This window comes from Sapajus apella, unplaced genomic scaffold (assembly GCF_009761245.1).
Source record: "Sapajus apella isolate SASKATOON/1434 unplaced genomic scaffold, GSC_monkey_1.0 scaffold29, whole genome shotgun sequence".
NCBI classification, from domain to species: domain Eukaryota; kingdom Metazoa; phylum Chordata; class Mammalia; order Primates; family Cebidae; genus Sapajus; species Sapajus apella.
The window spans coordinates 17,475,545-17,763,902 of record NW_022436969.1 but is presented as its reverse complement, the minus strand read 5'-3'; the positions used below and the strand labels follow the sequence as shown (position 1 = coordinate 17,763,902).

General features: G+C 40.8%; 2 protein-coding genes, 3 long non-coding RNA genes and 1 other non-coding gene across 11 annotated transcripts in view; 4 read left to right on the top strand and 2 right to left on the bottom strand.

The window, feature by feature from the left end:
- Positions 1 to 34,039, top strand: part of LAMA1 (laminin subunit alpha 1) — a 173,416-nt gene extending 139,377 nt beyond the window's left edge. Inside the window, exons 45-63 of the mRNA XM_032293344.1 lie at positions 358 to 501; positions 1,403 to 1,536; positions 3,258 to 3,408; positions 4,473 to 4,597; positions 8,954 to 9,104; positions 9,827 to 9,971; positions 10,451 to 10,592; positions 13,190 to 13,304; positions 13,490 to 13,663; positions 15,956 to 16,107; positions 17,125 to 17,310; positions 18,723 to 18,852; positions 20,319 to 20,431; positions 24,783 to 24,972; positions 26,446 to 26,604; positions 27,154 to 27,307; positions 28,419 to 28,552; positions 32,467 to 32,689; positions 33,627 to 34,039. Coding sequence (XP_032149235.1) covers positions 358 to 501; positions 1,403 to 1,536; positions 3,258 to 3,408; positions 4,473 to 4,597; positions 8,954 to 9,104; positions 9,827 to 9,971; positions 10,451 to 10,592; positions 13,190 to 13,304; positions 13,490 to 13,663; positions 15,956 to 16,107; positions 17,125 to 17,310; positions 18,723 to 18,852; positions 20,319 to 20,431; positions 24,783 to 24,972; positions 26,446 to 26,604; positions 27,154 to 27,307; positions 28,419 to 28,552; positions 32,467 to 32,689; positions 33,627 to 33,787 — 2,883 coding nt within the window. The 3' untranslated portion in view covers positions 33,788 to 34,039. The remainder of the gene's footprint in view (positions 1 to 357; positions 502 to 1,402; positions 1,537 to 3,257; positions 3,409 to 4,472; positions 4,598 to 8,953; positions 9,105 to 9,826; positions 9,972 to 10,450; positions 10,593 to 13,189; positions 13,305 to 13,489; positions 13,664 to 15,955; positions 16,108 to 17,124; positions 17,311 to 18,722; positions 18,853 to 20,318; positions 20,432 to 24,782; positions 24,973 to 26,445; positions 26,605 to 27,153; positions 27,308 to 28,418; positions 28,553 to 32,466; positions 32,690 to 33,626) is intronic.
- Positions 34,040 to 52,386: 18,347 nt separating this feature from the next.
- On the top strand, positions 52,387 to 52,490 carry LOC116561643. Its single transcript, XR_004273536.1, has one exon. It is a non-coding gene; the product is annotated as a U6 spliceosomal RNA (small nuclear RNA).
- A 16,646-nt stretch (positions 52,491 to 69,136) lies between these two features.
- LOC116561312 lies at positions 69,137 to 72,315 on the top strand. The gene is made up of 3 exons (XR_004273390.1): positions 69,137 to 69,272; positions 69,478 to 69,578; positions 70,245 to 72,315. It is a non-coding gene; the product is annotated as an uncharacterized LOC116561312 (long non-coding RNA).
- An 8,505-nt stretch (positions 72,316 to 80,820) lies between these two features.
- On the bottom strand, positions 80,821 to 264,101 carry ARHGAP28 (Rho GTPase activating protein 28). Of its 5 annotated transcripts, none has more exons than XM_032293338.1 (18): positions 263,841 to 264,100; positions 165,875 to 166,077; positions 156,275 to 156,492; positions 142,542 to 142,634; positions 133,690 to 133,779; positions 125,755 to 125,839; positions 123,283 to 123,425; positions 120,771 to 120,936; positions 120,571 to 120,662; positions 118,163 to 118,240; positions 112,592 to 112,754; positions 107,963 to 108,045; positions 104,765 to 104,962; positions 104,305 to 104,418; positions 100,155 to 100,211; positions 98,491 to 98,615; positions 87,102 to 87,166; positions 80,821 to 84,526 (listed from the first exon to the last, which is right to left on the bottom strand). In XM_032293338.1, the coding sequence occupies exons 1-18, from the start codon at positions 264,014 to 264,016 to the stop codon at positions 84,432 to 84,434; spliced, it is 2,244 nt and encodes a 747-aa protein (XP_032149229.1). In that variant the 5' UTR covers positions 264,017 to 264,100; the 3' UTR covers positions 80,821 to 84,431. The 5 variants fall into 5 exon arrangements, with proteins under 5 accessions (XP_032149229.1, XP_032149234.1, XP_032149233.1 ...); XM_032293343.1 differs by lacking the exon at positions 263,841 to 264,100 and adding an exon at positions 218,489 to 219,691 and having other exon boundaries at positions 83,663 to 84,526; XM_032293342.1 differs by lacking the exon at positions 263,841 to 264,100 and adding an exon at positions 206,923 to 208,246 and having other exon boundaries at positions 83,663 to 84,526.
- On the bottom strand, positions 216,551 to 233,989 carry LOC116561515. The gene is made up of 3 exons (XR_004273463.1): positions 229,798 to 233,989; positions 221,857 to 221,859; positions 216,551 to 216,562 (listed from the first exon to the last, which is right to left on the bottom strand). It is a non-coding gene; the product is annotated as an uncharacterized LOC116561515 (long non-coding RNA).
- A 28-nt stretch (positions 264,102 to 264,129) lies between the features above and the next one.
- On the top strand, positions 264,130 to 279,527 carry LOC116561513. 2 transcript variants are annotated; one of them, XR_004273462.1, is made up of 5 exons: positions 264,130 to 264,210; positions 264,678 to 264,923; positions 268,488 to 268,552; positions 273,359 to 273,556; positions 279,000 to 279,527. It is a non-coding gene; the product is annotated as an uncharacterized LOC116561513 (long non-coding RNA). The 2 variants fall into 2 exon arrangements; XR_004273461.1 differs by having other exon boundaries at positions 277,285 to 279,527.
- Positions 279,528 to 288,358: the final 8,831 nt, after the last annotated feature.

Below are 288,358 nucleotides of genomic sequence, written 5' to 3'. Positions count from 1 at the left end.
CCTCCATTTATTCACCAAATGATGAGCAAATATCCTCTTTGTGTCGGGCAAAAAGATTCCCAGGTGATAAGATCCTTGTCTTTAAGGAATTAAATCTTATGTGAGCAAGATGGTTTCCTATGTAAAATAACTTATCAAAAACTAACACTGATTTTCTCATGTTTAAACACTTGACTAAATGAAATCATTTCTATTACCATCTGATATGTTACTTTATTAAACATGAATCATTGTGTATTATCAAGAGAAGAAACCTGCCTCAGTGAAAATTCATTACAGAATAGCATTACTGAGCTGCTGGTGAGCTGCCAGTGTGTGTCACTAAATGATGGAGACACTGTCATTTTCCTTCTACAGATTAAAGTTGCTGTGTCTGCAGACAGAGATTGTGTCCGGGCCTATCAGCCTCAGATTTCCTCCACTAACTACAACACCTTAATACTAAATGTTAAGACACACGAACCCGATAATCTTCTCTTCTACCTCGGTAGCAGCACCACTGTAAGTTATGGACATTTGGAAGGCAACACTTAATCTTTTATGCATTTCTAGATTTTTCTGAATTTTTCCTTATTTGGTAAAAAAATAGTCCTTAGTGAAATCTCTAAATCTCCCATAGGGAGATTTAGATGGTAGCATTAGATTAAAAATGAGCAAACGACTAAATTAAATGCCTGTGAGAAGGAAAGTGACATTTCCAAAGGATGCCATCTTAATCGCAAACCCTGGGGGGATGGAACTTTTTTGTGATTCCCCCGTGACCCCTGGAGTGACTGAGTATCAGAATCATCAAGCTGCCCTCAGGTTTTTCTTGCCAAGGACTCCAGTGGTACCCAGACGGCAAGTGCCTGTGAAAGCTCTTTGACACGTTGGGTATGCCAGTGAGAACAGAAGCCTTGGGTGTGTAGGGCAGAAGATGTTCACAAGCACATGTAGCATCTGAAATGTCTTCTTAGGAGATCAGATGCAAAACACACGCAAGTCTGTGACAGGGGTGGGGTCTCATGGCTCCTGTCTTACTACATAGTTCACTTCCATATCTTAGAAGTGAACAAGCTCAGTGCCTGGGAAAATGAACAAGCTCAGCGCCTTCCCTAGTGCTCCCTGTGGACTGCCTGTGACCCTTGATGAATTTTCCTGGGGACTCTATAGGAGGCATTGAGGAGGGCCATGCCAGGCACGCAGGGAGGCGCTAATGTTCCTAGGTCCGTGAGTCATGCTCCAGCTTCAGGGAGGGGACCATTTCAAACAAAAGAAAATAGATGGTGCGGCTTTGCTTTTTATTAATTTATTTATTTTTAAGAACAGAGAAAACAACGTAAGAATTGAGTCTTTAAAGTGTTCTGGTGATCAACGAACAGCCCAGTGTGTAAACTGATCCCCGCCCATGCCCTGCCCCCAGTCTGATTTCCTTGCAGTGGAGATGCGACGAGGTAAAGTGGCCCTCCTGTGGGACCTGGGCTCCGGGTCAACACGCTTGGAGTTTCCAGACTTTCCCATTGATGACGACAGATGGCACAGTATCCATGCAGCCAGGTGGTAGAGAATGTTCTCTCAGAGCAGCTCTCTTTTTTAAAGTGTGTCTTGTAATAATTATATGCTTGTAACATCATATAATAGGCTTTGAAACTTCTGGAAAGTCAGATTATAACCAAACAATACTTAGCTTAGGTTAGCTGTAGAAATAAGCATTTGTTATAAGTGACAGAACCACTTCTTCTTTAAGCCTGAGTAGTATTCCATTGTGTATTTGTGTATAAAATACATTTTCTTTATCCATTCACACATTGATGGTTAATCATTCCACATCATACCCAAAAATCATAACATCCTTTTGCACCTCGGAAGTATGTACAACTATAATTTGTCAATATATAATAAAAAATTAATTCAAGGCTGGGCATGGTGGCTCACACCTGTAATCCCAACACTTTGGGAGGCTGAGGCGGGTGGATCATCTGAGGTCAGGAGTTCAAGACCAGCCTGGCCAAGATAGTGAACCCTTGTCTCTACTAAAAATACAAGAAAATTAGCTGGGCACGGTGGCAGGCATCTGTAATCCCAGCTACTTCAGGAGGCTGAGAATCGCTTGAACCCGGGAGGTGAAAGTTGCAGTGGGCCGCGATCATGCCATTGCACTCCAGCCTGGGCAACAAGAGTGAAACTCTGTCTCAAAAAAAAAAAAAAAAAAGTTCAAAAAATGTTTTAAAAAGAAATTAGGGTATGGATTTTTTTTTCTTACTACAAGAGAAACTAACTTGTTACTAAAATCAACAATCAAAAGAAGAAAAAACTGAGAAGCTTAGGTTACCTCTAGAATGTCTAAAATGTCTAAAAGTTTAGGTTACCTTTAGAATGTTACCTTTAGTGACCAGGCATGGTGGCTGACTCCTATAATCCCAGTATTTTGGGAGGCTGAGGTGGGAGGAGTTTGAGCAACAAGGAGTTTGAGATTAGCCTGGACAACATAGTGAGACCCTGTCTCTAAAAGAATTTAAAAATTTATCCAGGCACAGTGGTGTGTGCCTGTAGTCTTAGCTACTTGGGAGCCTCAGGTAGGGAATCACTGGAGCACTGGAGGCCGAGGCTGCAGTGAGCTATGATCACACTACCACACTCCAGTCTGGGAGACAGACAGAGCAAGACCCTGTCTCTAAAAAAATTAAAAAATAAAGAATATTACTTTTGGAAAGTCTATGTGTAAGGTAGCCAACCTGGTAAAATGTTTATTCCCCAGAAAAGAGGAGTAAAGCGTGTCATGGTAGAAATTGCATGTGGCTGGCAGCGCATTGCATGTAGACAAGGACAGAAAACAAGAATGCAGTTGGGGTGTGCATTTTCTTAAAATTCAGGCACAAAACAAAATTATTCCTTTTAAAATCCTTCTCCAGAGGTAATCTCTTTTTGAGCAGCTTTAAGTATATGTTTTCTTTTCACTTTTCCATAATGTTATGGTGTGTTGGGAATTTTTAAATTTATAAATGGGATAATATTCACAGTGTAGACATATCTTCAGATACAGTTTAGCTCAACTCGAATGTTTTAAGCAGGGAGGCAACATGATGAAATTTCTGTTTCAGAACTACTCTTTAAGATTTTGGGGCAGCAGGCAAGACTGGAAGCCAGGAGACCAGCAGGGGGTGCTGCTGCGGGGCCCTCTGGGAACAGCGGATGGTGGGTGTGAAGGAAACATGGGGATGTATGTATGCCAACTTGAAATTCTGAAATTTCCTTTTGCGATTCTTTGTGACCCTTAGATTTGGAAACATGGGTTCCTTGAGTGTAAAGGAAATAAACTCAAATCAAAATCCACCAACAAAAACAAGTAAATCCCCTGGGACAGCCAAGGTTCTGGATGTAAACAATTCAACACTCATGTTCGTCGGAGGTCTTGGAGGACAAATCAAGGTAACATTCTGAGAGTTCTTCTGAACAGGACTGATTGGCTGATTTTTATCTATATATAAAAGTCATGGGCTGGGCAGGTTGGCTCTGGCCTGTAATCCTAGCACTTTGGGAGGCTGAGGCAGACGGATCACCTGAGGTTGGGAGTTTGAGACCAGCCTGACCAACATGAAGAAACCCCGTCACTACTAAAAATACAAAATTAGCCAGGCGTGGTGCTGCATGCCTGTAGTCGCAGCTACTCAGGAGGCTGAGGCAGGAGAATCGCTTGAATCCCTGGAGGTGGAGGTTGTGGTGAGCCAAGATGGCACCGTTGCACTCCAGCCTGGGCAGCAAGAGTGAAACTCGGTCTCAAAAAAAAAGTAAATAAAAGAGTCATATGTTTAAATGGTGGAATATATCCTAGGCAGATGAAGATGTTTCTGCTCCTGTTGTTTTGCTTCCTGACAGTTCCTCTGCAGAGCTGGGCTGGTTTTGTACAGTAAAGGGTGATGCTTAATCTGTAGCATAAATGGAGAAAAAGCCAATGGCTCATCTTGCTATTTGGGTTTCCTTCCGAATGATTAACAGGAAATTCAATGCTCCATGTTAATTCCTGTGAAGTTTCTTCATCTCTAGTCTAGCTCTAGTTGGTAGTTGATTAATACTCATTAGTGTTTAGCAAAAACGCCCACCATATTTATTTTATTGTGTCAGTTATTCTCTCACCAAACATAATTGCATTTTTTTGGACGTGGCTCAATGCTCTGAAGTGGGAGTCCAGGTCTCAGGTCCTGCTGGGCCCTCTCTACCAATCACACTCTTGACTGTCCGTTTTTTCACCCGTACAACACGCTTTTCTCTATCAACCCTAGTCACTGAGATGATCTTTAAGATCCTGCCCAGTCATCATTCACTCCACTTCATAACGGGGAGGAAATTACAAACTGGCCTTTTTTCTAATGTTCTCTCTAACAAATTTGAATCTGTTAGATTGAAGCTCCCAGGGAGAAATTTTGTGCACTTGGAGAATTTATTTTGCTTCATCAGCTACGTATTGGTTATATTTGTTTACTTGTTTGCATTAGAAATCTCCTGCTGTGAAGGTTACTCATTTTAAAGGCTGCTTGGGAGAGGCCTTCCTCAATGGAAAATCGATCGGCCTGTGGAACTATATTGAAAGGGAAGGCAAGTGTCATGGGTGCTTCGGAAGGTAAGAAGTCTCCATGATTTAGAACATAATATGTCTTTCTGTTGACATCTGAAAAATGCTGAAATAATTTATTAATACATGCACATCAAGAAAGGACAGAGTTTGTGACATTGCTGGTCTTATTGCAAAGGATATAATGTAGATTAGTTACTGAGAGCAGCACAGGTATCATTTTTAACCCTTTAAAAAGAAGTAGTCTTTTTCCTATATCTTGTATGCTTTGATCATGGATCATAAATCCTAAAAGTTTCAGACAATTTCTCAAACAACCTTCTGTCTCAGAGAGCCACAGCCAAATCTTCAGTAAATCACTGTACATTTTTATTTTGAAAATATCTCCAAGGGTAAGAATTTTTTCATGCATGGTCAATTTTTACAGATAACTACTTTCTAATTCCAAACCATGTTCTTCAATTCCAGAAATAAAATGCATTAGGAAATAGAGAAAAATCAATATCTTTTTGCATACATTGATATAAAGACATTTAATGACTTAATCTTACCGAGTACAACATCTTCCCTCACCAGCTCTGTTATTTTATAACAAAACAACTGCAACTTCTTAAGTATATAAGACCTGTTTTCCATCGCTTTAGTAATTAAGACAATAAATCGCCTATTTCCATTAGAGAAATGTAACATCTGATATAATTTATCTTGTCTAATGGGCTGCTCTGTCCAGATGGATATCTGTAATTAACAGTGAGCAGTGACAAGATCAGATAAAGCAACTCACAGCACATTTAGAAATTCACAGGTGAATTTTCATTTTGTCATTGTCAGGTCTGTAGTTTACACCTTCTCTTCTCAATTTTCCCTCCTTTGCTTGTTTAAAAACTTAGGACCAGAGGCTTGGTGATTGTAGCCTTAGGATTAAAAAAGAATATTGGGTTTAGAGTCTAAGTTTCTTAAGCTTCTGGCCCAAGTCCCCCACCAAAATTTTTTTCGGTGCTTTGGATAGTGAGTCTCTTCACCTCACTAAGGTTTGGTTTCTTTTTCCAGAAAAGAGAAATGATGATCATACTTGTCTTACCTACCTCTAAAAATTATCATTATGAACGCACAACATGATGTGTATGAAAATACTTTATAAACTTGAAACGCTTTATCAGTGTTTATCACTGGTCTCCTACAGTGATATGGCTTTACTTTGTAGGTAAATATCACAGGATTTTTTTTTTTTTTTGACAATAAATGTGTGAAAAAGCATGGCTTTGTAATTGGCAGATAAAAAGAAATGTTATTGCCTCATGAGGTAATGACAGGCACTGCTCCAGAGATGCCGTATTTCACAAACTCACCTGACCTTGAACCCTTTTGGAAAAGGTGCCTTTGGGTGAGGCTCATGCCTATAATCCCAGCACTTTGGGAGGGCCAGGCAGGTGGATTGCTTGAGCGCAGGAGTTCGAGACCAGCTTGGGCAACATGGAGAAACCTCATCTCTACAAAAAATACAAAAATTAGCTGGTCATGGTAGTGTGTGCCTCTTGTCCCACCTACTCTGGAGGCTGAGGTGAAAGGATCACTTGAGCCCCTGTGCTTCTGCCTGGGTGACAGAGTAAGATCCTGTCTCAAAACAAAACAAAAAAATGTGTCTGGAGTTGCTTTTGTTTCATAAAACATACTTTGTCAAGTGCTGACATAGGCACAGACTGGTACTTTATGTCTGTTTGTAAACTGATTGAACTGTCATCTTCACTTTAGGTAAAGTCCCCCCTGCACCCTTTCTCCTGTTAGACAAAAACTTTAGTTCAAAGAGTTAATAACCTAATTCTAGTGACAATCCATTTTAGCAGACTTAGATGGTAATTCCTTGACCCTTTCACGTTTGTGTACAATTTGCCATAATTAAATCATTAGTGCAGTCAATTGATGTCTTCTAGATTTTTTTAAAAATTTTGAGTGTTTACTCTTAAATGTTATTTATATTACCAAGTAAATGAACTGAAACTTTTTATTCCTCTTCGAATGTATTATTACACTTGTACATGGTATCACTGTTTGTAATTACGAGCAATCTCTTACATTCTCAAAGGGTATTACAAAATTAACCACTGATTCTAATAATCTCATCAAAAAATATGGAAAGACCCTTTATTTAATTAACAGGCATAATCCTTGCATTATTTACAAGTGGACATTGTGAGAGAGTGCTGGCTACGTGGCTGGACTTTGACACAAGTCAGTCACCTGTATTCCAGGCCCTCTGCTAGGTACTGGCCATGCCCACATGCCTCACATGTGTCCTCAGATATCTCATGGCTCAGATATCTCATGACTTAGGGGGAAACACCTGTATAGAAAGCAGAAAATGCATGGGCTGTGGCAAGGGGCCATAGTTGGAGAAGTAGCATCCCAAGCCTGGGCCAAGGTTAGCTCACGCCCTTGCATGGCAGCAGCAGGGCATGCTAGTAGGTCAGATCAGGATTATCCAGATCTCATGATGGAGCCCTAGACTCACGGGGCTGAGCGCTGTGGAGGGTGGGCCTCACCCCAGGCCTGCCTGATTGCAGGCTCCCACTTGAACCTATGGGTAATGAATGGGGCATTTCTAAGGCTGGAACAGAGCTGTCCATGAAGTGCTGTGATTAATTGAGTTTTCATTTGTCCTCGGCCCTTACGGAGGCAGGGCTCACTTGGGGAACAGGCACCTGGGCCAACTGTTGAGGCACATATGCCTCTGGTCATAGTCGGGAAGCCAGCAGGGGCTCTGGGAGAAGTTCAGGGAAGTGACTGACATGGGGACAAGTCTTCGATCATGTTCAGTCATCATTTCATTTGAGGTTCCCCTCTTCATGGCCACCGCACTTCAGCAGGTCATGTTGAGGGAGAGAACCCAGTGGCAGAGCCCCCACGTTCTTGAGAGAGGAGGGCTCACATGCTCTGGGGAGGGAAGGGCCATGCACTGAGGACCAAGACAGATGTCTGGAGTTTTGCTTGAAACCTGGCTTTATGATTTCTTGGGGTGTGTCTATGAACAAGGTAGTTTAATCTGTGAGGCTCAGCTTTTCATAGGCAAAAATGGGGACCGGCCCATGGAGGACCTCTGAACATAGCAGAATAATGAGAGAGAACATCTGCTGTGTGCGGGGCACTGTTCTAAGAACTTTGCCTGGGATAGCCCTCCCAGAGAGGTTTTATGGTTATCCCGGTTTTAGAGATGAAGGGAAGGGCACACAGAGAGGTTAGGTGACTTTTCCAAGTTCACACAGCTAGTATGTTGGGGGCCTGGGATTTGAACCCCAGTAGGCCAGAGCCTCTATCCTTAGGCACATGCAACTGTGGTTGGCCAAGAGGTAGAGCAATAGAACATATGGCTAGGAAGCCACAGGCTTAAGAATTAAAGACTGAAGAATTAAAGCACAATAGAAAAATTTATGCAGTGCATTTCTTTTAAGTTATAATTCCTAAAAGAGCCTACATGATAGAAATTTTTGAAAAAGCAAGAGCTCAGGTAATTTATACATTTGAAACCTCAGGTTTCATAAAGCACTATTTTTTTTTTTTATTTTGTTTTATCATCCATGGAAACAATTTTACTGCCTTGCTTGGAGATGTGGCACTGAGTTTGGTTGTTACACCTGTAACTGAGAAAAGTTCAAACTCCTACCCAAAAACCATCCTCATCCAAGTTTTACTCTCAAGCCTTATGATATTCCAGAAAATTATCTTTGGAACATAATTATGATCTGTTCCAGATGAATGGCTTTTTAATTAACTAGTGAGTCAAGTCAGCCCTTTGCTGTGTTGGAGGAAAAGACCAGGAAACACACTCACCTGAAAATGCCCTGGCTATGTTAGAAACCTGTTGTAACCCATGTGCTCCTCTCTTAAGTATGAAACGGGTCTTTAAGCTCATCCCGCAGATTTTTGAGGATGTCAGTGATTGTTTTGTGAAATGATGCTTCTGGTATATGGGCACATACTTGTTTTTCATCATAGCTCTAGTTTACCTGAGGTATTAGTTAAAACCTCATCAGCAGAATGAAAATGTCAATATAAAAATTATCCCGAAGGCACAGAATTAGGAAACAACAGTTACATTCAAGGAGATTAGAATAAACAAATCCAGTTGATAAATGAAATATTTATAGCAATTATCTTCCTATAAAGAAATGTCTTTTTACCACAATGAATACTGCCTACATTAGCCTTATTTTCCTTATAAAGCAGCTGGGCATTTGTCTTGCATCTTCTCATGGCAAGCATATTTTTAAATATTATCATCTACACTTGATATGAAATTATGGAACTAATAGCTCTACCGTAATCTTTGTGAGGGAGAGCTCAGTAACTGCTCTGTTGGCTCTCTCTACCCTCCCGAGAATGGATTCTATTTCATCTCTTCTGTTGCAGCTCCCAGAATGAAGACCCTTCCTTCCATTTTGACGGAAGTGGGTACTCTGTCGTGGAGAAGTTACTTCCGGCTACCGTGACCCAGATAATCATGCTTTTTAGTACCTTTTCACCTAATGGACTTCTTCTCTACCTGGGATCACATGGCACAGTAAGAGTCTTTATGGGGCCCTAGGTCCTACTGTATACACACATTCAGATTGTTATGAGGTTGTTTATGTCTAATGAGGATTTACTAGTTAAATATGTACCTATGTATACCATACAATTTTTGTGAACATATACTAGTATTAATATGTGTATGTGCTAAACAATTGCTTCATTTTAAATTATTTATTATATTAATACAAATTCGTTGCAGGCCCTTTAGAAAATATAGAAGAACATCAAGTAGAAACTAGCCTTCTAGTCTTTATAGATATCGGTTAGACATTAGTTATTAAAATTTGAGCTCGAATAATATGTCTTGTTCTGGGTTCACTGTGACCACAGTGACATAATTTGAATTCCATCCATGGGACTTTCATGTTCTCGTTCACATCGCATGTGCTGGTGGTTTCTTTCAGTCTTCTGGTTTTATTTTTTAGGACTGGCCCCTTGTCAGTCTGAATGAAAAAGATACAAGGAGATTCCACTTCTCTTACTGAATTGTCGATTTTGGTAACGATGAGTAGTGTTTCATTTCTATTAGTATAGTGTCCTAGAAAGCTTTTGTGGGCATTTTTGGTTTCATAGCCAATACACCTCCGGCTGTGGGGCCAGCTCCAGTTTTCTCAGTTTGACTTTAGAAGGTTTTGGCCATCCCTGACTTGAAGAGAAAGGGAAACTTGGGATAAAGCTATAACCTGGGGAACTGTGTTCTCTTCTTTACAGAAAGACTTTGTATCCATTGAGCTGGTTCATGGCAGAGTGAAGGTCATGACTGACTTGGGTTCAGGACCCCTCACCCTTTTGACAGACAGACGTTATAATAATGGAACCTGGTACAAAATTGCTTTCCAGCGAAACCGGAAGCAAGGTATGGGCACGGATGGAGTCACCAGATGTCGGTCACCCTCATAAGAATAGAAATCTTCTCAAAATCAGCAGTCTTTATTCCACAGTAGTTTCCTGGGTATTGAATGATAGTCTACTTCAAAGCCATCGTTGTCTTTGGAATACTAACCAACAGGATTCACATTTTGTTGGAGGAGTGTTACACTTGCATTTGCCTGTGAGTTCCAAGTGTGTTAACATTAAATGCTGAATTGGAATCAGGAGTCAAATCCACTCTATTTTCTTCCACACGCATACTGCTCTCATTTAGCAATGCGTGTTAACTTTGGTAGAAAGGATTTTCACTTGTCTTTCAGTAGCAAAGAACATTAGCTGATCAAATTTGTAGAATCTAAAAGAATATGTCTTTGTAAATGAACTCTGTTGCCGGAAGTTTGCATTTTACTTTAAACATGGAAAAGGATTTTCCTTTTTTTATCTCTTGACTGCACTCTCCTTTAGGAGTCCTAGCAGTTACCGATGCCCGTAACACCAGTGATAAAGAAACCAAGCAGGGCGAGACTCCGGGAGCATCTTCCGACCTCAACCGCCTAGACAAGGATCCAATATATGTGGGTGGATTACCAAGGTCAAGAGTTGTAAGGTATGATATTAAATTGCAGAATTTTCATGTCCCTGATTTCCAACCATATTAGCTAGCTAGAGCTGAGAGTGGATTGTATCACAAACCAGGTGGCTTCAACCACGGAAATCTATTCCTTTCCAGCTCTAGAGACTGCAAGTCCAAAAGCAAGGTGTTGGCATGGCTTTCCTCCTTTTGAGGGCTGTGAGAGAGAATCTGTTCCATGCTCTTAGCTTCTGGTACCTTCAGACATTCCTTGGCCTGTGTCTTATGTCCAAATTTGCCCTTTTTATAAGGACAAGTCATGTTGGATAAAGACTTACCCTAATGACCACACTTTAACTTGATTACATCTGCAAAGACCTTTTTCCATATGAAGGTCACGTTTGCACATCAGAAGAATCAAGACTGCCACATCTTTTGGGAGAACACAGTTCGGCCTGTAACATCTGCTTTTATTTGTTCAAAGTAGTCTGTGTCACATGACTTGAGAAGCAAAGCAGGCCTTCTGCAGAAAAATTAGTGATTTTATATGCATTGCCTTTAGAACATCTAAATCTTGTTACTGTGCCATATTTGGAGACCACACTTGCTGTCACACTTCATCCTCCTCTCTAGACATTTTTATAGTAGTAGAATGTCTTTAAAGGCAAAAAAAAAAAAAAAAAAAAAAAGGAATCATGCTTTCCGCAGACTTTTCTGGATTAGCCTTAGTGCGGTTAGACTGAATAATGTATGTGCAAGTTACAAGACCAGCATCAGGAGTGGGATGAAATGGCACAGGACGTACAATGGAATCCTTGTGGAGACTGATTCATGTTGATCTTTGTGACTTTACTGATTTACAGAAACTTTGTGTGGCTGGTTCATTGTCCTCAGTTTTGTAATTTTTGTTTGTAATTAAGCTCTAAGTTTTTTCACACCATTAAAAAAAGACACGTATGAAAGTCCAGTAGTCAGGGCAAGACAGCTTGCAGGGAGTGGGGTCATCAAATGTCTAAAATGGGCCACTCAGTTTAGGGTCAGCAAATGTCCATTTGTAGCCATGCTCTGTCTTTAGGTCAGGTTCTTTTAGAGAATCTTCTTACATGGCACAGAGATGTAGCCATTCAGTTGCTATGATGAGCAGCCTTTTGTAGAGAGAGCCACTTCTCCACTGCCCCCCTTCTCTTTGCCAGGAATCTTGGAAAGTCCCAAGGAACATAGTGTGAACCACAGCCACCTCCTGATCTTAGAAATGAATCCATTTAAACCTCAGAGGAGCTGGTCGCTTGCTAAGTCTTACCTACCTGCCAAGACGGAGGCAGGGCTGGAAGCTGTCTCCAAATTCCATCCCAGATTCATGCCCTGTCGTGCTGGGACCAGGACTGAGGCCTCCCTGTGGTCACGGCAATGTCCTAGTACATCTGGACTTTGTCTAGATGGCCCAGTGTAGACAACACAGGAAAGGACAGATACCCAAATCACAGATGTTCTCAGCAGAAGGGACTTGGGTGTCATCAAAGCCAGCCTCCTCGTTTACATGGACAGAACTTGAGATCCAGAAAGGTTTAAATTTGCCCCAAATCATATAGTTGCTTAATGGTTTATAGCTCATTGTTTAACATGAGAAAAAAATGAGGTGTCACTGTAACAGGAAACCATGTTATTGCAAAGCTCTCCTGTCAAGAGCTGGTACAGAGAGTGCAGCCAGGAGACGTATGCCCCCCCCCAATATTTTGGAAATAAGAGCTGGACGATATTATAGCCTGACCTCAGCCAGGAGGTCACTGGTAAGAAAAATATGATATTGACTTGAACATTGAGAAATAGGGTTTGGGATAATCCCAGACTTCACCAAATGCAGTTACTTCCTTTAGGACAAAGTTCATGGATATGCATCATAAACAACAGCCAATGACTTCCTTTCCTAGCAGTCCGATCCAGGGAAATGGCATTACCTGCACTTGTCCCCATGGGAAGCAAACAGTCTACTCTACATGGAGACTGGATTATAATCTGTGTGCTGCACTTTCCTTGTGACTGTGCACTGTCTTTCTTATTATTGGCCTGTTTTTTCTGTAGGTGGCCATCCAAATAGCCAGACTCACTAAGTTTGCTCCCTTTCTCTAGTCCTAAGGAGAGTAGGAGAGTATTTGTTTGACCCGAAGTTCTCACGATCAAGATTGTTCTTAGAGGGAGGCCGAGACATTTCTGCAGAGTAACACATGGAAACAGGTTTTCCAGAAATACAGGGTTGTTTTTTTTCCTTTTCCTTTTTCTTTTTCTTGGGGACAGGATCTTTTTCTGTCACCCAGGCTGGTGTGCAGTGGAACAATCATGGCTCATTGTAGCCTCAAACTCCTGGGCTCAAGCAATCCTCCTGTCTCAGTGTCCGGGACTACAAGTGCATGCTACCATGCCTGGCTAATTTTTTATTTTTTGTAGAGACAGGGTCTCACTATGTTGCCCAGGCTGATCTCAAACTCTTGGGCTCAGGTGATCCTCCCACCTCAGCCTCCCACAGTGCTGGAATTAACAGACATAAGCCACTGTACCTGGCCCAATTGCATTTCTTCTTAAAACAATGGAATTAAAAAATCCAAATTTTGTGGGGGTTCTCATGCCCTTCTCTACAGGAAAGGTGTCACCACCAAAAGCTTCGTGGGCTGTATCAAGAACCTGGAAATATCCAGATCGACTTTTGATTTACTCAGAAATTCCTATGGAGTGAGAAAAGGCTGTTTACTGGAGGTAGGAACCATTGTTATTAATATTCAAATGAGTTTCCATAGTCCATCGATTCATCAACATCATAACTTAACAAACCAGTGGGGTGGATAGAAAGGAGGTGATCAGGAAACAAGCAGTGTCCTCCCCACGGAAGGTTTGGCCGCCGCTGGGAACTCACCATACTGTTTCATTTCCTCTGTGACCAGCCCATCCGGAGTGTTAGCTTCTTGAAAGGCGGCTACATTGAATTGCCACCCAAGTCTTTGTCACCAGAATCGGAATGGCTGGTAACATTTGCCACCACGAACAGCAGTGGCATCATCCTGGCTGCCCTCGGTGGGGATGTGGAGAAGCAGGGTAGTCGTGAGCAGGCACACGTGGTGAGTAGGGCCAGTGCTCCTGAGCCCCAAGCTCAGGAAATAACTTTGGGAAACGAAACGATGAATGGAAAATGACTGACTCATAAACAATTATTGTCACTGTGTTTCTGGTTGTTTATGGATGTGCATTTTCAATAAGTAAAAGCTATTATTGCTGAATGTCATCCCCTTATGAATCAGTGATTTTTTTTATATTGCATAATCCATCTTCCTTGTCTAGTGACTGAGGAAAAAGTTATTTGTTGTCTACCTCTAATTTTTAAAAAACTCATTCACATAACATGTACTGAGTTTTCTTCCCCATGTTGTGGTCATTTCTCTTCATCCCAAGGCTAAAACAGCAGCCCTTAAATTCTGTTCAGGTCTCCAGTCTACTGCTGGACCAAGCAAGGTTTTCTTTGTCTATTATAGGATTGAAAGGAGCAGCAAGAGGAATGTGGCCTGTGATACGCACAGTAAACTCACAGGGGGGGAGGAGAGAAAAGATGACAGTTTTCCTTACTCATATTCCATTTCAAGAACCTAGGTGATATTTCCCCATCCTCTGCTCAAATTTGTGCCTATCACATAATTTGAAGAGACTTTACAGAATGTTAGCACACCATCTTAATGAAGGAGAGTCCATGCAGCTGAAAATCTGTAGAATGTCATCTTTTACTCTGCAAGATACTTTACAGACATTGCTGTGTCATGATCACAGCCATGCTGCAAGGGGAATGCTGCTTCCTACATTTTGCTGAGGAAGAAATAGGTTCAGAGAGGCCAGACACGGTGGCTCACGCCTGTAATCTCAGCACTTTGGGAGGCCAAGGCAGGAGAGTTGGTTGAACCTGGGAGGCAGAGGTCGCAGTGAGCCAAGACCGTGCCACTGCACTCCAGCTTGGGTGACAGAATGAGACTCTGTCTCAAAAAAAAAAAAACAGAAAAGAAATGGGTTCAGAGAGCCTGGTAAACCTGACCAAGATCACACGGCTGGTACGCTCAGAGTCAGAACTGGAGCATCAGTTTGCAGAACCCAAACATGTCACAACATACTTGGGGAAGTGCTGACAGTGACTAAGACTGGTTAATGGGCTCCATTGATCTTTTTTGTTTATTTGTTTTTGGTTGAGCCAAAATTTAAATAACCTGAAATCAACCATTTCAAAGTGAACAATTCAGCAGCATTTAGTGCGTTCACAATGTTGCAAGGCCACCTCTTCTATCTAGTTGCAAACACTGTCGTCACTCAAAAGCCTATCCCATTAATTAGTCACTCCCCAGTCCCTTCTCTCCCTACCCCTGGCAACCACCAGTTTGCTTTCTGTCTCTATGGATGGATTTACCTATTCTGGATATTTCGTACAAATGGAATTATACAAGATATGATATCTCACGCCTTTCACTTAGCATGCTTTTGAAGTTCCTCCCCATTGTAGCATGGATCAGCATTTCATTCCTTTTTATGGCTAAGTAATATTCCACTATATGCACATACTACAGTTTGTTCATCAGTTACTTCATGGATGAGCTTTGGGACATTTCTGCCTTTTAGCTGTTACGAATAATGCTCTGAACATATGTGGATAAGTATTTAAGTCCCTGTCTTCAGTTCTTCTGGGCATATACTTAGGAGTGGAATCACTGGTCATTATGGTAGTTCTATGTTTAACTTTTTGAGGAACTGCCAAACTTTTTCTCCATTAGTCTTAATAAGGTTACTTTCAAATCAAAGTGTGCTTACTAAGTCGGCAAAAAAGGATAATGTGAGTCATTGCTAGCAAGGGTGTTGTGAGATGCTCACCTTCCAGTATTCCTGGTGGCACTATAAACTGCCTCTTTTCAATGTGGCCAAAAAAAAAAAAAGTAAGGGCTTTAAACATTTTCACGTCCTTTAAATGTTTGATTTCATTTTTCATAATGTGAGAAACAACATTACTGGAAAAACAATTAAATATTCATATGTATGGTAAAAAGTTGGAAACTACTTTCAATTTCATTGATTAAAAAGACAAATTACAATGTGTCTACTTATTGGTATGTATTGTAGCAATAAACAATAAATATGAGGCCATGCAGAAATGGAAATCTTTAAATCTTCAGCAATAATAGCATAATGCAGGATATAAATTATATGAACAGAGATTAGAAAGTAATATACAAAATTTAAAATTGTGGCAGATGAAGATATTCTTAAGGAATTGTTCTACTCACTTGATGTTAATCTTTGCACATTATCTTCATAAGACAAAAGTTTTCTAAATCATATAGTAATGTGTTTTGTCTGGGAAATTCTCTGTGCAACCTCCCCAGCCCTTCTTTTCCATCATGCTGATTGGAGGCAACATTGAGGTACATGTCAATCCTGGGGATGGGACAAGCCTGAGAAAAGCTCTCCTGCACTCTCCCATGGGCACATGCAGCGATGGACAAGCGCATTCCATCTCCTTGGTCAGGAATCGGAGGTACTTATACACGGCAAGGCAGTGTGTAATGAGGGTGTGGTGAGCTCAGAGGGAACACGGGAGGAACTTTGCGATGGTACCCTGGGCAGCTAGATGACTGGGATCATCAGCATCCAAATAATTCTAGAACCTTCCTAGAATTCCTCCCTGGGAATCAATTTCATCTGCTTTGTAATAAGATACTTTTAGAATTTTTATAATTAAACAACTTTAACTCTGCCCTTTTCTGGGACCCAGCATAAATTGTACTTACGTTGGATTAATTCTGTGGCAAATAGCACTAGAGTATTAGTACACAGTATTATATCAGTAGTAAATAGCATTTTATGAACATTCCCGTATATTTACCTCCAAAACTGTAGACTGAATGCTTTAAAAGTACACTGGACATTTTCATCATAGGTAAAGAGGAAAGAAAGAAAGAAAGAAAGAAAGAAAACAAACCTCTCCAAAAAGCAGTCTAATTTAATGGATATTTAATAACATTCCATTCATTTCTGAAAAATGTTCAATTGTGAGTTTTTTCTTTCTTTCTTTTCTTTTTTTTTTTTTTTTTTTTTTTTTGAGAAGGAGTCTTGCTCTGTCACCCAGGCTGGAGTTCAGTGGCACGATCTGGGCTCACGGCAACTTCCACCTCCCAGTTTCAAGCAATTCTCCTGCCTCAGCCTCCCAAGTAGCTGGGATTATGGGTGCACACCGCCACACCCTACTATTTTTTGTATTTTAGTAGACACGAGGTTACATCATGTTGCCTAGGCTGGTCTCAAACTCCTGAGCTCAGGTAAACCGCTCACCTTGGCCTCCCAAGGTGCTGGAATTATAGGTATGAGCCACTGTGCCCAGCATGAGCTTTAATTTTCAAGATTCACCTTTTTGGTTATAGATAGTATCTTGTTAAAATGCACCTTTAGGGAACTTTTTTATTCAGTAAGAACTTGTGGGAACTACAGACTAAAATGGAATTATTATTTCATTATATTTAAAGCTTTTCATTTATTTTCTCCTTTGGTCTTTTAGAATTATCACTGTCCAATTGGATGAGAACAATCCTGTGGAAATGAAGTTGAGCCCCTCAGTAGAAAGCAGGACGATAAATGTTTCCCATCTGTACATCGGGGGAATTCCAGAGCGAGAGGGGATGTCGCTGCTCAAAATGAGAGGATCGTTCCATGGCTGTATCAAAAACCTGATCTTTAATTTGGAGTAAGTGTATCTGCTCTCTGCATGTTCTTGCATTTCTGGCTTTCCATGGTGAGTGCTAACACTAATCTGAAATCTAACTTTACTGAAAATTTTGCAAGTTCTCAAATAATGAGTTCTATCATGAAAGTCTCCCCAAATGGATTTTATTGGATTGGAATGATAGACAGATATGGTCATCATACTTTAAAGACCATTGCTGAACGTTAGCTCCCTGTGACTGTCCGTAAGAGCCAGGATTTAAATATATTTCTGACGTGCATTTAAAGGAACTTAGGGATTTTGTGATGTAAGTCTCTTGCTGTCTTGAGGACACTGATTTGAAGGAGCTGTTTACTACTAGGCTACTAGCAGCTTCAGGTTATTAATGGCTTCCCCAAAAAGCAATGACTGTATAATTAAGAACTAGAAGCCTCCATTCCCTGTGTGGGGCTCATGATGAAGAAAAGAACTGACATGTGCCCATAGGCAGTTCATTCCTCCTTGCTCACCCCCTGCCTCTGGACAGGGTGCTGATGGGATACAAGCTGTGCTCTGCTCTGTGTGACCAGCATCTGCCCAGGAGAACCTGGACGTGCCCTGGGCACCAGGAAACTGAGGCTCCCTCCTGGCTGGGTCACTGACTTGCCTAGTGACCTTGAATGAAGTATTGGATCTTTCATGGTCACAGTGTCCTCCTCTGTGAAATTACCTCTTAGGAGTCCCTGAAATTTGCAAGAATAAAACGTAGCATTGGGTTTCAATACAAACATGATGTCAGAGCTCTGGTTTAGATTTTTGTACGTGTTTATGTTTATTCTCTCTGTTGTCTGTTCATTCATTCATTCATTTATTAATGAGGCATCTTCATGCTCCTGAAAGTCATGGGGTTGGGGACTCGATAGAGCAGAAATGTGTCTGTGGAGTTTCCAGCTGTGCCCTGGGAAAGTGCCAGGGGGACCTGTGTGGGCAGAGGACACAGCCCAGGAGCTGCAGAGTGAAGGTGCATGTGGCAGGTGTAGCCCACGACCTCCTGGGGAGGAGAAGCCTGTAAACAAGAAATCAGTGTTTAGTGGTGGTCACTGTGCAGTGCTTGGGAACTAGAGACAAAGACATGTCCCTGAGACAGCCTAGTCAAGGCTGTGGGAGGAGGTGATAACATCTGAGCTGACCTGGGGGTGCTCAGGAATGGCCAGGGTCTAACACGGGGATATGCCTGGCTGGGTGCCATTGCAAGCAGAAGCATCAGACGAGAAATACCGAAGGTAGCATGTCTGGACTCCGAGTCATAGTGAAGGACTGGCACTTTGGTTACTCCAAGAAAAATACATACATGGTTTTTAATTGATTTTCATTGTACGGAAATCAAATGACTTGGGTTCATGTACTGGTTTGTGATATCCTAATTTTGAAAACACTGTCTTGTTTCTACCTAGACTTTTGGATTTCAACAGTGCAGTTGGCCATGAGGAAGTCGACTTGGACACCTGCTGGCTGTCAGAAAGGCCTAAGCCAGCTCCCAATGGAGAGGACAGCGAGCTCCCGCGAGAGCCCCGGGCTTTTCCAGTAGGAACAGCTTCCTTTACTATCAGTCAGGTCCAGTGAGCAAAAAAAGGCCCAGAACAGAGGGAGTTAAAACGGGGCCTTGCTGTAAAGGTGCTGCAAAAGCTGGAGCTGGAGCTGGGCTTAAAATCAGAGCAGGAACAGGATGGGGAAGGATGCCCCAAGCAGCTGGATGACACGGCCCAGCATTTACGGATTGCAGGCCCCAACGCCTAGGCTGTCCATCAGGCTGACATATAATGTGCTTTTGGCAGAGTTTCTATAAGGACTCATTGTCAATTTACATTTAGCCGGGAGAGCATGAAAATAATACTTCATGTAAAGCCATTGTGCACATCTTTTTTGCTTTAAAAAAAAAAAAAAAAAAAGCCGGGCATGGTGGCTCACACCTGTAATCCCAGCACTTTGGGAGGCCAAAGCAGGCAGATCACCTAAGGTAAGGAGTTCAAGACCACCCTGCCCAATATGGTGAAACTAAAAATACAAAAAGTAGCTGGGCATGGTGGTGTGCGCCTGTAGTCCCAGCTACTCTGGAGGCTGAAGCAGAAGAATTGCTTGAGCCCGGGAGGCGGAAGTTGAGTGAGCCGAGATCATGCCACTGCATTCCAGCCTGGGCAACAGAGCGAGACTCCATCTCAAAAAAGAGAGAGAAAAAAAGATTTGATTCATTTAGGAAAAGCCAGTTCTGGCCAAATATTTTGAATAGCAGCCATTGTTATTTTTCATTTTCTCCCCCTCTGCTTTCTGTTTCCCTGGTTTAAAGCATGCACTCTAATCATTTAGAAGATGGCAGAAGCATCCAAGAGCAGGACCTTCTGAGCAGGGCCAGTCTTTGCGTCCGGGGCAGTTTTCGCGTCCGGGGCAGTTTTCATGGTAGCATCTGCCCACATTGAGCCAGAAAACAGCATCTGGGACCCCCGTGACTTGGGCACTGTCAGGGCAGCCTGCAGATGGTTGTACAGGGTGCAGGGGCCCTTCCCACCTGGCTCCTCTTGCCTGCACCTTGCCCTGTCTGTATGGACCTAGGTTCACACTCTGAGGCCCTGTGAGACATGTCACCTGTGGGCACCTCCAGTTTTCCAGTGCCTGGGCCACAGCTGATCTCTGCAGCTGCATCCTCAGGGTCATTCCCAGAGCCTCAGGTCATGGCAGGGGCCTAGGGAGACAGCAAGGCCTTTGCACCTTAAATCTGATGAAAATGCATAGGAGAGACTCCAGTGTCTGTGAATTTCAGTGAAGTTGAGTGGGATTAAAGTGAAAGGCAGAAGCTCTAAGTGCCTTCTCAGGGAGATAAAGGGCTGGTGAGAGCAGCATTTAAACCAAAGACGGAGTGAGTGCCAACAGGCATTGGTGGCTGTTGCTGCCTGAATAGAATTGCTTTGGAGATGGCTCTTCACAGTGGAACACGTGTGTGTCAGTGGGTGTCGGGCTGCGGGTGGTGGCTGAGTGTCCCTGCGTGTCTCTTACAGGAACAGTGTGCGGCGGATGCAGCTCCGGAGTACGTTCCCAGCGCTCACCAGTTTGGCCTCACACAAAACAGCCATTTAATTTTGCCTTTTAATCAGTCGGATGTCAGAAAGAAGTAGGTATTGTTCTAAAGTCCTTATGCGGCGTCTGGTTGCTAGATGGGTGGGGATGTTCTCCAGCCACAGAGTCTTTTCCAAAAGAAGCTGCTTTTATTTTATGATGAAGTGCTTGACTTGCAACCAAATGGCAGAGAGGAGGCAAACGGATAGGAATTCAGCCTTGGTGCAAATCACACGCTTTCATGGTGGTTCACTGGACTGTCTGGTTTCTGCCTTTCCTCTTCTGGAGGTGGCTGGCTGCCCATCTCTGTGTGCATGTAAGGAAGTGTGTGGGCGTCTAAATCAAGTCTCCTGATCTATCGTTGTTTGGACTTTCAACCCCATTCCACTTTAAGCATTTAATAGTCTGATGTGTTTGTCTACCCAAACTCTTTCACTGTGGTGGCCAAATCCCGGGTGCCACACGCACCCCTCTCTGCACCTTCTGCCCCTCACACCTACCTGTCCCTGGGACCCTTCTGCCAAGGGAAGATCTCAAGGCCTGAAGCTTGGGGCTCCCAGATGCCACGTTGCTCTTTTCTCCTCCTTCGGTCCTCCAGCTCGCCTGCCAGGCTTGCCTTCAGACTCTGCCACGCCCTGCCCATCTTGTCATTGACTGTGAGCAGCACCCTGTCACACCCCTCCACGCCTGGGCTCCTGTCTGTCTCCTGCATCTCCTGCCATCACTCTGTGAATTCAGCAGCCACCTAACACCTGATCTTTCCATGTTCAAACTGTGATCTGTGGAAGATCTTTCCCTGCCTCCTCCGCCAGCCTCTCCCATGGTCATACCCTTGCCTTCCCCACAGATATCCATCCCTCTCACAGTCTCGACTTTAAAAGCCTCCTATTAGCCAACCCATTTCTCCTCGTCTCCTCTCTGTGCCTCCCCACTCCTGCAGGTTTGCAGCTGCATGGAGACCTCTCGGCCGCCAGCCCTAATGCCCTCCCACCACCGTCTCCCCTCTTCTCTAGCCCTACATCACAATTCATCCTCCCAGATAGGTTCCAGGCCAGGGTTACAGGTGTTCCTCTGCAAATTCCCTTAACCCTTTGTCTCTCCCACTCCTGCCAGCTCAGGTCAAAGCCAACACTCTGCCGTCTCTGTGCCAGAATCCACACAGGAGACCAAGGCTGGGGAGATGCACATCTCCTTCCTAGCTGGTTTGACTTGAATAGCATAGCCATCAGTCTCAGATGGAGCCTCCAAATGACATGGGGAGCCAGTGCCTCACTCTGCTATGTTCACGGTTTTTACTCTCCATGATGACTTGCTCATAGCTGCTTGTGGCTCAGAGCCCTGTGCACCGCAGCCTCTCTTCACACTCCAGCTGATGACTTGCCTCATTGAGAAGAAAGAGCTCATTCGTCCAGCCATGCGCGGTGGCTCACGCCTGTAATTTCAGCACTTTGGGAGGCCGAGGCAGGCGGATCATGAGATCAGGAGACTGAGACCATCCTAATAACATGGTGAAAACCTGTCTCTACTAAAACATACAAAAAAAAAAAAATAGCAGGGTGTGGTGGCTCACGCCCGTAGTCCTAAGTACTCAGGAGACTGACTGAGATAGAAGAATCACTTGAACCCAGGAGATGGAGGTTGCAGTGAGCCGAGGTCACACCACTGCACTCCAGCCTGGGTGACAGAGTGAAACTCCATATAAAAAAAAAAAAAAAACAGAGCTCCTTCATCTGTCCACCACCAAAAAGACCAGCCCCTGCCTTTGTTCCCGACCCTCTGTCTCTTCTGCTACCACAGATGAAGGGTCCTTGCTCCTAGCAGAGCCCACGCAGTCCCAGCTTGTCCTCTGGACCCCATCAGCCCTCTCCTCCCTAGGGCATGCGCAGCAGCCACTCCTCACTCCTCAGTGCACACTCCCTCCAGCACGCAGACACCACCGTCACCCCATCATCAGCAGTGACAGCAAGAGCAGCGAACTACTGTGCTGAAGGTTGACACAGAGATTTTACACAGATGACCTAGTTTATTCCTCGTAATTCTCCTATGAGGAAGACATTGGTATTGTCTCCATTTTACAGATAAGGAGATTGAGGTATAGGGAGCCTGGGGCATCTGCTCAAGGTCATTTACCACTGGTAAATGGCAGAGCTGGGATTTGAACCCAGGTCTTGTGGCTCCAGAGTCTGTGCCTATACGGTAGTTTCCCCTTGTCCTTAAGGGATACATTCCAGGACCTCCAGTCGTTGCCTGAAACCTCGGCTAATACCCAAACCTCATATACACTGTGTTTTCCTATACATGCATAGCTATGATAAAGTTGAATGTGTAAATTAGGCACAGGAAGACATTAACAATAACTAATAATAAGATAGAGGAATTATAACAATATGCCAGCACCACTCCTCTTGTCCCTTGGGAGCATTTTTGAGTAAAGTCAGGGTGACCTGAACACAAGCCCTGCTACACTGCCACAGTTGATCTGCGAACCTGGATGGCTATGAAGGGACAAGCAGGCACATGGTTCACACGGCGTGAATCCGCTGGACACAGGCAGGATTCACTTCCTGGGCAGGACCCACCTCCTGGGCAGGACCGAGTGGGATGGCATGAGATCTCATCATGCTACTCAGAATGATGCCCGATTTAAAACTTTCGCATTATTTCTGGAACTTTCCATTTAATATTTCCAGACCTCAGTTGACTGCAGGTGACTGAAACCTCAAAAAGTGAAATCTTGGAAGGCAAAACCGCAAATAAGAAGGGACCGCTGTAACCTCTGTGCTCCACTCCCGGTCTCACTTTGCCTTCTGCAGCAGAACCCCGCCCCCCCCAGGAGATGCCACATCCCCGTCACACGCATGCTCAGTACCTGGCTCTGTTTCCCAGCAAGGCGGCTTAAAAGCGCTGCCCTTTCCTCAGGGACTTTTTCCTCCTCTAACCGTCTGGTCAGCCTCCTGCACAACCCTGGCTGCTCTTGAGAGAGTTACTTGAGACCCACGTGTAGCTACATCATGATCGTGCGGGGCACCCTGCACTGGGCTCCCAGCAACCCCTGGACTTCCTTGGCTGCCACAGCCTCTCGAACTGCTGGTTCCCTGCTCCTCTCTCGGCCCCGCCCTTCCTCAGTTTCCCAGCTGAGAGTACAGGGCCGGTTCCACATGCTTTCCCAGGCTGGTCTTCTATGTTCTGACTGCTTTAACATGCCACCTAGATACGGCAGCACCCACCCGTGTTGCTCTGGCCTCCACTTAGAACTTGGGATTCGTGGACCCACCAGCCACTCAAGATCTCCGTGTGGACTGGGATAGGTTCCTGGGTCACTCGGCATCTCTGTGTAGACTGGGACAGGATCCTTGGCCACTTGACATCTCTGTGTGGGCTGGGACAGGTTCCTCAGCCACTCAGCATCTCTACTGGACTGGTGCTCATCACCTGAAAGGAATTCACAGGTTTCCTCAGTCCTGCCTTCCTGCTCTTTGTCATTGCTACAAGGCACAATCACCATTCCCCTGGCTGTCCAAGGCCCAAACCTAGAGGCTGTTTTTTATTTTCTTTTTTCTCACTCTGCAAATCCTGTCCATCGGCAAGTCCTTGTGCTTCTTCCTCCAGAATGTTTCCTGAATCTGTTCTGAGTCCCCACCGCCACCCTGGTCTAAGCCACCCACTCCTCCCTGTGGGCTGTAGTAACAGCTGCCTGACGGGGCCTGCTTCACCCCTGGCCCTGACCTGTTCCTCTGTTTAGACAGAGGATCTCCTAAAGGGATTCTTGGCCACTCCCACTTTCAAAGCCCTCCTGTGTCTTCCCACTGTGCTGAAAATCCAAACACCCTCAAAGCCCTTCCTCCCTATGATGGAGCCACACCCGCCCTGTCTTGTCCCTGGGTGCGCCTGTGACACCGTGGTCCCTCTGACAGGGCCCGCGCAGGCACAGCCTTCCTCCACAACTGCAGTGGCTCTGGTTCCCTGTGGCCTCAGGTGGGCTTCCTGCTGTCCACCGTCATCAAGCCCCTCACTTTGCAGGGGCTTGCCCCTTTCTGTCATTGAGAACTCAGCTGAAATAGCAGCTTTGCCGAGTTATCTGTGTTGACTACTTAAGGTAGCCACACCGGTTGGCCTCTGTAGGACCCACTTTAACTCTCTGATGTATTTCTGAATTAGTTTCATGAGCAAAGGGATCCTCCTCTTTGTTGAGGGCTTTATCCTCATTCTAAAACAGTTCCCGCAGACAGAGGTAGGCAGTAACAACTGGTTAAATGAATGGATGCGTAAATGAATGAAGGAATGAGTGCCCCTCCCTCCTGAGGTTCAATATAAATGTTGACACAATTGTTGGGTCCTCTTTTTGAGGTTTTAAAAATGAAAAGTAGCAGCTTCCTTTCTCAACGCTGAGCCCTTGTTTTCCCCAGGCTCTCGGTTCAGCTACGTATCCGCACGTTCGCCGCCAGCGGCCTGATTTACTACATGGCTCATCAGAACCAAGCAGACTACGCCGTGCTTCAGCTGCACGGGGGCCGCCTCCACTTCATGTTTGACCTTGGCAAAGGCAAAACACAGGTCTCTCACCCTGCACTGCTCAGCGATGGCAAGTGGCACACGGTACGGTCTCAGGAGGCTTGTGGTGGCTGCTTCTGAGTTCTATTCAATCGATCACAGGGGTTCACTCCTTTTCCCAAAGGCACATTATCCCCATTAATCTCTATCTCACCTTGTGTGTCTGCTATCTCCCCCAGAGACTGCAGGTCTCGAAGGCAGGGATCTTTTCTGCTGCTGAAATATCCCCAGGGCCTTGCTTAGTACCTGACGTGAAATAGACACTAAGCAGATATTGGTGGGATGAACAAAAGATACTAGACATGTTCTTGACTTGGCAAGGAGTATGTAAAGCCCACCCATGGCGTGAAAGGACCGAGCCTGCCCTCATGGTGTTTGCTTTCTGATAACCAGGACTCTGGAGCATTTTCTGGTCTGCAGTGTGCTTTCTCTGTGCCTGTAATTAGCCAGCTGGGTTCTCCTTGCCCATTACGCAGAAAAGCAAATGCACTGAGAACAGCAAGTTTTGCAGCAAATAAAGAGTAATTATTGCAGGGGCAACTTGCCAGGAGATAATTCGCAAAGCCACCTCCCCAAGAATTCAAGGACTAGGGTTAAAACCTTGTGTAAACATGGATAGTTTGGCAGCCAGCTGGGGGATAAGGACTGGCACTTACTGATTGATTGGACTGGGGAAAAAGTCATAAGGGGGTTGAAGTTGTCTTCTTGTGCTGAGTTAGTTCCTGGGTAGGAGTTGCTGCTCTAGGTGGTTCCAGTTGGTTCATATTGAATGCAAAGTCTGAAAAATATCTCAAATGCCAGTCTTAGATTGTCCAATAGCAATGTTTTCTATAGGGGCAATTGGGGAAGATATAAAGCTTGTGACTATTGGCTATGTGATTCCTAAGTAATAAGTAGTTTAAAAAGGCAAGTTATAAAACAATGACTGGTTAGAGTTTATGCCTACATCTTAGCAGAAGAAACAATGGTTGGTTAGAGTTTATGCTTGTATCTTAGCAGAATTCAGGCCCCCATCACAATTCCAACCTTGTGGCACTTCCTTAATTTTACAAAGGCGATTCTGGTCCCTGAGCAAGGAGGGAGATAGTTTTGGTAAGAGACTGTTATCATTTTTGTTTTAAAGTATCAACTAAATTACTCCCATTTCAGAAATGGATTGTTATCTTTGTTTTAAACTATCAATACATTCCTCCCATAGCTAGACTGAATTAGCAAGGACAGCTTATGAGGTTAGAAGCAAGATGGAGTCAGTTATGTCAGATTCCTCTTTCTGTCATCCTTTTACTATGTCAGATTTCTTTCACTGTCATAGTTTTTGCAAAGGCAGTTTCCTGCCTGCCTCCTTCCTTCTGCCAGATTCTTCAGCCACTCCTCATCACCAACTGCCTAAAAATTTGAGCCATCCTTTAGGATTGCATTCAGGTTGTTATAGCTCTCAGGAGCAGATGCTGCAAGCATACATCTGTTAAAGTTTCCTCAGATTCCTTAAAAATGATGCATGTTTTCGCTTTGCTGTAGGTTAAGACAGACTACGTCAGAAGAAAAGGCTTCATAACTGTTGATGGCCAAGAGTCCCCCATAGTGACCGTGGTGGGGGATGCAACCACGCTGGACGTGGAGGGGCTGTTCTACCTAGGAGGCCTGCCCTCCGGGTACCGGGCCAGGAACATTGGAAATGTAAGCAGTACTTTTCGTACTCACGTTTTGCCTTCGTCGTGGTTGTGCTTGTTTTGTAGAAGAGCATACCTAGCTCATCGCATCTCTGTGTTTAAATTACCTTGTTTGAACCTGGGGCTTGGCTGCATGAGGTTGACTTTGCAGGCATGTCCACAGATCATGTGCTAGGGCCACCCCTCAGCACTCGATCAGTCTTTCCAGCCTGTTAGTTCCTGAACATTCCCCTTCCACAGCCACATGGGCACAGCACTATTCAGGGAAGCCCAGCAAATGCATATTCGCGTATTAGTAAACTCAGCATTTTTTGATTTCCACAATATTTCACTAAAATAATAGAAAACACTTCCACTGCATTATTAGCAAAGATACTCAAATGGTAGCTCTAACTTAGACATTCATGTGAAGTCTTGTGGCAGTGAAAGTTTTAAAACAAAAGATGACATTGTAATGTGTTTTGTTGAGACCATTCTGATGAAGAGGAAGGAAAATGTGTCCGAGCCCTTCTTCTTAGAATCACCACTGTCTACTCTTGCATGTCATTTGGCTTAGATCACCCACAGCATCCCTGCCTGCATTGGGGACATGACGGTTAACAGCAAACAGCTGGACAAGGACAACCTGGTATCTGCCTTTGCAGTGAATAGGTGCTTCTCAGTGGCCCAGGAAGGAACGTTCTTTGATGGAAGCGGATATGTAGCTCTTGGTATGTGTTAGCAACACTCTGGAAAGCAGTCCCCGAATAAGCCTGTACTCTGATGAGCCTATACTCTAAAATGACACGGATCCAAGAATATAAGACAAGACCTGGACAAGGCTGCAGGAAAACCACACTGAGTTCGGTATTCCATTGAGTCCTAATTTCTTGGCATACAAAGCTTTCTCAGGTCTTGTGTGATCTGGATGGCCTGATAAAGTCTTCTCCCGCCAGGATTGGTATGACCCCTGACAGAGGCCAGACATGGGGTGATAGTTTCATCTGTATTTCCCCCAAGTTCTGTAAGGCACACTCACTGTCCAAGTTAAGAAAGGGCTTTGAGTTAAAACTCAGCAGCATAAAATGTCTAGACCAGCCGGTGCCAGGGAGGCTGTGCAGAAGTTTGGGTGGGGAAGGGGGGAAGCCAGCGGAACATCTCTCGTTCTCTCTGTGCTTCCTGTCTCCTGTTCCTGAGGCTCAGGCTCCAGCCCTGAAGGGCAGCCCCCTCTGCGGTCTCAGCTCCCCTTACACCCCCCAGATCGGAGCATACCATCTTCTCCCCTTTTCCCTTCAGCACTGGGCATGGTAACAACAGCCTGCTGTTGCCAATAGCCCCAATGTGGCTCTTCAGCTTTCTTATCACCTGCACTAAAAAATCATTCCATTCCATCCCCACCTTTAACAAACTTAGTATGTACTCTGATACATTCAGTAAATTATGATTTGCCCAGTACACAGATACTAGGAAAATAACATGGACTATGCTCGGATGATGATAAAGGGATTCCAAGAATCAAATCCCAACAACCCACGGGAAGGGCAGGGTGGATGTGTCCATGGGGTGAGGCAGGGCCACGTGCTCTGTGGCCACAGATGAAGTAGGCTCCTGCCTCTGCTCTGGCCTGGCTGACGGCGTACGTCTTCTTTAAAAGCTCCGTGTCATCTCCCAGATGTGGAAGCCGAGGCTCCGAGGGCCGGAGTGACCTGCTGGTGGGGATGGAGCTGGATTCAAAGGAGGAGCTAGAGCCAGGTCCCCCCGGCCCCCAAGCCAGGATCCCAGATGCACAGCCTGGGCCTGGCAGCGTTCACCCCTGACTCGGGCTGTCCTTGTGTGTTACAGTCAAAGAGGGCTACAAAGTCCGGTCAGAGCTGAACATCACCCTGGAGTTTCGAACTTCCTCACAGAATGGCGTCCTTCTGGGCATCAGCACTGCCAAAGTGGATGCCATTGGACTAGAGCTCATGGATGGCAAGGTGGGTGCTTCCTCTGCATGGGGCCTCCCTCCCCCAGTGTCGGAGACACAGCAATTGAGAAACAGCAGATTCACGTTCACAACTATCCATTTTCATGGAGTCAAACAATGGTCCCATTAATATTTAAAAAACAGATATTGCTAAAAAAAACTTTATTTATTTTAAAAGTCTGTTAAAAAATAACCTTTTGTATGTTTCAAATTAAGCTTTCAGCAAAATTTGCAACTGTAATACAGAGAACTTGTTTTCCTGAAACATCTGAGAATAAGCTGCTGACCTGATGCCCTATCCCTTCTAATTTTTTCAACTTTTTATTTGGAAATTATTACAGATTCATAGGAAGTTGAAATGAAATGTACAGGGAGGGCCCATGCACCCTTCAGCCAGGTTTCCCAGTGGCAGCATTATGCTTTTTTTTTTTTTTTGGAGACAGAGTTTTACTCTTGTTAACCAGGCTGAAGTGCAGTGGTATGATCTCGGCTCACTGCAACCTTCGCCTCCACCTCCCAGGCTCAAGTGATTCTCCTGCCTCAGCCTCCTGAGTAGCTGGGATTACAGGTGCATGCCACTACGCCAGGCTAATTTTTTTAATTTTTTAGTAGAGACAGGGTTTCACCATGTTGATCAGGTAGGTCTCAAACTCCTGACCTTGTGATCTCCCAAAGTGCTGGGATTACAAGCGTTATGCATTTTTCTAGGACAACGTCAAATCTGTGCCATGGACATCAGTACAATCCATAGAGCTTATTCAGTTTCACTGTTTATGCAGGCACACGTGTGCATGTGTGTGTGTGCGGTCATGAGTATGTATGTGTAGCGTCGCACAATTTTATCACGTGTAGCTTGTGATACATATGTGCAACCATCACCACAGTCAAGATACTTACTTGTATCAATATCACAAGGCTCCCGCTTAATGCCCCTTCATGACCACACCCAACCCCTGCACGCCTAAGCCCAGGCAACCAATAATCTGTCATTTATCTAACTGCTGTTTCTCCAGTGTTAGGCATCATTTTGAGATCAGCTTTTCACACTCAGCCTGATTTTGGGAGGTTCATCTGGGTGGTTGTGCATATTAGCAGTCGTTCCTATTTTTTTTTTTTTTTTTTTTTTTTTTTAGAAAAGGAGTCTCACTCTGTTACCCAGGCTGGAAAGCAATGGTGTGATCTGGGCTCACTGCAACATCCACCTTCCTGGGTTCAAACAATTCTCCTGCCTCAGCCTCTTGAGTAGCTGGGATTACAGGCACCTGCCACCATGCCCAGCTAATTTTGTATTCTTTTTTTAGTAGAGACAGGGTTTTGCCATGTTGGCTAGGCTGGTCTCGAACTCCTGAGCTCAGGTGATCCACCTGCCCTGGCCTCCCAAAGTTCTGGGATTATAGGCATGAGCCACCATGCCCAGCCAGTCCATTCCTTTTTGTGGTAGGGTATTACTCCATGGGATGGACATACCACACTATAATTTTTTTTATGTAAAACATGTTATTTTTCTATGACAGTTCTGCTCTTGCTTTTCAACCTCTCATGTCGTCTCCTGCTGGCAACAAAATGAACTCAACAATTTGCAGTACTAGTACTTTAGTCTCGTGCTGGAAAACTGCCTCCTTCATACAGTTTCTCCCAGTTCTCACTCTCCTTCCTCTCCCCTTTGGGGCTGTCTGGGTGCAGGCAGGATGCGAGGAAGGGAGTCTTGGTCGCCCTTCTCCTTTCTGTGGGCTCTCTCATGGACAGCAGTTGAGCCATAGCTCAGTCTCCTGGCCTTCAGTCTTCAGGGCAGCCTCTTATAGTGAGTGGTCCCTGGGGCCTCAGGATTGCCCCTGCGATGGGACTGTTCCTGGAGAGTTTGGCCAGTGTCCCTTGCGGATCAGGCTTCCCATCCTGGTTGTCATGGGTAGTGCCACCTCTTCATCTTCAGCCACCTTCCCCCTTCCCCGTGGGGTCATGTGCAAACTTGTGAATTTCTGCCAAGCCGCACATAGACCACGGGGAATCAGGGATAGGGTCTCTCTGGTCCTCTCTCTACCTAACTACATTTTACCAGCATTTCTGCAGCACTGAAGTCAACGCTTGTTGTTGGTGGGAGTAAGATGCTTGCATTTTCCAACACTAGTGCCTTTGGAAGGCAAGGAACAAGTCTCCATGTTCTAGATTCCCCAGGACTTATCGGTTGTTTCTAGCATTTCCCTACTTAATCCCCGCTGGGTTTTGAACCCCTAGGATATCCTGGAGTGGGGGTGGGGAGGATCATGTCTGACCTCCTGCCCTTCACCTCTTTTCCGATTCATGCCAAAACAGACACCTTGATGTCGTATTGCTGCCTCTCTACACTGACTTATAGCCAACTTTATCCCTCATCTATACTTTAAAAACTTTTGTATCTATTTGCATGTTTTTGTGTGACATCTAAAAAATGTTGTCAGGGGCCAGGTACAGTGGCTTATGCCTGTAATCCCAAAGCTTTAAGAAGCTGAGGCAGGAGGATTGCTTGAGCCCAGGAGTTTGAGACCAGCCTGGACAACATAGCGACAACATCTCTATTTTTGGAAAATATTTTATTTAGATAAATAAAAAACAAAAAATGCAATCAGAAATGTAACTGCTGCAAACAAGGTAATTTTCTGTTGTATGATGCATTTTACCTCTTATTGGATTGCTATTTATAGTTCTTTTTGTTAACATTTTTAGTTGTTGCCTAAGGATTTATGACTTGTATCTTTACTTTGTCACAGTCCACCTTGAAATAATTAATACTGAACAGTTTCGTATATAGCATAAGAATCTTCAAAAAGCGCACTCGAAATTCTTTCCTCCTGCCTTAGTCAGCTTGGGGTGCCAGAACAAAGTACCACAGACTGTGTGGCATAAACAAAGGAAACTTACTTTCTTGTAATCCTAGAGACTGGAAGTCGGAGATCAATGTGTCAGCAGGGTTCTTTCTTCTGAGGCCTCTCTCTTTGACTTACAGATGCCTCGCGTGTTCTCGCAGGTCTTCCTTCTTTGCATGTCTGTGTCCTAATCTCTTATAAAGACACAGTCAAACTGGATTAGTGCCCCCCTAGTGACTTTATCTTTACTTACTTACCTCTTTAAAAGTTCCATCTTCAAATATAATCACATTCCTGAGGTACTGGGGGTTAGAACTTCAGTGTATGAATTTGGGAGGGGCGGTCTTCAGCCCATAACACCTCCTGTCTTTTGCAAAACTGAGATCTTTTTACTTGCTGTAAGAGAGCATCTACTGTTCATCAGAAGACACTAAATATTTGCTCCTAGGTGCTGTCAATAGGTATGACTGGGCAGGGCACGGTGGCTCACACCTGTAATCCCAACACTGTGAAAAGTCGACGTGGGCAAATCACCAGAGGTCAGGAGTTTGAGACCAGCCTGGCCAATATGGTGAAACCTGTCTCTACTAAAAATACAAAAATAAGCCGGGCATGGTGGTGGGCACCTGTAATCCCAGCTACATGGGAGGCTAGGCAGGAGAATCACTTGAACCCGGAAGATGGAGGTTCCAGTGAGCCAAGACCTCACCACTGCACTGCAGCCTGGGCAAAAAGAGTGAAACTCCATCTCAAATATCAATAAATAAATTAACTAAAAAGTATGACAGGCACCTCCAGTAAGGCCATTAAGTCCTAAAATGTCCTAAAAATGAGGGCCTCATTTAAGTATGCAATGTGCTTGGGCTTATGGTCATGAAGGTGGCTATTTGCCCTTTCTGGAATTTGGAGAATAGTATAACATCTGAATCCTTTAAGAAGCTATTTTTCAAAACCATTTTCTGTTTTTCAAAGTTAGCGCTTCTTTTAAACAGAATGCTGCGATTTTATCCACTCCAAGAGCTTATACCAATGGACTGCGTTCCTTAAGTACAGAAAAACTCATCAGGATATTTGCTTTGTTTAGATCTTGTTCCATGTCAACAATGGTGCTGGCAGGATAACAGCCTCATATGAGCCCAAAACCGCCGCTGCACTCTGTGATGGCAAATGGCACACACTTCAGGCCAACAAAAGCAAACACCGTATCACTCTGATTGTCGATGGGAACGCAGTTGGCGCGGAAAATCCACACACCCAGTCTACCTCAGTGGACACCAACAATCCCATTTATGTTGGTGGCTATCCTGGTACGTACAGATAACCTGCTCTTCCACTCAAAAGGGGCACTATCCCTGGAGGTAGTCTTGGTTCAGGTAGATATAGACTAGGGATTGAGAAAGGCACGTGGTTTGGGTGACAAATCCTTTACCATTTTAGAAAGGTGATTTCAAATACCTAAGAATTCTTGGAAAACTTCAAATAATCTACACACAAAAGTTAATCATTGGTTAAGATCGTGAGAACATTGGATCTGATATAAAGGCAGCTGGATGACTTTGCCGAGGGAAATTACATGACTCTCAGAGCTGGGAATCATTTTAGGGTTGGGGAATCATTTTAGGGAACAAACTTGTGACTCATCTCTCTGGTAAATTTCGGATTAGAATCATGCATTTTAGATGTTCCAAGGAATTGTTGCAAATAATAAAATAAACATCTGTTGTATGCCTTTTTAACTATGCCTTAAAATTTTATATATTAAAAGTTTCAGCCAGGTGTGGTGGCTCACACCTATAGTCTCAGCACTTTGGGAGGCCAAGGTGGGCAGATCACTTGAGGTCAGATATTTGAGATCAGCCTGGTCAACATAGTGAAATCCCATCTCTACTAAAATTACAAAAATAAGCCAGACGTGGTGGGTGGGTGCCTGTAATCCCAGCTACTCAGGAAGCTGAGACAGGAGAATCACATGAACCGGGGAGATGGAGGTTGCAGTGAGCCCAGATTGTGCCACTGCATTCCAGCCTGGGTGACAGAGCGAGATTCCATCTCAAAAGAAAAAAAAATGTTTTCTATGAATTCTGCTATTCACTGACCCCACACATGTGGAAAATATTCTTCTAATTTTGATAGTGGAAAATTAAAAACAAAAAACCCACTTGAGATTATTTCTGTTCCTTTTGTGCTGTGGGTCGAATTTCAACAAAATTAAGCAAGATTTGCCTTCTCTTCTTTCCTGAACAGCTGGTGTGAAGCAAAACTGCCTGAGCAGCCAGACCTCGTTCCGCGGGTGTTTGAGAAAGCTAGCTCTGGTTAAGAGCCCGCAGGTGCAATCCTTGGACTTCAGCAGAGCATTCGAAATGCCAGGAGTTTTCCCTCATTCCTGTCCTGGGACCGAGTCCTGAACTTCCAGCAGAATCCTCAGTTGGAATCACTGCTAATATTTTGAGGAGAAATGTATGTGTGAATTAAGAATCTCTTCAGTTCATATTTCATTTCCAACTCAGGTTAAGTGTTTCCGGGGAGAGATTTTGTGTTTATGTTAAACTAAAACCACATGTGCAACAAATACCTCCATTAAATGGTCTAAAATGTAAATTGAATTCTCTGGTTCTCTTTTTTAACATTTAAAAAAATAAATCTCTGTACACATTGAATGTTCTGTTGATTACTTGACAATATTTTATGTTTTTATTTTGGGCTTTTAAAAAAAGTGTCACTACAGATGATAATAGATTAGAGCAGAGTATGAAGCCTTTTATTTCTTCAGTAAAACACTAAGCTCCAATTTCTACAACAGACAAGTAGTGTCATTGATTAATTCCAGATGAGCACACCAGGTTTTGCCACATAACCTTTTAAGGAGGCTCCAGCAAGTCATAGGGGCACAGGGAGTGAAGGAAGGAGCTGTACCCTCCTTGGACATGGCTTTGTGCTATCAGGACCTCACCCAACAGTGCATTTTGCAGGATGGGAAGAAAAGAAAAGAAAAGATGGCATCATTTTAAGTTAGTGCTTCCTTTATGTCAATTTTATTTTCACCACTTGGAATGAAACAGTTTGCCTTAATCAGCTACTTTTCTGGGATAATGTGTGTAATTTGAAAAGAGGGAACATTTTTAAAACCATCTAAGTATATTCTTTTAATGGACCAAGCAGCTGTAAACCCAGATTTCTGAAGTCATATTCAGTCCTTTCCATGTGCATTTTAGTCCTGCTCTGTGGCTGCGGCTCTGGTCACAGCAGCCGCTATCCATGTCCTTCAGAAAAATGATCCCATTTTCCACATGCTTAATGGTCTCTTCCTGTCTCAGCCATGACCTGCTTTTCCAATATGGAGGAGGCCAGAGTCAGTGTCTGTGTCTGCGAGAGATTTTGATTTGATAAACAAGGTAGCTATGCTCCTGGTCCCTGTCCTTGTTCTGTGCCTTTCTTATGTGGGGATCCACACCTCTTGATGGGTATATTTGAAATCTGTGATTCTTTCACATTTAAATACCTGCATGAAGATGTTTATTAGAGAAAGGCAGCCGCCAGTTGTGGACGTGCTGATGGTTCTGTGGCACCAGGCCATGGGAGGAATGCGGATTCCTGCCGTCAAAGGCAGTTCCTGGGCAGCTGGGCTCAGAAGGGGCACCCACCCGTCCGAGCGGCAGTGCACGCCCCGGGGACCTCTTCACTATGCCGTGGGTAGTCTTTGGTTTCATGTTTCTGTGGAAACCAGCGACAGTGGGAGATGAAGGCTCAGACCTTCCAGATCTTGGTCTGCCATGTTGGGTGAGGAAGTGACCAAAACCAGACACAGCGCACAGACTGTCAAGCTGCCTTGAGCTTTGCACCCCAGCCCTGCCTCCACCGCCCTGTTTAACAGAGTTAAAACAGAGCAGGGGCTTTTCATGGGTACAGCTGTTCATAAGGTCTTTCTGAAAGGATGCCTCAGGGAAAAACTCCCCCTTGGCCTTTCACAAGCACAGAGTAGGGTGAGCTGGGTGTTGATCTGTCCCCGGGACCTTGAGCCTGTGCTACTAGGTTGGGCTCCAGGTCGGTCAGACACCAGCTCTGGCTCTCGCTTTGGGTTCTCACACTGATTCTTTAACTCCTCTCGACAAGTCTGGACTCAGGCTCTTAGAGAGGGTTGCCAGATAAAACACAGAACCCAGGGAAATTTGAATTTCAGATAAACACCAGAGACGTGTTTTTAGTGTAAGCACATGCTAAATATTGCACAGCATCCTGTGTTTTTCATTTGCTAAATCTGGCAACCTTGCTTTGGAGGACCAAGGGCATAAAAAGATTATGATACCCTTTCCCTCACTGCCAAGTGATTCCAAATAAAAGCAAATCTACGTCTTAAAGCACGTACAACAAAATCCATTGAAGATCATATGTTTCTCATGATGCCTTTACTGGGATACCCAATTTCTTTCCAAAGTCTATTTTCAGTGCCCTAGGTCCTTGTTTAGTCTGTCAATTAATCCAGTACTTTTTTTTTACTGTGGCAAAATATAGAAATTATAAAATTTACCATTTTAAGCCATGTTTAAGTGTACTTTTTCATGAAATTCAACATATTTATGATGTGCAACCACTACCATTCATCTCCAGAATTATTTTCCTCTTGTAAACCTAAACCCTGTACCAATTAAACAGTATGTCTCCGTTCCTTCTTTCCCTTAGCCCCTGGCAACCACCATTCCTTCTGTCTCTACAAATTTGACCATCCTGGGTACTTCATGTAAGTGACTTATCACAATAGCTTCCAGGTTTGCCTGTGTTTAGCGTGTGTCAGAATTTCCTCCCTTTTAATTCTGAGTAATAGCCCATTGTATGTAGACATTTGCTTGTTCATTCATCCCTTGATGGGCACCTGGGTTGCTGCCATCTTTCGGCTATTGTGAATAGTGTCGCCATGAACATGGATGCACAAATATCTGCTCAGAGTCCCTGCTTTCAAATCTTTGGGGTGTATACCCAGAAGCGGGAATGCTGGATCAGATGACAAATCTACTTGTAATTTTTATTTTTATTTTTTTGATTCAGAGTCTCACTCTGTCACCCAGGCTGGAGTGCAGTGGTGAGATCTTGGTTCACGGCCACTTCTGCCTCCCAGGCTCAAGCAATTCTCCTGCCTCGGCCTCCCGAGTAGCTGGGACTACAGTTGGGTGCCACCATGCCCAGCTAATTTTTGTATTTTAGTAAGGACAGGTTTCACCATTTTGGGCAAGATGGTCTCGAACTCCTGACCTCAAGTGATCCACCTGCCTAGGCCTCCCAAAATGTTGGGATTACAGGCGTGAGCCACTGTGCCAGGCCCCTATTTGTAATTTTTTGAGAAAGCACTCTACTGTTTTCCATACCATCCAGGACAGTTTCTTCATTTGTAAAAAAGATTATGATACCAACCTCAGAGAGCTATCACAATATTTAGAAAATAGTGTCAAAAATTTATTTGGAAAGAAAGAGAGCACCTGAATAAGCCAATAATATTGACCATAGTGAAATTTAATCCTCAGTCAATCACACCTGCCTTCCAAAAATGTCCAACAACCAGATGGATTTATAGGCAAGCGTTAGTAAACATCAGAAGAAAAGAAAACTGACCAACTCATTTAACACTGGTGGAATACCTTCATATGAAATAAGTATAAAACAATTATACACCAACTTTACTTAAAAGATATTTAGCTGTAAATATCTTTTATAAAATACTAATCAATTCAGTCCTTAGGGGAAACGATAACTGACTAAATTTGCAAACTTATAAATTCTTCTTTCTAGTCTTGCATGTGGTAACTTTTTTATTATGGTCAAACATTAGACGTAAGATCTACCCTCTTAACAATTTTTTTTAAATGCACAATGCATTATTGTTTACTACAGGCACCATGTTGTACAGACAGCAGACCTCTAGCACTTACTCGCTTGCATACCTGAAACTTTGTTTTTTCATTTTCATTCATTCATTTATTTATTTCCCAGGCTGGAGTGCAATGGCGTGATTTTGGCTCACTGCAACCTCCGCCTCTTGGGTTCAAGTGATTCGTCTGCCTCAGCCTCCCCAACAGCTGGGATTACCGGCACACACCATCACGCCCGGCTAATTTTTGTATTTTTAGTAGAGACTCCTGACCTCAGGTGATCCGCCCACTTCAGCCTCCCAAAGTGCTGGGATTACAGGCATGAGCCACCATGCCCAGCGCTCTGTGTATCTATGAGTCACTATTTTACATGTAAGTGGAATCATGCAGTGTATTACTTTGTTCTTGCACTGCTGTAAAGAAATAGCAGAGACTGGGTAATTTATAAAGAAAAGAGGTTTAATTGGCTCGCAGTTCTATAGGCTTTACAGGAAGCTTAACAGCTTTTGCTTCTGGAGAAGCCTCAGGAAACTTCCAATCATGGCAGAAGGCAAAGGGGGAATAAGACATTCCACACGGCAGGAACAGGAGGAAGAGAGAAAAAGTGGGGAGGTGCTACACATTTTCAAACAACTGGATCTTTTGATAACTCACTCACTATCACAAGAACCTCACCCAGGAGCCGGTGCTAAAGCATTCATGAAGGACCAGCCACCCCCATGATCCAATCGCCTCCTGCCAGCCCCCACCTCCGACACTGGGGATTACAATTCAACATGAGATTTGGATGGGGATACAAATCCAATCCATATCCTGCAGCATTTGTCCTTTTGTGACTGGCTTATTTCACTTAGAATAACATCCTCCAGGTTTATCCATGTGGTTGCATACATGGATTTCCTTCTTTTTTCAGACAGGATAATATTCCCTTGTATGCACACACCAGGTTTTCTTTACCCATTCAGCCCTCAGTGGATAGCTGGGTTGACCCTGTGTCTTGGCTGTTGTGAATAATGCTGCAATGAACGTGGGAAGGCAGATCTCTCTTTAAGATTTTGATTTCAATTCTTTGGGCTATAGATCTAGAAGTGGGATTTCGGGATCAGATGGCAGCTCTGCTTTTAATTTTTTGAGGAACCTCATGCTGTTTTCCATAATGGCTGTGTGATATGGCTGGCTTAGAGTTAGAACTTGAGCAATGCCATTTTGTACAAGACAAAGCTATTTTCCAAAAATAGGTTGTAACAACTGCCCCATTCTCTCGCAATAACTGCTGACCTTGGCTTCTGTAAAGTTGCTTGCCTTTACTTATCAGTAACTGCCAGAAGTGCTTGCCTTTGCTCATCAGAAAGTGCTGAAAAGTTGCTTGCCCTGCATCCCCTCACCCTCTTGATCCTAAATCCAGGATGTGGTTTTTCAGCTTAAAACCCCCGGTGCCCCTGAGCTCAGGGCCACAGGTTGGAGAGACGTGAGTCCTCTGTGGTCACCAGCATAATAAATGACCTTGCAATTTGGCATACTTTTGTCTTGGTGTAAATATTTTAATCTCGCATTTCAATACCTCATCTGGAGGCCCCAGCGAGATATTCCTATTCTTTTTTATCACCAGACAAAAGCCACCTCAGAGTCTCGCCCGGGCGGCCTCTTGGGGGGTGTCCCCCATTCTTTCCCAGGGCCCCAGAGTGCCACCGTGGAGGATAAGCGACCTCTCAGCCGACATTCACCCAAAATTCCTCAGGGTCCTAAAAACCTCCAGAGGTAAGTCTGGTCTGGGAACTAGTTCAAAGGAAGGGCCTGAGTCGGGGGACTGACGAGTCATTGCAGCTCTGACCTGGCAAGCCTCACCGAGACATTGCTTGAGGCTTCTGGTAGCTGGTGCAGTGGGTACCAGCGTTCGCCTCTGGTAGCTGGCATAGTGGGTGGCAGCATTCGGTTGTTTTCCGTAACCTCTGTGTGAGTGAGAGAGTGAGTGTGCATATATGTAGTCCCACGGCTGAAAGGCTACGGGGCTTGTGTGGGCCTTCACCCGCGATTCCACTGGAGTGTCGTAGGGCATAACGGTGATTCACCTCAGAGCTGTCCTACTTGGACTTCCATCCTGAGGTGACCAGGCCAGGGGATTATACGGGTACACCTTAGCCAAGATGCTCCTGAAAATTCCTCCGGGAAAGTGGCTGGGCAGGCATCAGACTGGTCTCCCATCTGGGGGGCACCCACCCTTTGTCTGTCACTCTTGTATGCGGTTCTGTCGCGTCTGTAAATTTGTCAGTTTTATTAGACTCCTGCTAGCAGACATACACTGGTTCAGGCCATCTTCCCTTGAGGTAGGAGATATCTTACCTTGGTTGATGGACCACTGGATGCAGGGAACTTTTATTGATTACACCCCAGCAGAAATTACTCTTTTCACTTTCTTCTTCACCTTCTTCTTCTATCACTGAGGCCTCACTTTTTCTTCCTTCGCCATGTGGCAGATAATCTTAACTCTAGTTGTCTTCATTATCTTCCTTGTTATGGTCATTGTAGCCTGTAAATTCTCCCAGCCACCTCCACCGGGAAAGGAATACTTTTGCCCGTGCTGGATTTAACCCCATGTCAGGAAGGAAACTGTGCCCTCGATGCCTTGGAGGTAGTTTCTTTGGAGTTGTGGGGAACAAAACCCTAGATCAGAGTCTACAGGTGCTCTTTCCCAGGCTGGGATGGAACAAAGGTAACTGCTTATTCTGCCAGGGAAGTGTCCAATGTTGTTATGGGCGGTGCCCGACAGTGCATCACAGGGAGGCATACTGGCACCATCCCAATTGTTGGGAATTCTGGTGCCATAAACCACTAAAGACAGATTGGCAGCTCTTTTGCTCACTCTACAAATTGTGGTGGGTACAAAATACACACCCAGTTGATCTATTAGCTCATCTCTTTTGCCACATCCCCATTTTTCCATGGGCCTTGGATAGGAGAGCCTATAATCGAGAGGGTTATGCCCGAGCAGCACTAAACCTCCATAGAGTTTATTCTCTCCCATTGTGGGTCGCAGGAAGAGAAACCACCACTTTACCCTGGCCCTTACCCCCTGTTCCTTTGACTAGGACTAGAGACAGACCCACCAATTCAATTGTCTGGTCCTTGCAGGACCTGGCTGCAGAAGCTCTGCTAAAACCAACTCTAAAAAGGGCAAAATTTGAATTTGAGGCTTTCCAAAATTGGCTACACCACAGAAAGAGGAAGACACGGGTAGCAAGCAAACGGCCCAAAAGAAGACAGAGAGGAGAGTGAAAAAGAGAGAAAGAGGGGGAGAGAGAGAGTAGAGAAGAAAGGAGACAGAGACAAAGAGAGAAAAGAGAGAGAGGAGGCAGAGAAGAATTTAATGCTTTTCAGGATCCCTGTGTCAAGGGGACCAAAAGCCACAGGGGCGGGGAACCCACAAGCGGCTGCGATCTCAGTTTTAAACTGACACTAAAAGTGTTTTTTCCCCTTTCTCTGCCAGCCCAGCCCCGCCTGGGACAATATTTGCATTCAAAATACTACTTAAGAAAGCTTTCTGCCTGCCCCTATAGTGAATGACCTGTTAGAATAGTAGTTAAGCTGTAGGGCTTGTAGCTACAAGGTTGCTGGTTCAAATCCTCAGTGCAGCCAGTCTTAAATTAAAAAAACAAAAAACAAAAAACAAAAAACCTCCTAGGAAAATTTCAAAGCTGAAGGCTACATGACTTTATAATTTATCTTGCTTAGAATTGGCTCTCTCTCTCTAGCAGAACTTTTCCATCTAAATTGGCTTAAAAACAAACAAAAACTAACATAGTTAAAACTGGCTCCAAGCCCCCCAAGGAAAACCCACAAATGGGATCATCTAGCGCCCGGCCTTGTACCCCCCTCCAATGCATGACAGTCAACTTCAAGGTTGGGTTCTCAGGCCAATATGGGGTGAAATTAAACCCTGGAAAACTCCGCTCTTTGTGTGAGCTCAAATGGCCGTCTTTTGGAGTTGGGTGGCCAGATACTGGGACCTATGACCCAAAAATCACCCAGGCTGTATGGAAAATGGTTGCAGAAACTCCTGGACACCCTGACCAGTTTCCATACATCAACCAATGGTTGGGTTTAGTTCAACAGCACCCCCCATGGCTAAAGCGCTGCATGAAACAGGCTGGACTTCAGGTCATGTTAGCAGGTCTGAGGAAAAGCCGACTATTCTTCCAGCCCCTACAGAAGACCAAGAGTTGCCTCCACCATATTTTCAGCCTTTAGGGATGGGGTCCTGACACCCCTCTCTGGACAGTACTAATGATCAGCCCTTGTCCTCTCTCCACACTCGAAGCGGGGTCCCACACCCACCAGAGCTGCTGCCCCTCTGGGAGGCACCACCTGCAGATGGCAGCAGCCGGGGCCGCCCTTTCTTTGTTCATAGCCCTTTCTCCTCTAGTGACCTGTATAACTGGAGGGCTCAACACCCTCCATTTTCTGAAAAGCCCCAGGCACTCACAGGACTCCTGGAGTCAGTCTTACAAACTCACCAACCAACCTGGGACGATTGCCAGCAACTACTCCCAGTGCTGTTCACTACAGAGGAGAGAAGTAGAATTAAACAAGAAGTCCATAAAGCAGTAATTGGGATGGGGGGAGGATCAGTAGAGGACCACCAGGAACAAATTAATGAAATTTTCCCTTCCACCAGGCCCCAATGGGACCCAAACACCCCAGTGGGCATGCAGGCCTTGAACAATTTTCACCGGTACTTGTTAGAGGGGGTTAGGGGGGCAGCCTGAAAACCTACAAATCTTTCCAAGGTGGGGACTGTGACCCAAGTCCTGCAGGAGTCCCCAGCTGCTTTCCTTGAGCGCCTACAGGACGCCTACCGCACCTACGCTCTTATTGATCCTGAGGCCCCGGAAAATCAGCAAGCCATAAATCTGGCTTTTGTTTCCCAGTCTGCCCCAGACATCAAAAGAAAATTGCAAAAATTAGAGGGGTTCCAGGGAATGAAATTAACTCAGCTGTTGGAGATTGCCCAAAAAGTTTTTAACAATAGGGACACCTTAGAGGCCAAGCAAGATAAGAGAGTTACTACGGCAGTGGTAGCAGCACTCCAGGAAACCCGAGTTTTCTCATGGGACCAGAAATCCAGCAGAGAGGCCCAGGGAGACAAAAGCCCAAGTTAGGACACAACCAATGTGCATTCTGCCGGCGAGAGGGACACTGGAAAAGTGAATGTCCAGAGAGGAGGAGTCAAGGGGTGACACAGGAGAGACAGCCAAGGGCCACTCTCAGCTTAGAAACCCAGGACTGACAGGGCCTGGGCTCTTATCAATTAAGCCCCCAGGAGCCCAGGGTCACTTTAAAGGTTGGGGGCACACCTGTCAGTTTTTTGGTTGACACAGGAGTGGCCCACTCAGTCCTTACCCAGCCTCTGGGACCACTCTCCAGCAGAAGAACAGTTATTCAGGGGGCCACAGGAAAAACCACAACCAGCCCCTGGACCACCAATCGATTCGTTGATCTGGGGAATGGCACAGTCACCCACTCATTCCTAGTTATTCCTGAGTGTCCGTACCCACTCCTAGGACGGGACTTACTCCACAAACTGCAAGCGAACATTTCTTTCAGCGAGGGTCAGGCTTGCCTCTCAATTCCTCCTCCCTTAGCCACTGGGCCACCTCAGCAGATCCTCATCACCTGTGCTCTGTCAGACGAGTATTTCTTGCAGGAAGCCCTATCCACAGAGGCAGACCAACCACCAACACCAGACTCCCTCCACCAGTTTCAAGAGAATGTACCGGGAGTATGGGCTGAAACAAGTCCCCCAGGTTTGGCAAGTCACCGCACCCCAGTCGTGGTCCAACTATTGGCAACAGCAACTCCAGTCCAGGTGAGACAATACCCAATGAGCCAGGAACCCAGACGAGGAATGGCTCCACACATCACGAGGCTCTTAAAAGGAGGAATCCTCACCACTTGTAAGTCTCCCTGGAATACCCCCCTGCTCCCTGAGCTAAAACCAGGCATACAGGACTATCGGCCTGTGCAGGACTTAAGGGAGGTGAATAAACGGGTAGAAACTGTTCATCCTACAGTCCTGAACCTGTACACCCTCCTGAGTCTATTGCCCCTGGACCACCTCCACTACACTGTCCTAGACCTGAAGGATGCATTCTTTTGCATCCCACTAGCCCCTGTTAGCCAGCCTAGATTTGCCTTTGAATCGACCAACCCTGATACTGGAGTCTCAGGGCAACTCACTTGGACAAGACTGCCTCAGGGGTTTAAAAACTCCCCCACTCTGTTTGATGAGGCGCTTAGCCAAAACCTTGCTGCCTTCCAAGCTGAGTTCCCAGAATGTACCCTACTCCAATACGTGGATGACTTACTCTTGGCTACAAAAACCCAGGAGACTTGTAAAGAGACCACCCAGTCATTATGAAAAACCCTGCAGACTTTGGGGTACCGGGTCTCAGCTAAAAAGGCCCAACTCTGCCAGCCAAAAGTTATTTACCTAGGCTATATTATAGAGAAGGGCAACTGGGCACTGGCACCCAGCTGAGTCCAAGCAGTGCTGCAAATACCCACCCCCACCACAAAATGCCAAGTTCGAGAATTCCTTGAAGCAGTAGGGTACTGCAGGCTATGGATTTTGGGATTTGCTGAGATAGCCAAGCCCCTGTATGCCTGCACTGGGGCAATCAGCCCTTGACATGGACAGAGGTGGAGCAACGGGCTTTCGACGAGCTCAAGACTGCCCTGACTGCAGCCCAGCCTTGGCCTTGCCAGACATCTCTAAACCCTTCCAGTTGTTTGTGCATGAGAAACAGGGAGTCGCTAAGGGGGTGCTCACCCAGACGTTGGGACTATGGTCCCAGCCAGTTGCCTACCTTTCAAAAAGACTTGATCCTGTAGCCTCCGCATGGCCGGCTTGCCTAAGAGCGGTGGCAGCCACAGCCCTATTGGTCAAAGAGGCAGACAAGCTGACTTTGGGACAGGAGTTAAACATAGTGGCACCCCATGCAGTGGAGTCACTACTCCGTGGAGCTCCAGGAAAATGGATGTCTAATGCCCACATAGCCCAATACCAGGCCTTACTTTTGGATCAGCCCCACATAAAGTTTTCAAAAACCACAGTTTTAAACCCTGCCACATTGCTACCTGACAGTGAGCCAGAGGAACCCATACATGACTGCCAACAGACAATAGATGTCCTCCACACTGCGCAACCGGACCTCACTGACGTCCCCCTGCGGAACCCAGAGGAGGTACTGTATACAGATGGCAGCAGTTTTGTGGTCGACGGAGTCAGGTACGCCGGGGCAGCTGTGGTCACCCTAGAGCGAGTTATTTGGCCCGGGCTTTTCCACATGGAACCTCAGTCCAAAAGGCAGAACTCTTAGCTCTGATAAAGGCCTTGAACTGGGCAGAGGGAAAAACTGTCAACATCTATACAGATAGCCGATATGCCTTTGCTACGGCCCATGTACATGGAGCCATTTATAAAGAGAGAGGACTGCTTACCTCAGAGGGAAAAATCATCAAGAACAAAGAGGAAATCCTAGCCCTACTAGAGGCTATATGGAAACCCAAGGCAGTGGCATTAATACACTGCAAAGGACACCAGAAGGGAGATTCACCAGAGGCAAGGGGAAATAGGGCAGCTGACCTACAGGCCAGACAGGCAGCCGTGGGGCCAGTAAAACCTCCGACCCTTCTTGTGGCTCTGCCGGCCCCAACCCTGCCTCCTACCCCTACATACTGACCTGAGGAAGAAAACTTTGATAAAGATCAGGTGGGACGACAAGATTCCACAGGATGGTGGACTCTACCGGACACAAGAATTGTGCTCCCCAAGACTCTAGGATGGACTGTAGTTAAGGACACACACCAGGCCACTCACTTAGGGCAAACAAAACTCACTGAACTGCTGAGGGCCAGATATTACATTCCACACTTACATGAGATTGTTAGGGAAACTACTACTCATTGTGATGTATGTGCCCGGGTAAGTCCAGGAGGCAGTAGGTCTAGTCAGGCAGGGATAAGACTTAGGGGTACTAGCCCAGGGGAACACTGGGAGGTGGATTTTACTGAAATAAAGCCCCCAGCGTGCAGCTATAAATACGTCCTTTTGTTTGTAAACACTTTTTCTGGGTGGGTCGAGGCTTTTCCTGCTAGGTCAGAAACTGCACTGGTAGTAACAAAAAGATTGTTGCAGGACCTGGTTCCTCGGTTTGGTTTGCCGCTGACACTGGGATCAGATAATGGCTCTGCATTTACAGCACAAATTTCTCAGGGCCTGGCCAAGGCTCTGGGCATATCCTGGAAACTACACTGTGCCTATCGCCCTCGGAGTTCAGGGCAGGTTGAAAAGATGAACCGAACCACAAAGGAGACTTTAACAAAATTTATTCTAGAGACTGGTGAAAACTGGGTCAACCTGCTTCCTTTTGTTCTCCTCCGTACCCGATGTACTCCTTATAAGAAAGGCTTCATCCTTTTGAGATTATGTTTGGAAGGCCCCCTCCCCTGCTCCCCAAATTTGCGGACACCATACATGCTGAAGTCCATAACCATACACTCCTTAAATCCTTACAGGCACTCCAGTCTGTTCAGTCCCAGGTGCACACGCTCATCAGGGAGACTCAACCTGCCCCAGTGAACCTCACTGACCAGCTGGTACTCCCCTTCCAGCCAGGGGACAAGGTCCTGGTAAAGAGATTAACCGCCTCTGGCCTAACTCCTCACTGGAAAGGACCCTACACCGTAATCCTGGTCACTCCCACGGCAATCAAGGTGGACGGACTAACTGCCTGGATTCATCATTCGCATGTCAAGACTGCCCCCCCCGGATAAAAGATGAGAGGTGGTTCCATCCTCAACAGACCCCTTAAAGCTAAGACTATTGCGCCGTTCTCGGTCGTCGTCCTAATCTCCCTGATTCCTGCAACCACCCTCCGAAGGGGACCCCCTTTAACGCCCACCCATTACCAATGGGTCCTCACAAAGGGCTCAACGGGGCAATTTGTTAGTTCTGTAATTGGGGGCGGAACTACCATTGCCAACTTAACCCTAGAGTACGTCCCCAGACAGCCCATAACTTTTTCCTTAGACCTCTGCGTCCTCCTAGGAGAAAGCCTAAGTGTAAACAATATAGATAAAACCAAAAAGGGGGGGGTGGGTGGGGGTAGGGGGAATAGGATGTGGCACAATCGAAGCTGAAAAACGACTTCAGACTATGGGGGTATATTTATGCCCAGGATCCACACCAGATAAGAGGTGGAATTGTAATGACTTACATGAGTTCTTCTGCCCCCATTGGGGTTGTGAGTCGATCTCCACTATAACAGGATATATTGTAAACAGGGACTCTTTCATTTCATTCACCCGAGACCCTCCCCCAAACCCTTGCTCCACCGGTTCTTGTAACCCACTTAAGATAACAGCCCTGTATCCAGATGAGAGGTGGGCTACAGGACGCACCTGGGGCCTCAGAATATATATGAATGGATGGGACAAGGGAAACATCTTTACCCTCCAGTGTGTAGCTCTGCCCAGACCCGATCGTCCAGTAGGACCAGGGACTGAGGTCTTAATATCCCCAAAAACCTTCCCCAAAGTCCAAATGGCCCCCACTCCTAGCTCTGCTCCCAACCTACCCTCCACTCCTAGCTCTGCTACTTCTATTCCTAACCTATTCACAGAAGCCAACCCAGACACAGAAGGTTTAGACCTTCTAAAGTTATTGTCATCCACGCACCACCTGCTTACCCAGACAAACCCAGACCTAGGTAAAGATTGCTGGCTATGCTTAAATCCACAGCCGCCGTTTTATGTAGGCCTAGCAGCGCAACCTGATATAGCCCCTTCAAAAACCTCATGTACTGAAAGACAATTCCACATAAACCTAGGGGATCTGGAGGGAGAAGGCAGATGTTTCCATTCCCCTAACTATAATCTTCCCAGCTCCCCTTACCGGAGTTATTGTAAGAGCATCTCCATCCTAAGTTATAACCGGACAGGATTTATTACACTGCCCCAGACTCCACTTGGTTCGCCTGCACTTTTGGCCTCACCAACTGCATTTCCACCTACCAGTTCAGCAACTCCTCAAAACTCATTCTTTGTACCCCCGTGTTTATATACTGCCCCGGGTAAATGTTTACAGTGGACCCCAAGGTGAAACTCTCATAGCACCCGATACCAACATACGTTGGAAATGGGCCCCCATAATGATACCCCTATTAGTGGGACTTGGACTAGCAGGGTCCACAGCTATGGGAATCTCCTCCCTAGTCACCGGAGACCAAAATTTTAAAACCATATCACACCAAATATATGCAGACATTACTCATCCAAGAAACTCCATTTCCCAATTGACGGACCAGGTGGACTCCTTGGCTGAAATGGTATTACAAAATAGGAGAGGATTAGACCTGTTGTTATTAAAGGAAGGAGGACTATGAGCCGCACTCGGTGAACAATGTTGTTTCTACGCAAACAATACAGGAATCATTCAAGATAGCCTTGCAATGGTCAAAAAAAGTTTAGAAATGAGGCAATGCCTTAGAGAAACTTCTCAAAATTGGTACCAGAAATTATTCTCTTGGTCCCTGGCTAACATCCCTACTCACTGGATTAGCAGGACCTTTGGTTCTAATGGCCCCAGGGTTAATATTTGGACTATGTCTTCTAAACATTCTCCTCAGATTTATCCGGGAAAGAATAAACTCGATAAAGTTAATGGTTCTGAGATTCAACTATGGGCCCCTATGTCAAGAAGGAAAAACCTATTAAAGATTTAATACATGTTAAAAGAGCAGGGGGAATGTGATATGGCTGGCTCAGAGTTAGAACTTGAGCAATGTGATTTTGTACAAGACAAAGCTATTTTCCAAAAATAAGTTGTAACGACTGCCCCATTCTCTCGCAATAACTGCTGACCTTGGCTTCTGTAAAGTTTCTTGCCTTTATTTATCAGTAACTGCCAGAAGTGCTTGCCTTTGCTCATCAGAAAATGCTAAAAAGTTGCTTGCCCTGCATCCCCTCACCCTCTTGGTCCTAAATCGAGGATGTGGTTTTTCAGCTTAAAACCCCCGGTGCCCCTGAGCTCGGGACCACAGGTTGGAGAGACGTGAGTCCTCTGTGGTCACCGGCATAATAAATGACCCTGCAATTTGGCATACTTTTGTCTTGGTGTAAATATTTTAATCTCGCATTTCAATACCTCGGCTGTACCAATTTCCATTCCCACCAGCAGCGTACAAGGGTTCCAGCTTCTCCATGTCCTCTCCAACACTTTGACAATAGTCATCCTAACAAGTGTGAAGTGATATCTCATCATGGTTTTAATTTTCACTTCCCAGCTGACTAGTAACGTTGAGCACCCTTTCATATACCTGCTTGTCATTCGTATGTCTTTTTGTAAAAAATGTCTAAGTCCTTCACCTATCTTCTAATTGGGTTGTTTTTATTGCAATTGGGTTGTAAAAATTCCTCGTATGTTTTGGATATTCGCTTCTTATCAGATATCTAGTTTACAAATGTCTTCTCCCATTCTGTAGGTTGCCTTTCGCTCTGATGAATTCCTTTGCTGTGCGGAGTTTCCTTTGCTGTGCAGTTAGATTTTTAACTGGCTCTTTGTCCCTCTCCCCAGTGTTCCTGCCATTTTCTTTAGAGTTGTAAATTGGGTTGATGGTCTTATTTTATTCTGACATTGCAAGCATGCTGGTTGTTCTCAGATTCGTTCATGGAGATAAACTGTATGAGGTGAAGAAAAGCTGATGGTGTGTTGGCAGTCACACAAATGTCAAAGTGAAAATGAAACAATGAAAGAAAGCCAGATTGTTGTGATTTCCCTCCCACTATCACTTTTAACTCCTTAGATCAATATCCACACCCAGAAAAAAATACCTGAGACAGTGCAGTACAATTGTATTATGTGGCAAAGGCCCTAAAAGCAGAGGATGTTGTGGTGGTTGCAGGAGCTGGGGGTGGGAGAAATGGGGAGATATTGATCCAAGGCCACAAAGTGTCAGTTGCACAGGATGAGTAAGTTCTGAGGATGTAATGTGCAGCATGGTGGCTGCAGTTAATAATATTGTATTTGTATACTTGCAAGTTGTTGAGACAGTAGATCTAAAATATCATCGACACACACGCACGCACACACTTACACAGACACACACACACACACGGTTACTATGAGTTAGCCAAAACAAATTCTGGGAATAAATGAGACCAGCTTAAGACTACATAGCTGCTAAATCACAGAGCTCTTTATCTGTAGTTCTGATCAGTATTTAAAATTTGAGAGGGAACTCTTTTAAGGCTCTGAGAAAGTTTTGAACTTTCCTCCAAAAATGCAAAAAGTGTCTAATTTTGCATATAATTTCAGACAATCCCCAAATTCCCTGAAGCTTATGCAAGTGAACTCTTGGTTAAGAATCTCTAATGAATCTGCATGGTGTTTTTATGGGCATTCACTCTATGATTATTTACTTAAAGGTGCATATGTGTTACATTGACTTTTTTATACATGTTATATCTCATAATAAAAAGTATAGAAAAGAGGCAATAAATTAAAAGAAACAAAGGCTGTTATTTTCGACCTGGAGATTAAGACCTGATTTATATAATACATTATAGATTTTTTTTCTATTGTCTACCTGTATAACCATCTTTAGAGTGGTGCATTAAAATTATAATGAAGAACACATGACTGAATATGGAACATCCATGTATCAACACAGTGCCTGAATCAGATAATAACAGTAGATAAAATGCTCTATTAAAATTACTGGTGCCAGGAGGCATTACCTTACCATGCCATAAATTAAGGGCTAAATTGTGGTGCCATGAGCCAGGTTTTAGAAGGCTTACAAGAGCCCGCTGTAACTAGGCTTTGCAAAGTGTGGGCAACAGCGTAAATGGGAGACAGCCCGATGTACAAAGCGCGTTCATAGCTACCGCTGTGTTTAGCCTGGCAAAGGGGAGGTGCGAGCAAGACACATGGGTCTAACGGACCAGCTCAAAGCAAGGGAACTGCTGGGAGGAAAGGGGTGAGGAGAGGGAGAATAGAGACCATCGGGCATGGTCCTAGAGCACCCAGCAAAGTCCAGCAGGTACACAGGAGACTACACAGCATGGCTCGGGATGTGGCAGGATTTTCCATCAGGAGAGTGTTATGATGAAATCGTGCATGGGTTGTTGTTATAAGCCGGCTGGAGCAAGCAGCCTGAGTCGGCTGGTTTGGCAAGAGTAACAAAGTATAGTTGCTGATCAGGGTGGTGATGGGGACAGGAGGATTGTATAGAAATGTGAGAGGCAGCCAGATGCAGTGGCTCGCATCTGTAACCCCAGCACTTTGGGAGGCCAAAGCAGGCAGATCACGAGGTCAAGAGATTGAGACCATCCTGGCCAACATGGTGAAACCCTGTCTCTACTAAAAACACAAAAATTAGCTGGGCATGGTGGCACGTGCCTGTAATCCCAGCTATTCAGGAGGCTGAGGCAGGAGAATTGCTTGAACCCTGGAAGCAGAGGTTGCAATGAGCCAAAATTGCACCACTATGCTCCAGCCTGGTGACAAATCAAGACTGTCTCAAAAAAAGAAAAGAAAAGAAAAGACACGTGATAGGCTCCACATCACATGTGTTAGTTTTAGGCTGTAAAGGGCTGCAAGGCTCAGCAAGAATCATGGGGCAATGAGAATCATGGTTCCATGAACAGGAGAGATCTCATGAGAAAAATGATGAGGTAAGTTTTGAATGCATTGAATTTAAGAAGATGGTAAGAGCATCTGAAGGGAGATGTCCTGACTGGTTGGATGGAGAGGAATGGTGGTCAGGTAGGTCAGAGAGCTGGCTGATGGAGGGGGGAGGCCTGGGTATTGCTGCCTGCATGGTGTGGCAAGACCACCATCAAGTCCTGGTTGAGGAAACATGAAGACGGACCTGAGAGGTGCCCGCTAAGTCTCACCCGCTGAGGGGCTGTCCCTGGGCAGCGCTGCGTGTCGACATTTTCTAAGCACTGCTAGGTTCCCATCAGGGCTCTTCCAAAAAGAGCTGCTCAGTATCTCAGTGGCTGAAATTTATGTTCATTAACATTTCATTTCTTTTGCGTTCTGTAAATAGTTTCTGCTACCATGTTTTATTTTCTAAAAGTAATATTTAAAAAAAAAGACCAGAAAATCAGTGATTCATAGACAAGTTTCACTCAATTTCTTATAACAACAATACTGGTTGGTCCTATGGTGCTCCCTTCTTATCCAGTGGCAGAAACTTGGTAATGGCTAAGTATGTATTTTTAAATGTCATACAATGCCCCGAGTGTGTTCCCCTCAGCCATAATAAACTCTCCCTCCAAACTACTTCCTGCTTTTCCCGCTGACTTGGAACTCTGGCTGAAGACAATTCTCCGGTCCCTGCCTCTGTGATATTCTTCCCTGCGTCTGCCCAGGACCCTTCTCACAGCTGCAAACTGTGTTCCTTACTTATTCCTAATGGAACAGTCAGTCTCTAGCACAGCCCTGAATGTTTGAAGGAAGTCAACGGGAAGCATCGGGTCAATTTCCTGGCTTGGGCTGCAAAACGGATCTGGGCACCTCTCCTGGCACTTTGTGATGCCCGTTTTCTTTTTCTTCTTGAAGTTGTACTGTATTGAAGGTGTATTTCTCTATCAGGTTCATATTTCATATAGTTTTCAAAATTTCAAAAGTATCACATATATTTCAAGCGTGCGTGGCTCCTGTCTGTATTTTATGGCCTGCAGGCACATGTTTGCCTTCCAATGCCCTTGGTAAGTCCTCCTAGACAGCCCCCTGCAGTGCTGACTGTCCTGGAACTGTTGTGGGTCTTAATGGCTCTAAATTATGCTGAGTTTTCCCCTTAGATTGGATGGGCTCCTCAAAGAGCCTCTCGTTGTTTCACAGTTCCTTGAAGGTCTATATTCTGTTGGATATTTCTTAGGCATTTCTCCAAACATAATAGTTAAAATCCTAAGGACATGGCAGAGATAATTAGTAAATAATGATTAAACTGAACAGTTGTTCCTCATTTTTCTCTAAACATACTTCAGCAGTGTCGTCGTTCCTGCAAATTTCAAAAGATCTTTGCAAATGTAATTCTTCTTCCCCGTCTAACAAGCATTTAAAAAGACAGAATCATGGTTGCTTCGGCAGCACATATATTATATTAAAAGCAGAGCGATACAGAGGTTAGCATGGCCCCTGTGCAAGGATGACATGCAAATTCGTGAAGCATTCCATATTTTTTTTAAAAAAGTCTATTTAATAAAAAATTTTAAAAAGAATTTAAAAACGATGAAATCAGCCATTTTGCAAGATATTTCCAAAAGAAATTTCATGGGCTTTCAAAGGTTTGTTTCATAATATACAGTTGAAGTTTTCAACTTAATATGCCCTGAAATGTAAAAACTATCAGGATTTTTTTTTCACAAGGTGGCAAAGGCAGAGCTCATGTTCCTTTCAAATCCCTTCAGTGTCTGACAGTGGGACCCATACTAGCTGTCTGAAGCAAGGGCTTGGAGTGGAACATAATGAAAATCATGGATTTCTCTCTGAGTAACACAATTTAAAAATGATGTTGTCTTCTCACAGTATGTGCTGAGCACAATACTTACTTGTAAAGTATTGAAACGTGAACTCCAGTGTGAATGCCAAAGAACTGTGGTCTCTGTTCACATCGTTATAAAAGAGTCAAGTTTATAGCAATTTATCTTAACGAGAACCGTTCTATGCATCAGGCATTTCATCCATGATGTAATTTTTAGCATGTGTTTGACATGCAAATGTGATTTTCTGATATGAATACAAAAGAGTAAAATCTTTGCTAAAAAATGCAACAATGTGGTGATCAGAAGAGAACAATTAGAGGAAGAACATCAGTGAAGGGAGCAGGTAGGAGACTGTGGAGAGTAGACATGCACGTACCAGAGGCTGCACGTGCGCGGCTTTGCCACCCAGACTAGGAAAGTCGGCAGGATGTAGGTGTGGATAGGAAGTTACTGTGATTAATACTGTGTGGCTTAGATGTAATTCTGCACCCTTGAGGTCTGACTAAAGTGAACATGGAATTAAGAAGTATGAGTGAAAAGGACAAAAGAGTAAGAAGGAAATGATCCAGACAATTCACTAAGTCTTGCTAGGAAAAATGTTCAAGCTTGGAAGGAGACTCAGTGGAAAGCCTTTGATCTAGGTAGGATTGGAAGTAAACTAAAGAAAACCTTTTTTAGGCCGGGCGCAGTGGCTCAAGCCTGTAATCCCAGCACTTTGGGAGGCCGAGGCGGGTGGATCACAAGGTCAAGAGATCGAGACCATCGTGGTCAACATGGTGAAACCCCGTCTCAACTAAAAATACAAAAAATTAGCTGGGCATGGTGGCGCATGCCTGTAATCCCAGCTACTCAGGAGGCTGAGGCAGGAGAATTGCCTGAACCTAGGAGGCGGAGGTTGCGGTGAGCCGAGATCGCGCCATTGCACTCCAGCCTGGGTAACAAGAGTGAAACTCTGTCTCAAAAAAAAAAAAAAAAAAAAAAAAAAACCTTTTTTAGTATGCTAACCTAAAATGAGACACATTTTTTTTTCGTTTTATTAGGCATTACATTGGAATTGAGTGAACTGGAGGGAAGGAATCCTAAAATGTTAAAACCACCAGGCAATCATTGATTTACTGCTGATTCTTACAGCACTTCCCAAAGTTAAGTGGAAAGGGGTGTGTGTGTGTGTGTGTGTGTGTGTGTGTGTATGTGTGTGTATTTAAATTAATATAACCACAGAAGGTGGGATAGAACTTGTAGTTTGAACATAACCTAGTTAATTTTTTACTAAAACAGACATCAACATTTTCCAGAGGCCTACAATAGATCCAGAGTCTGCAATATATGACATTCACAGTGTCCATGATACAACTCAAAATCTCTTGATATACAAACAACCAGGAAAATGGTACAAATTCTCAAGGCAGAAAGACAATCAAACAAATACCAACCTCAAGAAAAAATCATCAGACTTTAAAGCAGTTATTTTTTCTATGTTCGTAAGGTCAGGGAAAGCACACTTCAATTGAATGATATAATAGAAATTCTCAACAAAAAATGGAAAATATGAAAAGGAAGCAAATAAAAAATATTGAAATGAAAAATAGAATCTCTGCAGTAAAGATGATAAAAGGAAATTAAGTTGAAGGCAGAACAATGAAAATTATCCAATCTATGAAGAGAGATAAAGGGTTTAAAGAAAACAAACTCAGAGTGTCAGGTACCTATGTATTACCATCTAAAAATCTAACATAGTATAAATGGAGTCTCAGAAGGAGAGGAGAAAGAGGTTAAAATAGAAAAAAAAATTAACAAGAACACCCAGAAACTCCTCAATTTAGTGAAAGGCATAAATGTACAGATTCAAGACACTTAGCAAACTCGAAGGAAACAATGCCTATTAACACATAATAATCAAACTTCTGAATCCTAAGGTTACTAAAAAATTCTTGGAAGCAGCCATAAAAAGAAAAGCACACATTATGTAGAGGAGAATCATGACTTAATGTCCGTGATTTCTCATAGAAACCATGAAGTCCAGAAGACAGCAGAACTACATCTTAAATGTACTGAAAGAAAAGAGCTTCTGAACCTATAATTTTATATCTATTACAAATATCTTTCAGTAATAAATGTGAAATAAAGACATTCTCACCAGAAAGACAACAAAAAGAAGTCATTACCAGTTCGTACTCTTGTGCCCATGGAAAGAACACTCATAACTCAGCATGAGATGAACAACCCAATTAAAAATGATCAAAAAATTTGAACAGATATTTTACAAATATGAATGGCCAACACACATAAGAAAACAGGCTCCGCACCGTCAGTCATTAGGGAAATGCAAATTAAAAGCACAGGGAGCTCTAACTACATACCTTCTAGGGTAGCTAAAAGTCTTGGGAGGATGTGGAGCAACTAGAATTCTTGTGCATTGTTGAGGGGTGGGAATGTAAAATGTGCTACAACCACTTAGGAAAAAGTTTGATAATTTCTTTAGAACTTAAATAGGCTTACCATATGTCTCATGTAAGCTATTCTTGGCTATTTATTAAAGAGAAATCAAAATATATGTCTATGCAAAGATTTATGGCTAAATGTCAGAGCTTTATTTATACTAGCCAAACTCTGGAACTCTCCCAGGTGTCCGTCAGTAGGATAGATGAACTGTAGCATACTCACATAAGGGAGTATGATGATACATGCAACAATGCGAATGCATCTCAAATATGATGAATTTTTAAAAGGCTTACATAAAAATACATACTTATCATATTTGTTTCTAAAATTTTTAGAAAATGCCAGGGGATAGGATGGAGGAAGGAATAGGTTAGAAACTGGCATAAGAAAACTTGTTGGGTAATGGAACTGTTTGCTATGTCGATTATGATGATGGCTTCATGGGTGTAAACATGTATCAAAACCAATCATTTTAAACGGTGCTGTTCAATAGTACTTAATTATATCTCCATAAAATTATAAAAACTAATCAATTAAAAATGTGGCTTCCCCAAATATCCTCTTTCTTCTTCTTCTTCTTTTTTTTTTTTTTTTTCCTGGAGATGGAGTCTCACTCTGTTTCCCAGGCTGGAGTACAGTGGCACGATTTTGGCTCACTGCAATCTCTGCCTCCCAGGTTCAAGCAATTCTCCTGCCTTAGCCTTCTGACTAGCTGAGATTACAGGCACCCACCATCATGCCCGGCTAATTTTTCTATTTTGGGTAAAGATGGGGTTTCACCATGTTGGCCAGGTTGGTCTCGAACTCTTGACCTTGGGTGATCAGCCTGCCTCGGCCTCCCAGAGTGCTGGGATTACCCCAATCCTGTTTCTTTAGTCAATAACTATTGACTAAAATCCTCTCTCTTTGGTCAATAGCTAACATTGTGCTGAATAACGAAAGCTTGAAAGCTTTTCCTCTGAGATCAGAAGCAAGACAAGTGGGCCTGGCACAGTGTCTCTCGCCTGTAATCCCAGTGAGTGAGGGACCAAGGGCCTGGAAGAACACATCTTATCTGGGAGAGACCTTAGCCCACTGTCTGCAATTCGGTCACATCTTTGGCGAGCCAGCCAGGAGTTACAGCTAAGAACCTGATACTTCGGAAGAGTGAGCGAGTATAGTAGACCCCTCTCACTTACAATCTGTCCTATCGCTTTAAGGAAACACTGGGAGGCCCGAGGGGCAGGGCCCAGCAGGGCCTGGTCACTGATCCAGGTCCCAGCCCAACTTTAAGTGGTGCAGGCCAGCCAGATTTAAAGGCTTAGCTTTTTTCCCAAACCTGCTCTCCCCCTTTTCGGCTGCTTCTCTGGGCTAAGTTACCTGAGGGACCTGAGTGCACAGTGGCTGCAGTTGCTGGAGCTGTGGGGGAGGAGGGGGCGAGGTGTGGACGGGGCCTGTGTGGGACCGTGGGATCTGCTGTGCTGTGAGCCACAGGTGCGGCTGGGGCAGGCACTCGTGGTCTGGACCCAAGTCCCACCTAGTTTTTCCATAGCGTAGGCTGGCTGCCAAGATTTAAAGATACAACATTTGTTTTCGGGCAACTCTCAGGGGAATCAGAGCCAGTACATTAAGGGAGTGGCCCAAGGTCCACTTTTGCAGGGAGGCAGTGGTGCAGAGAGGGGGCCCAGTGTGCTCGTGGTGGACACCGCGGGGCTTCCACCTGCTGTGCCGCAGGGAGCAGCGTTTTCATTCCAGGGAGGCTTACAGGAGCTCCCCAGCAAGGTTTTGGAAAGAATGGCCCGTTAGCACAGTGGTTAGGGCATAGGGCCAGTAGCCCTGAGGTTATTGCTTCAAATCCTTGGTGGGGCCAGGCTTGAGTGGGGAAACCTTTCCGGGGAATCCAGAAGCTAAAGGCTATGGGACATTGAGTTTTGTGTCACCTGTACATTTCCCAATGCAACTAAATAGTGCCAGAATCTAACGTACAACTTGTCTTGCTTAGGATTTGCTCTCTGTATGGCAGAACTTCTCCATTTAAAAGACCATAGTTAAACCGGGTCCTAGGCCCAAATAGTTGATTTCAGTCCCCACAACCCCTAGGGAATTTTCCTATAATGGAAAATGGGGTGAAAGAGGAGGCCTGGGTCCTGAGGGCATTGTTTCAGCCTCAGACAGGCCCCACCTACTCACCTTCTTTGAATTGTGTGCTCTGAGGTCGCTCCCTAGAAGTTTACCCTCCTAGAGCAGTTTTATAATCAGGCCTGTATTAATTGGATTTTTGCTAGGAAATACTAGTACCCACCTCCCAGCCCTCACTGGCCTGGTTCAAGGACACACTGGTACAAACCACCCACTGCAGCAGTCCACATGTCTTTATGGTTGTCACTAAAGGCATGCAGGCAGTGAGCGTGATTAAGTTCAGTACATGGGAGGCTCAAAGATGATCACGCATCTTGGGCATACGGAAATTACGAGGTGCCATGACTGGGGGATGCCCCAGATCTGCCGGCATGCTTGGAGGATGTCCCAGTGCTAGTGATCGCAAATTAATAGCCAGGGATGTAAGCATTCCTGCGTTCAACTCCAGATGGGTGCTACTATTCCCAAGATAAGGTCCCCATTAAAATGTATCCTGGAGAATTGGGACCAATTTAACACACGATCGTTTTTCTCCACCGAACAGCATGGCTGAAATATCCCCTGCCGAGTGGAAAAACCTGGCCTCCTAAGGGAAGTTTAGATTATGACACTATTCTACAATTAGACCTGTTTTGTAAAAGCGAGGGTAAATTGTTTGAGGTCCCCTACGTGCAACTTTTCTTTTCTCTAAGGAATAAGCCTCAGCCCTGTCAGGCCTATTCCCCATGCCCTACTCAGCCCTCCTCAGGACTACCTCCACATGTGGGACTCCCTGTGGCTTCTACCTCCACCAATGCCAACCAGGGCTCCTCAGCCCCTAGACCCCAACAGGAGCTAGGGAAGGCTGAGATGGTCAAGGCATCTCAGGCTACCAAGATGCCCAGGATCTGCCCCCTACAGGCAGTAGAAGGAGAATTTGGCCTGACCAAGGTGCATACCCCATTCTCACTTTCTGACTTAAATCAAGGTGGACTTAGGAAAGTTTTCAGATGACCCGGACAAGTACACAGAAGTTCTGCAGGGCCTGGGTCAGTCCTTCGAATCAGACTGGAAAGATATCATGCTATTGCTTAGTCAGACCCTAACCAGCAATGAGAGAGAGGCTGCTCTAGCAGCGGCTCCAGAGTTTGGGGACACCTGGTACCTTAGTCAAGTACATGACCTAATGATGCTAGAGGAAAAGGATAGATTTCCTACAGGTAGACCAGCAGTCCCTGGCACAGACCCTCGCTGGGATCCTGATTCAGAACAGGGGCACTGGAGCCGTAGGCCTTTCTTGACCTGCATACTTGAGAGATTGAGGCGAATTAGGAAGAAGCCCATGAACTCTGCAGTTATCCACCATAACTCAGGGAAAGGAAGAAAAGCTAACAGCTTTCATTGAGCGATTGCAGGAGGCCTTAAGAAAGTATACTCCCCTGTCACCAAACTCCTTCAAGGGTCAGTTAATACTAAAGGACAAACTTATTACGCAGTCAGCAGCAGATATTAGGGAGAAGCTCCAGAGGCTGGCCTTGGGGCCAGAACAAAGTCTAGAATCATTACTGAACCTGGAAACCTCTGTGTTTTATAATAGAGACCCAGAGGAACAGGCTGAAAGGAATAGGAGAGACCAGAGAAAAGCCACAGCCCTAGTCATGGCCCTCAGGTAAGCAGACCCCAGGGGCTCCAATGAGGGGAAGGCTCGGGTTAGCTGCCAGTCTGGCAGAGCTTGCTACCAGTGTGGTCTGAAGGGAGATTTTATAAGAAATTGTCCCCAGAGGAATGGACTACAACCTCGTCCTTGCCCACTATTCCAGGGTCACTGGAAAGCACACTGTCTCAGATGTGAAGGTTCCCAGGGCCTGAGGTGTCTAACCAGATGACCCAACTACAGGACTGGGGGCTCCCGGGGTGAGTGCCAGCGCGCGTTATCACCCTCGCAGAGCCCCGTGTAAAGCTGACCACAGAGGGCCAGGAAGTTGACCTCGCCCTGGACACTGGCAAGGCCTTCTCAGTATCACTCTTCTGACCCAAACAGTTGCCCTCCAAGTCTGTAACTGTCCGAGGAGTCCTAGGACAAGCAGTCTCCCAGTATTTCTCTCAGCCCCAGGAGATGTTTTATGGACGGCCCTTTCTTACTAATGATCTTGTATTAGACAGGGAAACAGCAGATCTAATAAAAGATATAACCTCCGTGGCTAAGTACCAACAGGCTCTTAACACTTTACCTGAAGGACACCCTAGGGAAAAGGGAAAGAGTTGTTCTGCCCTGGAGACTTAGTGCTTAAGTCTCTTCCTTCAGGCTCTCCCCCTCTAGGCCCATCTTGGGAAGGACGATTTTCAGTTATTCTGTCTACCCCAATGGCGGTGAAGGTGATGGGAACTGACTCAGGGATTCATCACACTCGGCTGAAGCCTTGAACGCCTCCTGAAAAAAATCATAGGCCCTCTACTCCACAGCCTGAAGTTCCAGGAGATGACCCTTCATACACCTGTGAGACGTTAGAGGATCTACATCTGCTCTTCCAACAAAATCCCCGGAAAAGTAACTACTCATAAGTCTAATTTACAACCTGGCATTAACAGGACTATAATTCTTAACTTTGCTATCTCTCAAACTCCAATTATTCCTTTCATAAGGTGTGGGGGCGGGGGTCGAAAAACAGGAAAACTTGGTGCTGGCATTAAAAAAGTTACTCCCTCTATTCAGGTACTATAAGCTATCTCAGGAGTTCATTAATAACATAAAAACGTTGCTTATTCTCTCTGCAAAGGCAGCTCACTCTGCAAAACAGCTTAACTCTTCGGCTGCCATAGCTTTTCGAAGTAGAAGAGCCCTAAATCTGCTAACAACAGAGAGAGAGGGAGCCTGTTTGTTTCTAGGAAGAAATGCTGCTGCTTTGTAAACCAATTAAGTGTTGTTTTCAACAAAGTTAAAGAACTCAGGAATCAATTGAACACAGGGCTAAAAACCTTCAAGAAATAGTATCTTGGAGCTTAACAACTGGCCTGGCTATATCCTCTTCTAGGCCTGTTTATAACCATTCTGTAATTGTTGGCCTCTGGGCTTTTCATCTTTAACCTTCTTGTCACATTCATTTCTTCTAGAACCATAAGGTCATAAATAATCCTACCACTGGAACCCCAGATGTCCTTGGCTCATGAGCTCTATCATGGACCTCAGAATCCATTTGTACCCCTGAAAGATTCCTCTCTGGAGGAAACCTCAACTGCAGGGCCCCTTCTACTCCCCATTTCAGCAGGAAGTAGCTGAAGAGTGATATACGCCCGTGTCCCAACAGGGGTTGGACTTTCCTGTTTAGAGGGGAGACTGAGGGAATGTATTCTCTTCCCGGGTCCACAAGGGGGCGTGGCTTCAAAGGCAAGAACTCAGCACATACCTCCACCCGCTTCTCCAGCCAGGAGCTTAGAGGTCTTTAACTTTCCCACACGTGGGAAGATAGACTGGTCAGGTGAACTTGCTAGCTCTCTCTCTCTCTCTCTCTCACACACACACACACACACACATACACACACGAGCGGACTCCATTTTTGGATCCCCTTCTGTGACATTATGGGAGCTGCTTTTCTTTCTCCTTTTTCTCTCTCTCTGCCTAAATAAATCACTTTCTACAAAACTCTTTTGGGTCCAATACTTACTTAAAATGAGCTCACCACACCCGGGAGGGTCCTCTCTCCCATTCTTGGGTGAGTGAGGGACCAAGGGCTTGGAAGAACATATCCTATTGGGGAGCGACGTGAGCCCACCATCTGCAATTTGGTCACACTAGCACTATAGGAGGCTGAGGAAGGTGGATCACCTAATGTCAAGAGTTTGAGACCAGCCTGGCCAATGTAGTGAAACCCGTCTCTACTAAAAATACAAAAATTAGCTGGGCATGGTGGCAGGTGCCTGTAATCCCAGCTGCTTGGGAGGCTGAGGTAGGAGAATTGCTTGAACCTGGGAGGTGGAGATTGCAGTGAGCCGAGATACTGCCATTGCACTCTAGCCTGGGCAACAGAGCAAGGCTCCATCTCAAAAGACAAACAAACAAACAAACAAAAATGAAGAACAACACCAAAAGTCACACATTTTCATGTTCATAGAGATAGAAAGTAGAATGGTGAGAATAGTGGCTGCCAGGATTGGGGGCTTGGGGAAAATGGGGAAGATGGAAAGTTCTGGTGATGGTTGCACAGCAATGTGAATGTACTGACTTAATGCTATAGAACCACGTTTAAAAATGGTTAAAATAGTGAATTTTGTTATGTATGCTTAATCACCATAAGGTAATTATGAAAATATAAAAAGATGACAGCAACATGTTTTGTCCCGGCAAAGTCACCCACACTGAATAAATCCCACAAACAGGCTGATGTTTAAAGGATCCATGTTCAGGCCAGGTGTGGTAACTCAAGCCTGTAATCCCAGCACTTTGGAAGACCAAGGTGGATGGATCACCTGAGGTCAAGAGTTCGAGACCAGCCTTGCCGACATGGTGAAACTCTGTCTCTACTAAAAATACAAAAATTAGCTGGGCATGGTGGCACATGCCTGTAATCCCAGCTTCTTGGGAAGCTGAGGCAGGAGAACCGCTTGAATCTGGGAGGTGGAAGTTGCAATGAGCAGAGATTGTGCCACTGCACTCTAGACTGGGTGACAGATTGAGATTCCATCTCAAATAAATAAAAATCTGTGTTCAGAATTGGAATTTTAGAAACATGTAGGTAGAAATACAAAGTCATATTGTGAATATGTGCTCCTAGAAGAGATATTAAAGTGAGTTTTTGTAACATAGCAGAAATTCTGTGAAGTTTAACATGCCCTGTCCTACATATTTGAGGACAGTATCTTAAAACAAAGTCCTGTTTGTGGTCAGTCCTGGGATAGTGTCTTGTATTTCTTTGCAGGTGAATTTGTTCTCAAACTTCACCCTCCCAGCCTATCATTGCCATTCCTATCAACTGCTGCCTGAGAATGAAAATGTATTCATTCATGAAAATGATTCCAACTTAGGTGTTTTGGGGCTAGTGTGCTTTTCAGCTGGTAACCCAGTATTATGCCAAGTCCTACTTCATTAAATATTATGAGATTGAAGGAAAAGATGAGACAAATTCCATGAACCATTAAGTTAGACACAGGGGATGCCCATGCTTTGGTCTTAGGAAACAGCTACAGGTGTTTACATTTGTTAGAAAAAATGCAGCGTGGTGGATTACAGTCAGGGGAAAATACTCATTGGTGCACAGCCAATAACTTAGTTGGCACTTAAAGAGAAATGTAAACTGTTCAATTTCCCACTTCTTTAGGGCCTTACAGAAGCTATTTAGAAAGAGAGCATACATGGAAAGAGAGGAGGATCAGGCTTGTAAATTTCCAGAGATGAAAGACATCGACAGACATGAAACACCATCTCCTCAGGCTGATGCTACTTTTATTAGGCTGTTCTTGCATTGCTATAAAGAATACTTGAGCCTGGGTAATTTATAAAGAAAAGAGCTCTGCAAACATGGCACCACATCTGCTTGGCTTCTGATGAGGGCCTCCAGAAGCTTAGGATAGTGGTGGAAGGTGAAGGGGGCAGGCACAGCACTTGATGAGAACAGGAGAAAAAGAGATAGAGAAGGGGGACGTCCAACTCTTTCAACCATGAACGAACTGAGCGAGAACTCTCTCATCACCAAGGGGATGACAAGGAACCATTCATGAGGGATCCACCCCCAAAATCCCATCACTCCCTCCCACCAGGCCCCACCTCCAACACTGGGAATCACATTTCAACATGAGATTCGCAAAGGACAAACATCCAAACACACATAATCCGTCATCATTCCTATACCATAGCGACCATAAATATTGCCTCTTATTCAACAATTCCAATTGGAAATCTTTAGTACCAGTACCCACAAAAGTTTCTTTGTACTTGTTTACAAGTTCTGATGTTTTGTTAGGAAAATATTGCCACCTGTTTTTCCCCAGCCAGGGCTCAGCCAAAGTGCCACTGGGTGCAGTTTCTCTCATCTTCTGAGCAGTTAGCCTAAAGTGACCCCGTGTTTTCCTTTCTCTTTCTCCTCTTCCTCTTCCACGCTGGTGCAAACAAATCTCCAGCCCTTACTTGAAGGTCCTCCATTCTTTCAACCAGGCAAGCACGGCACATTTCGTACCTAAAGATTTCAATCCACAAATGACTTATTTTCTTGACATTGCTGCATGACAGCCAATAAAAGATTCAGATAAAACATTAGAGACAGATGAGAAAAGGACTAATTGTATATGAAATTCCTTTAAGCACCTTTAAGTAGAAATCATGTTTAAAAGGGAGATCAGCAAAGGAGGGAATTTTTGTGATTCCATTTAGGTCATGTAGAGCCGTAACCAAACCATAAGCTGGAAATGTGGGGCCTGGCTCAATGTACTGAAAAGCAATAGTAACGAAAATAATTCTTTATGTTTCTGGAGTTTCAGGGGTATAGAAAGAGTTCTGGAGGCCGGGCGCGGTGGCTCACGCCTGTAATCCCAGCACTTTGGGAGGCCGAGGCGGGTGGATCACGAGGTCAAGAGATCGAGACCATCCTGGTCAACACAGTGAAACCCCGTCTCTACTAAAAATACAAAAAATTAGCTGGGCATGGTGGCGCGTGCCTGTAATCCCAGCTACTCAGGAGGCTGAGGCAGGAGAATTGCCTGAACCCGGGAGGCGGAGGTTCCGGTGAGCCGAGATCGCGCCATTGCACTCCAGCCTGGGTAACAAGAGCGAAACTCAGTCTCAAAAAAAAAAAAAAAAGAGAAAGAGTTCTGGAATTTTCACAAGTGCTCTTACATAGACCATCTCATTTTGCCGTGATGATCCTACGTAGCCAGCAGAGCTGGTGTGGATATCCCATCACAGAGCACCAAGCACTATGTCAGCTGCTAAGGATCTGATCCGAAGCTAAACAGGCATTTGCCCACCCTCACAGAGCTTACTATCCAGTATGCAGGGAGTGGAGTGAGAGATAGATTAAGTTTTAAAAATATATCAAAACTATATGTGGGGGACAAAACGCAGCAGACATCTGATACAGATGGCTGCACGGGTAACAGCTGCCAGGAGCCAAAGAGGACCTTGGCCTGAGCAGGGTGCCTGGTGGTGGAAGTGGTGGTTCTTGGGGTGGTCAGAGTCAACCTGCTGCGAAGGGGCGGGGTCGTGGAGGGGGAAGAGAGCGCATGGGAGGGGGGCCAGACTAGCAGTGGGCGTGGCTGTTGATGAGGTGGGCAGAGTCAGCCTCGGGGGTGGGGCCTCAGAGCATTGGGGCGGGGCAGCCAGTGGCCTGGAGCGGTGGTTGGTGATCCTTGGAGTGGCGGTTGGGCCATTGGGCGGTTGGGCCATTGGGCTATTGGGCCGTTGGGCAGTTGGACTGGATGGCCTGGAACCTGGGGGAGGGGGTCAGTCATTTAAAAGCTGTGCCCAGCACTGTTGGAAGCATCCAATCTAACCCCAGACTGAAGTGAGCGTCTGCTGGGACAGTATGGCTGGACCCACTTGGCAGGTGCGAGGCCAGGTCACTGCCGATGGGAGAGAAGGAGTAAAGGCCTCGGGTCTTGTGGGGTGTCACCTAGAGATGCGCCAGGAGGGCTGGGGAGCCCCAGTGTTTCCAGTGAAGCCAGTTGGCATCCTGGCCACCCTCTCCGAGTGGAAGGCGGAGGGATATAATTGTATTCAGGCAGGGTGGATAGGGCGGAGGCCGTCAAGGTGGAAGGTGCTGTGCTGTCAAGGAGCTCAGGTGGCCTAGTATGGCCCCCGGGAGGCTGGGCGGGGACTCTGCTCCGGTGGAGTCTGGCCTTGACTTCTGAGTCTCGGCAATGCAGGCGGGAGGTCACGGGCAGTGGGAGGAAGCCCAGGTCGCAGGTTTGTGATCTTCAGGTGAGGGCAGCTCTGAGAAGGGTGAGGGCCTGGCTGTGGCCCCAGGAAGGACACCCCAGCTCTTCCATGTGGGGTTGGGGGCCGGTGGACTCTTCTTGGATTTGAGAATGTCAGGCACCTCTTTGATTTTCTCGCTTCAGAGACTATGCCTGGACCCAACAGATGAAAATTCCTGGAAGGCTGATTTAGACTTCTTTAATAATTTTTAAATTATTATTTTACATTTTTATGGGTGCTTAGGTGTAAGCAGACAGCTCCAATACAATCTTCTGCTAATCTTTCAGCAATTATAAATGGTTTTTAGTTTTAGCAATCTGAAAATCAAGTCTATATGAAGCTCCCAAAACTTTGTTTACATGTGAAATACTGAACATTTGTTTCTATCTGCCTTTCAAATCAAGAATTCTTTGTGTTGAATTTGTTTGGTAAGTAAATATCACTTAAGTACCAGTTTCATTTATGGTTTTATTAGTGCTTTTCCCTAAATAACACTATGATTTTAGCACTTTGTCATCTACAGTAAATTTACTTGCCTAATGCAGCTACCAAATATACATGTGTATATGTATATTTATATTAAAAGTCATTACAATTCAGAATGACTATAAAAACAAATTAGAAATTGTAAATTCATAGATTATATAGCATTGGATTACAGTTGACAAACCTTAAAGCATCACACATTGTAAAGAGGTCCTTCTGGGCATGACAAGTACACAGCTCTTTGCCCCATGGCCCTGCCACCTTGCAGTGCTGGTGCAACCACACCCAAGCTGTCTTATCCCCTGATAGTGAGGCAGAGTCACTGATACACTGGGGACATCAGGGACATGTCAGAGTTGCATACTTTCCCAAAGCTTTCTCCCATTTGTTCTGCTTGTCTTGACAGTAACAGTTTGCCAACTGGTACCAGACCACAGACTACACTTCGAATAGCATTGTCATAGATTCAAGATTGTCATCTGTCCAGAATGTAAACCTATGCCATGTGCCAAATGCTTGTCCAGCAGCAGATGAAGGAATATGCCCATTCTTGCTCTGGTCTGGCTTATCCCAGCTGATTGCTTGAGTCTTCTTTAAAAGCTCTGCCTCATCACACAGGTGTGGAAGCTGAGATTCAGAGGGCAGGAGTGACCTACTGGGGGGGGATGCAGCTGGATTCAGAGGAAGAGTGAGATCCAGGTATTCTGAACCCGAGCCAGGAGCCCAAATGCACAGCCAGCCAGCCCAGCCCACGCCTCTCTGAGGTTGACTTGGGGCTGTCCTTGTGTGTTTCAAAGAGGGCTACAAAGTCTGGTCAGATGTTAACATCACACTCAAAATTTGTACCTCCTCAGGAAACGGTGTCCCTCCGGGGACCAGCCCTGCCAAAGTGGATGCCATTGGATATAACTTGTAAACAGCAAGGTAGGTGCTTAATATTCAAAACTTTTTTCTTCCTGGGGTCAGTAGCAGAGTAGTTGGAAAACATGGAACACCCCTAGCACCACCTCCAATTATCTGCTGTATGGAGTGGAAAAAGGTGTAACATTAAGGGGCTAATAACAAAACACCTTTTAATTACTTTGACAGTACCAGTGAGGCATTCTTTCCCTGCTTTCGTCTTGGCAGCTCAGCCCCTGAATGGGTGAGGGTGGAAGGAGTCTTCCAAGTTACTCCCCTGGGTAGAACAGGCTGTCCAGGGTTAACGTCGATGAACTCTTTCAATAATTCTATTGATGTCAGCAAAGGCAGAAAGTGGGACATACAGAAGCTAGATGCATATGACCTCCCCATGGGACTCCAGGCTTTTGGGTGGAAAGAATTACATTTCCTTTTACTTGTTTAATACAGTGACTGGCAAGATGGTCATTATATCTATGCAGTCTCTTGACACCAGAGAATTTTTTTTCTAAAACAGATTGTATTTCCCCTTTGAGTGTGACAGACTGATCTGTAAGACCCGCCTTTCACTGATAGCATCTGGGATTTTTATTATTACAGTTGGTAACAAGACCTCTTGAGAAAAATCCTTTGCAAATGAAAATCCAGTACTTTCACCTTTGTACTTTCAGGAAACGGGAGAACGACTTGCTTTGAGATTTGGCAGCCTAATCCTGGGGGCTCTGCACTCAGACAGAGCAAGTCTCTTTTCTTTTTTAAACTTTATAAATTTTTCTTCAGAAAATATATACAAAATAATAACAGAAAGGAAATCAATTTATATGGCTGTTCCCTTTCTGGAAACAGTAAGAACATGAACAGAACATGATAGCACCAGACATAAAGCATTCATGAAAGAGACAATATATCTAGTTCAGTGATTCTCAACCAAGGGATGTTTTCCACCACCCCAGGGGATATTTGTTTGGAAACATTTTTGATTGTGACAATGGGTGTGTGTGTGTGTGTGTGTGTGTGTGTCTACTGGCTTCTAGTGGGTGGAGGCCACATGTACTGTTCAATATCCCACCATGCACAGAACAGTCCCAACCACAAAGAATTGTCCAAAAAATCGTGTCAAGTTGAGAAACCATGATTTAGTTGCATCTTTAAGTTCTAAGCTAAAATGGTTGTGGGTTTATGTATATAACCAGTCCCTGGAGTTTTACCCACTGGGGTTTAGCTGTTCTATATATAAATATTTACTAAAATCAATAAAATTTTCTGATTTCTGATTAAAGTATACTTATAAGCTGCAAAATTAAAAAAAAAAATTAAAAGAACTCCCAAGTTGAGTGTGCGATTTCTCCCACCTTTAATAGTGTTTAGAGGAGCCAGTATTAAGTCCTGCAATCTTCAGAGCAACTCTTTGCTAAAGGAAGACTGCTTAGGGTAGCAAAAACATTTTTTAAGGCATCAGTTCACCTGTGAAGTGAGTACAGTCTGAACAGACACAAAACATTTTTGTTAAGTCTTTCAGGGTAGTGGCCTAGCTTTCATGCTGGACTTGGTGTTAGCCTCACATATTACATCCTCATTTCAGCCGCTCAAACACAGCAGAAACTCCCACCAACTTCATGTCTCCTGAAGAGCTTTTCCAGTAATGCCAAAGTCTGAGGATCTGTCTCTTTCACAAATTTTACTTTACCCACAAACCAATGTGGAGGTCCTTCCTGGAAGCTTGTTTTCAGTATGCCGAGGTCACATTCAGTTGTTGAATGGGACCTCCAATTCTGCTCTGCATGTGGATTTTACTGACTTCATGTAATTGTCCTTGATAGAAATCAATGATAGTTTATTCAGAACTAGGGGTGAGCTCGGTGTAGCTGACACAGGCTGAAGTAATTCCTATAGTTAAGAGAGTTTGGGGATTTCCCCAATCTGGGCCTGGAGAGTTAGTTTGCTGAACTGAGGATTTTCTGAAAGCCTCTGCCCATCTGGCGTGTCTTTCCTCGTAAGACAATATTTCTGCACGTGATGCATATACCTCTATGTCGGATCCTTAGGTGAGAGAGGAATGGCATATGATGGAGGGTTCTGAGCGCATCAGCTGGCTATTTTCTCTGGTATGTCTGCCTCTGTTGATTCTTTTACCATTTTTATCTTGAGGAGTTATTAATCAGTAGAATGTTTTTTCCCACCAGAGGAGGCAGCAACCACGTGTTCTCTATGGAGGTATGCAAGAGCTGTACAGCTGCGTCGCTGCCTGGGACAAATCCCCTGGGTTCACCATCTTGCACCAAGAAGATTAAAGGCATGGACACATGTGAGTGGGTTAAGGAGCGTAAAGTTTAATAGGCAGAAGAAAGGAGAGAGGAGAGCAGCTTTCTCTTTTGAGAGTCATCCAAAAGGGAAAAAGACGTCCTGAGGTGGACTGCAGCAGATTTTACAGGCAGGCTTGACGAGGTGGTGTCTGATTTACCCAGGGACAACAGATTGATTTGATCCGGTGTGACATTTATACGGTGTGCTGGGAAGGCTGGTCAATCCACCCTAATCTTATTATGCCAATGGGTTTTCTGCTTGGCCAGCACCATCTTGTCTGCTCCTTACTGTACATGTGGCTGGCAAAGAGAAGATGGAGCCATCGTTTTGAACATGTCTATTCCCATGTAACTTTTTTCTATTGGCACAACTGCTAGCATTCCCCTGTGCAAGCTTCCAGCTCGCTTGTCTATGTCTGCTCCTCGATTTTACAGGCTGCTCTTTGTTAAAAAATGATTTGGGGCTGTTTTTCATTAAAAGGAAGACCTTACCAAGGACTTCCTTATTCTCACTATCTGCCTAAATAATTTCTTTTTAACTCCTATATCGCAGCTTGGAAGGCACAATACACACAGGTCTTCATGGTCCACCAGAGCTCTACAGCTACGGGCCAGCCAGGAGGTGGCCAGCTGCTGGGCGCTCTTCTGAAGCAGGTGAGCAATGGAGTCCCCTGTTTGTTTGCAAAGAAACAGAATGCAGACATCACTGCAGTCATGGTCTCAGCAATGTCATCCCTGATCAAGTGGAAGGCCAAGTTCTCTTTCTTGCAACTGCATAAGGAGAGGTGGAGGAGAACACAAAACAGGAAGACATTTTTTCCTTTTTTTTCTCATTTTGGGCCTTTTTTAATTACAAATGCTGATTTTTGTCAGGGAATCTTTTTTTTTTTTTTTTTTTTTTTTTTTTTAAAGATGGGGTTTCACCATGATGGCCAGGCTGGTCTTGAACCCCTGACTTCAGGTGATCCACCCACCTCGGCCTCCCAAAGTGCTAGAATTACAAGCGTGAGCCACCGCGCCCGGCCCAGGGAATCATTTTTAAGAAAATTCTCCTTCGTGGGCAGGAAAGTTGTGCAGGTGGTTTAACCCAGCCTTATTTCCTGACCAGAGTTACCGGGCACCTGCAGTGAATGCTGAGCCACCTGAGAAGAAGATTGTGCTTTTGCTCTACTTATTGCAATGGGAACATTATTTTCTGATGGTTGTAAGACATTTGCCAAATGATACCACCTACTTGATTAGGAGACTATCTGAAGAATCATAGCAATATTCAAAAGCTCCAGTCTCCAAATGTAATGTAAACTTTTTATTTTTTTACAGACAGGATTTCACTCTGTTGCGGAGGCTGGATCACAGCTCACTGCAACCTTGAATTTCTCCCTCAAGCAATCCTCCCTGCTCTGCCTTTCAAAGCACTAGCATTACAGGCCTAAGCCACCACTCCCAGCCACTGTAATGTAAATTGTCTTCTTTAACATTTCCAATGGTTGCAGAGTAGATCAGATAAGGGTTCTTCTTGACCATTGCTTCAAGTTTCATTCTCTCTTTAAATGATTGAAGGTTGACTTCCATGGTTTCCTAAAGAATGTGGAAAGTGTGTCTTCAGATCCATACAGTGTTCATGGAACCCCCAGAGAAGGCTGACGTAAAACCCTTTATTTTCTCCCAAATGTCTCAAAAAGTTGTATTTCCTGGGTCCAAGGGATCTGCAAGCCTCTAAAGGCATTTCCATTGTCACTACCATCAGGTGTGAACTGTAATCTGGCACAGTCCCAAGAACTGTCATCATACATGCTGAAGAAACATTGTGATGGTAACTTGCTGTTACCAACTGTGAAGTCATTAGCTAGAGGAATCTTGGGCTGTCTGAAATCTGAAACACTGTGGAAAGAACAGAAAGATCCTGTCTGTTTCCCACACTTGGGAACTTCTATTGGAAGTTGTCATTTTCCACAGGAGACATTCTGTTTTATTTTCTTGAGACAGGGTCTCACTCTGTCGCCCAGGCTGGAGTACAGTGTTGCTACCAGGCCACTGCTGCCTCCATTGCCTCAGGATTGCCCAAGCAATCCTCCCACCTCAGTCACCTGAGTAGCTGGAGCCACAGGCCTGCACCACCACGCCCAGCTAATTATTTTTATTTGTAGAAACAAGGTCTCTCTATCTTACCTAGGCTGGTCTCGAACTCCTGGGCTGAAGTAATCCTCCTGCCATGGCTTCTCAAAGTGCTTGGGATTACAGATATGAGCTACCATGCCCGGCCTCACAGGAGACATTCTTAATGTCCTTCTTGACAGTCCTCAAATCTTTTTTTTTTTTTTTTGAGACAGGGTCTTGCTCTGTTACCCAGGCTGGAGGGCAGTGGTGCCATCATAGCTCACTATAGCCTTGAACTCCTGAGCTCAAGGGGTCTTCCCACCTTAGCCTCCTGAGTAGCTGGGACTACAGGTACTTGCCACAAGGCCCAGATAATTTATTAAATTACTATTATTTCGTAGAGACAGGGTATCTCTATGTTGCCCAGGCTGGTCTCAAACTCCTGGCCTCAAATAATCTTCTGCCTCAGCCTCCCTAGGTATCAGCTGTCATGCCTGGCTACAAATCTTAATGCTTTCCCTGTGGTTTCCCTTTCTGGTGTTCTTTTCTCAGGTAATCAAAGTGGGAAAAGATCATTCTATGATCTTTCCCCTAGGCTCCAGTGTGTAGGAATTAAAGAAAAAGGAAAGAAACACAGACAGTGGCTTGATGGTCAAGGATATTTTAGAGAAAACAAACCTACGGGCTTCTGGCTGAGTTAGGTCAGAGGCACTCTCTCTCACCGTTTTTAAGGATTCAGGGTGGGAGTGTTTATCAGAGGCTTGAACTGCTTCTGTGTCTCTTTAGTTGTGCTTATCTGGGAGGGAGAGTTGTGTGTCTGTTCCAATACATCTTTCTGCAGTGCAGGCATATCCCCCGAAGTCTGCTTTTAGCTTTCCTATCTTAGTGTACCTGAAGGGAAAGGAATGTGCTTATTAAGGCCCACTATTTTCCTGGGGCCCATTGTATGAGGGGAAGTTTGGCAGTTACCCAAGAGACTTTTCCCCCACCTCCCTCTGTGCCCCAGCTGTCTTATCTGTATTTTACTGCCTGCTCTTTCTGGCTGCTTGTAGTTAGAAAAGAAAGTGATTTTCTCGAAATGCATGAGGCTAGAAGAGGAGGTATAACTTAAAGTGGCAGTGTTTGTCCAGGGTGACGGTGCTCCTACTTTGTCACAGTGGGCATGGGGATTCAGGCCACTGCCAGTGAATTTCAGAGCCCACACACAGAGGCCAGAGCTACATTGTGAGGGTTTCAAAAAAAAAAGCTTTATTGAAGTATAATTGATATACAATAAACTTGAATATTTAAAATGTACAATTTGATGAGTTTGGGCATTTGTATACACCCCTGCAACCATCACCATATTCGCGAGAATGAATATACCCATCGCTCCTGAAAGTTTCCTCATGCCCTTTGCAGCCCCTCCCTCCCACCCCTCAAACACTTAATGCACTTTTTCCCAAAAGGCAAGAAGTTAGAAAGCTCCCCTACACATTTTTCAAGGCTGGTATAATCTGACTCCCAAACAAGGTAAGGAAATTATAAGACAATTAGAGAATACTTTAAACTATTGTATTCAGATGGGAAAGTCTTCAATAAAATACCTGTAACAGTTAAACTAACCAGTTATGTAAAAACATATGGTCAACTACAATTGCACCCTATAGACTCCCCGTTCTATAATGTGTTATATTTCACTAAATCTTTGTTCACCTTGCCAATTTTTCTTCTAATTTCTCTGCAGCTTTAACTTTGGTTGATGCTATAATTTGAATATCTGACCTTCCAAACCTCATGTTGAAATGCAGCCCTCAGTGTTGGAGGTGGGGCCTGGTGGGAGGTGTTTTGGTCATGGGGGTGGATCACTCATGATTGGTGCTGTCCTCATGGCAATGAGTGGGTTCACACAAGATCAGTTCCCTCCAGAGCCGGTCATTAAATAAAGAGCCTGGCATCTCCCATCCCTCTTGCTTCCTGTCTCATGTAATGCCTGCACACTTCTGCCATGAGTGGAAACTCCTTGCAGCCCTGTACAACCTGCAGAACCATGAGCCACATAAACCCATTTTTGTAAATTATCTAGCCTCAGGTATTCCTTTATAGCAACACATATGGACTAAGACAGTGATATTCTCAGTTTACCCTGACATTGCATGCAGCCTGTCTGTTTCCTCATAAGTTCCCAGAGTAGAAATGTGTTCTGGACAAGGATGCCAGTGAGTGGCAGTCCCTACAGTTCTGAAGGAGCAGAACAATGAAACAAGTTGTATTCAATTACAATTTTCTCAGGCCTTTCTAAAATTTGTCAACCCCTTGAATAAGTCCATAGACGAAATACCACAGGTGGGCCAGGAGTGACTTCATTTTGTGTCAAAGACTTCTTGGACCTGGAGAATATGGTCCAACAAATAGGCCCTCTACAATAAGGCATTCATTTCTCATTTGGTCTTTCCATGCAGCTGTCTCTAACATGATTCATGGTATTTAAGAGTGATATATGATTAAATGTTGACATTCATCAACAAATATTTATCAGTTGTTACCTTTTACCTGGACTGGATATTGAGGTGAAAATGGAGAGAGTGCTTTATTAAAATTGTGAGGATCAAGAGGCATATGTGCTTTCAACTTTAAAACACTGTAAGATGAAGGGCTAACTTGTAAAATGGGTTGGAGTGAATGATTTGGGCATCTGTTAAGATGATATGTGCAACCAGGCTCTGCAGGATGTGTAGGGGCAGCCTCTGTGGTAGAATAGCCCAGTTCACAAAGTACTGTCTGTGGGGATGAGACTGTGGGGATGGGTGGGTGGTACAGACACGGCAGATCTAACCTCCTGACTGAAGCAGAGGGACCCTGCTGTGCAGCAGTGGGAAGGGAAAACGGACAAAGTAGGTTGGGCCTGATCATGGAGATCCCAGGGGAATTACCCCATGACCATTTCCAGCTGGTCCCTTCTCCAAGCGACCCACTTTTCTAATGTCTATCTCCACAGATCAGTTTTCCTGCTGTTGAATTTCATGTAAGTGGAATCATGTATTGTTAAAGAAAAATTATTCATGACACTCATTAAAGATGATAAGGCAGGCTTTATCGTGCGGGCCCTCCATAATGAGGTTGTGCAGCAGGGGAGAAAGATTTGGCTCCACTCTGAATACAACCAGGACAAGTGGGAATTTCTAGCCAAAAAGCAGGGTGGGGCTCAGTGGATTGAAAATTCCTAAGAGGAAACATCAAGGCTAGGGAGGTTTTTATTAGAGGAGCTCAACAGTATTTTTGCTCAAGACAGGCCAGGATGGGAAGATATGAAGGGTGGGGGGTGTGAAATTTGATCAGGTAACAATGGTGGGGGATTTTCGATAAACTGACCCAACAGGATTCTAACGCAACTAAACCAACCAAGGACAGTCTAAATTTTATGCTTTGAGGGCCTAGAGGAGCCTCACTGGAGTTAGGTCAAAGAGAACCTTTGTCGGGGACTCATGTTTGACTTTTTGCATGCAAGATGTTTTTGAAATTCATATTGTTGCATGTGCACTATGTTCATTTTTTAAATTGTTGAGTAGTACTCCATTACAGGAATTAACCAAATGTATTTAACCCTTTTCCAGGTTTTGTCTGTTATGAATAAAACTTCATAAGTTCACAAGTATTTGTATGTGTTTTAATTTCTCTTGGGTAATATCTTAGGAATTGATTTCTAGGTTATAGTGTAGGTACATGGTCATCTTTATACTATATTGCCAGTTTTCCAAATTTGTTCTACTGTTTTAGAGCCCCAACAGCAATGGATGAGAATGCCAGTTGTTGCATGTCTTTGCCAACACTTGGTATGATGTCTATTTTTAATGTTGAGTATTCTTGTGGTTGCATAGTGCTATCACATGGTGGTTTAATATGCATTTCTCTGGTGACTGATGATGTTGAGTACCTTTTTATGCATGTTGACTATTTCTACATTTTTGTGAAGTGTTCAGGTCTTTTGCCCATTAAAAAATTATCTTTTAAAATCACTGATTTGTTAGAGTTCTTTACATATTCTGTGAATTACACACACACAAACATGACACACAAACATACACATTCTTCTCCTAGCTTGCCTTTAACAGTTTATTTGCTGAGCAGAAATATTAAATGGTATGGATGCAATTTATCAGTTATTTCCTTCTATGGCTAAGGCTGTTGTGGTCCTGTTGTAGTGACACAGTGAGAACAGTGTGGTAGAGAAGCCTGTTTCCAATGTCTAGGGAAATGGAACTAAGGACTCTAGCAAAGTCCACTGGTATGCAGTGACAAAAATGTTATGCAATTGCAGAGCAACTACAGATAATGAGGTATATGTGTTATATAACATAAAAGGTCCTAAATAAGATGTCATTGCTTGTAAGAGTATGCAAGTGATTATTAGTTGGCAAAATTCAGATGAATATTTCAAGGGTGCCTCCTTCCTCCCATGTATCCCTTTCCAACTTCTGTCTGGTCAGAGTAGGTGTAATTTACTGCTGGGAAGAAGCGAGATATGTCTAATAGGGCCTCTAGCTTCCCTGGAGCTCCTGATTCTTTTCCATCTGCTTGTGTGCTTTGCTGTCAAACAATATTTTGTAGATATCTTTGGAACTGAGATTAATGCCTTGCGTCACTTGGTACCCAGCAAGCAGGGCTCCAAGTTGATCTAGTGGAAGAGATTGCAACCCAGCTCAGGGTCAGAGCCTTCCAGGATGGCCAGAAGGGGACAGCAGGCGTTTCCTAGTCAAGAACATAGGAGTAGATAAACTCCTAAATATGCCCTTGAAGCCATCAATTAACTACCAATGACAGCTTTCTTAGCTATGGAACAGAAAAAAAATACCAGTATCAGGGCAGGAAATATTACCATAGGCTGACAACTTTCATTACTCTTCCAAACCTAGCATTTGGATCCACCAAGAAAGAGAACGGATAGATAGATACCTGCGTGGGTTTAGCTATTGTTCAGGGCCATTCTCTGCCAGAAGTCAGGAGCTATATCCAGGGAAGTAAATTAACCCTATGGGATAAAGCTATGTTTGCGTGGAGTTGGTGAACAAAAGTTGTCCGTAAAGGAATTTTGAGGAAAGAGGCTTTATTCCAGTGAACAGTTTTCAAACCTGGGAGTTGCAGACTTAGAGGAAGATACATTCCAGAGTGTAAAGGGAGGGCTCTGGTACTAAACAAGTTTGACTCTTCATTCAAGCTTGCTTAGTTCTGATTGGTCAATACAGCTGAGCTCTGGCTGATTAGTTGATACAGCTGAGCTCTCCTTGGCTGGTTCGGGTGAGTGCAGCACGTGGCAAAGCAGAGCAGAAGTGCGGGTGGTCTGGGGACCCAGGGTGACCCTCGTCAGCTGCAAATGACCGCATGGCTCTATTCAAAATGTAGGCCCAGTTGGCCATCCGGATGCCTCTTGGAGTGGCTTCTTCGGGTTCACCTTTGTTTACAGGTGCGAGAGAGGAAGAAACTCAAAAAGAGACAGCCTGACCAGCTCAATTTGACTGAACGCTGACGAAGAGCGCTGGGCCCTTTGAGCTCCAAAAGCGTAGGTGACCCAGAAGCACACAGGACCTAGGGTAGGGGGCGAGGACGATGGGGCCGGCCCTGCGGTTCCCAGCCACACAGGGAGGCAAAGCAAAGGCAGCCCGCGGGCGGACCAAGCTGCAGGGGCCGAGCGCGGGGAAGCCCAGGCCAGCCTGGAGAGGGTTTGCGGGCACCCGACCTCCAGTGCGGCCCCGGGGTGGGTCCCCATAGCCACCCACCAGTCCCCAGGTATAAGGACTGTCCGAAGAACCTCTGTCACGTCTGCCCGCTGGCGAGTTCCAAGTCAACTAAGGCAACAGCAAGGACGACACAACCACACACAACCACAACCACACACAACCACAACCACACACCACCACAACCACAACCTCCCTCTGAGCAGCTCAGGCTGCTTTAACCAACCGATTTGGAATCCAATCAAAATCCTCTGCTGCCGTCTAGCGACAAATACCGGGAAAGCAGAATATGATAAACTGTTTAAGAGGCAAAAAGTGATAGTCTAAATGTTTAAAAGTGCAAACCAGAAGAACGTGAGCATCCTGTGTTTGTGACTGTGCCTTGAACTGGGTCACTCCACACTTGCTAAGGGGCTGGTATGGGATGTGACAAGAAGAAAGTCGTCAAGGGGACTCCCAAGATTTTTGACTTGAGAAACTGAAAAGATAGAGCCGCTGTTAATTGAGATTTATTTATTTTTTTAAAAATGTGGGTGGAACGGATTTGGGCATAAAGATTAAAAAATCCAGTATGAAACATGCTAAGTTTGGAATATTTAAAAGGGGATACTTGCTAAACTGAAAAATAGTTATGCTGTATCCAGCTTAGCAAGTCTCCCCTTTTAACTCAAAGGATACAAAGTAGCAAATATGTGGGAGGAACAAGTCAAAAGATCTAACGAACAACATCAGTTTCTACAGTGTGTTGTGTTAAGGATTTTTGCTAAATCAGTAGATTACAGCTGCTCTTGCCACAGGCCAAAAAAGGGGTAACTGTGAGATGATGGATATGTTAATTTGTTCCACTATAGTAACCATTTCACTAGATACATCTTATAATATCCTGTTGAACACCCTAAATATACACGATTAAATTTATTTAAAAAAAAATTTAAATGGGCAGGGCGCGGTGGCTCACGCCTGTAATTCCAGCACTTTGGGAGGCCAAGGCGGGCGGATCACGAGGAGGCATTTGAGACCAACCTGACCAACATGGTGAAATCCCATCTCTACTAAAAATACAAAAATTAGCTGGGTGTGGTGGCATGTGTCTATAATCCCAGCTACTCTGGAGGCTGAGGCAGGAGAATAGCTGGAACCCGGGAGGCGGAGGTTGCAGTGAGCTGAGATTGTGCCACTGCACTCCAGCCTGGGTGACAGAGCAAGACTTCGTCTCAAAAAAAGACAAATAAATAAAAATGAAGCATGACTTGAAAACCAAAAAAATTATGCTGTGCTGTATTTGATGTGTTAAACATTGTCATGCCCTGTTATTTGGTGTAAATATGCCCATAATCCCCAGGATAAAAATATTGGAGTCCTATTAAGATTACTTGGACATTAGGTAATTGGATTGGTCAAGAGATGAAAGGTAGATTACTGTCCCATAGAAAAAGTCAAATCCTGGTTCTTGTATGTATATCACTTTGCATATTTGTATGTTAAGTGGATTGACACTACATCACACGATGAAAGGACTGAATAAAGGATTGACTTAATCTTTTCTCTGTCTCTGTGAAGATCTGACTGTAGGCCGTCTACCTCCCTTCCCCTGGGAACCTGGTGACATGAAACATTTGCTTGAGAGTATTGCTTTTAGGAAAAGAATGGCTGATCTTAGGATGTATCTTTTCAAAATATGGTTTTCGTAACCTTTCTGTCCTGAAACAGAAAAGACTTTCCTTCAACTGGATGGGTATCGCAATGTACTGACATGAAGTTCTAGCTCTAGTGGGCACAGAAAGACCCCCGAGATTAACTTCCCACACTCATCCCTCTGAGAACTCCTGAGGATGACAACTGTGCCTGGCCCCGCCTTACCCCTGGATGTGCACTTTGAAATCTCTGCATGACATTGGACTGTGTTCAAAAGATGAACAAGTGACCGCTATTTGGTGTTGTGACCACGGAAACTCTCCAGACTTTCAAATTCATACACTTCTTCAAATAGAGGTGGCTAAGAATAGCATCCTGGGATTCGTTATCATTTGTGAATCCTTTAGGTTACAACTGTTGGCAAAATGGCAGGGGTGATGTTCACTTGCCAAATGAATGTAGAAGGATGCTAACTGCTTATGTTCAGCATGACAAAATGTGCTGATCATCTGCCTCACTAAACCATACTTCTTGAACGATTTCATTACTGAGTCAAGAGTTGTAGGTTTAGAAATACTGTAACTGATAATGTAATTGAAAATAGAATAACTTCAGATCGCATTGGTAACCATTCGCAAAATAGCTGTTGTTGAAACCGAACTGTTACTGTTCGAAAACAAAAATTTGCAGCATTGAAAGACTTATGGAAGTAGAAAGTAGCTTCCACAGCCCTGCTGGGCAATAGAGTTTTAAACTGGTGAACTGATGGACTATTACTGATGGGTATGGTAGTACTGATTTTGGTACTTACACAGGCAGATTGTTACGTGATTGGATTGGTGCCCTGGGGCGGTGGAGTCTGCACTCTAGCGCAGGCTTGCACCTGCACAGTGATAAATATGTTATGAGATTGCAGAGCAAAGCTCAGAATGAATTATTGTATGTACAAGTTCATAAAAACATGGTAAGAATACACATATGGTAAAATCTTACCCCCACCAATTCTCCTCCCTCCTCACCCCGTCTGAAGGCATTGAAAGTGCGATTTAGGATGGCGGAGATAAAAGAAACATTCATGGGGAGCCCTGCATTGCCCGAACTCCTGATTCTCTTCCATGACTGTACGTGTTTTCGTCAAAGAAATAATATTTTGAAGAGAACTTTGGAATTGAGAAGGTGTCTTGCAACGTTGTCTGAGCAATATTACCTACTCCAAAGTCATAAAGATAACCTCCCCAAAGTCTTCTGGAAGACTGTACCTTTAGCTTTCACATTAACGTCTGTGATCTAACTTGCATATTTTGTACTTTTGTGAAATAGAAGTCAAGGTTCATCACATTTTTGTCCCAAAGGGGTGTCTCAGTGTATTAGAGTTCTCCAGAGAGAACCAATCAGATATATGGGAAGTGATTTATTAGGGGGAATTAGCTCACAAAATCCAGGAGAGGTGGAAAATTCCCACCATAGGGAGGTCTGCAAGCTGAAGACCAAAGAAACCCATAGCATGGCTCATTCTGAAAGCAGCCCCCAGTTTGAAACCTAAAGTCTGAGAGCCTCTCAGGAGTCTTGTGATCCAAGACTCCCAGAGTCCAAAGCTGAAGAACCTGGAATCTGATGTCTAAGGGCAGAAGGAAAAAAGGCATCCGTCTCCAGAAGGGAGAGAGAAGAGAGAGCAGGGAATTCTCCTTTCTTCTACCTGTTAGTCCCAGCCAATCCCCCAGTCCACTGAATGGTGCCCACCCATATTGAGGGGCTTCTCTCAGTCCACTGCCTCACAGGCCAGTCTCCTCTAGAAACAGCCTAACAGAAACACCCAGAGACAATGTTTCACCAGGCATCTAGGCATTCCTCAAACCAGTCAAGTTCACACCTAGTCATCACACCCAGGAATCACAGCACTGTCTTTTTTTTTTTTTGAGAGTCTCCCGCTGTTGCCCAGGCTGGAGTGCAGTGGCACAATCTTGGCTCACTGCAATCTCTGCCTCCTGGGTTCAAGCAATTCTCCTGCCTCAGCCTCCCAGGTAGGTGGGACTGCAGGCATGCACCACCACCCCTAGCTAATTTTTTTGTATTTTTAGAAGAGATGGGTTTTCACCATGTTGGCCTGGCTGGTCTTGATCTCCTGACCTTGTGATCCACCCTCCTTGGCCTCCCAAAGTGCTGGGATTACAGGCATGAGCCACTGCGCCTGGCCTAGGCTGGATAATTCTATGCTGCAGGGCAGTCCCATGCACTGGAGCAGGGTCAGCAACATCCCTGGCTTCTCACCCACCAGAGGCTGGCAGCATCCTCTCACCTCCCAGTGGTGAAAAACTGATAAGTTACTCTTCAAAAACAAGATCATTTGGAAACACCATCTGTTTCCAGGCATTGCCAAATATTTCCTTAAGGCAAAATAATTCCTAGCATCACTGTGCCCTTGACAAGTCAAGTAGAAGAATTCTCATACAATGTTTTTAGTTTTTTTCTCTTTATTTCTTACGGATAAAATGCAACATACATATTCTACTTAACAATGAAAGCTGATGGAACAGAAGAATCAACATTAACTTTTGAGATGGGTAAAGACATAAAACATTGGTGTTTTCTAGTGTCATGATTTGTCAATCAAATTCATTTTAGAAAATAGTTGGTAAATGCCTGACAAAAAAATTTAAGGTGTATGTAAGTGTGTAAAACTGTTACAAATGCTTGAAAACAAACATTTTAATTCCATGTCATATTATTTTTATTTATGGAAAACAGTTAAAAACTGCCTGTCAGAGAAACTATTTAATCCCTTAACATAAAGTCTTTTAAGGCAAATAAATGTTTATGAAGAACAGTTAAAATATGCTCTCTAGGAAGAAGGCACATTTTAACTCATGTGACCTTTCAGTCAAGTGAAATACGTGGACAACAGATGAAAATGCCTGAAAGGAAAGATGGACATTAATTCCTACTCCTGAACACTTGCATCTGCACATGGTTAGAAACACAAGACCCTGACCAGGGCACAGGAATTCTCTCAGCATATACCCACACAGATCACACTTACAGAGTAGTTCTGGTTTTAAAGCTTTGCTGAAAATATTTTGCATCATTAAATGTATATTATTAAACACATATTGAAAGCTAACTGAAGTGATTTAAATAACAAGATTCAGGCACAGTTTGTAACAACAATGGTTAAAATCCACTCATTTTTTTCCCTATGAAAGGCAAGTGAGGTAGTTTATACTGTATAGACGTTGTAAATAATTGATAATCCAGTTAAAGATCATTGACTCCAAGAATCATATTCCCAAGTGAGCTGCTTAACACAGGGATCTTCTTTTGCAGGATGGAGGGAAGAAATGAATCAACTCTAGGGTTTTTTTCCGACTAAGTGGTCCTAAAATGTTAGTTCCCTCTAGTGCTTTCTCCTGGAGGACATTGTTTTCCCAAGCATATACCAAGAGCACTAGGAATGGGTGGAGATGTGAAGCTCTTAGGGATAGCACATAGAAGCCCAGTATCTGCTCTTCTTCTGCTTGCAAGGATATGATTTGTTTATATGAATTCATCAAACTTTTTAAAAACAAATCTTGATAAGGCAAGAATTCTTTCAATACTTAGATGACAGGCATCTCTGCATTTTAACTGTAGGGATTTGTTTATTCTTAAGAATAAAATTGGTCAAAAAAACCTCTTTATCCACACAAATATTGGTCTGTGTATCTATTAAAAATTCTTCTCTAATCAATTAGCCCTCTGATTAAGAATAAAAGTTATATTCAATGATACTAGTATTGACATGGCCTTCCATCCATATATATATATATATATATATATATATATATGTTGAATATCCTTGAATAAACTAGAGCAATTACAGTTATTGACTCAGCTAAGTCTCTGCCATTTAAAACCACATGAAAGTGGATAAGAAATTGTATTTTACTTGTTATCTATTAGGCATTTATTTGAAACTGGTGACAGAGCTGAAGTAAATCTTAAAACCTGCAGAATTTACCCATAGGTTCTAATGTGTTTCAGTCAAAAGAAATAAAAATTCTCAAATAAAAAATTAAATGAACAGATTTGTGAATTTTCTACATAAAAACAACAGAATTGAACTACTTGAATGAGAGGAAATACACTGAGAAATATTACTCAGTTTTCACATATAACGCAGAAACCTAAGGTAGCTATTTGAATAATTTCTTCCATATGTGGTCATAAATTACTGCCATTTTATGTCTTGGGATCCAGCAATTACATAAAGAAAAATGTTTATCCTTGTTGTCTGAATTGCAAAAATGATGAAGCATTTTTTTCAGACTCTAGAAATTCATTATGTAAAGTCACATGCCACGAATTACACATACATTAATAATGAATAAAATGTAGGAATAAATATAAATTTATATAGAAGGCATGTTTCCTTTTAGTGGGTTTTCAGGCAAAGGAAATGAAAATTCTCAAATGAACAAATCAAATGAATGAATCTTGTGTTTTCTATAAAAATATAACAGAATCCCAAATGTCAGAAATGTTATCTACATGTTTATATAAGCAATGTTTTGCATAGACATCAAGGTACATCATATAAAAGATTTATTCTACAAATGGGCTTAAAATATTATCATGTTTTGATATTTCTTCTACAAATAGGTTTAAAATACCATCATGTTTTGCTAAGTAGACAAAAAGATGTTTCCTGCATTTGTGAGCAACTTTGTCTACTGCTTGAATTATAAGAGAGAGTCGTTTGGACCTCATTAAATCCAATATAATTCATCAAAATCTCAACGTGTAGATGCCAAACTGAAGCATACGTCTGGGGTACATGAGAACTCTGCTCCCTTTCCAGCTAGCCCAAGAAGGGCTATACCCACAGTCCCAAGCAGAAAGGCAGAGTTGTCCAATCCCTCAGCACGTTTTAGATTTGCTCCGAGTTAGAAATGTGGAGACTATGTGTTCTGGCCAATTGCAGGTCTGGAAAATGGCTCTGCAGGCTCTTGATAGCGAGTGTTCATCTTACCAGACATGCACCTGATTTTAAGCCTCAGGCTAATCCACAGGACTCGGCCATGCCTGTGACTAACAAACAAAAGCACAATCTGCTTTTATAGTTTAAAAACCCTGGACATAACAGTATTTTTCCGCATTTTTGGATAAAGCAATTCTGCATTTTTAAACTGGGGCTGCAAAAGTGACTGAGTATAGTTGTGAAATATAACAAATGGTATGTTTGATGAGAAAAGGAAGTCTATGCCTGTTACTTGGAAAGATACTGAGCACCACAACCATAATGAGAAAATACAGGCTCTGTGAATGTTAACTACAAATAAGGTTAGGGAAGCATAAGACACCCTTTGTCAAACTAAGCTTCACTAGGAGGACCTGTGCTCACAGAAGAATATGCGTTAAAAGTATCAGTTTTCCACAGTCGATGACAGAGAAAAGTTCATTTGCACCAGAAAGCTGATAGTCACAACACACAGTCTGCTGTGCATAACAATACAGTTTTCTTTAGATGAAGTTCTTCCTCCTCCAATTCAGAAGTGAGTCAGAGCATAAATATTGTATGTTTCACTTCAGAAACTGATTCTCTTTGGAAAGCAGATCAGGATGATTTCGCAGGGTAGAAATGAAGGCTATTTCTGGCATTCTCACTCAAAAAGTCAATATATGTACATTAAGTATAATAAAGGGTCTCTTTCCCCTCTTCCGTTTGGCAGCATTGGCAACAGAACGAACTGTTGCTTATCCCCAGGTCTAGGGCCAAGTTCATTTCTGCTAGGAAGTTGAAATACTAGAAGTAATTAGAGTTCCATATTCTAAATTGGTCTTTCTTCTGGAAGGACCACATCATCTTTCCTTTACTTTTATTAAAAAAAAAAAGTCACGAGAAAGCTTCAGTTGAACTGGTGAACCAGCGCCTCTTCCGTAGTTCATGCATAGACAATGCCCACTGCTGAGGGCCAGAAATACTGAGAAGGCCGTAGGAACAAACATGTCAACGAGTGTTGTTTTTCCCTACCAAAATGTAGGATCTTTTTGGCATATAATGCATGATAGCAGCTATTTTGAGGGTATTTTAAGAACTTTGTTGGGGTTTAATCACCCATTCTGCTTGAGGATTTATATGATATACATCCAATATATAAGCCTCTGGATCCAAGCAATGCTCTCCTAAAAGAAAGAGAAAGATCAAAGAATTAGTGTACGTGTATGTACACATAAGTGTATGTCTTCTCCCTCTCTCCCTCCCTTTTATTTTTCTTTCTTTAAGACTATGAAGTATCGGTACTTCAAACAAGTCTCGTGAAATTGTGGAAGAAAGCAGACATACCACCACAGGCAAATTGTTCCCTCGCTTCACGGCATCAATTAGAAAAATACGGCAAGGGCTGGGTGTGTGGCTTAGGCTTGTAACCCCAGCACTTTTGGAAGCTGAAGTGGGCAGATCACTTGAGGGAGGCCAGCCTGGCCAACATGGTGAAACCCGGTGTCTACTAAAAATGCAAAAATTAGCCAGGCATGGTGGCAGGCACGTGTTATCCCAGCTACTTGGGAGGCTGAGGCAGGAGAATCACTTGATCCTGGGAAATGAGGTTGCAGTGAGCCAAGATCATGCCACTGTACTCCAGCCTGGGCAACAGAGTGAGACACTGTCTCAAAAAAAAAAAAAAAAAAAAAAAAAGTAAAGCAAAACAAAGAAAAATATAACAAGAACTTGTTTCAAGTATAAACTCATAATTTACATGCTAATACATGTCCTCTAATGATTTTATTAGGTACTTGACCAGAGCTTGGGATGATTCAAGTTCATTTTGGGAATGGTCATTTTGTTTCTTTACTATGGTGTAAAGCCCATAGGCAGGAAATCCAAAAACCGTAACAACTAAAAGATCATTCCCTGGGGCCAATATATTTGAAAGCCTTTATGTGCAGTGCGCTTCATATGTGTGCTGAAGTCTCAAACAAAAGTACCAAGAGCTGCCTGTGTGCGTGGTTGCTTGATGCATTCACTTATCAAATATTTAAGTTATTATGTGCCAGGCACTATTCCAGGGGCTGGGGTTACAGCCATGTAGCAGTTTAAAACATTCTAACAGCAGCACAAGGCAGCAAACAAACAAATATATAGTATCAAGTAAGTCCACTGGTGGTAAGAACCTGAGACAAAGACCAAGCATGGAAGGCATGTTCGGGAGGGTGTGGGGAAGGAGGGTCTCGCCCAGAAGGTGATTTATTGGCAAAGGCCTGGCGGAGGCGAAGGAGTGAGAAATGAGGCTGTCTGGAGGGAGAGCATCTGCAGAAAAGTCAGAACAAATGCGGAGCCCCCATGTCCAAACCTGCCGGGTGATTGGATTGACAGGTTCACTGTTTCAAGGGACACCTGGGATAGAAACTTCAGGGGCATCCATCTACAGGAGTATTTTTAACGCGGTGAGATGGATTGAGCTCGCCAAGGAGGGTAAATGCAAATAATGAGAGTTCCAAGGACTGAACCCCATGGCTCTCCAACTTTGAGAGCCTGAGAGGACAAGAAGTAAGGGGCATGGGGACTCCAGCAGAGCAGCCAGGAAAAGTGGGCAGAAAGTCAGAAGCTTAGTGTGTCCTTGAAGTCAGGTGAAGAAAGTGTTGTTCAAAGGAGGGAAAGATCAACTCGGGCAGTTCTAAAAACGGACGAGCTGTCTGGTGGCCATGACAAGAGGGTGATTCTGGCGAAGTGCTGAGGGGCAGAGCGTGCCTGGAGTGGCTTCGAGAGAAAACAAGGAGGAAGAAATTGGAGTGTAGACACCGATTCAAGAAGTTTTTGCCGTAAAGTGGAACAGAGAAATGGGAGTGGACTTAAAGGGGGTCAAGAAAGAATTTTGTAAAGATGAGAGAAACTGCTGATTTTTGAAATGCAGATGGAAAACGCTGCCGTTGGGAGGGAAAGGCTGATGGTGTGGGAGAGTGGAGGGTGCTGGCAGGGCAAGGCGCTGCCCTCAGCAGGAGCACGAGCGCGCACGGGGCTGTGAGGTATTCACAGGCCAAGGGGGGAAGTTTTGTTGATTCTTCCCCTGTTCCCCCAGGGACACAGAATGAATTTGGGAGGAGAGCGAAAATAGGGAAGTTAATCAGAACGGTGTCATGTTTCTGAAAGTTCTTAGAGTACTGTCTGCTTTGTTTTGCACTGAGTCTTCAGAGAGACTTTTCAACTTTAAGTCACACTGAAAAGACCCAAGCCACCTAGGCGTGATGGCTCACACCTGTAATCCCAGCATTTGGGAGGCTGAGGCAGGCGGATTACTTGAGGTCACAGTTTGAGACCACCCTGGCCAACAAGGTGAAACCTCGTCTCTACTAAAAATAAAAAAATTGGCCGGGTATGGTGGCAGGCATCTATAAGCCCAGCTACAAGGGAGGCTGAGGCAGGAGAATTGCTTGAACCTGGGAGGTGGAGGTTGTAGTGGCCGAGATCTCACCACTGCACTCCAGCCTGGGTGACAGAGCAAGATTCCATCTCAAAAAAAAAAAAAAGACCCAAGTCTACTCCAGATCAACACTATTGACACTAAAATAGTCTCATTTAAATTTTGAAAATATTTTAGAAAAGTTGTGCAACTTTTCTTACATGAGATAAAAATATCGGAAGCCTAATGATTTTTAGTTTTTATCAGAGAAATTTATAAAATATACCTTTATGATGATAGCAACATATTTCTTTTAGAGTAATCAGAGAAGTTAGCAGTAGAAATTATTAAAGAACACTTACCTATATTTCCTCCAATTTCATATAACCTTTGGTTCTGAATCTTAATACATTCTGATGAACCATGACTGAAAAAAATGAGAAAATAATTTAATACTCTTTCCTAATCTAAGAATGCATGTTAAACAACTAGGCAACAAATAATTCATTCTGCCTTCATGAAATATAGCCCACAAAACTATTATGACAGAAGTTATGATAAGAACACTTGTTTTTCTGTCTGATACAGACAAGAAGCTGAGGCCCAGAGAGGACAGGCCTGCTCCCCACCAGGATGGGAAGCCACCGTGCTGCACCACATACAGCCCATTTAGGCCACAGCTGCCAGCTCCATTTTAGGGTAGTTACTGTTACTGACACATCAAGGCTGGCCACGGAGCAGCTGCATGTTTAATACTGCCTTGTCGTTGGCCACATTACTCTCAATCCAAAAGAAGTCAGGTTTCATTTCTGCATTTGCCAAAAAATTAAATGGAATTCTCAGCCCAAGTCACATTTCTCAGTTTGACTCATGCTTTGCAAGTCTAAGACTGACTATATGGCAAGTCTCTGCCCCTTAATAAAAGCAAGTAATGGCTGGGGTGAGGTGGCTCGTGCCTGTAATCCCAGCACTTTGGGAGGCTGAGGTGGGTGGATCACCTGAGGTCAGGAGTTTGAGACCAGCCTAGCTAACATGGCGAAATCTCATCTCTACTAAAAATACAAAAAATTAGCCGGGTGTGGTGGCACATGCCTGTAGTTCCAGCTATCTGGGAGGCTGAGGCAGGAGAATTGCTTGAACCTGGGAGGGGGAAGTTGCAGTGGGCAGAGATTGCACCTCTACACTCCTGGACGACAGAGTAAAACTCTGTCTCGAAAATAAAATGAAATAAAATAAAATAAAAATAAGTCACAAGAAACTATTGCCCAATTTAATTTTTCCACCCTAGACTAGAATGCTGGGTTAGAAGGGTCTGACGGACCATCACTGACGTCCATCCCAATCTAGGAGTGACCTTCAGCTTGGTTACTTCAAATGACTGTCCTGGCCTCTCCACTGTGAGGAAGATGCATGTGTGCCCTCTTTTTTTTTGTTTGTTTAATTGAACTTTCATTTGAGAGGCTGTAGATTCACGAGTAGTTGTAAGAAATAATACATGCGGATCCTGTGCACCCTATACGGGTTTCTCTCAATAGTAACATCTCACAGAACTCTAGTGCGGTATCATGACCAGAATGTAGACACCGATAGGGAAGATGCAGAACATTTCCAGTCCCACAGCGAACCTCCTGTTGTCCCTTTATTCACATTCACTCCGTCTCCCCATCCTACCCTAGCCATGTCCCTTACCCCAGCAACACTACTCTATTCTATGTTTCTATACATTTGTCATTTCATAAAGGTTAAACAAATGGAAACATATAGTATGAAACAGTTTTGTATTGGCTTTTTCTCCCACTTGGCATAAATCCCTAGAGATCCACCTGGGTTGCTGCACCTTTTTTTTTTTTCCTTTTTGAGACAGTCTTGCTCTGTTGCCAGGCTGGAGTGCAGTGGTGCAGATCTTGGCTCACTGCAACCTCTGACTCCATGGCTTAAGTGACTCTCCTGTCTCAGCCTCCTGAGTAGTGGGGATTAAGGCACGCGCCACCATGCCCAGCTAATTTTTGTATTTTTAGTAGAGACGGGGTTTCACCATGTTGGCCAGGATGGTCTCGATCTCCTGACCTCAGGTGATCTGCCCTCCCAAAGTGCTGCAATTACAGGTGTGAGCTGCCATGCCCGGCTTGTTGCTACACTTTTAATGCTGAGTAGTATTCCATGGTATAGATTAACCAGTTTCTTTAGTCATTTACCTGTTCAAGGACACCAAGGTTTCTTTTTCCTTCCAGTTTTTGACTGTATAAATAAAGAGCTATAAGCATTTGTGTACAGGTTTTTGTGTGAACATCGTCTTCATTTCTTCAGGATAAATGCCCAGGAGTGTGAATGCTGGGTCACATAGCAGTTGGAGATTTAGTTTTTTAAGAAACTGCCAAACTATTTTATGGAGTGACTGCACTATCGACATTCCCATGAGAAATGCATGAGCGATCCCGTTTCTCTGTATCTTTGGCAGTATTTTTTAGTTTAGCCATTCTCATAGGTGTGTAGTAATATGTAACTGTGGTTTTAATTAGCATTTCCATAAAGGCCAATGTTGAACATCTTTCCATGGGCATATTTGCAATTGTTTATCTCTCTGATGAAACGTAATCTCTATCTCTTTGGTAAAATGTCTGTTCATGTCTTTTGTCCACTTTCAAATTGGATTTTTTTTTGAGTGTTTTCTTTAGATATTCTAGATACTGGTCCTTTGCAAATATTTTAGCCCAGTCCTTAGTTTCTCTTTTCATCCTATTCACAGGGTCTTTTACAGTGTAAGTTTTCCGTTTTGATGAGGTCTAATTTATCAATTTTACTTCTTATAGGTCACACTTTTGATGTCAAGTTCTAAGAACTCTTTAGTTTTAGATCACTAAGATTTTCTCCTACATTATTTTCTAAGGGGTTTATAGTTTTACACTACACAACTAAGTCTGTGATCTAGTTTGAGTTAATTTTTGAATAGGTGTGAGGTTTGGATCGAGGTTTATTTATTTTTGCCTATGGACACTATGGACATCCATTGCCACAACACCATTTACTGAAAATGCTTTCTCCATCGAATTGCATTTGTACTTTTCTCAAAATCAGTTGCTAGAATAGTCAAATTCATAGAGACAGAAAGGAGAAGAATGGTTACCAGTGGCCAAAGACAGGGAGAATAGGTATAGTTTCAGTGTGGGATGAGAAAGACATTCTTGGTATGAATCATCATGATGGTTATACAACAATGTGAATGTACTTAGTGCCACTGAACTGTTCCCTTGAAATGGTTAAAACACACTTTTAAAAATCTTTCTTGAGATGGAGTCTCGCTCTGTTGCCCAGGCTGCAGGGCAATGGCACAATCTCAGCTCCCTGCAACCTCCACCTCCTGGGTTCAAGCAATTCTCCTGCCTCAGCCTCTGGGATAGCTGGGACTAGAGGTGTACGCCAGCACACCTGGATAATTTTTTGTATTTTAATAGAGACAGGGTTTCACCATTTTGTCCAGGCTGGTCTCGAACTCCTGAGCTCAGGCAATCCACTCACCTCGGCCTCCCAAAGTGCTAGGATTACAGGTGTGAGCCACCGCGCCTGGTCTAAAACATACTTTTATGTTATGTATAGTTTATAATAAAAATCTTTTTTAAATCAGATGGACATATTTGGTGGGTCAGTTTCTGGGTTCTCTGTTCCATTGATCCAAGTGTCTATCCCTCCACCGATACCATACTATCTTGATCACGCTAGCTTTTATATAGTTGGCCTTGATATCTAGTAAAGTGATTCTTCCTGCTTTATTCTTCTTTTTCAAGATGATTTTAGTTATCCTAGGGCCTGTGCTTTTCCAGATATACTTTTAGAATAAGCTTGTGCATGTTTATAAAGTATCTTGCTGGGATTTTGACAGGAATTGCATTAAACCCATAGATCAATTTGTGAAGAATTGACATCTTTACTGTGTTGTCTTCCAATCCATGAAAATGATTATGTCTCTCCATTTCTTTAGGTCTTCTTTACTTTCTTTCACCAGCATTTTGTAATTTTCAGCACACAGATCCTATAAAAGTTTACTTAGGTTTATACTGAAGTATTTATTTTGGAGTGACTGTGAAGGGTATTGTGTTTTTACTTCTGGTTTTAAATTTGGTTTCCACATGTTCCAAGGTGATTGACTTTTGTGTGTTAATCTTGTATCCTGTGATCTTACTGAACTAACTTGTTAGTTCTAGGTCTTTTTAACATTTTTATTTTAAGAAATTTTGTATGTAGACAATTAGGTTATCTGCAAATAGAGACAGTTTTCTTTCTTCCTTTATAATCTGTATGCCTCTTATTTCTTCTCTTTGCCTTACTACAGTGACTTAATCTGCCAGTAGTATGTTGAATGAGGCTGATGAAAGTGGACATCCTCATTCTTGCTCTTAGAGTGAAAGCATTTAATCCTTCATTGTTAACCATGATGTTAGCTGTAGGTTTTGTAGGTAATTTTTATCAAGTTGAGTAAGTTCTCCTCTTTTCCTAGTTTTCTGAGAGTTTTTATCATGACTTGGTGTTGGATTTTGTCAAAGGCTTTTTTCTGTATCAATTGAGATGACTGTATGATTTTCCTGTTGATATGGCTAATTACACTGATTGATTCTTTTAATGTTAAGTCACCCTTGGATGCCCGAAAAAAATCCCGGTTGGTTTATGATGTTTAATTCTTTTAATAAATGCTGTTGGATTTGCTATTTTGATGATAATTTTTAAATTTTGCATTTATGAGAGATATTGGTCTGTAGGGCTTTTGTTTGTTTTTTTATAATATCTTTGAGGGTTTTTTTTTCTTGGTATCAGGGTATTAATACAAGCTTCATAAAATGAGTCAGGGAGTGTTTTTCCCTATTCCATTTTCTGGAAAAGATTGTTCTAGATTAGTGTTAATTCTTTAAATGTTTGCTAGAATTCTCCAGTGAAACCATCTGGGCTTGGAGAGCTTTTAAAAACTTTAAAATTATAGAGTCAATTTCTTTAATGGCTATAGCACTATCTGGCTAGTTAATTTCATTTTGGTAATTAGTAGTTTTTGAGGAATTGGTCCATTCTAAGTTTTTGAATTTATGAGCTATAAAGTTGTTACAGTAATCCTTTTGATCCCTTTAATGGAAGTACTATACTAGTGATATCTCATTTTATTTTTGATATTCTTGATTTGTGACATCTCTTTTTATCTTTGTTAGTCTTCCTAGGAGTTTATCAATTTTATTGCTTTTTAAAATAACCAATTTTTTGTTTCACTGATCTTCTTTATCATTTTCCTGTTTTAAATTTCATTTATTTCTGCTTATCTTTATTAATTTGTCCTTCTGCTTGCTTTAGGATTATTTTGCTCTTATTTTGTAGTTTTTAGAGGTAGGAACCTGAAGAGTTGATTTGAGAGCTTTCATTTCTATCATAAGCATTTATTGCTAAAACTTTTTCTCTCAGCACTGCTTTAGCTGTATCCCACATAATTTTATTTTTTAAATTTAATTAATTAATTAATTAACTTTTGAAATGGAGTCTCACACTGTTACTCAGGCTAGAGTGTAGTGGCCTGGTTTCAGCTCACTGCAATCTCCGCCTCCCGGGTTCAAGTGATTCTCCTGCCTCAGCCTCCTGAGAAGCTGAGATTACAGGTGCACACCACCATGCTTGGCTAATTTTTGTATTTTTAGTAGAGACGGGGTTTCGCCATGTTGATCAGGCTGGTCTTGAACCCCTGACCTCAGGTGATCTACCCTCCTTGGTCTCCCAAAGTGCAGGATTACAGGTTTGAGCCACCATGCCTGGCCACCACATGATTTTACATGTTACCAGTTTTACTTGCATTCTAGGTGTTTTTTTAAAATTTCGCTTAAGACTTCCTCTTTGACCTGCAGATTGTTTAGGAGTGTCTGATTTAGTTTTAAAGTGTTTAGAGGTTTTCATGTTCTCTTCCTGTTACTGATATCTAGTTTATGATACCTTTATAGTCAGAGAAGATGCTTTGTATGATTTCAATTATTTTAAATCTATTGAGATTTGTTTTATGGCCCACGATTTGGTCCATCTTTCTGGATTCTGTTTTGTTTAATTTATACAATTGTTTAATATATTGCTTTGTATGCCTTTTGCTTGCGGTTTCTCTGAATATTACAATACATGTATAACTTATCACAGTTTACTGGTTTTGAAGTTTTACAAATAAGTGATGCGTACTTTCGTTAGTTCCCTTAATCCTACACTTAAAACATTAATTAGATTTATTCCTTTAAAAGTTTTTATATTTCTATCATGGCAAAATACATACAACATAAAATGTATCATATTAGCAATTTTTAGGTGTATAGTTCAGTGGTATTAAATATATTCGTATTGTACAACCATAACCAGCATCTGTTTTCAGAACTTTTCATCTGTAAAACTGAAACTATATGCCTATTAAACAGTAATTCCCCGTTTTCCTCTTCCTCTTAGCCCCTAGCAACCACCATTCTATTCTGTCTCTATGATTCTGACCACAACTTAAGTGGAATCACATAATGTGATTGTGATTGGCTTATTTCATCAGCATAATGTTCTTGAGGTTCATCCATTTTGAAGCGTATGTCAAAATTTATTTCCTTTTTATGGCTGAATCATATTTCATTATATGTATATACCATATTTTGCTTATTCATTCATCTGTTGGATAGCAACTTGGGTTGCTTCCATGTCTTAACTACTGTGAATAATGCTGTGATCATGAGAGTCAAATGTCTCCATGAGCTCCTGCTTTCAATTTTTTGGCCGTGAACTCAGAGGTGGAATTGCTGGATCATATGGTAATTCTATTTGTAATTTTTTGAGCAGTCATCATACTGTTTTCTACAGTGGCTGTACCACTTAATATTCCCACCAGTGGTGCACAAGATTTCCAATTTCTTCCCATCCTTACCAGCAGTTATTTTCTTTCTTTCTTTCTTTTTTTTTTTAAGATAGTAGCCATTCAAATGAGTGTGATAATTCTATTGTCAGTTATTTGAATTCAAAATCACCTAAGTTAAAGGAGGCCCACTGATGCATGCACAGATTTCATTTTTAAAATAGAAAGAGAATCCTGATATTCTGGCATAACTAAATTTTGCCTATTTTACTCTGAAATAACTTTACCATTGAAAAGGGTAGTTTTTAAAAACTGGTAGAATCCTGGATACAATTTTAAAATAAATATTTAATTTTAGAACTCTTTTAGATTTGCAGAAAAACGGTGAAGATGTTATGGCCCTATTATAAACATCTAATATTAATATAGTACATTTGTTACAATTAATGAACCAATATTGATATATTATTATTAACAAAAGTCCATACTTTATTCAGATTACCTTCATTTTAACCTAATGTTCATTTTCTGTTCAAGGATCCTATCCAGAATATTTCGCATTACATTTAGTAACTATGGGGGGGTTGAACAGTGTCCCCCAAAATTCATGCCCACCCACAAGTTCATAATTTGACCTTATTTGGAAATAGGGTATTTGCAGATGTAATTAGTTAAAGAGATTAAATCATCCTGGATTTAGGGGCACCTAAAATGAGTAAAGATGATGTGACAATGGGAGAAGAGATGGAAATGATGTGTCTCAAGCCATGGAATTCCAAGATTGCTGGCAACCACCAAAAGTCATGAGGGAGGCATGGTAGAGTTTCTCCCCTGAGCTTTTAGAAGGAATTAACCCTGCTGACATCTTTATTTCAGACTTCTGGACTCCTGAACTGTGAGAGAATACATTTCCACCTTTTAAACTACCGATTTGTGGTGATTTGTTACGACAGCACTGGGAAACTGGTAGTCGTGTCTCCTTCAACTGCTCTAATAGTTTCTCATAGTGGCCTTAGTTTTGATGACCTGAACTGTTTCAAGGAGCACTGCTCAGGTATTTTGTAGAATGTTCCTCAATTAGGATTTTTCTGATGTTTTTCTCATGTTCAGATTGGAATTGTGTGTTCTTGGGAGAAAGACCACAGAGATAAAGGGCTGTTTTTATTGTATCTCATCAACGGTGTACCTTGATGCTATCAACATGACTCATCACTGTTAATGTTAACCTGATCACCTAATTGAGGTCAGATTTCTTGACTGTAAAGTTGCCTTTTCCTTTTAACACACTGTATTTTTTTGGAAGGAAGTCATTCTGCACAGACCACATTTAGGGAGTGGGGGTGTGCCACCATTTAAAAATGTAATTGTCTTAAGTGTGTCCTCTGTATACAATGAGCAATGTATAGGTGATGTAATTTTTGCTTCTATCACCAAATGTGATTTTAAAAATGCATGACAAGTAGGATAGTTTATAGCCCTGTTTTTACCCATTTGATGTTCTCCTGGCCTTTCTGATATTCTAAGCCTTGTTATAATTTCCTTTCTGTTTAAAGAACTTCCTTCAGCCATCCTTTATGGGTCAGTTTGTTAGCAGCAAATCTTTTAGTTTTCCTTCATCTGAGAGTGTCTTTATTTCTCTTTCATTTCCAGGAGGACATTTTGGTGCATTTTTGCTTGCATCCACTGAAACCATTGGGGTGGTGCCGTTTCTCCTATTGGTGTTTGGTTGGAGTAGGGCAGATACTGCGAGAAAGGTTTTCTGTGGTTAGGCCGCCCCTTTTGCTAATCCTTTGGCTAGGCTTTTCTTAGCGCTCTTTTTTGCCTGTGCCTGCTGTCAGTTCCTGGTTGGAAGTTTCCGCAGTGTCCTGTCTGGATACGTGGGAGGTGACAAGGAAACTCCCAGAACTTACCGTGTCATTTCTCAAGGCCTCTTCTCTCCACCTTTCAGAGTCTTTCTCTGCTTTTTGTTGTGTTACTATCCAAGGTGCTCCAGTTGTAAGGGAGAGTACCTGGAAGGAATGGGGCTTCTCCCTCCTCTTTTAACTTAAACACAGGGCTGTGAGCAGGCAGTCAGAAATGAGCCTCTAGTGAAAGGTGCAAAATCAGGGCCAGTTTACAACACTTAAACTGAAGTAGGCCAGAGTTCTAACAAGCAAAGAGAATGGATAGGGCAAGATTTTTAAAAAATTACTATTATTTTTAAAGTTTTTTTATTGCCATAGGTTTTTTGGGAACAGGTATTTGGTTACATGAGTAGATTCTTTAGTGGTAAATTTCTTTAGTGGTAATCCTTTTGTGGTAATTTCTGAGATTTTGGTAAGCCCATCTCCTGAGCAGTATACACTGAACCCAATTTGTAGTCTTTTATCCTTCACCCCTTCCCCGTTTCCCCCATGTCTCCAAAGTCCACTGTGTCATTCTTATGCCTTTGCATCCTCATAGCTTAGTTACGAGCTGTGAGTGAGAGCATATGAAGTTTGGTTTCCCATTCCTGAGTTACCAAGATTTTTTGAAGAAGTTGTTATAAAAGATTTGAGTTATTGGTTCTAATTTACTTTTATTAGAAATATTTTCTCTCTACAAAAGGTCTACTTGAGAATACAAAGTCAGTTTTGTAATATATGCAACTAGAAGTCTACTGGATATCCAAATCCATTGAATGATATTTCAAGTCTCTATATGACTGCCTACATGGAGGTGTCCAGTCCAATAGCAAACAGGAATACATGTTTGGGGCTCCTGTTGGCCTCTATCTACTTTTCTTTTTCTTTTTCAACCCATTTTCCATTTAGGAAAGAAAGTACAGCTAACTGCCAGTGCAGTACTCTTGGGGCAAGTGGGAAACAGGTTAATGTGTGTGTATATATTATACACAAAATGCACAAGTCATAAGTGTACAACTTGATGAATGTTCACAAAATTAACACATCATATAGTCTGCACCAGTACCAAAAGAAAAAAAAAAACTTCTGGAGGCTATCAGCATGGCTTACTGGTCACTATGCCTTCCACCAGCCCCTGCCTCCATTACCCCTGATGGTAGAAAAACTACCATCCTGACCTCACACCATAGATGACTTTTACTGGCTATTTGTTTTTCTTTTACTTTAAATTTTTATTGAGATAACTGTAGATTCACATGTGGTTGTAAGACATAATACAGAGTGACTCTTTGTATTCTGTCATTTTTCCCAATGGTAACAATTCACAAAACTACAGCATAATGCCACAATCAGGATACTGATATTGATATAATCTACCTATCTTATTTAGATTTCCCAGTTTTACTTGTACTCATTTGTATGTGTGTGTGTATATATTAATTTCAGTAGAATTTTACAGAGGGTCAGTTATCCCTCACCACAGTCAAGATGCCAACACCACAAGTTCCAACACCAAGGGTCCTTCATGTTGGCCTTTAATAACCAAAACTGTCTCCCTTCCAAATCATCCCTCCTAACCACTGGCAACTAATCTATCCTCTATCAGTAAAATTTAATCTCAAAAATATTAAATAAATGGAATCATGCAGTATGTTAACTTTTACACTTGGCTTTTTTGCTCAACAAGGCCACCACTTTTCAACATGATTGGAATGCTTCATTTTAAGGCCATCCATCAGAGTCTTACTAGAGGCAGCAAATCATACACGCTCTACAACGAATAATCGAGTGTTTCTCACCATTTAAAAACCAGAAGACAAATGTTTGTTCTTGAGTACACATGTCCAGGCAAAAATTATGATCTGTGTGCCCCATTAAGGTGACTACGGCAGATTTGCAAAAATAATTTTTGTAAGTATTATTCTGATTCTAAGAATTATTAGTAGTATGTTTTAAGGAAAGTAATAGCTATGATATCCACTTAACTACATAAACTCTATCTGATATAGGCATGTTAAAGCCAATGCAGGCCTAGGAAAATGTTATTCCTGAAGGACTATCAAGTTATCTACAAAACTAACTTGCTATATTTTCATTCTAATAAAAGTTAAAGCTTGGCCAGGCACGGTGGCTCAACTGTAATTCCAGCACTTTGGAAGGCCGGGGTGGGTGGATCACCTGAGGTCAGGAGTTCAAGACCAGCCTGGCCAACATGGTGAAACCCTGTCTCTAATAAGAATGCAAAAAAAAAAAAAAATTAGCTGGTTGTGGTGGTGCCCACCTGTAATTCCAGCTACTTGGGAGGCATGCAGCCTCCTGAGTTGAACCCAGGAGGCAGGGCTGCAGTGAGCCAAGATCATGCAATTGCACTCCAGACTGGGCAAAAAGAGCAAAACTCTGTCCAGTAAATAAATAAATACATACATGAATGAATAAAAGGTAAAACTCACTGAATAAATGAAGCTACCAAGATAGACAATACCCATTAAGAATTCCATTTGTAGAAATTCCTTTGAAAAACAACTTTCGCTGGGCACAGTGGCTCATGCCGGTAATCCCAGCACTTTGGGAGGGCAAAGTGGGCGGATCCTAAGGTCAAGAGATCGAGACCATCCTGGGCAACACGGTGAAACCGCGTCTCTACCAAAAATACAAAAATCAGCTGGGCGTGGTGGTGTACACCCGTAGTCCCAGCTAGTTGGGAGGCTGCAGCAGGAAAATCGCTTGAACCTGGGAAGTGGAGGTTCTGTGAAGTGAAGGGAGCCGAGAATTGTGCCATTGCACTCCAGCCTGGGTGACAGAGTGAAACTCTGTCTCAAAAAAAAGAAAAAAAAAGAAAAATAACTTTTGTTGTTAGCAATCTTATGTCTACTAACTTCATTCTCTGCTTTTTATTCTAGTAATCCACTGGTAAACTCCCTAAAACAACAGATTCTATATTTTACGAAAGGTCAAATTTGTAAATGCCTAAAAGTTATTCATCTGATAAAGGTTTTCCTTCCCGTGCAGAGACTTTCATTCACGTTGACTCACCTGTTTTCATACTGAAACTTTGCCAGTATGTCTTTGGCTTTGGTTTGATTGTTGAGTTGAATGGCCATGGACACCTTGGAGAGAAGTGGAGCATGGACTCGTATGACTCCTTCCGGCACGTCAGACTGCCAAGGAGGAGAAATGCAATACATTCTGTCAAACTGGGATGAATATCAGCTCAATGATGTACTTAAGATGTATGAAAATCAGTGCTACTCCGAATTAGGAAAACACGTAACCAGAATGGAACACTGCTTTCTTTCTCACCTGGAGACTCACTCATGACTAAACTGGTATTTTATTTTTACTATACTTGGTCAGGTCTTGCTATAATGCCTTCAAATCATGAGGGGGAAAAACTGGGCTATGACAAAAATCAAACATTTCTATCAATGCATTTCTTGAACAAAGTCCTAACTGACCCTGCTTTAAGCAGAATCCTGTACTTCAATATATTTTAAGAATATCGACCTTCTGAAAAATTTAAGAGTCAAATTAAAAATATGGCTTCTCCAATACCCTCTTTCTTTAGTTAGCAGCCATGAATGGCTGGCCCAAATTCAATTCCCTGTGGGCACTTGAAATGGGACCCCTCAAAGTGTGCTGAAGACACTGTGCAGAGCAGTGTAGATGGCAGTGGGAAAGATGGAGTCTCTTAAATCTACCTTCTCAAAGGATGGTGCTGTTGATGTAGAAGGTTTATATAAATGGACTCCCTAGAGTCATTTTGTATCAATAGAATATTGATACCCTAGAAGAAATATGTTATGGGTTGAACTGTGTCTCCCCAAAAGAAAAATTGAAGCCCTAACCCCCCGGTACCTTGAAACGTGACCTTATTTGGAAATAGGTCATTGCAGATGTAATTAGTTAAGATGAGGCCATTACATATGAGGTCTAAACTGCCCTTAATCCAAGTGACTTGCATCCTTATAAGAGGAGAAGAGACATGGAGACTCAAGAAAGGATGCCATGTGAAGATGGAGGCTGAGACCGGATGAGACTGGCATTGCCAAAAGCGAGGAAGAGGGGCAAGAAGCAGTGCTTCTCTTACAGCCCTCAGAAGGTGCCAAGCTTGCTGACACCTTGACTTTGGACTTTCAGCCTCAAGAACTGTGAAAGAATCATACATGTCTACTGTTTTATGCCACCTCGTTTGTGGTGCCTTGGCAGCCCTAGGGAACCAACACAAAATATTTTAGACCAGAGTCAGTCCTTACAGAATTCTCCTAATATTATCAGCAAGGACCAGGAGAGCAGCAGTTCAGGAAAAGGTGCTGAGGGCTTTGGATCTGGGTGAGGGCAAAGTCCCGGGCTCACTGCAGCCAAGATTGTACTCCTAAAGTACGCCCTGATCTTCTACGTCCTATTTCATCCAGCTCCCCAGACAATACATTGCACACTCTGACATTACTGACCAATGATCATAATAATCTCATTCCTCCTATAACTTTCCACAGCATTGTAGCTGTCTATAGGAGACCCAGGCATGCATTCTGAATCATCAGCTAGTCAGGTCCCTCTATGATTCCTTTATGTGGCACATTGAGAATGTCAAGTTTGAAGGATAGATCAGGACCAAAATTAGACATAAATGTGGTGCATGTGGCCACAGAAGACTATATAGGGATTTAATGGAAGAGAAGGGAAATTATTTTTCTTACCATTCTTCTTGCTGAGGGCGATTTTTGCAGTACCTTTGAAGTCTTGGGGCTTGTAGTCTAAGAGGAAGCACAGTCTTTATGAGTAATGTTGGGAAAACAAGCATATGCTGCTTTTGGAAGTGTAAACTGGTACAATCTTTATGGAAAACATCTTGGCAATATTTATAAAATTAAAAAATGTACATACACTTTAATCCAACAATTCCACAGCTATACATTTATCCCACAAATATACCTCATTTGTGAACAATCATGTATATAGATCTCATGCACAGATTGTAACAGCAAAAGAGTAGACACAAGCCGTTTACCAATATGAGATTACTGAAATAACTTATTGTGTATCTGTGGAATAGCACACAAAAGAAGCAGAGAGACAAAGGTGCGGGCTTTGTGGACTGATATAAAATAATCCCCCAAGATTTGTTAAGTCAGTAAAGCAGACCCAGGACAGTGTTTCCTGTAAGCCACATTCCTGTTAAAGTGGAAAGAACATACATTCACATTTGCTGGTAAGTGGATACAGCATCTCAGAAGGTTTATATACCTGCATCTTCCTGTGCACACACCCTGCCATTGGTGATACTATTTGTCTCCAGGAGGGGAAGTCAGAGGTGACTAAGTTTTATTCTATGGTCTTTCCTGACTTCTAAATTTATAACTTGGTAATGAACTGTCCATTCCAATCAAAATTAAGAATTAAAAACACAATATAGTACAATAATATGAAAGAAAGACTGTCTTTAAGTGTTTGCTTCTATGGTATTTATAATCTTTACATTCTATCTTGGTTTTATTTACAATAAAATATTAAAGTGACATTTGTATAGCAATGTACAGTTTATACACACACATACACATCATGTGAGTCCATTCTGATGACAGCTCTGTGAAACAGATAGATCATATCTGTCTTTCCTCCCGATTTATAAGATAAGAACATTGAGGCTCAAAGAAAGAATGTAGTTTGTCCAGGTTTGTATTGGTAGTCACTGGCAAGGCCTGACCTGACCTCTGTTCCACACATTTAATTATACCGTTATGGTTTTCCAGAGTGAAAATGGCAGAGTGACAAACTCAAAAAGTCTGCGCCTCCATAAAAGCAATGGATGAACTGGCAAAAACTGTCAGTATCGACTCTTAGAACTCTGGATACAAATTCAAAGGCATCAACTAGGGGAGCGCTTAAGCAAGAGAAAGCTGTATGTCATTTTAACATACACTTTTCCATCCCTGCTCTCTAGTTCAGGGATAGCCTTGAAAAGAACAGCCTGCATTTCTGGCCCGGGTACTGCAGGGAGCAGAATGGACCTCACTCAAGAATTCTAATGACTTGGTCTCATCTGTCTGGTGGCTCCCTTGAAGACTGGCTCAAAAGGCTTGCCTTTACCTTGACTAATTTGGAACTTGATGGGCGCTAAAGGGGCGTAATGTCAAAAACGTTTACAGGCAAATGTTTTTGTCACAGCTGCCTGATGCAGTGGATCGGAGTTGAGGAAAACAAGACATAATGAACAAGCTTGGGAGGCAAGGCTGGAGGTTGAGAAGCTTTGGAAAATTAAGGCTGTAAAAAGTTTTAACGTAACCCTGAGAATATAGAAGGCCCTATGATTGAGAAAGAGCTGAAAACATAAACTTCTGGCCGATCCTCAGGCTCTGTGCAAGCAGGAAGCGAGGGCTCAGGCAGGGTTAGAAGAAACTGCTTGGCTGAGTGCCAAAGGTGTGCCCCAGCACACACACACTGCTCATCTGCAAAGACTAGGAAGTTTTTTAGTTCCAGGCATTTAAGAGAATTTCTGTCTAATCATTAGCTATCCTTGACCTAGCGGAACATAGACTTGCATAACCACGCAAAACAAAGAATATAGACTTTACAAAATCAGTTCAGGAGAAAAGTCATGAAGAAAACAAACAATAGGTAAAAGAGCAGAAGCAACAAACCCTGAGGAGGGAGAAGAATCTGATTTCCAAAGATGACACATTACAGTATTCAAAATGTCCAGTCTTTAACAAACAGCTGTTAGGTAAAAAAGTCAGGGAAATATTGCTCATACACAAGGAGAAAAAGCAAGAGTTTCTAAAGAAATTGTCTAAGGAAGTCCAGACATTGGACTTACTAGAAAAAGTTTTCAGGTTGGGTGTGGTGGCTCACGCCTGTAATCTTAATGCTTTGGGAGGCCAAGGCAGGCAGATCACTTGAGGGTCAGAAGGTTGAAACCAGGCTGGCCAACATTGTGAAACACTGTTTCCACAAAAAATAAAAAAAATTAGCCGGGCATGGTGGTGGGCACCTGCAATCCCAGCTACTCAGGAGGCTGAGGCAGGAGAATTGCTTGAACCTGGGAAGTGGAGGTTGCAGTGAGCCGAGATCATGTACTCTAGCCTGGGCAACAAGAAGGCAACTCCATCTCAAAACCAGAAAGAAGAGAAAGCCTTCAAATAAGCTATTTTAAATATGTTCAAAGAGCAAATGTAAACCGTGTCTACTGTGATGGTTGCAGGACATTATGAATATACTAAAACGCACTGAATTGGCACAATTTAAAATGCTTAGAATCATGAATTTTAATTATGTGATTATTCACTCAAAACAAGTTGTTTAAAATTTCATTTCTAAATAAAAGTACTGGTTCTACTTGATATGAAGTCACTTTGCCTATCATCAGTCAGCGAATACCGTTTTTCATCACGATTATGATAAACCAATTGACAACACTCCCTCCCACCCCACTGCCTTGGCATTCACTGTCCTTTTCCCTGGATTAAGCTTCTCTCCTTTCTCCTTTCACAGTGATATCCATCCTTCAAGATCCAACTCCAGCCGGGCACAGTGGCTCACATCTGTAATCCTAGCAATTTGGGAGGCTGATGTGGGAGGGTCGTTTGAGGCAGGGAGTTCAAGACCAGCCTAGGCAATGTAGCAAGACCCCGTCTCTACAGTATTTTTAAATTAGCCAGGTGTGGTGGTATGCACCTGTAGTCCTAGCTACTGGAGAGGCTGAGGCAGGAGGATCGCTTGAGCCCAGGAGTTTGAGGTTGCAGTGAGCAATGATGGTGCCATTGCACTCCAGCCTGGATGACAGAGCAAGACTCTAACTCTATAAAAAGAAGTGCAGCTCCAGGCTGGGCACAGGGGCTCATGCCTGTAATCTTAGCAGTTTGGGAGGCTGAGGCAGGTGGATCACCTGAGGTCAGGAGTTTGAGATCAGCTTGGCCAACATGGTGAAACCCCTACTCTCCTAAAAATACAAAAATTAGCTGGGTGTGGTGGCGCATGCCTGTAATCCTAGCTATTCAGGAGGCTGAGGCAGGAGAATCACTTGAATTTGGGAGGCAGAGGCTGCAGTTGCAGTGAGCTGAGATCATATCACTGCACTCCAGCCTGGGTGACAGAGCGAGACTCTTTATCTCCAAAAAAAAAAAAAAAGAAAAAGAAATCCAGTCTCCCACACTAGAGCACATTTCCTTGTCCTCTGCACGGCCCTGGTATAGCTGGGCCCTTGGGGCTCTCATATACATTTGTTTCCCACATTGGGTATAAGTTCTTCTGAGGGCTAAGTAAATTTCAAGTATCTTCACACCCTCCTCAAGGTTGAATGCAATATCTGCTACTCATGATTATCCTCAAGTTAAATAAAAGCCATAAAACTAATTCTTCTAAAACTTGTTTCCATTACGTGCCTCCATACAAATAACTGTGTTAAAACTCCAAATTCCTTGGAATGCAATGAATTTACACAAAATAATTTAAGGATTAGCTATTCATTAACTATCCAATCAATGAAGAAATCTCTTTTCCCAAGTATTAGACATTCGAATACTGGATTGTCCTTAAATCGAGTTGACAGGGACTAAAATGTTGACTTTCAGCTTTTGCAAGAACCATTCTAGCCCTTCTGGTGGGATATCAAACAATCTTCCTGACTGAGATATTTAAAGAACTTTAACCAAAAAGCGCGTAACTCAACACGATGCAAAGACCACGGTACTCTGTTACAGGCCCACTTTCCACAACATTTATAGTTACCACACTCCCTGGTCCTAGAGAATATAAAACATTTAGTTTTAAATGACAAGCTACTCTGTGCCTCCCTTAGAGGAGTACAAACCTAGGCAGTGGACAATCGCAGAGCCTCGTTCCTGGTCTTACCTCCCGCTCGAGGGTCTTCCTCCGGAGCAGCTTCCTGACACTCGGGAGTTGCTTCTTTAACAGCATCGTGGCTTCATTCATTCTTCTTACTTGAGTGATTAAGAAAGATGGAACCTGGAGAAGAAAAATAGCTTGGACTGGAAGAAAAACACTTGAATTCAACCTCCCTGGCAGATTCTGTCTTCAGGTATGGAAACTCCTCCCAGCCACTTGGTATCCTGGAGCCAGGAACGGTGGCACCATCCTTATAAAGTTTAGAAAAAGTTATGAGGATCCTTGTTTCAAAGGGAAATCATGTTAAAGAGCAGCCCTTCCAGAAGGTGTAAGGACGTCACAGCAACCTGGGCTTATCTTCCCATGTTTCTTCCCTACAACCAAGGGGGTCACCCAATCATGGAGCCTTTATGTTTCCTGAGGCCATGGACTTCCGAGGGGAACCTGTCATCACAATGTCACTCACCTTCCACAGAATTTTCTGATACTTAAGCATTAGGCGGATGATGTGGGCCGCGGTATTTGCTAACAGTAATTCTTCATAATCAGAGTGTTTACTTCTACTAAAGAAAAGGTTTGGTGCCATCACCGTAGAAATATTCCACATACTCATTCGGTTTTTTGATTCATTGGCTATCACTTTATTGAAGAATGTCATGAGGGCCTAAGAAGAAATAGCATTGTGTCATACAATCGTAAACTGTGAAAAGGTGCCCCCAATTGCTATCATTCACTCTATTTCCATTCACTTGGCTGCCAGAGAATTGTTAGAAGCATAGAATGGTTAAATGTACCATGTTTCCTCTGTAATTGTTAAAGGTACTAGGAAGAAATGTGACCAGTATATTCAACTGTCTGCTTCATAAAAATACTTCCATTTTAATGGATTTATATTGCAGTTTCTGTAACTATGGTTTGCATTTTCTTTTCTTTTATCCTAAATGAGTTTGAAAAATGTTAAAATTAAGTATAAACCAGGAAGAGAAAATGCTGCAGTTCACACAAAAGGTAGTTTTGTTGTGAAGGAAAAAAAGTAATTCTGAAATATATCCTTAACTTAAAGCACTGCTGTTGAAAACTATTTACCATTTCCTAGGGAAAGGAAAACCCATTTAAACAACATGAGTATCTCATTCCTCAGCCCAAATGTAAACTCCAGTGAAAAAAAAATTACTTTTTGGGTGCTATTTTTCTATTGCTTTTCAACTTTGAAATATTCAGCTGTCCAAAAGTAAATGCTTGTGTGCAGTTCTTTTAAGCATTAAAAAAATAAAGAATTGATAAAACTTAATTTGATGAGCTACCAAAGTATAAATACTTATCAAAACCTTCTGAAATTCACCAAGACAACTGAAATCCCTAAAAGAAGTGCTCTTCGGTTTTCTAAGTTTGAATTCCACTATACAGTATTTGCAATGAGAAAAACAGCACTGAATAGTAATAATAGTTAACCTTCATTTGAGGGTTTGCTGTGAGCTAGGCGTTATACTTAGTACTTTACATATATTCACTTGTCATCATTCCAAATCCTGTGCGGTAGATAATATTATTATTTTACAGATGAAGGGATGGAGGTGGAGAGGGGCTGAGCAGCTTTGCCCAGCGTCAGTTAATTAAGTAGCAGAGCCAGGATCTGAACGAAGGGAACCAATTCTTCAGCTACAGTTTTTGACCTCTAACCCGCATCAGTTACAATCTTAGCTCCAGTCACAATTTAGAATAAAAAATGAGAGAAGAGGAGGAGGAGGAGAAGGAAGAGAGAAAGAGAGAGAGAGAGAAAGAGAGAGAGAGAAACACATGTGTATAACATCCTCAGGTCCTGTGATGTTCTGGGGAAACCTTTTGTTAGAAATGTGTTGAATTATTTGATAATTGCTGTATCCTCAGTTGTATGAAAGGGTAGAGGACATTTTGTCTCAGATATTTGATACCAGAAGGATTTTTCTAATAAAAGAACACTGTGTAGACAAAGCCAAAAACCAAGATAATAAATTTTCAGCTTTTGAAAAATTACAGAATTATATTAGAAAAGGACATTTTTATGTCATAGCTGATCCCCCTCTTTGCCTTGAGGATATAATATGACTGACATATATTGTAATTGACATAGATATTTTCACTGTGTAGGAGGAAGGTTCTCACCACACTGAAATGCCTGATAAAAGGCAGCGGTAAGAACCATCTTTGTTTTCAGAATTATATTTACTGACCTCAAAATTGCAGTCTCTTTTCAACTCATCCTTATCTCAATTTCATTTCAAAGATTCCAAATACCTGTTGTGCTTAAAACAAATTTCTATTGTATATAGAATGATTGTCCAGAGAGCAAGAGAAACTTTGATTTTTACCAAAATACAGCAAAGCATGAATGTGGAATAAAGAGAGAAAAATGGGGATGAGGAACTAGAATATGATTCTATCAAATGTTCTATTATATATTAGAGGAGAAATCACTTTTCTGAGTTTCATTTTCCTAATATGGAAAATGACCAAATTCTATCAGATGATCTCTAAAATTCTGAAATTGTAGAACTATTTAAATTGAATTACTTTCACAAATTTAAAAATGTGAACATGTTGGAAATATAATTTAAACCAGTGATTTCAAATTCCTCCCCCAGGACACTCATCAGCGTTTTCTTTCCACTTCAGTACACCAGACTAACATGAGTAGCTGAGGACCAGCAATTATAGAATCTATTTCACAAGTTACATAACGGTCTTATTGACTTCTGACACTGTTCCACTCAAGCCCTCATCTTTACCTCTTCTCCTACTCCTAACACGTTGCCCAGTGCCTGACACAAGATAGACAGTCAATATCTCTGGGATGAAGAGTGAATGAAACTTAAATGTTTAAGAATAGGCCGGGCGCGGTGGCTCAAGCCTGTAATCCCAGCACTTTGGGAGGCCGAGGCGGGTGGATCACAAGGTCAAGAGATCGAGACCATCCTGGTCAACATGGTGAAACCCTGTCTCTACTAAAAATACAAAAAATTAGCTGGGCATGGTGGCGCGTGCCTGTAATCCCAGCTACTCAGGAGGCTGAGGCAGGAGAATTGCCTGAACCCAGGAGGCGGAGGTTGCGGTGAGCCGAGATCGCGCCATTGCACTCCAGCCTGGGTAACAAGAGTGAAACTCCATCCCAAAAAAAAAAAAAAGAAGAATATACCACCCCGGGCATGGTGGCTCACACTTGTAATCCCAGCACTTTGGGAGGCTGAGGCAGGAGGATCTCTTGAGCCCTGGAGTTTGAGACCAGCCTGAGCAACATGATGAAACCCTGTCTCTACAAAAAAACAGCTGGGTGTGGTGGCACATGCCCGTAGTTCCAGCTACCTGGAAGGCTGAAATGGGACAATCACTTGGCCCTGGGAAGTCAATGCTGCAGTGAGCTGTGATCATGCCACTGCACTCTAGCCTGGGTGACAAAGCAAAACTCTGTCTCTAAAAAAAAGAGAAAAAGAAAAAGAAGAAGATACCAAGATCCCCACTCATTCTTGTCTTCCTCAGGAGAAAGGCAGTGGGGACACAGAAAGACCATGTGTTTGCAGCACACTCTGGTGGCTCAGTGAGCTGTATCTCCATTTTCATTTTCCTATATGACCCACGTCCTATGAGCAATAAGAGCCTCATGACAGACTGGGAGGCGGATGGGACGTACCTGAGCTGTATCTCTGTTGGCATCAGGCAGCGCCATGACCATGAGGTGTAAGGCTTGAAACTGTACTTTGACATGAGACCCTCCTAACAAGAAAACAGAAATAGTCATACATCTGCAATAACACTGATGCATCCCGACAGCATCTCTTGCTAGCATCTGGAGGCACAGGAGAGCTCCTGACAGCTTTTATTGGTAAAGACTCAGGTTTTGTGCCCAGCAATGTAAATTTGTTCACTTGGACAGGAGCCTCCGTCCATCAACTCTCTTTTCCCATCCCATGTTGCCATTGTTGAGGCAGGTGGCCCAGGAGATCCTCAGAATAATTCTGGATTTTTATAGCACTTCCCTTTCAAAGTACTTTAGCAGACCTTCCCTTCCTTTAATACTACAAATAGAAGTTAAGCTCAACACAAGAGAAAATAAACCTTGCTTCCATATGATAAGGCAGAAGAGTACAAGTATTAGGAACACAGATTTAGAACAAGGTTCCAATCCTCATCTACTATGTAGTTGCCATGTGACCTTGGGCAGGTTATTTAATCCCTGCCCCATTTACTTTATTAACTGTAGAATGGGAATAGTCATCTCACAGGCTGTTATGAGGATTAAATGAGTTAATATATGTAGAGTGTTTAAATCAGTACCGGTACCTAGTTATCTTTCTACATGTTTGCTCTTGTTTTTATGATCTATGACACTTAAGCTAGATCTTCCATGGACACTTAGGGAAGGTGATTTTACTCCTCAATAGTGACACAAGATGGCGCCAGAGGGTTGGCATTTAGACTCGGGGATTCCATCCACAGCTGGCTAATCCACTGCCAGCTGTGCTAAAAATTTAGAGTACACCAGGGAATCTAGGCTCTCCTTTGGCTGTCTGTATTCTCTTGAAAATGGTGTCTTGGTGGGGAGTTCCTGGAGGAAAGCATTATGTTCTGGAATCCCTGGGGGGTTCTCAAGTTGAAGGAAAATCTATCTATGTCTATTCAATGGCTAGAAGGCAGTCAGCTGCCGGTGAAGTTAACTGAGCCGTTTAGCAGTGGAAACACTTGTGACAAGCTACTAGGTTACCAGTGACAAGTGTATACAACCAAGTAATATGGGGGGAGAGAGAGGATCATATTGCTGAAGCAAAATCCACGTGCGGATTTGTAGATACTTGTATCAAATTTATAATAACACAGGTCCAGAGTGTTACTGAAAATGGCAAATATATTGATGTGGGTTTGCCTGAATAATAGAAACTTTAAGAGCAAGTCTCAGTGCAAAGCATTTAGGGGCAGATAAGACATTATGTTAGTGTATAAACTGCAGGCTGAGGACTGTCTCTAATTTTCCAATGCAATTTAAAAAAACAAAAAAACTACTGGGAAAAAAAACCAAGAGATGCAGATGTAGGATTGAGACTACTGTGTTTCCATTAACTTCAGAGAAACCATGAAGCTCCTTTAAGATTAAGTTTAATTTGGCAAATAATCCATTTTCATTTTGCTTAGGAAGCCTGGCCCAACACTGTTTTGTGGTTAACAGTTTTGTAGTTAATTCATTTAATACATGCCAGTCGAGAGTATTCTTTCTCCTCAGGTCATTACTTCCCCCAGAAAGTTATTAAGCATGGGGGGGCATGGTGGCTCAAGCCTGTAATCCCAGCACTTTGGGAGGCCGAGGCGGGCGGATCATGTGGTCAAGAGATCAAGACCATCCTGGCCAACATGGTGAAACTTCATCTCTACTAAAAATTCAAAAATTAGCTGGGCGTGGTGGCGTGCGCCTGTAGTCCCAGCTACTCAGGAGGCTGAGGCAGGAGAACTGCTTGAACCCGGGAGGCGCAGGTTGCAGTGAGCCGAGATTGTGCCACTGCACTCCAGCCTGGCATCTGGCGACAGAGTGAGACTCTGTCTCAAAAAAAAAAAAAAAAAGAAAGTTATTAAGCATGTAATGAAAGCATCTGAGGCTTGATTGATGAACTACTAGTCCTTTAATTTTATGGGCAAGTTTGGGGCCAAGTTTGAAAAGAGAAAGTAATGATATTAGTGGAAAAGGCTCTGTGTTCTGAGCTCCATTTGAGGGTATTGAGAGGGACAGCTTAAAAACACACACACACACACACACACACACACACACACACGCACGCACACATATGTTCACAATCCTCCCCGTCAGAAAACCTTGTTACAACTAGAGCTTACTTAGGTGGCAAAAAAGGCCATTATTGCCTGCTGGTAGCAGGCCAGAACTTCGGCTTCCTGCAGGGTTCGCTGGTATCAAATCGACCACCTGCAATACAGTATTTTTCACCTTCAAAGTCATATGAAGAAATGTGGACTCCTTTGTGAACCCTTTGGCATGGTTTGAATATAAGGATTGAATATTTCAGAGGATGAAAACCAATATATTTATATGTCTTTCTTAAATATGATTCTCTGAATAGATCTGGAATTAGAGGTTTGAATCGTCCTTGCATAGTTCAGAATACCAACAAAACAAAACAAAACAAAAAACAAAAAACACCAAATGAGTGATCCAAAGATAAAAGGCCCTAATTCTGGTATAAACACCCAAATCTCTGGGTGACCCACAAACTCCCCCATGCGTGCGTGGGATAACACAGTGAAGGATTGAACAACTGAACAGAGAGTTGAGCTCCTGCCCAAAAGACCACTGGCAATTCCAGTCCGGTCAAGCAAACTGCCTGTTTAAAAGAGCAACAATAGGAAGAGAAACCAAACAACATTTTTTTGGAGAAATACTTCAGAATCCACAGTCTCCAAACACTATATTCATAATGTTCAGAATAGGCTTTAAACTTACTTGACATACAAAATAACAGGAAAGTATAACCCATTCTCAAAGAAGTCAGAGCCCAACCCTGAGATAATCCAGGTGTTAGAACTAGCCAGCAAGAATTTTGAAGCAGCTGTTGTAACTGTACTCAATGATGTGAAGGAAAATATAATGAATGAAAAGATAGGTCACTTCAACAGAAAAACCGAAAGTATTTTAAAAACACCAACTGAAAATTCTAGAACTGAAAAAAATACAATATCTAAAATAAAAAAAGGATGAAGGAAATTAGTAGCTCTTCTGTCTTTCTCAGCAAGTTTTTCTCATAAAATAAAAACAGTAATCTTACGAAGAAAAGAGATACTGGTAGTGGACAGCGTGTGAATTAAAGCTTAGGAAACACCTGCCTTGCCTGCCATATTCTCTTTTTTTAAGACATGAAAGATTATTTTATGAATCTGGTTTAGTTAGAAAATTCAAAGATTTATAAGCTACATAATTTTTAGGACAAATTTTGTCTTACAACTTATGATCTATTTTAGTGATTTTGTAGTTCTGGCCAACCTGCAGAAGGCTGTAAATTGGCAGATACAGACATAACTTGTTAAGTTCACACAACATTTTAAAATTTAAATTAGTGGCTGGGCCGATCGTGGTGGCTCACACCTGTAGTCATAGCACTTTGGGAGGCTGAGGTGGGCAGACAACTTAAGGGTAGGAGTTTGAGACCAGCCTGGCCAACATGGTGAAACCCCGTCTCTACTGAAAATACAAAAATCAGCTAGGCGTGGTGGTAGGTGCCTGTAATTCCAGCTACTTGAGGCTGAGGCAGGAGAATAGCTTGAACCCTGGGGGCAGAGGTTGCAGTGAGCCAAGATCGCACCACTGCACTCCAGCCTGGGCAACAGTGCAAGACTCTGTCTCAAAACAGCGACAACAACACAGTGGTTGACATTCTCACATTAAAAGTTTCCCCATTAAAGCCTGGATTTGGCTCTCAGTCTGGCACAGCAATCATTATCGAGAACCAAGCAGTGGCCAATGTCTCTAGATGGGGTATGTCCTCTCGGTTTGGACACAGCCCTTTTTGGTCCACGTAGAATCAACGTTTACTTAGCAGGTTCATACATATTTAGACTTGTGACCCCTGAACTCCCCAGGTTAATAGTTAAAGCCCCCACTATGTACCCCCATTCTACTTTTCCAGACTTTTCTCTTGTTACATCCTCCACAATAGTCAATCTTTATGCTCAAACCATGCCAAATAATTCCTTGTCAATTACAACACACACTTTACAGTTTTTGTGCTTTTACCCATATACTTCACTTAAAGACCTAATCTATATGACTTTGTAATTTTCAGAAACAGATTATCTTCTGTGTTGTATTTATTGCATCCTGCATCATCAGTCCCAGGACCTCAGATTTAAGAAAAGAAGTAATCTTGTATTTTTAATGGATTATCACACACCAGGCTCTATTCTAAATGACTTCATTCAATACCCATGGCAACCCTGACAAGTAATTATTATCTCAAATTTACAGATGTAGTAATTGAGCCTCAGAAGGTTTGACTGCATGGCTAACAGATGGTTGCACAGGAATTTAAATCTCAAGAGCCTGCAAACCCCTCTGCCTTTTAATGATGATAAAACCCTCTAAACCAGGTTTCAGGATATAAGTATGTAAGTAGATGACTGTTTACCACCAAACTTAATATTTCACCAAGCACTGTCAGGGCTCAGCAAATCTATGCATGAGCACATTTGATTTAGCATATCTCTTCTGCCCTCACTTTATTGACCTTATATCTTAGTGCATTCACATTTAAAATCTTCTACCTACTTTCCATTAGACTGATGAAGGCAGGTATATATTCCACAGGGAAGAGAGAGGTGGGTAGTTCTCTGAAAAATGCTTTCAACATTACTGCAGCTTCTCTATGGCACATTTTGTCCCATTTAAATTTATCAGCATTGAACTTGGCATCCAGTTCTTCACGGTATTGCTGTAAATCAAGGAAAACAGTCAGTATTCAATGCGTTTTTACCACCCGACCCCATTTTCCCCTTTAAAAACTGTTCTTATATTTTTGTAAACAGACTGGTAAGGTAATGTCTACTAAGAGTAATTTTTTTCAACATGATTAAGGGAAATAGCTAGTTGAGGATGAATTTTTAAAAGCATTTTCTAAAATATTTCTAAAATACTGTTAATCTGGAAATAATTTTCTAATTCTACACAAGTATAGAAGTTCTCTACTCTGATCACGGTTTCATTTCTGTGGTTTTGGCAGAATACCACTGTTCCCACATGATAAATGCATTGCTAGATTCTGACAAAGTCTCCGTTCCCCCACTTTTCAGAATCCCTTCTGCCACCCTCTCTTCCATCTCTAAATTAGATCAAGAAGGTTTGCCTCTCAGCCGCTTCACATACAGAATGAGAAATAACCCAATAAAGTAACTCTGACCTTGCTGCAACATGCAAACCTATGACATCTTCCTGGAGCAGTGACAGCAAAGCTTTATTCCAAGACAGACACATGTCTTCCACATGTTTGCATGCTTGCCCAGTCCTTCGTAAGGTTTGGAACACTGTACAAATACCTTTTAAAAAATCTCTAAGCCTCGGTAAGTTCTACTTGGCTTACAAATTTTACATTATTAACTGATCTGATTATCGATGCCACTCAGGCTTCATGTTTCTTTTCAAAGGCAGACTCATTTTTTCCGGCTCCTTTGAACTACAAGGTTTACCTGTAATGCCAGCCAGTTACAGTCAGTCTCCTGGCTGACACTAACTGCTCCAGAAAGGATATGAAGAAAAGGAACTCTAAAAGCTCTGTTTCTTTAAGACCTCTGCTTTATTCTCACGAGAAGCCTAATTCTTCTGGCCTTGAGCATACACAGCCAGAGTCAGCGTGCACATCTGACCTTTTCCTAACAAGGATCAGCTCATTAACCAGCCAGACAATCACTCTCTCGGCTCCCAGAGCCTGCAAACTGGAGGATCCTGGCAGCACAAGTTTCTTACAGAGACATATGTGATTCTGATGTACCCTCTCACCCCTACCAATAACATCAAAAGGAGATTTTCTTCTTTTCCTGGAGAAGCTTTCGATCTTATAGGAATACTTTAGCTAATCAAGAAACCCTTTGGTGATAAATACACTTCACAAAATCTTAAGCATAAAGTTCCTCCTAGAATGAAAGAGATAGAGGGGCCTCTGGAAAGAGGAGAATGCATGAGATCCATTCTTTGCCTTCAGGTGTCCTGTAGTCTAGTGAGTGGGACTATTTCATGAGCGAGTACTACTAATTCAGAGTGTACATGCTATAAAAAAAGTCAGGTACTGGTGCTATGCAGCCAGGAAAGAGAGAAGTCAAACTCTGCTAGGGCCAAGTCTTGAGGGTTACAGGGAAGAGGAAATAGAAGGGCATCCTGCTCAAGCAGTGATACAAACGCCAGCAGACCCAGTGTGTCTGCGGAACTCCAGTTCATTCAGCGTTGCTGGCACATCTGGAGCAAGGAATGAGACTGGAGAGCAGCCACCACCAGTGCTAAGGGGACCAGCCTTCACCCTGTAGGCAATGAGGGAGCCTGGAACATCTCTAAGCAAGGAATGGCAAGGGTCGATTGATCTTTTCTGACAGCCACATGGAAAAATGATTTGGGGGAGTGTAGAGCTAGGCACAGGTCGGGTGGGTGGAAGCAAGTGACAGGCAAAGAACCCAGTTATCAGGCCGTGGCACCATTTCCAGGGACGGATGACTAGGGGCTAATCTGGATAAACAGTTGCAGGATAAAAAGGAGAGGAGGCATTAAAGAAACGCCCAGGAGGAAAAATTCTCAAGAATCAGTGATGGATTGAACATGAGACTCAGAGGGAGAAATAATCATCCAAGATGATTTTCCAAGATGATTTCCACTGACTTGTAATGGGCAGATGGCAGTGCTGTTAATAAGAAAAATACAGGAGGAGGAGTAAGCATTTCCCATCAACTGCCTGGTACCACTGCAGTAAAGCAAAGGAGACACTGTTGGATTCCAAGTGCACAGGAAGCCCCAGCAAGATAATTCAGATTTGTTTTCCACATACCTCTGCCAAAGGGATCTATCTGAATCAGCAATGTGGTTGTCCTAACATGTGAGTGGTTCCCAGTCACCTAAGGGGCAACAGGGCACCAGGGTCAAGAGGAGGCGCCACAACCAGATCCTTTAGGCTTTTATCAAACTCTGCAACTGGCTAGGATATATGGTCTGTGCCTCAAGCTTCTCACTGTACAATGGAGTATTAAAATGACATTTTCAAGATCAAAACAAATAATATCATGTAGAGCTCACCGGACAGGGCCTGCCATGCTGACAGCACTCAATAAACACCGCACGGGCTGCTTGCCCCTCCCCCACTCTCAGGTCTATTCTAACCTGCATTGTTATTGCTATGGGAACCCCACGCGAATGCGGTGTGATTACTTGGGGAATAATACCATGTCATCTTGTCTGGATGGCTGGTATAAAGCAACACTGAGAGAAAGAATGCCTTTTTTTGGTTCTGAACAGAGCTGACATTTCAGTGGTGGTCCCGATGTGAAGCCAAGTCAACCAGGTGTGACTTTACCTTGCAGAAGACAGGGAGCACTTAGAGGTTCAGAAGTCAGGTTTTTCTGACCCCTGTTACTGAGAGCACTAGGCAAGGATAAGAAGTCTTGTCATTAAATCTCTCTTCAGTAAAAATGCAACCTGCTTCTCTGTCTGAGGTAGTTTCATACAAATGCAAATAACCAGCCTAAATAAGCCAGGTGAGGTAATTATAAAACATTTAGAACAGCCTTGGAATGATTCAAACTAGTCAAAAAAGAAAATCTCACATGTCAAACAGTCGGCCTCTTTCCATAAAATGTATTCCCTGGTGTTTGGCTCAAATTTCTGTCATTTTTGAAAAGAAAATCACTGCAAACACCAACCAAAGCATTAAATTGGTTCCAAATGAGCCGAGGCCTCAAGTCTGGGACTTGGCTCTGCAGCTGCGTGTTCCCTGTTTGGCTGAAACCAGCAGCTTCCTCCCAGGCTGCTTCTCCCATCAGCCTCCCCAAATGTTTAAAGCACAAAGCCAGGCCAGACTGTTCACAGTAATGACACACTAGCGGACCACAGGGCTGGTATCAACAACTTGGCCCAATTCGAGGATAATTATCATGGAGTTTTTAGTAGTTCAGTGGATGAATTACAAAAAAGGAGGTAGTTTAAATGAAAAGTTTGAATAAAGGAGAGGAATAAAGATCACTTTAATGCATCATATTTCAATGCCTTTCTAATGGCAGTGTTGCCTAGTTTCTGTTCACTTGCCCAGATTTCTTTCACATTGGCCTTCCTGGGGCTCAGACCATGAAAACATCTGGATTACATTTTCCACTAATAGGTGATGGAATAAATAGGCTGAAACTACATAAAACTGGGTAGGGGAGAAAAGACTTTGACCTATATGTGGTTCAGAAATGCAAGTGCCTGTAAGAACATTACGAAGGAATGATTGGCCTTCGAGGAGCATTTTTCAGTGGAGTATTAGCCAAAGAAAAGTAACTGTTGCTATAATGTTAAACTCTGTGCACACAAGAAATGTCCTGTAATGTTTTCTCCTTTGGGTGACTTAAAAATAGGACTTTTAAATCATACCCATTATAAATTTTATACACCTATGCACATGTGTGTGCCCGCGCGCACACACACACACAGAGGAACCAGTAAGAATATGTGCAAATACAGTTTCCCAATCACGGAGGGAGGTTTCAAGAGATGGAATCTGTTTCTGTTTAGGAAATTTGTTTCTTTCATTTTGGTTCTCTGACTCTGTAGATATAACCAAAGATTTAACCAAAATAAGTAATTTCATCCTTAAATGTAGTATACATGTGCTTAGAAGTGTATGTAAGAACCAAACACATGAGAAACGGAGGCAAAAGGCAGACTGAATTCAGAAAGCATGAGCCTTAAGGAACCGCTGGGCATTTCCCTGCCTTCCACAAGAGCTTGTGCCGGGATTCAGCCAACTCCACTCTCAGGGACGTCGTAACTCCTCAGCATGCCCGGGGCCCTGATGCCCTGGTGCCCTGCTCTGACTTCCTTCACGGGAAACCTTGCCCTCTTCTGCAAAAGCCCAGGCAGCAGACTCTCGCAGCTGCTGGCCCCTTCTGGATGTGGCTCAGCCGTATTTTCCACAGGATGCCCCAGCCCAAGATAGGGTGAGGCAGGGGTACTAGGGCCTGGCCGATTCTGCGCAGCACGTGGCTCCTCCATGGTGAGGAATTGTCAGACCTCCAGTGTGGTCGGGGCCTCACCCTGGTCAATCCTGATTCCTGCCCCTTTCATCCTTCAGAAGCACTACTGCCATGACGCTCCTCTGCTCCTCACCCATCTCAGCATCAGCTTTCTGGAGAGTCCAATAGACATAGCCTATCTATTCTCAGTTTCCTGTTAGAAAAACCTCTCATCACGCTCCTATATAAAAACTCCGAGACTGATAGAAATAGAATTTCCCAAAACATGTACTAAAATTATTTAATGAAGAGATGCTGTTTTGCCTCTAAAAATTTCCTTTTGATAAACATTACCACATTTGTTTTCCCCTACCCCTGAGACTGTTTGCTCACGGATCCATCTTCTAAAACTGCTCAGGTTTTCAGGTCTGCAAGCCAGGGAGTGATCCAACCGCAGGAATGAACTCCACGGTGAACACCTACCCGCAGACACAGTGTGATGTTTCGCTGCATTTTTATGACAAAAGCTTTTCTTTTCTAATAATTTTTTACTTTACTGTACTGTAGAGTTTGCCATCTCATGGAATTAAGAAAGCAGAGGAACAAGATTCACACTGAACAGCTGGTTTTAGATGTGGATGTTAACATTACCATAAGTGGAACCGGGTTTTGGAACTGCTGAGTGAGTAATCTAGTGGTTACAGCCATTGCTACAAATTACTGTAACAACTTTCACTAAAGGGACAGCCAAACAATGTTTAAAGCAATGAATGATGGAAATAAAGGCTCATATAATATTGGCTCAGTGAATTCCATGACTGAGAGGACACAACAAACTAAGGCGTTTAACCTCCAAAACAGTGGGAAGATGGTTCAACTTTTCCAAATTAAAGACAAGCAGCAGCTTTTCAAGGTGAATTGATGTGCTGCTTCATTGTTGTTTTTGTTTTTTTAATGTTGCTGTTTGGATTTTTAAAATTCTGGATCATGAAAAAACTCTGGAACAAACATTTCACCACAGGTACCAAGGAATACTAGGAAGAACCAAGCGATAATATCTAATAAACAACAACAAAGCGCTGGATACCCAGTGCTTGTGTGAACTGGATCTAGCCAGCTTAGAACGCTACCTAGGAAGAGACAACATGTTCAATACCTTGACTTTAGCGGTACATCCCGAAAGTCGAAAAATTCCTTCAGATTCCAGACCCGATTCCTCGACTTTCTCAAAAAACTAGAAAGCAATGATATAGTACAAGAGTAAGTACCTGTATGTGATTACAAACATCTAAAATAATAACAACGATGATATGAATCAGTAAGTTGCCAAGCATATATACGTGCCTGGCGCTTGAATGCTTTGTTAATGTTCACAGCCATCCTATGATGTCAACATTATTCTCCAATATGCAAATGAGAAAATACAGATTGATAGTAGTTATAAAGCTCTCCTAAGATCAGCCTCGTAAGTAATGGCAACAACTCAAGTTCATGCTGTTAACTGCTCTAAAATTATATATGCCTCTTAACCTTTTTAAGATCTGATTCCTACAACTCTTTCTGCAGACTGGTCAGTAACAAAAGATTCTAAATCTACTGTCATTGGTTGTAATCACTCTGACTAAGAAACTATAGGAATTCTAGATGTCTGACCAAAGAGTTTAGATGAGGTAATGATTTTATGAGTTCTTGCGATGGGGATGGGTGTTAAAAAAAGTCATAAACACTACCATTTATTGTGCATTTATTATGTGTAAAATCCTATTCTCAGTCCTTTACCTCCATTAACTCATTTAATCATCACAATAACCCTATGAAGTAGGTAGGATCATTACCTATGAAGCAGGTGGGATCATTACCCCTATTCTACTGCTGAGGAGACTAAGTGAAACAGTTCAATTCACTATAAGAAAGCAGATCATAGTGCATCTCTGGAATGGATAATAGCTTGGCCAAGCTTGCCCAGTAAGAAGGGGATCCAACATCTCTGCTATTTTCCTTTCAAGAAATGACGGTGGATGGTGCCTGGAACTAAGGTAATTCTTTTAGGTATGAAGATAAATAGATTTAGGAAGAAGAACCACGTCTGTAAGAAAAGCCTCTCTTGTAGGAGTGGGAGAACAGTATCTTGAGGTGTCATAACGAGGAACACTTAACATCCAGTAGTACTACAGCTAACATGCTGCTAACATGATAGAAATCCAGATCTAGTTTAGCATTTATTAAGTACTTTCTAAGTGCTAAGTTCTATGCTAAATTCTTGTACTTACACAGTATTGTAAACTTATGTCCTGAAATGTCTGTCTTTGATTTTGATGAATATTTCAAACTCTATCTTTTACATACAGGGCAAAGAAAATTCTGATTTTAACTCAGTGAAGGAAAGAACATCTCAGAGTCACCATGGACTCTGAACTTTGCTATATGCTGTGCTCCTCTTCCCCCTCCATCTCTTGCTGACTGTGTGTCTTGCGTAAGTTATCTCACTCTCCGAGTCCTCAGCTGCCTCATCAGTAAAAGGGCGATGGTAACACCAGCCTCCTTGGGCTGCTCCGTGCTAACTAGACATGATACTTCATGGACAGCACCGACACAGCCCTGCCTACGGAAGTCACCCACAGAGGGCCCCTGTGCACAAAGGTGCTGCCTGTATCCTCTGGCCATCTGGGTGCCATCCTCCCAGCTCCTATCTCCAGCCAGTCACCTGACTTGAGAAGTATCTCCATTTGAGGCACTGGTAGTAAAATATAGGAAGCTCAACAAATGATGTACAATTGTCAGTGTCAGGTAGGTATGTGTTTCTTTAGACAATATTTTAAAATATCATTTAAAAACTTGAGTTAAAATTCAACTAGATTTGTGTTAGGGACTAGGGATTTTAATTGTGCCACTGGATGTCACTGTGGAATAAATGCACACTCAGGTAAAAACCGGTGTAAATTGTTGGCTATAAAACAGCACTACTTAAAAGCAAATCGGGTATTCCGCAACAATAGTCACAGAGATATCAGCATTTTACAGTTCAGATAATATCATTTCCAAAACCCCTTCCACAAAATCATGCTGTTTGTCTAAATGTATCCTGTCTGCCCAGTCACAACGGAAAGTGACCAGAACATGCTGGTTTTTAGACTTTATTAAACTTTGTTTGGAAAATTGATAAAATGACTACACATATACATATGTTTAAAACCCAGCCTATATTTCAGAAAATACTTTTCTATTTATATATGCATCGTTAATAATTAATGTTCAACTTTATCTAGACAGAATAATCAAATAAATACACACACAAACACATTCATATGCACAAATAACATTTGAAAAAATACTGGAAAAAATGTAACTGTGCCCTGGGTCAGAGTATCTGTGTCCATCACCACAGTCCAGGCACTGTGGGTCGTTGTGTGGTACATGGAATAAAGCTGAAAATCACCAGGGGCCTGAGTCCTAAGAAGGCATTAGTGTCTTTAAATCTAAAAGAAAATGTATCTGTGTATTTACAAAGTACCAAACCATAAGCGCGAGGCTCTGTGAATCTCCTTTCATTTGCCTGCTACTCACTTTTTGTAACACCAGGGGAACTTTCACTCCAGGGTCTTTCTTTCGATCACTGTCCAGGAGGACTGCAAGCGGAACTCCAAAAATCCCACTGTCTTCATGGTGAGACAGTAAAGGGGGAAATGAAAAAGAATCAGCAAAGCACTATCTTATTCCACTGTGTCAAAGTGTTAAAGCCGGAAGCAATCAGTCTTGTTAGTTACCTCGTCCTTTAACTTTCTCTGTTTTGTTTCTTTTCAGTTGAATTCCAAAGGCATCAAGAAAGGCTGTCAATTCAATCAGAGAGAGATGGCGGATTTTCTTCATGTCTTCAGCAGACAGATCTCCTGCTTCCGTTAAGCCAAATCTGGTTTTCTGAACAATGAATTTCTAAAACACGCAGTGAAGATATTTATTTTTTATGGCAAAGGAAAATTATTATACCTTCACTCAAATGCCACCTGGACACTCTAAATCTATGCAGCAGAACATGTTATTTGCAAAACATCTCTAAGGAGCATGCTGCATCCTGGAAATCTGAATATGTGATTCAGACCATTTGCAGATCACTGCTATGCTAATTAGAAGCAAAACAGTAGTCTAAAGCATATGATAACATTGCTATTGCAACTGTGGAAACTGCCTTCTTTATAAGGAACACCCGATACTGTCAAGCAATATACATGTCAGGCACCACATGGAATGCACACACCATAGCCCTTAACTGGAATTACATGTGACACACACATACCAGGCAATACACTTAGGTATATCCCAGGAGAGCTCTAAACGTATGTTTTTTTTTTTTTCTTCTTGGAAAGTCAGTCTTTAAATCAGGGTTTATCTATCTCATACTGCACACTTAAGAGACTCTTAGTAATCTCCCAGTGTAAATGATTACACCTGCTTGCTGAGACAACAGTTATTCTACCATAAAAATCAAATTTAAATGGTTCCAAATTCTTAAAGCAAAATCCAGGGAAAGTGCAAATAATTCTACTATCATTTTGAACACAGAGATAATGACGCATTCTCTATTTTCACGCTAAGAAACAAATGACACTAAAACAACAGCAGCAGCAAATCCTTAACAATCCAGAAATACCGTGAAGAATGTAAGCAGCAAGACCTTTTAGAAGCAAAAGATTGTTCTTATATAATATCCACGGGTTCACTTTGCCCTCAGAAAGAGTAGTATTGAAAAAGTGCCAAAGTAAATAAAAAAATCCCACAGGTTAAATTACAAACACTTACATTTAAATTATAAAGCTTTAAGTTCACATTTTCCATAAGAATTGCCTACATTGAAGCTTCCTTGGGGTATTCAAACAATCTACTCATTCATTCATTACTCATTCAATAATTGCTCCTTGGAACCCCAAATATTTAAAAATAAAATGTAGGATGTGGTTTGAGGAATGCCTTGTGCTATTAAATGCTTAGCTAGTTTACCTTCTTTCTGAGGCTAAGTCCTCATGTAACGGTAACACATAACAACAATATAAACAAAAAATTGCAATTACATATTGAGCAACTACTATGTGCTAAATCCTATGCAAAGTTCGTCATGGGAATAGCCAAACCTCAGAAGGAGCTGGCTTCGATTAGGAGATGCTGAGCCAGCATCCTCCCTTGGCTGCCTCTCTTTAAGATAAGGAGGGGCTCCCCGTGAAACCAGAGTCCTGTAGGCTTGTCTTTTCCCTAGATCACTATAAGTTGCTGTCTAACCTGGAGATTGCTTGGGGACCAGGAAGGGTTGTGAAGTTGGACACATTTACTTTCAAATCCTATTTCTGCTTCCCACTAGCTGTGGGCTTTGGACATGTTACTTAGCTTCTCTGGGCCTCTTTCCTCAGCTGTAAAATCAAGAGGGTCTACCTTACATTATTAACAGAGTGCTTAGTACAGTGTCAGGCCCGTAGAAGGTATCCAGTGAGTCCTAGAGATCTTCTCTTCCTCTTCCTCTCCTCTGTCATGGGATGGCAGTTTGGGAATGTTCAAAGTTACCTGGTACAAAAAGTCTGTTTCTGGATGACTCATTTATTTAGCTCTGAAACTGCCTGGGCCCTGCTCATCATGCCTCCGACCCTGATCAGCACAGAGTATTCGGGACTCCACATGATAAACTTTTTCACATGCAGTAGTTGAATGGCAAATAGACCAACGTAACATAGATCTCTATCAGGCTTCCTAGATATAACATTCTGGATGTAAATAAAGAGACTTTGAGGGTAACAAAGTATGGAGCCATCTTTGTCCATCGTGTAATAATACATGTCTTGAATTGGTTTTGATATGTTTTTGTTGTCTGACCCATGAGCTCTCACTTCTTAGAACTGTGACTGTTTGCAGTGCCCTTTTCTGAATATGTGGCTTATAGAGGCAGAAGTGTGTAAAGTTAGGGTCTGCACTGATGCATAAGTAAAGTAAGAATATCAAGTGCAAGAAAGCACACAAGCCAGGTAGAATCCTATTTCATTTGTAAAGTACTGTAGTATTCATGCACACAGCCTCACAACTTTTCCTCAACACAGGAATGCCAGGGACAGCCAGGCAGGCTGTGCACTGCACAACAATTGGTGCCCAAATAACACCTCAAATGGCGATATGAACACTGATGCCTGGCCTCCCGAAACCCCTTGTGCACATACAGAGATATTTAAAGAGAAATCTTAGTTTTGTCCCATGAAGAAGTCACAGGCAGTTTCTGGAATAATCATGAAAGGTTTTGCTTACAGTTAAAACATAGTCTTCTTTCTTAATCTCTGATTTCTTAAGTTTATTTCTTTTTAGAGCCTCTGTAACCATTTCTGAATAAGAGACTTCAAACGACAGCTCTTCAGCCTCTGGTGGAATGTTCTTTACCAGATAATCATCATCTAAAGATAAAATAGAGACTATTTAATATGCCATTTAATCAATCAATACTATTGGCTATAAAATAAATTCAAAATATTTACAAGTAAACTCACAAGCATGTTAGAGTGTTTATATGCAAGAAAAAGCAGCAGACTCGCCCCGAAGAGTTCAGTTAAACAATAATGTAGCATCACAGACCTCCGTATGGACATATGTCTGTCATCATTGCCCAAACAAACTATTTAATCTGACTTTTCAAATTTTAGATTTGTATGTCTCATGAAAGTTGCTGAGGATTAGTTTAAGAAGTCCAAAATAGGGTATTTATACATATTCTTATGATATTAAAATTAAGCTCATCTAGACCCAATGTCATTGTTACAGGTAACCAGAAGCTTAAAGGAGAGGAAGAAAGGGTGGAATGTGCTAGAATTCTTCTCTACTTTTACTCCTCTTGTTTCTCCCCTCACCTGTAGAATATTTGCCTATTGAGGTTTGTTCAAATTCAATTTGTATTTCACAGCTAAATGTGTTTAGGTGAATTAATTAGAATTTGTTATTTAATATTGGTTACCTGACTTTGTATGACATACATTAAGAAAAAGGCTGAATGTGTTATAAGTAGTACCCCTTAAAAATGCTTTTCTCAAGCTAATTTGAAATTTAAGACAAAAGATTCATCAGCAAAAACAAATGAATCCATAAATCATTTTAGCAATCCTAACCTGATTTCTGATTAAGAGTTCAGCTTGTCATCTGCTTTCACTGCCTGGCAAAACTGTTCATATGCAAAGTGAATAATTATTTTATTATAAAATGAACTCATTCTCTTTTGCCCTCTGCGGTAGGCACTGACTAGAGGACTACCAAGTGGAACAAAAGGAACAAAAGGCAGAATAAAGAAAACTTAGTTAATTTTACATTAAAATTAGGTGGGGAAATTTATAAGTCAACAGATATAAAAATTCTGAGTGGTGATGCTAATTGAAAACACAGTAATAAATGAGTGCAGCAAGAACTTAGAAAATGGCAAAGGGAGGCCAGATGCTGGGGCTCATGCCTGTAATCCCAGCACTTTGGGAAGCTGAGGGAGGCAGATCACCTGAGGTCAGGAGTTCGAGACCAGCCTGGCCAACATGGAGAAACCCTATCTCTACTAAAAATACAAAAATTAGCCTGGTGTGGGAGCAGGCACCTGTAATTCCAAATACTTGAGAGGCTCAGGCAGGAGAATCACTTGAACCTGGGAGGCAGAGGTTGCAGTGAGCTGAGATCGCACCACTGCACTCCAGCCTGAGTGATGAGAGTGAACCTGTCTCAAAAAAAAAAAAGAAGAAAATGGCAAAGGGAGAGCTATGATGCTCAATTGTTATACAGGGGCTTGCATTCAAAACAGAGGAAGACACAAATAGAACTCTAACTTCCTAAGGATCTATGAAGAGATTCTTTGGAGAGCAGCAATTAAACAGGCCAATGCTCCAACCACAGGACCACTCCTCGTAGATGGCTAGCTCTTAGTGGCATGATTTCAACTAAGTCACGGTATGGCAACCAATAGAATGATGTAGAATACTATTGTCTAGCAAGTCTCTTCATTTTTGTTTTTATTTTTTTCTTCTCAGCTTTACTGAGATACACTTCACATGTCATTCGATTCACCCATTTAAAGTATACCTGCCAATGGTTTTTAGTACATTCAGAGTGGTACAACCATCATAATGATCAATTTTAGAACACTTTCGTCACCTCAACATCTTTGATTTTTGAAGCCAATGCTGAAAAAAGCACAGGCTTCATTACTTACAAAAAGAATGCACATATTTTGGAAAAAACTGAGAAATCACAAAAGTATGTCCAAAAGGGGGCCTATTTCCCACCAGGAGGATCCAAGATTCCATACTGAGCCCCTCTAGGGAGCTCACCTCTCAAATGAAGAGGTCCAGGTAAAAGCCTCCCCGGCAGCCTTGTCAGGGGCAGCCTGAGCAGTAATTAGGGATCCTCAGAAGTGCCTACTTCCTGGCCTACCTGAAACGGTGGAGCAGACCACATCACTTGCGAAAGAGCCTTTAAAGCAAAGACACTACCCACGTGAGGAGTTTCTAAATGATGAGGTGGTCGTGAAGGAGGAAAAGATTCTGTTTCCAATCTGGCTCAATTAATTTTGTCTTGTATGACAGAATGGAGTGTTTGGAGGTGGGTGGGAGGAGTGAGTGTTGGAAGTGACAGAATCACAATGGGGAGAAAAGCACACTTCTATTTTGCTTTTAGAAATTCACTGCTAACTGTACTGAGTGCCAGAACAAAAGCGAGGAGACACAGCTGAGGTTCAACGGGAGGCATGCGGCTCACCACTCATGGCATTCTGAACTGGCTGTCCAGGCTCCGGTGATCCATTGGAATGAACTGGTAGGTCCGGAATGGTCTCAAGTAGAGCCTGCCAAGCCAAGGAAGATGAACACAAAACATTTTACCATAAATACAGTCCACCCCACATTTCAGTCTAACTTATGTTCTGCAGTATACAAGAGTTATTTTCACAAAAAAGCCATTCTTGATTTGGCAAAGGCCCTGCATCTGATTGCCTGTTTCTGCTTTCAGTTCAGACGTGTGCAGCTTTCACTGGTTTCACAAAAGGGTACAATGTCAGGTCCACATAACTGCTTTCTTAGCTCGCAAATGTTTGCTGCTTATACCTTTGCTAAGAGGTAGAAATTATGATGCCTGCTGTCACATAATTTGATAATTATAATATCATTTGTTAATTAATCTTCATGCATTTTGGCCTTATTTATATTAATTATATTATGTTAATATAACATTAACATATCAATTCCCCTCAAAGCAAAATACAGAGCGATAGTAACTAACAAAATATTAAGTATCTTTTCTAATTCAATTTCCCCTCTTAATTAATTTGGTACTTTTTAAATTGAATTCCTGCCAGAGCACCGAACTGCCCTGCAGTATTATCAGAAGTTGAGAATCTGTTCTTGTAAAGGCCTGTGAAGCAAGCTACTGCCTAGGTCTGGATGGGTACCAGTAAAAATTTATACACAAATCCTATCAAAAACATTTACAAGCAAATCCTACAAATTTTAATATGAGAGTTATCTGTGAATATGTGTGATAGTGAAATCTGCTACGCCATCAAGAATCTTTTATATGCTATTCACACATAAAATGTTTTCCCCCAGAGCCTTATGTTTTTTTAAATTCTTTTATTTATTTAGCAATAACTGAACACCTGCTTCATGAAAGAACTTTTATTATGTTCTACAAGTTGCACAAAGGAGTCCTGAATTCTGAGCCTCGTGATCTCCTTTTATTCCCATTTATTTGAAAAAATTGATACAATTATAATTGTGTAAATGGCATATGAATAGATGTCCGATTATTAAAACATAGATGCCCAATTACTGTAACTGGTGGAAGAATGACAAACTGAAAAAAGGTCTAGGGTCATGTAGGTTCATTGTCTGGCTGATCTTTGGTGGCTCCACAAGTAACACTATAGAATAAAGATTACCCACACACTCAAATCCTTAAAGAGATATGGACAACTTTCCCTTTCCTTAAGTTTTCCAACAAAGAAATGCTTTCTCAGACTTTAAAATAACTTACCTATGGGAGAGAAGACTCTTGAAAATTGATAAGACTTTTTCATTTATTTAGGGCTTGAAACTGATGGTTTAGGATACTTAAACCTACTGAATATCATTTTCTTAATTTTCTCTACCAGTTAAACTGGCCTCAAGCCTGTTAATTTTACCGAAGGAGTGCCTGCTCTTTGTAATGTAAATAGTTGTGGGACTTTCTTGGGAGAAACAGAAATTTGAGTCATAATTCCTGCTCTTGAGCTACTTAACAATGAAGAGAAAAGAATAACACTTATGAAGCATTATGAAAAGACAAGCCACTGTCAAGAGCTAATTTCCGTAATACCAACTGCAAGTGTTATTGGAGAGCAATCTAGAGGGAAGAGGTGCCATCCAGAAGGTTCTCACTGATGAGGTGGTTGGACTTGAGCTGAAACTTAAGGAATAATGAACAGGACTTCCAAAGGCAGAGGCGAAGCATTCAGTCCAGACAGAGATGGAAGCAGAAATTTCAGGCATGGAACTATCTGAAGCATTTCAGCACCAGGGACAATGAAGAGACTGGGGTACCAGGAGTCATGTCATGGTATTACAGAATCATAAGAAATAAATTCATCAGGAGAATCAGTACAAATTATGGAAGTTTTCGAAAGCCAGGTCAAGGAGTTGAGACTTAGAATCCTATGAGGTTAGAAACAGAACAGAGCAAGACAAACAAACTCTCATCTTTGTGTTACAGCAAGAGAATGATTCATGGGGGAGATGAAGGAACAGTGGCAGCCAATAAATGGTACCTGAGTTGGGATGTAGGTTTAGCAGGAAACGAGATGCTTGACGTATATCATTTTAAAACATCCATTCCTCATTAAGGATCATATTATGACTAGCATCGTTTTTTATTTGTACTAGTGATTTTTTTTTTTTTTTTTTTTTGAGACAGAGTTTCGCTCTTGTTACTCAGGCTGGAGTGCAATGGCGCGATCTCAGCTCACCGCAACCATCGCCTCCTGGGTTCGGGCAATTCTCCTGCCTCAGCCTCCTGAGTAGCTGGGATTACAGGCACACACCACCATGCCCAGCTAATTTTTTGTATTTTTAGTAGAGATGGGGTTTCACCATGTTGACCAGAATGGTCTCGATCTCTTGACCTCGTGATCCACCCGCCTCAGCCTCCCAAAGTGCTGGGATTACAGGCATGAGCCACCACGCCTGGCCCTGTACTAGTGATTTTAATGTATTTTAAATACAAAGGCAACCCCCATTTAAGGCAACCTTCCCTGGCTTGTTCATAACTGAGCACACCATTTCACTAATGTGCCCAAGCACACGTGTTTCTCATCAGGGCTTTTACTGCTAAGGGAAGTGACAGAATCAAAATGGGTCACAATCACGACAGGTGCTTTCCCTCTGCTGAAGGTTTCTCTGCTGCCCTAGTTACACCAATCTAGGATTGGAAAGCAGAGTATGAGGGGTTATGTTGTTAAATTTTAGATTGTAGGAGCCTGGTGCTATCTGTTGTAGTTTTATCTTAAAACTAGGCTTTGACTAACATTATCTGGTATGTCCTCCGTATTCAATAAACACCATACAAAACATTCTCAATGCTCTGTTCACTACTTAAAATTCATTGACTCCGAAGGTGTTTCTGATCTCTCTGACAGGCTGTTTGATTCCTGCCCGTGGTTGGAGTTTCTGTGCTATATGACTCCATGTACTAAAGCCACCTGAGCTTGATTAAATAAAGACAGTAAGGCTTCTCGTCTTCTTGTGCTGCAACCAAGACCAGAACGGACAAATCTACAACTTGAAAACACTGTGTCGAATTCCCCAGAGACCAACTTAAGGAAGCCACATTCCCTGACAAATACGCAATACCATTTTAAAGTAGAAGATATAACACTTGCAAAATCTATTCAACATGAATTGAAAGGTATTCTGATGATATCTTGAATTAAAATGTAATTCACATCTGAAATTATAACATAAATATCAAGACAATGAGAATATTAAATACCAAATATCCATGAGAATAGCCAAAGTATTACTCAGAGATTCTTAACTTTAATGCAAATGACTAAAATTAAGTGAAATATCTTCATACTCTAAGAGACGAGAAAAAATTATCCAAGTAGAGCTAAGAATGTAAAAAAAATAAGGTTTGAATAAATTACTGCAATAGGAAAAAATAGGCACAATTAAATAAAGTTAGTTATTTCTTTAAAAATATTGCTGCTGGAAAGATTAGGCATGCATGAGAATGGGGGTATGTGGGAAATTGCTGTACTTTTCCACTCAATTTTGCTGTGAACCTAAAACTGCTCTAAAAAACAAAGCTCAGCCTGGGCAACATAGAAAGACCTCATCTCTAGTAAAAAAAAAAATAGTTGGGCATGGTGGTGCACACCTGTGATCCCAGTTACTCGGGAGGCTGAAATAGGCAGACAGCTTGAGCCCACTTGTTCAAGGCTGCAGTGAGCCATGATCACGCCACTGCACTCTAGCCTGGGTGACAGAGCAAGATGTTCTCTCAAAAATAAATAAATAAATGAGTAAATAAATCAATAATAAAGTTTATGAATTTAAAATATATTGCTGATATGGGCAACTATTTACAGTCTGATTAAGATATAAGACAAATTTTAGAAACAAAAAGTGAACAGTATTTACCATCACAGATAATTTAAAAATTATAATGTTAATAAATGTTTGTGTTTGTACATATATATATATACACACACAAAAAAAATAAATTTATAACAACATATCTTGAAATTCAAAATAAATTGTATATCTTGCTAAGACAAAATTCATACAAATTGGGACAGAAAATAATCTAACCCTTAAATTATATCCATTAAAAAATTAAACAAAGCTTTACATCTATAATGATACCAGGCTTTGGAGGTTTCATGAACAAATTATTAAATATATCAAAAATATATATAAATGATAAATATGTGTAGATTTATATATTACATGTTTACATCATAGTTCAATAAATGGCTCCGAGATACTGAAAAATATCCAGAGTTTTCAACATATTTGTACAAAGATTAGCATAACCCTGGTAAACAAATTTTAATAAATTATATATATGGACTAATCCCATTTACTAGAATAGTGGTTAAAATGCTAAAATAGTAGCGAATCAAATTCTATAGTTTAATAAAAGAATAACAATATGGTAAGTTGGGTTCAGACAAGAAATGAAATATAATTATAGTTCAATATAAGAAAAACCTATCAGTGTAATTTCCTACAGTAATTGATTAAAGAAGGAAAACAATACATTAATCTTAAGAGATGTTGGACAATCATTTGATATAATTCAAACTCCATTCCTGATTAAAGCAATTATGAGGCTCAGAACCCTAGAATAAATATTCTCCTTAATGACGAAACGTTAGAAGAATTCATAAGAAAAATCAAGAACTTATCAAAGGATTCTCATAATTATTAATCAGTGTTATAAGTGATGGTGGTCAGTCCTCTCACACAGGGAAAAAAATGAGATGAATAATTATTTTACATATTGAGTCAAAATATTCAGCATATGCAGATGATTTCTGAGGGAAAATTATAACATTAAATGAAAAATTTTTAGAAGTAAAAAAGCTTCAGGAAGGAAGTTAAGGGAGACACTGTTTTAAGAAACAAAAACCTTTCCTGCTATATCTGCAAAACAAGTTAGAATATGTCATCAAAAACTATACAATTTAAAATACCAGTGCAAACTAGCATGTGCGAAAATGCATGTAAGACTTAAAGGAATAAATTATAAAACCTCACTGAAGGATAGAAAAATAGAAAGACACAATTATTATGCCTCAATGGAAAGACTCAGTGTTTTAAGATGTGAATTCTCTCTCCATTAATCTTTAAATTTAATGAAATTCCTAATAAGGCCATAAGAAGATTTTTGGTGGGGTAGTCATAGCCTTTTTGTACATTCATCTGGAAGAAAAAATTTCTAAGAAGGGCAAAAGGAAATTTCAATGCAGACTTTGATGGGAGGGAACTTACCCTATCAGATTTCGAAAACATAGCATAGAGACAAACATCTGCAAACCTGGCAGTTTTACTTATCACAAAGTTGGCATTTCAAACATGCAGAAAAGATGAAAGACTGGGGGAAAGACACAGCTTGGTCATGGCTATCTTTTGGAAAAGATAAATTTAGGTTACCTTCTTTATACCATTTTACAACATACATTCCAGTAGGCCAAGTTGTTGGGGCCCCCGAAATCTTGGGGATGACAGTAAATTGCCCCCCTGGGAAGTCAGCCTGGCTGGATGGGTTTATTTTTACAGGCATCACAGACAGGACCCCTGAGGCCCTGGCCCCCTCTTCACTTGATTACTGGATATCCCTCCATCTATAAGAGGCTGGGAAACGGAGTGACTGTGCTTCCTTATAACCAAAAAGCACAGGACTCAGAATGTAGTTACCAAAGCACTCGCTCGGGATCTGTGAGCCACTCGAGCAAATAACCATGTTGTTTAAATTTTCTAAATAAAGATACTCTGAGTAACAAACAATCCAACATAAGTTGAAGGCCAGTACCAGTGAGATATTTTTTAGACCCAATACTGCTGAAACTTGTATTTATGTCATTACTGGCATTCAGTTTGCCTTCAGAAAAAAACAAAATGAAAATGAAAACAAAATCTGGGTGACTAACTTACCCTGGACAGCTCTATAACTGCCACACAAGAACATTTTCTTTCTCTTATGCCCTCAAACTTGCAAGAAGCTTATTTGTAGACGACATGTGCTCAGTAAGAATTTGCTGAGTAAATGACTGAATGAACCAACGATGTGAAGAAGTTAGCAGCGAAGAATAAAGAAATAGAAAAACCTGACCAGCAGTCTTAACAGAACTAAAACTGTGGCCATGGAACTGCCATGGAAACACCTAGAAAGGAAGGCATGCCTGCCATCCTCTTCCTTGGCAACTTAATCATACAATCATCCTCCTTCTAGTTCTGCTGGTGTGTGCGTGGAACCACACGCAGTCCTGTGTTGCCGCTTGTACAAAATGCGGGGGGTGTTAAAGCCAGCTAGAGAGGCAGACTTGGGGTCCGACCATGTCAGGAGCTTCCATGTTAACTAGAAAGTGTTGGAGAACCACCGCAGGGTTTAAGCAACTTGTATTTTAAATCAGTGACTTGTGGGAGGGATGGATTTGAAGGGAATAAACCTGAAGTCTGGAGATCACTTAGGAGGCTACTTCGGCAGTACAGAAGATGACAATGAGTTTCTTTACTAAGACAGAAGAGCAGAAAGATTTTACAAGCCTTTACATGATGAAATTCACAGGTCTCAGAGATGGGCATGAAGAGGGGAGAAGTTAGGCAGAGTTGAGGGTGGCATGCAGGTGCGACTCTAAGGGACATGGATGCCACAAACTGCGGTGGAAGATAAAGGATCCTGGGCAAGTCCTCAGAGCACGAGTCCCCAGTCACAAGGGAAAAGCACAACTGTGTAAGATCTACTGTAGGTCACTCCTTATTCCAACAGTCACCAGACTTTGTTTTCATTATTAAGTGGGGTGAATTTGAGATGATGTCTAAAATAGAGACACTCTCACTCATTTGCACTCCAGTGCCTGGTCTTGAATGGGAAAGTAACAGCTGATTTACAGTCAGTGTGTCAGATATTGTGGACATCCCTCAGCCTATTTATGCTATAACCTACAGAGCTATCAGTAAGTTAACCAATGATAAAAGTCATCCACATTATTTTATTCCTCTTGCATGATCACTGAGCAACAAAACAAAACGATACTATAAACAAAAATCTAAAGACACAACAGCAGCACTAATTTATACAGGGCTAACAGCATTATGTTCCTAAGCAGGAGGGATTTCTAGGAATGTGTCATGCATGCAGATGTCACCAACTAACTTGCTTCTGGAAATGGATAGGAACTGAGAAACAACTGCCCCAGCACAATCTTTGAACGTGCCAGCTCCATCTGAGAGGCTATTGTGCTCACTGCTGGCTTCCATCAACCTGCCGCTGGAAAACCACTGCCTCACCTAATGGGGTCTCTCACTGTCTTCTTGGAGGGTCCATCATATCACTCCCTGCAGAGCACCTGCTCAGAGACACTGAGTGGGGAGTCGCAGTGGGGGTGACAGGAGGGGGAATGACCAAAATTTTTGACAAAACAAAAGTACAAGTTCTGTTACTTAAGACCAAGTGATAAATTCATCTGAAGACCGAGTTTGCATGAATGAGTCCTGAGAACTCAGTCTGGAAATGTAGGTACAGTAGAGAGCCTTCAATATCAAGATGCAGGTTTTGAATTTATCCTGTGGGTAAAAGGAACTTCTGGGTTAAGATGACAGTTAAGCCACGATTTGTCTGAGTGAACTCAGTTGAGAAGACCAAAGTAAAGAAATGCCTCCAAATTGATACACATAAAAAACATCCTTTGATTTCTGGCTGCAGTGATATTAATTTATGGAATCCTCTTTTATTTTGAGCCTCTTACTTCCTAATTTTTATAAAGTTAGTAGTTCCACCAGCGGCTACTTCTACCAGCAGTGGTTTCCTTGCAATCTTAGTTCAAGTATTTTTTTTAACGTTTTAAAGAATTGCTTCTTCTTACCTTCCTATGTTAGTTGCTTTGACTTGCAACTGTACCTTGACATGTAACTGTGCTGACATGTGATGACTTACCACAGAGTCACTCCTGGGAACTGCAAAACTCCCTTCTTTATCCTGGGATGCGTCAGACAGGGTAGTACTGTTGGGAGAAGCATCATCTGGCTAAATGGAGAAATAAAAGTACCATTCTTATTCAGGGAAACACTTTCCAATGTGCTTGTGTATTCTGCTCTGTGTTCATACTGAGATATGTATGGCAATATATGCAATTATGACTGCCTGTGCATGGACAATTGCATCCAACTGGTGGTGCAGCATTACTATGAGCCACTGAAGTGCCCAGCCCTCTCAGGACACGGGCCTCTGTGGCAGAGACTGATGTGACTGCTACAAACTCCATTTGCCTTAACAGTGTCTTGGTTTTCTTCCAGGGAATTAGAGTAAATCAAAAAACCTGATTTCCAGGCTCATTTGTAAGGTAAGAGGGATCATGTGACAAGTGTGGCCAACAAGGTGTACATGAAACTTTACCAAGTATATTTACTAAGAAAAAGAATAGGTTCAGCCGATACATGCTCATGACAGGGCCGTAGACGACAGCGTGGAGCTGCCAGGTGTCTAGTACAAATGAGGACAATGGGCACCAGGAAGAAGTCAGGGACAGAAGAGCGAGCCTGGCTGTGTCCATGCAGCTGCCCTATCAGACTTGGGCCCTCCATCTGAAGGGTCTCCATGTAAAGCAAAACAACTCTAACTTTTTGATTACATGCATCCAAACACAAACTTAACTGGACTAATCTCCTAATTTTTTTTAGCAGATCCAATGACTGTTTTCTGTAGTGAATAGAATTTACCAGCAACAGTATGAAGTTTTTATTTTTTATTCATAAAGCTGAAACTACTCTTTTCGCTGTAGTGTAATATGATGCCACTGAAATTAAGATGTGAATATTATTTTCTTTAGCAAAGGAAACTTATTGCAAAATTTAATGCATTTGACGAAATGCCATTCTTTATTTTGCTTGACTGTATTTTCTCAATTTTCTAGAGACAGTATACATTGCTTTACAAAATGAGCAAAGATTTTTTTTTTTCAAAGAAGCAAATAAAAAACAAGAACTAGTACAAGAACTTTAAGTCGGCCAGGCACAGTGGCTAATGCCTGTAATCCCAGCACTTTGGGAGGCTGAGGCGGGAGGATCACCTGAGATCAGAAATATGAGACCAACTTGGCCAACATGGCAAAACTCCATCTCTACTAAAAATACAAAATTTAGTTGGGCATGGTGGTGTGCACCTATAATCCCAGCTACTCGGGAAGCTGAGGCAGGAGAATTGCTTGAACACAGGAGGTGGAGGTTGCAGTGAGCTGAGATCGTGCCATTGCACTCCAGACTAGGTGACAAGAGCAAAAGTCTGTCTCAAAAAAACAAACAAACAAACAACAACAAAAAAAACAAACAAAAAGGAAATTTAAGTCAAGATGGTGAACTGACAATCTACTTCCCTTGCCACCCAAATAACTACAAATGGCAGAAAAGCATACATATTTTTTAAAGGACCAGATTTTGAATAGCACCAGATTTTGAACCAGCAAACAATTCCACAGCAGGCCAAATGAGCAATTTGTAGGTATAAAGCCAGTGGGACTAAGGTTTGGTAAGATAAAAATCTCTTCCTAAAAGCAGCATAAAATAAAATTTCTAGGAAGGGAAGAGAAAAACAAATAATGTGGAATGAACAAAGAGTAAGAAAGTGTTGCAGACAAATAATTAAGACATGTTTAGAAAAACGGGAGCCAAGTGGACCTCTTTTGCCAGAAATAAGTAGACAGTTCCTAAATATAACCCCACAAAAAACACCAAAAAATGCAATCTAAATTAAATGAACTTATTGCCTTGGGGATGAGTTTCTAGTTTGAATATAGAAGCCTAAGGGAGAAGGAACTCCAGATGCCACAATAGAACACATGGAGGGGAGAACAAGAAATGAAATCAGCTTTGCCTGGAAATAATAAAGTTTTTATCTCCTTCATTGGTTTGGTTTTGCATTTGGGGAGCACGCATACTAACTAACCTATCCCCTTTACACACGTTAAAGTTAAGCATGCCCTACTCACATGAACACACAAGCAACAATTTTGGCCTTTCTGGAAAATAGATCTACTCAACTGCAAAGGAAATATACAACAATTTCCTGTACAGATCAATTGGAAAATCAATAATGTCCAGCTCTATTCCTCTGCGGAACACTTTAGAGGCTCAGAGAGCTGTAGTTCCTTCTATCTGCAATGTGCCGATAGCTTCTGCCTTGCAGAACACCTTTCACACTATGTGTCCTTAGGTGAAGGCATAGAGTGTATCCTATCGCCCTTCTGCTGCAATAGATTCTGATAGACAGGGCTGGGGGAGTGGCTGGGGAGGAGGACAGGAAAAAACACCTTGGATTGAGAGCCATGGTGGAAAGCTTTCCCTCCACTGGAGGCACAACCTAAAATCTGAAAACATTGGCTGCTGTCCAGCGGGAGGCGTGCAGTTCCCTGACCAGATGGTACACTCAGGGGAGACACTTCACTGCGCCATCACGGATGGCCACATATTCCAAAAGCTAACGTGTTCTCTACACGTGATGTTTACATTTCCAAAATAACTGGAAAAAGCTAAGCGTTTATATCTATGTTGATACTGAAAAAAATATTTATACAGCAGTCTGTTATTTTTTCTGTGTGAGTTCACCCATGAAGTCCTAGCTTTTGTTGACGACATCCTCCACGCAGGATATGTAATAGAAAATGATATTTTGTTGCTGTTTCTGCCCGTAGATCTTTTTTAATGATAGAATTTAGTTATTTTAGATTTACCTATTAAATTATTCCTTACTAAGTTTAAGAGCTATGGGTGATGGGGAGGTGTGGCTGTGTTTGCTGACAATCTGAATTATGTAGCATCTTTACCTAAGGGAAATGAGAATCCATATCCTTTATTCTACATTTGTACTTATAAATGTTCTGGGCAGCATTATTCATAACTCCAAACTGTACACAATCCAAATGTCCATCATTGGGTGAATAGCAATAGTGCTATATTTACACTATGGAATATTATTTAGTAACGGACTAGATTCCTAAAACATGCAACAAATGGATGAATCTCAAAATTTATTATAAATTAAAGAAGCCAGACATAAAAGAACATACTATAATTAGACTTCTGTGAAACAGGAAACCAAGCTAAGGTGTGAGAAATCACGGCTAGTCTTGCTTCTCTAGAAGGAGGGACTGCTGATTGAAAGGGCCCAGGATAAACTTCTGGGTATGGAGATGTTCTACATTTTGATTAGCTATGATTACATAGGTGATAACATTTGTTAAAAATAATTGAAGCATGGTGGTGCACACCTGTAGTCCCAGCTACTTGAGAGGCTGAGGAGGGAGGATCACTGGAGCCCAGGAGTTCAAGGCTGCAGTCAGCTAGGATTGCGCTAGTGCTCTCCAGTCTGGGCAACAGACTGAGACCCTGTCTCTAGAAATCCAAAGCCAAACACACAACCCAAATATTGAGTTATACATCTAAAATGAAAGCAATTATAGTTTGTAAGTTATACCTCAATTTAAGAAAACATAAAAATTATTTGATTCCCTAAAAATAATGTGATTCTTACCTTCTGAGAAACTTAAAAGGGCCATTGCTGCTTTGAATTGAGATTATATTGCTATAATAATGGGCATATTCGAGATTTAAAAATTGCTTTGGGAAATAAGAATATGTTTCCCAAAATTTATAAAAAGAGTGAGACAAGCTAAATAAAAATATAAAAATGACCAAGAAAATATTTTCAAATCTGGAGCATAAAGTTGGAGAAACCTAGAAAACAGAGCAAACAAAGTAATACGAGATAATTCCACAGAATTCTTAGGGTGTTACTTTTCTAGCTGGAAACGTGTCTGACTGGTGGTGCCTTTGTCTGAGTTTTTCTCGGGCCCACTGGGTTCATTCCACCCACTTGGCCCAGCAGGCTGCATTCCGCTCATGCTACTGGCCCAGGTCCCACCCCTGCCAAGGGTAAGGCAAGTGTGGAACGGCAAGGGGTGTGTGAGCAAGCACAGGGTCCAGCCACTGCACACAGCCAGGCATGCCAGCTGCAGTGGGGCAGGCAGCTCCAGGTGCCAGTTACAGGCACTAGCTCCATGTGAGGCTATGGCTGGACCAGGTGTACAAAAGGTGTCTTCCATGGGCTTCCACTGTGGACACCAGCGAATGTGGTGGTGCCTGGAAGCTTGGAGATGCCAGGAACTGCAGAGCCTAAAAGTGGGTGTCACAGCCATGGCTCAGAGATCCCCCAGGTCTGAGCTCCCCAAAAGGGCCACAGCTCTTCTCTCCTTCTCATCCCCCACAATGTGGCAAGTGGGAAGTGTGTTTCAGCCCTGTTTGTGTTACAGCTCTTTCAGTCCCACCATTCGGTGCATCCCAAGTTCTAGTCCCACATCCAGGAAGAATGAGGTACATGGACAACTGGAGGGTGAGCAAGGCAGAGTGGCCCTTCACTGATTGACAGACAGCTCTCAGGAGACCTGCAGTGGGTATCTCCTTTTGTAGGCAGGTCATCCTGAAGAGACCTGAAATGAAATGGGTAGCTCTTTCCTCCATTTGGTAGCCCCTGACTTCTGTGTGTCTGGCTAAGTCCAGGGGCTTTTATGGGCCCAGAAGGGAGGAAGTACATGCTGATTTGTCCATGGGTGGCCGTGGGTGGGCCTGGAAAAAGCACCATCCAATTGGCCAAATGGTCTTTAATGAAGTCCCCATTCCAGCCAGCAGAATTCACCCAGAAATGGCAGCCCAGTCTCCAGGCTTCAGGCTGTTCCTGGCTTGAAGGAGGGGTTTTACTGGGTACCTGCACCTTTCTGCTCAATCACCTGTCTGCCTCTAACCAGCAGCATGCCATCCACAGTGCCCAGGCTGTTGCTGCTGAGGGACACCTGCAGGCCTGTGCCGAGCTGCCCTCAGCACCCGCCTTGGCCTCCCTCCCATGCTTGTGGGTGCCTAAAGTTCAGAGGGGGCCAAGGCGGCAGGGGCGCTGGAGTGTAAGCACTGCCCTGAGCATGTGAACACCTGGTGGAGTTTCAACAGTGCCCGGGCTGGGCCACAACTTTGCTCCACACTGAGCAGGCACCAGCAGTGAAGAGGGGCCAGGAAGCGTGGGCAGGCACTTCCAAGCCTGTGGGAGGAGGGGTTTCTCAGGCCCCTGAGCGTGCAGGGATGCCTGGGTGCTGAGCTGTGGGTGGGCGGCTGCAGCTGTGCCTGGGAGCATAGGGTTCCAGCCCTCCCAAGTCAGTAGAGGGCAGGGTTCCTGCCTGCTCCTGGCTCCTGCTGGCCCCGCAGAGGGCACAACCCTGGCTGCACCTCCCTTGCTGCAGCTGGTGTCTTTACAGCGGCAGCTCCAGAGGAGCCCCCACTGCCTTAAACAAAATTTAGGAGCTATGCAAATTCAACTGAAGCCAGGCATCTAAGTGCTCTTGGAAGGTGGGAATAGGGAAAAAAAGAATTTAAGGCATAATAGAAGAAAATGTGCAGCAACTGGAGAAAGAAAACTGTTCTTAGAAAAGAGAGAGAGAGAGAGAGAGAGAGAGAGAGAGAGAGATTCTACTGTAGTGAAGGTTTGCTGTTAAAAATAGTCAGTTGTAACATGTTCCTAATGTAACCCCCCCCACACCCAGACCAATCTGGCTCAACTTTCCTGTAACCAGGTGGTGAGTTCTTAGTTGTCATTGTGAACCCAAAGTATCTGAGACAGGTCTCAGTCAGTTTAGAAAGCTTATTTTGCCAAGGGTAAGGATGTGCCCATGATACAGCCTCAGGGGGACCTGGCAACATGTGCCCAAGGTGGTTAGGATGTAGTCTGCTTTTATACATTTTAGAGAGACATAACACATCAATCAATACATGTAAAGTTTACATTGGTTCGATCCGGAAATGTGGAACAACTTGAAGCAGGGGCTTTCAGGTCATGGGTAGATTTAAAAATTTTCTGAATGGGGTGGGTGCGGCGGCTCATGCCTATAATTCTGGTATTTTGGGAGGCTGAGATTGGCAGATCACCTGAGGTCAGTAGTCTGAGACCAGCCTGACCAGCAGAGGGAAATCCTGTCTCTACTGAAAATACAAAAAAATTAGCCAGGCATGGTGGCACATGCCTGTAATAGCAACTACTTGGGAAGCTGATTCAGGAGAATCGCTTGAACCTGGGAGGTGGAGGGTGCAGTGAGCCGAGATTGTGCCATTGCACTCCAGCCTGGGTAACAAGAGTGAAAGTCCATCCCCCCCCCCAAAATTTTTTTTTTGATTGGCAATTGGTTGAGTTACTAGTAGAAAGGAATGTCTGAGTTAAAATGAGGTTGTGTAGACCTAGGTTCTGTCAAGCAGATGAAGCCTCTGAGTAGCAGGCTTTAAGAGAATAGAATGTAAATGTTTATTAGACTTCAGGTCTGTGTTGTTGTTAATGTTAGCAGGTAAAATGAGGCATGCCCAACTCCCTCTTCCATCATGGCCTGAAGTAGATTTTCAGATTACTCTGGAATACCCTTGGCCAAAAGAAGGCATCCATTCAGATAGTTGGAGACCTTAGAGTTTTATTTTTGGTTTACACCATGGACCCTCGGCCTCAGGTTGAAGGTCACACAACCTGAGCATGACCTGATGAACCATGCATGCAACCATAGGTGGAACCTAAGTGCTCAGACTGAGGAACAGGGACTGAGGTAAGAAGCAGACATCACATGGCAGGATCTAGGATCCAATCAGATTGAGCCTTGACATCACCCCCTGGCAGGATCCAGTCAGAGCAGGCCTCTGGCATCACCTATTGCAAGATCCAATCAGATCACGCCTCATTACCCTCTGACTACAAAACTTGCTTCAACTCCCAGCTCAGGGAGACAGATTTGAGCATTTCCTCCTGTCTCCTTGCCATTCAAATGGAAATAAACCTTTCCACTGCAAAACTTGGTGCTTCAGTGTTTGGCTTTTCATTTTGCATGGGCACACTGACCCAGTTTGGTTTGGTGACACTAATGGGTATCAACAAGGTATCAGAGCCTCCTAAGCATCCTGTAAGTGTGAGGATTAAGTGCACATGCTAAGGCAGCAACAAGAAAGGAAAAAGTTGTTAGTCCATGCTAAGGTTACTACTACATTGTTTTGCAGTTGTACCAACCTTGGTTAACTCCCTATTAATTTCTTAGTTTTGTGTTTAAAAAAAAAACCCGAGGTCAGGAGATCGAGGCCATCCTGGCCAACATGGTGAAACCCCGTCTCTACTAAAATACAAAAAACTAGCCAGGCATGGTGGCGTGTGCCTGTATTCCCAGCTACTCCAGAGGCTGAGGCAGGGGAAACCCCTGAACCCAGGAGGTGGAGGTTGCAGTGAGCAGAGATGGCGCCACTGCACGCCAGCCTGGGTGACAGAGCAAGACTCCATCTCAAAAAAAACAACTCTTCTACTTGCTTAAATTTAAGTTCCTTTAATTTTCTTTTATATGAAGAAAACAGATATAACTCATGATTTTTAACAAATGGCATGACTGTATTTTACAGTAAATTATGAATCAATAGCAAGTATAGCTATTTGGTTATCATTTAAGACACTGGAAATAAATTAGAAGGATTACTTTACATTTTCAATAAACTAACAATAATCTTGACAGATTGTTTCATTTATGTTGACTGCACATAAGGAAAATGTCTTTTTATATAGGAATTGATTTGTAAGGTAGGTTTCCGATTATTGTAGATTGGATTGCAAACATTTTGTAAGCGCTTGGGTTCAGTGGCATGTGTGATTAGAGTCAAGCGTTATTCATATGTAATACATGAATAGGCTGTTTATTGTAAGTAGCTTACTGAAAAATAAGTATGTTGGCTATTAATTAGATTATAAAACATTCAATGGACTTTTAAAAACAGGTTTATTGAGATACAGCATACATGTAATTAACTGTAAATAAAGTATACACAAAATACAATTTGATGAGTTTTGACAACTATATAGACTTATGAAACCATCACCACAGTCAAGATAATGAACAGAACAAGCAGCCCCCAAAAATGGCCTCATGCCTCTTTTGAATCTCTCGTTTCCTCTCCTCCTCACCCTCCCTCTTGTCCCCCAGAGGAAATCAGCGATCATCTTCCCCCCACTATAGGTTAGTTTACATTTTCTATCATTTTGTATGAATCACGTATTTTTAAGTCTGGCTTCTTTCACACAGTATAATTATTTTGAGATCGAACTGTGTTATGTGTATAAACAGCTTATTGCTTTTTATTGCCGAGTAATATCCCATTTTGTGGGTATACCACAATTATTTTTATCTGTTTACCTGCAAATCTGTATATTTTCCGTTTAGGGCTATTACAAATAAAGCTGCTATAAACATCGTGGATAAGTGTTTGTGTGTATCCATATTACAAGTGTTTGTGTGTATATATTACTGATGAGTAGAGTGGCTGGGTCTCAGAGCAGGTATATCTTTAATGTTTAAGATGCTGCCAAGTGGATAAAACGTTTACACTCCTAACAACAACATGTGAAAGTTCTAACTGCTCTGAATCTTTGGCACTGGTTGGTATGGTCAGTCGTTTTACTTTTAGCCTTCTACAGGGTATCTAGAAATACCTTATTGTGGCTTTCTTTGCATTTCCATATTCATTAACAATATCGAGCACCTTTTAATGAGCTTACCTATTCAACTTGAGCTCATTTACTGCTGAATATTTTTCTTAAAAATTATTTAAAGGTAGATAAGTATGTTGAAATCTGTGGTTGTCCAACTGTCTTAATTATGTTGCACTTTTTTCAAGTTTTGCTCAACCATCTTGAAGAAACAGCTTGTTCATGGCTACCACCATCCCCCCACAACTACAACTTACCATGGAACCACTTGTCTTGATAACTCTTGGAAGCTCTGTTTCTTCCTGGGTGCCATCCAACTGATTAGTGTGGTTGTCACAGGTCTCACGTGGCTAATAGAAGAAATGAAAGCCACATTTATCTAGGCATATCTTTCCAAATGTGATTGTACATTCACATATGCATTACACTAGAGTTTTTATATATATATACCGCTGCCTGGAGATTTATACAATTAGTGACTAACGGGGCATTGATGGCAGCACTTACTAATTCATTCATAATTATATTGATCCTCATAAATGCCATGCACTGTAACAGAATTGGTCTCAGAAGCAGACTCTGCTAGCTTCCTGCCAAAACCCACTTTCTTTTCTTTCCTAACTTATAAATATCATGATTTTGCTTCAAGATGCTGTGTGTCTAACTAAAAAGACTGAATGTGATCATGTGATGGTTACATCCAGTAAGATATAAATGTAATTCTACTTGGTGGAGTGTCCAGGAAAGCTAAAGTTTTCTTGTGAAAGTGGATGAAGTCAGCTGACCAGTGCTTCTTTCAGAAGCAAGGACATGCTGCCTGTGATGTCCGGACATCCTGTAAGTATTAACGATTGGCCCCTACACTAAGGGAAGCGGAATGGAAAGATGAAAAATTGACAGATCCGTACCAGGGTAGCCATACAAGTCTTGGCCTTCCTCCTTAAGCGTCTTGTTGTAAGAAAAGTAAACCTCTTAATTATCTAAGTCTGATACTTACTAATAAAACCATGCTATTTTAAAGCCAGACTTTGTGATTGTATTTGGCAATGGTTTGTAAACGAATATCAAGAGAAAACCAACAGAAAAAAGAAATACAGTGATAAATATTCTACAAAAAGTAAATAATTGAGGAAAGAGAAGAACATGTATAATTATTTAATAATTTTAGAGAGATTTGAGAGAAGTTGCAACAATAAGTCAGAAGCTAAGTATAACAATAAAGAGGAAATCAGTGAAAAAAGAGACATTCTTATAAATTAACAGTATATTTGTTGAATTATAAATTCAGCAGGGGCCAAGTTACAATTACTCATGGCAAAAATGAAAATTAAGTCTCTACAAGAATAATGCAGACAAAAAATACCAGCATACAGACTAAACAGAAAAAAGATATGGAAAATAAGTGACAATTTAATGTATGTGAGTTTAATTCAAGCAGTGAAAGGAAGAAGAGAAAGAAATAATTACAGAAATACTGGGAGGAGAGTGTTTAGAATTCAAAGGAAAGGAAGAGTTATGAGAAACAAAAACCTGAGTGCTGATGACGAAAAAAAAAATTTCAGATCCCAGTGATATTCAGTTCTCCAACAATAAAAATACACCTACAAAGTTTCCAGAAATATAAAAATGAAAGCAGGATATAAATAAAGGAATAAGTTTTAGAGAGGCATCAGACTTCTCAACAATAACACAGTATGAAAAAGCAGATGGGCCAATAGCGATACATTACGGCAGGAAACCGATTTAGGGCCTAGCATCTTGATACTCACCAATTTAGGATTTAAGTTTTTTGGATTATAAAAATTTAGTATCCAGAGGCATTTCTTGCCAGATTTGCTCAAAGAGTAAAAGGCACAATCTGCTAGAAGATGTAACATTCTGTAATAGATGTGATTATGTAAGTTGCTATTTTTACTGTTCTACGTAGTCCTTTCATTACGCTCTCCTTCATCATCCTCCTGCAGGACGGGGACAATGCCTGCCACCTCATTCCATAAACTGCCCAGCAGCTCACGGGTATGGCTAGAATAACTTCAACCTCTCTTCCATCTCAGTGAGAAGTTTCTTCATGTGTTTGGCACCATGCTTACCCTGGTTAACTTTTCTTTCTTTCTTTTTTTTTTTTTATTTTTTGGAGACAGGGTCTTGCTCTGTCATCCAGTCTGGAATGTGGTAGTGAGATCATAGCTCACTGCAACCTGGAACATCTGAGCTCAAGGGATCCTTCTGAATAGCTGGGACTATAGGAACATGCCATTGCATCTGGCAAATTTTTAATCTAATTTTATTTTTGTAGAGACAGGGTCTGGCTTTGTTGTCCAGGCTGGTCTCAAACTCCTGGGATCAAGGGATCTTCCTGCCTTGGCCTCCCTAAATGCTAGGATTACAGGTGTAAGCCATCGTATCTGGCTCTGATTAACCTTTCAAAGGTGATAAGACCTTCAATGATTTGAAACGAAAGGCATAGAGAAAGCCAAGTGAGAGACTGTTTTGGCCGTGGGGAGACTGGGAAGGAGAGGGACAGAGGAGGCCGCTGTAATTCTGCTTCTGTCTGCACATCCCAAGGATGCCTGAGATCCTTTTGACACTTTGATTATCCATTCTTTCACATGGAGCTCAAGACAGAACTGTTTCACTTACCCCAAAGTGATAGTCAGTGGGGTTGGCATAGCTTGGTTGGGTTGGGGAGGGTGGCAGCCAAGGAGAGACAAACGCAGGGTGGGTTCATGTTCCCCTTTGGCCGATGTAAAATCATTTCATAAACATTCCATCCAAAGGCCAACTGTTATCCTACCTGGTAACTGTGAATTACCGTGTCTCATCTTCTAACCATCGCCACTGCTTTTGTTCCCATTCTACATTCATTTTTAGGCTAAAATAAAAATCCTGTGTGCAGGGACCATGTCTCCTTATTTTACTGCTGTTGTCTAGAGTGGTAGGCACTTAGTGAGTGTTCACTGGATACCTACTATTGCTTCATTGTGATTACCCTATAAACCTGACCCTGACTATCACTTTTTAAGGGAAGAAGAGAGGATAAAGGGAAATGAAAGAAGTTTTACTCCCCATACACCTAGAAATATATTATATTGAGAGCTCTCGAGAAAAGAGTCACCATAGAAGGCCTGACACACTAGAAAGGCCTGTTTTGCAAGGCAGGCCCCTTGGCTGGCAATTGAGAACCTGTGTTTCACGAGATTCCCACTGTTTCCTAAATGTTAGGACTGGCTCATGGATCCTAAACTGTTCATGCAAACAATATGGCTTATACTGAACACCTGCTTTCCTTCTGTGAGTCTGGAATTCTGCTGCGTACTAGGTAGAGGGTGCCTATGTGATCAACTTCCAGTAAAAACCTGGGGCTCGTTGGTGTAAATGAACTTTCCTGGCAGGCAACAGTTTGTTGGGGGAGGAATTAATCTTGTCCTATGTCACTCCCCTAAGAGAGGGCTCTTGGAAGCTTGCATAGATTCCCTGGACTTCGCTTCATGCACCTTTCCCTTTGGAGATTTTGGTCTGTACTCCTTTGCAGTAACAATCCCAGCCATGGGCAGGACTGTTTGCTGCATCCTGTGAGTCCTTCTAATCACTGACCCTGCACATGGTCTTGGGAACCCCTCACCCAGGAACAAACCAGAATATATATATTTTGATATTTAACTAATATATTTTACAATTCCATATATAGGTGTTTGAAGACTAGCACTTGTGTAACACACACACACACACACACACACACACACACTCATCCTTTCAACAGTATCTACGTTGTTATCTTCTGCTTCACATGGTTAGATTTCCAAAAGGTATGAAATATATTTTTCAAACCTTATTGGCCTCTGCTTGCCTGATGCAATGTCTGTAGTCCAATTTAAAAATCTACTCATGGAGAACGCAACAAACCTTTCTAAAATAGAAGTCCCTCTATAATATACTGAGAGAGAACAAGGTCTGTGAAAACTCACCATATTTTTCCTCTAGTTTGGAAGAAGGTAAACGATGGAACATAAGGATAAAAAACATAAAAGAGAAAATAAATAAAATAAGCCCAGAATAATGAGAATTCCTAGTTAGGGGTGGGGGTGTTTGTGTGGTATGAGACGGAAATTAGGGCTCAATATGATAAACTGCATGGAAATCTGGTGAAATCAGATGGCTAATAGTAAGTTCTCCCCGCCATGCTCCTGCAGAGGCCAAACAACCCTCCTTATCCAGAAGACAGTTCTTGTGTATCTCTGAGTAGTATTTCAGTTCCCTGCCAGCCCATGGAATTATTCAAAAAGCCAATCACCTACTCCTGTGGGAGTCGGGGGACAGCCCACCCTCTTAATACTACGAAGCCTGCAGACCCTGCTTGCTTACCCTGTTCCCAAGAGTAGCCTACATGTGGCCCTGTGTGGCATGCAGTGTCTTCCTCTCCGGGCTGTGAGGACATGTGACTAATAAATGCTGTCAATTTTACCTGTCCAGTGTTGGGTGCTGTATGTTCAGCCACTCTCATAAGCCAAGGATGGAGATCTTTCCCTTACCAACGGGGTACAGAGAAGACAACCAAAACAGAAGGTAGAGCCGGGGGCGGCGGGGGGGGACAAGGCTCACAGAAACCCATTTTTGGAAAGGATTCATTGACTGCTCTGACTTGCCCCCGTCTGGCTGAGGGGTGAGACAGTGGCAGCTGCAAGGGGAATGGGGACAGCAGAGAGGACAGAACGGGGGGCTAAACATCCTGGTGGGAAGAAAGGGATGGCTGGAAGGCATTAGCACACTTCAGAAAAATATAATAAAAGTAGAAAAGAGATTAAATTAGGAAAAAAAAAGATACAAAAGTCTGCAAAACAGGATTGCTCACAGCACCCGCTGACTGCACTCCACGTCCAGACCTCAGTCCACCCTCAGGCAGCAGAAGAGCGGCCAGAACACAAACTGGCCACATCCAAACCACTCAGCAGAATCTTAGGAGAGACCAAGAAATTGCTTCCAGATAGAGTGCCCCACATGAAATCTATGTAAGAGAAAAATAAACTGCACAGAGACTATACATCACCATCACCACCACCATCATCATCATCATCGCCTTCATTAGGTCAAGGGTGGGAAAAGAAATTATTCTTGGAACAGCGAAGAATCCTTCTTCCTCTAACAGGAAGAAAAAAAAAAACCCTAAAACTAAAGAGAAGGAAACATACTGAAGTATAACAGAGGAAAGTCTTTCACTGTAAATGGTCTGCCACCATGAATCGGGTTGAGGCAGATGTCAGCAAAGCCCTGTCCTGCTATGAATCCTATGCATGGTGCACCATTTCAAAAAGGGAACCCAAGCTTCATGACACATGGTATAGATCATGCATGGGGTTCATCTCGTAGAAATAAAGCCTTCTACTGAGACAGATTCATTGGCAGTCACGAACTCAGATTAGAATTCTTCGAAACTTTTTACTAAAATGGACAAGATGGGCTCTGATGAAATGTGTTCACTGCCTGTGCTAGAAAGTGTATTTTTTCCACTTACTGCTACACATTTAAGATGATATAGTGCTGCTTCCCATAAGATATTTATATTTAGAGTGGTACATATATACCATGGAATAATATGCAGACATAAAAAGGAATGAGATCATGCCCTTTGTGGGAACATGGATGAAGCTGGAAGCCATTATCCTCAGCAAACTAACACAGGAACAGAAAACCAAACACTGAAAATTCTCACTTATAAGTGGGAGCTGAATGATGAGAACACATTGTGGATGCACATGGGGAACAGCACACACTGGGGCCTGTCCAAGGTCGGAGGAGGAAGAGCCTCAGTAAGAATAGCTAATGGATTTGGAGTTTAATACCCATATGATCAGTTGATCTGTGCAGCAAACTACCATGGCACATGTTTACCTATGTAACAAACCTGCACATCCTGCACATGTACCCCAGAACTTAAAAGTTGAAGAAAAAAATGCAATTCTAATTCAAACAAAAAAAGATATTTACTTGTATAAAATAACTGACCTGGGCACAGTGGCTCATGTCTGTAATCCCAGCACTTTGGTAGGGAAGAGGCCAGGAGTCTGAGACCAGCCTGGGCAACATAATGAGATCTCATCTCTATAAAAAATTTAAAAATTAGCTGGGCATGACGATGTGCAGCTGCGGTCCCAGCTACTAGGGTGGCAGAGGTGGGAGGATTGCTTGAGCCAGCGAGTTCCAGGTTATACTGAGCTATCACTGTGCAACTGCACTGCAGCAAGACTCTGCCTTGAAAAGAAAGTAAGTGAAATGTCAAAATATTTCTTATGGTCGGAATTAAATTAATACTAGAGGATACATGGAGGTAGATCAAGATTTTCCATTATGAGCTCATCCAAGACAGCACAAGTTGATCTGACAACTTCCCCCACATTTTGACTTCTGGCTGCAGCTATTGCTGTGGGTGTTGGTATTTTCGTTATTATAGGTACGGCATATAGTTACTTGTGAATTTAGCTATTTAATTATTTATTCCTGAGTTTATTTTCAAGAGTCTCCTTTCTTTCTTCATGGTTTCAATGTAAGTGGGCATTTTTTCCATGAGTTTTTCTAACTGTCTTGAAATAATTATTTTTTCTAACCTCCTTATACTCAGTTTCCCTTGCTTTATCTTACCAGTTGGCTATTTCTACACGGAATTGATAATACCTCTTCATTACCCAGGGTCACAGCCAAAAGAGGAGTTGGGATACAAAAAATCCTCTATTGAGAAAAATTAAAGTGCATTTTATTTTATTTATAGTTTCCCAAATTTAATTGTGTAATAAATCACTTGTTATGTATAATATGTGTAGCTTCATACAAATTTGTGGAGATAACCATAGCTATGATTACCTATGCAACAGTTACTGCATTTAGCAATTTATCAACCCATACTGAGTGCCCACTAAATGCCAGGCAAATTAATAGACACTATTCTCTGTGGAAGACTCCATCAACTATATACCCCAAATCCAGTCTGCTGTCTTGCTTAAGTTTCCTGATTGTTTTTATGAAAGACAAAAAAGAAAGTCAAAAAGAAACTGGATTCATGGTAGGGAAAAACACCACCTACGCTGTTTTCTTCAGAGAGAAAAACAAACTCATATTTGTATAACACATGATTTCTTGCATCTTCTGTTACATGAAGCCAAAAGTATATATATAAGTTATATAATCATTTTTATAGCACACTGTATATTTACATCGTCAATTGTAAATCAATTCCACTTTTAGCTAGTTGTTTATCAATTATAAAGTTGGAGATAAATTAGATTGACTATTTTGCCCAATTAAATGTGTTACTGAAAGGAATATTTAATTCAGATCTTCTGAATGTTGGAAAATGTATTTAGGTATTGGAATTCTGCCCATGATGAACAGGACTGTAAACAATGTACGATGTATCTGGAGACTAATTTAACATTTTGATTTACTATACAATGGCTTTACTAAAACAAGGGTTAAATGTCTATTCCTTTATTATAGAAACTCCATTGAAAAACTAAATTTGATAGATATTTAGTGAAATAATGAAATTTCTTTGAACTCACAGAAGTTGTAATTCTTCACCTTGCCTGTTCATATTTTCTAAGTTTCCAATAACAATTATCTATTACTTTCATAGTAAAAAAAAAAAACACATTTATTTTTTGAAAGGAATAAATACTACTGAAAAATCAGCGGAAGAAAATTCAATCAAGATAGCAAAACGCACAAGCTACTTTCTCCTGTCCCTGCAAATTATTCCAAGTGTCAAAAGATAGTCTTTTTAAACCTGTAGTTCTAAAAACTACTGAACATTTCCATTATCAGAACAGAAATTGTTGGAAGTTCCTGGCAGATAAAAATCAGGCAGGAATGGTTTGATAGGAGTAGAGGAAAAACCTCGGCCTGTAAAAAGGCACAAGAGAAAAATGTGTAGAAGGTAAAGGCTGATTCTGAAAAAGCTCATTTCCCGAACCAAAATAAAAAGATCAGGGAGGCATCCCCAATTCAGAAGGACCAAAGTAACGGCAAATTAGTTTTCTGAACAAAGAGGCCAGGCAGACCCTTCCCTCCCAGACACTGAAGAGCAGGCAGTAGCTAACTCTCAGTGACAAGTGACACCTGCCTCAGTGGCAGTAGTGGCTGTCCCAGTGAGGGTGTGGTGGTTGTAGACATAAGGCTGAACTGCATTTCGCTTGGAGCCTTCTAAAAGAATATGGACAGGAGTATAAAAAGAGAAGTTCAGTTTCCTGAAAAGGAAATAAATTACAGTTCTTCAGGACTCTCATGACTTTGGCACTGATGCCATTATGTATGTGTCTTTTAAAAAATATTTTACATATTTTTAATTTTTATATTGTCACCATAGAATTTTTAAACTTAAAAATATGACTCATACAAATGTAAAATGAGCACATGTCAAGTGTTATGTATTGTTATTTTTTAATTTCTAATTTTTGGGGGTACATAGTAGGTATATGCACTTATGGGGTATATAGGATATTTTGATTCAGACATACAAGGTGTAATAATCCAATCCCATATGTATGTGTCTTAAATGAAGGATGACAATCAACACACTGCACCATTCACAAAGGCCCAGACTCCTATTCACAGGAGAATTCTGGGAGAAAAGAGGACCATACAACTCCCATTACCTATACTAATCAATCAATCAATCTAGTCCTTTCTTAGTAAATACAAATCAACACCCAAGGATCAAAGTCAACTGAGCAACAACAATGGAAGAGAAAAACAAAGATGGTTAAAATAAACGCATGACTCTGAAGGAAGCAGAAAATTCAAGGAAAGGAAGAGCATTTTGAAATTTAAGGTTTAATTCTATTATTACGTGCAGAGTGCTGAGAGGCTACTGCAGTCAAGAAACAAGAACAGATGCTATAATGAAAGAGAACTCAGGGCAAGGGGAGGGGCTTCAGTAAATTAGCAATATGTCCATTAAATTTTTTTTTTTTTTTTGAGACAGGATCTATCACTCTGTCTTCCAGGCTGGAGTCAAGTGGCCCAATCTTGGCTCACTGCAGCCTTGACCCCCAGGCTCAAGTGATTCTCCCACCTCAGTCTGCTGAGTAGCTGAAACAACAGGCATGGGACAGCAGGTGTGTGCCATCACAACCGGCTAATTAAAAAGAATTTTTTTTTTTTGTAGAGACATGGTCTTGGTCAGGCTGGTCTCAAACTTCTGGGCTCAAGGCATCCTCTTGCCTTGGCCTCCCAAAGTGCTGGAATTAGAGGTGCCAGCCACCATGCCTGGTCAAATTTTAAAAAAGAACAATGAAAGGCGTAAGTGTTAAAACCACCATGGCCAAAATAAGCTTGGAAAAAATAAGAACATTTAACAGACACAGAGGTTCAATCCACACAGTGCCACAATCATCTAACTGGAGTTTCAGAAGGAGATAATTGAGAAAATAAAATGAACAAACACTTGTTTTAAATGCTAGATGAAAATATGTAGAACCTGAAGAATGAGCTAGTTCTCAGATTGTAAGAGCTCACTTAGTACTGACCAGTATGAATTTTTTAAAAAGATAAAACTGGTGAAATTTCAAGTTTCCAGCAATAAAAATAAATTTCAAAAGCTTCCCCATCTGTTATGTAAAGGAATGGGATTGACGCAGACATTGTACTTCCCCATAGGAACAGAATATGAGAAAAGATAATGGACACATATCTTCCAAACTCTGAAGTCAAGTGACTTTGAGCATGGAATTCCATGTGCAAAAAAAAAAAAAAAATGTAGAGAAGAACCAGTATAACCTATATATTTATTTTCTAAATTATTGAATTTATAGATAAGTATAAGATAAATATTTATATCTTTTTAAGTATTCTGTACAATATAAAGACATAAGTATTTATCTTATACTTATCTATCTTACTTATATCCTTACTAGATAAGCATACTGGGTCAAATTTATACATTTAAGATTAATGCAAAATCTCCTTATGAAACTGATTATAAGACTTCACTAAGAAAGTAAAATGGAAAATCTTAGTTAATTATTCAATTAATGTAGGTAAATGATGCCAAAGAAAGAGTAAGGGATAGGGAGGGAGACAGGCAGCGGGGGGAGGGGAGGGAAGAGGAGAGACAGGGTGGAGGGGAAAGTGGTGGGAGGAGGGAGGGAGGGCAGGAGGGAGAGGGAGAGAGAGAGAGAGAGAAAGGACCCCAGAGACACAACAGGAGAGGAAGGAACAGGGGAATTGGTGTTTATGTTGTCACATTCAAATAGAAAACTGAAAAACTTCAGGTACCTTTTCTTGAAGCTTCCAAATTTCTTGCAGAAACAGGTGCTGAATTTTTTAGAAAAAAATATCTGTGACGATATTTCTTAGGCCATATATATTATGAATATTTTTTAAAAGGCTAGGTTTATACAGCTTTTTATAGCCCTGACAAGGAACAATCTGAATTTTTTAAATAGCTCATACAATGCCAAGCTTATACTGATTTCATTTCATTGACTGCTCTATTTCCCAAGATAGCACAAGACCTTTTGACTCCCTAGAATATATGGTCTTTTTCTCCTGTGCCCACCCGCTTCCTTAGCCCCCATTCTCAATTCTCTCTAGAACTGAGGCTTCCGCAGCAGGACTGGCAGGAGAGAAAGAGGAAGGCAGACAGAAGGAAGAGCTCTGGGTCATTCCTCACTCCCCACCACAAATGCAACCCTCATAGGCCCTTTTTTGGTCTTTCCAGGAGTTAAACACCAGTTTATTATTCACTGAGACCATTTGTCTGTCTCAGTGAAAAAAAAGATATATTTTATTTTGAGGAAGTGAGCACTTTATCTTTCCATTTGGGGTCTAAAGAAAGAAGAAGAAAGCACAAAAAATACCCTTTATCTTGCTGTTTTTACATTACTAGAAGTCCAAAGTCTTAGGAAATCTGAAGAGAATAGTTACGGAAATCCGAAGAGAATAGTTATGCATTCTCTAGTCTTAGGAAATTGAAGAGAATAGTTACGGAAATCTGAAGAGAATAGTTATGCATACTCTAGATATTTGAGTAAATGGAGGATTCGGGAAAAGCCTAGAAAGCCTTTTTAATTTCATAGTTTCCTAGGGAAAAGCAAAATTCAAAGTCTGGAGTATCTGGAAATAGAAGTGAGAAAGATAGCATGGATGCAAAGATTTTAAGACCCTCTCAAGATGATCCTGGAGACAACTGAAAAATGGCCCAGGGAATTTGTTTTTTGAAGAAGAATTCCCAGGCTCAGGCCCTTTTTTTATTTACAGTAATAGCAAATCACCCATTTGCAATTCTTCTAGTCTCCCATCAGCTGGAATCAACTAGGTACTGTATATCTTTGGGATCTACTTTGGTGGATACCAGAAAGGAAGAAAGAAACCACCAGAACCAAAGGGCATCCCCCTGCTCCAGCTGGAACCCAGCAGAACATCTGAGCTTGCCATACCTGAATGCTCAAAAGAGGAAAGAAGGAGAGCTGCTCTTCATTTATTTTGAAAGAAAATTCATTTGAAAGATGAATTTCAAATGAACATGAAGGGTCATAAGCCAAATGTAACATCATAAGTCAAATGAACATGAAAAGCCACCATAAATCAAATGTATTAATCAATTAGACCTTCAGCCTAGGAAACAAAGTTTTCCTTTCTCTAATACACCACGTGAAACAAATTTGCCAATAAATCCCGAAGATTTAGTACAAATAGTACAATTCATAATTGCTTTCCTCTTTCCTTTCTTCAAACACCAAATAGAACACAAGTGATGGGTGAGACTGACTTAGAAACTTACATTAACTCTTAATCTAAAAAAATTATGTTGGTTAATGTGAATCTAACTAAAACAAGCATTCGAATACTGCTTCTCAAGTACAAAGTCCTTGAAAAAAAAGATTGTTAAGAACTATAATAACTTTTCAAATCCTGCAAGACAGGTTACTTGTCCTTCATTTATTAGGTTGTTGTTATGGAGTCTATCCCAATTTCCCATAAAATCATCCCTTGGAGGCTGGGCATGGTGGCTCGCCTGTAATCCCAGCATTTTGGGAGGCTGAGGTGGGTGGATCATCTGAGGTCAGGAGTTCAAGACCAGCTGGCCAAAGTGGTGAAACCCCATCTCTAAAAACAATCAAATTAAATTAAATTTAAAAAATTTAAAAAACCCTGGGTGCGGTGGCTCAAGCCTGTAATCCCAGCACTTTGGGAGGCCGAGATGGGTGGATCACCTGAGGTCAGGAGTTCAAGACCAGCCTGGCTAACATGGCGACACCCCATCTCTGTTGTTCAAAAAAAAAAAAAAAGTCTCCTGGTACTGCTGCAGTATCATAGCATAAAGGACTCTAAGTGCCACTAGACATTAAGGATCACAGTTTCTGATCATAAACCAAGATGCTGCTGGGTGATGAAGATGGACATCTGATATGTATAGTCAGATAAAAAATACCAAAATGTCAAGCCCAAGGAATTAAAGCCAGCAAGGCAAACCTTTACTACAGTAGGCATCTTGGCCAGGACATCTATAGCTAATGTCCTTGCCTCACATTGTGGAATTCACCTTTACTCAATTACAGCTGTAGAAAATCCCACCATCCAGAATGACACAGGCTTACACTAGGTTGAAAATCCAAATAGCTCAGAACTCAAAATGCACTTACCATAAGTTATATCATTATATATGGCAGAAGATTCTAGAACTATGTTATTCAATACGTAAGCTACAAGCTACATGTGACTGTTCATATTTAAATCAATTAAGATTAAGAAAAATTAAAATTTCAATTTCTTACTCACACTAGCCACATTTAAAGTGTTGGCAGTCATACGTAACTAGAGCTACCATACAGGACAGAAGTGGACCATTTCCATCACTACAGAAAGTTCTAAAGGATAGTGTTATTCTAGGACACTGTTAGCACAAATACAAAGCTTAACTGGGCCTCTATGAGCTGTCTTGGCAACTATCCAACGTGATTACTTTAATAGAAGATATGACTTACAGGCAACCTTAAGTAATTCACATTGGAGACTGTCTTAAACCATGATTTCTACTCAATACCCCTGAAGTTTTAATGTATGCCATTATTGATACTATAATTAATTGGAGAAGAAACCTAAATCAGAGTGATTAACTTGCCCAGGCAACTTGTCTCTAACTGCAGCTGAATATCAAATTTCCTTTTTTCTGTATACTAATTATCCCTAATGTTTCAAGAATCCCATCTGCATAGAAGCTAACCTAGAATCTTGCATAGATAATGTATTCAATAAGCATTTGTCACATCTGTCATGCAATTATTGCAATATAACATTGCGATTGTGCAGTGAATCAATGAACAAGTAAGCTATAAGACAGAGCTATCTGTAAAACACATGTATACATAGGAGAACATGAGTAACAGCCTTAGATGTAAAATTGTGGACATAAAATTGCTAAGGGTGAGCTAGAACTTCAATCAGCCATTTCTCATAAAACATGTGGTGCTTCCCTTATGGTTTTCTGAATCATTTTCTCACCCACTTAATTAACGCTAGTATCTTTTATTTTTTGACCATTTAAATTTATCGGAACATAAAGGGCACCCTACCGAATCTCTCATTGCCAACGCCTATTGAAACCAAACCACCTAGTCATGCTTACAACATTGAAGGCCACTTCCCTGGGACTCCTTTGCCCAACCACAGAGTTTCTATTCAGTGCTTAAATTTAAGTCAAGGGTCTATGGATCCTACCCACAAAGACTAGCTCCACTGCTGAAGAAGTCACTTTCTGATTTCAACAAAGAAGGTAATAAATTTACTATTGAGGGAGATTGCAGTTACAGGAGACAAGAAATGATCACTTAAGTTCAAACTTGTAAAAATTTGCACTGTATTGTCTGCTTTAGTTTTCTCAAAAAGTTATAAAGGAACCACTCAACCAACATTTCTGATATTTTTTCTACCCCAGACCCACCCTACCCCCATTCCCAGTCAAACCAAGCACCTTTTGAGCCATGTTTGAACAATTACTTACAGGAGATTCACTGACTCCAAAAATGTCTCTGACATCCCTGACAGACTGCTTATTCTTTTTCCTCATGGTTTGGGTATAGGTATTATATCTTTTTTTCACGGCAGCTGCTTGGGTTCGAGTCAATGTAGAGAGTAAGGCTTTACCATCTTCTTCTTCATCACCTGAGATCAGAGTTGATAAACCCACATCTTGCAGCCATTCTGCTTCAAGTTCTCCTTCTGTAAAAGAACATTACCAAGAGAAGGTTAGAACTTTTTCTGGATGATTGGATGCCATGTGAATATCAGACAAGAAGTATCAGTAAATAATATAATATTTGTATTTTTTTCTACAGCAATTATGGGAAAGAATTATAAGAATGGGCTGGGTGTGGTGGCTCTCGCCCGTAATCCCAGCACTTTGGGAGGCCGAGGCGGGCAGATCATGAGGTCAAGAGATTGAGACCATCCTGTCCAACATGGTGAAACCCTGGCTCTACTAAAAATACAAAAATTAGCTGGGCATAGTGGTACACGCCTGTAGTCCTAGCTACTAGGGAGAGTGAGGCAGGAGAATCGCTTGAACCTGGGAGGCAGAGGTTGCAGTGAGCTGAGATCATGCCACTGCCCTCAAGACTGGTGACAGAGCAAGATTCCATCTAAAAAAAAAAAAAAAAAAAAAAAACTATAAGAATGAATGAAAGTCTGCATTGTATTTTTAAAATAAGTCAAATTTTAAAGTATTTTCCAATAAAGTAAGGTAATTGGCAGACTTGGTAAGGTAAATTTTCCTGCTAGAGAGTTAAATATGAGCCATATCTGGCCTACTAATTTCAGAAAGTGATAAAATATGAATATTTAAATTAAAACTATAATAGAAAAAAACATGATTTAATGAAATACAAATCGGTTTTTCAAGCACTCACGTAAAGGTTCAAACGCCAAGGCCACATTCGCCAGCTGCCCAATTCCTAAGTCTTAAGATACCTCAAGGCCTCAGCGTCCTCTTGGCAAAATGAGTGTGGTGAAATGAGTATTTGTATTTTTTTCTACAGTAATTATGGGAAAGAATTATAAGAACGGGCTGGGATTACGGATTATTATAAGAATAATTTTATGTTGTCTTGGTATCCCTTTTGAACATGGATTTAACTTTCTCACACCAGAGGCGGGGCTTAGTCACTCTTGATGCGGTTTCCGGGTGTCCGCCTCCTCCCAATTCCTCAATATGATGGATCCTGATATCTGCCTTATAAAATCACCTCTTGGTGATGGCTTCCTATGAGGCAGCTGGATACAACCTGCCATACTCATCCCACCAACCCACACCCCCTACATGAACTGTGCAGATACAGTGCAGTGACCACCTCTCAGTCACCGTGCGACTCTCTGGAACTCATGCCCGCCTGCCCTTAGGACTCCTGGTAAGAAATCTGCTTGGGCAATGCTTGGATCCTAATCGAGGCTGTGGTCCCCAGGTCCCTCAGTCACTCTCTCTTTCCTGTTCCCTGCCTGCCTGTTGACTGTAAGTGTCCCAGACGACTGTCCCTTCCCACCAGTCCTGGGAGAGCAGCTGCCGTCTTCTCCCTGGGATCTGTCCTTTCTCTTACTTCTTGTGTTTTGCCTCCTCTGTGTCTCACCTGGCCCACACACCTGAACCTAGCTTATTTCCAGTCAGGGCTCTTCTTTAGCATCAGTACAAACGAGTCTCCTGTGAGAGGGACATGAGGTCCTGGGTTGAACGAGAAGGTATTAGGCCACCCACCAGTATAAAGGGGTATCCTGTGAAAGGCAAACACCAGTGACCAAATCCCCTGTAGCTCCATCAGAGCAGGGTTAGCTTACAGCCACTCACCTGAGAGAGACCTCAAGACCAAATTAGAGAAAAATACAACAGTGAGGCTAGTAACCACAAGGGATCAGGTTGCCTGTGAGGATTTTTTTTTTTAAATCGATGTATTTTTGACAGGTAGCAAACAATCCGGAACAAAGTCAATATTTAATTGATGTTCATTCTCCTACCTTTCTCCTTATTCTGAACATTAACCTCTTTTCTCAGAAGAAAATTCAAAAACCTGTAATTCCTCAATATATAGAAATATAAGGAAATCAGAATAACGGTGTCTTGTAACAGAACATCTACTAAACATATGTTTCTGGGAACTATGCTAAAGAGGCATGACCCAAATGGTGTTGTTTAAAGAGCAGATTAGCATGCCAAAGCATTGGTCTAGGAGTCCTGGATTCTGCTTACATTATTGCGTCACTGGTGCACAAACAAAGCCTTTGATGTGTCTTACAGGCCCAGTTTCTTGGCTAGGTGAATATTTAATTTGCTATCTTATTTTAATTGTTCATGTGCTTTGTAAGCTGTCCCTTTAATGAAAAATGAAAGGAGAATTTATGATTGACAGCCTTAACCTAAATAATAAGCCTTTTAAGTTAGTGAGTTATGACATGGAACTCTTCCTTAAGTTATGGATAAGATTTTAATTTCTGAAGACAACATTTACATTTTACAATGTAATATTTTAATATTAAAATTTTAGGCTGGGCGTGGTAGCTCACATTTACAATCCCAGCACTTTGGGAGGCTGAGTTGGGCGGATCAAGACCATCCTGGCCAACATGGTGAAACCCTGTCTCTACTAAAACTACAAAAATTAGCTGGGCATGGTGGCACGTGCCTGTAGTCCCAGCTACTTGGGAGGCTGAGGCAGGAGAATTGCTTGAGCCCTGGAAGCAGAGGTTGCTGTGAGCTGAGATCTCGCCTCTGCATTCCAGCCTGGTGACAGAGGGAGACTCCATCTCAAAATAAATATATAAATAATTTTTAAGAATTAGAAAAATTTTAAAAGTTGCATTTTCCCCCTCAGCCTATGTAAGGAATAATGAAAGAGTGGAGGAAAGAGTACTTGGTAGGACTGGAGTTGACATAAATCAAGGGTGAAGATGGTCTAAGTCCTTAAACTGCAGCATAAGTAGGATACACGTTTTCCATGGGTAAGAAATGTCCGGGGCAGATATCAGTGTTACTCCTGTTGGCTGTTCACTCCAGCTGCCAAATGTGTAACTTCAACAGAGCACTCCTTCGAATTTCAGTTCCATATATCTGACTGCCTATTCAGTATCTACTTGGTTCTCTCATTCGTATGTCATATTCACTGTGTTCAAACCTAAACTCATATTTCTCACTCCCAACTCTAGGCCTCTTTCAGGATTCCATATTTCAACAAATGAAACCCACCCTCCCATGTAATTAGGCAAGAGTAACCCAGGAGGCATTCTTGACCTCTCCCTCTCTTTCACGCCTCAACTCCGACACATCCCCAAGGCCTTTTCATGTTACCTCCTTGTTATTGCTCAAAATGGCCACCTTCCTTTATCTCTCCTGCCATGACCCAGGTCAGAGCTATATCCTCTCACGTGGACTGCTGTGATAGACTCCCGACAGTTCTTCCCAGGCCATTCTTGATCCCCTTCTAATCTATTATCCATATTATAACTAAATGAGCCCTTTCTAATGAAAACAAAAATAATTCTACAGTTTGTCTTTGCTCTATGATGAAGAAAACCCTTACCATAGCCAACAAGATGTTAAACGTAAGTCATCAACTGCTTACATTTCTGGACTCCTTCTCTCCTGTTTTTGGGCAATACTGGCCTACTTTGGATTCCTCAGAAACCCAACATTCTATTCTGTCACAAGGTCTTTGGACATGCCAGTCCTTCTGCGTGACCTCATAATTACTGACCACCCATCTTTCAGGTGTCAGTTTCTACATCCTTTTCTTAGGAAAGTCTCTTTTTCCCTGAACCCATCAGATAAGGTCATGTCCTACTGCATGAATCCTAACACTGCTGTTTCTTCTTCCTTCAAATAATTCTCTCCTCCAAATATATCTATTTATATGATTTCATTAACTACCTTCTCTTCCACTAGATTATCAACTCTAGTGGAAGAGAAAGAAACATTTCTGTTTTTTTTTTTTTTAATAACTCTAATACCAACACCTCCCAGAGTGTTCTAGTAGAGACACTGTATTCCTTATCCTGCTCTTAAGGGAGTTCATTTTGGTTCCCGCAGTTACCTTGACTGGACTCATACCCTCCACTGTTTGCCCCACTCTATGCAACATCTGTAATCTTGGTTGGTTAAAAATAGCCTTCAGCGGTTGTTTTCAAATAGGATGCTTGTGGTCTCCATATAACTGACTCCCAAATGAAATGTGGGGCAATCTGAGCATCAAAATAAATGATAGTAAAAGATAAATACACTAAATAAACCAGGAGTCTGTTCTGATATAAATAAATACTTTGGTGTACAGTGGGATGTTTATATAGTTTGACGGTACCTCCCAAGAAAACAGTAATTAGAAAAATGCAATGACTAACTTTACAGTGGAGAAACCTTGCATATACCCCCTTAAGTAAGTGATTAAAGTGGACATCATCAGTGACAGAAACAAATTAAAATTGCGAGCCACCTGACAGGATGCCATGAGAAGAACACAACATCACAACTTGCCCAAGACGTATAACCTGAATCTAAGTTATTGGGAAACATCAGACAATCCCAAATTGTCTGATGTAGAGAAACATTCTATAAAAATTACCTATAATCTTCAAGTGTCAAGGTCATAAAAATCAGAGATAGGCTAAGAAACCCTTCCAGACTGTAAAAAAAAAAGGGGGGGGGGCGCAGGGAGAGAAAGAGAGAGAGAAGAAAGAGAAACACGTTTTTCAATTAAACATAACAAGTGATTCTAAACCGGAGTGTTTTTCTTTTGTCATAAAAGGTAATATAGAAATGATAGCGGTCTGAGGACTAGATGATAGTTATATATTAAAAATAACATGTTCATTTTCATAGTATGCTGTGATTATACAGGGAATGGCTTTCTCTCGCTGTAAATGTGTATGTACAAATACATACAGCACCTAACGTACTTGGGAGTGATAGAACATCAGGTTGGCAATTGCTCTCAAATGGTCCCTGAAAAAAAACAGTCCTTAAAATTGCACTTGTCGCTTCTCTATATGTTTGGAATTATTTCAAAATAAAAAATATATGGGTACATATGACAACTTAAAGCAAAAATGACAACACTGCATTGATGTATGTACAACGTATGCAGATGCTATATGTAAGACAATGGTACAAAGCACCGGGCAGGAAGAAGAATGCGCTGCTGGGTTCTTATATTTGATATAGTGAAGCATGGTACTTATCTGAGTAGACTATGATAAGTTAGGGATGAAGATTGAAATGCCTGAACAGCAACTTAACAAGTTAAAGTGATATAGCTGAAATGTAAGCACAGAAAATATGAAGAAATAGTGAAAAAACAAAACAAAACAACAACAGGTAGTGAATAAAAGGATGAAAAAGACATATCTTGCAAAGAATAACCTTACAACCCTAAGAAAGTCAGAATGTAAGATTGGGCACATAAGGATATGTATGTGCTGTCACCACTTCCATTCAACTTGTACTAGACGCCCTAGCCAGTGCGGTAAGGCGAGATCAAAAACAAACGCACAAAAATCAGAAAGGAAAATTGTCTCTACTCATAGATGACCTCTTTGCTTACATACATAATCCCAAAAAATCTAGTAGACAACTAGTAGAAAATGAATTTAGGAAGGTAATGGTATATAACATCAAGATACAAAAATCAAGTGTATTTCTATATGCCAGCAACAAACAACTGAAAAGACAGATTTTACAAATCCAATTAAAAGACCCCATTAAGAATATGAATAGACAAGTCACAGGCAGTGAGAAAATATTTACAATACATATATTTAACAAGGGACTTGTATCAAAAATATATAGTAATAAAAAGTTTTAATAAAAAGTAATAAAAGATTTTAAAAATCAGTCAAAAGTTTTCACGAAGCAAGATATACAAAAAGACAACACACACAGGAGAAAATGTTCAACATTGTTAGTCATCAGCGAAACGTAATTACAACCATAATGAGATAGTCCACACATCCACTAGAATCACTCATACAACGGAGACTGAAAGCACCAGGTGTTGCAATGATGTGAAGTGGAACTGTCTGTCATATATTGCTGGAAGGGGCGTAAAATAGTACAGCTACTTTGGAAAAATGCTGGCAGTTGCTTACATGATTGAACATTCTCTGAAAACTGCATATATCCAAGAGAAATAAAACATATCTACCCACAAAGACTTTCACAAGATTGCCCATAACAGCATTATTCATCATAAGCAAAATTGTAAACAATGCTCAAATTTAAAAGTAGTTGGATAAACAAATTGTAGCATATTTATACAATGGAATATTACTGTTATGGGTTGAATTATATCTCCCAAAAAGATATGTTGAAGTCTTAAATCCTGGTGTCTATGAATATAACCTTATTTGGAAACAAAGCTTTTGCAGATGTGATTAAGATGTAAATTGAGATGAGGTCACACTAGAGTAGGGTAGGCCCTTAATCCAATGTAACTGGTAGCTTTGTAAGAAGAGGAGAAGAAACACAGACAAAGATAGGGAGGATGCTATGGACTACGGAGACAGACAGTGGCACAAGGTGATATCAACAGCCAAGGAACAGCCAGGATTGCCAGCAACACCAGAAGCTAAGAGAAAGACATGGAACGGATTCTCCCCTAGAACTTTCCAAGAGAGCATGGGCCAGCTTGACACCTTGGCTGCTAGTCCTGCTGTTTTAAGCCACGAGTTTTGTGGTTTACAGCAGCCCTAGTAAAAAGAAAAACTATTGATATCCTAGATGTATCTCGAAAACTTGCTCAGTGAAAGAAGCCAAACTCCAAAGTAATCTATGATGCAAAAACATGGGAACCATGGTTGTCTCTGGCCAGGGATGGTAAGTCGTTGGGAGGCATGAGACTGACTGGGAAAAAGCATGAGGAAATCTTCTGGGTTGATTGAAATGTTATCTATCTTGATTGGCATGAGATTACAAGAGTGCATGCTTTTGTCAAAGCTCATTGAACTGTACATTTAAGATCTGTGCAAATGCTTCAAGGAAGAAAATCTGCAAATAAATAACAAACTGTAGTTAGTAGGTCTGCTTTTGTAGCAGTTAGGTTAGCAAACCTGAAAATATTTCCTGTATTCTAGGTTTGAGCAAATGAGTAAATACATAATATAGAGTGGGAGCCAGGTTTATTACTGGAGAAGAGAGTTAAAAATTACAGAAAAAGGGAAGATTGCAAAAAGCCTTGTGGTGCTGGATTGAAACTGGAGGTTATCGTTGTGAACTCTTGGTGTTTAACATGAATAGCTAACTAGCTGGGTAGATAGAAAGAAAAAGGGGTAGGGGATAATAGGTACTTTCCTTTATGTGTCTTCCAGTCTTTCTGGGTCTGAGAAGGCAAAATCTAAGCAAGCAAGTAATAAGAGTAAGAATACATTTCACTGTGGAGCATGGTTCCCTTGAATGGATTCTTGTTACATGTGTGGCAGGGCTTTTTATTTCAAGTAATATCAGATGTATGTTAATGGTGGTACATCTTAATGATTTATCAGTTCTGAGAAACAGACTCATAGAAATGGGAATGAAGAATGAAAATACTTTCTAAAGTTTCAGTTCATCCTGGCAGTTGTCTTGAGGTTAATCACTGGCTAATGAACACACTCTAGGTGTACACTTTACTAAACCACCTTTAGACTTTCTTGGATGTCTTACGTATTTGCTTGCTGATAGACAGTTGGGGCCTGGACGAGATGACTGATCTATGCTTTTAATTCATTGTGAGTAGTTTTGTTCTTTTTGAGAACTAAGGACAATTATACTGTTGATTGGTGCTTTTCCCCCACTCTTCCATCTTTTTCGGTTTAGTTTCACAAGCAATGGGTAAAGGACTCCCTATTCAATAAATGGTATTGGGATGACTGACTAATCATATGTAGAAGAATGAAACAGGACCCTCATCTTTCACCATATACAAAAGTTAACTCAGGATGGATTAAAAATTTAAATGTAAGACCTCAAACTATAAAAACGCTAGAAGGAAACCTAGGAAATATCCTTCCTGACATCAGTCTTGGCACATTTTTTGGCCAAGTCCCCAAAAGCAATTTCTATAAAAACAAAACAAAAATTGACAAGTGGGACCTAATTAAACTTAAGAGCTTTTACACAGCAAAAGAAGCCATTAACAGAGTAAACAGACAACCTAGAAATGGGAGAAAATACTCACAAACTATGCATCTAACAAAGGTCTAATATTCAGAATCTATAAGAAATTTAAACAAATCAACAAGCAAAAAGCAAATAACTCCATTAAAAAATGGGCAAAGGATATGAACATATGCTTTTCAACAAAAAGACATACAGACAACAAATATATGAAAAATGCTCATCATCACTAATTATCAGACAAATGCAAATCAAAACCATAATGAGACATCGTCTCGTCTCACACCAGTCAGAATGACTACTATCAAAAAGTAAAAAAAAAGTAAAAAAAACCCAAAAACCCAGACACTGGAACTGCTGCAGAGAAAAGAGAATGCTTAGGGTACTTTTGTTGGTGGGAGTATAAATTCGTTCAGCCACTGTGGAAAGCAGTTTGGAGATGTCTCAAAGAACTTAAAGCAGAGCTACCATTTAACCTAGCAATCCTACTACTGGGTATAAACCCAAAACAATATAAGTTATTATACTGAAAAGACACATGCACTTGTATGTTTATTGCAATGCTATTCACAACTGCAAAGACATGGAATCAACCTAGCTGCCCATCATTGGAGGTCTAGATAAAGAAAATGGGGTACATATATAAGATGGGATACTATGCAGCCATAAAAAAGAATAAAATCAGGCCCTTTGCAGCAATGAGAATGCAGCTAGAGGCCATAATTCTAAACAAATTAACACAGGAAGAGAAAATCAAATACTGTATGTTCTCATTTACAAGTGGGAGGTAAACACCAAGCATCCACGAACACAAACATGGGAACAACACACACTGCGCACTACTAGAGCGGGGAAGTATGGAAAGGGGAATGGGTCAAAAACTACCTACAGGGTACTGTGCTCACTACCTGAGTGCACTATACCCATGTAAGAAACCTGCAGATGTACCCCTTGTACATCTAAAATAAGAGTTGGAAAAAACAACAGCAACATCGCTTTTATTTGGTGGAATACAAGATAATCTAATATAGTAATATCAGTAAATGCTTTAAATTCAAATTTTTCTTCTTCATAATTACAGTGCTAAAATTTCTCTCTCTAATTAGTAGTAATTAATAGTTAAGTATTAATTACTCTAATAATAAATAAGTAGACAAATATAAAAGCTGTCAGAATTACAATACTCAATCTGCTTGATGATAATGAATCAAACCAATAGATAGGCACAGCATCCTAAGTAGCAGTATATAAGGCAGCAATTTGTATTTTTGTTGAGGTCCAGCCCTCCTCAGGTCATGTCACCTTGGATAAAAGCCACCCTGAGCCAGTAGATATAAATCAGTCAGTGGGAATAGGTCATCAATATGTCAGATTCTACTGATTCACTACTGGTGGGATGATTTCTGCCTATGAACAGAATAAGAGAGGGCAGAGAAAGCAAGCCAGTCAGCACTCAAGAAGACAAATCCAGCATCTTACCATCCACAGGTGTGACCTCAGCTGGCAGTGGCTCTTCTTGCCCTCCCATGCTGCTTTCTTTAATACTTTCTATTTCCCGCCAGAAATCCTCCATGGAGGCGCTGTCTACGGAGGCTTCTGAGTTGGAGCGGCTGAAGGCAGGAGGGTGGAGGGATTCATTGGACAGCATCCTGTTAATTCTTCGGCAGTGAGGAATGGATTTTCTGAGAAAAGAATAGTATCTATGAATAAACATTGGTTTTGTTTTTATGTTATAAATTCACAAAATTGAATTTAATTAAATCAAATGGAGAAGTGGAGTTACCATGGTAGAGATGGGTTTGAGGGAATAATCTCCACTCAGTGGTAGCCCTTTTAAAAAAATTATCTGTACTTTATTTATTTTTTAATTTATTTTTTGAGACAGAGTCTTGCTCTGTTGCCCAGGCTGGAGTGCAGTTGTGCTATCTCAGCTCACTGCAACCTCCACCTCCTGGGTTCAAGAGAGTCTCCCGCCTCCACCTCCTGAGTAGCTGGGATTACAGGTGCCCACCACCACGCCCAGCTAATTTTTAAATTTTTAGTAGAGACGAGATTTCACCATGTTGGCCAGGCTGGTCTTGAACTCCTGACCTTGTGATCCACCTGCTTCAGCCTCCCAAAGTGCTGGGATTACAGGTGTGAGCCACCACGCCTGGCTAAAAAATTCTCTGTACTTAATGACTCTGCGGCCATATAGGAATTCACATGAAAATGTTTTCAATAATTTTCACAAACTTGTAAAATGCAAAGTTACTTACAGTAGTCAAAATATGCATAGTGTCTGTTTCTGTAAACTATCAATGGTGACAGCAGAGAAGGGCATAAGAATTGCTGCTGACACCCATTAGGGTGGTTACTATTAAGCAAACAAATAAAAAAACAGAAAATAACAAGTGTTGGTGAGCATGCAGAAAAACTGCAACCCTTGTGCACTGTTGGCAGAAATGCAAAATGGGACAGTTCTATGGAAAACAGTATGGCAGTTCCTCAAAAAATTAAAAATAGAACATCCATAAGACCCAGCGATTCCACCTCTGGGTATATACTCAAAAGAATTGAGAGCAGGGACTCAAAGTAATGTTTGTACATCCATGCTAACAGCATCCATGCAATAGCTTTTGGCTATTGGCTATTTACAATAGCCAAAAGTTAGAAGCAACTCAAGCGCTATCAACGGATAAATGGACAAGCAAAATGTGATATCTTTATGCAATGAAATAGTATCCACCCTTAAAAAGGAAGGAAATTCTGACATAAGAATCAATATAGACGAAACTTGAGGACATTGTGCTAAGTGAAAAAGCCACTCACAAAATGACAAATACTACATGATTCCATTTATTTGTGGTGCTGAGTAGTCAAATTCATAGACAGAAAGTGGAATGGCTATTTCCAAGGGATAGGAGTGGGATGGAGTGGGGAGGAATGAGGAGTTCTTGTTGGTATGGGTTTGCAACTCCCTTCAAAGAACCTCCTCCAAGCTTTCCTTCTTCTCCTTTGGTTCAGGTGGAACTGGACAAAAAGACTGAGACTAACTCTTAAGCAATGTATGGTCTGAGCTGTTTCACTCTAACAAGAGCTCCCAGGTGGAAAAACGTAACCGGACCAATGGCTCAGTAATGTCCACTGTGGGTTTTATAACTACTTGGGACAATTTCATCTTAACATGCAGAGCAGCAGCAGATTGTTACCGAATTTAGCCATGGCTAGTGTAAAACACATTATATTCATGAGAATATGTAAAGAGAGGCAAAATAATGGTCCCATAACAAGATCAAAAATTTTCCATTTGCTCATATGCTGTATACACCTAGGAATCCTCCTGGATTTCTAAATCTCATCTAATTTTAGTAGAGATTTCTGGAATTTTATCTTTGATCTTTTCATAGTATCTGACTGTATGTAGTTCTAGTTTTGAACATTAACTGACAGCAAGATAGCCAATTTGTTTTTTTAAACCGAAAACATTTCAGGAAAATATGAAATATATACTTTATTTTTATGTGTTGTGTGATAAGAATTTTAGGCAGTTTGTTTGATAACTGGGTGATAATTCTCACTGAATTCTTTATAGTTCAACAAGTCAGGCACATTCTATCAGTTGAAATGCCTATGAAATTGACAAGATATTAAGACAGTTATTACTAATTTTATTATTTTTAGGCTTTGAAGGCTTTTTTCCTTTTGCTATAAGACTAATATTGAAAACCACTAACAAATTCTTAGAGTACTAGTATATAAACACCTACTTTTTGTTTTTGAGATGGAGTTTCTCTCTTGTTGCCCAGGCTGACGTGCAATGGCGCGATCTCAGCAATTCTCCTGCCTCAGCCGTCAGAGTAGCTGGGATTACAGGCCTGAGCCAACATGTCCAGCTAATTTTTGTATTTTAGCAGAGGCGGGATTTTGCCAAGTTGGCTAGGCTGGTCTTGAGCTCCTGACCTCAGGTGATCCACCCAGCTCAGCCTCAAAAAGTGCTGAGATTGTAAGTGTGAGCCACTGCGCCCAGCCAACACCTGCTTCTTTTAAAACTGAAATCAGTTACCACTGCTCACACATCCTCCTGCCCTCCATGTACAAGACTCAGAGTATATGGATATCTAAGACTTTTTTGAGTTCTAGATTTTTTACATTAATTCCTCTAAAAAATAAATATGCTTGACTTGTAAAAATATGACAGTCTTAACAGTAGATATGGACCATATTTTAAAAATTATAATGCACTATAAGTGTATATGGCTAATATAAAATTGCATAAAGCAAAAATGGAAAGTCTTTTCCTCCCATCTGTATCATACCAATATTGTTCTATAAACTGCTTTGTTTTCCTGACTCAAAAACATGCATAGACATTTTTTTCATGCCAATACAGTAATACCACCATGATGGCTGCACCTGTATATTATAACTGATCTTAGAAATTAAGCAAACAAACAGATATACCCAAACACTGAAAATATTTGAAGAAGTAAGAAATTTGGGAAATAATAGGTAAATCACAGAAGACAAGGGGAAGATATATTTCGGGCTAATAATATTTCAATTATGGAACAGCTTCTTATTCATGCAAAGGATATACTAACGGAATCTCAGGGAAGAGACATTCATAAAACTCTGCTGGGGGCAGGGAGAACAGATGTGAAATATTATTGGTCATGAGCAGCTGAGTAACACACTGGTTCCCTCTGAAACAATTCACCCAAGACTCCTTTAATTGCAATGATCAACTTTTTTCTGGCAAAGAAGTTAGACAGCATTTTTGGGGATAAGAGCACTTGGAAGAGCGCTCACATTTTTGGTAGATACACAAATATTTCTCCTTCACCCCAGGGTGTGGTAGAAACCATGAACTTCCACTCTTGAAACATTATGTAATTTTTGATTCTCAGGCCCATCCAACAGTTTGATGAGCCTTAATGGGCAGCTTCATACCTCACCATATTAGGAGAAAATGGAGTTTAGGCTTCATCAGCTGTTTGTGCCTTTTTATTCCCAAACAATACCAGGAAAATATTACATGACAAACTGAATGCAATTGTGTTACATAGAAACTTCTGTTGTAAAAGTACCACTAGGTTTAAAATTAAATTTTAAGTGTTTAATGATTACCATAAATTCAAAGTGGCAATAAGAAAAGGAAAGATTTTATTATTCTTTCTTCTATTGTCTTCTTAGCCATAACTTATACTGTGTTTTAGTAGATACGAGAGATCTTTATTAATATTGAGATGAAATTAGTATTTTACAACTTCACAACAGTGTACATATCTTACAGAATATAATTCTCCCTCTACCCTTTATGTTTCTTTTGTCATCTATGTTGCTTCCTCACATGTTTACATCCCCCAATAGTTATTGTTGTTGTTTTAAAATAATAAGTTTTTATAAAAACTAAATATCTGATCTTTTAGATTTATCTTTTCTAGAGTTTTTCATTCCTCCCTACATATCTGTGTTTCCACAACAGGTCCTTTCTCTTCAGTTTTGAGAACTTCCTTGAACATTTCTCTCTCGTTCCTTAGATTTCTTGTACTGTGGATCTACTGACAAAAACTTTCCTCGGCTTTATTTCTGAATACGTCTTTCATTTATTTTCATTTTTGACAAATATTTTTTACTGGGCATAGAACTCTAGGCTGGCAGTTTTTGTTTAAATTCTTTCAAAAAGGTCATTCCATTGTCTTATTGAGTCTACTGATTGTGATGAGAGTCAGTTACAATTCTTATTGATGTTCTTTTAAATATAGTATCTGCTTTCTCTATCTGCTCATAATAGATGATATCTTTATCTTTTGCTTTTAGCAATTTGAGTGTAGTTCTCAATTCTGATTGAGGTTTACTGAGCTTCAATCTGTGGGCTAATGTCTTTCATCAGTTTTGGAGTATCTCTATCCATTTTCTCTTCCGATATTTCTTCTGTTACATTTCCTCTCTCCTCTCCTGGAACTCCAATAACATGACTGTCAGGCTGTTTGATGTTGCCCCAAATGTCCTTCACAATCTGCTTTGCTTCCCTCCCCAAATCTCTCTGTGCTTCAGTTAAAAAATTTCTACTGCCCTGTCTTCATTTTTCTTTACTTCTACTGTGTTCAGTGTGCTAAGTCTTCCAATGAATGCTTCACTTCCAATACTGTATTTTTTTTCATATCAAAATATCCAATTGTTTCTTTTTAGAGATTCAATTTCTCTGTTGACATTACCCATGTTTTTATCCATTTTTGTCCATCTGTCCTCTAATTTCTATAACATATTATAATTGTTATTTGAAAGATCTCTTAAGGCCAATATCTGTGCTGTTAATGTGTTTAACACGTTAATTAATTGATCAATCAAATCAATCAACATCTTAATCAATTAACATAATGTGTTAACTGATTTTAAAACAACCAATTGCTTATAGGTCACATTTTCCTTTTTCTTCTCATATTTCATAACTTTTTATTATATAGCAGATGTTGTTTTTAAAAGAACTCTAGAAAACTGAAGTAAATAAAGGTTTCACCCAGAAAGGGCAAGGCTTTTCCTCTACCTAGTAGGTGGAGTGAGGGGCAGATCACATCAACCCAATCAGGAGTTGAGCTGGGTCTGGGCTGTGTTGCAATTTACATTAGTTTTCATTTATCTCTGGTTTCAAATACTTCAAGGGGAAATCTGTCCTGTGTTTACTACGGGTCCTTCCTGCTAAAAGGGTTTTGGGAGAAACACCATGGGACTACAGAGATCTCTTTCTGCTTTACAGCCTGGCCCTCTGTGTTGCTGGGATCCTGTATTGCCAGGGCTCCCAGCAAAAATCCCAAGGGGAGAGTTGTTGAGTGGTGAGAAAACTAGCTCTGCATTTGGAGCTTCTACAAATTCCAATTTCTTGTGCTAGTGCAGGCAGCCATTAACAGCGCCATAGTTCTCTTCACCCCAGCAGAGTCCCTCCACCTAGACGGGTGTGACCTTCGGCCCAGAAGTGTAAAAACTCAGGGAGCAGACATGCCCAGGGCAGTAATGACCACTGGGCTCTGCTCACGTCACAAAAGTTCTTCTTCCCTGGAACTTGGCTCCTTTAGACTTCTTTGTATCCGCAGCTCTTCAATATAGTTTTTAAATTATAGATTTATATATATTTTTTTTTCTCTAGCTGCTACAGTGGGAATGATAGTCTGTCACAAACTACTTCACACCCTAACTGGTAGTGGAACTCCCACAAAACACTGTGAACATTAACAGATATTTTTAGAAGTTGCATTTGTTTATGCACAGCTTGCTTTGTGTAACCACAAGTTTCGTTATTGAGTATATTTCAAAAAAGTATTTTCAAAAGATGTACTTTTTACTATGAAATACTCTATGGGCCTTTATTATCTGTTATTTATGGAGAGATTTATACCTAACAAGTTACTATCACACACATTACATCATTTGATCTTTGCATGTACCCCACGAAGTAGCGGGAGCCACTACTGTATATCTCATTGCACAGCAATGGAGAGTTACTGAGAGTAAAGTGGGAACACATAGCTTCCTTTTGCAGTTATAAGTAAATGTAAATTCTGTTCTATGACTTCAAGGCTCAGTACCTTCTGTCCTCAGACTTCTTTGCTAGTCTCACCTTACATCACTCTCCCATGGCATAAGCACTGGGCATGCTCATCTTTCCTCAGTTTCTCTAAAAAGCCAAGTTCTTTCTTCCCTTAGGAAATTTCCTTTCTGCTCTTTCTTCCTGGAACCTTCTTTCTCCCGAAGCAATTTCTGCAGCAAGATGCTTCTCATAATTCAGCTCTCGACGTAAAGGCCACCTCTTGCGGGATCCCTTTCCAGGCCACTCTCTTGAAGCGTTCCTCCAGTTATTATTCATGTTCTCAGCGCTTGGTGTTCCCTGCTTCTTATTCATCAATAATCAACACTTCATGTATTCATGGCTCACTCTGTTTTGGGGGGGTCTATGTTCTCCACTACAATATAGAGGAACCATGTTTGTCTTATTAACACAGTGTGTGGCAAAGGGAAATAACGTAGAAATGTTTACCGAATGAATGACCAGCATCAGTGGAGCCAGGACAGGAATTCAACCTTTCCCCCATCCTGTCCAAACGCTCTCCCTCCTGTAATTGTTCTTAATTTCAAAAGCCCTCTCAGGTATTTGTGTAACTGCTTATAGCTGTAAATATTTTTATAGCAGAGAAGTGATAGAGTGTGGTGATTTAGACAAAAACGCTCAAGCCAGCTAGCACAGGTTTGAATACAGGCTACAGCTCTATAATCTTCAACAAACTACTGAACCTTTGTTTCCTAATCACAAAACGGGGGTATTAATCATATGCACTTCAAGGGGGCTGTTATGAGGAGTGAGTTAATATACATAAAATCCCTGGCACATAGTCAACCCATGTGTTAGTGACTGCTACAATTCAATTAATTTGATAGCGTGTTCAGAGCTAGATTTAGGGTCTGGCTATGATGGGTGCTAACATATAACAGTTACACAAAAATATCCCTAGAAATATTATGAGGTAAATAAACCTGTATTCATCAGAATTGCTCTCTGTCCCAATTCCCATTCCAACCCTGTTGTCTCAACTCCCTTGGTCCAGAAGTGGCATCTGGCACAATTCTGGCCAAAGTCACATAAGTAAAAGTCTTATCCAGGGTTTCAGTGAAATCCTTTGTTTTTCTGATATAGGTTCCACCCCTTTCTCTTTCTCCTTCCTTGGAATGTGGACAAGATGACTGGTGCCGCAGCAGCCACCTTGCCCATTATGAGAGAAAAGCCAAGAAATGGTAGCAGTTGGCCTTGATATGTCTGAGTTTTGGAAATAACACCAGATGCTGCCTATCTCTGGGCTTCCAGAAATGTGAGAAGTAGAAATGCCTATTTTAAAAAATGACTCTTGACTTTGTTGTGTTTGCTATTTGCAGCCAAAATAACTTTAAACTGATATAATTGGAAGGAATCCTCTAACAAGTCATTTGGGTGGAGTGAGGTGAGGCAGCCTCTGTACCCCATCAAGGGGAATATTCAAGTAACAATTTACAGCCAACACAACCTGCTTCCTAAGGAAGGTGGGTGGCATCTAACAACAATTCTCTCTCTTGTTTTCTTTCTGTTTTTTTTTTTTTTTTCTGGAGGCAGGGTCTCTGTCACCCAGACTGGAGGACAGTGATGTAATCATAGCTCCCTGCAGCCTCAATCTCCTAGACTCAAGAGATCCTCCCACCTCGGCCTCCCAAGTAGCTGGGACTATAGGTGTGCACCACCACGCCTGGCTAATTTTTTTGTTTTTATACAGATGAGGTCTTGTTATGTTACCCAGACTAATGAACTCCCAAGCTCAAGTGATTCTCCTGCCTTGCCCTCCCAAAGTGTTGGGATTACAGGTGTGGGCCACCACACCTGGCCTTCACAAAATAATTGTTAATTGTAAGGGCTACCAAATTATTAGCCTAACCCCATGTCTTGGTTTGGCTTTGTCACTACATGATGGAGTTAAACTTCCTGCTGAAAATATCCCCACCCACATGTACAGGGAGTATCTTCACACTGCTCTCAAACTGAACAGATTCCAAGAGTTCCAGGCAGAATATACTGAAACCTAAGATTCTGCCTCATCTCTAGTAGAGGAGGACTGAGTTCTCCATTATTTGTCACTACTGTTGAAGGATGCTGGTGGCAGCACAGTGTGGACATCTAGAGAAATTCCCATGGATACTGACTGCAGTGAGCCTTGGCAACAGGGCTCTTGAAAAAGATACCACTGACTCTCTGGAATAGACCCTGGCATAGTCCAGTTCCATAGCTCTCTGCCCTCTTAGCTTCCTCAGGAGGCCATTCAGATAGAGTGAGAGGACAAATCCCTTGTTTCTATATTCTGGCTTCTCAGTAATCTTTGGATTCTAACATGTTTATAAACAACTTAACTTGGATGTCCTGTGCAAAAGCATTTGAAAGGGAATAATGATCAAAAGAAGCCACAGTTTCAGACTAACAGGACCAAGAACACAGAAGAGGTTTCTGCTTTCTTTCTCAGGCTCCCCAACTCTCTTTTTCTATCATTCTACCATCCCATCAGTTTTGTCTGTCTGTTACTTGCCTGGCTGGCCTCATTCCTCTTAGGAGAAAAAGGAGAAATCCAACAAAGCTATTCATCAGCAGGTAAACGGGTCTGCCTGAACCTTTCTGTCGACAGCAAAGGATACAGAAAAATGTGTTCATAGATTGGGAAGGCTTAAAACAGCAAACAAATCTTTACTTACACAGCAGGGAATATGAAGGGTTGGATTTTTTTAAAACCAATGACATTCACATCAGTAATTAAGTTGTTAGGCATTCATGGATCACCTCTGGGTATAGCACTACGTTAGGAATGGGAATGGTGGCAATGGAAGAATGAACAACTTCAAACCAAAAATTCACATGATATAATTTATTGTGACATTAGCTTTATTGCAGAGGTCTTAAACCAAACCCAATACATTGAGGTATGCCTGTACATAAATTGTGTGTGTGTGTGTGTGTGTGTGTGTTATATGACAAAATGAAATGTAATCTGTTTCTTACATTTCCCCATCTTTATCTAAGGGAGGGAGGGAGGGATGGAAAATGGCTGCCAGTAGCTACAAGGGTGATAACTATGTTCTAATGTTAGTCAGCGGTGATATCCCAACTTTGTGAATATACTAAAAACCACTAAATTGTACACTTTAAACGGGCAGATTTTATGTTATAAAATATGAATTATATCTCAATTTAAAAATGAATGAGAATTACCCATGCTTTAATTTTTTTCATTTTGATAATTAAAAGTGCTTTGAGATTTCAAATATTTTTAAGAAAAGGCAAAAAGGATCAAAATATTCAAAAAAGGACATGGTTTGAGAAAGGTTTAAAGACACTTCTATGAAAGGTTACTTACAGGTTGCCTTTAGCAAAGGATAACAGTGACAGGTGGGAAATGGCTGAGCTAATAATCATCTACGTAAAGACAGGCTAAAATGTCTGCTTTGCAGGCAAAGTAAATCACTAAATGTGAACGTTTTATGTTCTGTGTTAAAAGTAATATGCAATTTATAAGCTTGACATATATATTGATTTTGGTAACGCTCAGTCAATCCCACAAGTGACTCTTAACACATTATCCTCAAAGATAAATTGAGGTTATGAGTGCAGAACTAGTTTGGTGCCATCTAATCATTGCTCAGAGGCTCGGATTTGTAATCCAATTAGGGGCTACTCGGGAAGGAATCCATAAAACAGAGTATGGGCAAAAAGAAGCTTTCTATGGCTCTTTACTAACATTCTACCCGTTGTCCATTCAGTGACATGTCACTCTAAGAGTCTTGGTAAACTATATGTTTTGTGCTTCTGACATTATACATCACCAAGAAATCTGGATAAACATCTTTTTAAAAATTGTCTTTTAATTTCAAAAGTAAGTGACATATTCTCTCTATTGATGAATGCCAAGTTGCAGTATGTATTTTGATTATGTAGTTTTAAGGGGGCTGCTGCGGCTAGCATTACTATGTATAGCTTTCAGAGCAATTAAAAGATGAGTCCCCCGTTCCAGCATCATCTGAGAATTTACCTTGACTTTCTAGCTCCCCTCTGCCTCTCTGACGCTGCATATATTTGCTAGAATGCAGCCATTTAGCCTCTGTTTCTTCTAAATCTCTGGTTTCCATTTAGTGCCATTGTTACCTAGTCATTAACGTTCTGTCAGAAAATGTGTAAACTCGGCTTGATTGTATCCTTGTATTGCTTTTCAGTTTCTTTTATCCGTTTTCTCTCTTCAGCTCCAAAAATTGAAGAACAGCAGAACAGAATCACAAGGTCAAGGTATTATCCGGCAATCTCTCTACCTGCTTGGGGTCCCATGTGGGTATTCCTGGGTGGATGGGCTTTACAGAGCTTGGTCCACCTTCACAAGGCTTTCCCTGAGTGGGATTGGCTTTCCTCCTCATGGGCACTCACTTCAGCTCAGCTTCCAACTATTCTGTACAAAGTCCACAGTGAAACACAAATACAACTTATTAAATTCTATGAGGAGTGAGTTGACAATTTGAATAAAGGTATATCAACCTTCCTTATTTTTCCTCTTTCACAGTATGCTTTTTTCACACATAGACTCACTCCATGCTGGTTTTAACTCTGTAGAGTCCCCTTGAGGATAACCATCCTGTGCTCCATCAGTTGTCACTGGCTGACTTTGAGAAGGCTGCTTTCTAAGTTCCACATAGACAGCTCTGAATGGGAAAGCCATAACTAGGGTTTCCAATGAAACAGAGGATCCTAACTCTGTTCAAGAGGGAGATTCTCTGATTGAGAGAGAATTTCAGGAATGCTTGAATAAACTGCCACATTTTATAGATATGAAAAATGAAGCACAGAGGGGTGGTAAGTTGTCCAAAATCACACAACTAATTATTGAGAAATGGAACTACAGAGGTGGTCTCCTCATACCTAATTCCATGCTCTTTCCCCCATCACCCATCTCCTGCCTATTTATGCTTTATATTCTTCACTCACTTAAAAAATATGAGGCTTCACACATTTATATTAGAGATTATCCCCTCTGTTCCCTTAATGTATTTCTGAAAAGCATATGACAAAATAAGTCATCAAATTGAGTATTTTTTTACCAAAAAATATGTTAAGAAATATATCCTCAGTCAAAAGTCTTACTAAAGATCAAAGAGAGCTATAGGCAAATTATCATAAAAGATATGGCTATTTAAAAATATATATAAAGCTCTCTAAAAATCTGAAAGTGAACCAATAAAATTGGCAGGTGTAGCAGACCAAATACACTGGATATGTAAGTTGTATACAGAGAAATACTACACATTAAAAAGCAACTGCTGTATATATGCTCTACAAGGAATGTGTCAGCACTATTCACTATTAAACATTAATAGCATTTTAAATTTACCCATTGGTTGACCTATTAGAATTCATGGGAGATTCTTGAAATAGTGTCAATAATTCATGTCTTCTATTTTAAACTCATGCAAGAAAGAAGAAGCTAAGACTTCCATTTTACTCAGCTTTCCCTGTGGTAGGTAGAGACATTCCCAAAGTATCATACCAGGTTAAAATATAATAAATTCTAAATCCACATTCTGATTATTGACATCATTGATAATAATTATTGTCATCCAACTGAAAGCATCTGACATTAGTTCTCTACCTCACCCTCTCCAGTTTACTGAAAACACTGTTCATCATCATATAAATTCCTTCAGAAAACCACAAAGCCAGCCATCAGAGCACCTCATGCTCTCTAAAAATGCCATGAAAACAGCAGTCAGAATTAGGGCCTTCAAAATCCCTCTCACTGCATGACAAAGAAAGGCGCAGATCAGTCATCTGAATGCCCATGGTCAACATGAACGTTAGAAAGACAGGAGCTGTGGCCGGACGTGGTGGCTCAAGCCTGTAATCCCAGCACTTTGGGAGGCCGAGGCGGGTGGATCACGAGGTCAAGAGATCGAGACCATCCTGGTCAACATGGTGAAACCCCGTCTCTACTAAAAATACAAAAATTAGCTGGGCATGGTGGTGCGTGCCTGTAATCCCAGCTACTCAGGAGAATTGCCTGAACCCAGGAGGCGGAGGTTGCGGTGAGCCGAGATCGCGCCATTGCACTCCAGCCTGGGTAACAAGAGTAAAACTCCGTCTCAAAAAAAAAAAAAAAAAAGGAAAAAAAAAAAAAAGAAAGACAGGAGCTGTAATTTCCATCAAAAGAGAATCAAATAAATAATTTTATGCTGGCTGACACTTAGCGCGGTGGGGGTTCTGTCATCAATATCTCTGAAGCTCTTCCACAGTCGAGGTGAATGGTTTTGAGGAGCTCAGTATCTAATCCCTGACAGCAGACAGCAAACTATGAATCTCTGGATCAATAGTTGATGCCACGGGGATGGAGAGTAATTTATTTTCTGTCATCTTAGTCAGATGAAGCTCTTTCTTTTTCTTTGAGATGGAGTTTTGCTCTTGTTGCCCAGGCTGGAGTGCAATGGTGTGATCTCGTTCACCACAACCTTCGCCTCCCAGGTTCAAGCGATTCTCCTGCTTCAACCTCCTATGTAGCTGGGATTACAGGCATGTTGCACCACGCTCAGCTAATTTTGTATTTTTAGTAGAGATGGGGTTTCTCTGGACCTCAGGTGATCCACTGGCCTTGGCATCCCAAAGTACTTGGATTACAGGCATGAGCCACCGGGCCTGGCCCATCCAATTTTAAAAAAAACATTAATGACATAGAGAAGTAGTGTCTTGCATTTTACTCTATTTACTTCCAATTATTTAAAACAAGAAACTGCCTTGTAATATTTTGGTTTTGATGGATAGCCAAGTGATGGTGGAAAAGGGTTTCCCTTTTTGCTTCCATTTGCCATTCTAAAGCTCCTTCTTTAAAACAAAAATTACCCATATGCTGCTTAATAGAATATCCATATTTCAGTAGAGTTGTAAAACAAAATTCTACCAAGGCTCCTGCTAGTCTAAACAGCTTCTCTGTATGAATTAAATAAAGACTAGCCTCTGTGGGAAAATATGGTCTGGCTATTGGAGCAAGGCTGCATTCTTAGTCAGAAAACAACCTGGGAAACTATTCATTCACCCTGAATTCTGCTCAGTGACTCATAGTTTCCCGTTTATTTCCATTATAGAATTCTCCTATAAAAATGTCTGTCTCTAGCCAAACTTTTAGAATCATATAGTTCAGAAAAAATCTTTTATTAAATGAATAATAAATGTGGATTGATATTAATTCACTGATGAAAATTAATAATTAATGGGAAAGATTGTGAATATTAGTTATGGCTATTTGAGTAGCCTTTTGAGAAATATGTTCTTTTACAAACAATTTTTTGTTTTATTATCCCAAGAAGAATAAAAGAAAAGAAAAAGCAGCACTATGTATTTCTCTAAAGGAGGCACAAAAATAAATACATTGTAGTATATAAAAAAAATAGATGTGCGCTGTTAAAAACTCCAGGAGGAAGGTAAGCAAAAGTTCTAGAGCCCTCCCTCAGCCCTCTGCACTTCTGAACATAGTGAACACAACTAGTTAAGGGCCATTGTACTTGAATATGTTTGAATGTACTTAATAGACGCATGATCGGTAACTTATACATAGCAAACCCTCAAACTGTTTACTGAAAGAAGTGAGCAGACTTTGAAAAGGAAGAGTGGCTAGGTCCATTTCCAACTTTGAAAAGTGAATGCATGACAATCAGCAAATTCAATGCTGGTTCAATGACAATTCTTGTCCTTCTTCAGCCTTTTCTTCTGTCTACTCTACCAAATTAGTTATTAATAATGTTCACATCAATAATTTTAGTCAATGAACATTTATTATATTAACATATCAATAAGTTTGTATAAACTTGGCAATAGTGACCCCAGTTGCAGCAGCAAGGAGATTAAGAATCCAGGAATATCCTCCGAATGGCCAGGTACGGTAGGTACTTTTACAGTCAATTGGACTAGAACTCTATTCTATATTTGACTCAGCTGATAGGCCCTCCTTCTTTAAACTCTGGTACGGTGGCTCAGAGTATTTATTTTGCTAAAAATTTCTCATAGAACTTTGTAAAACACAGATCTTTGGGCCCTAATCACACAGAAATTTCAATTCAGAAGATGTGGGGAGAGGCCAAAATAAATGTATTTTTATTAGCACTCCACCCCCACGACCACTATGCAATGCTAGTGCCACTTATTTGTGAGTCAGACTTTGAGAAACACAAATCTGTCTCCTAGCAGGAGAACACTCTCTCCCGATTCTCTAAAACTCTCTGAACAGTGCTCCTCTGTCTACTTTCTTTCTTTTTGTTTTTGAGATGGAGTTTTTCTCTTGTTGCCCAGCCTGGAGTGCAATGGCACATTCTCGGCTCATTGCAACTGCCACCTCCCAGGTTCAAGCAATTCTCCTGCCTCAGCTTCTCGAGTAGCTGGGATTACAAGCATGTGCCACCACACCTGGCCAATTTTTTGTATTTTTAGTTGAGACGAGGTTTCTCCATGTTGGTCAGGCTGGTCTTGAACTCCCAACCTCAGATGATCTGCCCGCCTTGGCCTCTCAAAGTGCTGGGATTACAGGCATGAGCCACAGTGCCTGGCCCCTCTGTCTGCTTTCCAAAAAGCTCTTTATCTGCCAATCTTTATCTATTGGTGCCTCGTAAAGTTCTACCTCTAGCACACAGCTCTTCATACTCTGTATAACACCCTCTCCCCAAAGCTTTTCCTGCATGCTTTAACCTACATGCTGATACCTTTCAGTCTTTAACCCCATCCTTAACTACTCCCTCAGACTCACACCTAACAACCCATTGCTCTAGGCCCATGCCTGTAATCCCAATACTTTGGGAGGTCAAGGTGGGCTGATTTCTTGAGTACCAGAGAAGAGACCAACCTGGGCAACATGGTGCAACCCTGTCTCTACAAAAAGAAAAAAAAAAAGCCCACTGGACATCTTTATCTGGATGTAGCAATGAGACGGCTGAAGACAATGGCATGTAGTCACTCAACCATACATCCTACAGACTGATGACTGCGTGCCTTTGTTCATGCTTTCCCTGGACTTGGAATCTTTCCTCCCACTCTTATCTGACTTAATTTAAGTTTCATTTTAGGTGCCCTCTCCTGAAGGAAAGAACTTCTCAAACCCATCCTGCATTCTTTTATACATGGGCTGATGAAATTCTAAACATATTTTCTATTAATACCTTTACTGGTATCTCATAAAAAAATAAAAATAATATGTATGTAGATGCTCTGGAATTCATATAGAGATAAACGCAGAAACCTAGATCAAATTTTCTCAATAATCAGCTAAAATTTTGGCTTGGTAGCAGAAAAGAAAAAAATTAGAGTTCTGCAAACTATCCACTAATTCAGAGCTGAAGGTGAGTTAGGAAACACGTGTGAAGACCAAAAATTTATTTCTGAAGAAATTTACTGACTATAATATGATAATGACAATGATTAATTTAACAAATACTTACTATCTAAAAATATTAGGTACAAGATGCCAGACACCGTTCTAGGTACTGCAAATCTAGCAATGAACAAAAAGGCCTAGCCCTCTTACATGGTTTGGCTCTGTGTCCCCACTCAAATCTCATGTTGAATTGTAATCCCCAATATTGGAGGTGGGGCCTGGAGGAAGGTGATTGGATCATGGGGATGGTTTCCAATGGCTCAGCACTGTCCCCCTAGTGCTGTTTCATGATAGAGTTCTCATGAGATCTGGTGGTTAAAAGTATGTAGCACCTCCTGCTTTGCTTGCTTGTTTTCTCTTTCTCTCTCTCCTGCTGGCCACATAAATATGTGCCTGTTTCCCAATCACCTTCTGCCATGATTGTGGTTTCATGAGACCTCCCCAGAAGTAGAAGCCTGTACAGCCCACAGAACCATGGGGTGGTTCAACTTTTTTCCTTTATAAATTACCCAGTCTCAGATATGTCTTTACAGCAATGAGAGAACAGACTAATACACCCTCATTAAGCTTTCATTCTAGTAAAGGCAAATAGAGCCAAAACAAATACTTTACAGGGTCATTTGTGCAGGCAGTAGGTTAAAAATATATCAGGTGAACTTCCATTTCCAACCGTGACAGAGCAGTGGGGATCGAAATTACTCTCCCACTGTAAACAACTAGAAACTGGACGAATAGAGGATGTAACTGTTTTAAGATTTGACAAGAGGCAAGACAAGACTATGATACCAGGGAGAAAGGAAACAAATTAAGCGAGCCTTCCAATCAACGTGGTTTTCTACTTGGAGGAATTTCCAAAATAGAGCACAGGGAAGGAGTTCCTGCATAGAGCCCAGCAGTCTCACTGAGGTGAAGAAGAGATGGAAGCTCAGGAAGTCTGAGTCAGCTAGAATCTGCTGGTTGGAGCACCAGAAAAGTACAATCAATGAAAAGACATTGCTTCAGGAACTGGCATGGGGGTCCCCTTGACTCTGGCTGAATGCCCATCTGTGTTGCATTAGTTGAGCCTTCTCAAGATAGGCAAAAATTAACTTCTACATAAAGAACCGGGGAGCTATAATCCAAAAGTTCCCAGTGCTCACACAGAGTTGGAAAACGTAAGTACACTGGTGTGTATACTAAAAATATATATAAGAAGTGGACTTTTGTTTTCAACCATGACAGAGTAACAGACTTCACACCTGACTTCACACCTGCCAGAGTAAAGAGACACGGTCAAATACACAAGATATACACTGGAAACCTTAGAAGTTTCATGCCTTACTAAGAAGGTTAAATTTGCACTAGCTAGAGGCCGCTCTAGAATGTAACCCCTGAAAATAATATCCACAAGAAACTGAGCTAGCTGCCAACATACAGCTGTACACTCTTTAAGGAAATAGAACAAAATCCAATACTGAACCACTTGAAATTGACAACTTCCAAAATCCAATGAAAATTACTTAATAAATGAAGAAGAAAGGAAAAGCAACAAATAATGAGAAGAAAAACCAGTCAATAGAAAGACACAGAGATGATGGAGTTAGCAGAAAAAATGTTAAAACAGCTGTAATAAAAATACTCAAAACATTTAAAGCTTTAAAATACAACACGAATATAATAGGGTAAAAGAAGACATAAATGATGAAATTTCTATACATAAAAAATACAGTATGTGAAGTAAAACCTCCAATGAATGGAATTAACAATGGATTAGATACTGGTGAAAAAGCATTCGAAGTAACATAAACGGAAAGACACAGAGAAAAAAAAGAGTGAAAAAATAAATAAACAGAGCCCCTGTGACCAATAAGAGGATGTCAGATGGCCTCATAAATGTGTCAGCTTCCAGCCAAGGTTGAGTAACAGGAACCAGACTTACTTCCTACTTGAAATTAAAAAAAAAAAAAAAAAAACCACACACATACATATACAAAATATATGATTCTCAAGATACTGAATGTCAGGAAGCTAAGAACAGTGATCCTAGAAGGACAGGGAATAAACAAGTTGAGCCCTACAATAGCCCCAGTTTATTGCTTAGGGAGAGCTTCCAGGCCATGGTGCAGAAGCAGGGAACCCAGCTGAGCCTCATGGTCTGAGTTTAGGAAATGGAGCTGGGAATCAAGGAAGCCCTGGAGCTCACAGAACAGGATACTGGTGAAGAGAGATCTCCAAAGATAGAGAACTCTGGAGCTCCTCAGAGGGGCCCTTTCTAGTCTTCAGCTGAGTAAAATCAGCAAATTCATATAGGGAAACCACACTCAGTCAGGGAAGAGTCACTGGAAGAATCAGATAACAGGATCCCAGTAATCACTAAGGGCTAGGAATAGTTTGTGTTCTCGCGACAAACAGATGTTAAGCAAATAATACTCAATTAAACCAAAAGAAGCCAAAAAAAGAAAGCGAAGAACGAAAAAAGGAAAAATATAAAGCAAACACAAATAATATTTAAATATAACCACATCAGTAATCACATTAAAGTATAAATGGTTTAAATTTCTCAATTAAAAAGAAAAGGGGGCCAGGTGCGGTGGCTCATGCTTATAATCCCAGCACTTTTGAGAGGCCGAGGCGGATGGATCACCGAAGGTCAGAGGTTCAAGGCCAGCCTGGCCCACATGGTGAAACCCCATCTCTACTAAAAATACAAAAATTAGCCAGACATGGTGGTGGGCACCTGTAGTCTCCGATACTGAGGAGGCTGAGGAAGGAGAATCAGTTGAACCCGGGAGGCGGAGGTTGCAGTGAGCCGAGATCGTGCTATTGCACTCCAGCCTGGACAACAAGAATAAAACTCCATCTCAAAAAGAAAATAAAAAGGCAAAAGTTATCAGAAAAGATAAAAAAGCAAGACACAACTATATACTGCTGACAAGAAACCCACTTTAAATGTAAAGACACAAATAGCTTACAATTAAAGGTTAAAAAGATACCATGCGAAAACAAATCAAACGAAAGTTGTAGTGGCTACATTAATAGAAGAAAAATTTCATTACAGAGCAAAAAGATGAAGCCAATCATTTTATAATAATCAATATGATCAACGAAGAAGAAATAACAATCTTCATAGTTTACATACCAACTAACGAGAGCTGCAAGACAAATAGGGCAAATAACTCCGAAAACAGCAAGAAAAAATAGATAAAAACCACAAAAATCTTTTACTGTAAAAGATTTCAAAACTCCTCTTTCAGCTGGGCATGGTGGCACGTAGTTCTGGCTATTGAGGAGTCTGAGACAGGAAGACAGTGTTAGCCCAGAGGTTCAAGGCCAGCCTGGGCAACATAGCAAGACCATGTCTCTAAATAAATAAATAAATAACTTTTTTCTTAAAAAACTCTCTTTCAATAATCTATAGAACAAGTAGATACTAAATCAATAAGTACATAAAAGACAACTTATTTGATATTTATAAAAAATTTCACCCATTAATAGCAGAATACACATTCTTTTCAAGTACATATAGAACATTTACCAATATAGATACTATTTAGTCTATACAAAAAGTGTCAATAAATTTAAAAGGATCCATAGCATAGAAATATGTACTTTGGGCCGGGCATGGTGGCTTATGCCTGTAATCCCAGCACTTTGGGAGGCCAAGGCGGGCAGGCCACCTGAGATCGGGAGTTCGAGACCAGCCTCACCAAATGGAGAAACCTCATCTACACTAAAAATACAAAATTAGCCGGGCGTGGTGGCACATGCCTGTAATCCCAGCTTCTCAGGAGGCAGAGACAGGAGAATCGCGTGAACCTGGGAGGCAGAGGTTGTGGTGAGCCAAGATTGTGCCATTGCACTCCAGGCTGGGCAACAAGAATGAAACTCCGTCTCAAAAAAAAAAAAAAAAAAAAAAAAGTTATTTGACTACAATCAAATTAAATTACAAATCTATAATAGAAAGATATCTGGAAAATCCTGGAATATTCTGAAACTAAATAACATACTTCTAATTACCCAATGGGTCAAAAGAGAAATAAAAATGCCAGAAAGCATAAAAGTATTAAAATGTAGTATAACAAAATTTGTGTACACAGCTAAAGTTGGAGGGAAATTTGTAACATTGAACAGCTATAATGTCCAAGCAATGACTTCAGCTTTGATCTTAAAGAGAAAAACAGCAAAACCCCAAATAAGCAGAAAAAATAGCAAATAACAAGTACCAGACCAAAAACAATGAAGCAGAAAACAGGAAAAAAAAAAAGAATATATCAATGAAACCAAATGCTTGTTTTTAGAAAATATCAATAAAATTAATAAACCTTTATCCAGATGGATCAGGAAAAAGAGAAGACACAAATTAGCAATCTCAGGAATGAGAGAGGTGACATCATTACAAATTTTACTGATATTAAATGTAAAATATTGGAATATTACAAAAACTTTATGCCAATAAGCTCACCAACTTAGTGTAAAAGATAAATTCCTTGTAAAACACAATCTACCAAAGCTCACTCGGGAAAAAACAGATAACCTCAATATCCCTTTATCTATAAAGAAATTGAATATGTAATTTAAAACTTTTCTACCAAGAAAACTCCAAGTCCAGATGGCTTCGTCAGAGAATTCCAAAAAACATTTAAGGAAAAAATAATTTATTACTTTTCTTCTAAAAAATAAGTTCTTTCCAAACTCTTTCAGACAATTGAAAAGGAGGGAACAGTCACTAACTCATTCTATGAGGCAAGCGTTATCCAAATACCAAACAAGACAGACGTAACATGAAAAGGAAGCCATCAGCCAATGTCCCCTATGTACATAGACACAAGTATTATTAAAAAAATTTTAGCAAATGAATCTAACTATATATAAAAAATGATAATACATCATAACCAAATGAAGTTCATCCTGAGACTACAGGATGATTTAACATTTGAAAAGTAATCCATGGAATTCATCATATCAACAGATGAAAAAATAAAAACCACATGATCCATTACAATATATGGGAAAAAAGTACTTGATAAAATCTAGCATCCATTCCTGTAAAAAAAATTCTTAGCAAATTAGGAATAAAAGGGCACTACCTCAACCTGTAAAGGAAATCTAGAAAAAACAGTAATATTTAATGATGAAAGACTAAATGTTTTCTTCCTAGGGTCAAAAATAACACCTGCATAATTGCTCTCACCACTTCTATTCAACATTGTACTAAAAGTTCTAACCAATGCAGTCAGGCAAGAAAAAGACAGAAAAGGTATCCAGATTGGAAAGAAAGAAAGGAACTATCTTTAGATGCAGATATCATGAAAAATTCATATTTAGAAAATCTTATAGAATACATTAAAAGCAACTGAAATTAATAAGCAAATTTAGCAAAGTTATGATACACTAGTAATATACAGAGAGCAACTGTATTTCTGTATATTAACAGTGAGCAATTAGAAAACTTTAAAAACAGTTCCATTTACAATAGCATAAAATATTCTAACAAAAGATGTGCAAGATCTGTACACTGAACACTGCAAACTTTGCTAAGAAATTAAGGAAGATCTAAATTATTGAAGAGATATAACTTGTTCATAGATTAGAAGATTTAGTATTTTAAGATGTGATATAAATTAGTACAGCAACTATGAAAAAATACATGAAGTTCCTCAAAAGACAAAAATAGGCCAGGTGCAGTGGCCATAGCCTGTAATTCTAGCACTTTGGGAGGCCAAGATGGGTGGATCACTTGAGGTCAGGAGTTCAAAAGCAGCTTGGCCAACATGATGAAACCCCAACTCTACTAAAAATAAAAAAATTAGCCAGACCAGAGCGGCAGGCGCCTGTAATCCCAGCTACTCAGGAGGCCGAGACAGGAGAATTGCTTGAATCCAGGAGGGAGAGGTTGCAGTGAGCTGAGATCACGCCACTGGACTCCAGCCATGGTGACAGAAGAAAAGAAAAAAAAGAACTGCCATATGATCCAGCAATTCCGCTACTGCACATAATAAGACAAAATCAACATATCAAAGAGATATCTGCACTCTCATGTTTATTGTAATTCTCTCATGTTTATTGTAGCACAATAGCCAAAATGTGGAAATAAACCTAAATGCCCATATATGGATGGCTAAATGGATAAAGAAAATGTGGTATACCTATGCAACGGAATATTACTCAGCCAAAAAAAAAGAATGAAAGCTGGTCCTTTGCAGCAACATGGATGGAACTGGAGGTCATATTAAATGAAATAAGCCACACACAGAAAGACAAATGTCTCATGTTTTCACTCAGATGTGGGAACTAAAACCATGAATCTCATTAAGATAAAGGGTAGGTCGGTAGTTACCAGAGACTGGAAAGGGTAGAAGATGGACAGAGGTTAATTAATGGGTACAGATTTACAGTTAGAGGAAATAATATCTCATGTTTATTGCCAGATCAGTAAGGTGACCAGTGGTCTGTTTACAATAATTTATCATGCATTTCAATATAATTAAGAAGGGAATAATTTGAATGTTTCTGGAATAAATATTTAAGGTTACGGATATCTCAGTTACACTGATTTGATCTTTACAAATTATATGAATGTATTAAATTATTTTATGTACTCCCAAAATATGTACATTTGTTATGTTGCAATTTTTAAAAACTCACATTAAAAAAAAGATGTCAATTTTCCCCAAGTTGATCAATATATTCAATGATTCAAATACAATCTCAACCAAAACCCCAGCAGGCTTTCTTCACAGAAATTGATGAACTTTCTAAAGCTCATATGGAAATGCAAAGAACCTGAAATAGCCAAAACTACTGTGAAATAGAAGAAAGTCAGCACACTCATACTATCTGCATCAAGACTTGTTATAAAACTACAGTAAGAAAGCAATGTGGTGTTACCATCAAATAGACTCAGATTAGAACAAAGTCCAAAAATACACTAACACATATGTTGTTAATTAATTTTCAACAAAGGTGCAAGGGCAGCTCACTGGGGAAAAGATCATCTTTCCAATAAATAGTACTGGAACAACTAGAGATTCACACGCAAAAAAAAAAAATTAAAGGCCTTCCATCCATACCTCATACTACAACATATACAAAAATTAACACAAAATGGATCATGGACCTAAATGTAAAATTTAAAACTTCTTAAAACTTCTAGAAGAAAACATAAAAGAAAATAAAAACCTTTGTGACCTTGGCGTAGGCATATTTCAAAGATAGGACATGAAAAGCACCATCCATGACTTACAATGCTTCTGCTCTTCGAAAGACATTGATAAAAGAATGACAAGATAAGCCACACACGTAAAGAAAATATTGGCAAATTATATATCTGATAAAGTACTTGTATCCAGAATACATAAAGAACTTTCAAAACTCTGTAGTTATAAAATCACTGTATTTTTTAATGGGTTAACCATTTGAACAGACAAGTCACTAAAGAAGTAAATACATTGTTAAGAGAAAAATGAGGCATTGTTATAAACCAAGAACTGAAGTCAGTAGTACTTTCTCTAGGATATCGCCCCTGATCCTACCAGATAAAAAGAATCTGCCAACACATACCACTTGTCACCTTGTAGTTCACTGGACATGACTCATCACAACTATTCAATTTTAAACTACTTGGAATTAGAAAGGACATTAGATTAATTCTGACATCACTTAGTCTGTCACAGGATCTAGCACGATGCATGCTTCACATGAATAAATATTAAATGCACAAACACTGAAGAAGTGTAGGTATATATGGAAATGCTTTTTATTTTTTATTTTTATTTGAATCGCTTTGGGGGTACGAGTGGTTTTGGTTACATGGCTGAATTCCATAGTGGTGAATTCTGAGATTTTAGTGTACTGGTCAACTAAGGAGTGAGCACTGTACCAAATATCTAGTCTTTTATTCCTTACCCTCCCTCAGAGTCCTCAAAGTCCATTATATTACTCTGTATGTCTTTGCGTCCTCATTGCTTAACTCCCAGTGAGAAAGTACAGTATTTGGTTTTCCATTCCTGAGTTACTTCACTTAGAGTAATGAGCTCCTTAAAGTGAATGCTGTATTGAAGAAATATATTTCAGAAAGTTATTTTATAAGTTTAATAATTTATAAGCTGGGTGCGGCGGCTCAAACCTCTAATTCCAGCACTTTGGGAGGCCAAGGCGGGTGGATCGCCTGAGGTCAGGAGTTCGAGACCAGCCTGGCCAACATGGAGAAACCCCATCTCTACTACAAATACAAAAATTAGCCAGGCATGATGGCAGGTGCTTATAATCCCAGCTACTCGGGAGGCTGAGGCAGGGAGAATCACTTAAACGTGGGAAGCAGAGGTTGCAGTGAGCCGAGACTGTGCCATTGCACTACGGCCTTGGGCGATAAGAACAAAACTCCATGTCACACACACACACGCACACGCGTGCACACACACACACTTTTATAATTCATTTCCTTTTCTGATTACATGTGAATGGATGGCTTTTTTGTGTGTGTGCATATGAATCTCCAATTGTTCCACGCTATTTAATTAAAAGAATCTTTTCCTTTTTATTTCCTATTTTTATCATTAGTGTTCTAAAAAATTGAATTTTACTAAAATAAATCTTTTAAAATGAATGCTTTTCCTTTAAACTTAATGTTTTAAAATATATGTTTCTAAAAACATCATCTAAAGTTAATCACTGTTCTCTAGTTTCCCTTTTCATAGGCTTCCAAATTATAGAAACCTGTTCCAGGCTCTGCCAGGTCTAAGAGGATAACAAAGCTCTGCTATTACAGGAGAGAAAAGGAAACAGAGACTGGGCAGAGGGAGGTGGTGGAGAAACATCACATAGAGTTTCATGAAAATCTAGAGTCCTTAAGTTGTAAGTATTGTCCAAGGGACAACTGCCAGGACAATTCTAGCCTCAGACAATGTTCTGAAGCCAAGACAGATGTCCGGCTGCGCAGCCTCCAGAAGGCAGAAACCCTTGAGCTGACAGCCATCTAGTCTTTTCCAGTCTCCGAGTGACAGAGGAAAAAACTCCAAAAGCAACAAAGTGATCCAGGTTTTTTCCATTTCTGAAGTCTTACTTCAGGTGGGGAGTTACTGATACCACACACACACACACACACACACACACACACACTCTCTCTTCCACAAGCCAGGGCAGGTTTTTTAAGTGGATATACCTGACTCCAGAAAGTTAACCTTATATAACAGCTGATGACAAGAACAGGCAGGAAACAAATAGGGCCCCAAAGTCTACTGACTTACAATAAATATATATTGGTCATATACATATAAATTTCTCCCTCTAGTGAGTTCTGAAGTTTGTCTACATTAACCTAACTTCATTGCCATCCCCAGTCTACAGACCCCTCCTCCTACCAGACACCTGGCTAATGTCTGCTTCTAATTTTCCACTTGTAATTTCTTAATTTAAGAATCATTTAAATTTTTTCAATTATTTTTGAATAAAATATAAAACCACAGAAGTGTGTGTGTATGTGTGTATGTGTGTGTGCGCGCGCGCGCGCGCGCGCATACATACAAAAGAGGAGAAAGAAAAACAAGTAGGTCATTTTAGACTAATAGGAAATCTTGCTCTTTTAAATCACCAAAGGTTCTATGGGAATTTGCCAGATAGGTTCACTTGCCAATGTCATTAGTTATAAGACTTATAGGATGTTGCAATAATGTATTTTTGGAAAATTACAACAAAGCTGAACTTACAATTCAGAGGAAAAAAAAAAAGAGAGCGAGATTAACTTTAGGATGACTGCAGTTTATTGGTTACCGAATCTGATAGCCTGCATGACAATCCACCTTTTCCGAAGAAAATGACCTACACATCAAATAGAAAATAGTGTATTCAATAAAATGGCTATTGATGTAGAATGAAGAAGATCTGGGCATCTTTGAAGCCCGGGGTAAGGAAGCTTGTAGAAATGGAGAAGTTGATGTGTGGGGAGGAGGGGGAGTCTAGCAAGGCTGCTGGGGGGAGGCAGGGGAGAGAAGTTGAAGATCTGTAATGCAGAAATGCATGTTGAGGAGCTCAAGTGGTCTCAATATGCTCTGAAAAAAATGTATTTATGTATGTATGTGTATATATTTTTATAAATACACGAATGTGTGTGTGCATGCGCTCTGCTACCATTTATTGACAACCTCTTTTCAGCGAGTGCTCACCAGTACAGAAATCATGCTGGTTGTCTACCGCTAAGGCCTGTTACTTGGTAGGTACCTGGGCCTTCTTAAGAGTTATTAAATATTTGGAATATTACCCCTGTACGTTGCTATACATTTTGTGACGCATGTTCATTCATCCATTGGCCAGACTTGCCTTAAATGAAGAAGCCTTGTAGGCTTTAGACATGATGGTCTGGCTTTTGTCTTATGCTGTAGTTTGAATTTAGGCTCCAATGCTACATATGAAATGCAAGGATCTACCTCCTACCTGGCTGTATGTTTTAAAACTTAATTGGGATGTCCCAGGCCATATCCTAGATAACACAGGCACTTAAGGAAGCCCAGCCTCTAAATATTTGGTGACTCTTTCTGTGAATGGCAACTTGGCCATTCACATAGCGGCTATACCCAGCTAGCCCAGTGAGAATGTCAAGCATAACTTAGAGCAGGGATCAGTGAACTACAACCCATAGATAAATCTGGAGGGCTGCGGGCTCTCTGAAAACAGCCATAGTGACATAAAGCTCCTCCTAGTTGCCTATGTATAGTCCGTGGCTGCATGCCTGCTGCCAGTGTAGAGTTAATAGTTAACAACAGAGATCATATGGCCTGCAAAACAGAAAATAGTTACATCTGGCCTTTTACAGAAAAAGTTTGCCAATCCCTGGCTTAGAGCAAAAGAAGGTGTGTGGGACCCAGGCTGCAGCTGTGTGCCTGCCTGGGACACACAGAGAAATCCTCTCCCTTCCCCAGCCTAGGGGAATGCTCTATTCCCCAAGAATAGGTGACTATGAGAACACCCTCCTATCTTGTCACCACCAACACAGGCTGTGCCCTCCTGGAGCACTCTTCTTTCTTGCCGGGAGCCTTCCATTCTCTTCCTTGCTGGATCTCAGGCAGAATAGGAGAATCAATGAAAAGGCGGGTTTTCATACTCTGATTCTGAATCTTTGTGTAAAGATCCACTCCCTCAGAGAGAAAGTGCTCTAAGATCCACTCCTGGATTTAGAAAATTACTATTGAATGAAATGAATACCCAGGAAAATACTCTAATGATAATCTGTGAAAATAAAACTTCAGGGCTTCAGTTGATTTCAGTGCTCCAGAAACTCTGTTTAAATCTGTTTAATTTTTCTTCATGCATCTAAGAAAAATTGCAGTTGAAAGTTTGGGCCAGGCATGGTGGCTTACACCTGTAATCTCAACACTTTGGGAGGCCAAGGCACGTGGGTCACTTGAGCCCAGGAGTTCGAGAGCAGCAACATGGTGAAACCCTGTCTCTACAAAAAATTTAAAAATTAGCCAGGATTAGTGGCTTGCGCCTGTCATCCCAGCTATTTTGGACGCTGAGGTGGGAGGATTGCTTGAGCCCAGGAACTTGAGGCTGCAGTGAGCTATGATCTGTGCCACTGCACTGCAGCCTGGACAACAAGCAAGACCCTGTCTCAAACATTTAAAAAAATTAAATTGATCATGTGAGTTTAGAATCCAGAAGCTCAAGTTCTGTTGAGCAAACAAAAGGCATGACCAGAAATAAATGGTTTAGACCCTAAAAGCAAATCTAAAAGAATTTATAAGAAAAACTGAGAACCACTGGGAGTTTTTAAAATCACAAATCAAGGGAGACAATGCAGTGTTCTGCGAGGGGTAGGGCAGTAACACGCATGGTTACCTGCCAGCAGAGGCCCAGTTCCTCCTGGTGAGGACGGGCAGTTCCAAGGTTCCTCTGCCATTTATAGGACTGTCGCCCCATTTTCCTATTACATGCTCAAGATCCGTGAGCCCATTTTTAGAACTGACAGTTTCTCTTTTTGAAGTCAGGCAAAAACATAAATCAAAGCCACTACAATTTACTTATTGCATTATGAAGGGAAAAAAAAAGAATGTGAACTAGAACAAAATTTGGTAGTCTATTATGAAACTTGTGGGGAGGATCGGAAGGGGTTGGGAAAGAAGGATTTATCATGTTTAGCGAGGTATGTGGTAGAAAACGGAACAAATCTGGCAGTTATTTTAAGCACAATCAATTTTCTGTGCATCTATTTTGCAACACCTTAAGTCTAGAACTGCACGTCTTATACTTTTTCTTAATGAGAAAAATTATTTGTTTTAAACCGGAAAAACGTTTAACGGTGTTTGTTATCTAACATTTTTATTTTTTTCTGACAGAAAATGAATAAAGCACTCATTTTATTAACATAGAATTTACAAAGTATAACCTCTCTCTCCTCTTCATACCCATTGCACGAATGATCTAACAGAGCCTGTAGCAAGCAATCCAGTATACTCCCATATTGATAAATGAGTTTGAGTAGAATATTTTCCATTTACATTGCAAATCATCTAGTATCCCTTTTGACTGCTCTCGGCCTTCTTGGGTCCCTCTGAATGAATGACAAATCTACATCAAGTGCTCAGCATATTGGAAGCCAAGATACATCTATTACTGATGAACGGAGAGAGTAACCGACAATCTTTTAAATGTCACTATCAAGAAACACTTTATAATTCACATTATGCCTTTACCTATGTATAAAGATGGAGGGAAAAGGGTGAATAGGGAAAGAAATTCAAACAGTTTCCTGAAAATCAATTGTAATTATTTAGTTCTTTTCCACTTAGAACCTTAGAGCCCTAAATTTAACTCTCTTCTTCCACCCTTTCTCTGTCCACCTCACAGCTGTCCACTCCCTTTGGCTGTGGGAAGACCGAATGCAGGAGAAGAAAGAATAAACATGAAACACAATAGAGGTATGAGGTATATATAAGAGGAGCATCCATGGCCTGAATCCTTAACCAACAGGTCAGAGGATTATTAGAGGAGTAATGTTTCTCATCTGTCCTTATTTTGAGCATAAAAATACCTTACTTACTGTTATATACCAAGGCCTCTTGTAGTCAATTAAGGTCCATTACAATGATGGACCTTGTACAGTATTTTAGGGTTCCATATTTATCGTGTCTCATAAGTGTGTTAATTTCATAATAGAAATAGAAGCTGTAGATGTCAAATCCCTTGCCCAAGTCCTGACTTAAAGTAAAATAGTCTTTTGGGAAGAAATGTAGAAAACTTTTGGACCCAATGTAATTGGTGTAAAAACCACAACAAATCATGCAGAACAATAAACGTGTTTCTTTCAAGGATTTCACTAGTTTTGCTTAATGTTTCAAACACAGTTTGAACCAGGTAAATGTGAGCCTCAGGCTGGAAGCAGCTTTAGGAAACAGATTTCATTTGTAAGTGGGTTGAAAACCAGCTGGATGAGCAATTTATGTAGACACAGTGGAACAACTGTATCAGCCGACAGCAGGGAGAACTACAGAGTTCCACAGAGGTTATGATTACTACAGCATTATGTTATTTTCCCCAATATCTTGCTTAGCCAGAACTCTAAGAGTGAAGGAGGGGCACTTGATGCTGTGTACCCTTGCTTCCCCCTGGGACTGTATCACTCCATAGGGAGTGTTCTGGAATGCTGTGGGAGAGCTTTCTGATTGTTGCAATGAGTAGCATTTAACTGGCAGGGCCGGGAATGCTAGGAGTCCTAAAATGCATGGACAGTCCTGCCTAAGAAAGTCCTGTGTCACATATGACTTTCAAATCCCTGCTGGACATTCACAACAGGAGAGAAACCTGTTTATAACCATCAGAGCTTAATTCAGTTTTAGACAGATATATGATGTTTTTTTTTTTTTTTGCTCAGTTTTATTAAACATTATTGAAAAAAAATTACTGAACATAGCTGATGAGCTTTAAATAAACTGCACATGTATTAAATGTACAATCTGATGAGTTTTGATGTTTGTATGCACTCCTGATACCATCATGACAATCGAGGACACATACATGTCTAGCAGCCCCAAAAGTCTTCTCACGCCCACTTGTAATTCCATCCCTTCCTCTATGTCCATCTCCAGGTAACCATGATTTGTTTTCTGAAACTACAAATTAATTTACACTTTAGGCCAGGCGAAGTGGCTAACACCTATAATCCCAGTACTTTGGGAGGCAGAGGCGGATGGATCATCTGAGGTCAGGAGTTCAAGACCAGTCTGGCCAACATGGCGAAATCTCATCTCTACTAAAACTACAAAAGTTAGCTGGGCGTGGTGGTGGGTGTCTGTAATCCCAGCTACTCCGGAGGCTGAGGCGGGAGAATCCGAGACTTCATCTCAAAGAAGAAAAAAAACCTTGCACTTTATAGAATTCCAAATAAATGGAATCATACAATAAGTACTCATAAAATATGTTTTTATACACAGAATTTTCCAGCAGTACAACCATAGTGTAATTTGAGGGTAAACTATACTTTGTTTAGTTCGAGCACTCACCATTTTGTAAATTCAAGTCATCTTCAGCATCACAGCACTACAGCTCATATAGACCCCTCTCCATTTGTAGTACAAATGGTAATTCTACACATCAGATCAACCAACCACTTGACTTTTCCAATGTGTTCAGTCAGCTTTAGTCATGTCCCAATGTTTACATATTTAAATACCTATTATATAAAATATATTTTTCTCTTACTTTTTCCTTTATGTGATGGTTAATATTGAGGGTCAACTTGATTGGACTGGAGATACAAAGTATTGATCCTGGGTGTGTCTGTGAGGGTGTTGCCAAAAGAGATTAATATTTGAGTCAGTGGGCTGGGGAAGGCAGATTCACCCTTAATCAGGTGGGCACAATCTAATCAGCTGCCAGGGAATATAAAGCAGGAAGAAAAATGTGAAAAGGAGAGACTGGCCTAGCCTCCCAGACTACATCTTTCTCCTGTGCTGGATTTTTCCTGCCTTCGAACATCAGACTCCAAGTTCTTCAGTGTCGAGACTCAGATGGCTCTCCTTGCTCCTCAGCTTGCAGGCAGCCTATTGTGGGACCATGTAATCCTGTAAGATAATACTTAATAAACTCCCAGATAGATAGATAGATATACATATAGATATATCTCTCTATATATATCTCCTATTAGTTCTGTCCCTCTAGAGAACCCCAATTCACTTTATATTATAGTTGGGGGCATTATAGTCATTTCTAAAATTGTGTGCACAAGTAGATTATATTATCTATAAATTTCATTATGGGATGGCAAAAGGGAACAGTGTCTGATAGTGTTGAGTAATGGATCTACAGACCGTTCATTCTTCCTTTTCTGGAAAATCTCACACTCCAGGCTTCTGAGATAACACTATCTCCCGGTTTCCCTGATCACTCTTTCTTAGTCTGTTTCCCTGGTTCCTCTTGTACCCAACCCTGAGAAGCGGCAGTGTTCCTCTGTTGCATCCTCTATGCCTCTATTCTTATCGACTTCTCTGTCCCATGAATTTCTATGACATTTACTAACATTTGCCAAATTGCTCTCAAGTCTAGGTAGACTCTCCACCCCTTTGGTTGATTCCATAGCACATTTTCACTTGTCCACTCTGTTCTACTTGGATTTTCTCCCAGTGCAGTATATCAAAGGCAGCAAGTCACAAACAGAACTCCTTATCTTCTCTGCAAAAATCTGCTCTCCCTGTATCTTGTTTTTCTTGGTTGGTGATGATACCATTTACCAAGTCTGCAGTTTCAATTAGAAAACTGGAATGTTTTGGACTAACTCATCATTTTTTATTCTCCTAGGGCAAGTTTTCATCAAATCCAACAGAACTATCCTATATCCTGAATATTTCTAAACTCTGAAGCAAAAGTTTTGTAACATTAAAGTCTTAATGTTAAGTATGATTCAACTCATTAAGTCTACTTAAGGTATCTAGCCTAAAAAAATGATAATTTTAGACAACTTTATGCCCAAAAATGTTACATAAAAAGTTATTTATGAAAATTTGGAAGCAACCATTAAACAATCTGAGAGCAGGAATGGTGGCTCACACCTGTAATCCCAGCACTTTAGGAGGTCAAGGAGGGCTGAGGTCAAGGAGGGCTGAAGTCAGGAGTTCAAGACCAGCCTGGCCAGCATGGCGAAACCCCATCTCTACTAAAAATACAAAAAAATTAGCCAGGTGTGGTGGCACGCACCTATAGTCCCAGCTATTTGGGAGGCTGAGGCACAAGAATCACTCTAACCAGGGAGGAAGAGGTTGCAGTGAGCTGAGATCGTGCACTTTAGCCTGGGTGACAGTGAGACTTTATCTTAAAAAAAAAAAATTTGGTATTTTAATTTTGCATCTATATGAAAGTAATTTTGAAGCCATCAAAAGTATACTAATAGAGTGTTTTTATTATAATAAGAAATACTTTTCATAGTGTTAAATTAAAAATCAGGATGTAAAATTTTCCTACATATATAAAACATGCAGGGAAAAATGATGGCAATGAATTGTTACTGGTGGTGATGTCTGGTGAAAGGACTATACATTAGTTGTATCTTCCTTTTTATTTTGAGATAAAGTCTTGCTCTGTCACCCAGACTGGAGTGCATTGGTGTGATCTCAGCTTACTGCAACCTCCACCTCCCATGTTTAAGCAATTCTCCTGCCTCAGCCTCCCGAGTAGCTGGGATTACAGTTATGTGCCACCATGCCTGGCTAATTTTTTTGTTTTTTGGCAGAGACAAGAGTTTCACTGTGTTGGCCAGGCTGGTCTTGAACTCCTGACCTCAAGTGATCTGCCCTCCTCGGCCTCCCAAAGTGCTGGGATTACAGGCAAGAGCCACTGCACCTGGCCAGTCTTTTCAAAGCATAGATCTATTCATGGAGGTAGCCTTCGGCTGGCTCCCTGTCATGCAAAGGCTGAGGTACCAACTCTATGCATATCATAAAAATGTCTCACACTCTCTCCCCCAAGTCTGTTTCTTCAGCCTCAACCCCTTCAAATTCCTCACCAACACACAGACCTTACTACATTCACTGGTGCAAGTCATGAACCGTGGCATTTTTACAAGGCTGATTTCTTTGACAAGAATGTCCTTTTCCCCTGTGTTGTCAGGCCAAGTAATACATTTATCCTTTAAGACTCAATTCAAATGTCATTACTCCTTTGAAGCCTTTGCTGGTAGAGTTGGGAACCACTCATACTGTCTTCCCAAACACTGTTGTGGATACTCTTTCACACTTATTTCTTGATATAAGACAGAGGTGGCCACAGGAATTCTTCCTGGGCAACTACTGTTATCTTGTTCATCTTTGCATTGCTTGTCTCTGATCGTTTGACACACCATTCTGGCATTGCTCTGAAGAAATGCCTGAGACTGGGTAATTTATTACATAAAGAGGTTTAATTGCTCACAGTTGCACAGGCTGTACAGGAAGCACGATGCTGCCATCTGCTTGGCTTCTGGGGAGGCCTCAGGAAACTTACAATCATGGCAGAAGGCAAAGGGGGAGCTAGCACTTCACCTGCCCGGACCAGGAGGAAGGGGCTGAGGGAGGTGCTACATACATCTGAACAACCAGATCTCGCGAGAGCTCACTCACTATACAGTACCATGGAGGGTGGTGCTAAACTATTCATGAGCACTCTACCTCCAAGATCCAATTACCTCCCACCAGGTCCCACCACCAGCACTGCGTTACAATTCAACATGAGATTTGGGCAGGGACACAGATCCAGATCTTATCAACTATGGACACGCAGATGCCTCAAGACCAGGAGAAACTGAAGCCAAGCTGTAGTTTCTGACTAGACAAAAGGCAGAATGAACTAGAATATGCAGAACAAAGCAGAACTACTCAAATTAGTTAAACAGGAAATGACGGAGTAATCAACTGTCAGTCCAACCATTACAGAGGGCAGTTAGATTATTAAAAAAGTTGTAATTAAAAAAAAAAAGTTGTAATTATGCTTTTACATTAAGAAATCTCTTGTATTTGTATATTTAAAATACAGTTGTCTTTGAGATTTGTGTCTAACACTTTTAATAAGGCATGATAACATTGGTTAAAACTGTGTTTTTGAACAGTGAAAGAAAACACCCAAGGGGACACCTAAGGAAAGCTAACCCACCAGATTAAAATTCAAAGTGCCATCACTTTGCCGGCACATCACAACTCTGTAAAGTCTTACTCTCTGTGCACAGACATTACGCTATATTGCCTTAGATAAAAATAATCAGGATCTCAAGGGGTGGGGCCCAGGTAGAAGTAACTTTTTAAAGTTCCTTCCATTGTTGAAACCACCAAACTACATGAAAGAAGTTTTCCCCAGTTACAGACTACATCCCTTTAAAAAAAAAGATTATCTTTAACCATTCTCACTGATGATCTCTACCTAAAACATGAAAGCAAATGATATATTATAAGTATAAAGGAAAGTAAATAATAACAATGTAGCTTAAAGAACTTTCTTCACTCAAGAGATGCTGATTCTTATTTTAGTTGTTTTTTTTTTCCTATCCTCAAAATACATTTACAGGGTCAACTTCAATTCTTTTTTGTTTTCTTTTTGATATGAAATTTTGCTCTTGTCACCCAGGCTGGGGTGCAGTGGTGTGATCTCGGTTCACTGTAACCTCTGCCTCCCGGGTTCAAGCAATTCTCCTGCCTCAGCCTTCCCAGTAAGAAATTACAGGCATCCACCACCATGCCCAGCTAATTTTTGCATTTTTAGTAGGGACAGGTTTCATCATGTTGGCCAAGCTGGTCTCCAACTCCTGACCTCAGGTGGCCTCCCAAAGTGCTGGGATTACAAGCATGAGCCACCACGCACAACCCCAATTTCAATTCTGAATAAATGATCACATGAGAACATTTCAATATTTTTAGGTCATAGGAAAAAGCCTAGAGAATAAAAAACTTTGACGGTAAGAAGCTGAGCTCTGAAAAGAAAGCTTGCTATTTTAGGGATGTTTTTCCCATAGCAAATAGCTTTTATAGCTATTAATATTTATATATCAATAGCCATAGCAAATAGCTTTAAATGCTTTGAATGGCAGTTCTTGTTGTGAGGATAATTTGTTTTGATCCTTTTAATCAAATTTTAAATGGTACAATCTTGTATCATTTTTTCAGGGATTCACCTAGCAAAATAGCAAGGGCATTGGAATAATAGTTTCAAAGAATGAAGTGGTCAGTATACCCCAAAAAGGCATGCTGGGTGGTGTGTGGTTGGAAGGTTACAATGGGACAATGGTGGGGACCCCCAGTGATGGGAGAAGTTAGTGGTGAGAGAAACTGGGCACCAACTTTTCCTTCCTGAGAACTGCTCTTCTCCATCGGATTATCACATTTTAATCCTCATCGACACCAATTTATCTTAATCTGGGTATACACCTATATCCCTTTTAGACTGGCATAGTTAGGAAAATTCTCTTAAATTTTTTTTAAAGTAGATATGACAGGGTCAAAAAATTCTTTACTAAAAGCTAAAAAAAAGGGGGGGATAAAATAGAAAAAAAATGAAAAAGTATAATGTATAAGCTTATGAACCAATAGGACTAATGTCTAGTTGCAGTTTAGTTTGTACAAATTAATAACTCTGGAAATCACTACCTTAGACACTCCATGTCAAAATACTGTTTTGTTCAAATGACATTTCTTCTCCCATTTAAAGACATAAACCTCCCTCCCACTTATTCCTCCCAATGAAACTTCTCTTAATTTCAAACAGACATCTCCTCAGGGAGTGTTTTTCAAAAAATGTTTAATGTCAATCCATATTGAAAAACACAATTTAGATCTCTATCTAGTACATACACATACCTCCTATATGTAACTAAAATTTCATGAAACAGTCTCATTATGTGTGATATACTCTGACCTATTTCCTTTTCTCTTTCATTTTTTCAAATGGAGATACTGACAAATTAATTTCATGCACTATTACTGGGTGGTATTTGTCACTGGAAAACCAAGCCTGAAAAGGTCCATCTCAGTCTAATGCTCACATCTACATGGAAGCTCATTTACACATCATAGGCACAGTAATCCCTTTCTCAGTTTCTCAACTGCACCCACTTCCTTGGAATTCTCAAAACCTGCTGGTTGGTTTAGTCATTTATCATACAATAAGAGTTACAACATACCACGGGTGCAGGACCACAGTCAGGGCATCAATTCCTGCAAGTATGCACAGATGTCAATCCAAGTTTCAGGTGCTTACAGACTAAGGAAGCAAAGAGTAGGAAGCAACTGTGCTGGTCAAAGAGATCGCTGGGCCAAACAAGGAAGCATTGGAGGTAGAAAGAAAGTTCAGGAACCCAGAGTGATGGACCTATCTTTACCACTGAGTTACAGGGCCAGGAAGGGGTGAGGAAAGAGTTAAGTTTTGGGTGACACACCTGGTCCTCTTCAATAAATGAATGAATGGGTTAAATCAGTATTCAAAGCCCTCAGCCAATATTTCTTTTTTAAACATTTATAATGATATGAAAAAGCGTTCCATCACTCTTGCTTAGGTAATCTGGAATCTGTGTTATTTCACTTATGTGAACTATGCCGGGCCTTGAATGGGGAGTGTTCCTTACAGGCGATAAAAGAAGAGGACCCAATTAAGAAGTCACGGGAGAACTCTTCTGAAAGAGGGATTTAGGTGTTTTAACAAGAAATGAAATTAATTCCAAAGACAGCTTATGAGGAATCGTTTGGTGTTTTCTCCACAAATTTCCTTTTGGAAAAAAAAAATCAGTTCCTTAATTTCTTCAGGCTCTGGCTACCCACAGCCATTTGCTGCTCAGCAGCTGCCTCAGAACAAACAGCTCTGACTCCATGGACTACTCCTAGCTGTTCTTGGGAGAGACACTGCTATTTGTCCAATGTGACATTCGAATAAAGCTTGAGGGCGGGAGATTATAACCAGATATCTTTACTCAATCTTTTCACATGTAACTAAAATTAGAAAACACATTCCAAAGGATTTTACAGAGGGACTTAACATTCATCAGGCAAAGTAACTTTAGATAACTTTGACCTTTGTTTCCACAACATTTTGTTCCCATCTCTGTTACGTACTTCCTACTGAGCTGAAACTGACTACGATCATGTCTTCTTTCCTTCACTAAATCAAATTGAGGGCAGGAACATGTTTTCTCATTCTCTGTATCCCTAACATCTACCACCTTGCCTGGAGTTTTGAGTGGATTCAATAACACTTTGTGGAATAAATAAGAAAAGAGGTAAGAGGAGCGTGAGCTTTGCTCCGTGTGTGTGTGAGGAGGTAGGAAAGCAGTTGGAGGCAGGGCGGGAGAAGCACGAATAGTTGAGGGCTTTCCCCAGAAATGAAAGAGATTACATTCAGAATGCATCAACTCAACCAGGCACTTGGCTATTTGCTCCTTCCAGCAGTTCTTCTCAATCTAGGTGCATATAAATCACCTGGCAGCCTGGTTACAGTGCAGACTTTGATTCAAGAAGACTGGGGCAGAATCTAACATTCTTCATTTCCAATAAAGCTCCCAGGGGTTACAAATCCTGCTGGGCTACGGTTTTGACACAGCTCCAGGAGCAGGCCACCCCAGGGACCTAGGCTCTAGGGATCTTCAACTGCATGGATTTGACTAGGGTCCCGGGAGGAAATAGATAGTAAACTCAAAGAGGTAACTCAGGAGGCTTTAATAAGAGTCTGCTTGGTTATTTGCAAAATTGAGCAGCATGAGGGGAAGAAAAAATTAAGGAACTTAACAGTTAGCAACGAGGAGGATGAGGCATCACCAGCCCTAGACTGGAAGCCCAAAGGGAGGGAGTGGTTGCCAGAACCAAAGAGCTTTAAAGCTGGAACAGAAGTAGGCCAGGGTCAAGAAAAGAGCTGTGGTCTTGGGTACAGAATAGAGGAACACAGGCCTTCCCTAGGGCTGGGAACGGAGAATAAGCATCCCAGTCTCACCCTCTTCCCAGTCTCTCACTGTCTCTTACGCCTCCCATTGACCAAACCCAGCTGGGAACCAGTGGGCAAGGGGACTTGTGGATAAGCTCCCCCAGAGCCTCTCAGAGCACAGAGGTAGAGGAGAGTCCCAGTGAACTTGTTACTAATTCAGCAATGTATTATGTCCTGTGGTTAAAAGTAAATGCCCTTAAAACACAAAGAGTCTGGACTTCTCGAGGGGGACGACATGAACAAAAATTGCAGAGGGTCCCTGTTTATTTCTATAGGTAATCTTTAGGAAGAAAAGAACCCCAAGGAGGTAAGTAGGGGCAGGATTAAAGATTTAAAAATAAAAAAAAAAAAAACTGAATGCCTGAGGCAAAGTGCTGGGAAGCCATCCAAAGGCCAGCTCAGGAGTGAAGAATAGAGCGGCCTCAACAGGTTCTCTTGGAGAAACAGGACTGGCGGGCTGGGGCTAGCTGCAGCAGTTGTGGGAAGACCAGCTTTCACACTGGTCTCAGGGGCACATAGCCTGAAACCCTCCCGTTCCTTTTTAGAATTTAGATACAATGTCATCGGTGGATTTCCTAGATTTGGGAAAAAAGGTAGACCCAAAGAAAGTAAGAATCAGTAAGCACCAAGACCAAACAGCCAGCTCCTAAAAAAGATCAAATCAGAAGTGTGAGAAATCTATATGGGCACACATTATATACAAATATATAATTGTATATAAAATATGACATATAATCTCAGACAGTGATATATATGTATATTTCAAGGGATTCCTCATTAATACTCTAACCGAGGCTGTTGGGAATAACATTAACAGAGTAATATCCTCCTATTTGGATTTTCAGTGTGTTAAAAACAGTGAACACTCTTTTACCCATTTGCCCTAAAAAACAAGGTTATCTCACCCCGTTACCCCCCACTCTCACAACCAAGGACATGCTCTACTTCTCATCAGTTGCAGTGGCTAAGCACAACAGACCTTCCCAAGGCTGGGGAGGCAGCTAAAAAAAACAGCTGGAATCTCCAGGAAGTGAGAACTTGGCTTGAGCCTTGACTGATGAGTCAGATCTGGGTGCTCTCTGCCAGGATAAAATGATAGCTTGTTGATTGATATGCGCCCTGCCCCCATCCCTACAGCCATATTCCAAGAGATATGGGCTGGCCAGTTTGCCACTTGCCCCAGGGAGAATTGTCAGGAAGAAAAATAAAAACAGCAAACAGATTCCAGAATCTTGGCTCTAGTTCAAATGAGAGACAAAAACAGTTTTGAAAAGAGATACCAACTGGCAAAACAAGTTTTTTTCACCACTCCATCCAAACTAGGGAGAAGGAAAGGATTTAGAGAAGAAAAAATCATTTTGAGCAATCAGAGGCCATGTGTTCGGTTCCCCGCCCCCAGAACAAGGCCACAATCTGTCAGCTGGGAAATGGGGCCTTCACAGGCTTCCTCACGAAGTCTCCGAGGATCTAGAAAGACACTTGCTTCCGGCTTCCCTTCTTTTATGATTAAGGAAGCAGCCTCAGAGACACATCCCATGTCACTAGGGCAAGAAGAATGGGCAGAGACAGCAGCTCCCGCTCCTGCTAGGGAGTGATGGGGTCAGGAGTTCCCTGCACAGCCTCAGGGGTGCACACTTTATCTGAGAGAGAAAAAAAAGCAGACAGAGACTGATTGATTCTCAGAGTCTGACAGACATGCCTGGCTGGAAATAAGGGTCCCTGTGGCAGGGGCTGCAGAGTGAACACTTCCTTCCAGAAACTGAAACAGGCTGAAGGCTAAACTCATATCAGAGAGACAAGTAGGAGCACCACACAGATCCACGTTTCCATCCCAGCAGCACTGTGTTCAGTCCCATGGGGTCAAAGCTCAGACAGCACAGGAAGGCTGAGTCAAGAACACAGGTGCCCCTGACTGTCCTGATTGCCTCTCCAGACGCAATGGCTTCCAGCAGCAATACAAGGAAAGGAGGGGGATCAAGGGGAAATACTCTGAATATTCCTGAATTTTAACCAGAAGCAACTTAAAAAGTGCTAAATTGGATCAAGTCGACTGGCTATGGCTGTGACTAGATGGAGTTTTTCTGCTGTCAGAAGTAGGGGCTCAGAGTTAGAATATAAATTTTATCACCAGAGATAAAGAAAGTTACATTAGGTGACTGTGAAATTCATGGGCATTACAAGACTGATTGATTTTTTTTTCTCAGCTTCCATTGCTTAAATGTTACACAGGCATCCCTCAGCATCTGAGGGGGATTGGCTCTATACACCGGTCTAACACCAAATTCCACCAATGCTCAAGTTTGTTATATAAAATGGTATAGTGTTTGCATATAACTTAATCACATCCTCCCAACACTTTAAGTCATCTCTAGATCACTTGTAATACCTAACACAACATAAATACTATGTAAAGAGTTGTTATACTGTATTGGTTTTTTAATTTGTATTTTTGTCATATTATTATATTTTTTTATCCCAAATATTTTTGATCCAAGGTTGGTTGAATCTGCCCATGCAGAACCTGCAGATACCAAGGGCTGACTTTATGGGAATGCTTGATTGAGATCCAATTCTATCCAGAAGCAGCAGCTCAGCAGTCTGGCTTCTGCATATGACCAGCTGATTCTGGGCAGCCGTACGGCCTAGTCACTGAGCTGGGGTGGCCTTGTAGGTCCAGCTCATGCTCAACAAGCAGCAGCCCTGCCTGGAAGCACCTGGATCTCTTCTGCTCTCCTCTCCTTTCCAATGTCTGGCTGCAAGGCTCATATTTCCCATGAAGTTCTCCTGACTGTTCTAGTTCATAGGGATCATTCTTACATAAGCTAGGGATTCTCAGGTTCAAAGTTAGGACGTTTTGAGTTGTCGTTGATTTACTTTTGTGGCAAGATGGTTGAATTTCTGCCAGCAGCTTGTTAGAAAGATGCACACAGGTCAGAGTAATTTTAAAGCAGTAAGGAATTATCAGATGCCTGTGTGAGTCTTGACAAATGAATTTGCACCATTACCTAATATAGCTTCTCTGATATGAGGAAGATGTTTAAAATGCTATACAGAAATAGGCAGATGTTTCTATTGTTTATAAGGACCGGCAAGCACTTGAATGTGACCTCCACCCTAGAACTCGGGCAGACAGTGGTCATACAATGGCCATTTAGGAGATCATGGTATACTTGTACCTTGGAAGCTATATATTGAAACTTTGTAGAATTCTCATGAAAACAAAATGGAAAGCCTATAATATAAACAGTGTTCATATTCAGTTTGTGAAAACCAAGTAGACGCAATGATAAAGCCTCCTGCAATTTTGTTCCACCCAAGGAAATGTGACAAATGTATGCAGTTCCTGATAACGTCTATTTTGCCCAGCTTATTATTCCTTTTCTACCAGGTAAATTCCACAACCCTAATCAGCAGATGTAAGATTTCACTGCTTACTTTGCAGAGCTTCAATATCTATCTTAGTACTGTAATTTGGGGTAATTTTCCAGATAACACGATCCAGGATTATTTTCATGTGCAGTACACAGTGCACCCTTCAATAATATCTGGATCCAAACTAAGTTTGATATGTATAATGGCCTACAAAAACGCCTAGGCTCTGCATGAGTCTGCATAATGGACATTAAAGTAAACACTTCTACTACAATACTCACTCAGGCAAGCATTCTTGTGACCTGGTCTGGAGAACAAAGAATATGAACATACCAGAATATCTGCAGATCACTTCAGATGTTCTGACCCCTGCTTAAGCCACAGAGTTAGCCAGTGCTCTGCTTACAGATGTGAAGTGGTGATTCTGTAAGAGGAAGGGAGGAATACCCTGAAAAAGAATAGTCTTCCAAATCCAGAAGAATGAACTGCTGTGATAGCCCAATCATCGCTAATATTTGATAATCTATTATTCACAGTATCACCTAGGTATTCAGTAAAGTCAGATAAAAACACTTCCAGACAGTCACTCATAAAGGTATTTAAAGAACAATAAAAGAGCAAAATCAACTCTCATCCAGATGCACTAATGCTCATTAGTTCACTCTCTAGTGGCCAATATTAAGTAAAATATCTGTTGGAAATCCTCAGCAATTCCGTGAGAAATCCTATAGGTATTCTTTATAGATAAGGAAACAAAGGCTTAAGGAGCGTTTGCCACTGGTCTGAAGACAGATTGCTGATTAAGAGGAAGAGCTAGGATTCTAACTCAGGCAGTCAGATCTCAGAGCCAGGACTCTGCCCTGTGCCTTGGGTATTTTCCCATAAGCTACTTGCAGTATTGTTTCTGATGCAGTATTATTTCCGATGCAGTGACCACTGCTAAAAAGCTGCTTATGAATGGACAACATGACCAATTTCTTCTCTTCATTACTGAAAGAGGGTACCACAAGAGAATGAAGAAACTCATACATTTTTAGGACATAGGAGGCTGCCAGTAAAGTTTCCAGGGGATTTTACATGAAACTTGCAGCTCATTAAGAAATTGTCAGTCATTTCATGTGGACTCATCACTGCACTAATTTGTTTCAAAACGAGAAATATAACATGCCAACTTCATGGAAAAAACATCCCAGAGAAAGGTTGATACATCTAATCAAACAAATGCTTATGAATGAGTTATACACATTTCCAGACTACACCAATTCTTAGTCGATTTCTAAAGGGCAACACTTTCCCAAGTTTGGAGTTAATCTTCTGAGAATATTTGAAAAAACTGAGAGTTAATGGCTTAGCTAATGCCTAAGGGAACCACCCTAAAGAATGGCTGGTAATCATATTGACAAAGGCTTGGGAAATACTTATGTCCAATCAGAGTCCCTAGTGTAGCCATCAGATTGGAAAAATGCTAAGGAGGGTCAGAGATTCAAAACTGATGGCTTTCTTGGGTACTGTCCTTCATACTCTGTCAATATCTTCCTACCTGCAGCAGCCCTAGCTTCTCCCCACAACCTTGTCCATTCTCTTCTCTTTACTTACGAGCTAAGAGTTCACAACTTATTTATTTACTTGTTTGCTTATTTAGACAGGGTCTTGCTCTGTTGCCCAGGCTGGAATGCAGTGGTGCAATCATAGCTCACTGTAGCCTTGACCTCCTGGGCTCAAGTGATTCTCCCACCTCAGCTTTCTGAACAACTGTAACTACAGGTGAATGCCACGATGACCTGCTAATTTTTAAAAAATTTTGTTGACATGCGGCCTCACTATGTTACCCAGGCTAATCTTGAACTCCTGATCTCAAGTGATCCTCCCACCTCAGCCTCCCAAAGTGATGGGATTACAGGCATGAGCCGCTGTGCCCAGCCTTGCAAATCTTTGGGTTAACTGCTCTTGAGCTCTGACTCAGGATGTCAAATTGTGTTCTGCATGTTCTCCTTCGCTTGAAATCCATCTTGTCCAAAGCTCACCTCACTCCTAACTGTAATCCCTTTTCCCAATCTTAGTAATGGCATCATTACATACTTGTCATTTTTTTTTTTTTTTTTGAGACAGAGTCTCGCTCTGCAGACAGGCGCCAGGCTGGAGTGCAGTGGCACAGTCTCGGCTCACTGCAACCTCCGCCTTCCACGTTCAAGCAATTCACCTGCCTCGGCCTCCAGAGTAGCTGGGACTACAGGTGTGCGCCACCATGCCCAGCTAATTTTTTTGTATTTTTAGTAGAGACGGGGTTTCACTATGTTGGCCAGGATGGTCTCTATCTCTTGACCTCGTGATCCGCCCATCTTGGCCTCCCAAAGTGCTGGGATTACAGGCGTGAGCCACCATGCCAGGCCATACTTGTCATTTTTTACTACTCCCTCTTCTTTGCCCTCCCTACTGGATAGATTCACAAATCCAGGTGAGTCTCCCTTGAACATTATCTTTCAAATACATCTTTTTCTCTTCTGTTGTACATCCAGTATTCAAGTTTATAATATATCTAGGCTATTGCACCACCTCACTGGTCTCCCAACTCCTCTCATTTTAATACTCTTTAAATATCCTTGCAAGAGTCATGTTGGTAAAACAAAAATTTTGTATGTCATTCTCTTATTAACAATCATTGGATGAATATTCCCCAATTGTTGGGAGGATGTTCCAAACTTGTTAGGTTGTATAAAAATTTCTTCATAACCTGCCTTAGCTTACCTTTCCAAATTCAGCACAACCCCCCACTCCAATCATATATGCTAAAATTCATCCATAATGGTCTAATCATGGAACTTTAATGATTAGATTAGTATCTTGTCTAATCATGGACAAGATACTACAGTGGTTAAGAAAGAGGGCTTTGCAGTCAAACCAATGTGAATTGAATCCCTGATCTACTACTTACTGACGGAGTAACCTATGTACCATTCTGAAACCCAATTTCTCCTTGTCTCCAAAAGGTCACCATCATAACTAAATAAAATGTGTTAGCTATTATAATTATCCTCCTCATCAGGTGTACTTAAATTCACTACTTAATAATAGAGCAAATTGTCAAAGAAACGCTATTGGGTCGGGCATGGTGGCTCACGCCTATAATAATCCCAGCACTTTGGGAGGCCAAGGCAGAGGCAGGCAGATAACTTGAGCTTGAGACCAGCCTAGGCAACATGGTGAAACCCCATCTCTACAAAAAATACAAAAAAATTAGCTGGGCCTGGTGACGCGTGCCTGTAGTCCCAGCTACTGGGGAGGTGGAGGTGGAGGTGGAGGATGGCTTGGGCCGGGAGGCAGAGGCTGCAGTGAGTTGAGATCACATTGCTGCACTCCATCCTGGGATACAGAGCCAGACCCTGTCTGAAAAAAAACAAAAGAAAGAAAGAAACGTTTTACAGAAATCTATTACTGTTAGTTTTGGTAATATCCTCAAATCTTGTATCCATTACTCTCTGGGCTTCTTGAAATGACAGTTTAGGAATACAATTGAAATAGGTATATAGCAATTAAGAAATGTCTTTTCTAGGCTTTCATGGTACCCAATTACACACCAGTGACTTAGTAATTAATGGACTACAGAACTTTCTTATAACATATCTTTTATTATTTTAGTTACTATGTGTTATATCTCTAAATAAGCTTTTCAATACAGAAATTTAACCTTATCTTTCTTAACATCTCTATATTACCTAGCCCAACATAAGATTCTTGGTAGACCTTCAATAAATATTGAGGTCAGAGTCAGTCAATAGCCTAAAGACAGCTAATCCCCAAGATAAATGCCAAATGATAGAGGGATGTGTTTGTGATGCTCTTTAATTGTGATGCTTTTTTTTTATTTTAAAGAATAAGGCTTATACTTTATAAAAGGAAAATCATTTTACAATTTCTTTTCACATGCGACACAAAACAAAATGCAAATTAGTATGAGACCATGGTCATACAAGTTAAAATTGGGCTTAGAACAATTAAGCATTTTAATTATAATGTTAATAATCACAGTTTATAACATGGAGGGCTTATTTCTCCAAACTACCTTGCCTTACTTGATACCAATGGATATGCACAGTGCTTATAAAAATGTGACTAACATTTACCTTCCCAGCTGACTGCAAGTGCAAAAGTCTGTGAGTATGATCTCTAGTTGGAGAACGTCTCGCAACGCCTCTTTGGGAAAATACCATTCCCATCCAATATCCTGTATCTACAAATTTGAAAATGTTTCCTCTGATAGCCAAGCTTTGAGGATTTAAGAAATCATGGCCCAAAGTTACTCAGCTTCTCCAGTAAAATTCACAAACATTTATTGAGTGCCTGTAAATATAGCTAACAACTATTAGCAGTTACTCATGCCACCCACAATTCTAAGCACTTACACATACTAACTCTTTTAATCCTTACAGTGACCCCATAAGGTAGATGCTACTATTCCATTTTACAGACATGACAACTGAGGTTTGGAGAGAAAAATTCACTTGCTCCCAATTATAACATAATGAGGGGATACAGCTAGGATTTTCACAGATGCTGTCCGTTTCCAGAATCTCTGCTCTCAACCATGATACCATACAGGCTTAGCACTTATGGATACAGTTAATGCTAAGAGTTTTAGACAATGCTTTGAGAAAGCAAAGGAAGGAGAAAGTATTTTTCTATTAAAGGTTCGGGAAAGATCTCAAGGAGAAGAGTGGGCAGGACTCTGAATGGCAGAGATGGTACAGGCACGACATGCATTCTAGAAGCCCTTGGCGAGCAAAGCTACACAGCCAGGGAAGGTCAGGGAATGGGGTGAAATGGACGAGGAGTTCATGTAAGCAATGATATAGGAGAAGATATAGTTATAGATTCTTCAGATGCCATAGGAAATGCTTTTGGACCTTAACCACTAGGTTGTAAAATGCCCCTGAAGTTTCTCAACATGATACCATGAGTACATTCTTCGGAAATATTAAATTTTTTCTACAACCTTAGAAATTTTTTTTCTCGGATAATTTTCCTTACTATTCAAATAGACTACTATGGATATGAATCTAAAAATCGGGAAATTCTCAATTGGAAGAACTAATGGACTAAAACTAGCAGGATGAAATTTAATAGAAGTATGAAGTGCAGAAACTTCAGTATATGTTTAGGATGATTTCTTTCCTGGCCCGAGTACAGGCCATTTGAAAAAAAAGAGAGATTTGAGCCAACTAGGTCAGTGCAAGCCAACAGCATTACATAAATGCCAATAAAACTAATTGGGTCTTAAGTGGCATAGAAGTATACAAGTATACGACACAAAAAGGGGAGACGATTGTCCTAAATCCAGCAAAACTGGAATTCAGCTCTAGGCACCACATGTAAAGGAAAATGTTAATAGGAATTACTTCAGAGCACATGGTCAAAGTCAGACCGTCAAGAAGCCACACTATGTGGGAAAATGTTGAAAGCACTGGAGAAATTTAGAAGGCTTCAGGGATGCATGATCACTATCTTCAAATATTTCAAGAACTATCTTGGGGAAGAACAATCCATATAGGCTCAAGATTCAGAAATAGAACCAATGGGAGGATAACATAATGAATGAATCAACTAATACTAACGGCCAGCTCTCTATTAGAGGTATGTTACCCAATAGGGCCTACAGGCTAGCCAAGGAGACTGAAGAATGCATCTAAAAAGAATCCTCACCTTGCTGCTTATGGGAGTGTGCAAATATTAAAGGAAGCATATTGCCAACATAGTCTTCAGGGTGTGGGGTGGTGAGAGTGCTTTAAGGGAAGGGGTGGGGTGTGGAAATTGAGCTGGACTTTGACAGATGTATCAGTTTACAAATCCAAAGTGGTCATGTAACAGCCAAAAAGCCAAAGCCAAGATTACTGGGAATCCACTCAGGGCTTAAGAACATACAATAATTCTCTATAATACATTCTTTCTCAAACTTTTGCAGTTCGTAAGAAGTAAGGTGTGTGATTCCTTTCCTTGTTTTTTTTTTCTTTTTGAGATGGGAGTTTCGCTCTTGTTGCCCAGGCTAGAGTGCAATGGCTTGATCTCGGCTCACTGCAACCTCTCCCTCCCAGGTTCAAGCGATTCTCCTGTCTCAGCCTCCTGAGTAGCTGGGATTACAGGTGCATGCCACCATGCCTGGCTAATTTTTGTATTTTTAGTAGAGACAGTGTTTCATCATATTGGTCAGGCTGGTCTCAAACTCCTGACCTCAGATGATCCACCTGCCTTGGCCTCCCAAAGTGCTGGGATTTCAGGTGTGAGCCACCATGCCCCGCCCCCTTTCCTTTCTTTAATCACTACAGTACACCCAGCACACATCCAGCACACACACACACACACACACACACTCCCCCCACAATACTTACTATTAGTAGAAGAGAAGAATAAGTATCATCTTATCCTTCGAGAGAGAAGTCCGAAAAGAAGTAAATACCCTTTGAGAATAGAGCACACAAGGGCCCCATCAACAAGGAGAAACAGCCTCCCTAGACTGTGCCAAGTTCTGCCGCTACTTCTACCAAAACCTCAGAGTTTTTCTACTACCTCTTGACTGAAAAACACAGACAACACATTTTGTCATTCATTTCGCACTGTCTGGGAAAGTGCCCAGGTCCTGGAGTCAAACAAACTCTGGTTCTCATTCTTGCCCTGAGGCTTAGCTGTATAAACTTGGGCAAAACACTTAACCTCACTGTGCCTCAGTTTCCATATCTGTATGTTATGGATAATCACTTCTGCATGGAGTTTTCTGAAGATGAATGAAGCTATATATTTGTAAAATGTCTGCACACTGAAGGGTGTTGAATAAATAGTAGCACTTAGGGTGCATATCTAGAGGAATGCTTTATTTTGAAATGGGCCCCAAAATGCATGCCCTGCCTTATAAGTAAGGCAGGAGCTGACTCTAAATGAATGTAATCAAGCATTGGTCAGCTGGTCTCGAACTCCTGACCTCAAGTGATCCACCCGCCTTGGCCTCCCAAAGTGCTGGGATTACAGGTGTGAGCCACCATGCCCCGCCTCCTTTCCTTGGAGGGGACCAAGATTTCAGCTCTCAGGCATAGCCAGCAAGGTACAAGCAAATGGATTTGTTCAGCAGTTTCAAATGTGGTTGAATTATGACATTTGTTCAAAGAAAAATGTGGATAGAAGACCAGGATTTCGGAGGGATAAATGCAGAGCAGCTCCAGTTGAATCATGGTTGGAGATCCAGAGGCTACTCGGATTCTCCTCCACCTTCTACCCCAGAACCCTCCTCCCCACCTCCTGTGCTTCCCTGAGCCAAGTGAGAAAACTCCCATCCCAAGTGTTGTATCCCGAAGGTCCTGTCTTACCTCCAGCATTCTATAATTCCACTTCTGCCATTGCCGCAAAAAACTATAGCTTTCCAGTCATCGGTGGCTTGAGACCTCAGGCACCTTTGATGCTTTGAAAAAAATTACATCACTTCTTGAAAAGTGTTAAGATGGGTTTGTATAATATTTTTAAAAATTGTATCATGGCTGTTCTTTTCTCTCTCTCTCTTTCTTTTTTTTTTTTTTTTGAGACAGGGTCTCGTGCTGTTGCCCAGGATGGAGGGCAGTGGTGTGATAATGGCTCACTGCATCCTCGACCTCCCAGGCTCAAGTAATCTTCCCACCTCAGCCTCTTGAGTAGCTGGGACCACAGTGGCACACAGTCATGCGTTGCTAATTTTTGTACTTTTTTGTAGAGATGGAGTTTTACCATGTTGCCAGGCTCGTCTTGAACTCCTGGGCTCACGCCACCCACCCACTTCAGCCTCCCAGAATGCTGGGATTAGAGGCATTAGCCACCACACCTGGCTGCCTTTGTATAATATTGATTTCTGCTTACTTCTGTATTATAGATTACAAAGCAGTGTGAAGTGACTGAAACTTCTTTTCTTTTTTTTTTTGAGATGGAGTTTCACTCATGTTACCCAGGTTGGAGTGCAATGGCGCGATCTCGGCTCACCGCAACCTCCGCCTCCTGGGTTCAGGCAATTCTCCTGCCTCAGCCTCCTGAGTAGCTGGGATTACAGGCATGCACCACCATGCCCAGCTCATTTTTTGTATTTTTAGTAGAGACGGGGTTTCACCATGTTGACCAGGATGGTCTCGATCTCTTGACCTCGTGATCCACCCGCCTCGGCCTCCCAAAGTGCTGGGATTACAGGCTTGAGCCACCGCGCCCGGCCGCGACTGAAGCTTCTTAATGGTAAAAGATATCCACAGACTCATCCAATTAAAAAAGAGAGTATGCTTTATGGTGCTTTGTTAAAAAAAAAAAAAAAGCAACAGCAGTTATGAGATGGAACAAATAATAAATCTTATAGTATTTTTTTAATAAAAAGATACTAGAAGATTCATACTTATTGAATAATTGGCAAAGCATGAACTGGAAGACAATGTATAATTTGCTAATATTTTTCAAGAGTTGTTTGACATGAACACATTTATGGGCCTCTATTTTAGTTACATTTGCTCTACAGCACCTGCCTTGAATATTTCTAAGTTACTGCAGATGTTCTACTAAGCACTGCAGATGCTGGTCGGCTCTTGGGCTCTCCTGCAAACTGCCATGTGTTTACTGCCTCCACATCTTCAGCATTCCTTTCCAAGTTTACGGATGCACTATTTGGAATGAGCTCTGCAAACGGTGGAGCAGCAAGAAAAACAAGGCAAAAAAACCTTGATCACCACCTTCTTACTCTGGAAGTTTCAGATAGCTAAATGCCACTTTAGTACATAAATAACTGAAATAGTATGCCTTCTAGACATCTTTTTAAGCAGGAAAAAAAAAAGACTGTTCATGTCCCAATGGTGATTTTTGTGCAGCGCTCAGTTGGACTCTCGGGATGCCTAAGCTAGTGTGATTTGTAGCTGAGCAAGAAATATTCTTTCCATGTCTGGCCCCAATTTTACCATGTATCTTCATTAAAAAAAAAAAAAAGAAAAAATGTTTACACCTTCATGTTCATTTTTTAAAATATATCTGACAAGCAGAGAATTGTTTAAGCTAATCTTCACAGCTAACAGAGACACCTATGTTTACTCTGCTAACTTCCCGAGTTTGTTTGGTAAATGAGCTTTGTAACCCTACCATTTGTTTGTCACTAAAGCCTCCCAACAATGAATGCCCATCTAATCAGCATTCACCTTGCCCAATCACCCCCCTCAATACCCTTTTTCCTCTTTTTTTGTTTTTTTGGGATGGAGTCTCATTCTGTCACCCAGGCTGGAGTACAGTGGCACCATCTCAGCTCACTGCAACCTCTACCTCCTGGGTTCAAGCTATTCTCCTGCCTCAGCCTCCTGAGTAGCTGGGATTACAGGTGTGCACTACTACTCCCAGCTAATTTTTGTAGTTTTAGCAGAGATGGGGTTTCATCATGTTGGCCAGGCTGGTCTCGAACTCCTGACCTCAGGTGATCCGCCCATCTCAGCCTCACAGAGTGCTGGGATTACAGGCAGGAACCATTGCTCCCAGCCCCCTTTTCTTTTCTTAATCCACAGGCTTCTGCATCACCAAGAAACAATTCCCTTATTCTCAAATCTCTTCTTTCATCTGTTTAGGTGAGTGCCTGGGGTGATTTGTTGCAATCTTCTTGGTGCAATCTTCTATCTAAGAATGGTCTTAATGCCAGCAGCACTGAACCTTCAGAGAGAGTTGAATGGCTGTGATACTCGAGGCGGTGGCCAGCTGCTGCTCCAAGCCTTTGCTGTATTAATACTGTACATCTTGGCTGCACTGTTTCCACTCTCTACTTTTGGAAAATTTCCACATTTGGTCTGTGTTTACGTCAGCAACACTGAGTCAAAACACCACTGCTGGGGTTTGAAAAAGGCATTATTAAACCACATTCCTGCACTCAGCTCATCTGGAGTCAGGAGGAGGCCTTCCAGTAAATCTTTACTTCACCTTGTCATTCTACTTATCGTAGAAAGGCACTGATTTCCTTTTAGCTCATCTCAGGGGCTATATTGTTATTTTTTTCCTAAAATTTCAGCCAGAAACTTGTCCTTAGAACCTTGTATTACTGTGCCCATTGTTTTCAGGATTCCTTATCTGTAAAAGGATTCTACTAGCCTGGGTAGCTAAGTGTTGCTCATTTTCCCACTGTTTTCTCCACTTCGGCTTTAAGATCATAAAAATGAAATCCTTTGTTGAGATTTTCAAATCTAAACATAAGTCCTATCTTCTTAAACTTGTCTTTAATTAGTGCCACTGATATACAATTAATCCCTTTAGCGTTTAACAGGGGCCTCACAAAATTTGCTGGTAAAAGACAGGCACACGTATCAAGTGGGCAGGGGAGGGGAACAGTGATCACACGTAGGGGCTCTTAGAAAGAAACCACAGAATGTGAAACAGAAACCATTTCTAAATATAATGCAAATTCATTATTACTTAGATTTAAAGTTAGGGAAAATCTCCCTATTTAGTAATCATCGTCAAAGCATGTGTAAACTGTTATTATTTTCACAACTGAACACATCCAGCAAATGCCATATCCAAAGCATCACTAGGGAACGGTCCTATCATTGCCCTTGGTTTTGCTTACACTACCTATAATCGAAGGTAAAGCAAACAAGCAAAAAACTCTTACCCCTTCCTCCACACACTATAAAAACAAGTAATATTTCATCGAAGGCTTCCTTAACACACTCTAAACCAATCTAAAAATCAAGCTCAATAGGGTCAAAGAAGATTTGACTTTTTGATTACAAAATGCTCTGGTAAAAACACTTAAGAACAATAAGGAAACTATAAACACAGCTTTGTAAATATAAAGATGACACTGCTCAAGTAAAACGAATCCATAATGCTCTGATGCAGATGACTGGAATCTAATTTTAAATAAAAGGAAACCCAAATAAATAGCAAGACCACCTCTCTTAATGCTCCTCCTCCCCAACCAAACCCCAAACAAAGGACGAGAACAAGAACAAAAATGAAATAAAAGACAAACAAGGAGTCTTTGACAAGGCAGTTGTATGCAAGACAATGTTTTACAAATTGAACATGAAAAGAGGTTAATCGATATCATGGAAGCCTTTCTGGGAAGAGCACACATTTGTGTTTCTGGAAGAAGAGCCTCTGCGTGCTATTGATCAGACTAATTAGGTCCTTGGCTTTGAGACTACACTAACACAGGTACTAATTAATCTCTAAGAAGGTGCTTAAGGGAGGGGTAGACACAGGCCACGGAAAGATCAGAAGAAATGGACAGATGCAGGTCACAAAAATCCGCGAGCAAACCTCTTTCCTGTAGAACTCCTTCCCCACCCACCTCTCTCCTGTAGGACCAGGGCAACACACAGCCACTTCTGGTGGGCACCCTCTGTCCCAGTGCTGAGAGCAAGAGGAAAGTCTTGATAAGCCTGACCACAGATGTGCATTAATTCCATTAAAGAATAGAATAGCTTCCTTGGCTAACGAACTCTATCTACCTCAGTAGATTTTTCTAAAATTAAGTAATTAACTGGAAAGATTAGGTTAGATAGTTTAAAGCCTCCAGCACACAAACAGAAATAGGAATGAAAAGACTTCTAAGCCATTCATTTTTACACATCTATAAAGAACACATTTTAACTAGTCCTCTCAAATTAGCAATAGGACTTCCCTTCTATATTTGAGTTTTAAAAACTCATATCCATACCACAACAAAAATCTGCTTTGAAAGGTTAAAAAATGGCAATTTACTATCAATTTGACGCACCCATAAATTACTAATAAAACTATAAGCCCCTAAAAATAGATTTTTTTTAAAAAAAGCTATCACAACTGTCTGTGCCTTCCTTTCTCTTTTAAATCGAAGAAAGAACCAATCTGCAGAAAGAAGTCTGTGGCCAAAGTTATTAAGAAGTGCTTAAAACCTTACCTTTTAGCAGGTTAAAAGTCTCAGGGATGATATTCTTCCGGAAGACCCACAAAACTCCTCTGCAAGGATGTCTCCCCATGGCCCAAAGGCAGGGAAGCCATCCCCAGTCCACATTCAGCACCCCACACCCATTAAAGTTGCTTCAACCGGGGCAGGACAGTGCTGACCACCTCTAGCCCTGCAGGGCCAGAAACAAAGGGCAATGGAATTTCTTCTCTAAGTGGAGAACTAATTCCATCGCACAGTAGCTATTTAAGGAGGTGGTGCCCGTGGAACAAATGCTGCCTGGAGCCTTCCTGTTTGTGTCTCAGCTCAAACTTCCATCCATTTCCTAAGGAAGACTGCAAAGTGTAATCAGCCTCAAAAAGGCTGAGATTCACAGAAACCCACACAGTGTGTGAGGACAATTTTTACAGTTTTCCTTCCTTCTTTCCTCTACTTAACAAACGTGGAGCTTTATGCAAAAGTCAAAAGCAAAAACCATAACTGCTGTGATTGCAAAACGTTTTCTATTCCTGAAAGATTTTTTTTTAACCTGAAATGTAGAAAGGAAAGAATTCACGGATGATTAATTCAATATATATCGAGCAATATAGAGAAAAATCACGCAACTTAGGGTCAGAAGGCAAGGGTCCGATTTAAAAAACTTTGCCATTTACTAGCTTTGGGCCCTTCAGAAATTCACAGATTCTCGTTGGGCCTCAGTTTTTCCATCTGAATAAATGGCATCAATAATATGTACTTTACAAAGCTATTATGAGAGCTACATAGACATCTGTAAAAGACCCTATACTTGGCTCTCTATAAAAGTCAGGTCATGCTGTCGTTTATATCGCAGTATTTGATTTCCCAGCTGCTGTCACACAATGTCAGGCATTACTAAAAGGAGCTAATACAATTCTTCTCTTCTTTCCAAAATGACATTATGTATGCATCTGTGGCTTGTGTACTGTCTGACTTCCTCATTGGCCCCTAGGTCGCAGGTGGAACAGAAACTTCATTTGCTATTCTGATTTAACGTTTCCAGTGCCTAGAGCTGTTCCTGGAACATATTAACATACAATAAATATTTGCTAAATGAATAAATGGATAAATGCATAATTTCAGACAAAGTCAAGTACAACATTCTACACACAGTAAACCTCAAACAAATATGTATTTAATTAGTCAATGAATACAGATGCTTCTCAACTTACGATGGAGTTATGTCCATATAAAACCATCACAATCCCAGCACTTTGGGAGGCCAAGGTGGGTGGATCACCTGACGACAGGAGTTTGAAATCAGCCTGGCCAGCACGATGAAACCCCATCTTTACAAATAATACAAAATTTAGCCGAGCGTGGTGGCACACACCTATAATCCTAGCTACTCAGGAGGCTGAGGCAGGAGAATCACTTGGCCCTGGGAGGCAGAGTTTGCAGTAAGCCAAGATCATGCCATTGTGCTCCAGCTTGGGCAACAGAGCAAGACTCCGTCTCAAAAAAACAAAACAAACAAAAAACCATCACGATTTGAAAATACTGCTGAAATAAGTCAAATAAGTCGAAAATGCAATTAATACACCCAACCTACCAACCATCACGGCTCAGCCTAGTTTACCATAAATGTGCTCGGAACACTTACATTAGCATACGGTTGGGTGAAATCCTCTAACACAAACTTATTTTATAAGACATGTTGAATATCTCCTGTAATATACTGATACTGTACTGAAACTGTATTGAATACTGCACTGAAAGTGAAAAACAGAATGCTTGAATGGGTACTCAAAGTACGAACTACTGAACACATACACTTTTGCACTATTGTAAAGTCAAAAGATCGTAGTTGAACCACCCTAAGCCAGGGACCGTCTGTACCGTTTTTCTATAAAGAAACATCCCGAGGAAAATTCAATGTCGTAAACTTGAAGTTGTAACTCCTGAAAACAAGTGTAATAAATATGACCTTATATTCTGTTAGCGCACCCAGTTGAAACATATTATTAAGATAGTTAATGTACAAATGAACTTCATGGAGTGTGACTATTAGGTACAATACTTAATATGAATTAACTCACTGAAAAAATTTTAGCTTAGTTGAGAGTATACCTAAAGTCCTTTCTTGGGCTTGTTTCTCTTAAAAATGAAAACTCCCCATTACCCTTTAAGTCCTAGCTTGGTGGCAGTGGGATTCATTAATGGTACTGTGGGGCTTTTCGGATTTGAGAGGATTTTTATTGATATATAATATTTTACATATTTATGGGTACATGTGATATTTGGTTACATGCACAGAATGTGTAATGATCAGGTCAGGGCATCTGAGGTATCTACTACTTTGAATTTGATCATGTCTATGTTTCCTCTCTTCCAGCTAGTCATCTTAATACGCTGTTACCTAAGAGTCCTAATCTTTTATCTAACTACAGAAAGAACATTATCCAGACAAGGAAAATGACGTGTGTTCCCTTGTCGTTCTTATGATCCAACAACTAATGTTTAACATAACATCATACTGGGCAACAGGAGAGTCTCAAGGATCAGAAACAACATATGGCATTTAGTGATGGGCCTTCACATTCTTGCTTGAATCTGGTTCAGTTCTCCAGGGACCACAAATCAATTCCTTGATGAATGTTCATGAATCGATTGTGTCTAAGGAAGAAAGTGACTGTAGTGGTTGTCTATTTTATAAAATTACCAAGAGATGAAAGATCCCGAATATCAAAAGATCATGTGAAATATAATTCCCTCTCATTTCTAAGAAGCTCTCTTGCTTTGCTTGTGAAATATAAACCTCCCCATCTCTCTTCTTTTCCTCTCTACTGTCTCTTGGCTCCCACTCTTTAGAGAGGACAAGAACTATCTTACTACAGATCTTTTTGTGAGCATTAATAATTGAAAATAAAGACTTAGGCTGGGCACAGTGGCTTATACCTGTGTTCCCAGCAATTTAGGAGGCTGAGGTAAAGAGACAGCTTGAACTCAGGAGTTTGAGACCAGTCTGGACAACCTAGTGAGATACCCCCTCATCTCTACAAAAAATCTAAAAATTAGCCAGGTGTGGTGGTGGTGCACACCCATAGTCCCAGCTATCCAGGAGGCTGGGACAAGAGGATTGCTTGAGCCCAGGAGAACAAGGCTGTAGTGAGCCATGATCGCATCACTGCACTCTAGCCTGGGCAACAGAGCAAAACCCTGTCTCACCAAAAAAAAAAAAAAAAAAAATAAAACGATTTAAAGTTGCTCACTCTGAATGAAGTCATTGTAGTTCCAAAATATAGAGAAGAATTTCATGATTACTAAATCTGAAAGTTATAGGTTTGGGCCAATGAAAAAGAATCTCTAAGAACAGAGTGTGGTCAAATAAAAAGAAAATTGACTGCCTTTCACAAGTCTCCACTCTCTTTATGCTTTTCTGAATTCAAGGTTTCAGACACTGGGGCAATGTGGCTCCCCACCTCCCTCCGCCTCCCTCTCCCCTCACTCACCCAAGGGCTAGAGGCATCTTTTAATTGAATAATGAAAGATTCTAAAGAAGTTTGGTATTGATTTTTTAACAGCTTCTAGCAGCCAGGCTTTCTCACTTACAAGTAGCCTCTGGCCTGACAAATACCAGTCTATGTGGAACAAGAGAGCTCAGCTATGGAAGGTTATCACATGTGGCTTAAATGCTGCCTGTGACAAGCATGTTTGACCCCAGGGGAAGGTGGGCTGAAGTGTGGAAACTGCCATCCAATATTCAAGTCTTTTTTCTTCATCAAATGTAAGAACACTTTGGAAGCACCCAGAAGCTCTGAAATCCTACCCTGGGGATGTCAATGCTCGGGTCGGCTTTTTCCTGTAGAATAGCTTCATTGCCCAGATTACTGACAGATTTAATCAAGACAGCACTACATATTTGGCTCACAAATAAAAAGATAACTTCAAATTACTGATTGTACTATTTCTATCCTTATTTAGCCCATATTTTAATAAATATTTATCTAATGCTACAGATAACACAAAAATCAATCTTGTAAGAGATCATTTACGTCCACAACCAAAAGGAACAAATATCATAGAACACATTATCCCAAAGCCTGCAATTACTGCTTAGTACACTTTGCAACAGAATAAAAATGCATCTTTCCTTTTTGCCATTTGTTGTTTTATAGAAGGATAGCTAATTTACTATCAGCTGACTCCAGTAACTATGATTTGTTAGGAATAAAATAAATAAGACAAAGTTACCTTGAGAGGAAAATATTCTTGATAAGGAAATATTTTGAAGGCAAGTTAATTCTAAGAGTTTAGGACTATTTGTTTTCCAAGTAAATAATAAAGGAAACGTTTCTTTCTCCTTTTCTCTCTTCCAATTGCTGTGGGGAAGGGCCCTGCTAGACGCTATGAGAACACAAGACATGTAAGTACAGGGTTCCTATTCTCAATCAATTTATAAACTACAAAGACAGACACAGAAACAACTATAGTACAAAGGTAGTGTGCAGTACAGACAGAAAGCCTGATATCATGAATGCAGAGCATGAAATGAAAAGGACATGGGTGCAAATCCTGGCTTTGGCACATTGCAGGTGCATGATCTTCAGCAAATTTCTTAATCTTTCCAAGTCTTGCTTTCCTCGTGACTAAAATAGAGACCATACCAGTACCTACCTCATTGGGTCACAGTGAAAGTTAAGTGAATTTATGAATGCAGATCCCTTAACAGAGTTCCTGGCTTTTGGAAGTCCTCAATAAATAGCATTGATGCAGAAGAAAACGATTAAAGAAATATTTAAATTGCCATAGACATTCAAAGGAGAAGGAAAATTCACATCCATAAATGATAGATATGAAGCCCCAGTGAAGAAATCACTTCCTTGGAATAGTTTAGATGTACAGGCTGTCCCTGACTTACATTCCTTATGTGTGGAAGGTGACTGGGAAACAGTACCTGGGAAGAGCCAGAGCCACAGCACCCCCTCGTCTCCCAGTTGTCAGACTCCCTTTCTTTCTGGGATGCCCGACTGTGGTCCTGTGTCTAATATCAGCTTGTGCCATCCAGGGCACAATCAATGGCCCTGGAGTCTCTTCTCCCCCTGCCAAAAATTGCTTCTTTCTCAACGCTAAGGAGGTTCTAAAAGGCTACCTTAATGTCTGAGAGGAAACACACAGAATATTTATAAAAGCTGAAATTGTTTCTGGCCACAAAGGATTAACTGATATTAGATTAGCCTTGCCACCATCAACAACTAGGAAAGTGCATAAACTACATAAAAAACTGTTTATAAGACATCAGATAAGAGGAAGCACAACAGAAGTTGTGATGCCTGAGAGAAAAGGAACAATGAGTGGGTCCTACGGGCGTCCCAGCTTTCTGCCTGGATGAACCGTGCAGAACAGCAAGCAGTACAGCAAGGGTAAGCCAAGAACACGGGGGTCTCACCAACTTAAGAGGACATAGAACAGAGTTCAAGGAGGCTACGGCAAATGGAATTTGGTAGAAAAAGTATCTGACAGAAAGAAATTATAGAGACAAAAGAGCTCAATTAATCCATATGGGGTCTCCTTGAGTTTTTTGCTAAATACATGTGCAGGGTCAACTTCACAGAGCAGCATCCCCCTCCCAAAAACATATCTTCAATAAGTTAAGTAATTCCCAGAGCTCCCAAAGGGCTGGGAGACATTTGACTCTGGACCAATCAGAACAGAAAGTCTTTATTGAGAACTTGAGGTTTTGGTCAAAACCCCAGAAGTTTCTCACTTTAGTGAAACTAAATCAGCCGAAGTAAAGGCTACTCTAGACCTACCTTAATGAAACTAAAAAGAAAGGCAATAAAACCTTGCATCTAACAACAAAATAACAAGTCGGGCATTCACTAAAAAACTACATATATGCAAAGAAGCAGAAAATGAGACACAAAAACAGACTCAGAAATTACAGAGTTGAGAGTGGAGGAATTAGCACACAAGGACATTAAAGAGAAATCATGACTATGCTCAATAATTTTAGGAATTAAAAAGAAAAATAAGAGGGGAGACATGGAAGATAAGAAAATAAAACTTTCTGGAAGTGAACAAAATATCTGAAATGAAAAACACACCAAATAGAATTATCAGCACATTAATCAACTACAGAATAAGAGACCAATAAATTTGGAGACAAAATATGGAAAATACTCAAACTGAAACACACAGGGAACAAAAGTCTGGAAAAATTGAACAGAGCCTGAGTGACCTGTGCGATGATACTGAGTAGTCCAAATGTGCCACTGGAGTGCTAGGATGGGGATTGGGAGGGGGAACTGATTTAAAGAAGTAGTGGCTGAAAATTTTCCAAGGTTGTTGAAAACTATAGATCACAGATTCAAGAAACTCAATGAACAAGAAAGATAACAAACCACAAACAGGCACACAATGATGTAATTGCTGAAAAACAGAGATAAAGAGAAAATATTGACAGCATCAGAGTAGAAAAAACCAGACATATTACATACAGAAGAACAAAGATAATAACTGCAAACTTCTTGTCAGAAACAACACAAGCTAAAAGCAGTAGAGCAACATCTTTAAAGTGTAAAAAGAACATCATGATCAACCTAGAATTCCATATCCAGTGACGTTATCCTTCATACAGGGGGATTAGATAAATACTTTTTTAGACAAACAAAAGCACAGAGCCAGCCAATCTGCACTAGAAAAAAAATACTAGAACAAGTTTTTCAAGCAGAAAGAAAATAATACCAGATGGAAACTTGGACCTCTACAAAAGAATAAAAATGTGGGAAACTGTAAATATGTGGGTACATATAAAAGAAACTATTTTCTTATTTTGATTTCCTTAAGATAAAATTGACTGTGTAAAACAAAACTAATAATGTATTTTAAGGTTTATGAAATATGTAATAAATGAAATATACGATAATAACAGCAAAAAGGAGAAGAAAAAAATGAAAGCAAATATCATAAGACTCTTATTCATGAAATGATAACATTACTCAAAGGTAGAATGTGGTAAGATAAAGTGTCGTTATAAACTCTGCAGCAGTCACCAAAAATAATGAACAAAGAGCTAAAAGAGTAGAGATAAATAAAATTCTAAAAAAACAAAAGCAAAACTCAAGTAATCTAAACAAGGGGCAGAAATGAGTGAGAAGAAGGGAAGAAAGCGGATGGAATAAATAGTAAACACAGAGCAAAACCCAAGCATATATGCTGTCTACACACTTCATAAACACATAGCATAGGAAAAGTATAGAACGGACCAAGGTATGCCATGCAAACACTAATCATAAGAAAGTTGGGACGTCCACGTCATTCAGACAGGTAGACTTGTACGGCAGCTTGGGTCCTTCATAAAGCAGATGTCAATACTGAGCCAGAGGCTCAGGAGATTTACTGGGAGAAACAGTCATGAAAGATTAAGGTAAATGAGAGCCAGACTGGGCACAGAAAAGCCTTCAAACATGAATGAGGATCTGAAACCCTTGATCAGAGAAGGGGAAAAAGACTTGAATAGGAAGAGCCTGGGACTGAGGTGTAGGTCCCCAAAGTCTCAGTCAGGCCTACGGAGATCCCGCAGCAGAAGCTGCCAACAGAGGAGTTGGCATTGGGCTGAATCAGCCCAGTCTAGTACCATGCTGTGCTCAGTCACGGGCCGGTGGCATCTTGGGGAGAGCAGAGCCACTACAGGAAGACTGGCAATTCCTGAAGTGTGAAAACTGAGGCTATAGGCTAAGTATTCCACTCTTTGGAAAGGAGATCTAGCAGCACAACTCCAAGGCTGTTACAACTCCAGAACAAGAACTAGGATTAAGGACAAAGAGGGATATTTATTTATGATAAATGACTGTATTCATAAAGAAAACCTAACAACCCTAAATGGGTATGCCCTGAAACACAGCGCTTCAAATATTTAAAGTGAAAACCCTTCAGAACTGAAAAGAGAGACACAGGCACAATTATAGTTAGAGATTTCAACACTCTCCTCTTAGTAAGGGACAGAACAAGTAGACAGAAAATCAGGAAAAATAAAGAAAACAACCAATAGCATCAGCCAAATTAATGTAATGGAGCTTTATAGACTACTTTCAATGTAAAGAGTGGACTTACACATTCTTTTTAGATTCACAGGGAACAATCCCAAGATAACGCATATGCCAAACCATAAAACAAGTCTCAAGAAATTTTAAAGGACTTACTTCATATGCACAGTATGTTCTTTGACCACAATGGAATTAAATTAGAAACTGATTTTTTAATACCTAGAAAATCCCCAAAGACTGGAAATTAATCAACACCCTTTTAAATAACCTGAAAAGTCAAAGAAGAAATCCTAAGAGAAATTAGAAAATATTTTGAACTGAATAGTTAAGAAAACCACAACAAACCAATATACGTGGGACACAGCTAAAGCAATCCTCAGAGGGAATTTTATAGCAATAAATGGTTACATTAAAATAGAAGAGAGAGAAAAAATCAATTATCTAAGCTTCCACCTTAGGGAAGCTATTAAAAGAAGAGGATTAAATTAAGTCAAAAGTAAACAGGAGCAAAGAAATAATTAAGACAAGAGCAAAAATCAGGCAAACAGTGAACAGGCAAATAACAGAAAAAAAAGTAAATGTTTAAAAAAGCAGGGTTTGGGAAAGATAAGTAAAATGAATAAATTAATATTAATAAATACATAGCTAGAGGGGAAATGTCAAAAATTAGCAGTGCTGGAAAGGAAAAAAACAAGATTGTGCCCCAAATCCTACAGATCGCAAACAGAAAATAAGGGACTATTATGAAGAATCCTATGCCAAGAAATTCAACAGCTTATATGAAATGGACAGATAATTTATTAGAACTGACAGAAGAAGAAATGTGGTCTATCTATATTGATTAAAGAAATTGAATTCATAATTTAAAACCTTCCCACAAAGAAAACTCCAAGCCCAAGTGGCTTCACTGACATGCTATTAAACATTAAGGAAGAAATACCAAACTTGCACAGAAAACAGAGGTAAAAGGAACTCTTCTCAATTCATTGTAAGAAGCCAGGATTATAATGATACCAAAACCATCCGTACAAAGACACTGCCAGAACAAAAACCCACAGACCAACATCATTTACAAACATAAACACGGAAATCCTCAGCAAAACCTTAGCAAATCAAATCTAGTACTAGCTGGTAACACCTTGTGTCCGACTGCCAAAGTCTGTAGCAATAATTACTGTTGTCTTTTTTTTTCCTACTCTAAGTCCTCTGTTAGAGATAAACACTTAAATTGTATTGGTCATTTGGTATCGGCCTTTTTGGTTAAGCACATTGTAAAGTAATGCAATAAAATGGCTGGTCCACAGCAACTGCCCACAATTTCTAACATTAGCATTTTTAGCACCAAGGTCAGAGTATAACATGCAGAAAGTCCAGTCATTGTTTTCAGGGTTGAATTGATTAATCATAGGGATAAGACGCAGAATAACCTTACAAGAGTTTTGATTGATTTGAATTCTAAGGCAGGCTTAAAACTGGAATCTCTCTTAGCTAGTTCACTGGTCTAACATATAGATCAGATCCAGTCAGTCAGAAAACTGACTGCTGCTGCAGGGAGGCTCGCAGGCTTTCAGCTCCTGAAGAGGGAGCTGAAATAATGTCAGGGCCAACTTAGTCTCTGGCTGATGCCTTCCCTGATTCTAGGGAGGAGCCATCTTCCTCTGAACTCTCACACTTTAGGCCTCCCTTAAGACAGAGGGTGGTCCCTCCTTTTCCTCAGGGGACATGCTCCAAGATCCCTAGGGGATGCCTGAAACCTCGATAATGCCAAACCCTAAGTACACTACGGTTTTTCAATCTGATCATCAAGAGAGCTACTAAAGTGACTAATGTGCAGGTACTATAAACAGTGTTGATAAGCGATATGCTAATATTTCCTTTGATCTCTTTGGATGTGGGCTTGTACACCAGAATCCATGGACCCTGGATTGCAGGAAGTGCCTGTGAAATTCTAGAAAAGGTACCAATTCACGTTCCTTTTTCTAATATCAAGCAACTCAATAATTGAACTATTTGCCCTTCATTTCACTGAAATTACTATGTCATTCTTTCATGTCTATGAGGACTCCTTCCATAGACAACGTAAAGTGTGTGGAATTAGATTTTATCATCCATATTCCAAATTTCTAAAGGAAGCTGTTTTTCTTTAGTTAGAAGAAAACAGCCAACTAGATTGTACGAATAAAGATTGAATATAGCATATTCTTGATAGTTATTTCTCCGCTTTAATATTTTCTTTTTCTAACCCCAAATAAAGAGAACTGCAAAAACTGTGGAGAGAGAAGAGGGAGAAGCTCAGAACACTGTTGTCTCCTTCCCCAGCCACAGGCCAGACGAGACTGCTCCTGGCAGCTCACTTGCCTCAGCACTGGAGGTGGAAGCACCCAGCACGTATTTGTGAGACACACACTATACTGGACACTGGCTGACAGGTCAGCGAAAAAAAAGTCCAGACGTAGGCTTTGTGCTCCTGGAGCTTCAAGACTAGCAGAGAGGAAAATTAAACAAGTGTCTGCAGTGAAGCAGGATGACTGCTATGACACAGTAATAAGGCTAGTCTGGAGTCAAACTCTAAAAGGTGTGCGGGAAGTCTTCCCTGACAAATAAGAACTATGGAAAGAGATTGGGTCACCTGTGCATGTCTGGCAACTCCTCTTTTCCCCAGTTTTCTAATTGGTAAATTTAGGATGATAAAATCATCTCTCTTGGCTAGGAATGGTGGCTCATGGCTGTAATCTCAGGACTTTGGGAAGACAAGGCAGGCTGATCACTTGAGATCAGGAGTTCGAGACCAGCCTGTCCAATGTGGTGAAACCTCATCTTTACTAAAAATACAAAAATTAGGTGGGTGTGGTGGCACGTGCCTGAAGTCCCAGCTACTTGAGTGGCTGAAGCAGGAGAATCGCTTGAGGCAGAGGTTGCAATGAGCCGAGATCACACCACTGCACTCCAGCCTGGGAGACAGAGCAAGACTCTGTCTCAAAACATACAAACAACCAACCAACCATCTCTCTCATAAAGTTATTGTGAAAATTAAATGGGATGACACAAGGCATGGTGCGTGGTCAATATGGTTTTGGTGTTGTTATGCCAATCAGAGGGCACCTGGCCTAACCCAGAGAGTACCCTAGAAAACATTATTTCTACACTCAGTCCTGAAGCAGGGAAGCGAATTCATTGTGGGTATATTACCCTGCTCGAGCTGCCATGCCAAAATGTCACAGACTGGATGGCTTAAGCAGACTTTTTTCCCTCACATTGCTGGAAATAATAAGTCTAAGATCAAGGTGCTGACGGCACTGAGGCCTCTCTCGTTGTTGCACAGATGGCTGTCTTCTCCCTGCGTTCTCAGCCAGTCTGCCCTCTGTCCCAATGTCCTCTTCAGGTAAGGACACCAGTACGGGATTCTAGATTAGGCCCTATTTTCACTTAATTAACTCTTTAAAGGCCCTGTCTCTAAATATGGTCACATTCTGAGGTACTGTGGATTAGACTTCAACATATGGATTCTGGGGGCACACAGTTCATTTCATAACAATGGGGGAGGCACAGCGGACTATTCTAACAGAAGGAATAGCATGCATGAATTGAAAGAGGAGAAACTGAATGAAGTTACATCCTTTTGCAGTATAGACTGAAAAAGAGAAACAAGATTTGAAGCTGGAGAGGAAAGTGGCGGCAAATCAGGCCATGTAAGGCCTTATAAGGTGGTATAAAATGTTAAGCAGTTCAGGTTACCCTGAGGGAAATGAAAACCATTATAGAATTTTAAGCAGGGTGTGTGCGTGTGGCATGGCTGAACCTGCATTTTAGAAAAATCACTGTCTGCATTATAAGAAACTTTTGGAGCGGGATGTGCACCTGGAAGGCATTTGAAGTAAGACAAGCTAGAAAGGCTGACAGCTTGAGTCAAGCCATGGAGATGAAAGAAACTGACACACTGGAAAGCTAATCAATGGGGTGATTGGTAGAGGGCAGGAGAAAAGGAGAATGATTCCTAGGCTACCAGCAAATGGGCACATAACAGTGAGCAGAGATGACAAAGTAAAAATTGGACCCCTTGAAATCGAGAAACCTGTGGAACTGTCCATAGACCACAGGTTATTGATAGTAACTACCCTTCTTAAAGCTTTCCTATATACCACAGAGTGCCGACAACTCTGTGTGATCACACGTCTTCTTACAAATGAGGAAGCTCAGCCTTAATGAGATAACATAACTTGGCCAAAGGCTCGCAGCTACAGAATGGCAAAGCTAAAAGAGGAATTGACTCTTCCTAATTGCAGAGCCCAAGCTGAAAACCACTATTCAGGAAGGAGGCTGGGTGGAGGTACATATTTAGAGGTCAGTCGATCATAAAGAATGCTTAGCTTGCTGGCTTTACTTCCCAGTTCCCTCACTGACCACCGGCCCTTCCTGATTCTGATCCTTGGTCCTCATCCACATCTGTTAACAGATTGTAATATGGCTGGGTGGCTGATGGTCCAAGTGTAGGGCCTAGGAGCTCAGATTCATGCTGTGGGTTAAGCAATGGCAATACCTGCCTCCATCAATACTGTTTCCTTTATTTTATACTATGGGTTAGACTCCAAGATCTGTGAGATACATGTGCACATGAGCAGCCTCTCCAACTTGTATTTGGGTAATGTCCAAGATCCAAGCTGAGGAACCAAAATTCCGTGTTTACTAATGCACACACCTTTAAAAACATTTTAATGTAATATACATGTAGAAAACAGAGCAAACCATAAGGAGATCGCCTGATCAGTTTTCGCAGACAGAATACACCTATGAAACATCATTGAAATCAAGAAAGTTATAGTAACTCAGAAGCTGGCCCCATGTCCCTTGCACTTACTACCTGTCCCTGCCCTCACCCCACCCCCATCTCTAGGACTACTAACCTTACTTCTGATACCACCAATTAGTGTTGCTTATTATGTACACTATATAAATGAAATCATACTACATATGCACTATTTTGTGTATGTTTCTGTGTATTTTAAAGACTGAAATTTAACTTGGAAAAATAAAAAAGGTTGTATACAGAGACCTAAGTATAAGCCCACTATCTCATCTTCCTATAATTGAAGGACCCCTGATATGGATATATACAACTTCTACATTTGTATTCTGAATTACACCCAGGTAAAATCAGTAACATGAAATGAATCCAGGAAAGTACAAGGCCCATTTCGGTGTTGCATCCTCTTGGAGAGGTTGAGTCACTGACCCAGACTAACTGTAACAAATCCCTTCATATGAATTAAAGATCAGAATGTAAAGTAATAGTAATGGTGATGCAGGTTTTAAAGGGGAAGCTCTATTGCAATAGCTAAATTGAGATAAGCTTTGGATAATAATAAATTTGATATCAATGCTAATTTTTACTTTATCAAAGCAATCCATTTTCTTAGTGAGAAATGTTTTACATTGCTAAGGAACTAAAAACTTCTGTAGAAAGTGTTGCAAATGTGTTGTACAAAAACAGAACTGTCAGCAAAAAAGCTTTTCTACTAGTTTAAAAATTCTTTTAAAATAATTTCACAGAAGTCATGCATTTAAATTTCATTATTTTACTGTATGTTCATTATACTATACTGTATAATTTCACAGTGTACTTGCTGAATTCTGAGTTTGTTTCTTACCTGGACCAAAGAATTCTTGGTATGATGGGGATTGTAGTCTTATTTTTTGGCCAAGAGGATCTTGACGTTGAGAGTTCTCTTACAAATTACACTTATTTTGCTTTAAATCACAACATTAAAAACTTACAGTTTCTTTTTTTACTTGGAAATTAAAACAATCATATTTGCAAGTTTACTGTCACCAGACTTTTAAAGTGGCCCAATGTTTCTAAAAGGAAAAAAACTATCTGTTCACTGCAATTCTCCAAAACATGTAGTTTGTTTGTGTGTGTGTTTGAACTTACATAGGCAGGCATAATTAGGATATAATTCCATGAGAGAGAAGATTCACTTCATTATTTTAGCACATTGAATTCTTCATTTGAACTCCTACTGGAAATGTTTTGATCACACGTTTCTCTTAAACTCCTACAATTCCTGATTACGGTTTGATGTCCCTCTCCAAGAAAATAGCCAACAATTAGCATAGCCTTCTGGTTGAACCAAACAAGATTCTGATACCAATCTAAATGAATTGCCTTCTGAAAAAGGAATCAACCACCTGTGACCACAGTTTCTAAACACAGTGGAAAGTGGCGACTTGTGGGTGAAATTTAAAGTCAGGTTGTTCTTTAGCAGGGGAACGCTGCAGCTGGGTACAGGAGACTAGTTTCTCTGTTATTCTTTCATATTTTTTCAAGATAAGATAGGAATCTGAACGTGTTCCAATTTTAGCTACTATTTACTTTTTGTTTTCGCTATTGTAATTTCCATATAGATGCGCTGTAGGTTTCAATTTCTTCACTCATTTAATACTGATGTTCCATAAGCATATCCAGCATATTTTAAATTTTTAAGCCTATTAGGTGCAGGGCTCAAGCTCTAGATATACATCTGAAACAAACCAACCATATTTTATGCAGCATAATTCTGAATAAATTAGTAGCATTATAAACAAATTAGAGAATCACCGAAATTAAGGCAAGTCCCTGTAACTTTGTATACTACAGAAAAGATATAAAATAATACAAACTATATCTAAACATAGGCTTTTATTGATCATTAATAGAATGGTCTACCTGAAAAGCAGACTTTACTTTTAAACTTTACTTTTTGAAAAGCCCCATTTTTTTCCAAAAATTTTCTACCAACTCTTCAATAAAACATTCTGAAATTTGAGTAACTGTGTCTAAAAGGATTTGAAATTAAGAACTAAATCCCCATCTGCCAGTATATCTGAATTTGCCTCCTTTCAAATTCCATGTAAGGTATCGTCGGTGAAATGATGACTATAAGCAAAAACAGTAAGCATCTAAAAGGAAAAGCCCACTCCATACATATATCAAATATAAATTGATTTCAACCAACTATTTTATTCAAACTTAATTTTACTGTATCATATGTGAATTAAGTATGACTTCTAAAGGTCATTAATAAAAATTTATTTAATAGAGTTCCATATTGTTTCGGAACACATCTAAAGCAGTACTATGTCCTTACCTGACTCTTGCTTTTTTCCCCACCCCTACCCCTCTCCTGACTCTTACAATAAATAAATCACTATTTCCTGATTTGCCTTTGATCTTCCCTAATTGAAGACCATAATTCTCATTTATCGGAGATAATAAGTGAATAGATAGAGAAAAAATCATAAATACCATAAAACCTTATTTTCAGGTCTGTCTACCTACAAATGTTTAACTAGACCAACCAGCTAGAAGTAAAACTAGGCAATTTGTATTGCTCATCCTTTCCCTTCGGGCTTTCTGGTGCAATGTTAAAAGACAAACAATTGGCTGAACTTGGTGGCTCACATCTGTAATCCCAGTACTTTGGGACGCTGAGGTGGGTGGATCACCAGAGGTCAGCAGGTTGAGACCAGCCTGGCCAACATGGTGAAACCCCATCTCTACTAAAAATACAAAAATTAGCTGGGCGTGGTGGTGCGTGCCTGTAATCCCAGCTACTCCGGAGGCTGAGAGAGGAGAATCACTTGAATTCAGGAGGCGGAGGTTGCAGTGAGCCAAGATTGTGCCATTGCATTCCAGCCTGGGCAACAAAGTAAAACTTTGTCTCAAAAAAAAAAAAAAAAAAAAAGAAACAACAAAAAGTAAGCACCAGACTCCAAAGCAGAATCTATGCCCTAAACCAAAGCAAAAAAGGACAATCTTTAGTTATGCTTTATGTCTCTTAATAAGTTCTCCAGCCCGGGAACCAAAGCAAAAAAGGTCAATCTTTAGTTATGCTTTATGGCTCTTAATAAGTTCTCCAGCCCCTCACCTATTGCTCCTTTGATGGTTTTAGTATAGTATGTCCACCACAGGAATTTCTCACTCTGATTATCCTAAATAATATTGCTAGCAAACCCACAACTCCATGCAGTGACACAGATTAAAAGAAGAATTCCTCAGGAATCAGTTTGTTTCCCAAACCCTTCCCCAATAAACTTGGGAAATAGCTATTTCATACAGCACAAAAAAAGGACTTAGTGGTACTTGGAAAATGCCTCTCAAAGTCAAAAATTTATACCTTGACTTAGGAATGCTGAGGTGAAGTCCCAGGGAACCCATGATAAGTTGCGACTTGGTGGATAATCTAAGGGCAGAGCTGATTTATCTTCTGGGGCAGTGCTGTGTGAGCTTGAGCTTGATCCATACTCCTTCTTGTGTGGCTTGAACAACCAATTCTGCGTTCAATGCTTTATTCTACTGGATGCTGGAAAGACCCTTGGCTTCACCAATTTTTAAAGAATTTACCAAAGTTGCTGAGAACTTTGGGTATTTGGTCTGTTTCTGCGTCTTTGATGTCACAGGTCTCATTAACTTGGCAATGACGAAGAGGAGGACACAGGGAGAAGGAGATCACAAAATTTTGGAAACATATATACACTTGTCATTGCTTAATTCTTAATTCAGTAGGATAGGTAAGATAGAACATTGACCACGACTTCAAATGCTCCTTTTACCAAATCTGTATGAACTTTATTTCCCTAAGAAAGTAACATCATAATGACCATAAAATCCTGGCTTTGTATTAATCGTCAGTATATTCCTATAATTCCCACTTCAGATATAGCCCTCCCAATATGTAAAGTTGATCAAGCTTCTGTTCTCATTTGTCTCAGCCTTTGACCCATCTTTCTAGAGACCTTTTGCTTCTTTTGCTTTATTTCATTTGTTTCCCTTCTTTTAAAACACTGCCCTGCCCCCCATTTTCCTACAGATGTCTACGAATGTGTAATTGGGTTTTCTCCTGTTTTCTGAACTTCACCATGTGAAAGAATGGCTTATTCCACTAACCAGTTTCCACGTTTCCAAAAAATACTGCTATTTGCCATTTGTGATAACCATTAAGCAGGTCATACTGATTTTTTAAGTAATGCTTTTTATTGTCAAGACCCAGTGTGATGGTTAATATTAAATGTCAACTTGGTTGGATTGAAGGATGCAAAGTATTTTTCCTGGTATGTCTGTGAGGGTGTTGCCAAAGGAAATTAACATTTGAGTCAGTGGACTAGGAGAGGCAGACCCACCCTCAACGTGGGTGGGTGCCATCCAATCAACTGCCAGCTCGGCTAGAATAAAGCAGGCAGAAGAAGGTGGGAGCAGTGGACTTGCAGAGTCTTGTGGTCTTTGTCTTTCTCCCATGCTGGATGCTTCCTGCCCTCAAACGTTAGACTCCACGTTCTTTGGCTTTTGGACTCTTGGACTTACACCAGTGGCTCCCAGCCTTTGACCACAGACTGAAGGCTGCACTGTGAGCTTCCCTACTTTTGAGATTTTGGGTTCAGACTGAGCCACTACTGGCTTCCTTAATCCTCGTCATACTTCAGCTTGTGATTCTGTGAGTCAATTCCTCTTAATAAACTCCCTTTCATATATACATATATCCTATTAGTTCTGTCCTTCTAGAGAACCCTGACTAATACACCAAGTAAGGAACATTTTTCAATTTAAATTAATACTTCAGTTTTGATGAAATCATCATGATCAATAATGTGTATATTAAGAAATCAATCTCCACATTTATTAGGTTTGGAAGATCTCCTTCTATGTGGTTCTTATTCTTCTAACATAGGCTGAAGTAGAAAGGATTTTTTTGATATATTATTTCTGTGAGAGTTATTTTACTTATTCAATTTGGATTTTTAACACCTTAAAGTAATGGAGACGGAGCATGAAGGAGACGGAAGAGAACAAGGAAAGGAAATGATCATTCAAAGGACTGTGGCAAAAAAAGAACACCACACCCTGAGAATATAATAAAAGAATAATTAGTTCTTCCATAGATCTAAGTTGCAGTCATCGTTCTAAGGTCTTTACTTAATGTTTTTAATTCTCACAATAAATCTGTGAGATTACCACTACTACTATCCACAGGGAGGAAACTGAACTACTGAGGCTAAAAACCTACCCAAGTTCCCACACTCAGCAGAAGAACCAGGATCCCAATCCAACAGTCTGGCTCCAAGGACTCCTACCCTTCCCCATAGATTTGCCTCTTCCAAAGCTAACAGAGTTGATTATTTCAATACCGATGAGACTGAAAGTGAAATTAACAGTGACTTATAACCAAAATGCCCTGATTCTTTTGTGATTCTATATATGAACCAAAATATTTGACACCTACATATTGATTTAACTTATATTTTTGGTGTTGATTGGTATAAAAGAAATTGCTCAAGTGCTGGTCAGCAACAATACTCGTTAGAAAACATGGATTACTACATTTTATGGCATTTGGACTCAGGCGTAAGATAACCACATGTTCTGGTTTGCTCAGAAAACCCCAGGTTATACCTGCTGTCCAGACACAATTGTTAAGTTCACTCTCAAAACTGTCTCATTTTGAATAATAAAATATACCGTTGTCTTACTTAATTAGGCACAACCTGGGCCACTGGCACAAGTCAAATTGCCTAAGATTTGAGATCCAATCTCTTTTTCCGGTCATTTTTCATAGCCATTCCAGAAGCCATTCATTGGTCTGTGCCAACAACAATCAGTGTCTATTCAGCATTTATTCTTATATTCACATGCATTTTTCTTGGTGGTCCCATCTCCAATCTTCCTACTTCCTACTTCCTTCCTTTTACTTTGTTTTTTCTATCTATAAAATTCCTTATGACTGCCAATTAACTCTCATACTTCTAAAAGGCAAAAATCAAAATAAAACAAACACCTACCCTCCGCACCCTAAAAAGTAAATAATGAAAAACTTTCAGTGCACCCAAGCCTATATAAACTTACCTCCACAAACGTCAGTTTACAATCAGATATGCTCATAAAAAGGAGTGTCTACTGACCTTTTCTTTTCAAGCATTTTACAGGATTTGGTACAGCACCACATGAATTTTAAATGATCTTTATTCATCCTCTTAGAATCAATATCTGCATAAAAGCTGACAAGTGCTGCATTTGCTTTTAATAATTCTGATGCTTTTATTTTGTCATCCTAAAATCAATTGCTCTTACCATTATAAGCTCAACAATGCTTTTCCCCATTTCTCTTTTTTCTGCCTCTTCCTGCCTTTAAACACTTCATTTCCCTCTAGCTCTTTTGCCAAATCACTGCCTCTCCTACTTCGGTGACTTCTAGTCTATTCATAACCCCTAATGACATTTTTATCCTTAAGGATTGTATTATCACTTTTTGAAAAGGCGCCACTACTCAACTTCACTCTCTCACATTATGTTTCCCATATTGTCTTTGACTCATCGCTTGCCTTAAGAGATATAGGTTTTTTCCATATCTCTTAAAATTCTTCCAAAAATTTATTTTCTTTTATTCCTTTGAGACGGAGTCTCACTCTGTCACCCAGGCTGGAGGGCAGTGGTGCAATCTCGGCTCACGGCAGTCTCTGCCTCCTGGGTTCAAGTGATTCTAGTGGCTCAGTTTCCCAAGTACCTGGGATTACAGACATGCACCACCATGCTTTGCTAACTTTTTTGTATTTTTGGTAGAGACCAGGTTTCACCATGTTGGCCAGGCTGGTCTCGAACTTCTGACCTCAGGTGATCCACCCACCTTGGCCTCAAAAGTGCGGGGATTACAGGTGTGAGCCACTATGCACAGCCAATTTACTTTCTTTTAGTCCCCTTACACAAACCCCCTGACCTCCTTACCCTTGGATCAAATTCATATATTCACTCAGACATACAGTCTGCTTGGGAAATTTAGCTGGCAAATTAAGGTTCCCAGTTCCAGGGCTTCATTTCACAATATTACTTATGAAGGTCTTTGGGAAATTGACCTGCAGAAAGAAGGGAGAAAAATTCCTGTCCTACCTCTGCAGCAGAACGGTTTACATATGCCCTGAAGCGTTAAGTCTCATTCCTTTACCCTTATCACAGTCCACCAAATTACGGATGTTGGAGGGCACAGTTAATCACTAGTCCTGGAAAGCTGCTCCACGCCATCGGTGAATTAGCATCAAGGAGACAACTGTCAACTCTATCCCACTCAGCGATTTGAGAATTTTGACAATGCTCTCCCTTTCTTAGCCAGTAAGCACTTTTAAAATTTTAGTGATTAAATTTATCCTGCTTATGACACCCAGTACAGAACTGTACTCACTTCCCTTCTCCTAGTGTGATTTAGCAACATTAAATGGCCGTACTTATCCAAATATAGTTTACTCTCATGATGATAATGACATCATTAATGGGTTTGATATAAAAGTTGTTGGATATGTCATACCTTTTGGAAGGAACTGCAATAAGGACTGAAGATCACATAGAAATAAGTAAATATCATTAAAGATTTAAGGAAAGTAATCACAGCTTCAGAGTCACATGGCCAACAATATATTATATATTCGACTCTATGATAATGTTTTCAACAGTCATTCTCCCTAATTACCTGCTGCCTTGTTCTTTCATGCAAATGGTTGTATTTGAGATAAGCAGACATCTAGAACAAATGAAATCATTGCAGAGATCAACTGTATATTTTAGAGCTACTAATGTAATACTGAAGAACAGATGTGCTAGTGTAGACCAGAATTTGACCAAATCCTAGTCACAAAAAGTGAGCATGGCTCTGTGTCAGCTTTACAATTAGATTCCTTTAAGAATTTCAGCAACTTCTTCCGTCTCTTATGGGTAGAGACAATATTTACTAAGACAAAAATTGGTATGCTAGGGGTAAAATGTTTGAAGATGAAACGCTACTAGAGAATCCAAACATGCCACAGTTCTGCCTCAGGAAGACCATGAGAACTCAAACTTTAAAAACAGCAGCAAAAACAAGAGGCCTCAACGAATGCAATCTAATTTCTCCAAATATTATCTTTTCATTTAACTTGGAAAATACCCACTTTATTAGGAATAATCTCTAAGCATCAATCTCAAACCTCGCACTATGTGAGGTTGTATATATTATGTTCTTCAAAGTGTGGACTTCATTTATAGAATAAGCTGAAACTTTCTTGTATGCTATAGAGTAAATTATAAGATTGCACTAACTCCGTGAATGACACACACAGGGGACAAAGAAGAAAAAATGTAGTTGATCTCTAGTTTGGTTTTATGAAACACATTATCTGTTCTTATTGTCACTTTGCATTTGATAAAATAGGAATATCAAAAAAAGTTAAAGACCAATTTGAAGAAATTTCTTTTTAGACAAGAGCAGTGGCACTCATCTCAAACTAATTTTCCTACTTTAAGCTTTTACAATTACAATATTGTCCTGAAAATAAGCAGACGTTATTTAATAGTCTCTTTCAAGGACTCTTCCCTTAAAAAAAACAAAAAACAAAAAACAAATCTATTGGTACCATTTCAAACTGGGCCCCTAAGTATTACAAATCCCTTTATCCTCTCTCTCCTCCCAAATTATATACAGTCTAGACCCAGAATCACTCAACTAAGCAACAGCTCTGTAAGACACAAAAGCTAGTGATTTATTAGGAAAAGCTTGAGGGTCTATTAATACTTCATTAAAACCCCCACATAGTATTTATAGCAACAACAGAAGGAAAAAAAGTATTGTCAATTAATGGGTCAAAAACTAAAGCAAATAAAATGCTTATGAACATAGAAAGCAAAAACATAAACCCATGACTTGGTGCAATGATACTAGCTTCATTTCTTAGAAGTCCAACTTCTGCATTCCTGAACTGTGACCAGGGATGAGAGGAACAAAGGGCCTCACTCTCACCAGTCCATGCTCTTAAGCTGAGAGGAGGAAAAACCTGCTGTGTCACCACACAGCCCTCCCAGGCTAAGAACTGACTCTGAGCCCACGAGAAGCTTCCAGAGTCAATTTCACAGCAGTCCTTAGACATGGTCTTTCTCACGCAGAGCCTGGGGTGGATTTAGCACTTGGTGGTTTTGCTGAGCCTGGAATCTTTGTTACTCTGCATGAGGTTTTACACTGAAGACACAGATGACCTCGAACGTAGACACAAAAAGATTGTGAGAGACCAAGTTAGAGAAAGAGGACCAAGAAAAAGCTCATAAGAAATTTTAAAGTCAAGCACTAGACATTTATTGACTTGTGACGTCAATGATGCAATCAGAACAGGCAGGCAGGTTTGTTTTGCTTCATTGTTTTGATTTGGGTCTGAGTTCCCAATAATTTATGATAGTGCTCACATTCTGTTGAAATAGCTCCAGAAACTGTGTTTATTGAACTCAATAGGGGAAAGAATTCCATTTGGTTTTACTGGTGTCTTTTCTCTGAGAGTAGTAATGATGATTAACTAAAATAATAATAATAATAATAATAATAATTAAAAAAAAAAACAAAAAAACCGGGCTGAGTAGAAACCTTATTAGTCTACCAAGGGTAGATGGGCATTATCCAATTTCTAAAGAAAGCTAAAATTAAATTCTTAATATAATCTAATGTCGATTAAGTTCATAGAATAAAGAATGAACACCTTGAAAATTAATCTATTCAAAAGTTAAAATAAAATCAAATTACTCTGTTCTACAAATGTGGCTTCCTTTTCTTTCTAATTAAACATTATTTTATGATGTTAAATTTCCCAGATGCCTGGAATTTTGTTTTTAAGTTTGTAAGCAAGACTTCAAAAACGGAAGGTACTTTGCTATTTCTTACAATAGAAAAATTGGCTTTTTGTCTTAGCAATTGCCAATTATGTGTATAACCCTAGGAAATTTCAAGGACAGATAATCAAGCTAAAATCAGAAAAGAAAATTATATAGCAAATGGTATGGCTTAGACAATTACAAAGAGACAGCACTTTTTTATTTTGTAATCTATGGTGCTGCTAGGGGCCATAACTGCTGTTGCTGGGGCTGCCAGTTTTCTCTATGGGTAGACACCCCAGTAGAGAACCAGTTTGTGTGTGCCCACCAGTGGGACAACATTTTCTTCTTGTTGACACCGTTGGCATGGAAAATTTTGCCTTTCTATACTCCAGCTCCAACAATCTCAATTTTCATGTATATTCCTCATGGCCATCATTTTCCAGTCTTTAAAATTATGTTTTCTGATCCATTCTGAATCACCCTAAGTCACTGAGCCCTAAATTAGATGCTACACTTTAACAAGAGACAAATTATTAATACCTTCAAGAAGAGCAATGGCCTCACAATGAGGTCATGGAAACTCCAGTTTCACAATTGAAAAACAAAAGAATTTCCTTTCTCTTTCACCTCCTGGGATTGTTTTTTTTCTTTACAAGAGATAAAAATCTGACAAAGTGAAAATAAAAGCAGCTGGCTATGTGGGACCTGACTTAGATGAACATTTCTGTGTGTTTCTTTGGTCTATCATTTTCCATTTCTCATTGCAAAATTTAAAAAAATTGTCTTCTCTGCCAAATTTTAACCACTCAATTATTTTTTCAATTTTCAAAAAAAAAAAATCATACATTGCCTGCCTCACTCCAATCCATAAATATTTCTAGGGTATGTTGCTAGATACTGAGATCAGAAAGATAAACCCTGACTTCCGCTCTCAGGAAGGCTGTAGTCCAGTGCAGGGGTAAGGGTCAGCTACAGAGAAGTAACATCATAATCACCTTTGGAAATAATAAATTTATGGCTGCAGTTGGAAGTATAAAGGAAATAATCTATACCCGAGTTGGAAGAAAACAGGAAAAGGTATTAAGGAAGGCTTTCTAGATAATATAAGTACTACGCTTTAAATATGCCCCTCAAATTTTATATGTTGAAAAGTTAATCCCCAAGCTCATATGTTGAAGATATTTGGAGATAGAGTCTTTGAAAGGTAACTAGGATAGGTAAGGTTATCAGGGTGGGGACTCCACGATGGGACTGGTCACTTTATAAGAAGAAAACAGACCTGAGCTGGCACACTCTTTCCCTCTCACCATGTGATGTCCTCCACAATGCTGTGACACAGCACAAAGGCCCTGGCCATATGCTGCACCAAGTTCTTGGATTTCCCAGCCTCTAGAACAATGAGCTGAGCAAACTTATTTTCTTTATGCAGTATCCAGTCTTTGATATTCATTTATAGAAACAGAAAACTAAGACAGTAACATATGATCCAATCTCCAAGGATTATAGTACTTATCACATGAAAACTAGGGAAAAGAATCTTCAGGCAAAGGAAGTAGAATGTATAAAAAGTGAACAGAGTGTGATGGCTAAGAGGCATGAGCTGTATTGTGGAATGTGTATTTTACCACAACTTTTAAAAACAGCAGCAGCATGGGTTTTAGGCTGATATTACCATACTTGGGCCAATTAGTTACCCTGTTATCTCCGTTTCTAAATCTGTAAAATGAGAGGCAAAAAAATACCCACCTCATAGGAGTAAACCTTAGGGACTTTAATACATGTAAAGCATTTGGAATAGTGCTTGCTTTATAGGAAGCACTCAGTAGATGTTAGCAACTAATACCATGCACACGGACCCAGAGACATGTGAGACCAGGAACCCAGTAAGGCATGGGAGTTTAAGTTGCCTTCTCCAAAAGGAAAAGTCCAAGGACAGAAGGAAGGAAACCAGAAAAGAAAACTGAGCTGGAGATAATCACAAATGCCATTTTGAAGATATCCCTTTTTCCTTCCTGGACTCTTCACTGAACTTTCAATGTGCACTGAGGGTGTATTTTTGAAGCTACCTACACTTTATTACTTGAGCAAAACCTGTCAGTGAAAGTTAATTATGTCTTAATTTTTAATTTTAAAATAAAACACTCATTTTCATTTAAAAACTTCTTTTCAAAGGGCAGACTGATTATATTAGTACTCTAAATATGTCATCTATACCAACGCCTGAGAAAGAGTACAGTCCTGAATCTATGGATGCTCAGCATTCCCCCAAAATCTGTTTTTGGTTATATATAAGCTATCTTTCACTCTGTGGACAGAGTAATGCTATGCTCTGATGCCACATATTATATAGGAAGGAATGACAAGAAGATAATATGAAAAAGCATGATGATGAGTTCTTCCATCTAAAAAAAATGGTACAGAAATGTTAGAACATTGGAGACTTAAGTTGATTAACATCTCAGCTTCTTGATTTGAAAAACAAGGTTAGATGTTTTCTAAGGGTCCTTGGGGCTCACGTGTCCTATAAACTAACTGATTGCTAGACAGGCTATATGCAATCAAAGCAGACTATAAAACCCTAGGTAAAGAAAAATATCTCTCCAATTCAGCATTTTGTCAGACAATACTACCAAGGAATATTTGTAGGAGAGAGAGTAATATCTGCCTTTTACATTTCTAACTTTCCTTTAAATATATGCTACTACTTTGCTACCTATAACTTTAGCTGGCCTTTCTTGAATTTCTATTTTTAGTATACTATGGCCTACTGAATGGATAGTATACAAACAGATCAGATCACTTGTTTGCACTGATTGACTTTTAGCTCAAACATTTTTGTTTAATGTTATGATTTTGACTTTTAGCTCAAACATTTTTGTCTAATGTTGTTACGATTGTCAGGGATGCGCTAGAAGCTTTATCCCCAACTTCAGAATGAGGATAAACAAATATGCATAAACAAATTGCATGCATAAATATTTACATAAACAAATATGTTTTGCCTCTATCTTGGCTCACAAGACTAGGAACTGATGGTCTCCTGTACAGATCACTCACCCACATGGGAATGCAGGAAAAGCACTAGAAACACAGAGCAAACTCCCAACTAGGAAATGGACCACAAACTCTGGGTATGAAGGTCAAAAAAAAAAAAAGGATTAATGTCCCTTGTTTCTTATTAGGCAACAATTTGTATAATTTCCAGTAAACATGTGGGAAATACTGAAAGGCTTCTGTTTCCTCTATACCTTCCTTGAAAAATTACTAGAACTCATTGCCTTCTTGGGCCTTGACCTTAAATGTTGACTGCCAACATTTTCCAGTTCTGAGAACAAAAACACCCTATTCATATGGTATTTTCTGCTATGCCCAGAGTCCTCCCAGCCTCTGCTCCAACAGCTTTCTCACCTCAACCAGAAACATCCAAGTCACAGAAGTTGCCCATATGGCAATGCTGCCCAGAAGTGTCCTGATTCAAGGAGACAACACAGATGGCAGCCTCCAACACAGCAGTCACTAGAGCGGGCCGTATTTTAGCCATGTGCCATTTTTAAATTGATCTTGCCCTACACTTGTTCAAAGCTAATCTCCCAGTACTAGAGAAACACTCTTAATACTGTGAAAGCTCTCTCCAGGTATATAACATAGTCATGGTATCTATAAATGTAAAGATATCCTGGATGTAAAATTTCCCAAAATAGGTATTGATGCAGTAACTGGTTCACTGAATTGAGTATTTGCTGATTTAGGTTGAATCTTGTTAGGGAATGTGGAGATTCTATTCCAGGGGTGGTGTCATTCCAGGAAGGCAGAAAATCTCTTACTGGATCTCCTTCACCACTTTCAAAGCAAACGGGGGTGCATTCCACAGCACCAGTGGCCATGGGCTTAACTGCAGCTGACCAGGTTTGAGAAGGCCTCCAAAATATGCTCTGCTATTAGTAATATTTTTGTATTCACATAATTACCAAAATGCCTAAGGCAGGCCAGTGTTTCATCAGTGCTGAGTTAAAGCCTTCCCCCTCTGCTTGCCCCATGTGCCTTTGGTGCGCAACACTGGATACTCAGCTGGGTCATCCAGCCACAGCCAAGATAAACACAGAAAGCGTGAGTCACTGGGGGTAAGAGATATGCATGTCTCCACCAAATGTGAAGTCTGAATACTGGCACTCTGGCTGAACCACTACGATTCCAGCATATGTTTATGATTAGCAGCTATTACTACTTCCAATGTGTAGTTTCTACCAGTCATTTGGGTAATTTTTTTGTGTGGGGAAGCATGAACTCTTCAAGAGCTCTAAAAGAATTTTTTGCTTGAGTCTGATTCTTTCAATATTTTAATTACTTCAATAGACTATATGGCATCCACAGAGTTGAAGATATCCTCCCAAAGTGAGTCACTTTTATTAACTTATTTTAATTGCTTTGGCCGAAACAACTGACATCTCTTTGACGACTGGTCTGTTGAGCCAACCCCATTCCGTAAATTAAACCCTGCCAAACATATCTACAGAAACTATCACTACTTCCCTTGCCAATCCCTAAATACATCCAACCTGAATTACTGACTCCCTCTCTCTACCCTCTACCTTCATCTATACACCAATATACACACATCACACCATATCCACATGCCCAACTCAAATATCATGTCCTCCATGAAGCAAACCCTATTTCCTCTTTAGAGGCTACAGTACTAAACAAGAAATGGTTCCCAATTCTCCTGGGCTCCAGTATAAGCTCCTCAAGCACAGGAACTCCATCTTGATTAGCTTTGCTCTTTCATGGTGCCTTCAAGAGAATACATTTGGTGAATGTTTGCTAAAAAAAAAATCCAAAGAGGCCGGGCGCAGTGGCTCATGCCTGTAACCCCAGCACTCTGGGAGGCAGAGGTGGGTGGATCAAGAAGTCAAGAGATCGAGACCATCCTGGCTAACATGGTGAAACCCATCTCTACTAAAAATACAAAAAATTAGCAGGGCATGGTGAGATGCAGTTGTAGTCCCAGCTACTGGGGATGCTGAGGCAGGAGAATCGCTTGAACCTGGGAGATGGAGGTTGCAGTGAGCCGAGATCGTGCCACTGCACTCTCGCCTGGGCAACAGAACGAGACTCTGTCTCAAAACAAAAAAAAAAAATCCAAAGAAAGAATAAATGGATGAATGAACTGAATATCAGAGAATCTAGAGGTCTCTATTTTCTCAGTTAAAGGTATCTACTAGTCATTCATCATACAGATGTAATTTTAAGACTGGTTTGGACAAAGTGCTTAATATACAGTGCTGTTTTTTGTTTCATTAATCAATCTGCTTACTAAATGTATAACTCTTATCCTTTCTTGGCTGACCACTGGCTAAGTTTTCAGAACCCTACCACCTGAATTCCTATATTAGCTTCTCTCTCTCTCTTTTATTCCTTTAAAATACATTAGCTAAGACAGTTTCTCCAAATGTCAACATGATATTTTATATTTGAAGTAATGTGACTCATATATCCATCACAAACAGTTAAAGACTTAGGAGACTGGGTTGTCTGAACTCTTCACTGACTCCTTGTGACCTTGAAAAGTTACTGCTTTGAGATTCAGTGTCCTCACTTAAAAATGTGAGATTGTAACAGGTGCAACCTCAGGTTCCTTTCAGCTTTCTGTATTCTGGAAAACTAATTCTCTGTATAACGCTAGGACAGGCTTGCTATTCAAGACACAGAAGTTGCCCATCGTGGCAATGCTGCCCAGAAGTGTCCTGATTCAAGGAGACAACACAGATGGCAGCCTCCAACATAGCAGTCACTAGAGCGGGCCCTATTTTAGCCATGTGCTGTTTTTATATTGATCATGAGTAGGCAGAGCAGAAAGCTGTCTAATCCAGGAGTCAGAAACTATGGCCCACAGGCCAAATCCAGGCTACTGTCTGTTTCTCTAAATGAAGTTTTATTAGAACACAATCAAATCTATTGGTTCATGTAAATGTTTATGGTTCCTTTCTTGATAAACAACAGTAGAGTTCCCACAGAGAAAACAAAACCAGTAAAGCCTAAAATATTGACCCTTTGCAGAAAAACTATGCCAACCCCTAGTCTAAATTATGTGCATTGAGGTGTGTGACTTCCTGCCTAAAGAACATTCCGTTCCCTGAATGAGACGTGGAGTCTTACTACTAGAGATCTGAAAAATGTATATAAGCCTTGGGAAGATAAAACACCTTCAATGCTAAGAAGCCTGTTCCATTTAGTACAAACAAAATGATCTCTTCATGGAGCACTACAGGGAAAATAGAAGGGCTCCAGGAAGCCAAAGCAAGTTGATCGGGCACAAAAAATAACTTGCTTATATCCCAATATTGGCTGGGTCTACAAAGGAGGAATGAGTCTCCAGATGCAGTGTCCTGAGAACACAATCTTGAGTTCTGTGTTCTCACAGTGTGATGCTGGGTTTTACTCTATACCTGCTTCTTGCCCAGCCCCTCTTAACCCAACAGCCCATAGCTGCCAGACAGCTCGAGGACAGTTGGGTACCATAATAGAATAAAACCACCAAATGGTCTGTACATATTACTGGCACTTTCAGGTACCAATGAAATGATGTGTCTGAACCTCAGAAACCATTACAATGAGCGGAGGAGCCAGACACAAATCATAATTCTGTGATGCTCTATATAGATGCCTTCCACCAGCAGACAATGCTTGCCTGTGGTGACGGAAGTCAGAAACAGGTTGCCTGGCAGGAAGGAGTAACTGAAGGAAAAAAAGTGCATGAAGAAAATGTCTGGTGTGAGGGAGATTTATATATCTTGTTTTGGATGGTAGTTACATGGGTCAAAAATCATGAAACTGAAAATCATGAAAACAGTGCACTTAACTGTAGAGGAAGTATACCTCGATTTTTAAACTGACTGTTCTCACTAAATAAAGGATTTATTTTTATTTGTTTGTGGGTATGGCGTCAGAAATCCTGGAGGTCTTTAGATTCATGACTATTATATAATTTTCCCTCTATGGTAATGGACAAGAAGATGAAGTGAAGATAGAAAGGTGAAGAAGGGTTCCTTGGTGAAGGGAAATTCCTGTCATGCCTCTAAGCCCATTTCCTTCCCAGGCACATTCTTGCAATATGTCATCAGATATCAGTTTTAGGACCTAGCACGGAAGAGGACACTCAAAAGTGGAAAATAAGGAAAAAAGATTTTTGGGTTTCTTTCCTTTTAAACCAGGGGTGGGAGTGGAAGTGGAGGTGGGGGTGGGAGGAAAAAATAGATTTTTCCTCTTAAATTGTATGTGTGTGTGTTTTATTGAATTAGTAAAAACACAGGGAAAATATTCAACAATATGCTCCCATGTTTCTTGGAAGTTTCTATTTTAATTTAAATTCTATTAAATTTTTCTAATTTTGTACCAAAAAACAGTATAAACTATTTTAATTAAATGAAATATAAACATAAATTAAATTAAAAAGTATAAATCACAGTATTAAATATAACACATAAAATATTAATAAAATATGTCTTTTAAAAAAGAATTTATTAGTGAATACTCTTAACTTTGAACAAAAAATAAATAAAATAAAGTGCCATAGCATTCTTAAACACTACCTAACATTCCTAGTAATTGAGTTCTCAATTTACAACCATCTGAAAAACAAAAATCTGTTCTGTTTATTGGATAAGCTATATTTTTCAAAGAAAATCTTAAACACAAGCATCTTACTAATATATTATCTGGGCTAAGGTGGCTTAGTTGAAATAAACCAAGCTCTACTTTGAGTAATTGAATGTACTAAAATTAGGTAACAATTCATGTGACTGTACAGACAGCAAAAGTACCTGAGAGATCAATTAAATAAAGTTCAACGAGAGGGGAGAAAGGTGTTATAAAATTAGCACAGGTCTAAAACCATGTTTTAGTTAAAAATCTAGGATTATCTAATTACCCTCACTTCCAACCTAATAATAGAGAAAAATAGACCCTCAAGGTCAACTAATGGAATCCCTTCATAATCCAAATGAAGAAACTGGGTATGTCACTGAGTACAGTCTGACCCTAATCACTTCATTCAAAGTGCACATTAAACGGGCTCTATTCTCCCTCCCTCATCTCATATTTCATGGTCTCAGCAATAGCAGCATCTGTGGTTACATGCTGCAATGCCTCTTCCTTGCACTGGTTCTTTGGCCAAAAACACTCTTCCAACTCTTAAAATTCCCCCTACTAACTCATGCTCATTCTTTAGACTTCATTGAGTTATCGACTCCTCCAAGAAGTTTTCCTCAACCCCTCTCTCACCAATCCAAGTGAGCCCTAAGTGATAGTTACATCTTCTCTGCTCTCCCAGCTATCTTATACATTTTTTTCAGTCATTCATTCATCGAACCATTCATACATTGAGTGTCAATTCTGGCCAGTAGGCTAAAATGCTAAGGATACAGAGATAAGAGACAGTTTCTGTCCTCAAGCAGTGGAACTTTGGTTAAAGCTGAAACTGATCATTAACACATTTCTCACTTAAGGACCAGCTATTAACCATTTTTGTAACCCCAGCATTCAATATCACATATGGCATAGAGATATTCAATAAATAGTTGTTCAATTTCACTTTATATTGTAAAAACCAGAGCTTAGGCCGGGCGCGGTGGCTCAAGCCTGTAATCCCAGCACTTTGGGAGGCCGAGGCGGGTGGATCACGAGGTCAAGAGTCGAGACCATCCTGGTCAACACGGTGAAACCCCGTCTCTACTAAAAATACAAGAAATTAGCTGGGCATGGTGGCGCGTGCCTGTAATCCCAGCTACTCAGGAGGCTGAGGCAGGAGAATTGCCTGAACCCAGGAGGCGGAGGTTGCGGTGAGCCGAGATCGCGCCATTGCACTCCAGCCTGGGTAACAAGAGCGAAACTCCGTCCCAAAAAAAAAAAAAACCAGAGCTTAAATTCTTGTTTTAATGAGTGAAATGACTCAAGTAAAATTTAATATTCTGAAACAATGGGGGACATATTTACTTTCTATAAATTATTTAACCATGCTGCACTCAGTTTTATGTATGAAGTTATGATTATTTACAATTGCCGCCAGTTTGGTTGTTATTCATTATTCTTCTTTCTATAGCATATTATCAATAGCATATATCATCCTATGAATAAAGGTTAATTTGGTGTATTTTCTCTCTCAGGGAAGACTTTGTAAAGGAAGACATGCTCAGATTTTGGAAGATTTCCCTGGTAGCTTCCAACAAAGGAGAAGTCACATTTCCACATTTCAGCCTCCACTGTTAACCATTTGTTACGACTCTACTAAGTGCCAGGCCCTCTGATGAGGGAGAGGGGAAGGTAGTTAAGGATCCAGTAACGAAGAAAATAGACAATCCTCTTGCTCTAGAAATGCTTCCATATTATTTTGAGGCTAAGACTAAAGTTTTATCCTAAAAGAAAAATGTGTTATCAAAGGATTTTAAGTAAGACAAGAAATGTGTTCTTAAGTCCTGCATTTTAGAAATGCTAGTTTTCTTCTTGACTTTTATCAGAATTTTAGTTCTTTCGGATAAATTTTTTTAAAGCTCCCCTCTTCGGTCTCCCTCTTCTCTCTCTCCCTTCCCTCTCATGAACTAAGTTTTTAGAAGGAATCATATCTACATTCTGCCTGTATTTCCTTATCTCATAATCACTCTTCAACCTACAGCAAACTTGCTTCCACCTCTACATCTCTATTAAACCCACAATAGCAAAGATCATCACTGATACCCAGACTACTTAATCTGGTGGATCTTTACCATATTGGTCATTTAGCTACTCTTGATGTGGCTGTCTGATCACTCTGAGCCTGAGATCTCTGTTTTCGGAATGCTCTCATCTGTTGGTCTCCGTCACAGGCTCCCAAGCCCTGCCCTTCCCTAGCTGGCATTACTCAAGTTTCCATTCTTGTTCCACTGCTGTCTCTGTAGAGACTTTACTCTCTCCTGCCAGATCTCATCCAAGCCCAGTTTTAACTCTCCCTGAAATGCTGAAGACTCCCATGAATAAATAGCTCAGAACTTTCAGCCTCGATCTCCCTCCTAGGCTTCCAACTTGTACAGCCACCTGTCTGGGGAGTGTATACACTTATCCCACAAGAACCTAAAGGTTGAAATTTCACATGTGAAACTCACTATCTTCCCACCCACAATCTGCTCATCCACCACAATTCCCAACTTCAGTTCCTAACACTCCTAGACAGAAAACCAAGTCATGGTTGGGTGCGGTGGCTCATGCTTGTAATCCCTGCACTTTGGGAGGCCGAAGCAGGTAGATCATCTAAGGACAGGAGTTCGAGACCAGCCTGGCCAACATGATGCATTTTATGTAAAAGTACAAAAAACAAAAAAAATTAGCCAGGCATGGTGGTGGGTGCCTGTAATCCCAGTTACTCAGGAGACTGAGGCAGAAGAATCATTGGAAACTAGGAAGTAGAGGTTGCAGTGAGCCGAGATCATGCCACTGCACTCCACCCTGGGAAACAAGAGCAAAACGCCATCTAAAAGAAAGAAAACCAAGTCATGTGTTCCTAGTTCTCAGCATGCATTTCATCTCCAAATCATACCCACTTCTTTGTTTTCCCCGTGGAATCCTTCAGTCCCTTTCATCCACATTTCCACAGCTCCAGCCTAGGCCTTCATCAGCTTCACTTGAGCTACTTCATGACCCTTCGAAACCCTTTCTCCAGCTCTTCGTGTCTACTTTACAACCATCTTTTAGAGTCTAGAGGAAAAAGGTGACTGGGGGATCTTAGAAAAGAATAAAAGTAAAGAGCTACAAGATTACGGTTTTGATTTTATGAATTTTGATCCAGTAGCTTTCAAACCGGATTAAAATACTAATGAGCCAAACTGGATGTGGGCAGGGTTGGGGACAGGGGAGTGAAAGACACAAAAGCAAGAATAACCTAGGGTAAGATTTGCCTAAATGAAGAATTCCTGTTTAGGAGACACTTTAAAAGCCCGCTAAATGGCAAAGCACTTCCGTGAACTCTAAAGAGAATTGGTGCTAATGTTTTCTTAACTCCCACAATAAGAACTTTTTAATCATCTGGGTAAGAGGAGCATCGTGTTTGTTTAGGACTGGTATAATCGAAATCAGCTTCACTTGGGCTTCTTATAAGCAATGACTCATGTTGTTTTAGCTGGTGTGGGATCATTGCCTCATGAAGGATGACACAGCTTTAAACACGCAGAGCATGGCCTGCTCTTTCCAACTCCACGCCTCCAGCAGCTGGAAGAGGTGGGAGTCCTCTAGCCTGCAGCTTTCTGCAACTAAGCACAATTCAGATTTTATGAAAACGGTTGCCAAGTCGACCTTGTAATCATCGAGCCTTATAAATGAGGAGGGAGAGGAGTCAAGTTGTGGTATGTTAAGAATCACAGGGCCAAGCATCCTCTGTTTTTCAAAGCAGAATCTGTGGAAACTTATAGTCAGCTCTTTTCCTCATTAATTGCTTACTCTACTGAGACCGGTAAATTTTTCTTTTTTAAGATGCAATTGAAAAGTCACAGCAATATATTTTCAAAACTCTCCAAGTTACACTCACTAAGACAATGTGCACGGGTGGTTGCAATAGAGTTTGAAAGGAAGCTAAGGAATTGCCATTCTCATAATCGACACCTCCTTTTCTCTAGCTCCATACCCAATCAGGGAGCACGTTCTCCCCTCCTCCGTGTTTTCCTTGCTGTTGGCCTGCCTGCTTCCGTGAGCCCAGGAGACCACGTTGTGGGCCTGAGCGAACGCTGTGGTGATGGGAAGCAGGTGATCTAACCTGGCTCAACAGGTTGGTAATTCCCTCTGAGGCTCTAGGGAAGATGCGTTTCCATACTTTGCTTTCCAGTTGTAACACAGACATTGTTCCTGGCTGTTCTTACTCATGACTGGCCTTCATGAAACAGTTCTCATTAGCAACATACTCTGAACTCCCTAGCTGGTTAAAAGTAATGAGAAGACACTCTTAAAGGCATGGCAGTTAGCAGAAAAGCCCAGACTACTGTTTATGTATAATGAAAACGACTGTTCTATCTCTGTAGTTCTGGTGTCCTAAGAACTAAAGTTTATTAAAATGAATAGCTTGAAAAATAAACACAAGGGCACAGAGCCTGAGGGCCATTCTGATTCTGACCTCTGCGGAGGATTCAGGTCCAGACTCGGATGGGCCTAGGATTCATTTTCTAAATGGAAATATCTGAGGCCCATCTGAGATTGGCATCGTCCATGGCTCCAAGATCACTGATGGACAAGGGCTGCTCAAGTTTACAGGAGACTCGGGATGGCTTAGGGGTCTGAATTTCCACAGCCTGTCTTATCTGATCCTAAATTTTTGAGCAAGACTTAGAACAGAACTGAGCTCTGCAATGTCACAGTCTAGGACCTGACTTAGTCCCTTGGTTGCCTTCGACTAAGACAAGGTGAAAACTTGACTGGAAATTGGGAGAGAATAGAGGAAAAACCATTCATTCTCATGGAGTGTTGTTTCTTGATGTTCATTAAGAATTCTGCCGGGCGCGGTGGCTCACGCCTGTAATCCCAGCACTTTGGGAGGCCGAGGCGGGTGGATCACGAGGTCAAGAGATCGAGACCATCCTGGTCAACATGGTGAAATCCCGTCTCTACTAAAAATACAAAAAATCAGCTGGGCCTGGTGGCGCCTGCCTGTAATCCCAGCTACTCAGGAGGCTGAGGCAGGAGAATTGCCTGAATCCAGGAGGCGGAGGTTGCGGTGAGCCGAGATCGCGCCATTGCACTCCAGCCTGGGTAACAAGCGCGAAACTCCGTCTCAAAAAAAAAAAAAAAAAAGAATTCTTACGATATAAATCAAACTGCCAGGAATTAAGCAAAAAATGTTTTCAACCATAGAAATCTATTTTAGTAGTTAAAAAGCAATTAATAAAACTAAAGTGAAAAATTTTAAGATTTAGTTTCTAAGAACATAAACCTAAAGATTAAAAGGATTAAAACCTGCCCTTCTTCCTTCCTCAAAAAGAAAGAGAGACAGAACAAAAAGACCCATAGGAAGATTTCCTGTTACTGATTTCCTAGATCTTACCTTCTTAGTCAATCTGAATGTCTTCTCTAGAACATTTTGTCTAGTTGTAAATACTGTTATATATAGTCTTAAATAAGACTAGGTGAAGGGTAAGATTATAAATGAAAAAAAAATCCTATTATTGAACTTCCTTCAAGTGATAAAGAGTTCTCAAATACATTATATTTAAATCAATTTAATATATCCACTCATACGCACTTCTATGCTTATTCCATTAAAACAGAACAGAAATGTTTGCAAAATGAAAGACTAAATCAAAACTTAATATTTATAACCTCCACTATTTGAAAGTTGCTCTTGTAGGTTGCTAAGAGGGCTACACCAGTACTGTCCCTGCTCTCAATAATCGTATTAAGGCAGAGAAACAATAAGTCCGCAATATATTAATAATGTTACAAGATTTAAATAACAGGTTAAAAGCACCAGTTCTAGAAGAGGCTGGGTTGGAATCTTGGCTCTCCTTGCTATGTGATTTTGGGTTACTTCTCTGTGCTTCCGTTTCTTCCTGAACAGTTGTGAAGAATAGCTGGATAATACATGTCAAGCTTTTAGCATAGTGCTTGCCTCATTTGTAAGCTCTGGTTAAAGCTAGAACTTATTTTTAAAGAATCAACATCGCAGAACCATAGTGGAGGATTAGTGCATGATTGATTACCAAATGAGCATTACGGTGGTAGATGGCAGCTTGTTATGGTAGATCAGAACTTTTCTGGCTACAGTTGTCACGGAAACCTTCAGAGAAGTTTAGTCCTCACTTCTTTCATTGCGTTTATTTATTTTCTCCCTCTCTTTTCTGCTTTTTATCTCTTGCCACTTAAATGTAGATTTCATCCGAACCACTTACATATAACCTTGGCTACTACATAAATTTTTGTGCTGTAGTCAGGGTGAGAGGAAAAGTGCAGAGAAAAGGAAAAATAAAATATCATAGTATGAGTTATAATGCCATTTTAGGAAGTTGAAAATTTTTTCTAGCCACTGTCAGATTTCTCCCCTGATCTTCAAAAGCATAAAATGGACCTTTATATAAAAATAAATACACTAATAAATGGTTTTTTCTTTTCTGTTTTTTTTCAAGATGGGGTTTCACCATGATGGCCAGGCTGGTCTTGAACTCCTGACCTCAGGTGATCCACCCACTTTGGCCTCCCAAAGTGCTAGGATTACAGGCGTGAGCCACCGCGCCCAGCCAATAAATGGTTTTCTAAAGGCAAATGCAGAATCAGTATTTTCTAAGTTGATTTTCATAGAAGAATACTCAATAGGAAATTTCAAAGGGATTCTTTTCCCTGTGCATTATAAATGCATATAAATAAATGTTGTGGCTAACCACAAAATTTAACAAAGATACAAAGATTTATCTCTGGTACATAAAAGATAATCAGTACCCAAACTTACCATTGCTAGAATAGCACAAATAAATCTCAAGTGTTTGACAGTTTTAGAAATACTACCCACTACTCTTGTCCTTGGTTTCCAGTTTCTCCTTCCTGTCCTTTGTATTGTGTGTTTGTATGCAGTCATCATCTATTCATCTGAGGGATCAGAAAAGGAATGCATAGATTTAATTAGTCTTTAAGAGTAACATGAGACAGGCAGCTGGTTCTCTGAGAGATACTTTGTATGTGTTCTCCCACCCTTGGAATTACATGTACTAACTGTCAGATGGACAGTTTATCTATGTTATTCGTTTATTGAAGAGTGACATAACACAAAGATAACTCACAGAATGTGTCGTAAACCCCAGATATTTGAGAAGATGGATATATAGCAAACTGATCTACTTTCTTTACTTCCCACTTTAGAGACTAAAGCAACTTGAAGTTTTTGTACACTTTATTATTTTTTTTGATGCACAGCCTACAGTAACCACAAAGAAATGATGTCTGAAACTTCACATGATAAAGAATGATACGTTATGAAAAACTCACTAATTCAACCAGAGCACAGCAAGAAACAAAAAGCAAACAAGCTAAAAAAAAAAAAAAAAAACTCTCAAAGAAACCAAAATAAATGCTATCAAATTCTTTAACAAAAGAGTATACACTTTAGTCCTTTGAACAGCCTTTCCTTTACATAGTTGTAACAAGCTGATTATCTTGATTATCTAATCAAAAGTAAATTACAAAGCATGTTAAAAGTAACAATATTAGAAATAAAAGTACCGCTGGAGACTTTCAGAGCTGCCTGAAGAAATAATGAGTAATAATTTCAATTTATAGTAAATAAAACAATATACCAATAAAGACTATTTATTATTAAAGCAAGCAAACTTACACATCTCCATAAGTACCTTTTCTTTAGTAAACATATTCAATTATGCTGTCTTAATGACAACAGTCATTAAGAAAAGGTTAATTGCTAACACTATTTAAGGGTATGCCTGACTTTTTATTTTCATCCAAAGAGGCTTAAAAACAAAGCAAAGTGTATTGCTTAAATAGATGGAATTTATTTCCAAAATTTTCTCCTGAAAAACACACCATTTACCTTTTTTGCTTTGCTATATAATATTTTACTTTTATTCTTGGCTAGAGCTGATATCTAGAGACCATATGGTTGAGAAATAAGAACATGGCAATTACCTTAGAAATGAAATTGTTTAGTTTGAGGACAGAATGAGAAAAATTCTGATTACATGCAAATTAGAACGTTTACTTTAGTTAAAATACATTTGCAGATGTTCACATAACATCTCCGGAACGCTGGTAAGAGGAAAATGTTTCCTATCAGGCACAAAGATAATTCTAAAAGAATAAAAGATAGTCTCAGTAATACTCTCTAGGCAAAGTGGAATTTAAGAACAACTGCACTCTCTTAACCCAGCATTTGATTTAGCAACTTTCTGATTTTTTTTCTTTTTCTTTTTTTCTTTTCTTTTCTTTTTCTTTTTTTTTTTTGAGGAGTTTCCCTCTTGTTGCCAAGGCTGGAGTGCAATGGCTCGATCTCTGCTCACTGCAACCTCTGCCTCCGGGATTCAAGTGATTCTCCTGCCTCAGCCTCCTGAGTAGCTGGGATTATAGGCGTCTGCCACAACACCCAGCTAATTTTGTATTTTATTTTTAAGAAGAGATGGGTGTTTCACCATGTTGTTCGGGCTGGTCTCGAACTCTCGACCTCAGGTGATCCGTCTGCCTCAGCCTCCCAGGATGCTGAGATTACAGGTGTGAGCCACTGCGCCTGGCCAATTTCTTTTTCTTTAAGCCTATAATAAACATTTGCTTCCAAAAAAATCATGGAAATTTAAAAATTAGAAAATATATCTTAAGAGCTTTCATAAACTCAGACCAGGTAAAATTAAACCATTTTTTATACTTTGTGTCACACCGAAAAAAAGTAAAACCAGTAGATGAAATGACTGTTGATACATATTTATATTTGGTTGACCTTTTAAAAGGGAAAGAGGTAAAAACAAAATCATGAGAATACTAATTGTCTATTTCATACTACGTAAAATAAGTCAAATATAGAAGAAATGAGAGAACTAGAAAAGGCACCTTTAGAATACCGCAGTAGTGAATTTTACTGGCAAGATCCACAGTTAATGCCAAAAGGAAAGTTTAAGGAGAAACAGGATATATGCATAATCTCAAAGTATCTCTCCAAAGGTAGCTATTAATTATAAGGAGGAAAATAATAACTTCGTAGTACAGAAAAGTGGCAGACACTACCTTATCTAGGTGATCAAACCTAACACCAACATTAGTAAGATGTCAACATCACATACCCGCTGTATGATACCCTCAGAGGGACCCAACACTACTTCCACAGATTTCTCACCAAAAATGTATAACCTTGATCAGGCATGAAGGCTCACATCTGTAATCCCAGCACTTTGGGAGGTCGAGGTAGCCAGATCACTTGAGCCCAGAAGTTCGAGACCAGCTTGGGCAACATGGCAAAACTCCATCTCTACAAAAAATACAAAAATTAGCCAGGCATGGTGGCATGTGCCTGGAGCCTCAGCAACTCAGGAGGCTGAGATGGGAGGATTGCTTAGGTCCAGGAGGTCGAGGTTACAGTGAGACATAATTAGACACTACACTCCAGCCTGGGTGACAGTGTAAGACCTTGACTCAAACAAACAAACAAAAACACCATAAATAACCTTAATCTAATCATTAGAAAACATCAGACCAACCCAATTTGAAGGACTTCCTATAAATCACCAACCAGTTCTCAAAAAGTGTCACGAAAGACAAGGACAGGCTGTCAGATTGGAGGAGACTCAGGAGATACAACTAAATTCAGTGTGGACTCCTACATTCAATTCTACAGCAGGAAAATTCCAATTCTAGTGGAAAAACTGGTGAAATCAGAATACAGATTGTAGTTTAGTTTACAATATTGTACCAGTATTACTTTTTTTAGTTTTCACAATAGTATTCTGGTTTTGCAAGATGTTAACATTTGGGGAATCTGCATAAAGGTTACACAGAAACTTTCTGGACCACTTTTGCAAGTTTCTTAAGCCCAAAATTACATCAAAATAAAAAGTTAAAAGTTATGACTTTTTAGTCATCACATGAAGGTGATTCTATAATACCCTAAATTCACTAATTTTTTGTGCATACATTAGAGATTAATGATCACGGAGAAGTGAGCAGCTTAAAAATGGATAGAGCAACTGGCCAAATGTTTAGCCACATGACACCATCAAAGGAAATGTACCAGATGTTTTCCAACAGCTCTGCATATGGAGGCACCTACGCTCAGCAGGGATCCCACTGTAAAAGGAAACCAGAGACACCAACTCTGCTTTCAACCATAACATAAAGAATGGCCTATAAATACATATTGTCTGGTAAAAGTCTTATTTCCATTACTATTTTTGAATCCTTTCAAGAAGGCATACCTAGTATCCCGCAGAATTTGGCGTCCCTGTGCATCTGTACATAAGCTCATACAGACCTACATAAATGCTTACTATGAGTTAGCATCTGGAAATAAATATCTTCTTAATGAATTAATTTCAGTCCAGAAAGGTACCAATAAGTCTATCACTAAAAGTTCCTAAATGTGGTTTTTCCTCAATATAAAATACTTTCTTTCTAATCATCGATTCCATTTTAATCAAATTATTCTTATTATAAAGAATAGTTAAGGAACAATAGCCCCCTCACAAAAGTTTAAACATTGCTGTCGAATTAGGATTACTAGAATAACCTTGGTTAGCTTTTGTGTTTGTTTTTGAGGAAGAATTGGCTGTTTCCCTCCTCTATTTTTGTCCTCTCTTGGGAAGTTCATGGACTAACTAGATAAATATCAGAAATAATCATGACCATTTTATACTATACTTTCACTAAAAATTTTACTTCATTATTTGTATAGCCTTAGGATATCCTTGAAAAACAAAATCTCTAGCTTTATCCTCAGAACCTCTCATTTTATCCGTAACATTATTGTGTATGTTTGTCAACAATCTCACTCTGGATTCTGAATAGAAGCTTAGCCTCTGTAAATATCATGATTCTAAAGATAATTTTAACCATTTAGCAGGCCTGATAATTTATGGTTATTATATTCTTTTTTGCTTTACAATAGGATGTGGATATACAATTTTGTGAAATAAATAATTACATCTCTTCCTCCCAATAAATACGTATGACTCGTGAATCTGTTTGCTGCATGAATAAATTCTGTAGTGGTTTGAATTCCCCACGATCTCAAAATGCACTGTAGAGGCCAACTAGGCCTCCCTGCCACTGTTGAGCATATACAAGGGGTCAACACAGAAGATAATAGGTGTTCCTCTTCAGGAGTAAGCCTAAACTGTCCAGAAATGCAAACTGAGAATGTCTTTTTGTTGTAATATCAAATCAGTTGACCAAAATGGAAAACAAGTGAGACTGAAATATGTTTGCTAAAACTTCCTCTGAGGGAATTATGCTCTTGCTTTAAACTACTGAAAAGTCTGTGTGCCTACTGGAGACATGAGGATGTTGTGCCTTGATGATTTTCTAGCCTTTTAGCTCAAAAGAAACAAATTGAAATTCATGTTACAAGTGTGCCATGCTACAGAAAAGTCATAGCCAAAGAAGACTTTGTGGAGTCCTTGAAATTAATTCCTAAGAAAACTTTAAAAGATAAAAGTAGCCCGAGAAAAGAGAATTAATTATGAGAATTAACAACCAAGACTATCCATCCGCATACTCTATTAGAGTCAAGGAATATAGTGATAGAAATTGTATGAAAAATAAGAAATAATTCTTAAAGAAACAGGGGGTGTGGAAAGGAATCCCAAAGGCTCTAAAGGAAATATGTCTAACAGTATTTTAAATGCCACAGCAGATTTCCCCATGCAAATTCCGAACAGGACAAGATGGACAAAGGATAATACGTATATTAAAGATCAACATACTAATTTATACATTCTGAATATTGATTTTAATAAGAGAACTTAAATCTGAGGATGACTTACTGTCAATATATCCCAGCCTAGAATCTTTTAGGTACACATAACTCTCTCTAAAAGGCAGTGCCTCATATGACTTCAGGTGGTTTCATTTATTATGTTCCATACATAGTTTTAACTAATTTATAAAATGAGGTAAGAATGAGTGATCCCTTTAATTCTTCTGAATTGCAATATCAGAGCTATAACACTCAGATATCTGAGTTTTAAATGCCCCCCCCTTTTTTTCTTGAAAAACAAGGCTTTCTTGACCTTGTTTTGTTTGTCTACTTCTGATAGTGATCCAAGTACCAAAAATGTGTGACTCTCCCCTGTACATCAAAAGCGCCTGATTAAAAGTGGTAACAGTAGGAATACAGCCTAGGGATCTGGTGCTTCCTTTGTGTTAGTCAATATCCCAAGCAGTGGAAGTAAATTGCCCAAGGCTACATTGTAGTAATTGGTGTAGAGTCAGGGTCTGCCAGTCTGACCTCAAACCTGAGAAACTGACAAGTACATTTCACCGGCTACTTAATTTGGGAAAGCAAACTAAATTTAGTAAAGTAAAATGAGCAAGCGCTAAAAGAAATTGCTTCCATGTTGAAGGGAAAGAGGGAGAGGGTGGCATAGTAGCATAGTGGCCCCCACGATGGAGCAGCCTTGGCTCAGTGGGATGGCAGGCAGCAGGGCAGGCCTGAGCTGCTGGGTCCTTCACAATTTTTTTTTTAATGGTTAGCTAAACGTCCAGATTTACATCTGAAGCCTCTTGATGTATAATTACTGTCACTTATTTCATCTTTTTTCGCAGTCTTTATGGTTTGAAAGGTGAAGGGCCACATTCTCGGGGCAGGGACTGTGTCTCATTTAACTTTGTAACCCAAATGCCTAGCACGGTGCCGGCACATAGTAGGTACAAACAGGCTGAGGATGGCAGTTAAAAATCCCACCATTTAATCTTGGCTGTTTTGTAATCCTGGCAGGAATTCATTAATTTATTCAAAAAATATTTAGTGGGCTACTACGATGTACCAGTTACTGCTCAAGGGATACAATAGTGGAAAAAATGAACAAAATACGGAAACATTATATTCCATTTTACTGGGAAAAGGCCAGAAGAAAAAAAAAACCCTTAAAAACATATAAACTCAGGTGTAGAGGAGGTCTGGAAAATAAAAAAGAATAGATTGCTTTGAATTGAACCAATGCCTCCAAGAGCTAAAAAATATGATAGTTAGATACAAAAGTCCATGCTTTCTAGTGCCATACTGGTCACTGCTCCACAAGTATGTTACAAATGTGTAAGCAATTTAAAGGAAAGGGTATTCTTGAAAGAGAGAGTGCTTTCTTGAGAAGTAGAACAATACGATCTTGCTTCTTGGCTTGAAAGGAAGTATTGATCATTAGTGAGTCAAAGGTTAATAACTTGGGCCTGATTACTTCTGTTATCAGCCTCATGATTAATGGTGTCCTCTGGCTCTTTGTAAATACAGGAACCTCTTTTTGATTGCTTTTTACTGGGAACCAAGGAATTAGCTATTCTCTTGTGACTGGGTTGCAAGGGGCTGGGGGTCCTGCAACAGCGGGACAATGGTACCAAGGCTCCCATAGACAGAGTGCAGGGCAGTTACCAAAAATGCAAACTTGGAACAGGAATCTAATTGGCAACCGTAAGGTAAAATACTAGCTCTGACATGTAACGCTTGCTCTTATGTATTATCATTCCACAAGACCACATGCTGAGTTAATAGAACTTCTGCTTCTAGTTTGCTTTGGAAACGGATGTAGTTTCAAATTGCCCAAATGGCACAATCTGGCTGGCGCTCTGAGACAGCTGCTGGGAATTATAGACAGGACAGCTACACTAGAACCGTTTAAAAAATGAACAAACTTGGCCCATGCTTTTTATCAAAACACACACACAAATATATACACACACACACACACATATATATATATATTTAGTTAGTCATAATCTGAGTACTTACAGCCAATGATTATGTTCAGAAAGAAAATACCCCAAAGATAAATGCCAGTTTATATCTTCAAGGACCCTTTAAAATAATATGCACAACTCCTACAGCTGGAAACAATGTTGTTTTTTCACTGTCTTTATATAAAAATGAGATTTCATTCAACCTGTTATTTTTGAAAGAAACAACATTTTCTTTGTTGGCCAAGCCCAACATAGATCTCTTGCCAATGTAGTTTGTTCTTCTCATGGATACTAGCCAAAAAGATATTCCCTGAAATAAAGTCACAGTCTGTTGAAAGCCTCACAAATCAATTAAATTAGGAAACAGAAGTAATCATCATCACACAACTAAAGTTAAAAGTATGAGAAAAAAAGAAATGATTAAAAATAAACATGATGAAAACACACCACTCAAAATGCCCACTTGTAAAGAAAAGCACTCATCGATGGATCAGTCACATTTACACAAATGAAACTTCCCCAAATATGTATCAAACATTTTAATAATATTTGATATTATAACACTTTTATAATACTTTTGTCTACCCATGAAAACATTTTTGTTTTAGATAATGAAAGTTTCCTTGGCCTTGATCTTGCATCAAATGGATGATCAGATAGAGTAATTTAACATAGATCCCTGAGTAAATCTGAAATGTACAAGATGAGATGCTTATAGACTGCTTTTGACAAAAAGGAAATATATTTGCATTGACAGCATGGAGTTGACATTAGCAGTAATCAAATGACACCAATGCATCTATACAATTGAAAGGTTTTAACATGTAGAAATAAGTGTCTTTAAAAGTCTACTGAGGTGTACTTTTTAGAGAATTTCTCAACCTACATTTTACCTCAGGCATGCAGTTACTGAACAGGCTCTGAAAAGGAGTATTCTGAGGATTTAGGGTTATGTATTTCAATGTTTTCTTTTAATGTGCTGCTTGTGTTTCATTCGGAATATTTCTTAATTTCCCGATATTTTATAGGCAACTTTGGCCGAATGAGGGCTATATATATATATACACATGTCTATCCTCAAGTCATATCAAGAATGCAATCCCGCTGCTAATCTCTGCTAGCCAACGACTTCAGCTCCAGCTGGTGGAGCCTTCGAGCGTTTTCCACCTCCAGTCAAAGACAATGCAGAGAACCCCAGGCTTACTCATCTAGTCCACCAAAACTTGAAACAATCAAGTGACGGCGGTCGTGCGCCCCGGCAGAAGGCGCAGTTGCACGGCGAACCCCCCCAAGCCCAGCGCGACTGCGCCGCCCTCGCGGGAGCGGCTCGGGGTACCTGCTGAGCGGGTGGCTGGCGGCGGCCCGGGGCGCGCAGCGCGACTCGGCGCTGGGGGGCTGGGCGCGGGCGTACGAGTGGTAGGCGGTCAGAACCACGCCGCCCGAGTCCTCCACCTCCATCGTCAGCCGCGCATGTCTCGGCGCCGGCCCCAGAACAAAGACCGGGACCAGCATGGACCGGCGCGCCGGGAGGCTGTCAGCAGCTAGGCGGCGGGGCCCGAGGTGCGCTCAGCCGCTCTCTCCCGCGGCTGTCAGGGCCCCGGGGCAGGCAGCCCCGCCCCGCCCCGCCCCGCCCCGCCCCAGGCCGGCGAATTTGCAGACGCAGGGAACCACGCCCACCGGCAGGAGTGGGGGCGGGCGTTGTGTGCGTGTGTAAGTGCGCGTGTGAGCCTGTGTGTGAGTTCCTGTGTGTGTGCGCGCGCGTGCGTGTGTGCCTGTATCTGGGTGTGTGTGTGGGTGCCTGTTTGTGTGCCTGTGTGCGCGCGCGTCTGTATACGTGTGTGCGTGCCTGTGTGCCTGTGTGTGAGTTCCTGTGTGTGCGCGCGCGTGCGTCTGTGCGTTGTGCCTGTATCAGGGTGTGCGTGTGGGTGCCTGTTTGTGTGCGTGTGTGCCTGTGTGTGCGCGCCTGTGCGTGTCCGTGTGAGCGCCTGTGTGTGTGTGTGTGTGCCTGTGTATGTGCGCCTGTGTGTGCGTGTGCGCGCCGGTGTCGGGAGTGCGGTGGGGAGGCGTGATCCCTGCTTCTAGGAAGCTGGGAACCGGCCAGGCTCCTGCTAGCGGCCTAGTAAAGTTTGTTTTTCTTTGTTTCTTTTTTCCCTTTTCTCACTCCCCCTCCCAGCCCCCTTCCAACAGGAGGCTTATCCTGTGGCTGGGAACATTTCCTGCCAGGCTGCAAGGAGTGAGACTGAGAAACCATCCCTCAGGCTGAGGAGAGAGGCCGGGTTTGAAATGTGTGCTTTGGGAAAGAAAAGGAGAAAATGTGGCACTCTCCCATTTAAAGCATCCACATCAAAAATTGAAGAACTGGATTACATTGCTGTTTACTTAGTCAAGTTACAGTAAACTTGATTTCCTTTCAGATCAGGTAATTCCCTCTTACAGCAAGGGAACACTTACCTCCCACACCCTCAATACGCCACTACCAGACTCTTACCTCACTCTCACATCCCTTTCCTTCCCTCAATCATGATCAAATTAACAGATACCGTCCGCAACTTGTCTGAAAAGTAGACTTTATTATTATAGGCCAAATGGCTGTTATTTCCAGAAGTTATTTCTGATGGGGGAGGATGTAGGTACTGGTGCAAAGTAGATAAAAAGGGGCATGCTTAGAAATCTTGAGTCTGAAGTATGTCCTTACCCACATAGGACTAATAACACAAATGGAAAAACAACCTTCTTACAGCTGATTAAAAAGTAACCAGGAGTATGCCTAGGAAGAGGCCGACATGAATGTTTTACTCAACCGACAATGTGTTTTATCTACTGTCTCTTCCACACATCTCTGGGAACTAGGTGGAGTGGAAAGACGAGTTAATTTAATCCCTTACTGGAGGGCGACTTGATCATGCTGCTTAACATCTCAGAATCTCTGTTTCTGCATCTGTGAAATGGGGAAAATAACATTCATCTCGTGGGATGAAAGGACCAAGTATTTGTTAGGTTCTCAAGGAGTGGGGGTACTCGTTGCTCTTTACATTCATTAAGAAGGGACATATTTATTTTCATTGCACTTTCAGAGGTTGGGAAAACATAAGTTTTTCATCCCAAATGCTTTTTAAAAAATGTTTTGTTGATTAAAGGGGTGAGATAATAATGACTAAATTTGCCAACATACTACGTGTTAGACGGTGTACATTAGCTCTTTAAACAACTCTGTGAGGTAGGTAGTATGATCATCCCAATTTTGTGGATGAAGAAACTTACCAAGCATGAGTGTAGGGAAAAGCCACATACAAAGAATGCTTTATTCTCCAAAATTTTCAGATAAAAAGAGGATCTGTTTACTTACAGTGCTTTATGCCAATGCATAAAACTGAGATAATACCTTCTTAAACTGTGAAATTTAAAAACCACTGTAGATATTGATATATATCCACACTTCTTCATCTAAAACCTTGGGAACAGATACATTTCAAAAATTATATCTATTTTTTATTTTTAAATGATAATTTGATGCATGCCCCATTTAATTAAAAAAACCCTCAGCCTAGAGAATTTGGGACAGTATTGTATATTTAAATGTATTATTTCTGCAACAAAGATAAATGAATATTGACTTTGAGTAGGATAAAGTCTATAGATAGCTTCACATTTGTTCAGGTCAGGTTTATCACCTAATAAGTTTGGGCACCAAACTTCGTAAAAACTTGCAATTTTTATCTTATAGAATTTTAGAATTACCATAAGGAATTATAGTAGCAGAACTTTTTCTGGGCGTGGAACATTCTTCTTTTATTTTTCTGAACTACAGACTCACAATATGAAATACCTGCAGGATCTTTGCTTGTAAACACTTTGACTATAACAGGGACTCTAGATGCCCCGCATTGCAGTAGTGCCCCATCCTGCCAGTTACAGAGCCCTCCTCGTCTTGTGAATTCACCTTGTGGACACCCTGGCTTCACTTGGGACTCCTCCCTCCACTCAATGATCAAATCTGTCATTTCTTCCTCAAAATGTCTGCCCACCATTCTGTGAATTCCTACTGCTAATGTCTTTGTCCTCTCGTCACCATCTCCTTACTCGGTGACCACAAACATTCCTTCACTAAGATTACTTTCCATCAGCTTCCTCTTAAGCCCCTCCCCCTTTCAAAATTCTAGTAGGATGATTTTCCTAAAATGCGGAACATCCTCTTCTCAAAAGCCCTCGATTGTAACCCCCTTACTACAAATTGAAGTCCAAACTCCTTAGTATGGCCTCTCTTTAATCTATTTTGATCACCTAATACTTCATCACTCCCAAGGCCTTGTGGCCCACTTACACCAGCCTGTCCTGTGATCTCACTTTGTCTTTGCCCCTACCTATTATTTCTTGTCTGGAAATGCTGAAAAACCCTCTATATACCACTATAAATCCTCTCAGGTGTTCCTAATTCAAAGTAATCCCTCCTTCTGCCATTCTGTGGAAATTGTTCTTACTTTCATTATAATAAATAATTTCATTTAATAATTTCTGCCATGTAATTAAAGCACAATCAGCCAAACACTGTGCTGTGTGCATTTTCCCTGGCTGTACCCATGTCAGATATTGCTAACAGAACTTAATACTTTTTTCCACTGAGCCCAGATATGGCCAGGAAACCAACCTCAAAATAGAAACCCAAATGAGCAAGACAGCTTTGAGATGAAACTACTTGCTAACCCAAGATTGTATTACTATTTTCCAACAAATTAGTGTCTTTTACTAAATTGTAAGCTAGTGGAAGGGCTAGTGTCATGTTTTTGTGTTTATAGCCCAGAGCCTGTAGTATTTTGCAGAGCAGGCATTCAATAAGGATTATTTTTTGAAAGAATGAACATATGAATCAATGAGTGAATCAATGAATGAGATAATACTATTTAGTGTGGTAGCTTCAACCTTGGAGAGCAGCCTAGTGTAGGGTCAAAGGGAAACCTCTTTGCCCTCTGAAGTTTCACTGAAAAATTAACTCATGAAAGGCAGATTAATTGGAGAAAAGGCATAAAATGTATTTAGTGTGTAAACTCAGGAGCCTTCAAAATGAAGACCCAAAAGTATAGGGGAAATTGTTGAAACTATGCTTAGTTTGAACACAGTATGGATAGCCATGCAGAAATATGATTGGACAAAAAGAATATTATCTAATGCCAAAGACTGAGTGGAGAAACCCAGCAAAGCCTGTCTGTCTTGATTCTTGGCCTCTCTGAGCATGCATTTTTTCCTTTAGGGTATGGGGCAGGACTCTCTCTGGAATGGGGGGGTCTTATAATCTACAGTCAAACCAAGTATGTCAGATAACTTCTTTATGGCCAATTTTTACACAGAACATTGGAGGAAAATGTGCGGTAATGTTTTCACGGTTTATGGCTGTCTTTGGGGAAAAGAGGTTCTGGTTTCTATGACCCACCTTCAAAAGAGAGATTCTAGTTTCTATGGCTAGAAGATGAGACTGAGAGACTGGGAGCTAAAAATGTCAGAAAAAACCTTTCGCTTCCAAGACTACTCCTAAGACCCTCATTTTGGGCTATTGTTTTCTGAGCTCCAATATCAAAGCATTATTATAAATGACTCATAAGTCACTATGGCACTAAAACTGCAAACCAAAAAAAAGTTGACATGTATATATGAATATTTTTCCAATGAATCTTTATGCTGTTGACTTAATAAAATGCAACTCTTTTAAGCATTCTTGAGTTTTGGCTTTTAGAAAGATGGTAGAGTTCCCATATTGGACGTTATAGAATATACTGTGCAAGCTATTTCCATTAGCTCTCCAGATCTACTGGCCAACATCACTACCGTGCTTATACCCTGGGTGGCTCACCGTGTGGTCTACATCTGTGAACTCCCTTGCCTCTGGCTTCAGTGAGGGTTCGCTAAAGAGAGGCACCAGCAGAAGATCTAGAGGGAGGGGGAAGTAAGGTTAGGTTCTGACTTCCCAGGTTTCTTTCCTATTTTGCTGCAGGTGAGATCCTTCTACCTGCTACTCCTGACTGCAACCCTCTGCTATGCTGCTTTCTCCAAATTAAGGTAACTCCTGCCTCTACCTGGCCCTCCTGATCTAGGGGTGGTAACAGCTCCTGGTGCATGTAGTACTCACTCCTTCTGCTGTCCTCCAGCATCCCTTATGGAGGATTCCTTTGCTCCGGCCAGGCCTTTATGAACAGTCGCTTTAATAAACTCTCTTTATTCACCTGGGCTGAATGCCCCATCTCTTTGTGCCAAGACCCTGATTGATAGACACCCTGCTGCCCCAGGATGTAGGGCAGTGTCCCTCACACTATGAGGGTCAAATGCAAACTATAAATAGCCTCATGTCAGTTCAGATGTTTTGTCACAGAAAAAGCTCAGGTCAGAACAGGATTTGTAGTCAAATGAGTTATAAAAAAAATGGAATCAAATTTGAGAGTTTCCAAATTTCAACATTCAGACTTAATAGAGTCTGTTAACATTCTTAGCATTCCAAACAATGCTGGGATCCACTGTGTTAGGGGATGACAGCACAGGGCTGTGACAGCTGGCCGGGCATTGGAGTCAGTGGTGGCCCTGGGGAAGTTAAGCTTCCCAACACTGGAGAGTGGACATGCAGGGCACAGAAATAGCATTTTCAGTTTATTTGGAGTAAGGGCAAAGATAGAGGGAAACTTATGGTTTCCTGTGCTGCCCACCTTTGGATGCCATACAGTGCCCAGCACTGGACTGAGAATTGAGAGACTTGGATGACAGTACCAACTGTGTCACCAACATGACACCCCAAGAAAGTAGCTGAACTGTAGACCTGTTTTTTCACACGCATAAGAAATAAAACAGCCTACATGTACTGAATACTGATCATGTGCCTAGTTCTGTTTAAGACATCAGAACATCAACTCATGAGAGGCTCGCAGCAGCCTTTGATGTGAGATAAGTATCACTGCGGGCAGCTCCATGTTATAGTTGAAGAAACTGGCTGTAGTAACTTCCCAAGGTTACCCAGGCTAGGATGTGACAAAGCTGGGCTTCAAACCAGGGAATCTAGCTCCTGAATTTAGGCCCTTAGGTATTATATTTGTCTTTTATGAAAGGTTTGGTGAGATTCAAAATACATTCCCCCTTGTAAAGTGTAATGAAATGGGCAGGATTTGATTTATGTTTCTTTATGGTAGCTTTTCATAAACCTATTTGGCATATTGGAGGGTAACCATCACTAGCATGTAATGATGATGACGGCAATAACAGGGAAGGGAGTCACGTGAATTTTCAAGGCGCAATATTAAGGTAGTTCAAAATTGCTAAGGCAGTTCCAAATTATTTTCTCTTTATATATGTGTGTATAATTATTGTCATTTACTACTCTTAGAATGTGTTGAAGGATAATTCCATTTTTCATTCTGCCTTGTAAATGTGTCAGTGGATACACATAAATAAGGCATTAGAGAGAAGCGAAAGATGTAACCACAGTGCACAAAGACTGCACTTTCTAAATGAACGTGAAGCAGAGTGGTAGCCAAGAGAGAAGGCAGAGTTGAGTTTGAGCTTGATTATGATTTACCACTTACTGGCTGTGTCACCTTGATTTCTCTCTGTTTCCACTTCCTAATTTGAAAAATAGAGACCAATAATATCTTCTCAAAGAGTTGATGGGAAGTTAAAATGAAATCACATCTTCAAGACACCTATCCCAGTGCTAAGGATACCCTAGATGCTCAGTAGATGTTGGTTCCCTTCTCTCTCTTTCACTCTTCCCTGTCACCTATCCTCTGTCTCAGCCCTTCTGGAAGTATGATTTGAGTTCAACCCTCAAGAGTAAAGAATTTGGACCCAGGAATTCCAAAGGTGTCTCACAACCTTTGCTGAGAGATGAGTCAGACTCAATTTACATGATGAAACCTACCTGGGGAGGCCTCGCGAACACTGGCCCCCAAGTGCCACCAGCTGCATGGGTTATGAAGTCTGGAGATATTCCAACATATTCAACCCCATCAGGAAAGGCAAGAAAACAAAACATTTATGCAAAACTTTAATATGGACAAAAGAAAAGTGCCTCTTGTGGCCTTGGCTGCTTATCTGGTAAAATTGCTGCTAGGATAATCATTTCATACCAGAACAGGAAAACAGCTGCAGCCTCATGAGTCCGTGCAGCCTCTGACTGACATTCCCTTAGCAAAGGGGGTTGAGGGAACATAGTCACTGGCCCTATCTTGCAGGAAATGAAGGCACAATTCTTACCCACCAAAGAGAACACGGTAATTCTGCTTTTAGAACTCCACCTGCCAGGGTGAGGTGACTCATGTCTGTAATCCCAGCACTTTGGGAGGCAGTGGCAGGAGGATCGCTCGAACCCAGGAGTTCAAGACCAGCCTGGGCAACATATGGAGACCCCCATCTCTACAAAAAAATTTAAAAATTAGCTGGGCATGGTGGTGTGTACCCTTAGTCCTAGCCACACAGGGGGCTGAAGTGGGGAGATAGCTTGAGGCCAGGAGGTTGAGGCTGCAATGAGCCATGATCGCACACTGCACTCTAGCTCTCCCTCTTTGAGAGACAGCAAGATCCTGTCTCAAAGAAAAAACAAACAAACAAAACAAACAAAAAAAACTCCATCTTACATACATTATCAGTGCCCTCAAATGGAAAGACTGGTTTGAATTAGAGGGAATGAATATAAAGTTGCATTTATTTGATATAAAGAGAAAATACTTTAATGAGACAAGCATTTCAGAAGGTAGTGTGTAAATCTTTCATCATCAGGTCAGCTGGTAAATCTTGATCTGCTACCCTGAAATATTTTTCAATGTATTGACACTACTTGAGTTAAACAAATTTATTTTCTGGGTGTTCTGATGATGACACAGAATTTCTAGACTACATTGATTTTCCTCTTGCTTTCTTAGCATCTATTTTTAAAGAGAAATTAGGGCTTATTTTTCTTCATTAACTGTTTTGGGATCTTTGATCAATTTGGTAATTGGGTTAAGTAGATTATGTCACCACAAGAGCTAGCCAGCCAGGTCAAGACTTGTGTTATGTATGTGGTAGACATAACTGAGTTACTTAAGTGACTTCTCCAAATAAATTGAATCATTATTGATTGGAAATGAATCACTACTAATAGACCCAAGCAGGGTAGAGGAAAGGAACAGATCAGCCATGGCGTAAAGTTTTAATCTAAAAAACAAAACTTACATTATGGAATATTTCCTGCAATGCCACGTTTTGCAATTATATAAGGGCTTCATTCATTCACTCTTCCACTTATCCATCCATCCATCCACCCACACACCTACCCCAATAATTTACAATTGTTACTCATACCCACAATGCTAAGTACCAGGAATATGAAGATGAATAGAAATATGAAAGCACAGACTAACTGGTCTCTGCAAGCAGAGAAGGGGTTGGTGTAGAAGGTCACCAAAGAACACACTTCCCTAGGAGGTTATGTTAGAGATGCTCTTAAAAGATGAATGACAGTTGGCTAGCTCATAAGTAGGTGTGGGTGGTTGAGGCTATGTGAGGAAGGGCATTCCAGAGGCAGGTAATAGACTGAAAAAAGGCACAGAGAAGGAAAGGAAATGAAGCAGGTACAGGGAAGCCTTTTTAGTGTAGCTTTGCTGAAGAGTAAGGTGTAAGGGAGAAAACTCTGGAGACAAAGCTGGAGACAGGCAGAGGCCAGGCCTTGGTGCATCTGAATGAGCTGAAGAAGTTTAAACTTTGTTGAGACTTCAGATGGGGAATCCACTGAAGATGTCAAACAAGGTAGCACTAGAATCGACTTACGCTTTTAGGTATCCTTCTGGCTTTGCACCACCTGATCTTCACTCAGCATTTCTGACCTACATCTCCTAGGCTTCCTAACCTTTTTGGGAGAAGCGCATACACTAGAATCTGAGACAGAAGAAAACTGACTATAAATGGCCACATGCTAAGTCCCAAATTGAACCCTAAGTCAAAGTCCAAGATGGGATAAATGGAATTTAAATAGTTGTTGAAAATAAATGTAGCTTAAAGAATCACACAGGTCTCTCAGAGGGGAAGCTGGGGAAAGGACCCCGGCAATCCCCTCTCTCTGTCACCAGCTCATTATCTCGTAGCAGCTGCCTGTTTTGTTCTGGGTCACCCCGGGAGGGACAGACCACTTGACCTGGCAAGTGATGGGGTGAACACAGTAGGAGACGGTGAAGGAAGAAGAGGACAGTGAGAGGCTTGTGGACATGCAGTATGCAGGTCTACCAACACAGAGGGAAGGTTTATTATGATAATTATTGGGTTGTAAACCAAAGAAACATTTCTGATTAACCAAAACAAAGAAGAATGTTTTAGAAAGATCTGAGGAATAGCACAGGATTAAAGATTAAAGCTGAAAGACAACTCTTGGAGCAGGAATGAGAACACAGTCTTGCCAGGGTGCTTCCTAAAAAATTAACAAATTTTAACTTTTTCTTCTATACTTGCTTCCCTCTTCTCAGGAAACAGGGTTTCAGAATTGCGTCAGATTGGCTATGGTTAGGCCTCCACTTGGCAGTCACTGAATCTTAAGAGATGTGGTCTTCAGGGACTGCCTTGCCTGCTGTAATGATAAGATGGGCCCCAGGATCACATACTATGAGGAAGAAAGTCCCTAAGTTGACACCTTGGAGATTTCAGATAGTAGGAATGGATGATAGCAAATTAACAGTATTTATTACAGCAGGATTTGGTGAAGCCTCAGGGAGGCAGGGCTCACCTGGAAGCACTGAAAAAAGGCATAATCAGGACATAGATGGTAAAGATTTCCAAGATCTGGAAAGGGAAGCTGTACTTAGAGGATGAGATGAAGTGATGCACAGGGAGATAATACATGTGCCTATTTTGCAGTTTTGCCTCCACATGGCCCTGAATAAGGAGGGGTAATTGCCTGACAAAGTTGTTAAATCAAACAGACCTGGGATTTCATGATGAAAATAGGAAGGTTCAAATCCACATCAGCTAACTCCGGCCTCAAATATGGCTCAGACAGCATCATTCAATAAGACTTATATGACCTGAACTGAGTCACCTGGATCTGAAGATGTCGTAAGTATAATTTTAAAGTAAGCTTATACAAGGGGTGGTTAAAATGGTGAAGGGCAGGGTTTGGAGCAGGACAGATATAGGAGTTGTGCTGTGTGACTGTGAGTGATTACTTAATCTCTCTGGGACCTGATTTTTCTCATCTGTAAAATGAGATGGTAATACCTATCACACAGAGTTGTTGGCCATGATTTGAAAAGGCTAAGTTGTAAAACTGCTGTGTATATAATGCTAAACAAGCATGAGTTCTTTTTATTATGCTATGCATTCAAGAAATTATTATTTTATCTCCTACTTTGTTAGCAATACCTATTGGAAAAGATTCCAGGAGAATTCAAGAAATTCTAGCCACCATTAGTCAGCCAGTAAATATTTTTTAGTACACTCCAAAGACTAAATATTCTACGGAAAAGGTCATGACTGTGTTAACTTAAGTCATTATTTTGAAACAGAGCAGAATCAGGTAGATATCAGAAAAGGATGTTTGTTTGTCAGTTGAAACATTATTCAGTGATGTACCTAGTTATTACTGATTATAATTTAGCTCAAAAAAGTCCTGGAAAGCCTGAATGTCTCAATGTCACTAGGACATTGGCATGGCCCTGAAGAGGACGTCTCCTCTCACCACACTGGCATTCCAGATGAGGCATTTCTGGCTGGGATCTGAGCAGGCTACAGGCACACTCAGTATAGCATCTGGTACATAGTAGGCTTAAATAACCACTTCATGAATGAAGGAGCCCTCTCTGACTTCATCCTCGATTTCTACCTCTGTAAATGTAAAATGCAGCTACAGTACCATAGGTACTAGAAAATGAAACTACAGGACTGACACTAGAAAATGGAAGTACAGGACTGATACCTTACTATGGCTTTCTCAAAATGTATGAGAACTCGAAAATCACAGGAGAGCCTGCCAGTGGGCCTCAACACTAGATAATGTGATGATGTGTAAATTGTGCCCCCTGGAGTTGTGCAATGCAGCCAGTTGTAATGACTTTGAAGACAGGAGTGTAAGACGAAATTAGACAGTTGCTGTAGTAATAAAACTTCTGTTGAAGGGAGAGGACAAGTCTGATCACTGCTCTGGCACCTGCTAGCCGAGAGATCATATGCTACTTTTGTCTGTTTGTAATCCCTTCCTTTGGGGAATCCACACTAAAGCAGTTTAACCTCTGAGTGAGTAGGAATAATATAATATTGAGAAATACGAAAAGGAAAGCATGTGAGTAAACTTGGTAATGTTGTTTCACTGTATTTGTATCCCCAGAACCCATAATAGTGTCTGTTATATGTACTCTCAAGAAATGTATCATGTATAAACTTATGTTTAATATGTATCAATCAATCAATCAATCAGCAATCAATGAGTAAAGAGCTGCATATAGTATCCTTCCCACCCCGAATACTGTAGTTTTATAGTGAGGGAAGTAATTAGGGTGGGTTTTCCATTCAGTGGCAGCAACCAAATGACTCTTCTCAGGAATGCCCCAGCACTGAGCACATTCCTCTTTGCCAGGGGACCTGGAGGTGAAAACCAGAAAAGGAGGGGGAATTAACTTGTTTGTCCCATGTCTGTAGAGGATAATAGAGTCAAAAGAATGGGGCAGGTGCAGAAATAAAAAATCATGAAAGAAGTAGACTCTAAATGTCTGACGTTCCCTAGGTAAATTGCTACCAATCAAATTAATTTTTGACTTATATTTCATTTGGATCAGATTTGTGATCTGTAGATAACAGGTATTCATATAATTTAGGAAATGTACCCTTTCTACCATTGGCTCTTGAAATAAATTCAGAACAAAGAGATTTTATATTATTTGAAGTGCCGTGGTAAAGGGTATAATAATTCTTTCTCAAGTATCTCATCATCTTAAGCCTCTTTTCAGTCACTTTGAGAGAATTTTTTAGAAACAGCCAAGCCTCAAGTGACCATTTAATCCTACATATGATTGTGAAAGAGAGAGACACAATCATGTCATCAGATCCAAACAATGATTCATTATTTCTTTGTGTGAAGAAACAAAGTGTTACTTGTTTTTAGGGAACAAACTATCATGATTCTTAGTATCTAACTTTCATTCCAAATCCTCAGAGCTGTTTGTGAACATAAACTCATTTATTCCCACCTACCAAGCACCACTCAGAAGGAATTCTGATGGGATGAAGTTGTGTAATAATTACAAATATTGCAATCACAACGATTTACTGAGAATCCACTGTGATAAGTATTATATCATTTATTCCTTACATTGGAGGCTCAGAGATGTTAAGTTACGTGTTCAGGTTCACAGTATTAGACTAGAGGATTAAGAGGCAGCCTAGAGTAGTTAAGTCCCTAGATTCTGCTGCCAGACTACCTAGGCTGAATCCCACCTATAGCTCTTTCTAGGACTGTGACTTTGGGCAATCTAACATCTCTGGGCTTCCATTTCCCCTGTGCAAAGTGGAGAGGACGGTAAGAAGATAGTAATAATGGGACCTACTTCATAAGGCTGTGTGAGGACTGGGTGAGTCAAATGCTTAGAACAATACAGTGGCATCTAAAAATGCCACATAAGTGCTAGCTATTGGTATTACTCTTGTGGTTACAAGTAATGAGAATGCAACTCACACTAGCTTAGCAGCAAAAGAAGAGGTGGCAGCAGTATTTGCTTCAGACCTGCTTTACAACAGAGATTCCAATGATGTTCTTAGGAACCTCCTCAGTATCTCAGCCTTATTTCCCCTTAGCTTCCAGATATATCAGATAGGCTGTGTGGTCACAAGGTGGCCACCTGCAGCCCCAGGGATGCATTGTATTTACAGAGAAAGAAAAAGTTCTTGTTATGAAGATATGGCAGAGGTCCCAAGGAAGTGGCCCAGCTTTGGTCTCTTACCCATTCCTAAACCTAGGCTATAAGCCAGGCCAGGTCTGGGTCATGTGATAAACTCTGAGACAGAAGGGTTGAGTTTGCCCAATCCAAACCACATGGCCTGAGGACAGTGCCTGTATAAAGGCTCTCAGGGTGATGCCCCAAAAGGAGAGATCAGATAAAGACCAAACATATATGTGGTCTCCTGGCTAGCAGGTAACAGAGCACAAATTGGAATTGTCCTTTCCCTAACAGAAGTTGTATTACTACAGCCACAGGCCAATTTAGCCTTAACACTCGTGACTTCAAAGTCATTCTCACCAGGCTGCGCTGTACAAATCCATGGGCACAATTTACACAGCGTCACATTCTCTAGTTTTGAAGCCCACTGGCACTGTTCTCCTAAGACTTTTGAGTCCTCACAGTTTTTGAGAAAGCCATAGTAAGGTATCAGTCCTATAGTTTCATTTTCTAGTAACTACAGGACTGTAGTTACATTTTACATTTACAGGTATAGAAATTGATAGAGCTGTCACAGGTGGAATGGAGAAATGACCAAACCTTTGATGTTCAGATTTTGACCCCTGAGATTAGCTCTTGAAGAACATTCCAGAAACATTAGTCAAGAAAATCAGGCTTTCAATGACCAGAGCTCAGCACTTGAGATTTTCTAAATTCTAAAAACTTCCCATTAAGCCGGGCACTATGGCAGGCACTTGTAGTCACAGCTACTCATGAGGCTGAGGTGGGAGGATCTTTTGAGCCCACTAGTTTGAGGCCAACCTGGGCAGCATATGCAGACCCCATCTCAAAAAAAAAAAAAAAAAATCAAAAAGAAAACAAAATGAAACAAAAAATCTTCCCGTTAACATCTAGAACCAAAGTTCAGAAGACTGAATGTGGAAGATTTTTATCCACCGAGGGAAAGGCTTCAGACAGTGACGTCAATATCTCACCATTGCACTCTAGCCTGGGTGACAGAATGAGAGTCCATCTCAAAAAAAACAAAAACAAAAACAAAAATCAAACAAACAAAAACCAAAACAGAAAGTGATGTAAAGAGAAAGACAGCGTTGCCTCCACACAGAGGAAATCTGGGAGAGATGGCAAAGAGAAGAGTAAAGGATACTTTGGGCGTCTGTCTTAGAGGAAGAGGAGCTGTCATATCTGCTCCTTCCTGGGTTATAGGGTAATATGAGCAATAGGTTTGAGGGCCTGAGGCTTGAGAAGCTTCTGTGTCATCCCCACCTGAAACTCTGGAATGAGGCAACCCTGCAGAGACCTTAAGATGGCCTACACCTCCTGGAATCCTTTATAAACATACAGACGGGATCCAGAATTTCCCACAATTGCCAGCAAGAACTGACTGACAAACTCTTTGAGGAATCACTATTGTCCAAGATGAAATGACCTTGTAGCCAAGGGTCTCAGGGTTTCATTGCCCAAGCCAGGAGTCAAAAAGTAGTTCTAGCCAGGCCAACGGGAGATCCCTAGTGGGGACTAATGAGCAGTGGGAAATGTTGGAGTTCCTAAGGAGCATTGCTTATGCTAATAGAGGGAACAGGAGGTCCACCAGCAGTGGGGGCAGTGTGAACAGAGCCCCCTACCCCACCAAAAGCTAAAGCAGATATGCAAAGTTTGGAGGACAGCATCGTCTTCACAATGTCACATAATGTGCCCTGTGCTCAGGTACCATCTCACGACATAGAGTAGAAGACAAGAACCCATCACAAGGGAGAACAACTATGATAGGAACTTGGAACTTTGATGAGCTTAAATGCAAACTGAATTACTTTCTGAGAAAGCCTGCTTTAAATCGGAAGAGACTGAGCATCCTTGAAGTGATAGTCATAGAGTTAAGCTGAGTTCAAGGATATATGAATAAAGCTATATTTCTTATACATCTGATTTGTGACTCTATTAGAAAGGTAAAACCTGTTGGGTGAAGATGAATAAGATACATAAAATAAGAGACATTTTTAAAAAGGATAAGATGTAGGTAGCAGTGTGTTACAAGGGGGGCCATGGAAGCCAGAAGTTTTCTATATTACTATTTTGCATATGATTGGTATTGACATTTTAATGAATAAATACATTTCTTGCTTGTAAATTGGGCTTATGGGGCTGAAATGAAAATAGATGAAGCCTAGGGCCAGAGGTGCTAATGTCCTACTTCAGAAATGTGATGCCAATTGAGAAAAACAGAATAGAGTTGGATGAAATCCCAATAAACGGCAATCTAGTTAAGTGGAGAATGAGGCTTTATGAAAAGAAATATTAAGATGATAAATCAATTGAGAAACACAAATTTTTAACAGGCTACAGATTGAACTCTATCAGTTAAAATATATATTTAAAAAGTCGTCAGCCATTATTCAATCTCACTTGAAAAAAGTTAAAAAGTGAGTTGGATGACTCAGAGGTTTGATTCATTGTGCCAATTTTTTTTTTGACCCAATAAACCCCACATGATTTCAGAAGTGGCACAATCCCAGGTATCTGCATGTATTGTACATGCTAGGGGGTGGGCAGGGTTTTTGTTTACTGGTGTTACCCAAGGAATGTCCCAGCAATAGGGCATCTGTTTTCAGAACAGACATCAGTCAAGATGAGGTTTTCCTTCAAAACATTTTAAAACAAGATACTGAGAGAACCCGGATGCAATGGTAGAAGAATACTCATTCCCCAGTGAAACCACAGTATTGGGAAACTGTCCATGTGGAGCTTTCATAGAAAAGACTCAAAGAGCTACAAACTGGCACAAACTTGGACAGAACAAGGCTCAGGACTCAGAGTAGGCTTTGGGTGAATGTTTAAGAAATGGATTAATTTTGTACCAGAGACTTTGAACTAAGAAGCAGACATCTCAGGACAGAGCAGATTCTGAGTTATGGCAGCAATGTGGGACATGCAGCAGAAAAAGTGGCTGGAGGCAGCAATAAATCACAATGGATAAAGCATTGTCATCAGTTCCTCAGTGAAGAAGAAACAGATACCTGCATAATACATTCTCTGCCTCCTTTATAGTTAATTTTCCATGTACTAAATCATATGGAGATCTTATTATAGAGTGTGGGTTTAGTCATTCTCAATAAATGCTTTTGATGCTTCCATAAAAATCCAAGTTAAATATCCCTCTCTGCATGTATTCTGACTGGTTGTTAAAATCAAGTGTCTGGTAAGGAAGCACTTGCAGGATTCTTCTCTTTTTGATGAGTACACTAAATGGGCTATATTTATGCCTCTAACGCTCCCGTTCTCTATCATTTTTCCAAGTGTGCGAACTCATGGTGGTCCCGAATCTCCTATGTACCTAGGCTGGGGAATGTGGCTTCCTCCATGTACTGCTCCTGTGCAAGTCAGCATAGAAGCTCCCATAGCTGGGCCAGTGCTGTGCTGAAGCTGGGTTACACAGGCTCTGAAGAGCTGTTTGTTTTCACTCTTAGAGAGGACATTTATCTCTTTGTTGAAGAAATATGTACTTTCAGGACTCTGCCTATTGGCCCTTTGTTGCTTTTCATAGTTTAAAGAGAGCTTAGCTTAAAGACTGCTACAGGAAAGAGAAAACAGTAATAATCACTTTAGTTTTTTTACAATTGAAAGTGTTTTTAAGGCTGAATATGCACATATCGCATTATCTGTGCTAATCAAGAAAATCAGTGTGTTGATCCAAAACTTACTAGCAGCGAATTTAAAATTATTTTCACACATTTCAAAAGGATTTAAGTTTGTGATGTTTACAAGAAAATAATACCTTTTTTTTTTTTTTTTTTTTTTTTTTTTTTTTTTACTTTTTAAGACAACAACATAGCTCAGTGGTTAAGGGCACAGATGGGAGAATCAGAGTACGTGCATTTAAAACCACAAACTGCAACCTACCAGCTCTGTTAGTTGTTTAGATAACTTCTCTGCACTTAGTTTCCTTATCTGTGAAATGAGCATCATAATTGAATCTATTGCATTGAGTTGTTGTGATAATTAGACTGGTTAATATATGTAAAGCGTTTAAAACAGTGCTTGGCACACGGTGAGTGCTGTATAAGGTTTGCCATTTTCATGACTTCTGTACTACCACCACTACAATTGCTGCTGCTGCTGCACCTGCATAAAGTAGTGAATTCATTGACCTAGAGTTAGTAAAAGTAAACTGCGAAAAGAATCCTCACCTTAGAGTCATTCACTCTGTTGCAGAAAAAATTAACTTACCAGAGATCATACAACTTCCCTGTTGAAATTCAAAGCAGACGTTACATCTCCTGTGATATATTCTATTGTAAAGTTAAATGGCTTCTTTCTGACCTTGAATTATACTTGGATACATATCTTAGTAAATTAGTCAATCAGTTTCCAGAAGCTATATGGTTCTTTATGAAAAAGAATGCTTTTTCATAAAAGAAAGCACTTTTCGCAAGAGCACAGTGGCCTGTAATCCCAGTGCTGTGGGAAGCCAAGGCAGGAGGATTGCTTGAGGCCAGTTCAAGACCAGCCTGGGTAACATAGTGAGACCCTGTCTGTAAAACAGTCAGCCAGGCCTGGTGGCGCATACCTGTAGTTGCAGGTACTTGGGAGGCCAAGGCAAGAGGATGGCTTGAGCCCAGGAGTTTGAGGCCACAGTGAGCTATGATCGTGCTAGTACGCTCCAGCCTGGGTGACAGAGTCCCTGTCTCTCTCTCTAAGAAAGAACAAAAAAAAGAAGAAGAAAGAATATTTTCTCCTACTACAGGTGTATTGTCCAACATGCAACATGGCAGCCACCAGCCACGTGTTTATTGAGCATTTGACATGTAACTAGTGCATATTGAGATATGCCGTAAGTGTCAAAACACATGCCAGATGTGGAAGATTTCATTTGAAAATAAAACATAAAATGCCCCATTAATAATTTTCCATTGGTTAAAAGTTTAAATGATAACATTTTAGATATATTGAGTTGAATAAAATATTAAAATTAATTTCACCAGTTTCTTTTCACTTATTTTAATGTTTCTAGAAAACTTAAAATTATATATGTGGATTGCATTATATTTCTATTGGACAGAGCTGCTTTATACAAGACAAATCTTCATGTCCAACTTTGAAAGCTGAAAACTTCGTTCCATTTAATGAGTCTAGAAGTGTTCTTTGCCTCAGTGAGGGGCACTATCATCCACCTAGTCTTCCAAGCCAAAAACCTGAAAGGTGTTACTGACTTTTCCTCTTCCTGTATTCCCCACTCAATAATAGTTGACTCATTTTCACATCTGTCTGTCTCCATCTCTTCTACCAGTGCAGGCCTCACCGTTCAGATGCAGATAGGACAAAAGCCTTCACACCAGTCTTCTTAGGTACCAGTATTGGCTCCCCCAAATCCTACCTCTACATTTCTGCTAGAGTAATATATCTAAAACACAAGTCAGATCATGCCACTCCACCAGGAAAAGCCCTTCCATTGGTCCCTATTACCAAGTTCACTAGTATAACACACCAGCCTCCCTGCTCCCCAGCTTGGACAGTGATTACTTATCAGCTTCATCTCCTTTTATACACTGTCTTTTGAAGTGATATAAAGAAATTCTTAAGTATGCATATTTTATTGGGTGCTGGGTTGCAATGGGGGTTGGCGAATAACAGAATGAAGAGGAAGATCTGAACAATAGCATGAAATGATCACTTATTATATGTACTAACTCATTAGTAATTTGGGTTTGTTTTTTTTTTTTAGACAGACTCTCACTCTGTCACCCTGGCTAGAGTGCACTGGCGCAATCTTGGCTCACTGCAGGCTTTGCCTCCCAGGTTCAAGCGATTCTCCTGCCTCAGCTTCCCAAGTAGCTGGGATTACAGGCACCCACCCCCGGCTAATTTTTGTAGCTTTAGTAGAGACAGGGTTTCACCATGTTGGCCAGGCTGGCCTCGAATTCCTGACCTTGTGATCCACTCACCTTGGCCTCCCAAAGTGTTGGGATTACATGTGCGAGCCACCATGCCCAGCCTTAATTTTTTTGAATGAGATATTAAACACAGATTCAACATCTAACTGGATGTCCTGGCCAATGCATTAAAACAAAAGTGGAGATCATTTATATGCTTGTATCAGACAGATCTTACTATAGCTCCTGTAATATCCTCAGAACCATGGCCTCCTAGACCTACAGAACAGGAAAATTATATCAAAGTTGTCAAGTTGCTATGACCAGTAAATGAAATCCTATATAAAAAGAGTTTAACATAGTGCCTGGGATATAGTATATATTTAATTCATAATTACTGTTAAAAATAAACTGTGGCACATTAAAATATTAAAGAGTTTGAGCAAATAGTAATGTGTGACGTAGACGACTCCAAACCACAAGTAGTTCAGTACTCCACAGGGAAGGCTTTTTTTGATAGGGTGAACTCAGAAGCAAAGGCTAATAAAATATTTAATTGGTTAAAGTAAAGCAGTAGTCTTCCTTGGATCATTCCATTGGAAATTTCCTGTTAGAGGTTGGTTGGTGGTTTCTGACTAATGGTTAAGCGTAAGTTTCCTTTTTCAGTGCACAGTGTGTTGGGTTTCACTTTGTTTAGGCAAGACCCTAGAACAGGGGAGCCGCCTCAGTGAAATGGTCTCCCAGTTAACTATTTTAACATCACTTTCTAGCTTTTGGCTCACACCTTACTTTCACTAACCCCATCTCCATCAATAAAGATCTTTAGGTGGCAGCCTAGGAGGTGAAACTTTAAAAAATAATGGGTAGATTAAGCAAGAGATCACTTGCAAAGCCTTTATCCAGATCACAGACCGCTGATTACTGTGGAGCTTAAATAGATGTTATTGCATGGAAAAACCTTATTTGTTGAGAATAATGCAGACAGAAAACAGCCAAAGAGGCAAAGTGAACAATAATTAGGAAAAAAGGAAAAACACTTTATGTCTGCCTTCCTGACAAATTAAACAAATAAGAAAGAAGAAACCATGCGATGGCCATTATTTATCTCTATATTTCAAAAATTATGTATCACAATGTTTGGGGACATATTGGAAGATTTCAGTTATTGACATGAAAATTCCATCTTGTTGAAAGGTAATTTTTTTTTCTGGCTAATATTTTCAATAACTATCCTGCTCAAAAACTAACTTTACTCTCGTTAGTAAATTCTAGAAATTAAAATGTAATTATATATTGACTGATTTAAACATTTATTTAAAAACCAGTAATTATAAAAACATCATTGGCTCTTTGATGAAAATTGCCATGTTCACTTGAATAATTCCTGTTTTCCTTCAGGGGTGAAGAGTTGAAATTTTTCATCTTTAAGATTAAAAGAAATTTTTGACAGTTGTCATCCTTATGACCTAAGATTTGTACTCAGTCTGATGGATGATTTGAAACAAATCATCAATAATTATTTGTACTATTACCAAAATTAAGATTCATTTACAAAACTGAATTTCTCCATTCTGTGACTGTCAAAAACAAACATTCTGATATATTGTTTAATAAACCAACAGTATTTATGCAATCTGGAAGTCTGAAGAATATTTAGAACCCATCAGGCTGGGAGCAGTGGCTCGCAGCTGTAATCCCAGCACTTTGGGAGGCCAAGGCAGGTGGATCACCTGAGGTCAGGAATTCAAGACCAGCCTGACCAACATGGTGAAACCCCGTCTCTACTAAATACAAAAAAAAAAAAAAAAATTAGCCGGGTGTAATGGCTGGCACCTGTAATCCCAGCTACTTGGGAGACTGAGGCAGAAGAATCGCTTGAACCCAGGAGGCAGAGGTTGCAGTGAGCAGAGATGGTACCATTGCACTCCAGCCTGGGCAACAGGGGTGAAACTCCATCTCAAAAAAAGAGAAAAGAACCCATCTAATCTGCCTTCAGACTCAATTTAGCCATTTCATTGAATTCATCAAGAGATTTTTCCCTTTTGTTCTCAGATCTAATACATCCGACTTTCATCTAATGCTTGCATAGCCCTTACACTTCCTATAAGTTTAACCAACAACGTGACACTACTGACTAACTTGCCTAAAAGGATGATTTTCAAAGTCAAAATTCCCCACTTTGGGAAAGTTCTGGCACAGGGCAGGACTTACTATAACTGGATACAGATTACCCAGATTTCTGGAAGATTTAGCATTTACTGCTCCCACTTGGCCGAGGCAAAAATCAGATCATTTTTCTTTGATTCCCACAACTTATGTTTTTCAATGAAAAAGGTCAAAATTTACATGTTATTTCTATAAAATTATATAAGTGGTAACAGCCATACTAAAAGTCTTAGCTCTTTGAGGGTGCTAAAATAGAGACAAAGGTGTTACTCTGACTTTTGCCTTTACTTTGTAGATTTTGTTGTGCTTCTAACACCTTATATCCCCGCTTGCTCTCCCACCCCAATCCTTTAATCCAGGCATTGGTAAGCCATGGCGCATGGGCCAAATTCAGACTGCCACCTGCTTTTACAAATAAAGTTTTATTGGAACACGGCCACAATCATTTGTTTACATATTATCTGTGACTGCTTTCATGGTACAATGGCAAAACCGCATAATTGTGACTGAAATTGTATGGTCTGCAAGTTTCCTGATCCTTGTTCTAGGCGTATCTCTGAGTCTTCCCATCCTTTCCTCCCTGAAACACGCCTGGGGCGGATGATCCAGACAAAGGAATTCTTCCACTTTTTCAAGAACATGGCAAGTACTTTCATGCCATGCAAATGCTGCCCTTTGCTAGAATTACTCTCCTTCTTCACCTTCACTTTGTTCCTACTCATCCTTTAAAATCCAGCTATAGTGTAATTTCACTTGAGAGTCTTTGACTATCTCATGAATACCACTCTTTTGTATCATCTTTAATAAATTAATTATATTAAATTATATAACTAATATATATTATGTATATTATATAATATATTGACTAAATAGACATAATTATAATTAGATAGATAATATAATATATGATATGATATACATAATATACAATATATAAATATATGTTTATGTGTTATAGTATATAATATATAAATATATAATATATAATTATATATTATACATAATATATAAATATGTATAAACATATATAATATATAATCAGTTTTTAGTTTTTAATATATAAACTGATTATATTATATATATAATATATAATATAATTAGTTTTTTTAGATATAATTATATGTATAAAAAATCAGTTAAGAGGACATTATCCTAAATGTATACGCATCGAATAATCAAACTTCAAAATACACAAAGCCAAAATACATAGAACCGAAAGGGGAAATATGTAAGTCCACAATTATAGTTGGAGATTTAAACACTTGTCTTTCAGTAATTTACTGAACAAGACCAAAATTAGTAAGGATATAAAACACTTGAACAACAAAATTAACCAATCTGACCTAACTGACTTTGGAGAATATTGCTTTCAAAAATAGCAGGACACACATTTTTGGAAAGTGTACATGGGGCAGTCACCAAGATAGAACATATTCTGAGCTATAAAACAAGCAAAGAGGCTGGATGTGGTGGCTCACACCTGTAATCCCAGCACTTTGGAAGGCCAAGGTGGGCAGATCACAAGGTCAGGAGATCAAGATCATCCTGGCTAACATGGTGAAACCCCGTCAAAAAAACAAAACAAAACAAAACAAAAAACAAGCAAGCAATGTATTTAAAAGGTTTGAAATCATACAAAACATGTTCTCTACAACTGAGTTAAATTACAAATCAATAACAAAACACAACTTGGCAAACTGCCACATATTCGTAAATTGAACAAAACACTTCTAAGAAGTGTTTCTTCTAAGAAGAAATCTCAGTGGAAAGTTAAAAATAGTTAACCAAATGAAATGGAAAATATAACATCAATTTGTGGTATACAGATGTACTTATAAGGAAATTTAGAGCATTAAATGCTTATAATTGATGAAAAGTCTCAAATCAATGATCTAAACTTTCACTTTACAAAACTAGAAAAAGAAGAGAAATTAAATAAAAAATAAGCAGAACAATGAACAGGAATAAATTAAAACTAGAAAAGCAAGACTGGGCCAGGCAATGTTGGCTCATTTCTATAATCTCAACACTTTGGGAGGACAGGATGGGAGGCTCACTTGAGGCCAGTTCAGGACCAGCCTGGGCAACACAATGTGACTCTGCCTCTACAAAAACAAACAAACAAACAAATAAATGAAATAAGTGACAAATAAATGAAACCAAACTTTAGTTATTTTGTGAAAATCAATAAAACTGACTATTTTCCACATCATAAGAATAAAAGAGAGAAGATATAAATACCAATATAAGGAATGAAAGAGGAAATAGGATATCACTACAGATCATACAAACATTTAAGTCATAATAAAAGAATATCAGGAATAGGCCAGGTGTGGTGGTTCATGCCTGTAATCTCAAGATTTTGGGAGGCTGAGGTGGGCAGGTCCCCTGAGGTCAGGAGTTCAAGACCACCTTGGCCAACTTGGTGAAACCCTGTCTCTACTAAAAATACAAATATTAGCTGGGCCTTGTGGCCTGTGCCTGTAATCCCAGCTACTAAGGAGGATGAGGCAGGATAATCACTTGAACATAGGAGGTGAAGGTGCAATGAGCCAAGATCATGCCATTGCACTCCAGGCCTTGGTGACAAGGGAAAACTCCATCTCAAAAAAAAAAGAACTATCAGGAATAATTTCATGTAACAGATTTGATAGCTTAGATGAAATTGAATTCCTTGTCAGACAAAAACTAACTCACCAAGGAAGCAATCAATAACCTAATTAGCCCTATATTTACTAAAGACATTATGTTGATATAGGTAAAATCCTTCCAACATAGAAACCGCTAGGTCCAGATAGTTTCATCAGTGAATTCTATCAAACATTAAAAAATATTGCCAACTCAAAACAAACACCAGAAAATGGGAGATATAAAACTTTTCAATATTTTTTGTGATATCTTCTTTACCAGAAAGCAAAACCAGGAAAAAACATACAAGAAAAGGAAATTATATGATGATTTTCCTGTGAACACAGACACAAAAATCTTTAACAAAATTTTATCAACTAAAGTCCAGTAATACATAAAAGGAATAATACATCACTACCACATGGATTTCATCCTAGGGGATTTAAGGTTAATTTAACATTAAAAAATTAGTTTAACTCATTGTATTAAAATGTTAAAAAGGAAAGCCATATGAGCATCTTAGTAGGTTCATGTAAAGTATTTGACAAAATTTGACAGTTAAATTTGACAATTCAATTTAATAAGTGGTTTCATATTGAATTTCTCATCCAATAGTTTTTTCCTTTTCTTTTCTTTTTTTCTTTCTTTTTTTCTTTCTTTTTTTTTTTTTTTTTTGAGACATGGTCTCACTCTGTTGCCCAAGCTGGAGTGCAGTGGTGCAAAAGCTCACTGTAGCCTCCACCTCTTGGGTTGAAGCGTGCCCCAGCCTCCCAAGTAGTGGAGACTATAGGCTTGTGTCACCATGCCCAGCTAAATTTTGTATTTTTAGTAGAGATAGCGTTTTACCATGTTGCCCAGGCTGGTCTTGAATTCCTGACCTCAAGTGATCTGCCCGACTCAGCCTCCCAAAGTGCTGGGATTACAGGTGTGAGCCACCACACCTGGCCACATCTGATATTCAATCCCATTCATGACAAAGACTCTCAGTAAAATAAGATTAGAGGGAGAACCCCTCAACCTCATTAAAGGGCAATTATGAAACACCTACAGGCATCACCATAGTTAATAGTGAAAGACTGATTGCTTTACGCCTCAGATCAGGAATAATACAGGGACTCCTGCTCTCATCACTTCTATTCAACATTGTACCAGAGGTCCTAGTCAGTGGCATATGAGAGAAAAAAGAGGTAAAAGGCAGAGACTGAAAAGAAAGATGTCAGAGTATCTTTGTTCATAGACAATATGATTGTCAACCCTTGGTGTTTGTTAAATCAGTAGGGTGACTGTAACTATCATTAATCTATTGT

Excerpts from the sequence above, each read along its gene's own strand:
- ARHGAP28 (XM_032293338.1), bottom strand. The coding sequence starts at position 264,016 with ATGCTGGTCCCGGTCTTTGTTCTGGGGCCGGCGCCGAGACATGCGCGG. Across the intron at positions 133,780-142,541 it reads TCAAGACAAGTGGTTCCATG|CCAGATGATGCTTCTCCCAA; the intron begins GTAAGTTGTAGT and ends TTCTCCATTTAG. Across the intron at positions 104,419-104,764 it reads ATCAGAAAATTCTGTGGAAG|GTTCCATCTTTCTTAATCAC; the intron begins GTGAGTGACATT and ends TTTCTTCTCCAG.